Genomic DNA, 221,625 nt, shown 5'->3' with positions numbered 1-221,625 from the left:
GTCAGATAAGCTAAAGAAAACTTATCTCTGCACAACAGATGTTATTGGAATTAAGAAATCAATATGCAGTATTTCACGCGTATCTCAATTATCGTCCAGAATAGGAAGCGGATGTTTATAAACGGTGGATCTCTGACACAACGAGGGTCTAATTTCCCGTTAAACCTAGCACTATGTGTGTGTAGGTTGTAGCTAAGAGGGACAGTCCCACTCCCCTGTCTGCGGCTGTGTGCTCCCGTTGCCTCATGCCTAGCTATCATGGGGCTGCTGGAGGGTGTTGCTGCAGCTAGCTACACCAACAGAAATAAAGTATATCCTGCTCCAAATGAGTAGGATTCTTTCAGATCAGTAAGCTGAACTGGCTCATCCTGCATAGTCAACAGGTCTGATGCAAGACCTTCTGACTGAGGAAGGATAAAAGAGGGGAGAAAGGGCCCATCTTGCTAGCAACAGTCTGCAGCTGCACTGGATTACATGTAACAGGAAACTATACCATTAGTATGTCAAACAAATTTGTCCAGTGTATTATGTGATTATAATTATACTGCAGTTATGTGAAGAACAAGTTATTTAATAGGTAAAGAGAATACCAGCCCTAGAACTTGATACCCTTTATTCCATCTATTCACACAGCAGTAGTGTTTTAGTCAATGTAAACAGTAATAATATATTGTAGTAACAACAGAGATTAGAGTGCCATAGCTATCAGGCAAAAGAATGGGCTATCGCCCTCACTTTACAAAGAGGAAACTGAGGTATGCCCCAGTTAAGGAAGCTGCTAGCATGAACTCTCTGGGACATCTAGGAATTGAATGCATTTCTGCTAAAAACCTTCACAGAATGATCTGAAGGTGATTTTAGATAGTGACAATCTGAATGGGAACAGCCACTTTGAAAACATTTCCAGACTATCAAAAAATTAGGGTGAATTTTCGAGTTGTATTTTCATCCTCATCATGACTGGAACTTGGATGCTTTTATTTGAACATTGATGAATTATGACTCTTGGATTTACATCACTCATCTTTATTTGTAGAAATATTTATCTGCCTCTGTGAAGTATTAAAGTTTGTAAGACTGCAAGATTTAAAATTCTAAAGGAGATATTTTAATCTCAATTTATTTCTATTAGTTTAATTTGGTGTCTTGTGATGATTTTAACATATAAGACTGGTATTGTAACCACTAATTATGAGCTCTGCCTCTGCCATTGCAATAAATCTAAAACTGTCTCAGGAATGTTAGTCGAAGTTATTTGGAATCCACTAGTCTAGTGTTTCCCATAATATAGGGCATACATCTTTGGCTGCAGGAGGTTCCTGGAGAGTTTTGACACTGGAACAACTCAATTGCAACCAGGAGGAAAGCAAAGTTGGAAAAAATTACTTGCGAAAAAAATGTGTTACTGCTGGGATATTCAGTTATGGATTTCAGGAATTTCCAGGACTAAATTTCTACAGGCTTCTTTTTGAAATTCTTCTAACTTCTAGACCAAATACTCTGAAACTAATTTAAAATTAATTCATCAAATTTAATGGCAAAATGCTATATTTGCATCAGAAAACACACACAAAAAATGCAATACTGAGGAGATCTGAATCCCAGTTTTTAATGACAATGGGGTGTTTTCCTCATCCCATATTTAATTGGGCAACACTGGAGACACCATACCAGAGTGATTTATTATAATTTGCTGTGTCAATCATGTGCTCTTTGTAAACTGTTGTTATAAATTTCATATGCTTAATGAACAGATCAAATCTGGGCTGAAGAGAACTCTGTTATTCTGCATCAGGCATTCACAACCAGACAGTTTGCTGTATGATGGAGCATGTAAACCCAGCATGGGTCTTGCTTACCTAGGCATAGCTCAGGTGAGTAGTAGCTTCCAATTTCACCTGTGGAAGTTAGAACAAAAATCTGGGCTGTAATCTCTCTTTCCTCTCCTGGTTGCAGATTCCTCTTTCAAGTTTCCTCTTAAAAACAGAGTGAAATAAGCTTTGGCTCTCTTGAAGTCAATGGCAAAATTCCCATCATTTTTCCTTTCTTAGCATCCCTTATACTATATATATATATATTTATTTTTTTTTCTGATTGATTCACCAAAGCAGTCAAAAGAAAGAAACTGCTCTCCTTCTTCCTCCTGCTGTTTTGCCTGCTGCCCTGACCTATGGACTTGCTCTTGACTTTGGTGCAGAGTGCCTCAGTGCGCTGGAATTTACTGTCAGAAAGGAAACACTGTGACTGCTATAGGACACCATGGGGCATGTATTGCTTACACAGTAATGCCACTCTTTGGGTCATTGTAAGGCAGAAGGTAAAGCTGACAAGTGGTGTTTATCTGTCAACGACATCTTCTACGTGCCTTGAAGTGTCTCCAAGCCGACTGTCTTGGAAAAAAATAAAACGCAATCTAGGCTTTAAAGATTAATCTTCCCTCATCTTGCTGCATAGAGTAAGACCCCATTTGTGGATACTACATCTATACAGAAAATATTTCTCATCACTTTTCAACCAAGGTCACATCTTATTTACATGAGAGAAAAGAACAGAGTAGAAAAGTCTTTTTCCTGGCAGGTCTACAGGGTAAGGCTGTGATCAAACTGAGCTGGCCAGGTAAATCCTTATGTCTTTCATCAATAACTGTAAATTCTGTAAACATGTAAGACCAAAAGGACTGGCTTCACAAATCAGATAGGGACTTAACAACAGCAGTTACCCTGAGATGAAGCATTCTTCCATGCTGAGGTATTTCTCTCTCTTGCAAATGTAGAATTTGTGCATTTTTCAGTTTTACATTTTTAGTCTTCCACTTGCCAGTATGGTAGAAATTGAAATAATTGATTTGTTCATTTTGTTGGCAGAAAAGATGCTCTTCAGATTATCAGTGACACCAAAAGAGATAAATGTACCAAAATCTAGAATGACCTATATTAAATAGAGTATGTGGCAAACGCAGAAGCTGAGCACCAAATGACATCCCTATGAAGTGATTCTGCTGCAGAAATGGAGAATGGGATTTTCAGGCTTTGTTCCAGTGGGAAGGGATGTGGGACTTAAATGGGGCTTGAGCACTGTCAAACTTCTTTCCAACATCCTCCTGGAAATGCATGTTTATTGGTCCTTCCGGATGGAAGGGAAGGCTCGTTTGCTGCTGCTTCATATTGATTTTCCTCAGACACAATAAATAACCGTTTCCCAGATGTTCCAAAACTCCAAATATTATAACTCATGAAAAGTGTTTTTCTGTTATATAAGTTTTTATTCTATTTTTTATTTTATTTTATTTTATTTTATTTTATTTATTTTTTAATCAGTACAAAATGAGATACTATTCATTTTTTAATGAAAACTCATAGAGATACCAGCATACCAAGCAGTCCATCCACCCATCTACCTGGATTGAGAGAAATAATACATTGCAAGCCAGCTCCAATTAATTTTTAATGATTTCAGTGAATTACAGTAGTTCCAAATACAAGACTAAAAAGAAATAATCCTAGCAGTCTGGTAATAAAGACATTCCCATGCAAGATAAGAGCCATATTCAAGACTGACTTGAATGTATCAAAGTAGAGACCTAAGTGTAAGTTTGTTGTATCTAGTTGAATCCCCTGGCTACAAATTGCATGCTATTTTGAGCTGTATATCAGCATTTTGGGGTTCAGTTCCAGATTTTGTCTTGTGTATACTTGGGATCCTTTCCCATTCTCTGAACTGATCATTTCTGCCCAGCATTCTTGTTTCAATGGATCAGCTTTTGTCAATATCAATAAAACATTTCAGTGGAAAATTTTTAAACACTTGAGTTACAGATTCATTTCTGAGGCCTTGCAAGAATCAATCCTGATCCTTTGGCTGGTTGACAAGATGAAGATTTTTCTCTGGTAACAAATAGACAGTGACTTACTAGAATAGAGATTGAAGTCAGTGAGAGAGTTCAGTCCTAGGAATAGCAGCAAATAAGAAATTATGGATGCAGATCTAGCAGCTGCAAGAACAAATAAGGGCTTTGGATGTATGACCAAGGGAATTTATTAAAAACAGACAAGACAGAATGATTTAATTATCTGATGCCTTGGTTAGTTGCAGTTTGGAAACCACTGAAGGAGCTGAACAGAGTTAAAATAGGACACTCATACTTTGGAAAGAGACCACAGAAGGACAGCAACATTAATTGGGACAGGAATGGAGGTGAAGAACTCAGAAAGTTTATTTTTGGCCCCTGAGGTCAGTGAGATGAAGGCTTATGGTGGTACACAAAAGCAAAAGTGCGATGCAGACAAACCCTGGTCAGAAGGCCAGAAAATTTCACAGGAAATCAAAATAAAAGGTCACAAGCCAAGTTACTGAAGGAGAATATCAAGTTATGAAAAGGTACATTTTCACACAGAGATGTGAGACAACCTGTGCAAACTAGGGGTGCTTTTAGCAATGGGTTATCTTAACGAAAGGATAGCTGGGGAAGCCAGATCCTCCAGTTCTATCTTTTGAAGTAGAGGAGGTGGGCTAGAAACAAAATGGAGGTCAGTTCTTTCCATATTGTGATTTCTGTGAAGGGTCTGGCTCAGTCATCTAGCAAGTAGACTAGCAGCTGAATCAGAAGGTGCTTTGTGGCCCTTTCACTTGCTCAGGAGTTGTGTGGTCAGCACGTAAGCCCTAAGCGCTTCCTCTTTTGCCTTAGCTGCCTCACAAGATGAGCTGCAGTCAAATCAGCAGAGTGATTGTCAGATACAATGACAATTGTATATGAGGAGCAGAGCAGAACCCCAGGAAAAAAAAATGGTTAAAAATTTTAACCTCATAGAAGAATAAGAAGATGCATTTGCTAATAGAAAGTATACAGGTTAGGTGGACAGATAACTGTAAGTGTGCTTAGCCATCTGTGATCCATGAAGCCTTAGATCAGAGATAACCCAAATAGAAGAAAAATAAACACATCAAACAAAACTTACAAGAAACTCAGGTGTTTCCTTCTTTTCAGGTTTTTCCTTCTTTTTTAAACAGTCATAAAGCAATTTGGGCAATTTTTGGCCAAAATCAACACCTCTCACATATGCAGTGATGAGGCAAGTTTGGTGACTACCATGCACTCTGCAAACGTGGGAAAGAAGTATACAAGTGAAAGGCAAGATCTGAATAACAGACATCTAATAGCACTAAAGTACCAGTAACTGTTACAGCACAGTCAAGATGGGGTCACCTTTGAGACAGCATTTGTGCAGGAAGAAAAACAAACTACACTGCCTAGGTAGTCTTAGACTGGAGTCTTGTATGTTACACAGCCACAGTTTCTCAACTGAGAGAAAACACAGCTTGCTCCCCTTAAGTGATTTTTTTTTAAATGGATTCCTAGCACTGTGTCTGTCCAAAGAAACTTCAAAAAGTAAATGAAAAGTATCTGGGGACTGTAACCACCACCAATCGTTTAAACAATGGCCCAGAAAGACTTGAGAGTGTCTTCTGACATTAGAGGAAAGCACACATAAACTTTGTTTTCTCTTTCCTGTATGAAGTACCTGCAGATGCTTGAGGCATGGATTCAGATGGAAATTGAACTGAAACAATTAAAATATGGTTTATTTGTTATTTTTATTTATTTTGTATTTTATTTGTTTATTTATTTGTGAAAAGAAATGTTTTCCCTGTCATTGCTACTGCTAAGGTACACTGAGACACCACAGCCTAAATCTAACCCTTTGGCATCTTTTATAATACAGTTTAAAATTACATTACAGAAAAGTTGTATCACTGGAATTTTTGGCCAGAGTGAGGGAGAACATAACATCAAATGCAATGAATTATATAAATATAATGTAAGGGTAGGAAAGAGTGAAAAGGTGGGCAAATTTTCAGATGATTGCTACTCCACTGTTTTCATTTATTCCATGCAGTTGAATGGCCTTTTGCTTGCACTTTTGACTGGCCTTTACGTAATAGACCTCAAGAAAAACACATCTTTCCACATACTACAAAGGCAACTGTAGTATTTTGTGATTATTTTCCTACACATGATTTTACTTTTTGTTCTGCTTCCTAGAAGAGTTTATAGAGCCAATATAGAGCCTGACTATACTAGGGCTAGAATACACACCAGGGCATGGGCTGACATGTCCTGTAGAGATTGTTAGCATGTGCCCTGCTACCGTTTTGGTTTATGCCAACAAGCCCTCTTCCATCTATGCCTAAGCACAATTCAGGCACGTGGCAGCAGCCATGCCCTGTGGACATTTTGGTTGCAGTCTGCTTCTCTTGGGGCAGAGAGGAAGTTTTTACTGTATGTATGAGAACTATGTCCTTTCACTTGGCCTCAGAGCCAATGAGTGCTCTCAGCACTGGTTTGTTTAGTAGTATAAAGGTAGTCCCTGACTTACATGCTGTCTTGCTGTAGAGGAAGCCCTTCAAGAATGTAGAGGTATTCACTGGCCTTCAGTCCTTTCTCACTGTGAGATTCTGAAGGAGCTCCACTCTGTAAACCACCTGGTGCTACTCTGCAACCATACTTATTTTTTGTATTAGCAGGAGTGTCCAAACACACAGTTCTCAGCACCTCTTGGCTTTTGATGGGTGAAATGCAAAGCAAACTGTAATTATATCTTACAAAGGCATGCTCAAGAAACACCATACTGGAGAGAATCAGCAGTTGCTCTTCATTCCCTTCTGGTTCCAGCCATTGCAATGTTCAATGCCTGTATAGAGACAGAAATAGAGGGAACAGGAAAAAAACGGTCTCTACAGTGTTATTAGGTCTGCACATACACCAGTTCCCCGGTGTTACTACAATCATACACAGACATACAAAATCCCCTGTTACCTAATTAAGGTGGCATCCTGTTTGCTTTCCAAGCACAGGAATTATTTCAGTGATATAAGCAGATTTACCACAACAGTGATATGAAAACAAGGGGAAAATATCTTTAACATTCTTTGTTTAGGTTCTTGCAGGCTGGAGTCAGTGTGAGTCATGTCTTTGTATTTTATAGGCACATGAATTAGTCAGATAATAAAACACCACAATGAGTATGGCAGAAAAAGCCTGATGTGGAAAAATGCTATGTGATAGTCTGTTCTATTAAAGAAATGAATGAAATGACCACCCCTTATAAAATGTATATGGAATTTCTAAATATCCAGAAAACATAGAGGAAACAATCACGCACTGGCTAGAGGATAAACAGGCACATGACTACTCCAACTTCCCTAACTCCTATGCAAAGTTGTAAAATATGATTTCTATAGCATTTGGGTGTATTTAGATAGTGTGCAGGCTGTCCAGTAGCCTAGTTCTTACTGGTACATGACAATGATGTGAACACCTTCCTGTGTTTTAATAGCATGAAACCCTCCAGGACCACTTTATCTATCGCACTACAGTTTTGTCTTGAAATCCTAAAAGTGCATAAGAAAATAAATCCTGTACCCCTGTTTAACTTGACCTGCAATTCTATTGCCTACATATTCATAGTTTAGGTAGGAGTTTAAGAGGAGGACAGCCCAGTGGCTTAGTATAGTGGCTCACTGTGTCTGCTGCAGATTGGATTTCCATTCCTTCTGTATGGCTTCCTGGCTTGGCAAAGGCAAGGAGTATAACATCTCCTGGATGGGTGGAAAGGAGAACATCTCATCTCTCAGCAGTGACATCTCCAGTTAATGAGGTAGAAGTGCTGAAAGAAACTCTACAGTCTCTACCTAATCCAACATAAGGATGTCTCTTCCTCAGGGATCCTCAGACAGGGAAAGGACCCAAGAAACTGTAGCAAATGTAAACAGAAAGGAGGCATGGAAGGTCTTCACTGCTCCAAACAGGAGCACAATAATCATTTTTTTCTTCATTAATACCACAAAGTACTTTACTATGCGCTTCTTCAACTTTGCATCCCACTTTCTTTCCAAAGAAGGAAGTGAAGTTTAATCGAAAGCATCCTGCTCATACTTATTTGTCCCTTTTATGTTGTGAAAAAGAGGTAAAGCTATTTAGGTGGTTCCTATTAGTTCTGCAGGCAGGAGGGGCTCTTCAATAGCTTGGCAGTCACTTTTTCAACCTCTATCTGCATGTGTATGCATGTCTGTGTGTTACAAAGAGAGACGCAGGGAGCGAGCAGTGCAGCTGAATTTAGAAAGTTATAGATGTTCTCATCAGCCCCATGCAATGCAGCAGAGATTCCTTCCAAAAGCCAAGGGAGCAGAGGCTGCAGACAACAGATGTGAGAGGGGTTCCCATAACTGTCAATTTTCAAAGTGTTTGCATTGAAAAGAGAGGAGGTGCTATTTTGATTGATATTTCAGTTGCAGTATATAAAGCAGAGGAATTCTTCTCACCCTCTGCTTGTCATACTGATCTGCACACTCTCTCAGCTGGACTTGGGGCTACTACTTACTGCATCTGAAAGGCTGAAACTCCCTGGGAATAAAGAGTTCTTGTAACAATGCCGGAACCCACCAAGAAAGATGGTAAGCATAGCAAATATTACCTGAACATTTCTTAATTACAGGAAAACTGAGTATGTGCACACACATACAAAACACTTTTTAGACCATCTTGTACATTTCAACAACAGTAACATCTAATAGTGAAAGCCTCATAAGATCATTACATCATGACAGATCGTTGATCCTTTTAAACTAAGAATACTTTCAGGTAGACGTATAAGGCAAAACTGCTTTGACCTCCAACTATTTTAGAGAATGAACAATAGCTTTACAGAGATACTAAGAAACTGCTTCATTGGGCACATACTGTATTCATTTTTAAAAGACTGCAGAATTTTTGCAGTGCAATCAATAATTTCTCTATAGGTAAGATATCTAGACTCTGGAAAACAAGGTATAAGCATTTCTTATGTTTTTAAAAAGCAGCATGTTGATATGCATTTCATTATTCTCTTGAAAATTAGGTTGTAAAAGTTATTCAGCAGAAAAGATATGTTCATGAAAGCTTTAAGTTTCTGATGAAAATGCATTCTATATGTCAAATGCATAAGTGAAGAATGTAATAAGTTTTTCTATACAGATCAAACTAGAATCATACATTTTGCCACACAGAAATTATTATTTTATGCTTCAGAAGGTTAGTTAAGGGAGGTAATACCAGCCCCTTCTTTGTACTATTAAGTTGACAGCAAACAAACTGATTACATAGTCTGATAGCAAGATACAAAATCATGTACATTGGAGGCTGTCCAAACAGATGAAAAAAAAAAATCAGGAACTATTAATTTATAACATTTTAAAAACTAGCATTTATTTTTTAGTATTTTGGAAATTTGAGCTAAATAAGCCTCTTATACTTGCAATACTTCTATAGCTCTTCAGTATTTTTTCGTTCAGGTTTAGACATTTTTGTTAGAAATTTTGATAACTGTTGTTTAGCATTGGTGATATTCACAGTTTCTAAAAAGCCACAAATGTGCAGATTGTATATGCGTTGAAACTACTGGCAAATAAGAGGTATAAAGACACATTCCCCAATGCATTCCCAAATGCAAAACTGAATTTAATCTTAAAGACAATCTTGTGGAAAGAATAGAAGTCATTAAATACCATTTGTTTCCCATCAATTCTGAAAGGTCTGATAAGCCCATGTGTGTAGTTTGAATAAGTACTTTTAAAACTGCCCTTTATCTAAAACTGACGGAAATTTTTTAAAAAAGATTTTAAACTGACCTATCAATAGAATTTGCTTTATTTGGAAAGTCTTTTTGAAATATATTCTATTTTTTGTGGAAGACGAGCAGAGCAGAGCAACTATCAGGAATATTAAACAGTTTAAGCATCTTGTTGGGGTGGGAACATGTGAAAACTAAACTTTTTGCGTGACTGAATATTAAGCAAGTAGTGTTGACAGACCAACACGATCATTTTATTTACTGGTCCTCCTCAGTGCTCGAGGACAATGATGGATGAAGTATCCATCCGAAAATAGTTACACCAAGTGCACGTATTAATGCTAGAGCCTAATCCTCTATATCAAACCTAGAGCCAAGCCACTTCTAGAGTGTCTTATTTGTAATTCAAATGATTTACACATGTATTAAGTGTCCTTTTTATCTGATCTGTTATTTGACTGGAAATTACACAGTGTAATCAGAATGCATTCTGTGACTGACATCTAAAAAAATAAAATAAAATAAAAATTAAATATTTCTGCACTTTCAAAAGATGTATGTTTTGGAGAAAAAATGGTTTGGAGGTTTGTGTTTTAAAGATTATTATTCTATTTAAGACTAGATTGTTTCACAGATGTTCTTACAATACAGTGAATATAAAAGTGATTCTGGGGTTGTGCTGTTATTGACTCTGAACCAAAATACCTTGACATTGGAACAAATATGTGACTTCTGATGAGTCAACATTGAGATACATAAACAAAATTGAAGCCTTATGTCCTGATGGAGCTAGAGTTCACAGATAGGAATGACCTCTGGAGAAGTGATAGGTACAGGTTGTACAGTGGTTCTTCTTCATTGCAGTCAGATTATTTGCAGCCACTAGCTAAAGGTGATAACAAACTTACACTAGTGTACTGAAGAGATTAGCTGCTTCCTAAAGATTTTTGATAGATTAAGAACTCACCTGAGCTACTGGCAGTACTTACTATACTAGTGCCAAGAGTGTTTGTAGTGGTACTGATGCTATTAATAGTACTGTACCAGTGCTACTACTGGTAGTAGCTCTACCAGTAAGAATTCAGATACTCAACTGTCCATCAGATGTCTGTTCTCAAGGTAATTTCCAATGTGCGAAGTATTGGAGACAATTAAGTAATAAAGATTATCTGTGGACTGACCACATTCTGGCAGGCACAGGTGGAAGGACTCCCTAAGAAACCTTTGTGGGCTGACTGCAGTAGAAAACGTTTCGGCATCACAGAAGTACCTAATCAGTATTTTGCTCATATTTCCAAAAGAAACAATCTACATGAATGCTCCCACACTCCTTATTCTCACAGGACATTCCAGTTAAAAACAGCGTACACAAGAGCAAGTAGCTGTGCAATCAGAAACTGGCTAACATTTGAATGTTAAGAAAATCTCAGCGTTACATTTTTTTGTCACTGCAGTCTCTAAAGTAAATAGATATTTCAGGCAGTGCTACAGGAAGCACTCAGGCTAGTTTTGTGTGGTGTTTGTTTTGTTGTTGTTGTTGTTGTTGTTTCGAGTCAAATGCTCTTTGAGATATTTTAAGATTATTAAATTACCAAAGTGAGAAATTTCTTGACTTGGTGAGAGCGTAGCCTCACAACATGCTCTTAACAAATAGGATCACCAAATTAAACACACCACTTGGCTTAGAGAAGGGTGTTGGAGCACTTCAGCCTAATCAAATTCGTAACTGTAGAACCAGCCTGATGTAAGGCCTTTACTGTACTCCTAAAGAGTCAAAGTCAAGCTACATCGGCTGTGGGCTCCTTGAAGTATATGGTCATGTCATTGTAAGATAGTTTTGTCTTGGTCTGTTTAAAATTTCACACTCGCAAGGCGAAGACTAAATCAATGGGTGTCCCATTAACTGATCCCAGCGGACGACTGGAATAAGACTGTGATGCCAAGGACCTTTATCAGTGCATTTAACTTTAACAGCCTTTAGTTTTCCTAGTGACTAATAAAATAACCCTCCCCCACATAATTACTTCCTGTAATTTATTATAATCAGTCAGCCAATCTTTCCTCTCGTCTCCTTTCCTTTTACCAATATTCCTAATAAGAGCTGCCCATTAATTAAGTGCCCTCTTAAACTGTCACAGGCCACGGCATTTGGATATGCTTTTGTAGAAGTGCCAAGTCTCTCAAGAGCAACGGTTGCAAACTATTTCTGGGCAACATCCCACAGGGACAGCTGCAAGTCATTCCCCAGTAGGCAGCTCTGTAAATTTGCCTTATTTATTCTCCCCAATCTAGGAAATAACTCATGGCCATGAGTTAAATGACCATTCCAGATTTCAAGCCAAAACATTTATCAACTGTCTGCCAGCTTCATTTTCTAAGGGTCTGCAAGCTCTGCTTGAACACTGCCTGGAGCAGCCACATACTGGCAAGGAATCAAAATAAAAAATCAGTGTGTCTACTTTTGCCAGTGCTTTAGTAGAACTCTTTTAGATCTATAAACAGCAGAGATTAAAAAGTTCTGAAGAAAGCTATGTGCAAATTTTGTCTGTTAGAATGGTGATCTTTGAAACACGAAGAAATTTGTGAAAGGAGGTAAACAAGTGCATCAGTAGAGACTGCTTTGAAGATGTGACAACAGTGTTCTCTCTGAAGAAGCCCAGTTGAAACAGCCGTTACTTTGAAACATGACCAGTTTTTTTCATCATATCTCTTCTGTAGTTATATTTGCATTATATTTATAGCATTTACATTATTTAATAGCACGATTAGGTATATCAAGATAACTGTGGCGCTAGTAGCCAAGTTTTATCAAGGTTAGTCATATAAATCATGTAAGTAGATATTTAAAGCAGTGTTCCAGAGGGAAATCAATCTCAGTATAAGGGATGGATAAAAATTAATTAAAGTGAGATTTATCTTAATATCAGATTTTCAAGACTAGACAATTTTTTGGAGGTGAACAAAAAGTTAAATGGAAATTTTGCTTAAGCATATGAATTTGGCTTTCACCAAAATTAACGTATCACTGCTGATCGAAAGTTTTCCTGAAAATTCAAGAACCCAGCATGTCAACATTGTATAACATTGCTTTGTGCTTTTCATGCAGAAAGTTGAACGTGTATTATCATTTTATTATGGCACCAAACCAGGTAGTGCAGCTGCTGTTGTCCTTGCTGCATAGACACATGCTTCAGCAAGGCACGAGGAAAGCATACAGACATTTATCTTCCGTCATTATCATTGCCCCTCTCCAGGACTGACTGTAAAATGCATTCCTATTATTTCTAACTACCTTCAGTTTTGGAGCCCAGTCACGCTCAAAACCAGGCCCATATGCATCATTTACAAGCACTGTATTAAAGTCACATGTACACAAATTTTGATGGGTGAGGGAAGGAGGAAACCCTAACCCCTTATCTTTTTTCTCTGACAATTCTTCAGAAAGCTTCTCTTCATCAGCTCTAACTAATAAATTCAGATCTCTTACAAATGGAAAGCAAACTTACTCCTTACTGTTATAATTAGCTCTACTGGTGTGGGCATTGCTCCCATCCCAAACTCTATAGAGCCCATGTCCTCCTGCATTGATCTTGTTGTATGTTAGGATCTGAGTTGTTCTTAGACCGTCTTTGCCCTCCCATAGCTAATTTCCAAGTGTTGCTCCCACACTTCCTTCTGAGATACTAGTCCATCTTGGATTTGTTCTTTGACCTTCTGCCTCCACTGCTCTGAAGTTTAAGACTACTTTTCCAATCAGATTAACTTGACTGATAGGAAAACAAACAAACAAACAAACAAACAAAAAAGTGGCAAAGACAAATCTCAAAACTGGATTTGGTTTGGTTTGGGTTTTTTATCTTTCTTTTTATTATGATGTAAATGAAGGAACTGCATTGATTTTTTTTCCTTATACAATGCATTGATTTTATTTTAATATTAGTGTAGGTGGATAATGCAAGATTGATCTGGTTTACTGTTGCTCTTACTGGAGTTGAAAATCTCTTCCATCCTGTGCAAAAAGCAGTACCTCTATGCACTGGAAAAATATTTAACATTGTCATACTAAAATCAAAATTCCATTGAGTTTAGAAGGAAAGAAAGGAAATGGCTTTTTAGCAGAGCAGAGGGTACTTGTACTTGGCAGAACTGAAATTAGCAAATGCTGCCTTTGTGCCTCCCTGTGCTGCACCTGTTGGGAAGATAAATAAAGGACTGCCCAGTTCTTTCCCCTCATACCTCCTAAATATATCACTTTAAGAGAGCTTAAAAACAAACAAAAAAGTGCTATAGTGTACTTCTAGTACATGAAAAACTGGATGAGTTTCTTCATTTTAGTTTTAAGAGATATATTAAATGAAATGGGAGATTCTGTGGTCACATAGCCAGGAAGAAAAAAATAACAGTGAACATGAACATGAACAGTCCTTGGGAAATATACATAGTACAACATAAAAGAATCTGTTTTTGGAAGGGACATCCAGGGCATTCTTTGAACAGAAAGCACAAAACAATTTTGAAGAGAAGTTATCTGAGTAAACTTTTCTTGGTATAGGGCCAAATACTAGACTCAGGAAAATGCAGAGATTCCAATGAACTGGACATCCTAATGTAATAACTGATAATTGATTTAGAGTGAGGGCAAAAAGTTTGCTCACATCCAGACACCAATGTGGCTTTGCGCTGAATATAAAAATGTGTAAAAGAAAGGATAAGGAAAGAGGATAGAAACATTAACTTCGGCTCTAAGTAGAGTTTTCTCGGTCTCACGGCAAGCAGCTTTGTCTCTTGAGCCTTCAGAACTGTGTAGCTGACTCACAGACACTTCTCATCCCCTCCATTCCCCTCTGCTGTCAGTCGCTACTGAAGTAACATTTCTGAAGACTCCCCCCAAAAAAGGTCTTTTTAGCCACTATTAGGCAACTGATATGATAATATTTGGATTTTTCTGTCTTTCACCAAGGGACTTTGATGTACTTTATCACCACCAGAAGATTTTATTCTTTGGTTGAGGAATTGTTGGTATTTTAGGAGTTAGGAAGAGACTGTCCTTTAAAATTTTTTATAAGCTTGCAATCATACAAAGAGCTTAATGTTCTCAACACTGCAATGGAAGGAGTCTGGGCTAGGAACCAGATACCCAAATGGAAGCGAGGGCAAGTGAACTAGGTGTCCCCACTGCCACCAGAGTTGCAGAGAGCAGGCCATTACAGTCAGGGGAGCCCAGACTGCTCTTCAGCTGACTACCCAGCAGTTGCCTAAACAGATGCCTACTGCCATATGAGACACTCTAGGATACAAGAAATATCCATGTGGGGCTGGCAGATATGACTCAGGAGATGAGATTGCAGATCTGCAACATCCTGGAGTGGCAGCTAGAAACCAGGAGGGTATGCTACAGAAACTGAGTGTTAGTGAACAATAAGGCTGCAGAGTTATTCTCTATAACTTGATCAATTAATGTTTAAGGATTTTCAGCAACAGACAGTTTTATGAGAAGAGAAGGGGAGTGTTCCATTCCAGCATTATTTGCATGTGAGACTAGGACTCATTTTGCATGTGGGACTCTGCCTACATGAGCATTTGGGCCCAGATTCCTCGGAGCAGAGGAGAGTGCACCCTTCTGTAATCTGCTGGGTGCACTGATTAGCTGGGTAGTTGTTAAAAAAAAAGGTGCTACTACTGCCACGTTTTTGTGACTTGGGAGATCCAGCTGCTTTTACTTGCTCTGCTTTTTATAAGAAAGTGTTATTATATTTTTGTGCACGGCTAAGATGAATGTTTAAATCAACTCAAAATGAAATTTATTTTTTATATCACTGAGGAAAAAAAAGTAAATTACATTGCTGTTCAAATCAAAATTAACTGATTTAACTCCCCTAAATTTTGCTCAATTCCTAAAACAGCTTTAAGCTTTTAAATGAATGAGTGTTTACATCAAGGACATTTCAAGCTATGAAGGACAAACACTTTTTATGTTTAATAATGAAATATTTTTTAATATTCTGCAATGTGTTCAACAAAACACATGCAGAATTAGGAATCTCCATGAATTCCAATTTCTGGAAGTTCCTCTCCTTAATTTGTCATGCATAGTTTTAGCTCTTTGAGCTCACTGAAAGAGTGGATCAGCAAAGACAAAGGCTCTTATAGAAGAGAGTGAATTAGAGCCAACATTCAGTTCTGTGCCTGAAAAGGTTGTATGGCTTCAGAAGCCATTCTAGCAAGAAGGTTTTGAAGGCAGTTTCAGTCAACCTTCTCTGCTTCCTGAGACATTGTAGGGACAGATACGAAGTAACTGTGGATTTCAGAAATATGAAGATAGATAGATTTCTGCTCAGAGACCTCTCAGAACCTGGAAAAATGCAGCATTCTCTAAACGGAGTGGTTTCTCTCCCCCCTTCTCCATGTCAGTATTGCTAATGGCATCTCCAAAGAGCAGTCAGTGGGACTCAGGCTATGCAGTGCAGGATGGCTTTCATCCACACTGCTTAGAACTGCCTTCTGAAGAAGACAGTCACACACACAACCCCTTACTTGGCCCAGTGCCCTTACGTGCATTTTCAATTAAAAGTGCCAAAACAACCTGTGGCCTCTGCTGCAGTTAGCCATGATGGTTTAGATGTCATAACACTGAGACGTTGCATGCCCTGCTGTGGGGTTTTGCTGGATGGGGGTTGATTTAGGATGTTACACCTTCTAGAGAAGTGTCAGCACATTGTTTAACAGACAGTCATCTATGGCACAGTCTCAGCTGTGCTGCCTGTAGAGAGCATCGAAGGAGTAAACCATTCAGAAAACTGCCTTGTCTTGGAGGAAATTTATTTCTTCCAAGGAAGACCCTCAGGAGCAAGGTAACTTGTGAGTGTGTTGGTGAATGTGACTGTCATGCAGTGCAGAGAGTGGCAGTACCGGGACATGGAAACATGGCTGGGTGACTCATTTCGCAGCTGAGAGGCCCCCCCCCATGTCATCTCCATCTTCCCCAGGGCATAGAGATGCCACAGCGTGAAGGGAATCCTACTGTGTCTTGCACCAGTGGGACATGTTCAAAACAGTCATCGCTCTCCCTTCACTGGAGATTAGGAAATATTTCTTACATAATTTTCTATCCTCTGGCCCTATGTCCAATTGAAAATAGCATGTGATATACTTCTCAAGGCAGTTGCCCTTGTGTGTGGTGGCTACAGCAAGTTATTTTGATCAGGTGATTATTACAAAAAGCTCTGTTCTAATTTAATTCTCCATAGGATCAAATGGTGGTTTTAGTGAGTGTCTGAAAGCATTCAGTCACACCATGATGCTTCCTGAGAAGCATCTGTATTAAAATACACACTCATCATGACTTACAGTCTCAGAATACCTTCCTAATTTTGGTCATAAATGCCAAGAGTAGGTTGTAGTCACACACAGACACAGATGAAGAAAGGTTCCCTTTCCATACAGATTTATAATTCGATGAGTAATATGCATGGCCATGAACTGCAGAGATATTTGCTCCACTTCTTGTTATAGAACCAACTGGACTATAACATCCTAGGCACCAAACAAAAGTAAATCACACAGTAGCTCAGACTGTTTTTTTTTTTTTTCCTTCAGTGGGAGCCATGCCTTGCACAGCCAGAATGCAAACCCAGTCTGAAAGCCTGTTCCACATTTTGTCTTCTCTCAAAGCCCTGAAGCTGTGATGAAATTAAATTGAACACAGTTGCAGCTAAACCTGAAGAAGACTCCAAATGAAAAACTTACTGGTTCAGCTGATGGGCTAGGTCTTTCTTCTTAATCCTCACCTACTCCAACATGCTAGCAGACTAGAAAGAGCAGTAGGACACAGTTGTTGAATGGTTGTTGAATGTCTTTGGACAGTTTTGTGTTCATTTTCATCACTTTCTGCCACAGGATCTTTTTTTGTGCAAGAAAAGTGCACAAGTTATGTTCCCTAGCAGCAGTTCCAACTGTTCTATAAAGAAGAAATCTTCCCCTTACCAGTGCTGCTTTGTAGCAACATTAGGATTCTCAGAATCTGGGCAGATTGTGCTAGTTTGGTAGGGCCTTTCACTATTTTTTGACCTGTAATAAAACATTTCAAGCCATTTGCACATCTGAACGTACATGACATTACATTTCTGGCCCTTTTCAAGAGCTTTATTAGCTTACAGTACAACTAAAGAATTATTGTTCCTACCAAAAATTACAGAAAACTTTTAAACCTTGGTGATGTGGAAAATGTCTCTAGCTAGAGATATCTAGGAACAGACACACAAGAAATGCCATGCAGATCGAGTAATTCACTGACTAATAGCTTCTGGGTCTCGTGCTGCGATATTCACATAGATGCAGATATACATATACACACCATAGCACACTTGGTATCATCTGTTTTTATAAGAACTTAGTATCTAGGCCAAAAACCTTATTTTAGACCCAAAGAGAAGCAGTAATACCAATGGAGGCTGTGGCTGCCACTCCTCCACAGATGCAGACTTCAGTGAAGGCACAGAGGGTCAGATGCCTGATGACATTTTTTCCATGGCATTCCCTCCAGCGTTACTAATCTTTCATCTAAGCTTTCCTTAGCCCTATTTTTAAAGGGGAAATCTGACCTCTGTCCTCTGCCCCTTTTTCTTTGCCCTTGTTTTGCATTTCCATGTTTTGCAGTGAGGGCTTTTTCTCTTATCCAAATGAAAAAGCTTTTTTAGCTGGACAGAAAGTATATTCAGTAAGCTGTGACTGTTATTCACAGCAACATCTCAAATGCATTCTGCTGTGATGCCTTGTAAAAAATTTTCTTTTATACATAACCGACATTTTGATGAGACCCTTCGCAGTTGGTCTGCAAACATCCTCTAATATAAACCAAGAAAGTGGATGCAAATACCCTCTTTTTCATCTTGATTGAAGAGAGAGAAATAAATTCAACTCTGTTGGTTACCCTAAAGGCGAATTAAATTATTTTTTTAAGTGAAAGCTTAAAATTCTCAGTTTTCTGATATTTTATCTTCACTACTTCAGAATGAGATCGAGAGGTAGAAAAATTAACTGTATTAACATGGAGTGATATATGTAACTTAGCATGCCTAACAATCACAAAGGGGCATATGTGACTGTCATGTATATAAACATTGGTGTGTGATCCACCAAAGATTTGCCTAGTGCCACATGTCTGCAATACCTTAGATCCCCTAAATGTTTACCTGCAGAAAAAGTCCTTTCTCCCTCCACATGTGCAAAATACTCTCAAATGTTTTACGGTGCAATGCTTAATTCCAAACATCTGAGCCACAATAAATATCCATATGCAATCATACTTACAAAACAAAAACAAAAACCAAAAGCAAACCAGAGAGACAGAGAGAGAAAAAGAGAGAGAGAACTCCCAAGGTCAGTACACAGAAATGCCATTAACTAAGTTTCTTCTTTTTAAGGTAGATTCTGATTCTTTTAGTGTTTGGCATCAGCAACACTGCAACTCTGATACAAACATTTCCTGAATTACCAGTTAATTTTTTTTTGAAACGTTCTGCTCCAGATTTAGTTGCAAATCATCTTTGGATGCCATGTAGTAGAACAATGGCACTCACAAAAAACAGCAACCCCTAGATTTCGTAGCCCACGAACATCAGTTACCCTTAGTAAACTAAGAAAGTGGATGCTACTACCCTCTTTTTCACCTTGAGTGAAGAAAGAGAAATGAATTCAACTGTAAAGCTACAAATGTTGGCTTTTTTTTCTTTATCACAAGCCTGATGAATGCAAATTAGTATTGTTAGCATCACATAGACATACGTAATGTGTTATTAGTGATGCTATTTGAAATGATCTCTAATCACCTACATGCCTGATGGCCTTGGGCCACAGTTCCTTGTTACAGAACTTGTAAGACATTGTCTCTTAACAGGAGGTTCAGTACTAAAGTACAGATGGCAGGAAACTGTTCTTATCTGAAGGAAGTCTGAGAAGACTCTTCCGTCTTGAAAAGATCACAGAGTATCAGATTATCTGTCACCCACTGTCAAATAGACTCGAACCGAATGCTTTTCTTATTTGGTATTTGGACACACTGTTGACACTATAGTACTTATTACTTTGACAAAGAGCTGATAACAAGCTGAGAAATTCATTCCTGGGGGAATCCCAACGTTTTCATCTTGTTTTTAGTGAACCTCAAAGAAATGTTGATGTTTTAAAAAACTACAAAATGGGAATACCAGCAGATTTTCATTTTAAATTGTTGATGTTTCACTCTGAAATTTGATTAAAATGACACCTATCAGCACATCTCAATAGTTTCCTTGTAATTTGCTGAAATATGTTACGTGATTCATATCACCACAGTCCTATGCTGATGCTCTCATTTCCCCATAACAGTCAAGTGGAATGGTTCCCCACTGACAGGCACATACTCTCATAACTCTCAGGACCAACCTGGGAAAAGTGCACATGAGATGTAGTCCTCTCTGTGACTCAATCTAGTTACAGAGAGCATCAGGTCCACAATGTAACTCCCATAAAACAATAGTGTGAATGATTTCATTGATTCAGAGTGAAATATTTCAGGATATCTTAGCAAGAAAGATGTTGAGGTTTAGATCAAGAAGGAGTGAAGACATTTTACAAATTAGGAAAATAGTTCCTAATCTGGTTAGGAAATTATCTCATGATCTGAGAGGAAGTTCTCGCGGTTAAGTACCCATCTATTAGAAAGGCTGGAAGGAAAACCCAGGGAACTAGAGGCCTGTCAGTTTGACTTCAATGCCAGCGAAGGTTATGGAGCAGATTAGCTTGAGTGCCATCACACAGCACATAGAGGACAACCAGGTGATCAGGCCCAGTCAGCAGAATTTCATGAAAGACAGGTCCTGTTTGACTAACCAGATCTTCTATGACAAGGTGACCCATTCAGAGGATGAGGGAAAGGCTCTGGATGTTGTCTACCTAGATTTTAGTAAAGCTTTTGACACTGTTTTCCACAGTCTTCTTCTGGAGAAACTGGCTGCTCATGGTTTGGATGGGTGTATGCATCACTGGGTAAAAAACTGGCTGGGTGGCCAGGCCCAAAGAGTTGTGGTGTTTGGGGTTACATCCAGCTGGAGGCCAGTCACTACAGGTGTCCTCCAGGACTCAGGATTGGAACCAGTTCTCTTCAATATCTTTGTCAGTAATCTGGACAATGGGATCAAATGCACCCTCAGTAATCTTACAGATGACACCAAATTGGATGGGAACGTTGATCTGCTTCAGGGTAGGAAGGCTCTGCATGGGGGGGTTGGATGGACTGGACCGATGGGCCGAGGCCAACTGTATGAGTTTCAACAATGCAAAGTGCCAGGTTTGGGGCACAACAACAATGCTACAGGCTGAGGGAAGAGTGGCTGGAAAGCTGCCTGGTTGAAAGAGACCTGGGGGTATTGGTCAATAGCTGGCAGAACATGAGCCAGCAGTGTGCTCAGGTGGCCAAGAAGGCCAACAGCACCCTGGCTTGTATCAGAAATAGTGTGGCCAGCAGGACCAGGGAGGTGATTGTCCCTCTGTGCTCAGCTGTGGTGAGGCTGCACCTTGAGTACTGTGTTCAGCTTTGGGCCCCTCACTACAAGAAGGACATCGAGGTGCTTGACAGTGTCCACAGAAGGGCAATGAAGCTGGTGAAGGGTCTGGGGAACAAGCCTTACGAGAAGCGTCTGAGGGAACTGGGGTTGTTTAGCCTAGAGAAAAGAAGGACCAGGAGACATTACCACTCTCTACAACTACCTCAAAGGAGGTTGTAGCAAGGTGGGGGTCCATCTCTTCTTCCAAGCAACAAGCGATAGGACAAGAAGAAATGGCCTCAAGTTGTGCCAGGGTGGATATTAGAAAAAGAAAAATCACTGAAAGGACTGTGAAGCATTGGAACAAACCGCCTGGGGAAGTGGTTGAGTCACCATCCCTGGAGGTATTCAAAACACATGTAGATGTGGTACTTAGGGACATAGCGTAGTGGTAGATTTGGCCATTCTAGGTTGATGGTTGATGATCTTAGAGATCTTTTCCAACCTAAATGATTCTATTATTCTACAATCTTTTGAAATAATTGCCCTGACAATTTTATTTCTGAATTTTATCCTGTAACTGAAAGTGCAATTGTCATTGAAAATATATTGTTAAATTTGAATAATAAATTAATGTAGTTCCTGAGCAGCACTTCTTTGTTTTCTGAAGCATTTAATCTAATAACCTTTAGTCTACTTTATCATGTTTTGCAGCTTTCAGAGAGGAAGTTAGCACAGCTCCGTGTACTGCTGTCATTGGTATCATATCGTGGTGCCTTTTGCTTTCACTTTTCCCCATGGCATCTCTTGAACTAAGTGAAAGTCTTTGCTTTCACATAAAAAATAAAAATAAAAATTACCAAACTATTGCAACGAAAGATATGAAACCGAGAAAAACATCTATCTATTGCTATATTTTTTTCACATGGTCAAACTTTTCTGATGAATGACTTAATTGCTTTTAGTAAATACATAACAAGGATGAATTAGATTTGGGATATTTAAAGCAGAATTTCACTTGGCTGTACTAGGAGTCATTTTGAAAGCTAGATTTCTTATTAGCATCTGAAACCAGAAATAAGTTATAAGTATAAGCAACTTATTACATAGAAAATATTTTGCAACATTCCATGAATTTAAAGAAATCAAAGCTGTGCTGTGTTCATACATTTTGTGTCTATGCAGAAAAGACTGTCTCCCAAACACTGGAGATAACAAAATCTGCCTTTCCACAGATTTGTGTATTTTGATCCTGAAAATACTAAGACGTGGATTATTAAATTTTGACATATGAGCCAAATTACTATTTTTTAACGTGAAGACAAGAATCAGACCTGCTCCTTCTCCTCCTTACTGTGTAGAAAACACACTGGGGCTGGGATCACACAGGCAGTGATGCTGGACATATGCAATGTTGTTAGCCAGCAGCGCCACTTACGGGTCACTAGCAAATACAATACAGACCATCAGGTTTAGGAGCAGTGTGGATCAGCTTACAGGCCTTAATGGGACTTTTTTAACATACACTATAAAAAAGGCAGTGTGAATACTCATGAACTATAGCATAGTGGGGGTGGTTCTGCAGAGCTTCCAGTGCACCTACAGCCCCTTCTTAAAACAGAGTAAGAAAAAAATCTGTGCTAACTGTTGAGACTTAGTAGAGCTCCAGGCTTTCAGGTATGAAACTGGAGCGGTATCTCTCTGAGCTTGGGAAGCTCAAATCAGGTACTTCAGGGCTCTATTACTGTTGCTCTTACAAAGTAAAAATAGGAGATTTACTGCTATTCTTTAGACATAGACTGTTTAACTGGAGCCAGAAGCATGCAGTACATTAAATAAATCAACATTAAAGAACCGCTCAGATCATCAAGAATAGGTAGGTGATGAATATAAGAGTTTCTGGAGTACGGAATCATTTTGAATTTATGTTAAATTACTGATACATAAACTGAAATGGTGTCATAAATGGTGTCAAAAAGTTTGAGGGCCTCCTTCATGGAGCATATCCTTTGCTACATTTAGTAGGAAGAAGCTGACTCTGGGTTCCACAGTTTTCACTATGAAAATATTGTGACAAAAATATCAGCTAAGAGTTTTTTTCAGTGACCTTTGGGATTGCATAAACCACATTTTATCACAAGTTTTGCAATTATAGTTCAAAATAAAATGTTTTTATTTCCAACCTTAAAAGTAAAACCTACCATGGCAAGACATGGAATAAAAGATCAATCGGTATAGTCACAGACCCATGCCTGCAGAATTTTTCAATGGCTTTGCAGGTACAGCTGTGCTGATAAACCCTTCCCTTAAAGGTACAGTCATGATGGCAAACAACACATCTCAGCAAAGTTCTTCTGCTGTGTAGGTAGTGTAACCAGCAAAGGTTTGCCCACAAGATTTTTCAGGATAGATAGCATCACAAAAATTTCAGTTTTGGAAGTTAAAAAACAGGACTTTGTTTTTCATGATGGAATAAGTTAGAAAACTGCTTAATGGGGAAAAAAAAATCAAAACCATGCATGGCCCTCAAATTGTAGTCTACTTCCAGTCTGTGATCTGTGAGGTACAACCATGAATTTTATTTTTTTTCTCTCTTAGTTGCACAAGTGCTCAGCAGTCTTTTTTTTTTTTTTTAGTGGATTTATCTATTTTAAACAGTCAACTCTTGGCAGCTGCCTACTTCCCAGTTACAGTACATATGCAACTTCAAGCTTGCCAAGGAAGTCTTGCACCATCTGATGAGGGTGCTGACTGCTGATGACTACCTCCCTCCTACCAGAGATGAGATATGTTTTATTGTTGTTGATGTTGTTGATTTCTTTGTTTTTTTGCACAGCTCCTCAAGTAGATCTATAACCTGTTGCTTTGGTGTCTGCTCCACAGAATTCAATATTATTGGGCATTTCATTCCAACTGTTCACCCAGTTTTTCAGTCCTTCTTAATCAGGGAACATTCTGCATTCAATATATGATAGTTTGATCTGAACCCATGGCCCCTAAAATCCAATATAATTGGAAGTATACAGACATTTCTTGAAACAGAAGTATTGTAGGTGAGATTGTGTGTGGGGACTAATTATTATTCTTCATTTTGGTTTTCTTTACTCCCCACAAGCTGAAACTCTTTAGGAATGGTTTTGAATTTTAATCATATATAAACCTAAATCTAAAACTAAATACTAAGTTTATTTCTGCTCCATTCTCCACCTGAAGATGCATCAGTGGATTATGAAACTTTTAATTGCTGGAATATACAAATAATTTCAGCTTCAGTGAACATGCTGACTTGTTCAATTTTTTGCAGTAAGAGATAGCATTTAACCCAAGGTTACTGCTTTTATATCTAACCAGAAACAGTCACAGAGAGCCAAAACAGACAGCCCAATCTGCCTAAATCATCATTAAAACTGGTAATGGAAAATAGAAATATATTAATAAATTTTATCAGTCTGATTCCATCATATTTTTGGTCACAATAATACTAAGGTAGGCAAGGCATGAGGGCACCATTGCTTTTTAACTTTACCCTTTTAGACTGAAGTTTATACTAAAGTCCAAACCATTTTTGCTCCTAGGACCTAGGACTGAAATGTGGTTGGAATGTTTTCTGTAGCTTTATTTTAAAAGTAACATAGAAAATGCCCATGGGAATTCTAAAAAATAAGGTAATGATTTCAGCTGGGATTATAGCTTACTGCTTCCACTCAGATTGGGAACTGTCTATAAAATTTATATGCAAGTAACAGTATTTCTCTGTGGATAATTCAAACTCATGAGGCAGAGGGAAGACCCTGTCTGTATGATTGTGTTTCTGTTTTGCAAACTGCTAACTATTCTACTTTTTATTGATAAGAATAGATATTTACTTCAAGTTAAGTCCAACTGAATGCAATAGGAGAACTTTTATTGATTAGAAATTATTTTGGATCAAGCCGCCTGTCTCCCAGCTCATTTAATCTGTGGTCTCCTAAGACTACTGTTTACCAATGAAATGCTCATCATGCTCCATTAATGCCTATGGTTTTGTTGAGCAAGATTCTGTTTTCCAAAAGACGAGGCTATGGCTTTCAATCACATCACTGATGACCCTGTGACTCTCTACTGGCCTGGGTGAAGTGACCTATAGATAATGGTCAAATCATTTTGAGTTATTTATCTTCTCCAGAGTTTTGGTTTGGTTTGGTTTGGTTTGGTTGTTTGTTTTTCCAGGAATGTAAGCAGTAGTGAAAGCAAGTAGCTTTCCTACTTTTCTCTGTTGATTGTCTGGACATGAGGTTTGTCTGGCAACTGTTCCACATCCTTGGTCCTTCCCTGCCCACCAATTTTGGTAGAGCACTTTCTGCCCCCAGAGAAAGCAATGTGCCACAAACGCAGTTCTAGTGTTTTTTAGGGACTGCACACAGAGAAGAATCCTTACATACAACAACTGCATAAGGGTTGCAGGGAGCCATGTTCTCTCCCCAAACTAGTATTTTGTCTATTTTTGTTTGACGAGCAGAGTCAGCACTTTAGGAATGCCTACGTAATAGTTATATTTGTCTGATCCCTTGAAGCTATGTCCACAAGCTTAATCCACCTACTTAAATTTGACACAAGTTGACAGTCCTTTGTGACAAAAAGCATTAAGTGATTATCCTCGTGCTCTTTGACATATGAAAGTCACTTTAATATGCTGCTGTTACACAGACAGATATCATACCTGTATCCATGGTGATGCAGTTACAGTCCTGGTTTCCCTTTCAGGTAAATGGGAGTAAGCCCTCTGGTCAGACTGGGTGAGATCCTGAATCCTTTGGCTGTTCCAACCAGAGTCTTTGCTGGGTTATAACCAATCTACATTTAACTGCAGGAAGAAATAAATGCAGGAGACTTTCCTCCTCCCTCTTGTGAATGTTCCAGCCCAGGGACAGTGAAACGCTATCTTTAGACTTTGTGCAATCCCTTATTTAATGCTCAAGGTCATTTTCTTCACCTAAGGGGCGGATGTGTATGTGAGGGGGGGTATGCATTACTCTTTTTTTCAATACCATTGAGCATTCTTCTTAAGGCTACCCAAAACAAACCTGGTCATGAGCACAGAGTCACAAGATTAGAAGGATTATACAGCCAGACCTCTTTGCCAGTATGCTGGAGATAACCTGCAGCTCTCAAATGGTCTGAACTGCAAGACTTGGGATACTTTGACTTCAGCACAGTAGTAAAGTAGGACCTGGGAACTGTTTTAGAACTGTCAGCATGCCTCATTATGTTTACACTCCAATGTGAAAAGTAATATATATGATGTCAGGGAGTTTCTATGCTTGTTGCTGTCACAGAAGCCAGTGGAAGTGGGAATTTAGAGACTTTGAAAACTGGCCACTACACATAAGCACCCTGTCAATTCCCTGCCAAAGCATCTTGTGGTTATTGCAGGTCAGATGTCAGTGCAGCCAGACCTAAAATGGAATTGGAGTTTTAAATAATGATAGTCCCAATTTAACATGGTTCTTAAGCATTTCCATAACTTTAGCACATGGGTAGTCTCATGGAACTTTTAAAAACAGTTATGTATTATGTATAGCAAGAGACTTTATGTCTTATTTTGTCTGAAAAACTGAAGATGGAAAAAGTGGGACAGTGATGGAAAATAGTTGGTAATGGGTCAAATTGCATCTCCTGCTGATTTTCACGGGTGTATGTGCGCATGCATAATTATAAATCACACATAAAAATCTCTTGGCTTTAAGTGCTCATATCCTATGTCAAACTGGATCCTGAATGCATCTCATAACATGGATGAGACATGAAAGCATTTCTGGAGATGCTTTCCTAAGTGACCGTTGTGTTTTCATTTTATTTGCTAACTGCACTTCTTAATATGTTATTTTTTCTTAGCAGTCACGTAGAATGTACTGATAATTCCTTTTCTTATTGTAGACATATATAGTCAGCTGCTTTACAAGTTTCAAATCCAACAAATAAATCAAGATCTGTGTTTAGCACAACACAACTCACTGAAATGCAAGATTCTTGGCTCCTTAAATAAAGAAGTACATAGAAGAGATCATCACTTCTTGTCTTAGGAGCTGCAAGACAGAAAATAGCTTTAGTTGCTTAGTAGAAGACCAAGTTCACATTATGATATCAACCCAGTTGTTTATTGGACCTTCAATGGGTTCTTTTCCCTGTAGCTCAAGAGGCTTGATCCAACCCAGTGAAGAATGGTGCTTCTCCTAAGGGGCAACACTTTCTCCACCATCAGCCCCCTGACATTGCATTGACAGAGCACCATATTAGGCAACATGGCTGTTGAGAATAGCATTTGGGAACTCCAGTGAGCATGCCTCCTAGAGAAAGACCACAACAGTAAGCTGCTGGTTGAGTGCACAGAGCCCTTTCCTAGCTGACAAGCCTGTTGCAGAGGTCAGCCAGAGAGGGCTATCATTCTCTGGGGAAGTGGAAATTACTCAGTGCTATTAATGTTTTTTTCCTGGCTGTCCTCGGGAATGGAACTCTAAGCCAAGCATGACCATGAAAGGGGTTGCACATGGCCAAAAGATTATGTTGAAGTATCTTCCACGTCTTTGCCACCTCCAATGCCTGGAACCATCTCCCTTCCTTTTTTGCCTCCCATTCCAAACTTCAGGTCTCTCCCCTCAGCTCAGTTTTCCTAGCAATAGCCTGAAGCCTTGAACTGTGGTTTCAGAAAGAAACCACTGACTTCCAGGACTGGCTTCAACCATCTTCCCATGACAGAACTGCAGAAGAGTTGAGGCTGGAAAGGACCTCTGGAGGTGGTCTAGTCCAACCTCCCTGCTCAGAACAGGGTCAAGTAGAGCATGTTGCCCATAACATTGCTCAGCCTTTGAGTACCTCCTTGTATGTCTGCATATGTGAGATTGAGTTTGGACTATAATAATAGTGGTTTAAGTCTGGCCTGCACTGTAGGTTTTGGATAACACTTGTGCCTAGTGCTAGGTAAGCCAGGACTGCAAAGATGTGTGATTTCTGACCAACACCACTGTATGACAGGAGACTTTGCATATTTGTAAAAATGTACAGTGGTCATAATATCAAGTTTTGGTCACAAAGTGTGACTATATTATATCACTGCAAAGCACTGCTTTGTGGAACAGCCATATCTAAACCTTGAGTGTATAGTACACTGATAGGTTTATACTGGCAAAAATGTTTCTAGGAGGAACATGTATTTATTTATACAGTATACTAAAGATAGCGACTATGTCTAGTTCACTGTGTTGAGTTGATTGCTGCCTTTAATTATAACTAAATGTTAAGTGTGATTTTTCTGACAGCAAGATAAAATCTTCTACAAAATAAGACCTGTGACATAGCTGGTTTTGAACAGAATACAAAGTTATGCCTATTTTTTCCTGGAAAAACATTCACACTTGCTAAACTACTCTTATTATCTGTTGATAATTAGTAGCAACCCAAATGGGCAATCTTTTATAAAAATCATCAATAAATGAAACAATTTGAGTGAAAACAATTAAAAATGCACTTACTTTGAGGACATAGCAGGCCATGAAATAACTAAAAATGAATGAAAAACTCAAGGGAAGTCCCTCAAAACACTCATAACCCTGCCATCTGAGACTGGATCAGTGAGCTGGGGAGAATTTTCTAATTCAGTGGTAGTAAGAATACTCCCTGTTTCTAGCAACCAAATTTCCAAAAGATAAGTATAATTTCCAATAATTTCCAATATTTTCTGCTATTACTTTTTCATACAAGAAAAAGACTTCCATACCACAGAGATGAGATTCTATTCATAGCGGGCGCTGTCAGAAATTTCATGATAATGAAGGGGTGATGTTCTAAAAGGTATTTTTCCATATGGAAATTTTCATACTGTCCTAGGCCACAAAGAAAAATTTACTATGTTAGTAGGTAGAGCAGTAAGACAAATTGCTATAAAGCTAAACTTTTTTTTTTTTTTTTTTCTCCTAATGAGACTCTGTGTCTGCTGGACTTTAATACACATTTTCCTTTTTATTCCATGATAAGTGCTGTGACCAGGCTTACAGCATTGAGCCCTTTCCCTCTAGTGAGGGATTCTGTTTGGACCCTCTACAACAATTTGTTATAGTGTTTGTGTATGTGACTGGAAGTTCCTAAAGCATATCACTTTCACACACCCAGCTTAAAATTATCTTTGCACTAAAAGCATTTCTCCCTTTTAAGCATTACATGAATTTGTTAAGAATGAAAAGTATGTTTTCATTATATTTAGACCTGTGTGCAAAGGAACAGCCTTACCAGCATTTCTGTGTGACAGAAATTGAAACTTTATTTCCTGAACATGAGCTGAGATGGGGTTCCAAATGTTAATGCCCATAAGATGACAAAAGCTAGTATCAGCCTTCTACTATTACACTTGAGGATTTCACCCTTCTAAATCTTTGCTTGTTGCAAGTAGTTGAGCTGTAAGTCAATAGACTTTCTCCAATAAATATTCCATTTTCAACCAGTCTAGAGTTCTTATGCTTTTATAGGTTGACAATAAACTTCCTTTAACTGTTTAAAAATTAAGCTTTATCCAGTTAATTTGTTCTTGTTTTCAGATCAGAGCACATGACATCCCAAAGGATAACATTAAAATAGGATAGAAAGTCTACCTTCTGTATTACACAAATGAAAAGGGAAGTGATTTAGATCAAAACAAACAAACAAACAAAACCATAAGTGAAAAAAAAAAAAAAGAAAAAAAAAAAGAAAAAAAAAGAAACGAACTAACTGTAGGTTCTACACAGAGCAGCTGGACTGATATTTTTTACTTTCTGCTTGCACTGAACACTGAACTCTAGATCTGATGTTGTGGTGAAAATGAGGTCTCTAGATTCTCTGTACGTGATCCTTCTCAATTAATGTATCCATTACACTTCACGGTTAAAGACCTGTCAGGTACTATCCCAGTTGATGGAAAATTTGCTCAAACATTAAGGTATCATCTGACAAAAGTGTATCAGTTATGATGTTGGCTTAGTAAGTTGTAGATTTAAGTACAGGCTCAGAACCATTTGACTTTAACAAATCAAACCCAAACTTGAAATTCAATTTGCATTCCATGATATTCCAGAGCTGTCCTAAAGCAAAACTGCCTAAACGCACTAGGGTACACCTATGCAAATTATTATGGAAACATGCATGTAGATAAGTATTATATATCTCCGGACTGAACAAGTTCAATTCCCTCTTTTCAAAGAATATAAGCTTTAGGCTTCTGACCATGTCATTCTGAAGATGCCAAGTATCACCTGTGTGAAAGCCAACAAAATCTGAGAACTGCAATGAATTGATTAAACCAAACTGTGTCCAAATTCAAAAACTATACACCAAATATACAAAAACTATTTGCTTTTCTTGAAGCTCAATAGCTGTCTTCTTTCTTCATTTTTCAGAGACTGAAACTGAAAATGCACCACCACCTCCAGGTTAGTGTAAAAAATGCTAATTGGTGCTGTAATACTAACAGGAGAATTGCATGAGATTAGATACTGCTTAGACATACCATGTTTTGTGTTTGTTGTCCTTTTGAAAGTAAGAAGCCAGTAAGAATGGCAAGAAAGCCTGCCCAAACATTTGTGTTGACTTTTCAGATTCAGTTTTTCTTTGGGAGAGACCAGATATTTGCATAATGATGCAAATGAACATTTTCCTGTATATGTCCCTTCAGGGTACAGGAAAATGATGACTGCTTAAATTCTGTAGCTAAATTATGCAGTCTTCTTTGATGCCGAACAACATCTAATTACCTAAATATTCCTTTCCATTTCCCGATGAAGGTACAATGTGAGCAAAGATGACAGAATCAAGCATTGGATTAATCTCACCTAATATTAGCCATCTGAAAACATTGCTCCACCTGTAAGCAGTGGAGCAGATCCTGGGATGTATCTGCTCATCTAATGAACGTTTCCTGGATAATGTATCTAAAACATCACTGGTTGTCTGTGTTTAGGCTACTAACCCAAGGAGTCCAGATGTCTAGATTGGAGTGGGTGAATACCTTTGAGGAAGCCAAAGTTAGCTGGGATGAAACTCATGCATAGGACTAGGGTTTCAGGTAAAGCTGAAACTCTGTGCAAAGCTGCTACCTTCTCTTTAGTGGGAGATGAAAAGTTATGCAAACCTTTGCCTCATGGATTTGATTTGCATTGAGAAATTTGTACTGTATTCTCAGATGTTGGTTAATATATATATATATAATAAATATATGCTACAGTTGTCTAATTTAACCATTTGGTGAGTTTTATTCTCTGTGTAGCTACCTGAGCAGCAATACCAAACAGAATAAATAAATTTCCAGTTCACATGTTAAACCTGCATGTACATACAATCTTGCAAACTGTCATTTTACAAGGCTGATTCAAGACACTTTTGTTTAAATGATACATGCTTTCACTAAGAAATGGTAAAGTCTGAAGGCAAAAGTATCATTTGCCACAAGGAGTTTCACATTTAAATAATACTATAATATTTTCATGCTAGCATGAGCTCTTTCATATTGCATATATTTACAATTAAAATTAATATTTCAGTCATGATGGTTACTCTTTTTTTTTTTCTTATTTTTACTCAACAGTAAGATCTGTACAGTTGATACTCCAAAATATTCACACTGGTGTTCTAAGTAGATACACTTTGTACTTGAATTCATGTTCTTCATCAACCTTAACTTTTAAGTAAGACTGAAATGGCAGACAGGTTTCTATAGACAGAAAGAAATATAATTTTTGAAGCATTATTTGAAAATTTCTACCAGTCCTGTCCAATAAATAACATCTTCTTCATTTCTTTTTAAATACACAGGATTAAATACGAAAACATTTCTATAACTACCTTCCTTTTCCCAACACCTTTACTTCTTACAGTCTTCTGTAAAACAAGTAGGGTGTCAGTAAGCCTTTATGATTAAGAACAAACCAAATTTTGGGGAAGCCATTGTAAGAACTTCTGGATCTCAATGTCAAGCTATCAGGCTGTTATACTCAGCCATGAATAAGGTTTTCAAATGGGATTTAAACATGCTATCACCTTCCAAGAACAGTGAATTCTCCTAATCCCAGCTATTAGTAGGAAAGGAATGCATTACTGTAGCAAACTTCCCATTAAAAAGGAACGAGTTTGACCATCCGTCCAAGACAGACAATATTCCAGACAACTGGAGCTTTGAAATTCCTGACAACCAGAAGCAGCTAAGGGTCTGTCACGCCTACAGAATATGGCCTTGTCTTCCACATTTCAAGTTTTATTTTTGTAGTTAAAACAGCTATGCACATGTGAGCAAGAAATTAGGAATAATACCCACTGGATCTTTCGAATTTTTCCTCCATGACACGAAAGTTATCTTAGCTTCACCTTGAGGGTATTAGTCCATTGACCTTCATCCAAACCCAAGTTATACCAAGTACTTGACAGGTAAGTTCACCACACAAAGTCATTTTTCACAATAAATAGAGTATTGACTGCGTATTCCTTGAAGTCAGTACAATTCATATGACTTGATGAGCTTCTATGGAAAATGGTCTTGTATGCAAATTGAATGACATAAAACCCAGAAGAATAGGAATCATAATAGGAATCCAATAGTGAAATGGAGAATACTTAGAAAATTTGATTTTGTTCAATCTATAGTTCAAGTTTTCTCACATATACTGGGTTAGAGTTATTTCACATACACCTCACTGGAGTATATGAGAAGCTATCGACTATTCTGATCAAAAAAACTCAAATCAAAAAGTCTAGGTAAGACGAAAATGATAATGAAGAAGACAGTGAGAAATGAGAACATTCTCAATAAACTCTCTCTGTATACTGTCTTAAGGATAAACCACTTAGGGAATGGGATTCTGGATACCGTTAATATTTGGAAGTATCTCATGTAGGATCCAAGCCCATTCATACTAACAATGTTATCTAATTCTTTTCTAAGGCTTTTGTAAATAACCCCAAGAACAAAAGACTAACAACTACTTACAAACAACAACAGTATGTTGCTTTCACTGAGTACAAGAACACCTTTTTTTTTTATAATTCATTCAAAACATAGAAAATGCATTGATATGCATGCGTCTATAACAAATGCTTTATGGAATTGCAATTGTAAATGATGTATACATGTATATTAATAATTCTTTAACCATGGTTTTTCAATACTAGCAAACCTACACTATTGATATATATTTTTAATGCTGTGTAAGTTTTTCTTTTTACTTTAAGATCCTCTCAAAAATATACTTGTACTTCCTACACAGAACAAAAAACACCACAGGATGGTGGAACTGAAAAGGGCAAAGGTGAGTTCAAAAATATATTTCAAAAATGTGCAGTAAAGAGAACATTCCTAAATGTTGTCCTGATGCTGGATTGCTTGAGTAGAAGCTGGACTCAGGATCTTGGTGCCAAATTTTAGAAGTGTGATGTGAAGCTTTCAATATCCTTCTTCTGCATGACTTACCCAGTACAAGCAAATTAAGATTCTTATGAGTATCTTCAAAACTTCCTTGAACTGACACTGTTTAGCAACAATAACTATACAGACTGTTTTTCTTAATAGATCAAATTTCAAGTGATTTGCATGAGCAGAAAGCCATCTTTAAGTGAATGTGAATGCTGGCACTGACCAAGCTTGCTTAAACTCGGTTACTACACACATTGGTAGCTTTTAAATAGTGGGGAAAATCTATAATTCTAAGCTGTTTCTATTCTATCACAGAAACTTTATATTGCATATTCTACCTTCCAGCATATTCCTCTTTCCTTCCTCATTGGGAGCTCAGATGCTGAGGTCATTAGAAGTTCTGAAAAAAAGTCTTTGAGGACTGTCTACTGTGAACAAACACATCACCGTTCCATTACCAATGCGTGTAAAATCTGCTCCATTTTCAATGCATATTTTGTATTGCTGAGATTAGACTCCAGCTCTTTTGGAAGTTCTTCCAATTAAGAAGATACATTTTGAGGGAACTGGGTCAAATTCCACTCCTTTTTGTACTTCCTGCTAAAGTAGAATGCAAACAGCTCATCAGCTTATTTTGAAAAGAATGATCTTTTTTATTTTTCATTCCAACAAAAGGTTAAACCAGAAGAAAATATACTTAAACTGATGCTTGCTTTTTATTTGGCACAGTTTTGCTTTTTCATGGCAAATCAAGAAATGGCTTGCTTGAAAATATGTTCTGCCTTTTGGTCTCCTAGACAAAATCTTGCCTTTTAGACACACTGGATTCACACACTTATAATTGCATATTTATTTAACAAAGGCATGCATAGCCATTTTTCTCAGCAAAATCAAAATGCACCGAGAATATGTGATTCAAATACTCTTTAGATTATAAAATTGCTGAACCAAGCTTCAGTGCATGTTATTTTGCTAGCTATCTTTTCAATGAGCAATTATTTTGACAAACAACATTTTGTGTGAGTAATCAAATCTGTCATCTTGGTAATGCAAACACAATTCAGGAATAATTTGCATGCCTAATGATAGGAACAAAGATGAAGTTCTTGCCTTGGGCTATTCTAGAAGTTAGTTCTGCTTGGTTTAATCTTGACACGAGAAATGGTTGTCCCCGAAGTTAACATGTACGGTGTTCTCTCTACTGTTCACAAGCCTACATTTTATTGAACTAAAAAGAAAACATGGTAGGTATCACATCAAATACTTCTATTATATTTTTATACGTGATTATACCATTTCTGTTTTGAATTTAGAGAAGAACACAGGTATTTCCTAAAGGCAAAATTCTTTATTGGTGCTTACCCTATCTAGGAGGATTTGCTGCCCAAAAATTGAGATTTCACTGTGGGAGGTGTTTCCAGTTTCAATTCACAGTGGCAGCAGCCACCTCAGTAAGAATTCCAGTGAAAATCTGAATACTGATATGTAGAAAGAATAACCTTCTGTCATGCTCCAGTGGAACTGTTAACTTTGCAAAGCAATGTATATGTCAATGCCAGACACTCAGCATTTTCAGCAGCAGTATTTGTGTCTTTTTTTTTTTAATGACACAAATATATTTGTTGAACAGTATAATGCCATTGTTCCTATCAGCTACTGCTTTGTTGCAAAGTGTCACCAACAAAGGAAAAGTACATTTTCTGAGAGTAATTCCTTCATGTTTGATTGTCAAAAGAAAATCTTTATAATGGTGATCATGATGCACAAATCAGGAAAAGGTTCCATTTCTCCCATTTGTCCATAATCAACAAGGAAATGAGGGCAGAACCAGCCAGAGGTCAGCTTTGTATAAGCTACTTATAAAACTGTCTGTAATTTCAGAAATAACAGATTTAGGTACTTCTCTGAATGGGGAATGAAATAGAAAAAAATTCATATCTGAGTTCTACAGTGATCCTAAGATACCTGGGTGCTAGCAGTTGTGACTCCTTTGTTGATAATTTACAAAAAACTGCATGTAGGAATCTGGGATGGCCCTCTTCAGTGCAGTCAGACAATGCCTGAACCTGGTGTCTAGGAAAGAAAGCTTGGTCCATAATTATGGAGCACAGGGTCCTAAATTTTCCCCTCATTTCTAAGATGATGTTAGCTGCAGAAGTTAGCACATGAAGTATACCTATCTGTGTGTCTGTTTTACTGTTCTATTTCTTTTTAGTAGTTATTGTCCGTGTGAAATTAAATATTTATGTCCCTTTATGTTCACTGTAAAGTTAAGAAATGAAGGACTGTGATAAACTCTTTGTTATCCTGTCATTTTGCTGTAACATCAGTAGTTCACAGCAGTAATTTATTTGCGTGTATGTGTACAATAACAATTTATAGTATTTCTAGTTTGAAAAACATCTGAATTTTGTGAAAAAAATAAGGATACACATGAGCATACCTTTTATCTCCAGATCAAAAAGTGACTCAGCAGAAATCCTGCCTAATTTACTATGTTATTCTGAACTCATTCATTTTACATTCTTCTGCTTTTGTTTTTAATTTCAGTATTATCTTACACATTGGCTATTGTTATAATTGTGTTTCTAATTGTTGGAATAAATGAACTTTAATATCAATTTGCTCATTCCTTTTTAGGTCCAATCCAGCTATTCAGATTTACTTATCTCTTTTCTCTAGGTTACATCCAACCATCTACTAAAATGTCTGCATGTTTCATTCTTGTATTTCTTCAAGTTTCACTTATCCATTCATGCCTCTACTAAAATTCCATTGCTGACGTATGTACTTTAGTTTCTGAAGGGACAAGTCCCATTGATGGGACTGGTGAATGCTCTTTGAAAATCAGATGCGTAACTGAAGGCAACTAAATTTCAAACTATTTGTCTTAGGAGGCTTAAAGTGTGCTCAATAATTCCAGCATAAACTAAAATGACAGAACCAGTTGATTGAGTTACTCTCAAATTATTTATGTAGAGTGAAGACGAGGGTTCACTCTTAGTGATGTTTATCTACTTCCTGTCTTAACCCTGAAGACTTACTCCAATGTGCAGTAGTACAAAAAAAAATGTTAAGGTGCTCTAAAGTGAACTGCAGCTGCAAAACAGTGTCTCTGCCCTGGCCAGAACTCCTGCTTACATATTCCTGCCGTATCTCTCATGCCAGCTCCCTTGGTCATCAGTGAGTGACACCAAGGGAACACTACAGAAAGATCAATAAGTTCACCAGGTCTGTTCACCAATTAAATCAAGTTTGAGATGATGCTCAAGTGGAGAAAATTTCAAAATTCACATGTTCAGTTATGTGGGACCAGACTTTTGACATTGACACATGGCTTTCAAGTATTCTTTTTAATGGTTAAAATAATAATAATAATAATAATAACAACAACAATAATAACAATAAAAAGTAAAATAAGAGCTTAGAATGATTTTGCCACTTCTGAAAAACATTAAATTTATCAACAATGTGACTGATGGCAGAATCTCAGCTTCCATTTTTGTGTAACAGATTTCAAATCAAGGGAAAGTAGGTCTAAAATTCCACAGACACATTTGCAGTGGAATTACTTAGCCTTGCATTAATTTAATTGCTAGCACAATATGTTAAAAAATCTGACATGACTGTCATTATTTTGCTTTCATTGAAAATGAGTATCTTCAATGTCTGCTGACACCAATGGAAGATTCAGGTGGTGAGAACTTTTCCACTTAATGTATGCTTTTCCTTCCCCTTCCCCTTCCCCTTCCCCTTCCCCTTCCCCTTCCCCTTCCTCTTCTCCTTCCCATCTTCCCCTTCCCATCTTCCCCTTCCCCTTCCCTTCCCTTCCCTTCCCTTCCCTTCCCTTCCCTTCCCTTCCCTTCCCTTCCCTTCCCTTCCCTTCCCTTCCCTTCCCTTCCCTTCCCTTCCCTTCCCTTCCCTTCCCTTCCCTTCCCTTCCCTTCCCTTCCCTTCCCTTCCCTTCCCTGCCTTTTCCTTTCATTTCCTCTCTTCCTTTTCTCTTTCCCTTTTCTCTTTCTTTTTTTCTTTAAAAAACACATTTATAAGATAACAAATTAATCATTCATGTGCAAGGCTTCTATTGCAACTGACATCCTCTTCCCAAGGGAATTTTTAAAAGAAGTCTAATGAATCATTAAAAAGGAATGAGTAACATGTCAGGGATAAGCATTTAAATTCGGCTATCAGACCAACCAACCTTCAGTGGTCTATCAAGCATAAAATTTAATACAACCAGAATTCTTTAAAATGCAATTAAACCTTATGTGTTTTTGCCATAGGTATTGCATTTGTCCTTGAAAAAATAAAGACAAATTTAAAGATGACTTCAGAGTTAAAAGTTGATTCTGGAAACCCAAATCTGGAAAAATTCTAATTAAAAATGTGGGTTAATATTATTCTAGTTCAACTATCTTTTCCTCCACTTTGAAATGTTCTCCAGCTTATTTTTTGTTACATTTTAAAAGACATATTGTTATCTTTGCTTTACATATATATTAGATCCTAAATATACCTAGTTTACTCCAGCCTTTCTGCTAAACATGTCTTTATTTTATTTTATTTTTTTAATTATTTGACTTTTAAGACCTTTCATGTATTTTTATCAGAAACTGGTATCTCTGGGATTTCTTGTCAACATCTAAAATTCAAAGAGATTTAGTGGATTGTTATAAAATTAGTCCTTACCTTATTCTAGATTTCTGATACTCATGATTACAATATTTCAGGTTTAATGTCATTTTCATGTTTCGTAGGCTTTTGGTTTATATAAATACATATATATCATTGTACTTTATGAGATTAAGCGTTTTTTAAATGCCTGGATTTTGATTTCTTCTGGTTATTTAATACCTGATGATTGTTAACATTCAGTGTGCTTAAAAGGAAAATCCAGTGTGATGATCATAGTTCTGTCTCTATTTTAAGGCATTATCTTATAACATGGTAGGGGGGGGAACAAGTTGTTTATTCCTTTCATTTTATATTAGTATTCCAATAAAGAAATTATTAAGTATAAATACAGGGGACTGTTGCATATCTTGACTTAAATGTTGCTGAATGCATATATGGTGCACATTTTAATTGCAGACATGGACATCAGAGAAATGGCATCTTCCTCAGAAGGTCAGATATGTGATTGACCTTGATTTCATTGTGGCTTTTTATGTATTTACTGTGGATTACATCTCTAACAAACAGAACCACTCAGCAGCTTCCATATAAACTCATGATTTAATAATAGATCACTGTTCACATCTCATTTTTCTTTTACTTGCTTGAAACATTAAGGTTTACCATTTCAGCTACTGAATTACGCAAAGCTTTCTTCATCAGTTTGAAGTTTCCATTGTGAGTGCTCCTGACTATTATGATTTTTCCCTTTCTTTTGCAGGTTTTACATTTTCACATAGTTGTTTTAAAGCAGATGATCGCCTGTGCTTTGAGTTTCTTTACGCAGCTTTTTTTTTCATTTGTATTTCTTTTCACAGATGAAGATGACACTTCAGTTAGTACACCACCAGCAGGTTAGGATTGACTGTGATAGTGCTTTGTGTGTGTATGTATGTATGGATTTTTCTCATGACTATTAATGAAGAAAGAGTCCAAACTTTTGGACTGAACTCAAAACATACTCATTAGAGAATAAGATTTTTGTGGTACCCAAAATTAAAGTAATCCATGTTCTGAAGTACAGGACCTTCATACCAGACAAGTTTCTTTTTGGTCCTGTCTTGATGTTTTTGTTAGAACTTCTGCCATTGGAAGGTAAAAATCAGTAAACATCTCTGAAGGCAACTCCCCTTGTCTGTTACTATTGACAAATACAGAATGCATTTCTAGGTTAATCTTGAGACCAAATTCCAGAATTACAAATAAAATAGTTGCCTTATAATTTCAAAATAAATTTATCCACAGAATTGTCTAACACCGCTCCTTAGGCCATATGTCTTACCTACAAGACGGGTAGTTTTAATTTACCACTCCAAGCCATCACTGCCAAGCTGGCAGATAAAATGCCTTGGGTAGTTGGCAGGAGAAAAGCAACAGTACAGGGGTCATTCATGGTAGATGTGACATGGGCAACACTTCACCATTGTTTGCTTAAAGAAAAACAATGTTTTTTAAAGAGATTAGACTGTGAATGAAACACAGATTTTGGACACTAAAAAGGCTTTGCAGTGTGTCAAATGAAAAACTTTTGATCTTTCTTAGAAAAAAAAAAAAGGTAGTTAAAACTTTTAACTAAAAATACTTTGAATCATCTTCACAGCCTTAAATGATCACATTTTCTTTGTCCATTCCAAAAGACTTTGTATTATTAACCATGGGCTGAATGCTATCTGGAAAGTCAGTAGCAGTACATTGATTTACACTGTCAGAGCTCACTGGTAAGAGCTAAAAATATAAATAAAGTTTTAAATCACAAAACCCTAACATTTAATTTCAATTATTAATAATAAATTTTTTAAACATAATAAATAAATAGACTATTTAAACAATTCAGAGTACTGTTCCCTCAGAAAAATATTGAAGAATATAAAACAATCTCTTATCTAAAACCACCCTAATCATGAGGAAAGTATCAGCTTCATTGAAACCTTCTAAAAATGAACCACTAAAAATAAAATCTTGAATGGGAATTGAACTGAATTTAGGTTTTCTAGAGAAAAGGGGAAAAGATTTCTGATTTTTTTTTCTAAGCTGTCCACTTCCTTTTTCTGGTGTTCAACCTCATGGGTACAGTCCTAAATATTGATTCTAATCTTCTTGCATGAAGAATCAATGTTCTTAAAATCCCAATGACCTGAGGTCAGTTAAACTGTGATCTCCAAGCTGGTGTCACCTAAATTGCTCTTCCCTTTCAGATGGGATGTCTAAGCCAGCGGAAAGAAAAGATTCAGGTGAGAACTCCTGAACAACATGTTGAAACACTCCAAATTTTACATGATAAAATCATTATTAATGAGTTATTTATTAAAGATAGTACTTAATTTTAATTCCACTGTTTATACACATTAACTTTTCAAATGCTTTTAAATATCAGATTCTTAAATAGGTTTCTAGCAGCTAAACTGAGAGAAGGCTTTGATGCACCAGACAGGACATGTATCAGTCTTTACACATACATACATACCTATCTATCTATATATATTTCCATATAGATAGATATGCAACTATTCCCTTCCTCAGCCTACAGGGTGGCAGTGGCATACCTGAATCCCATACACAGTCCCCAGGAGACTTGTAGGAGAATGGCTTCTTCTCACAGCTCAAAGGATGGTGGGGAGAACTTAGCAAAGTCATAACCTCTTTCTTCCTACTCTGCCAGGTAACGCATACTACACCCAGTTTTGTGGTTTCAGGATTTGCAGCCTCTGGAACAAAATGAGCAGCAGGTACTTCAACCATGGTTATTGACCCGGCATAGCAGCCTATGCCAGGCCCACGAGGCAACGTCAAACCCACGTTTTGTTCTGTTTGTTTAATAAACAGGAAAAAGTTAATGTCCAGAGGTGATGATAATATGTATGCATTATTTTATGTGGTACTGAATTAATGAGTCTATGTAAGTTTCTTCCATTTATTAATATCCTTTTTTCCATTTCACCCTGTGGTGTCTCAGGTTCATTATTGCACGTGACAAGTTCCTGTTCCAAGCGCTGTTAGATCCTTCTGTTCATATCAGTAACTCTCACTTGTTCTTAAGTGTTTCCATATACTAGTATACTATATCAGCATAATCTAAATATCTAGAGTATATAGAGTATATATAGATATGTATCTATATATATTTGTGTGCATGTATGTCTGCATATGTCTTCATATATGTGTATATACATGTGTGTATATACATGTATGTCTTTACATGTGCAAAATATTGTACAAGCAGAAATACACGGAGGTATTAGGCACACCATACATAATTCATTGAAAGAATTAAAGGCAAAGATGTTACAGCAGAGCTATCTATCATTTTGATGTCTTTTTGAAATTTCTAATAGACTTCAGGATAATAAAAACAGTTTAGATGCATTTTCTATGGTTGTCATTGCAATAGCAACATTCATGAGTTAAAAAGGTTCCCATAGTATTAATCTCTATGAGACAGAAAGACAATTTTGACTTCTAGCAAACTAGTTTCAACAGAAAATACTGAGCAGGGAAAGGATCTTTAAATTTCAGAACATGGCTTGAGAAGATTAAAAAAGTTGTTTAATTGGCTCATCATTTGTAGTAGTTACAAAACCAAAATCAAAAGAGCATTGGATAAACTACAGAAAGCTATCTTTGATTCAGAAATAACTAGAAGTCCCTTGGGAGCAAGGGATGCAGCTCTGGTTTGAAAGACATGGCCTGCTTTGTTTGGTATAGCTGAACATTTCCACATTTGCCCTGCTCTTCAGTACTGCCAGGGTAGCACTGACTTTACTCAGTTTTACCTATGAACTGACCAGAGCTCCTCAAAAGAAAAGAGATGTGACAAGTTCTTTCTTGGAATGAGACGTACTTTGCCTTTCGGTAGACAGGTACCCTCTCTTGGTAGAGACAGTCACTATCTTGCTCTCCCTGCCTTTTCTGTTAGGAATTAGCATTAAGCATGCTTTTGCATGCAAGAAATAACCACACAACACAAAGCCCTGGATATTCAGATAAGCAGAAACACCAGGAACACACAGCTGTGCTGGCACAGTTTTCTGCCTTGGGAACGTTGCTCACTTGCTTCTTCTCTCACTACCATTGCTCCTTTTCAGTTCCAAAATCTGTTTCTAGAAGAGAAGATGCTGTGCCTGAACATGTGATGGAATCATTTGCATCTGATGAACTATTTCTCTGTAATGATCAATTCCCAAACTCTTTGTTTCTATCATGGTAGAAGAGAACAAAGCTCAAAATTAAGCTTCGTCAGTGGCCTATTTTGGAAGCAAAAAGGACAAACTAGCTTGTACAATCAACTGAGCTTGAGTTTGGGAGACACTCACAGAAACGATGCATCATCTGTGTTTTGTGTGTGGTTATAGCTGTTTGTGTTTTCAGAACCTCCATCTCTGGTTTCCCTTCTGAAAAACAAAGAGCTGACCTTTGTGTATTGCCTCTGTAAAGCACTCATGGTTGAATGCTGGTGCCATTCAAGTTGCACAGTACCCGCCCTGGCTGATCAGGTTGCTCTCTCTTCTTCCGTAAGAGTTTCATTTTCTGTCACCACAGAGGTAGCATTCTTTCAGGAACTGTACACAATGTGACAGCCAATCCATGGATGTCAGTGTGAACAAAAACTTACATATTTTTCAGGACATCTGAAGAAAGAGGTAATAGGGTTAGACAGTTTAGTGAGTTCAGGTAAGTGTATTATGGAGGGAGTAAAACATGCTCAGATAATTGATATTTCCCTCTCTCCCTGCATCTCAGTATGGTCAATTGGAGATGGAGCTCCAGAGGAGACAGAAAAACGTGATGACTCCCAAAGATCCACCTTATTCGTCGAAAAACCTCAGAGTGGTTCAGTGAGTGTCGGTAAGTGCTTGGAAACAAAATTAAAAGCCACTTCCTGAGAGACAGAGACAGAGACTGAAAAGAAGTATGTGCATTTCATACAGCACTCAACTTTCTGCCCCCAGCTACAAATACTTCCACTGATTTTAGTTGGATGTGAAGTCCACTCTTTGAAGGCAAAACAGAATTTAAAAAGAGAAGCAAAATAAATAAATAAATAGAATTCAAAACTAACTTAAATAATTTACTGAGCACAATGGCTAGGAGTTACAGTTTCTGGAGAAGAGAGCTGATTACTATGATGCTGTTGGTTGTAACGTTATTGATATGTCAGGAAGATCTCATCTACACAGAGACCTGCGGAGTAGCCTAAAGGTTCACAGGTCAACTTTTATGCACTGCAGCTGCATGTAAATCAGCAAGTAGATTGAGCTGATTAATAGGAGCAAATTTGTAAGGAGGCTGGCTGAGTAGAACTGTCGCCCCTAATATAACCATTCTGGGGGATTTGCTCTGGATTATCTCTAGTCTACTGGTCTAAGTACCTTCTAGCAGTTGGAGCACAGGAGGTAAACTCTCAGAGCACGTCTTTGGTTTTAATTTCATCCCAGAGGAATTCACTGCAAGCAGTCCGCGACCCTTCTGTGAAGTAAGCCAGACCACAGTAAATGGGGAGAGCAAGGAGGTTCAAACTGCACTTCTGAGCCATACTAACATGTCAATGTAAGCAGTGTAGCAGCATAGCAGCAGTGGTGCCAAGTTCAGTACAGGTTACTTAAAATGTCTGTTATGTACAGAGATACACTAGTAGGTGGGCAGATGGGTTTTTCTTACACACTCCTACTATTTTTCTCAGTTTCTGAGAAGAAAAAGAGAATTTTGAGCAGATTTATTTGGAAAATAAATATAAAGAATTAGCTGTATTCTTCTCTGGAACCCCTGAATGTTAGGATGGAAATTCCCAAATTACTGTTTACAGAAGAATCTTTTCCTTCCCTTTTCACCTTCCAGAATTAATGATAGAAATAGATGAAGAGCTCCAGACTTTCTTTTCCAGACTGGAGTTTATTTATGTTACAAGTGGCTAGCAGCCTAGGAATGTGCATGCTTATTTTAAGCAAGGAAATGCAAGTATTGGGAACAATTCGCCCATGACAACATGGAGTTTTGCCTCAGCTAATTTTTCCTGCTTCTTAGTTTGGCTCAAGCTCCACATCGTCATGGGCAGAAGGCTTCCAGACCCCAAATAATTAATCTTTGTAACACTCTGGAGTGTATATTCTCATAGCCTCTGTCACCCCCTCTGATTCTTACTGTCATGGTAGTGCTAACACATGGAGACTGGAAGGAGCCGTTGTAAATGAAACTTGTACAACTGTGACTGAGCTATCGTGGTCCTCAATTATTGTCTTTTTTTTTTTTTTCTTTTTAAAAGGTGGGAATATTACATTTATAGCCAAAGTAGAAGCCAAAGATCTTCTCCGAAAGCCAAATGTTAAGTGGTTTAAAGGAAAATGGATGGACCTGGCCAGCAAAGCGGGGAAGCACCTACAGCTGAAGGAGTCATTTGAGCGTCATACTAAGGTTTGCCTGCTTTTCCTTTTCACAGGGACAAAGCTCCAGAGAGCTTAAAGATCAGTTTTAGACAATAGGCAGAATTTCAAGAGAAGCGGATTCTAACCCTGGCCTCACCATACTGGTTTAGGTCTGGAAAACAAAACTTTTAACTTCTGCTTTATGCAAGTGTATCCCCCATATTAATAAACAATTATGTTTGATTTTTAGATTCACACATTTGAGATGCATATCATTCAAGCTAAGGAAAACTACGCAGGGAACTATCGCTGTGAAGTATCTTACAAGGACAAGTTTGACAGTTGCTCTTTTGACCTTGAAGTCACTGGTAAGATTCCACTTGCATCTGTAAAGCTTTATAAATATATATGTATATTTACCTGAAATACCACATCATTTTGTTCAGAACCTTATCATAGATGGCAGAGAATTAAGCATCTGTGATTTCTTATATAAACATTGGGATAAATACTCTGCTGGACATTTAGGTTTGATCCAAAAATTAGAAAAGCTGGCAGATTAAACTCCCATTGAATTCAAAACAGGCTGCAACACATGACAGAGAACCAGGCCTAGGGCTATTCAGAGAGTGAGGTTTTGTCTGGCAGCCTCTGAGGAGTGGGAGGTGTAGAGGGCACCGCTCTCCAGTGCTCGCACCCTGCTCAGGTATGGTGTGATCATACCTCAGAAAGCCAGATTTCTTCTACACCACGTGAAAACAATGAATAGCCCAACAAGAAGAGCACTGGAGATTTATATCTTTGCCTGTTTCTGCATCCTAATAGGTCTGACCAGCAAACATTAACCCACAGTCTTATCTTTTCCTTTGAGAGCACTTCTGCCAGCACAACACTGCATGCATACCTGCACGATCAGCCTGAGAAAGACAGATTGTCTTCCGAAATTCCAGGGACAGCAGCCAGCAGACCAAATAGTTGTAAAATAGTTGTAAAACCGAGTAAAACACGCCTACGAAGTGGCCCAGACTGGGTTGTTTTTTCACCAGTCAGGGCAAGTAGGCCACAGTGAATGGGATGTTTAATGGCTGACTGACAGCCCAAGGGGCACAGGAAGGCTGTGTACTCAGAGGTCTGCTAGCCAGGAGCCCGTGTGGCTGCATCCAAGCACTTGCTGTGGATCAGAACCTCTTAATCCGATTAAGACTGGCACAGAGGAGTAATTCACACAAAGCCAAGAGTCAGCATGGGCCTGTAGCCATAGAGAAGAGTGCCCTTTTCCTCTGAGGCTCGGCATATTGAGAAAGTGAGAGATGCAAGTGGGAGGGAAAGGGTAGGGAATGGGAAGAAAAAGGCCAAAGCCTGTGTACAGGCAGGAAGGTATTGTGAGAGAAACACCGCTGAGACGGATCTCCTATGCAGAACTGCAAGAAGTAGGTCAGGGAAATTCATTAAGTAAACTTGGTTTATCACTGAGCAGCTTCACATCTATCAGAACTTATGTCAAAGGTACACAAACTGTGATCATTTAGCTGGAAATAGAAGAAATTTCACATGCCAAATCGCATTGATTACATAAACTACATCAATTTCAAATTATGTTTTTAATTCCTGTATTACTGTTACTTCACAGAATCTTCTCAAGCTGCTCCATCCATTGACATCAGATCTGCTTTCAAAAGAAGGTAACTTCAACCGGTGATCCCATGAAACTCCTCAGTAATGGATGCTGGTAGCGTGTACAGAACTTGCATCAATCTTGGCAGGCAGTTGTATCAAGTAACTTCGCACTGGTTTTGGAAATAAAAATTTAAAAAATGGAGCTTAAGGTATTTGTTAGTGGGTAAGAATGAAATAGCTACAACACAGAGAGTACTCTTCTGTAAAACTACAATGCCATTGCTTTAAGGGAAGGTGCGATATTTAAGGCAATTCAATATCTGATTCTTCAGAGGTTTTTAAAAACATATTTTCATTCACTAAAATATTTCACCACATTCCTGAAAATTGTCAGCTATGACATGAAAGACCCTGGTCCCAATCCTATACTGATCAAAAGCAGAGACAAAAAGGACACTGATTTCAAGAAGACAGGAGCTGGTCTTATCTTATCCTACAGTAAAAAAGTGTCATAAGGCCATCTTTAGAGAAAAACTAGAAATAATATATATAAATATAAATATATAAATATACATGAATATGCAGAAGATATAAAAAAAATAATATGTGCACAGGCTGTAAGGTATTGTGTCTGAAGTTTTTTTCCTTCTTAGTTACCTTTGTTATAAAACAACAAATAAAATCATCTTTATATTTTATTGTGAAAATTGTCATACAAGGACAGAAGTATTCAGACTGAAAATGTTTTATAGATAGAAAATGAATGCAGTTTATTAATTTACACGTGTAAGCAAAGTTGTGACTAAAAAGTAACTGCTTTTATTTAGAGAGATTTGATTTAAAGAGTAAAGACAAAAGATGTTACATTAAAGGCGCACACCTCTCTTCAGCACATCTTTTTTAAAGTGCAATATTTTTTTTTGAAGTGCAATAATTTTTAACTGCAATAATTACTGCCCAATCAGATGAGGATATCTCTGAATATTGTCTGTTTTTCTAAGGAATACCTAGCATGCAAAATCATGGATAAAATACTGGCATTGTTTGACTTACCATTCACAGGATTTTACCCTTCCTGTTTGCAAACATTAAGGGCATTATTTTGTTTATATTCATTTGTATAATAAGGTTTTACTGCTTAAGGTTACATTAAAGAAAAAATATGCACCTTCATAATAATATGATTTCATCTGTAAAAATATACAATGTACTGTTTTTAACTTTCTCCCTTCATTTAGAAAGTTAAGTCTTAAGTATAATGTCAAATGGTATTTGACACAGACATACATTGTTAAAAGCACCATGCAGCAATACAAATCTTTGTTTTACATTCATAGCAAAAGATCAGCACAAGCCCTTTGTTTTTATACAGATACACGACGTAAATGAAAAACAAAGCTCGTTGTGTTGACTAGCTCACGTTCATTTGTGTTACTGAAATCTAACACAAATCTTGGCAAATTTATGTATGCAGTTACAAAAATTTGTCATCAAAGTATAATAACAAGCAATACAAACCTTTGTGTTATTTTTCACAAGCGTCTAAAGTAACATAACTTGTGTGAAAAAGAATACAAGTTTGTGTTGATTTTATACCATTAGCTGTGTGTCTGGACAGTGTTGAGTATGAGAGATGTGCAGAGAGTTTGCAATGTGTGTTGTCTAAGTTTTTGTGTATTAAACAAAGATTTGATCTTTTTCTATTAATAACAGCGGTGATGGACAAGACGATGCAGGAGAACTTGACTTTAGTGGTCTCCTGAAACGTAGGTGAGAACCAAGTGATGCAGTGAGCAGGTGTGGATTGCAAACCATTAGGTTCGCACACAGAAAGAGTCAGGTGTAGCATTAATAACTTTTTAAGACTTTTCTGACCTTTCATTTTTTTCAATGTGTCTAACTATCATTCTCATAGTATAATATGCAAATATTCAGTTAATTGTACCTTTAAGTGTGCTGTAAAGAAAACTCAGACTTGAGTGTACTGGGAAAAAAGTGGGCCACAACCTAAAGAGACCAATAACATTTAGTCTACTTGCTATTTCTTTTGTGTTTGCATGGAGGCTTGAGGGGGAGAATTTCCTATGCAGGGATGAGCAGTTCAGAAAATTGGGTCTGTTGCAAGAGCAAAGAGCTTCAAGGGTTGAATTTACCTCTTTGGGCACATCTTAATTTGATTTCATAAGCATTGCAATACAAAAAATCATATTATGCTTTCAAATCATAGAGACTGGTATTCTTTGTAGCTTTCTGTTTCAATATGTGCACACTAATATTCAATGGTGGTTTATTCACCTTAAATACTGTGATGGAGAAAAACCTGGGCCTGTGTTTCTCTGTTTCACCTTGAAAATCTGGTGATATAGTAGCTATGCTGTTAGCTATTTCAGACTTTAAACCCAGGTTAGTCTTTTAACAGATTAAGAAAATTCCAGGAAAGGAAGAATTGACCTTACCCAACCTTCATCTGCACCAGTTAGTCAGCTCCTCTTTGTTTGTTTTTTTAATTTATCAAAAAAAAATGTATATGCCATGGAAATCAATGGTAACTGACCACAGAGATCTGGGAAAAGAACCATATTCTTTATTTTATCTACCACTTACTCTGAAAGAGAAAAACCCAATATACAGTATTAATTACATTTAAAAGTTCACAATAGGATCATGGACTATGATGGGGAGAAGAGTATTTTGGCAACTAAAGCAAGACTGAAGTGAAAACAGGAAGGCTGAAGATAAATGTAGGAAGCGAAAGAATTATGTGAACCAATTCAAACATACCAGGTCTTTGGTTTTTTAATCTTCTCATCCCTTATTAGGATCTTCAGTTTGACTTTTTATCATACTCATACAACTTACCGTAAGAGTTCTCATGACTGCCTGGGGGGTGTTTTACTAACAATGTGAGGTGCATGTAAGAGGTCTTGGTGTTTTCGTGGAAAGAGAAATGTGAAAAATACTTGTTATCACTTCACTAAAAAGTAACTCATATGTTTTGTAAGATAAATACTGTATAGCCATATAAATGTATTATAAATATCATGTGGTTAATGGGCAAAGCAAACTTTTACTTTATAAACACCATTTAATTGTGGTGAAAGCAGTGTCTCACCTCCTTGCTTCAAGCACTGAAATGCAACCTCATACTTATGAGCTTAATTAAATGGTAAGGCTGCTACTTAATCCACAGTGTGGATATTAGTAGCCATTTCAATTACAAAAATAAATGTTTTCATTTCAGTGTTTCAAAAGGCAGCGTTGCAGGTCCACTCCTTCTCATTTGTATGGCCATACTACCAAGAAGAGAGCTAGAACTTTTCACCTGTCATGCATAATAGTCAAAACATGTTTGTTCATTTAAAAACAAACAAACAAAAACCTAAATGCACAGAATCTGTATACTGCCTACTTCCTAATTTCATGCTGGTCTTGCAGGAAGACAAACCAGTTTTTATCTCAGTAAGCAACTCTGTGACTGGTTATGCTTCATCAATGCAATGAATCAATAACAGCATGAAATTCCAAAAGGCACAAGATCTCAAAAACACTCAAACATTTACGTGCTTTTTTAATAAGTATATCTTTCAGCAAAATGCACATTTTCAGGGAAGAAGTCTGAAAGCGATTTTGTGGAGAGATCAATCTGCTTAGAAAATGTGTAGCATTGTTTGCCCACTACCCACAGCAGAAACTATTATGGTCTCAGAACAAAGTTGGTTTGCTCTGTGTCAAAATTTGTTCTCCCATTACTTAAGAGGGAAAAAAATAAAAATAAAGCGCCTGGAACAAATTACTTAAACTGGTTGAAAATCAGGATACTCTAACTGATCCTCATTCTCAACTACTGCCTGATTTAAAGGGGTACATTGTCATAACACCCACAGAGCATAACTCCTCTTAGCACCGACAGGAGTTGCATGGCAAGCAGCCAGCCCTGGGAGAGGAGATTGCCACCCCAGTGAGTGTGTCAGCTTTTACATATGTTTGCAAGCTGATCTTGACTTGCCACCATGCAGCAGGAATCTCACCAAAATGCCAGCGTTCGCAGTACATAGTCACTCTCCAGAAATCCTGAGCACAGACAAAAGTAAAAAGAACAAAATATAAAGTTAGATACCAGAGATTTTCTAAGAATTATTCTAATCTAACATTGTATTTCAAAGACTCCTCAGTAAGAAGGTTTTTATTCCTTTTTAAAATAACACTGGCGTATTAGGAAAATTAATAAATCTCATGGATTAAACAGAAAAGTGGTTTCCCATAGTCACTCATCCAACCATGCTGGGATCCCCAGTGCTTTTTTTGTATTCTTGTTAAACAAAATTCTCTGACTTGATCACACTCAATTCTAACAGCGTGTCACTGCAAAGCTCAGTCTTTTTTTGTTTCTCAAATGTTTATTTTCTCATTCTGTTCTCAAAAGAACTGATTTCATTAGACTGGCTTGATCAAGGCAGAATGATCCTGGTCTGAGTCTAATGAACTCACAGGAAAAAAAGGTCTACATTTCTTCTTCATTTCCTGGTTTGTTATAGCAGTTCAATTTGAGCTAAGCTTTCATTCTCAAAAATTGCCATTTTGTTTAGGATACTTCCATTTTCTCTCATCTAATGGTTGCCAGTGTTACTTTTCTCTGTTGTTTTTCTTAGCTTGGAGTTGAAGATAGTAAATACGGTATTGAATCGTAAAGCACAGACCTCTAAAAACATTTCCCATTCTTAAGACTGAGATAAACATGGAAGCCATCAGATCCATCTTGCAACTCCAAGCTGGTGTGGGAATCTCTATTTCCTATCCATATGCCAAATTTCAAGTGATTCTGAGAAGCACTGGTGTAACTATAAACAGACCGAGATTCCCTTAGATTTCAATATGTCATTTCATACGTCACCACCTGCAACAGTTACAGGGACTGAGTTTGAAAACATTTTTGTATAATTATGAAATGTAAGGATTAGACTTAGATCTCAGTGGTGCCATCATAAATTTCCCCTGATTCCAGTGATTTAAACAGGATTAGCACATATTCTATTATAGTACTACATTTTCAAACTGTTTCATTTTATAATGAAGAAATATAACATTTCTAATAGCTGATTACATCAAAAAAGGACAAAGTAAAACATACACCCAAATTCTGCCATGGAGAATGTAAACTAAGTTGTGAGCGTCATTCTGAACTAATCCACTCATACTGAGTGGACCTAGGGCTTGAATTCACTTACTTACAGATGTATGGAAGACTTGATGTCAAAATGAAAAAAAAAAAATGATGGTGACCTTCAAATTTTCATCAAAACATTTCTAACCTCACCATGGATTCAGTTCCACCCTTTTCCTGGTATGATAAGGCCTCACTAACTCTTCTTCCACAATTTTATTTTGCTACTGTTAGGGAGGTTAAACAGCAAGAAGAAGAACCTGAGGTAGATGTGTGGGAGCTCCTGAAGAATGCTAATCCCAGTGAATATGAGAAGATTGCTTTTCAGTATGGTATCACTGACCTGAGAGGCATGTTAAAGCGTCTGAAGCGCATGCGCAGGGAAGTGAAGAAGAGTGCAGGTATGGATAAGGCAGAATATTTTTATGCTCAGTAGTCAGACATGACCATTCACCTTATAAGCCAAATCTAACTGCATTTCCATGCAAGGGCACATGCATGCTACAACTCCAACCCTGTCCAACACACTGCAAGGAGTTAATCAGAGGTGGACTTGGTCCACTGCTGGTGTAAATACCCTGTCCCATTCAGTGCTTACCAAAACCACCCCTCCCTCTTGGCCAAACAGTAGTCCTAACTGGAATTAAGTCTCCAGCTGTGTGAAAAGGTTTTTACGTGGTAAAACAATATGTAAATTAGACCTTGTGTTATCATTAATATCTTTTGCTCTAAAATGGAGTCATCATTGTTTGCTCTTTTAATTTCATTTTGCTCTTAATCTGACATTTCTTAGAAATCCCAGCTGAACTAAAAACCCTTCACCCTCTGCTGAGTAAGCGCATTCAGAGCTATCTTTCTCCAGCTACCGTACTGAATAATATGTGCAGTACAATATGTACATACATAAATATAGATATGTGCTTATACATATGTGTATATAAAGTATAGATATATGTTTAACAATATGTATAGACACAGAAACATACACATACAAATACATCATGCTATCCATAATACTATTTTGTCATGTGTCATCTGCATGTTCCAGGTGAGCATTTCAGAACTGGATGCAATATACATCTGCTGCTCCACTGGTTTCCTGGAAGATTCCCTTTTTGCGTAGATGAAATCCTCCACTCCCACATGAATGCAGGAACCTTCCCAAAGGAAAGGGAGCTTGGCCAAAATTTCATTAACCCATGATGATTTTCACCCTGTAAAATAGTTACTGGGATCAATAGCATATGGGTGAACCTAGAACAGTGTTCAAGCAACCATAACTTCTGGCAGAGACTGGACCAAGACTTGGCTTGCTCCAAAATGTGCTGAGTATAAAGATGATGCAAAACTGTCTTTGCTTGATATTTCTAGTTCTGCACTGAATTTCACGGCCATATTAGATATTCTGAATCAATATATTTGATACATAGATATGCCTATTTCAACTTGTCTTAAATTCTTAGAAGTAAAACAAACTGTTGTACTTCAGTCTTCTTTGGAAATATTCAATTGTTTATAGCCAGCTGGATATTCAAAGATCCATAAATTTCCTTGCTTTTAGAGTAATTTATTTTATAACATTCTAGTCTACAAACTCATAACTAATGATACGGGATATCCAGTATAAAAGAAAGAATAACAGATTTTAAGTTATGAAAAGACAACATCTTTTTAGGCATATACTTAGTAGAGATTTCCCATCCAAAAAGTGTTGTTGAGACAAAGTCTGATTGAAAGAGTTCATCTAGATAAGAACGACAAAACTTTCTCTCAACAAGTACAAGAGCTAATTTAAAATATTTTGCAGTAATCCAGCTGCCTGATACACCCTTTCTCCTCCTCCTTTACCTCACATCATCACACTTGTGATGCTACTACAAATTAACCTTTATGGATAACCTCTTCATTTGCTGGTATATCTGATTCTAGCCACTGTTGGGAGAAATGGAGTTGATGTTTTTTGGCTGAGATACTGTGGCAGTTTTTGAATCCAGTGGAGATATCTAAGGGGTTGAAGAACAGGGAAACTCCTCACCTACCCAACCCCTACGAGTCTGGAAAGGCCTGGAAGCTAATGCAGGAATTGTGCAGCTGGCAGGAAGAGCTGCTCCCTACCCAGATGCATCACATGGAGGTGCTGGAATGTTGTAATGTGGAAAGAGCATCCCTCAGCACCTGGTACCAGTCTGTCTGGTCCCTCTCCCCAGATCCATGTTGAGTAGGATGAGGCTGCCAGTCATATCAGGATTTTTCTGTAGTCAGGGTTTTCCCTACAGAAGCATCTTTAGATAGTATGCAAAAAGTCTATATGACAGGCTGATAGTAGGGTGTTTTTCCCCTTAAGCTACCTTTATTATTATCAATTGAAATCTCTTACACTTCAGTAAGATCTAAAAAAAAAAAAAAATCCTGTTCAAATGTAGTAGTTCTGTTCCTGCTGTTTCAATATCCTCAGTCTCCTGCAATGAGACATGCATAATATAAACTTTATCAGAAGTTGATTATTTAGCAGCTGGTGATGCGTTTGAGGCATCATTGATTTTTGAGCCATAGGTCATCTGCTCCCCTGGGTCTAATATTTGTAGCTGGCAATAACTAAATGTTGATGCTAAAGTGTTTTGAAATGTTTGAATTCTGGCCTTACCTTGCCCAGAACAACTTGGCCTACATTTGCACATCTCAAAGAATTGCTTTGAAAAGCTCTGCTAGGATTCACAGACGGACAGCTTTTGACTGGTTTCAGATATTTTTGCAAATGTTTGGCAGCTGGAACATTTATCACAAGTGGAATTGCAATTTACACTTTACAACCTTCAAAAAGAATCAGGAAAACTAACTTGGCTTTTAGACAACTCAATGTGTTTATTCTGATAGTGGGAATCTCAAAAGAAATTTTAGCTTAAAATTCCCTGTTAACTTGAGTGGCGGTGCTGATAGAGAAGTCCTGTTTAACAGATTCTAAATGATTCCACTGCACCACCTGCGTACAATTTTACTCCAAAATAGTGATTCTCAGCAAGCTGTCAGAGCTACGTCTACCCAATCCTGTTCATAACAGGGTCATACTGCAAAGTCATGAAGAGATACTAACTTTGTCAGGGTAATCAGAGTTGCATAGCTCTACACTTTTGCTGATACTGTTTCTAGAAAATAAACTGATTTGTTTGGACCAGCCCAAGAATTGAGAGTGATGCATAACATGGTGTGTATATATTCTGATAGCTCTAATGAGTCTTATGCAATGCAATTTCAGCATTCATATTCCCATTTGTTTTCTGATCTTCTTTTATAATAACACTTCTCTTCCGCAACAGCATTTGCCAAAGGTCTTGATCCTGCATACCAGGTAGATAAAGGAGGCAAAGTAAGGTTCATGGTGGAGCTAGCAGATCCAACAGTAGAGCTCAAGTGGTATAAAAATGGCCAAGAAATACGACCAAGTACAAAGTAAGTGGTTTTATTGTATATGAGCAATAAAATAGGTACATATGTACTTCCTTAACAAATGTGTTGTATAGATCTCTCTTTGCCAAGGTTTGCACAGATTTTATTTCTGGCATTTCATTATACTTGAAAAAGTATGTAAATGATACCATACTGCTCATGGCCCAAAAATGTTCACTGTATGCTAAATGTTAACATGGATTCTTCTGTTTTATCTTGAGAGAAGAGAATTAAAGATCCTCAACAAAACATAGATCCAGTTTCTGCTTGGTAGTTTTTAAAAAGTCAGGAAGCTTTGTGAGTAAATAAGTTTCTTGTCGTCAATTCTATGTCAGAAGAAGGTCAAAATCTTTCTATAGTAATTCATTACTAAGAGAAGCAACATTTAATATTACACACTTGTCTACCTGGCTCATAAGCAACCTGTAAAATTATCTCTAGGCAACACTATCTGTTAATTAGATAATTAGTGTTAGGGAGGAAAGGGGAATGAGGTGTGTGTCACCTTCCACTACCCATTTATCACTCACAGTGAAGTCAGCAACCTCAAAGTGACTTCAGCCACGTGCAGTTTGTCTGCTGTACCTAAGCTTCTCCATCATCTCTATCACCTACATATTGGTTTATACTCTGGCTTCGCATACAGCAAGTGGCTTTTTGGGTGCAGACATGAGTACAGGTAGAACAAAGACTGGAACTTGAGCCTTATCCATAATGTTCACAAAACTAGCTTGTAAAAGTTTAAAACTGCTGTAGAAAATCCCATTCCGAAGTCAGGTGCAGCTAAGAACAGTAATGCACAACAGTGTAATGTTCCTCAAATGTTGCTTAACTGTCCCAAGTCCTAGCAAATCTTCCTGGCCCCGTAAAAAAATAAAAATAATTTAAAAAATAATACTAATAATAGCAAAAGCCCCCTTACAGAGAATGGCAGGTTTCCCTTATTCTATTGCTAGATAAGTAAATGAAGGATGTGGATTAATATTCTTCTGACAAATAAGTGGAATAAAGAGAGTATCTTTTCTTTAGCCCCTTTCTTTGCCATGAATAGTTTGGAACTGCTTTGCAGTCAACTATATATGTACACCTCCAGTAGCAGGAGCTGGATTGAATGCTCCAGTTCATTTCTTCCAAGCTGCTGAAACAGCTGTCAGATGCTAATGAGCTTTGGTCACTACAAACCTGGAGCAGATCTAAACTGGTGACATGAAGGTGAAAGGCTACATATCCCATTACCAAAACCTCATATCCCATTACTGATCTCTTGTGCCATCTGGCCTACCAATAATATTAACTTCTTAACTTTAGCTATTATTATGCTTCATAAAAATGTTAAGAGTGTTGGAATGAAGATGGTCTCCTGTTACTGGTTATTTTCATCTTTACTCATCTAGAGTTTCAGACTCCATTTTATTCTGTCATCTCTCTGAGCCTGTTAATTTTTTATTTTGAATTTTTTTTTTCTGAACATCCAAGCCTGGGATGTTGGAGCAAGCCAGAAGTTGATTGTTATCACTCTACCTCATAGCTCTTTTTGCCACAAGGTCTTTGATTGTTTTTATTCTTCCTTTTGAAACTTGGAAATTGCTTTCCAGGACTGCTTTTCCTGTTCTGTGTAAAAAACAGGGTTTTCCCCTCTCATAATCCCTGAAGAATTTCTACATAAAACAAAAAGGGTCCAGCAGTTTTTCTAATGTATTTTTGTTGTATTCCTGTTTAAATAGATACATTTTTGAGCACAAAGGTAACCAGCGAATTCTATTTATCAATAACTGTACGATGACAGATGATGCTCGCTATTACGTAACAGCTGGTGATGAGAAATGCTCCACAGAACTGTTTGTGAGAGGTAACTACACCACCTGGCTCGTATTTCACCTAGTGTAAATTTGTGTGGCTTCTTTGACTGCAACAGAAATTAACAGGGAGGATCTGGCTCAGTGCATGCTTGTTTTTGTGTTAGCAGCCTTTACAATCACTCCCTATTTGTGTGATTCCTCACTGTTTTTTTCTTCATCCTGTGTTTGGTACTTTAGTGAAAAATCTCAAATCAGACATTCTAGCAGTTAGTTTTATCTCCATCTGCCCAGATTTAATGGAAGACTATCAAAAGCCATGAATAGGTGGCCATTTGCTTACAATTTTTCTCCCATAACATTGGTAGTCTAACTGATAATATTTATGGCATCCCTCACACACACAAAACAAATTGAGTTAAAAGGGTCCTTTCGGTTAGATATCCCTTAGAAAACAATTGGGGAATTCCTGAACTTGGGAAAATAAAGTTTATGTTGAAAGAAAAATCATCAAATATTTCAGAAAGCTATTTAAAATAATGGATCCATTGCCCCTGTGAAAGTAGGATAACCATTGTGCTACATTTCTATTTCTAACCATGTGCACATTTCTATTGTCTTGTCAAACTTGAGTTTTGACAAGAAGAAGGGACTAAAGCAGTAAGGGCACAATGTTATGCCATCAGGTCATCTAGTTGTGCATAACAGGCTGCAGGATCTAATGGAAATATTGCTTTCTGAGAGGGATCTGTGTCAGGCAAGTGATGAATCTCAACTTCTCATATCAACCTGTCTGCACAAGCTATCAATAAAAGGGGATGCAAGGCAGCTATTAATCTGAACAGATTTTTTTATTTTATTTTGTTTTTAATTTAGCACATTTCCTACTAGCATCTTAATGAGCAATCTCCTTTCTGATTTCAGGCAGAAAATAATGCTACAATACTGGCTTTGTAATTTTAACTTTGAATTTGTATTATCTCCTATACCATGATTTTGAAAACCTCCTGAAATTAGTTTTCTCTCTCAGATTGTAAATCTGTAATTTTCTCTTGTCAAAGATCCTCCAATTTTGGTGACCAAAGGCCTGGAGGATACCAATACCTATGTTGGTGAACGAGTAGAACTGAGCTGTGAAGTGTCTGAGGATGACGCAAATGTGAAATGGTAAGTCACAATTTGAACAGATACTGTTTTCCTTGAGAGAGGTGGGGGACAGAATATTTTAGTTGTAGGCGAAATTGTGGACAACGTATTCTGTATCAGTAAGCCTGAAATTTCTTAAGAAAATCGCAGAAGAACATTATTCAGAAATGTAATAACAGCAAGAAATATCCTTATACATTCATGGATGAATTTGTTTAACATTTTCTTGTGTCTTGAGCCTTATAAAGTCTTCTCTGGAAGCTTCAGTCTATGAGAATCTTATTCACACAGGATTTTTATTGGGAAAATAATTACTCTTTCTTTCCTATTAGGTTTAAGAATGGCGTAGAACTTACCAATGAACCTAAATCTCGATATCGAATCAAGGTTGAGGGTAAAAAACACACTTTAATCATAGAGGAAGCTGCAAAAAATGACAGTGCAACTTACTCAGTAATGACAACAGGAGGCCAATCAGAAGCTAAGCTTTCTGTTGATTGTAAGTATAATATATCTTACTCTTGAATTTGTTTGTCATAGTTTGCTATCTTACACAAATAATTTACTTGCCTTTCTCCGGGGGTTTAAAGAAAGACTTATCTTCCATACCAATTTCTTAGCTGCAAATATCCAGTTTGCAGTAATAGGCAATGAATTAGTCACACTTGAAAAATTTCTGTCACTCCATTAAGATGGAAAACAAAGCTATTCATGCAAAAATATAATGGGTCAACAAAGTGAAACTTTCAAGGAAAGTACTTGCTTTGCTTGAATCCTTTTTAAGTTTTCACAGGAAATCCAAACCAAGTCTTTTGAGTCAAAACCAGAAAAAAGGAAGTATGTTGGAAAAAATAAACAATTCTACAACTAGGCATACTGTTAACATGCATCAGGACCAGAAGTAAACTCATAGGCACAAAAATATGGCTATGTAGCTCCCTTGGTACTGTTTGTATATCTCTTTAAAACACTTTAGAATTTTATGAATCCTTATAACCTTCTGCCACTTTGGTTTTAGGCAGACTAGAATTTGTTATAAAATATCAATGCTAGCTTTGCAAGTAGATATATGTACACTACTAGATTTGGCCTTGCTGGCATAGATGAGCCAGACAGTGTTTGAGTTCATGGTTGTGGTAAGTTTGTCCTATGCTGTAAGCTTGTCATATATGCATGCACTCTGTTTTGAAATACACATATTTCTTTTGACTCTCTTATACAAAATGACATTCTAAGCACAACCAGCTAATGCTGTTCTACTACCAAGTTGAAAATTATCCACTATGGCTATTGGACTCCATCACCATACCTGTCACAGTGATAGATTCATGCATCTTCTGCTGAGTATTTTCCAACTGTCTTTCTGTGAAATGTAGCCTTTCCCATCACTGTTTCTTGTGTCAGATTATAGTCATGGATATTTACTGCATACACATGGTACTGTGTATTCAGCCTGCACTCTGGTCTACAGCATCAATTATTCCAGAAAGAGGAAGCTCTTGGTCTCAAGTTTTACAAAAGCTAGTAATATCTGTGGGTATTCACAGGATGAATTAAGGTAGTTTAGCAAACAGAAGAACCAGTAGTGTATGAAGTAAGTTTACTGTCCGGGTGGCCTTTGATAACAGCCTGACAAAAGAGGCTCAGAATTAGTTCCTACTTGTAATGAACTACTTTAGTAAATCCCCAGATTATCTTGTGTTCACCTGGGGGAGCTATGAGAGCAGTTAAGTCACAGGAAAGGTAGGCTGTAATCCCTTCAGGTGCATAGGTATGGGGACACAGGTCTTTCACATGTTGAAAGTTTCTTACTGGCCTTTAGGGGATAGAAACACCCTCCTCCAGCACCTAAACACCAGAGGGGAAAGAATTCAAATACGCTTCTACGGGATATATCCATGGGATTACCCTAATCAGGGCATGGGTATTTTGGATCACCCTTTCTAAGGCATCAAACAATGGGGAAATTAAACATTAAAAGATATATACTTAAGTGGCTTACGTGTACATATTGCTCGTATATGGAGTTCAGAGTTTTAGTATTAGAGACATATTTCTGATTTGAAGACTTGTGATTGCTAGTAGCAGCTCAGTGACAGAATCATAAGCTATTATTTGATACTAATATTAATATCTCTATTTCTCTTTTCCATAGTGAGACCATTGAAGATATCACTTGCACTAGAAGACCAGACTGTGAGGCTTGGACAAGAAATCCACCTGAAATGTGAGATATCTGAGAATGTGCAAGGGAAATGGTACAAAAATGGACAACTGGTTGAAGCTAGTGACCGTGTAAAGCTTTATCACAAAGGAAGGTAAGCATGTTGAGTGTTGACTTGACTTTTGATAGAGTGACATTGTAAAGATGTGCCAATATGTGTATTATTTTACTGAAAACTATCTGTTAATCACGTCTGATCTCTGTCCTTCAAACGGACTTACTGTTATGATCTTAAAAGCCATGTCTCCTTACCCTTTTTATCCTGTGTCTTTTGGCTGCGGAGGACAATAATCAAATCCTTGATCCATCTAGTTTCAAGCTGTTCTTTTTTCTTGACAATGCTGTTTCTGTTAGTATGGGATATTAAGCAGTAAGGTCAAAATGATTGTCAGATAGTATTAAAATTATGTAGCTTTAAAAATGTCAGGTTTTCTGATTTTGTTTTTGTTTCAGCTCAGACTCTGTATCTCTGCCAATGCAAAGTATGTGGAGATATCATACTTTGCATTTACAATTTGTCCTTTTGCATTTATTTGCAATAAATGCAAATGCCCTTTGCATTTATCATTTGTCCTTTTTCAATGAAAGTTTTTCAGTTAAAAAAAAAAAGGAAAAAAAAAAGGTTCTATCTTTAGCCACAACCCTTTAAAAGGTCTTATCTTTAGCTGCATCCCATTGACTTCAGCTCAGCAGGCAGTTCACACAGCTGGGAACTGGGCTTGTAAAGATGTTCCTAAACAGGCTACGAAATGTTTGCATTAATTGTGAGTCCCAGTAAGGGACAAGTGCCATCTGTCCAATGACTCCTTGGATTGACTTAAGGTGAAGGTGCTCCCCACAACCAATATAAGCCTATAGGGTGAGGTGAGGGAAAGAGGAGCAGGAAGGGCACAGAGGTGAGTCCTACCTTGAACAAAACTTAGAGCAGAATATAGGAGAGCAAAAATATCACTGTACTCCTGGAAGATGCAGTTAGGCAATAAGAGCAGCATATGCTTTTCTCACAGGTTTCTTTGTTCTGCCGAACAAACAGTAGATTGGCTCCTGTCATGAAGATGGTCTAACAGAAGTTAGACCATTTTCACAGTGGGATCACCAAAAGATTTCTTATTACCAAATTACAATCTCTCTTACCAAATTACAATCTAATGGCGGCAGCACAGAAACCAAGTGTCAAAGAGCTTATACTCCTGTATTTTTCTATTTCTGTGTTCAAACAAAAAATGTTAGAACTGTTTACATTATTTGATGATCATCTCAATAATATATTCTATAATTCATGAAGTATGCACTAAAGTACAGCTAAGCATCCAGCAAATGATTTTCAGTCAGTATTTTTACACTTTTTTACAGATCTCCTAAACCTTTTTTTTTGCAGATTTTTCTTGATAGCCTTCAACAGTACTCAAAAATAATTTACATCGATTTCTTTTTCAATTTTTTTACAGAATCCACAGATTTATTATAGCGAGCGCTGCTGTTGATGATGAGGGTGAATACATGTTTGTACCAGATGCCTATAATATCAATATTCCATGCAAAGTACATGTTGTGGGTAAGTACTTGGCACAATGAGTTATATATAACATTTCTGACATTTGGAAAGTAAAAGCAGTGTGAAATATCCCTGATTACAATCAGCTCATTTCCTCTGACCGGGTGTCTACCTCAAAAAGCAGAGCTGCTATTTTGGCAAAGTGCATGTGAGCTATTCGGAGAGTGCTCTGCCTGTGCTCAGGATCCAGTCATATTTTACAAGCCTGGGGCAGCCCCCAGGGAAGGCTTCTTAATGTTGAATTCCTGAACTTAAACCGCTATTAAGAGTTTGTGTAAAACACCTGTTATAATCCATTTTCAGACTTAGTGTTGTTGTCTTCGAAGAATTGGCTTGTTAACATTTTAAAATATGGTTTAGTTTGGTAAGATAGTAGAGTAGGTGCATATTTACTTATACCCTAAATATGTTAAATGATATCTAGAGAATTAAATGTTTCTGGCCATCATTTATTCAGTCAGCAGAAAAGAAGGCTTGTTAATGAGGCCATTCTTTCAAAAAGAATAAAAATAAAGAATAAAACAAGGCATTGACTCTTCCCCTGACAATACCCCACTGCCTTTTAATTTCAACCAGTGAATTTGAAGTCTAAAGGAAAGCAATATAAATGATGAAAGTTTTAGAAAATATGGTCTGTAATTGAAGTTGAAAGATGTGGGATACTTGTAATAGAAATAAAATTGGCAAGGGTTAAGAAAGAGGGAAGGAAGTATGCTCACAGATAAAATCTTGTAATAAAATAAAGATAAAATCTTATTTTGTAAGAGTATATTCATCAGTTGTTCTCCATACCCATGGAGTACAATAAAAGTAACCATTTCATTTTCAGAAAAAGGATTTAGATTAAGACTGTGACTGTAAAAAAAAGTGATGTCTGGAGTATGCTAATTCCAGATGAAGAAAGCCTACAATGACCAGATGTAGAAAGCCGTAAGTGGAAATTTTTGAGAGCCACTTAAAGGAAACCTGTCAGAAATTATTTTAATATACATAATTCTGCCTCGGGATTATAGAATATTTTTCTTTTATGGTCCTACTATTCCAAATTTTCTATGGTTCTATTATTTATTTTTCATCAATTATTTTCGTTGATTTTTTTCCACAAATTTATTCGGAAAAAAAAAAGTTGACTAAAAATGCCAGGAAAATACAGACTGTAGAGCATGTTTCTCTGTGTCCAAGACTTGTGGTCCTTGAACTCTCAGAGTGGCAGCCCTATGAAAAATTTGTACAATCTCTCATTTTTCAGATCCTCCTAAACTCCACCTTGATGGTCTTGGGGAAGATAACACTGTGACAGTAGTGGCAGGAAGCAAACTACGACTTGAAATCCCTATCACTGGTGAGCCAACTCCAAAAGTCATGTGGAGTAAAGGGGATAAGGTATGTTGTCGTTATACATATTTCTTTAGCTTAATGAGGGGCCTTTTACTTCAAAAAATAATCTTTAGTCTACTGAAGACATGATTTTGATAGCAGGGAATAAGAAGGGGATATGTTTTATCTCAAAAACTATTCTCCCTCAAAAGTGAAGGGTAAAAAAAAGGTGAAAAAAAAGTGAAGGGTAAAAAAAAGTGAAGGGTAAAAAAGTGTTTAGAATCTTATGGATCTCTTTGAGGAAAAACTGAAATTATGAAGGAAAAAAAATCTTTTTTTGTTGTTTGTTTGTTTTTTCTATAAATAAATTGTAAAGGAGATGGACATATGAGATACAGAAGAAATCTAGTGAAAATCTGCCAGACAGCTAATTATTGCGTACATGGTGCCCAGAATGGCTATTAGGTTTTGACAGGAAGACATAGTAAAATTCAGTTTTGGAAAATAAATGATAAATTCTGATGGAGTGTCAAATCTGGAATAAAATGGTAGGTTGCGCAATTGGTGTCTTGCATCTGATGTCTTCATTGAAAACTTTGCATGGACCCATCCCTGACTGTATATATCAAAAAGCCAGACTTTTCACATTTAAATTTTCATTGTGTTATGTGGAAATGGGAACATCATTTTTGCTGGATTTTTCAGACCTATCTGGTCAAATATCTGACTAGTATTTTTCAAATATTAATGGTATTATCAACACCGTGGGCTTGTCCAAATGAGAAATTACTCCATTGATTATTTGAAATCAATGAAGACAAACTACTGACCATTGCAATCCATCTGAGCTTTAAAACTGTATGAATTACATTTCAATCTGACTTTTGGGAAAATCCACTACTCTCTTTTCAAAAATTAACGTCTGATAGTGTTGATATAAGCATGTTCTTGCTCACAGGGTAAGTGAGACTAGTGACCTTTCCTTTGAGATGTAATGGCCAAACTGAGTACCAAACAGTTACAGTATTTTGAAGTTAATTATTTATCCCTTGGTTATTTTGTCATTTTTGTGATATTCTGCTGACTGAAAACCAGAGCTTTAATATGATTTTTCATATGGACACTTTTTGATTAAATGTGAAGCGTCCTGTACTGCACTTGGATTTTGATTTTTGAATATTTTGAATCTCAAATCAGAAGCCATGACTTTTCCCTCAAATTACTTTGATTCCTAGTGGATCACAGACAGTGGAAGAATACGGGCAGAAACATACCCAGACAGCAGCTGTCTGGTCATTGACACAGCTGAGAGAGAAGATTCAGGTCCTTTCAGAATAACATTGAAGAATGAGGCTGGAGAGGACACAGCTCTAATCAACATTAAAGTGGTTGGTAAGTCATGTGGAACAGTGCACACGAGTGATGTCTTTTATCATGGCCCTTTTCAATAAATGATCCCTGAAATGATCCTGCTTTTCTGCACCACAACTATAGCCAGATTTTTCTTCCTGTATCTGAAGGGTCTCTCCTGTAGATGCTGTCCTCACTAGCTACCAAACTGTTGAAGATTCTCAGAAATCTTTCATTTTCCTGTTTTTGCTCATTTTCAGATATGGAAATGAGGTGCAAGGATACTAAGGCACAGAGTTAATGAAGGACACATGAGCTCAGCCTGGGATTTAAGTAGGAGTTAATTACTGCTCCTGCTGCCACCTCACTTTACTGGGGTCAAGCTTCTGCAGTTGTCTCAGGCTGCTTTTAACATTCTTCATTCTCCTGGTAACTGTGGTCCTTGGCACATGCCCTCAAGTGCACCTAAGGTGTCTTGTCTGTACTGAAGAACTTGGCATTTATTCCTTCCTAACCACCTGCCATGAAGGATCTACAAAGACCTCGTTTCTCTTTCTCTCTCCATATTAGAAACTCTTAAATCATGTCTGCCAAATCAGGATCCATACAAAATAATGCAACAACTGCTTACTTAAAAAATAAAGTCAATGGCTTCTGCTGATGTTATCACTGTGCTCTTGCCTGTTGGTCAGAGGATTTATTCAAGATGGGCAAATTTAGTTTCAATTTGTTTCTCTGCCCTAAAGTTTACAAAGCTGTATCTCCCATAGAAGTGCCTTAAATATCAGGCCTGAGGGCTCTGCACTGCTTCTACTGAATCCAGGAACTGTGCAAAGAAAAGTTTGTTTTTGTTTTTTACAACAGATGTGCCTGATCCTCCTCAGGCACCAAATGTGACTGAGGTTGGTGAAGACTGGTGTGTTATGACCTGGGAACCTCCAGCAAATGATGGTGGATCACCTATCTTAGGTACATACTTTTCTTTTTGGCTGGTGATGCTCTAATAGAGACAAAAGAAACTCACTGCAATTATTGGACATCATAGTATCAGAGCTCAGCTCAGGCCTTGGAGAATGGCCCTCTGAGTAGTTCACTGCAAGAATGTTATATTCAGTCTTCAATTTTATCACATATCTGGTTTTTTAATGCTTTGAGATTTTTCATTTTGTATGTTGCCAAATTATCAATCCCCCTACTTAAAAAGACAAGCTCTTATAATACCAAAACTTGATAAATTAGTCTGTTTGAATGTTAGCAGGGATTTCAGAAATAATTTACTCAGTAAATTGAAATATCTTCTAATATGATGAACCAAGAAGAAAGTCAAAGAGCAGCAGAATCAGGCCCTTTGCACTCTAAACTAAATACAGCAGTGTTGTAAGTAGAGTTTGGAAAAACTTTGTATGTGGCCATGAAGGCCAAATGGGTGACTATCAGATAATCTGCAAAGAGAAAAATTAAACAATAATCCCCAAACCACTCTGAAGCTAGAAGAGGATATTGAGCTGTATCCAGAAAAGGAGATATTGACCAGTCAAAAATGGCCTCTCTAATACTATTTTGTTTGGTCAATAGGTTATTTCATTGAAAGGAAAAAGAAACAAAGCTCCAGGTGGATGAGGCTGAATTTTGAACTGTGTAAAGAAACAACTTTTGAGCCAAAGAAGATGATTGAAGGTGTTGCTTATGAGGTCCGTGTATTTGCTGTTAATGCAATAGGCATTTCCAAACCAAGTATGCCTTCAAAGTCCTTTGTTCCTTTAGGTAAGTAAACAAGAATAGAAAAATGGCTATGCATTAGACAATAATCTTTGATACATTATTGAAGTCATTTAAGTATACAACGGCAGTTCTTTCTATGCTTGTGTTGCTCATGAGATGTCTTTACCAGATGCTACATAAATTTTATGTCTATCCCTGAAGGATTTATAGTTTTTCATAAACAAGAAACAAATAGGTATAGGCATAAAATGCTGCACTATGATAAAGCAGTGACATGCTATGGGTGAGCCCAATATACTACAGTCAATGCTTTTTAAGGATAATAATAGTTATAAATTCATAGTTTCATGTCTCTGTGTATTGAGTCAATAAAATCAAACTACTGGCAATTTAGAGAATTGATAATGATGGAGTATACTCTTGGTTGTTCTGTTTCTCCTGCTCTAAGTTCAATCAGACAATGACTTTTGGTCAAAAATACCCAGAAAAGTGACCGGAAGTCTGAAGATCACTACATATTTTATTCACAAAGAGTCTATAGATTTCCGTTTTTAAAGAACAGGTATGTAATCTATCTATGGAAATAAAAAATCAGTGAATTTGCTAAATATCTTATAATGAATCATATTCTAAGATAGAGTTGAATAGTCTCTAATGTGAATTAATCTATGCATCACTGATCCCCATTAACTGAAGTATGGTGTTGTGTGTTTTTTTTTTTCCAGAAAGGAATCAAATATTTTTGATATCCTTTTGCAGGTTAGATTAGGTTAGGTTATATTTTACCTTTTAGTAAAGGTAAGGTTATGCTCACATGCACTTAGGTTAGGTTATATTTTACACCATTTTACATGTCCTATTATTATTTTTACTTTATATTAATGTAACAGAGGGCCTTGTCACTCGTTTAACCAGTGACTAATTTGGTGGCCTTCTAATATAAAGAAACTGTTTTTCAAACTATTGCGACAATCACAAGTCCTTATAAAAGAAATTGCCTTGTTCTGTAGGGTAGCAAAGGTCTCCACCTCGCTCAACAGCTCCCCATGATGCACAGAAGCAAGAAGGTGGCAGCTGTTATTGCTACAGCATGCTGTTGTGTAATATGCTACTCAAAATGTCTCTACAATACCCTTCACTGCTCTTTGGGTTAGGGTGCCAGCAAATACAGAATGAGGTATCTGTTTCTCCTTGTTTGTCTCCTAATTGGGAGAGAAGTGCTAGGATGATTGGAAATGCCTGGTAGGCAGGATTTAGCCTGTTGCCTGACAGCTTGATGATGCTAAATTTGAGGAAAACACCAAAAATGTGAACTTTTATAGTAATATATTTTTCTGCCTTCTCTTCACTGCTAACTTGTTTCAGCTGTTACCAGTCCACCAACTCTCCTGGCAGTGGATGGAGTAACTGATACCTCAGTTACGATGAAATGGAGGCCACCAGACCACATTGGAGCAGCAGGTTTAGATGGCTATGTTGTAGAGTACTGCTTTGAAGGAAGTAAGTGACAATGACTGTGGTATGTTACTCATAGTGAAAATAGGTGAGACCTCCATTGTTTTCTCTACAAGTGTCTACTGCTCTCACTTCAAGGCAGAGATTAATCAGTCAGAAACCTCCAGCAGTAGGGTTGTGTTTAGGTTTCTCTTTAGGTTGTATTCCAGATCCCATCTGCTGTTGTAGTTCAACCCATTTTACATCTGATATGAACTCCAAATCAAAAACTATATAACCTGTTGCAGTGTAGCAGGTACCATGGTAATCCCTTTTGTCTTCCAGAAGAATGAAAAGTGGAAGCAACAAAGTGAGTGGATGGGTGGATGGATGGGTGAATGGATGGATGGGAAATAATAAATGAGTATAAGCATGACCCAAAGAATGTGCAGGTCAGCCAGGATTTAGGGACAGGAGTTCCTCAGTGTGGTAATCCCTATCTTGACATATTACTTCAAGTGCCAGTTTACAATACTGAGGATGGACAGCCTTCCCAACAGCTGGCTGTATAAGTTATCTAGGCAGGCAAAGTTCATGTGTGGATGTTAAATTTCCCCAACATTTCAGGCTAGTTATATACAAGATCTTTAACTATGTCCATCTAAGTCTTAAAGCTACACAGAACTGAAGGAGAATGATAAAGATGTAAGAAACAAAATAAATTTATAAGACTGAAATAGCAAGGAATAGGCAAACATAACCGATGTTTTACAACCAGAGGCTTTGGTGACCAAGCAGCAGCAGTTTAGTATTTTTCAATAGATTTTATTCTGAGTTGTCATCAGATGAAGTCTGTTTTCAAAAAGTAAAGTCCACCAACTCATGAGCGAGTACCAAATAGGCAGGACTGTGTAAGCAAATGGCAGACAATGGGACTTCAGCAATGTTGTATGATTTGATGAATGGGACTCTGTTATGTTCAGTTCTGCTAGCTGCTACTCTTCACTGTGTTGCAAATCAAGAGACAAGCTGGACGTGTTTTTTCATAACAACATCTATTTCAATGAAAGCATTTCATGAATACAATCCACAGCCTGGAGACGAGAGGTAGTGGAGAGAACTTGTCATTCACAATGTCACGTGTTTCAGATTCAGTCAATCCAGGAAAACAATAGTTCACAAAAGTGGTCAGATACCACAGGAGCAGAGTGCCCTCAGCTCTCACTCAGGCGAGTGGGAAGGGAGTGAAGAACCACTGTCTTTTCTCAGGACCACTCAGCATCTTGTAGTATTGAGATGAATATCTGTAAGGAACAGGAACAGACTACAAGAAGCTCAGAGGTTTGGAGAAGATTACCTGAAGGCAGACACAGCTGGAATGGTAGGAAGGGTTTTTCTTGTGTATTGGGAGGGAGCTGCGGGAACAGCTCAGAAAGAGTAAGCATGCAATCTAAGATCAAGATGCAGCAGTCCTATAACGTTTCCTTTGCACAAGCAAGATGTGTACAGCTATAAAGGGAACTGGCCTTTGGTATATGTTATATATTAGGCTTCATTTAACATTTGTAGGATGGTGGAGGAGAATTAAAAGTGTTTGTAATATGTTACAGTCATATGACCCTTGTCATTGCAATACATTAATTGGCAAATAAGGCGAAAAGAGAGGATAAGATATATATACATGCTAATGCAAATTAGGGTGTTTAGAGGAATCTTCAAAATTTACCTTTTAAGGACTGTTAGAAGATCACTGTATACCTGACGAATGGGACAAATTCTTTACATTTTATTTTTCAAATAGGTTTAAAATATATGAAATGCAACAAAATGGCAGTCAAGACTGTCATTTCACTGTTACCTACCTCAGTTAAAATACAATGGGTACAATGTATTTTACATAGATTTTTGAGTGTTTGTGTATATCTATATATGCCTCCTATATATTCTTATATATCTATATATACACAATTGACATTTATGTATATATGTTATGAAAATGGCTAGGAAGAAGCAAGCTTAGTAGAAAATAACAGTAAGAAAAGTTGTATTATTGAAATATACATCCTTTTCTCTATGTTCAGTTCTTTTTTCCTTCTTGCAATATCTCAGTGCCTCCTTTTCTCAGTCCTTTCAGTGCCTTTCTGCTTTGGACTAATATCTTCTATACTGTTCAATAACTTTTTAATTTCAAGATACTCTTTACAACTGTCTATATTCATTCTGCTGTATTTTTCTTTTAGTTCTTTGTTTGTAAACTCATTTGTCTTTGACTTCTTCATTCCTTCCTTCACTGATGTAGCTTTAAAGAAGGCTTTTTGGAGTTTTCCTTATCATAGCAATCAGTAGGAGAAATCACAAGCTGAAAATAGGAAGACAATATGTACATGTAATCATAATTTAGAAGATACATGTACCATAAGCATCAGTTTGGCTTCATGAAAATTGGTATTTCCATTTAGTCTGAATCTCATAAATTAATCAACATGGTGGACTCTTGGACTTCATTAACTGTGGTAACATGTTTGGCAGCTCTCTGTGTATTACTGAACTGGAGTCTCATCATGAGTATCTAGCATTGCATAGGGATGAATAACATGATAGGTTATAATAATAAATATGATAATAAAGAACTTCGCTTTCCAGGACTGGTTTACAACATCCAGCTTGAACCTCTTATTTTGGCAATGTGGAGTAGACCACATCTTTTTAATGTTGGAGAAGTCAGTTCTCAGTAACATACACTGTTGAGTGGTTCTTCTGTGATATTTCGAAGATAGCATAATTCTCCCTTGGACACTATGTTTATCTGCATTTAAAGGGCTATTGTACCTGTAAATCATCTGTTTTCATAGCTATTAAATAGGCATTTCAGAGAGTCTCTGTTGGCTGAGATATTTGCCAGTGTACCCATCCAGGAGCATGTACAGACACTAAAATAGTATTTTTACTGTCCTGAAAATGGCCAAGTCCAGACTTCCAGGAAATCCAGGGCAGTGATAGCTTTGACCAGGAAATAAAGCCTTAGTGATTACATATTTGTCATTATTCATGACTTTGGCCTTGTTTAGTTTTCTTTCTATGTCTCCTTTAGTTAAGTGTGTTCTTTCTCTGTCTTCCCAATCTTTTTTTAATCCCAAGACTTCTTTTTTCTGTCTCTCTCTCAAAATTATCCTCTGAATTTCTTCTCTCTTCTATGACGTTTTCTTCTCCACCTACACTTTCTCCCATCATCATTTTGTTTCATTTCTCTCTCCCAAGTGTTCCTTTCATCTCTATTTTATCATCTGTCCAGGGCTGTGATCAGGCCCAAAGGAAAAACAACTTCATCTCCTTCTCTTTCTTTATCCTTTACTTTTCCTGTGAGCATCCTGCATAACTGTTCTTGATCTAGATGCCCCCTTCCTACCTCCTTTCTACTTGCAGACTCCCTAAGTACAGGTTCTCTAAATCTTTAAAGTCCAGCATCTATCTTTGCATACTTACTAACAGGAATTGCTAACCACTGACAAAATGCTCCATCTGTGTGAAAGTGGGTGTCTCTGATTAATTTTAAAGATGGATTCTCACAAGGTATATCGACAGATCTGTCTGAGGAATTGGTGGAGCCACCTTTTAACCTGGAAGGTACAGTACCAACAAAGGATTTAAAACTTCTTTAATAAAAGAAAATTCTCATTATAAAATTAAAGAATTTTCTGAGAGTACATGTACTCTTAGAATTTGCTGCAGAACATGTATAAAGGGGAGGGGGAGGTGTTCAGGAAACAGTCAATGATTGCAATCCTCTTCTGCTAGAACCTGAAAGAAGCAGCTTGAAGGAGAACTTAATTCCTAAAAGTAAGACATACACTTATGAAAATGTTCCGCAGTGTTGTGTGCTAAGTCTGCTGGGCACTTTATCTTATAATAGTTTGCTTGTCTTTTATGGCAGTATTATAGTACTATCTTTATAAGATGTGGAAGGTATTGAAAATGACTTGCTACTGCGTAAATCCGACTCCAAAGGTCAAGGTATTAGCAGTGCAGCAACCTATGTTTGTAGGACAGGGTGGAAAAGAATCATTTGTATTGAAACTGTTCTGAGAGACTGTACTGTTGTGTAATCTTATGGAGTGATTGTGTGACCGCTTAGGGTTAGGATAAAAATCTAAGAATGTTGTCATTATGTCATATGTCATTTATATCAATATGTCATTATTCATTATGTGAATAACTTTCATACAGACTTCTTATAAAGGCACCAGGAGAGATGGCATATCATTGCAATTTGTAAATATTCTGTGCTTCTCTGATCCCTGCACTCTCAGTAGTATTTTCAAGAGTACTCAGTACTGGTTTAATTGTGATATTGAAACAAACTGAAAAGTCCATTTCTCTCCAAGAAAGCTGTTAAATCAATGCTGAGTGCTTTTGGAAATATATTCTATGCCCCCCTTGTTTTCTATCAGTTAAATTTAAATACAAATCAGTTTTCTCTCTGGTACAATTAAATGATAGACACATTCTGAAAACATTTATTTCTTTAAATGAAAATACATAACTGGCAGAAATACATTAAAGTTTGAAACTTTTTCTATATAAGATTGAAGTGGATCAGTATTACATTTTAGCTTAATTGGAAGAAAAAAAGATGGATTCATCTGTATATAATGAATCAATTATCTTTCTATGATTTTCCTCATCGGTACACTGGATATATTTATAATTCCCTGTTCTTTTGGTTCGTCCTCCCCTCCTCTTTTCCCTAAACTAGCTGATGAATGGATTGTGGCTAACCCAGAACTGACAGACAAAACAAGGTTTACAATCAATGGTCTTCCGACTGGCTCAAAAATCCTCGTGAGAGTAAAAGCTGTGAATGCTGCAGGTGAAAGTGAGCCTAGGTACCACCCACAGCCTATCTTAGTCAAGGAAGTTGTAGGTAAGATCCTCCTGCCTATTCCCACTCACAGATATACTCTGCTTCCGTACTTAGTTCTGTTTTCTAAGGCTAATACTTGTAGCTGGAAGCTGATGATGTGGCCTTACAAAGCCATTTTGTGGTGGCTAGAAATCATGCAACTGTCTTTAAAAATATTTGTAATTCTTTTTATTTCTTTCTTTCATTTCTGAGCCTTTATGGTTCAGGCTTTCAAGGCTTTTTCTACAGAGTTTGTATTTGATATTCCTTTTTTAAGTAGTACTGAGTATCCCACCTACTCCTACCACCACAGAATTTGGTGTTACAGCGGTGTACTGAATGTAATGTTGTGGAAAAAAGATTTTTAAGATACCACACTTAGTGGTCACTTTTGGGAATTGTAGACCACACGGTTCTGTTTATAGTGATGCTTACCAGTACTGCATCAGTTAGAAAAGAGGATAAATGTCAAACATAAGCTTTTGTTCTTTTTTTTCAGAACCTCCGAAGATTCGCCTACCAAGACACTTAAAACAGACCTATACTCGAAGAGTTGGAGAAACTGTGAATCTTGTGATTCCCTTCCAGGTAAGAACTTTCACTGATAGGAAATTACTCAAGACTCATTTTTCTTATGTTGCTGCTTTTTAACTTCTTGCCATGCATTTTTGGTAGGCCAGTGAGTAGATATAAGCAGATGTGGACACGCACAGATCTACACAGGTGCTTGTTTCGATGTCTCAAAGAAGTGATGTTAAGCCAATTACTGAATTGGGTAACTAGCTTAGACAGACTAATTCATCATCTGTCATCCACAGAACACTTATAAATCCTCTTAGTAGACATTGCATGTGAGATAATCACTAGCACAATGCAAAATGACTACATTGGCAGTAATTAGATATGGTATCATGAGTGTGACTGTAGCATTTGATCACTGTGTGTTCTTGAGAGGGAGGTGAAGAGTGGGCAGAATTTCATTGTCTCTGATAGAAACTGCAATTTTTAAGTCATTGAGATCACACCAATAATATGTCCATTTGCAAGGATATAGCACCTCTCCCAACAGTTAGTGCCTCTCTATCCACAGAGTCCTTATTCTTCTGAATAAAAGAATTGCAGTTGAATGTCTTCTCTTCACACAGATACTGGCTTCTACCAGGCTGTCAAAAGCCTAGTAAAATCTTGATCAGCAATACAGTACAAGATACACTGCTCCAGAGAAGTTAAAGGAATATTGTATGGTTATTCTATTCACTAAGACAAGGCATTCAAAAAGGGGTAAGAGTACCCTTTTGGACAGCATTTATAAATTGTTTGCCTCTGGAAGACAAATCCAGTGGCAAAGCAGGTGGAATTTACTTCTATTTAAGTACATAAACTGGGTGCTACCATGCCAAAAATGTACACAAATCCCCCCCAAAAATCTCAAGCTGGTCTACCTAACAACTATTCCAACTGCTTTTGCAGGGGAAGAAGAGAGTTCAGGATCCCTGGAGCATTAGTCCACTACTTAGGTGCCCTCCTCTTTCACCAGCAGTATAGAGAATGGGAGATATAGAGTACAGAGAGTATAGAGAATGTCGCTTCCAGAAGGCAACATATTGTGTTGTGCATTTTCTGACTTGTTTTGAAAAGAAACAGGTTAAAAGTAATTGTCCAGTTTAGCCAGAATATGCGAATATTTTTGGTCTCCTGGGGAGGGGGGAGGATGCATTTTAGGTAAATTAATGAGATTGCATCTTAAATGCTCTATTATTTAAAAACGAATTTTCTCTGCTCCTTTCAGGACAGTTTTGATTTCCCCTTTAGGACTTACACTCTTTTCTTTCCCAAAAGCATACATAAATTGTTTCCTGGCTTCTTATAGGGAAGACCAAGGGCAAAAGTATCATGGCAGAAAAATGGTTCTCCAATAGACAAGAACCAAATCAACATCCGCAACACTGAAAATGACACGATCATCTTCATCCGAAAGGCAGAAAGGAGCCACTCTGGAGAATATGACATGAAAGTGGAAGTAGAGAACTTGGAGGACAAAGCTACAATAGATATTCAAATTGTTGGTATGTTTTCAGAAACAGAAATGCATGCATGCCAGAAAAGCGGACTCTAGCCATTCCAAGGCTGTAGGAAAACAATTTTCTACATCCAATTACTTGTCTACAGATTTGCAGTCTCTAAGTAAAACTCCCTACACAATGGCAGGTGCTCGTTTGCTCGTTCGAACATGACAGTCTCTTTTTTTTTTTTTTCACTGTTTTGCTTTTCATGTTCTTGTTTATCCAGGATGCAAGCCTTTACCTGTTGAGTGGTAGCCATAAATGGAAATGGTAGTAAATTCATAGTAAGTTTGTAGTAAGTGTAACGTGAAAGAAATCCTAAATGTTGAAACTATATGTAGGTAGGAGAGACAGACAAGAGAACACATTTAATTTTTACCAACCTATTTCTTTACATAATAGGCAAATCTGGTAGCAAAGCCTTTATGATGATTGTCTGACACTACCCATTTTAAGAACACTTTTTCAACTGCTAATCACTTTTTCAAAATATCATGTCCTTCTGCAACTAAAGAGCGTATGCGCATTATAAACCATACTCACAAAGTGGTCCAGTTAGGTTTTTCGTGATTCTGACATGGGTTAACTGTTGAAAGTTTCATTTTGCAGCCTCATCATTCTTTGGACATTGGGTTTAGCATATGCACGTGTAAGAAAGAGAGATAGAAAATAAAGTGGAAGGTGTGTGTAGGAAAGAGAGAGCAACAAAGTGGAAGGTGTGTAGGAAGCAGAGAGAGAAAACAAATATAATGGAAAATGTCATCTCCCATATTTTCATTACAGATCGCCCCGGCCCACCAGAAATTGTAACTATTGAAGATGTCTGGGGAGAGAATGTAAATTTATCATGGAAGCCACCAAAGGATGATGGCAATGCTGCCATTACTGGGTACACTATTCAAAAAGCAGATAAGAAGAGTATGGTAAGTAATAAGATGCTTAAAAGGCTGATGTACTTATGAAACTCTTCTTTTTAAAAATAAAAAGCCTTACAAGTTTAATGTAGGGGGACAAATCATTGGTTGATGTTCAGAAAATCTTCAAGAAATATCTAAAAGTTCTAAGAATCTCATCTCTAAAACCTAGAAATGGAGATGTTTTCAGATGATGTAAAAGAGGTGTACTAAACAGGAAAGGTCAGGTGGATTAGAGAGAAGTAATTCTATTTTTTTTCCCCCCTTTGTCTCAGTACAAGAATAAAACCTAGAATCATTAATTCTGAAGGCAGCAGGTTGCTAGTAGAATCAAAATGTAGGGCTACTGATTTCAAACCTGTAATGGCATATTGTATTAGTCACTACAACTCCTTACGACCCGTGGCAAAATGGTACAGTGTCATTTGTAAACTGCTTTGAGATTTAGAGATAAAAAGAGCAATATTTTAATTTTTTATTATTTTATTATTTTTAATTTTTATTATTTTATTTATTATTTATTTTAATTTTTATTATTTTCATTAAACTAACATGAATTTTATGCTTCCTTAAAAGAAGGTATTTGGATTCTTACATTTAACACCTATTGCAAATTTAAACACAGGAAATTTAGGATGATATTTTGGGCATTGTCTAACGGAACACTTTTGCACACACCCCAGAAATTCATTATGTTGATCTGCTTCATGGTCTGATCAATGAATTCCTCATGTTTCTCTGTTTCCCTTCCCATTCTTCTTTTTTTTTTTTCTTTCTCTTCAAATTGTATGATGAGGTAATCTCTGTACAGTGACTAGAAAAATGATGCCCCCTGTCCTTAAGTTACTGTGTTAAGGAGAAAACAACAACAGCAGTGTCTAGGGGCCAGTGCGTCATGGGTCATTCTGGTCATAGTTCCCCCATATTCTCCGGTGCTGAAATTTGCATTTCTGCCACAGCTGGCCTTCTACAGAAAACCATTTTCTCAAAAGACAGCTCCTTAGCCATAGGTCCTCAGAGGAGTACAGAAAACACCTCAAGTTACATGGGATGATGTTCCATCGATTTCTGAGAAATCTGAAGTAAATGAAGGCAACCAAATATCAACACAAACTGGCACAGGAAACTTGGCACAAGTGGATTTTCAGAAAAGCAGGAAAACTCTGCAGGGTAGAGTAAGGAAAAGCAAAAGCATTGTTGTGGTCATACTGCATTTTATGTTAAATGTATTTTTGGCATTAACCTCTTTTATATCAGTTGCTACGTAGGTATTGTGTACTAGGATAGATTAGGATAGACGTCCTGCTACTGCTGCAAGACCAAAGCGCTAAAATTTATCTCTCCATATGAGCCTTTAGATATGTCTTTTGCTCCAGAGGAACCTAGATGAAATTATATTTCTCATGAATGCTCAGCTTGTGGAAAAGTGGGTAGATTAGTGTGCTGTCCTCATGTGAGCACAAGTTGCTGTGGAGGGCTATTCCCCGTCTGCAGGTTTTTTTTGTCCACTGCAGTATTTTCTCTGTCAGCAGCGTGGAAGAGGAATGAAGGACCTTGCCACTGCTTGCACAGGACAACATTTGTAACATTAGATTTCCTAAAATGAACCCTTCCAGCTAACAGAACATAACCATTCAGCAGGATTCACTGTCCGTTTGGCCTTCACTGCACAGTGTTTAACTCTGATATTCTCATTACCACTCACATCAGGTGGAATAGTTAATTACTGTCGGCTTCACTAACTTAGTATTCATTGACATTCCTTTAAAAGAAAATCTTACTCCCACCAGCTTGATGGTCCTTCCAAACAGTGTCTGGGTTAGAAGCGTAGTGTGCTGCAGGGAAGCTTAGCCTCTGTGTTTGTGTGTTTCAGGAATGGTTCACGGTAATTGAGCACTACCACCGCACCAGCGCCACCATTAATGAGCTCGTCATAGGAAACGAGTACTACTTCCGGATCTTCGCTGAAAACATGTGTGGCCTTAGCGAGGATGCAACAATGACCAAAGAGAGTGCTCTGATTGCAAAAGATGGTTAGATAATTAGCCTTTCCTTATCAAAAGGGTTGGGGTGTGTTCAGAGTCTGGAAAGATACTAGAGGTAAAGGCCGTAGATCAGGTACAAGCAACAGCTAGTACATTTCATATTAGGACTTTTTTGTTTGTCTGTAAAGTTAATAGTTTTTTGTTTTTGTTTTAATCAAGATATTTCTTCCATACTCTGTCACTTTCTGTGATCTTGGACATCATACTCATGTCACCACTGGCAGACTTCAGTCACTGAGCTGGAAGAGGAGCAAAGCTCTGTTAGCAGCAGTGGGCCACTGCCTCCCAGTGGAGACTCAGCTCCAACTGTGCAAATGCTCCAGTCCATTTCAGGGGGCAGGATCCAACAGTTAAGCTTAACTGCCTGCTTCACATCTCTTGCAGGTGGAGCTGGAAAAACTGAATCTCTGCTGTCAGAAGTCCTGACATTTCAGCAGTTGTCAGCTTGGAATGGCAATTTAAATGTTAAATAAATAAATATATCATCTAACTGCCCTTTTATGGAAGGGAAATTCCACAAATGGGTGGTTTAGCAGAAGAAAATCAAATCAGATCAGCTCTGTTTTTCTGAAACAAGTACATGACTGCCATGATGCAGAGGACAGACAACCCATACCACCCACACAGACAGGTTGAAGGATGGGAGATCAGGGGTACTAGAATCCACTTCTATTAGGAAAAACAAACAAACAAAACAACCACTGCTTTTCTATTAGAAACTGGATCACAAACAAAATCAGGGCTATAGGAATTGCTTTTCATCTCTGCCTACTTGCTCCTGTCATGAGAGTAAGTATCAGGCTTAAGCTGCATTGAAGCCAGTAAGAAACCTTTCATGTTGAAAAAAAGATGTTTATTGTTGGCTGTGCACAGGAATAGATGTCAATCTGTTCAGCTGGTTTAAATGCCAGCTTAGTTTATGGGCGAAGGTTATTTACTGATGTTAATCTGCATTACAGAGCAGGGATAAAGTGTCAGTGGGAAACTGGGTTTTACTTCCAGGCTTTTCTTGCATAGAAACAGCATCCATGAGGGCATCTGTATTGTTAGTGGACTGCACGAAGCAGATGGATTTTCAGATATGGAGCCAGTCAGATCAGAGCAAACTGTGAAAAGCAATTGGCAGCAGAGTGAACACACTGAGACACACAGTGTCAAGGCAGGCATTCTGCAGTGCAGCAGACAGGACCCATGCTGTTCTGTAATACATAGGTCAGTCAGGCAAAGAAATTGAATATATGTGTATTATTTTTTACACCACCTACTAATGAGACAGACAAGCCCTCAGACCTCAATCCTACAGCATGACCAAGGGGGATAGTCACTTCCAGGCCCCCTTCCAGCCTCCCATATGAGTTCAATTACTATGGCAGGCTGGTTCCTGGCATCAGGACAGGCAGACTCTCTGAGTTTTTTAAGATGCTTGGGTATTTAGCTACACTACAACACTCATCTTTATAAATGTATTGTTTTCATTTCATAGGTAAAGTCTACAAATACCCAGTTTACGATGATTTTGACTTCAGTGAACGACCACTGTTTACCCAGCCTCTCATTAACACGTATGCTGTAGCTGGTTACAATGCTACTTTGAACTGCAGTGTTCGGGGCAACCCCAAGGTACAGCAAGCTCACAGCAATATCCGTTAACACAGAGAAAGTTAACCTAATTTGTCTCACAAGCCAAGCTGAATAAAAGAGTGGTGTGGGCTCTAAATCATAAAAAAAAAAAAAAAAAAAAAAAAGGACTAACCCAGGCAAAGGACAAAACTTCAGGAAAAGGCTGGGCTGTACAGGGACCAGAACTGATGATAGTAAAGGTTGTTACTAAAATAAAGCTATAATTATTCTAAAAAAAGCTAATTATGCTTTAAGTAAGTGCATTGCAAAAATACTCTGGGAATACCACATTGGTTCTCAGATGCATTGTCTCCCAGATTATTTTGAGTTTTACCTTTTTGAGATTTATTTTCTGATATGATTGATTGATCTAGTAAAATGGGAACTCTAGAGAGTTTATGTCCACTCTTCACAGTTTCTGTCTGTTCCTTCTGTAAACTGCAGTTGAAAACATCCTTATTGACTTAGACTAATTGGAAGTCAAAAGCTATGGCTGAGGTGTTTGCTATTATTACACAGCACCCCTTATATCAATAACAGGCTTATATTTATGACTTTAATGATATGATCGAAACTGCACTGAAAACACATGCTTTAAAACAAAGGCATGATGTAGCCCGTGTTTGTTTGAGTTAACCATTATTTATTTTCTATGACTGTTTTATCTATTTTGCATCATTTCTGGATTATTCAGCTTTAACAGAACATCACAAACAATGGTAAAAATATTTCCTTTCATAGATCTGTGCATGTGGGTTTTCGTTTGTTTTTACCACAGCCCAAAATAACCTGGCTGAAAAACAAAGTCATTATAATGAATGACCCAAGGTACCGAATGTTCAGCAACCAAGGTGTCTGTACCTTGGAGATCCGCAAACCCAGTCCATATGATGGAGGCACTTACACCTGCCGAGCAGTCAACGAACTTGGAGAGGCAGAAGTTGATTGCAAACTGGAAGTAAAAGGTAAGAGTTTTAAATCATTGCAAATGCACTGTTTGTTTGAACAAACTCTTCATGGCAGATGCAAGAAGTATGCAAGGCAAAAGGGAGTTTAAACAATTTTTTTTTCACAGGTGAAAATAATAACTCGGTGTTAGTACAGAATAAACTACATTGGTAGTTTTGTTTTCTTTTTTAGGGCTGTGTTGTGTTTATACTGCATCATTTTTCATTCATTTATTTATTTATTTATTTATTTTTTCCCCAACCCCAATTCATACATTCGGTGTTTGCAAGGACTCTTTCACAAGTGACACAATGTTAGAATATAACTCTCAGAGCTCTGACACTTACCTGATAAACTGTAGTAAGACTCAGCCATAGAGCTCTTTGAAAACACATTAAAAATCATCTCGAATAGGATACGGATCTCTAAAGGAAATGGCAGTTTTGTCTGCTTTAAAATGATGTATTAAACAAAAACATTTGTTTCCAAAGGAAAATTCTTAATGTAGTTTGTTAGCAAAGCCATGCAGCAAAAAAAACCAATACTGTTCTCAAGGACACAAGCTAGTTGATATAATTGCTGTATTTGCTTTAGGAACAAAACATTTAAAACTGAATTTTCAAGCACAGGGAAGGGGAAAAAAGTAGGTCAGACCCTTACCACTGAGAACAAATCTTTATTTTCATCAATAGAAACGTTCTTATGAATTCCAGGCGATTTGGCATTGTCTGGGATACCATGAATGGCAATAAGATTTGGATTGGACTACTAATGAATAATCTTAAGGCTGTATTTTTCAGAAAACTACTTCCTAGGAAAAGATGGGGTCATATTTAGTTGGAACCCCAAAGGCTTTTGGTTCATGGAAGTTTGAGGTTATATGGGTGGAAAGCTGCCTAAAGCCAGCCAGTAAAAAGTGTCTCAGTCAGGAATTTAGAGAGAATTTAGGCTATCTGAATATTGGCCTAATTTTATTACTGTCATCATGCTTGTCTGTAAAGAAAGCCTTACTATTTAACATCCTTATGCACGGCATTGTGTTTATTTTAGATTTCATTTTCCATTTTCTGATGTATCCTGTCCCACAGCTCAAATTTGCTAGCAAGAAGCCATTTCAATAAATGCTGGGTCTACTAATTTGAACATTTAACTAAGATAATGGAAGTATGTGTAATATCATGTTTCTTAACTGTCGTGACTTATTCTTAAGTTGTTGTCTTTAAAAGGTAATGTACACATCTTGGATGTATGAATCTTTTCCATGATCACAAGCAAACTTTCTATTTACAGCATAGCAGAAGACCTCATCACCTGAGAAGGTTGCTTCATCTATTTTTTTTATACTGAAAGGCAAAAGCCAAGTTAGTTTTGCTATTCCATCAAGCTTTCTAGTATTTGGACAATGCTGTCAGATACACGGTCTGATTTTTTTTTTTTTTTGGGTGGTCCTTTGGGGACCCAGGAGTTGGACTCAATGATCCTTGTGGGTCCCTTCCAACTCAGATATTCTGTGATTCTATGATTCTAAGTCCCCAAGCATTAAAATCCTTTCCCACATTTACACTCAATTGTAACATTTTAATCTTTCAGCACTTTGCTTGTAGTACAACCATATTTTACATTTTAAAAGTATGAAGCCTTTTATTTGTCCTCTGTTTAATTATTTTTCCTTTTTACATTTGATGTGCAGAATACCATAAAATGTTTTTAAGACAAGGAGAAAAAAACCTAATCTGTCAAGTTTAGGAACTGAAAATTTTTTCCATTGATTACATATTATTCTTCAGTAACTGCTTTTACAGCTGTTGTGAAATACAGTTGTTTCTGTTCATCTTGAAACTTTTTTTTTTCACTGAATCGGGTTGAAACACAGTTTGATGCTTTTGAAGCATGATATACACCCAATGTCTTCACTCAGCCTCTCTTTATATGCAAGTTTCCAAGATTTTGTTCACCATCAGTAGAAGTTGCTCTGTGTTAGTGCTCTTAAGAGCCAGGCATGGAGTGATTTTGCCTTTCACCAATACTAATAGGAATTTAATTTCTTACTATTGCACATTTACATACTGGTATGTGAAATACACTGAAAATGGTTAGATGCTTTTCCAGTCAATTAAAAGTAATTTATCTAGGGGGAAAAACAAAACCAAAAAACATGTTCTATTCACTAAAGTAGTTACTAGGTGCATTTGAGATTTATGTCCTTGAGGATTTTTGCTGACAAGTATTCATCTAATTTTCCTACTTGCCGTTCTCTGAGTAGTGTTCTGAAACAGAGAGCACATGATCCACAATGTTTGCAGGCTGCCTACTTTCCCATCTGCAGCTGATTCTTTCTACAACAGTTGCATTAAAGATTTTATTTAATATATATATTATATATATATATATATGGCAACATGGCAACAAATATTTAGGGTAGATAACACAGAGTAGTGAAGTGTGAGAATTCCTGTAGAGGTTGTAGAGCTTTAGGTACTATGAGCCTTTAAGAGCAGCTTAGAGGAATGACTGCAGTAAAAATTTATTGTTTGGGTTAAGGTATGCACTAAATGGTATCTCAAGATTGCTTCCAGCTCTGTGATTTTAAGTCAGTTCTTAACATTGTCAACATACCCTACCACCTCAGTTAAATTCAAGCATCCCTCCAATCATTTATCCCAAAGGAAACCTTGGATTGATGCATGAGCATGATATCATGTCCTAACGGCTGCAGTAGTCATCCTATCAGCTGGTTGCAGTACATCCTACAGTCTCACTTGCTCTGGCACCGCACCTCTGGGTTGTAGTTGAACCTACCAACATTGATTGGTACAGTGAGAATGAGGATGTAAGAAATACTTCCTGTAGACAAAATTTAATCGATCCTTCCTATCTTTTAAGCAAAATCCATTGATTGCAATATGTTTGTAGCATAGACATTTCTACATTCATAAATATCTTTTTTTTTTTTTTTTTTTTCTCAAAGAAGTAATATTTTCTTGAAAAGACCAACTGAAAAATGGAATACTATGCTACAGACATCTTCCTCAGAACATTTTATTCTACGGTGTTTTGGGTTTACATCACGTCTGAAGGATGTCCTCCAAAATGCAGTCTGCTATTCAGCATCCCACCCAGACTATGTGTTGTCTCTCTCTTCTTAGCTATGTGACAGGGTGCTTCATTAACCCAAAATCCCACCTTCCCTAGTTAACTGTTTTGGAGCCCAGTCTCATATCAACCATCACCTACTGTAGTACCACTTCCTACCACGCCTGCTTGGTCTGTGTTTCTCTCCCAACAACTCCTTGCCCTCGCTGAGATTCTTCTCTGCATTCTGGCAGGAAAATTGGCCACTGTTTTAAGTGTCCTGTTTGAAGACTGCTCAGATTAGCAATTTGTGGGGTTTAGACACTGGACATCTGTTGTAAGTGTTCAGTGCTGACGCTCTTAATGTGACTGGCAGTTCAACTGATGAATTCAAAGGGAATAGGATTAAGCACAGACAACAGCTGTAGCTTGGCAAACCAGAGTAGGCTCAGGGTTTGCTATATGACACAGACAAATACAACTGAATATTAAATGACCGGAGCATAAAAACATAATTGAACCTTATTTCAACCTTCTATTGATTTTTATGTTGAAGTCTCCTTCTCTTAAGTTTCCCAGACTGTTTGTTCATTTAGGAGGGCTCTTCAGATGACTGCACATCACAATGACGTGCAGTGTTATGGATTCTGACTCACTGGAAATGGATTGCAGTGTGTGTGTGTGTGTGTGTGTGCACATTTATATGTATAGCTTTAAACTGGTTCAGCTTTAGTCCAACAAGTAACAATCAGGGTACTAATTCGTAATGTTGAGATACAGTTGAATGGTGACTGAATAGGATCAACAGGCTCAAGGCAATGCTGCGTATCTGGTGAATGTATGAACTACAGTGGTATTACTATAAATCCTGGTGTAGTAAGTCATGCTAAGGATCTCTATACCATGCAACAGTATACATTGCAGTAAGTAAATCTTCCTTATGACGGAGAAAAGAAGCTCTAGCCAACTACTTCTGAGTTGTTGGAGATCTGAAGTTTATTATTTTAGGTGACAAAACTCCTAGTTGTTATTAAATTTAATGCTTATTTCTTGAATGTTTTCATGATAATTATTTAATAATAATAAAAACTCCTTATTTTATCCTCAGAAAGGTTCTACATTTACTGATGTTATTTCAGACAGACGTTACATCACTCTTTTGTTTTCAGTTTTGCTGAGTGAACTTAAAGAAGGCTGCTCAGTGAGCAGCTCAGTACAATTGCATGTACAATGCCTTTTTTATAAATATGCTGTGCTGAAAACGTCATGTAATAGAACTTAGAGATAACAGTAACTCTACCTTTATCTTGAAAGATGATGTGCATAAACTGAATTTTATGATTTATTTTTTCATACTTGTCTTACTAAGGAAAATAAAAAATGTATGTCTTAAGTTTGTTGAGGTAGATCCTTAAATATGGCTATAAATCTTTCTTTATTGTAAGGAAATGTTTTCTTTTCATTGACCTCAGTGAAGCTGATAAGATTCAGTTAAAGAACTGTGCTTTTTATCATGAAACATGTTGTTGGAGTATGTCTATCTTAAGAGTGAAATCAAGGTTGGTGATCACTGATAGGTTGATTATAGCTAAGATGCTGTATGAGAAATATTAAGAAATATGGTGTTAAAGTCAACTTGGAAGAATTTCAAATGCAAATAAATACCACTATAAATATTCTAATTCTGCAGTGATATATCAAGGAGTAATTAACCCAGGAGAACCATTCTTCTTGGCGGGGAATAACCAGGTTTATAATAAGCATACTCCTCTGGACATTCCATCTCATTCCCTTCCTCTCTTTTCACATTCAAACGCATTTTCTGCATGCAAAGTGTGTATTTATTTGCTTTTTTTTTAGAATAAACTAGCTGGCGTCTCATGGCATACAATGTTTATGTCACATGAGCAAAGAAGGCCAAATTAATCAAGGATATAGGAATTTAACAACAGAGTTACAAAAATTTTAGCCATGCTTCTGCTATGCCACTGGGCATAGAACTACTTGTACGTATGAAGAATTATTTAATGACTGTGATTACCACTGACCAGAACACTTAGACCTTTCCAAGAGGCAGAATTTTGCACCTCAAAAACCAGATCTTGGTTAGTTTGCAGAATTACTGAAATATCAGAAGTATCATAAAGTCATTTGCTGTGCTTAAAAGGCATTCTTTATTACAGATTTGGTTTTGGTTACAAATTAGTGCTCTGAATGATAATCTATGCCTGAACTTAAACTACAGGATCTAGGGAAAAAATCCTGATCCAATTGAAATCAGTGGAAATTTTATACTTAAAAACATATATTTTTATTTCATTGCCTTTACAGTTTATTTTAAATTTGGGTTCATTGGGATTACAATGGCAGAGAATTTGGTCGTTTCAATAGAATTTTTTTTTTTGCTTGCAACCTTGCCCAAATCCAGAATATTAGCAGAGCAGTTTTAAAATTGTAGAAATGCCCAGAAAGTAGTCTCCAGTATTTTATACATCCAAATTTACTATTTCAAAACTAAAATATGCTAAGAAATTAGGCTAGATAATGTTCTTGCAATATTTGAAGTAGTAAGGTATTTTTTTTAAATGGCTACAATAGGTATAAAGTTGAGTGCTTTTATATATACACATATATATACGTATTATAAAGTCAAAATGTTTAATTAAAGGTAAAGACTTCTATAGAGTAAATGGCATGTTTTAAGTAATGCAAATGTGGATATGTGACAAAGTACATACTTTAGTACACAGGTATGTAATTAGTCTGTACTTGATTATTTTGCCTTACAGAGTTTCAACATATATATATATGTTTCAGTGTTATGTGTGTGCTTCTTTTTCCCCTGGTGGAAAATACTATATATATATGTGTTAGCTTCTCTGAAGCTACATTTGGAAACTATTATAATAAATGTCATTTGCATAATTTGGTTACCATCTATACTGTAGACTAATTACAGGATTTACAGTTACTTGTACATATTAATATAGCTTTTACATATTAATGATAATTTTGAAGTGGAACTGGATCCCTACCTTTTACTCTCCATGTGTTTCAATTCCCACATTATTTTACATGACTAAGGATTAAAACATCATCTTGGCATAATCGTAAGCATAATTTCACTCAACATTTTCTCTCTACTTTTGTGTTTGAGATTAAATTGTTACTTCTCTTTCTCTCTCTCCCTTAGTTACACAGTAAGGATTTTTGAATGTATATTGTCATCTAAGGTAAGCTTTCATATGGTACTTGCATATGAAGCTTATGTCTGTTTACACGTCATACAAAGTCTTGCCTAGTATGGCATGATTTTCATTACGTCACTTAATGAAAATGTTTTTTGAAATGAGTAGCATGATAGTTTTAATGCATGCAAAGTCAGATTTGTATAATAATTGCTTACAGTAATCCCGGTTAGTAGTACCTCCCACTACTTTCTACCAGTGCATGTTTCAATGGAATTTAACACAAGCACAAGTTAGCATGAATAAAACGCATTTTGCATTTACAGACAGTTATTTTCATATAGGAATATACCTCTACATAAATGAAATATTTATTCAACATTTAATTCAATTTAAAAATGAATGATTCATATCACAATTTGCACTACATGAGTTGAAAAGAATGCTAAAAAGCATGCATCTTTTTGTCTGCATTGTGCATCTATCTAAGTTCGGGAGTTTTGCAACAATGCAACTGTTAAATGAGACAGTACAGTCTCATAATCACTAGTAACTAATAGCACCTTAATTGGTTAATCCTTGTGTCAATAAAGGTTATAAATACCTAAAATCAGCACTCAGGATAAATGCTGTATGTAAGTATCAGCTCAGTTGCATTTAGCTGAAGCATTCACAGACAGTGATGTCTTCATCCTGACAATGTGCTTTTGCTTTAAAATTATATCCGTGTTCCAGAAAAGGCTGAGAAGGTAAGTACAGTTATCAGTGGGTGATTTTGCAGCTTGTAGAACAGAATATCTATGCAGAATTATACAAGGAATAAATATCAATGGTATGTTGCTCTCTTACCACAAATGCCACCCTTCCTCTTGAGAAAGGAGAGCCTCTATTATTTTTAGCAAAATATTTATCTTTTTTTCCCATTGTTTCTGCCACATGTCATTTGATTTCAATGAAATTTACAGAAATACCATGTATTTAGTTTCTGCTACAGGTTTCTGTAACGTTTTTTTTTTTGTTGTTGTTTGTTTGTTTTCAAATGGCATGAAATTTCAGTTCTAATTTGGATTCTTTGTATTAAATTACTAATTCTACATCAGCGGGATCTGGGGTGCCCTAGCAGGTGTGTTAGACACTATGTGCACATTTTTTCTGGGCAGTGAAAGGAATATTTTGTTTTGGAGTCATAAAACTATTAAACCTACTTAAAAAAATCTTTTGCCTTGTCCATTTTTCCAGAACATCAAACAAATCATTGAGTACTTCTACTAGATTTCTTATAAGCCTAGGTTTCTGTTTTAGCGCAGCGATTTAAAATAGGTTTGGTTCAGCTTTTTACTCACAGTGGCTAAGCCACAGTAATTAAGCTTATGGACCTAAAAGGCTGGGGGTGTTTCTTCTGAATTGACTTTTCAGTGAATATTGATGCTGACCACCACAAAACTGCAAAGTACATTTTTTTTGAGTTTCTTTTTAAAGACAGGAAACAAAGTTTGGGCAGGGCTAGAGGAAACAAAGAGGGTCTTGTGAGCATGCATTCACTGCTGCAGTTAATGATGACACAAACATGGAGCAAATCTTCAGCTCCCACAGCTTTGAGATCAACCATCACCAGCTCCAAGCTCTGAGAAAGCTCCCCTATGCAGACACCATATGCTTCAGCACAACGTACAGCTTGGCTGGAGAGCAGGGCAGCCCCAGCAGTAAGCAGAGCTTTCAGAGAGGCAAGCTAATTTCATGTCATCTGTTTTTCATTCACAAGTGAATCCAAAATCATTCTTCATACTTCTGCTGGAAATGAAAATTTTGACTTCTGCCAATTCTCTCTGCAGTCTAAATTTAGGCACCTCTGTCTAAAATCCTATTTTTTTTCCATATATATATTTACATGTGTCATTCCAGCTGTTACTTTCAAGCAAGGTGGTAAATATTTTGCTAAATACTTATAAACCATTATAAGACCCAACCCTAGAAGAATTTGAATGTCTCTGCATGTATCCCGCAACTGTTTGGTATCAGGTGTTTTCTCCATTGTTCCTTCTGTGCTGACTTCCATCTCCAACTGCGCTCCACCCAGCCTAATGGAAATCCAGGAAGGTCGCTTGCAGTGAAGCTATTGTGTGGTGAGCAGAGACTTAGCCGAAATTAAATTCACCCTGTGCAAGAGGACAGGAAAGTTCTGTGTAATACAGAGATTAAATAATGGCTAATTCTTGTGCCAGACTTTTGAACAGGGATGAATTTTATCCCATCTTAAAATGAGAGGTATACAATAGGGACTGATTAAATCTTTGCCACTTAAGCCAGAAATTAATGGTACAAACCTATTTATTTCTCCAGGGATCTTCAACCTGAAAAATTGTCTTGTCCCTTGTTTGTAGGTGGACTTTCATTCTTCAGACTATTAATGGATGGAGTGCCTCCGCATATCATCGATTCATATATGCGTGAAGTACAGGGAGACAAAACTGAGGGGAAGTGAGAGTCCAACCACAGTGCTTCCTGCCGCCACCCTGGAAACTGGTAGCCAAATTACAGCATTTTAATTCTTGCAATGACAGAACAAATGTGTGGCTGCAGATTTTTTCTTCTTCTTTTTTTTTCCCATCTTTCTCATTTATTGTTTTGTTTTCCCTACCTGTTCTTACTGAAAAGAAAGAATACGCATGGATTGCTTTGGGGTTGAAATGAGATGAACTGAAGACAACACACACTTTGTAATGTTCAGCTTTGTTTTCTGTTTGATATTGTGTTTGTGCTTTTTTTTTTTTTTAATGAGGAAAGAGGAGAAGCTGTGTAATAATAAACATGAGGAAGCGGTCAGAGTTGGTACTTGGTGGTACAAAACATACCTTTGTCAGACTGAAAGTACATGGACTAGCCAGTAGCTGTGCAATAAGACCTTTGGAATACATACCTCTTGGATAATGTATCTTATTCACTTGAGAATTGTTTAACAAAATACAGTTTTACTATAATATAATTAATACATATGTACTTAATGATCACTTAAGCTGAACATACCTTCCTTTAGAAGTTTTGATTTTCTAAATCCGGCCCATCAGTCTCTCAACTGAGCTGAAATTGTTTTATTTAATGTACAATAAATATGAAGTGTTTAAGATCTATCAAGTTGTTGTTTCCTTGTTTGCTTTTTTTTTTGTCTCTGTATTTCTTATTTCTTACTGTATTTCTTATTTAATTTACATGTACCATAAAGCAAGAAATTGAGCCCACCACACAGAGTGGGACACTTCCCTATCATCCTATCACTTATGTACCTGTTCTCACTCCAGCCATATAGATAGTTTTTTTGATTACTGACTAGTGATTGATCCTCAATTATGCTTTATAAAAGCAAGAGTCTACTAAAAACAGTAGTACCAGTAGTATCTTTTGATGTCAGTACATTTCCAAGCAAACATCTAGCAGTTAGTAATTATGCAATAATAAATGAATTTGTTACTATGAACTACCACTGCTGAAAAAGTGTTTTTGCATTAGAATTAACATTTCTTTCACTTTGGGAATCTGAATACCTTTTCTCACTTTTTTTCTTTTTTCCTGTAAATCTCACTCATTCTGATATCCTTTTTCTTCCTTCTCTCCTTCCTGTTAATTTCCTCTATGCTTCTTTCTGTGCAAGGAAGCAGTTCTCCATTCCCAGTGATCCTGGACACCTCCCAGTCTGCATTTCAATCTGCCCCTGCAAAAACCATTTTTGTTTTCTATTCACACCTACACATGAAAGAAAACAACATCACTACTAAGAAGAAAATTCCATAAACGATTATTAATTTCTCTTTATTCTGTGTCTCACAAGCGAATTGGGTCTTCCTTCATCTGTTTTGATGCCTAAGAGGTTGTGGGAGAGGGTCAGTTTGAATACGTCATGCAGCTTTAAGCACACCCCAGATTTAAAATAACACGAGTCTGATGGGATATATCATGGTTAGCACCAAAACTACAGTTATTTTGAGTCTGTGCTTTTCACTAAGCTAAGGAGGATATGCATAGCCAGCTTCAAGCTTATTAATCTGCCCCATCTGTCTTAATATACCACACATAATAACCTGGTGGCCAGCACGAATCTCAGCGTCTGTAGGCGCTGCTGATGGAATTAGCCACTCTAATTTGTACCAGATGCCAGCAGTGTTAGCAGACAAGCTGAACTAAGCTACTTTTCACCGTGTGAACAGCAACCATTATATTCAGATGCCCTTAATTCCTTCCGAGTTGCACTTACCAGTGGCTGCACATCAGGCTTGAGATGCACACGCCAATACTAAACACTGGCTATTGGGCTGTAGCTGGAGTTCAGATGAGCGGGTATTAGTATGTTATAAATTCATGATTTCACTAAAAGCACTGACCAGCCAAGCCTCTGGATTAAAAATTAATTGAACATGACTTTGAGAGGAACGATAGTCTTGGATGGGCTAGGAAAGGAAATTCTAGTAAGTCTAAAACAGGTTGCAGAACCTTCATTAGGGAATAACAAAAGATAGAGTTTTGATTTACGATGAGTTGCCTGATGGAATTCTCCAGGGATGGTGTTCAATAGATGAAGTGACCAAAACCACAGAGTTAATATAAAGCTTAATTTTGAAATCTATAATTAATATCACCTTGGGAGAATGAAGACACAGCAAAGATAAAAACTACAGGCAAAACAACCTGAGAGAATGGAAGCAGCAGCAAAATATCATGCCGTAGAAGACATGGCCCAATTCTCCCAAGAAGAAATTTCTCCAAAGTAAGCTCACGTGGAATTGCCAGGAGATCGGTGAAGTAATAGAGGACAGCAAATAAAACTTGGTCACGTGATATAAAGTAACAGCAAGATGTTAGAGCTCCAGGAGAAGCGAAACTAGTAAAACGATTTTATAGCTTATGGTTGTATTCTCTGATGTTCAATATGTGAAGCTAGTTTAGTCTTCAAGTACTCTCATTATTCACACCACCTGTTTGATATGTACTCTTGCCAAATGACTGTTAGTGTTGAGGTTAGAGTTCAGCTCTCCTTCAGTAGCACAATTTATATGGATTCTCTTTTCCACTCACTTTCACAAACTGCATAGGAATTTAGTACTTTTGAAAACTTTACTTTGGTGTTCAGTTTGACTGAAATAGGTCAAGGAAAGTTATCTGGTATGAGTAGGCAGACCCAAACACATATACGTGTGTATACATACACAGAAAAAGAAGAATCAAAGTTAATTTAAAAAGTTTTATTTATTTTTAAAGAAGACAGAATACAATATTTTTGGCTTATTTACTTCTCTTGGCTTGTTCTTCTTGCTCATGAAAGGGCATTTGGCTTATAAATGTTAATGCTGCATAAATAAGCATCTTTTCTTAAACAGCTGTGTGTGGAGCTTGATACAGGCACTGTAGTCACCCATTAACACTGAAAACTCATGGCTAGTGTCAGTCCAGTTTTTCCTCACTGAGAATAACGTCACAACTAAAGAAAATGGAAGAGAAAAACAAGCAAATCATTTAAAGAATGCTTGAGTCAGGATATTCTGTTCATAAGGAGGTCTTCACTGAGAGTCAGATTTATTTATTTTTTTAATATTCCTTTAAAAAAAAAAGTGTTTCTCTAAGCTTCCTGTATTTCTTTTGGGGTGGAAGAAAAGTATAACATTGCTACATTTACAGAGCATTGTTAAGGGAGACTTATTTTATGAATGTCGTTTCTGGCATTTAGAGATTCTGGAGCAAAAGGCATTCTATTTTAAGCACAGTATACTTACTGTCACTCTGTTTTCATGGCTTGCTTTTCTGATTGACAAGTAAAGCTGCAGCTTTGCTGAAGCAGACAGCATTTAGAAACTAAAGTGTATCCTGAATATTGAGGAAGTGCTCGAAGTCTAAGCACGCTGGAGTTTAAGTTCTGTGTTCTCTTGTTCTGTGCATTGTCGCTGAAAACCTTTGAAAATAAACAAAAAAAGCCTTCCCCAGGCTCAACGATAAATTCAATAGGAAATATATGTTGTTCTTTATTAATTTCCTTGTTTTTTTTTGTTTTTTCGTTTTTTTTTCCCTCTTCTTTTTGCATTTATTACTGAAGCTTAAAATAACAAAAATGGATGCAGTGGTGGTTTGGTTACAACTCTGACAAACAATATTTTTTTCTTCTTTTCCTCTTGGCATCACAAACAGCTTGAGCAATCTCTCCATAAATACCAATACCTTTAAGTTCCTTGACAAAAGTAACGCAAAAGGAATTGCAAGCAGCAGTTTCACCTTTGTTCAAACCCAGTGATTCCAATTCACTGGAGATCTGGCTGGTTTTCAATGTCGTGTTTCCATTTTGCCTTTCTCTACTTGGCTGTCATTGAATCTTTATTACATTATGTATTACCCCTTCATCTCCTGGTGGTTCTTCTCTTCTCTGTTTTGGCCCCTGATCCCAGTCACCATATTTTACAGTATTTACTGAATTTGGGACACACCTACTGCGTCAAGAGATTTTGCAACCCCCCTTTTGCGCATGTCAAACATTCTTGACCCTTGCAGTAGAGAAACCTACTCATAAACATATTAACTCCACCAGACAAAGGGAATCAGTTTATTCGCAATAACAGGAAACTGCTCTGTCCAGGAAACAGTTGTCTGGCCAGAAAGCTCCAGCCTTTGTCACACAATGGAATAATTTAGAAAGTGACTCCACCTGATTCTAAGGAGATGCCATTCGGGTATATAATCCTCACTACAGGTTGCATTTTATACTGTTTGCTTCATCTTTCACGCAGGTATACGGTGCTCATCTTCTCTTGGCCACATTTGAAGAAGTTATACCTCCGCAGCGACTCACGGATATTTCTAAAATTGCTCACGTGACCAACTTTAAGCACCATGCTTTCTCACAAGGCGTAGCCGCTCTGAAGCGCCTTCTCTAAGCATGTCAAGGAGGTAAAAGAAGCCCTGTGCAATATGGTGTTTGGATGCTCCATAACTGACTGCCGCTCCCCAGGCACAACGCTGATTACCTCCCAGAGGCTGCAGCAAATGCGGGGATCAGAAAATGCGATAAACACAGAATTTAGCAGAAAAATCACCAGGGGGGAGGGGATTCAACCCACCCCGGGGCGGGAGGCCGACGCCCAGGCCCCGGCACCGTGCCCAGGGGACTAGAAAATGGCGGCGGGCGGGAGGCACGCGGGGCTCTGAGACCTCGACGGCCGAGAGCTCCCGAACCGGGGTCGGAGGAGCCGCAGCGGCCTAGGGCCACCTGCCCTGAAACGTGAAACGGGGCGGCCGTGAGCTGAGCGCCGCGGGGGAGCGAGCCTCGCCCTGGGGCGAGAGAACCGACAGTGGGAAGACAGAGGAGGAGGAAAAGGGCAAAGACACCAAGGGCCTGGCGAGGCCCCCTCAGGCGGGGCGGCTGCGGGGCGTCGGCCCCTTCCGCCTCCCGCCGCCGCCTCGGCCCCGCCCCGAGCGGCGGCGGCGGCCTGACCCCAGAGCCGTCCCCGGGCCGTCCCCTGGCCGGGCGGTGCGGAGCAGAGCTGGAGCCGGAGGCGCCGATATGGCCGCGCCCTGGGGTCTGTCCGCGCCCCTCAGCCCGGCGCAGCTGAAGCGCATGGAGCAGCACCGCTACAGCGCGGCCGGCCGCTCGCTGCTGGAGCCCTGGCTGCAGCCCTACTGGGCCTGGCTGGTGGAGCAGCTCCCGCTGTGGCTGGCCCCCAACGCCATCACCCTCGGCGGCCTCCTGCTCAACTGCCTCACGGCGCTGCCGCTCGTCGCCTCCTGCCCCAGCGCCACCGAGCAGGTACCGCACGGCGGCCTGCCCCTGCCCCTTGCCCCCTGCCCGGGGCCGCCCCCTGGGCTCGGCACGGGTGCCCCGGGGCGGCCCCGTCAAGGAGCGTGGCTCCGGGCCGGGTGGCAGCGGGGCGGGTTCCCCGCGAGAAGCCGGGGAGGTGGCAACGCGTGGGTGTGCGGAGAGCAGTGCGGGGTTCGGGTTAGCAGCGGGCAACACTTGGTGTCCAGATGGCTAGGGAGTCCCACGAAGGGGCGAGTTGGGCTTGGTGGGAGCCTCTCCCCTTGGTGCCCATCACCGAGCGGAGGGGACCAGGGCCTTAACTGGCCCTGCCATGGCACCAGCAGGCACCATGTCCCACCTTGCATCCCACGAGTGTGCCTCTGCTCAGGCGGCTCGCTGGGAAAGAGCCGTAAGGCTGGTAGCCCCCTGCTCCAGCCTGTTCAGTTTCCCAGTGCAAAATTTTCATGGTAGTTACTGGTGGGAAATATCAGGGGAAGATTATTTTGTGTAGGGTCTTTGTGTCTTCGAAGGGTGGCTGTTATATTGTTCTCAAGGGCTTAAATCTTAATGGCAGAGATGGTAGTTGGTTTGTGGTTTGTTTTCTTTTTTTTTAATAACTTATACATACTTAGGTGAGTATTCTTGTTGACAGGAGCATCCTTCTTTGCCCCTAATTCCTTTTCCCTTTGTGCTAGAAGAGGTATTTGTGGTAGTCATATTGAGAAACTGATCTGGGTCAAAGCTAACTTTGCTTTGGTCTGACCCTAATTGCTTCTCTTATGCACATCAGCAGGTAGATGCACTCTGACATTACACACAATAAGGAGAAAGGAGGATGGAGTTGAGTGAATGGCTGGAAACCACAGGTTGTCGTCTTCTAATGGCACTTTCAAACTTAAAATACTTGTAGAACAGTTACCTGGAGCTTGCTTTTGTGATGTAGATATCAATCCTGTGCCAGCTATGTGCCATGATGTTCATTTTAGCTTTTTTTTTTGTTGTTGTTGTTCAAATTATTTTTGCTTTGAGGACTCATACTAAAATAAAAAAGATTGCCTTGCAGACAAGAAGAATTACTTCTTCCAGGAAAGCTTAGGTTGAGTTTTAGGAACTTTTGCATTTTTCTTTTTTTAATTGCAGAGGCTGCATTTTATAAGAACCTACAGTCTAAATTTCTCTGTTTAGATATCAGTATATCAATTATAAATATGTAGAATAAAACCAGACTTCTTCTCCTATTGTTTTATTCGTAGAGTGAGGACAAAAGTTCTGTTGCCTCCACGCTGTGAGCAGGCACTGAGTTTTTTTTTTTTGCTGCACCCCTTGGTCATCATCATCTCTCTCCTGCTTGTTGAATGATTCAGCTTTTCTCCCACCTAAGATGTCAGATGTCTGGATGGCTTTTTAAAAAAGCTAAAACCGTTGCAATGCTAATAGGTGTTGTATGTGCTATTGTAATACCTACTTTGTACTTTTAATTTGAATGTGTGGGCTGCAAGGGCTAGGGGGAAGGTGGTCATCATGTCAAAGATGACCAAATCACAGACTGAACTAATAGGATAGAGCATTTCTACATAACCTCACTGCGCTGGCAAGCCACTTGCTCCATTCATGAACAAATCTTGATTACCTGATGCAGCGGATTAATAAGGATGTGTCATGTTCTCTTGGTGGAAATGTAGGAGCACTGGATAGAAAGAAGTAGCAAGCAGGTTTTTTCTTTGGTTGGCTTGTGGTTTTTTTTTTTTTAAGAGTTGTTTTGTGTGGTTGTGTTTTCTACCATAATGAGTCTTAATTGAGCCATTTTTAAAAGTCCTGCTTCGAAAGCACTGAAGTCTTGATGTCTGTACAAGGCATCCGAAACAAATAAGACTGGTAGTTGGTAAGCCACGAAAGTAAGTCTTACGAATAAAAGCATCCTCAAGCCTGGTCAGACCGGAGTCCCACCTAGCTCATGCTGCAAACAGAGCTCTTTCCTGTGGTGTGCCCTTCCAGCTGCCAAAAGACAGCAATTTAGGAGTTTCCCAGCAATGTGTTCTACTCAGATACTTGTTAGAACAGCAACAGATGGATCTATTTCCCCACAGGCACCTACCCCTCCATGATTTTGCCTTCTGAATTCTTTGTTTTGAGCCTGTTTATACTTTCAGTTTCTATTATGTCCTATTTTAGTGAATTTCCACGATTTAATAATTCTTTCCCTGCCAAACACAATGCAATTAATGTCTAAAACCGTACAACGCTCCCTTGTCCTCTTACTGTGTGGCAGTTATTTCCTCCAGCCATCTCCATCAGCATCAATAGCTACTGAAAGTTACTGAATAAACACAACATGTTCTGGCTTTATAAATATTCTCTGCTTTAGTAATGTCGTCCTGTCTAGAAGCAGCATGGGTTGTATCGCTGTCTTCTATAAATGCACACTTCAACATAAGCCTTCTTATCTCTGCCTGAGTCATTAGCAGGCTACACCCCTCAAGCGCTGCTGGAACTAAAATCCACGCCTGTAGATTTTTATAGCGTTAGTCCCAGTTTCCTACTCAGTCCGTGTAACTGAGGGCAGGACAACAACCTATAGAAATAACATATGCTACACTTGCTGTGGTGGGTGGAGGGGACATTTTCGTGTTCTGTAGAGAGTTGATATATCTTCCTTACTGTGATTGCAGGCTCTTTTTTCTTTCTTCCTTTCTTTTTTTTGGATACTAACCATAGAATATTTAAGAATTAAAAGTTTTGCTGACTTAAGGTAAGAACAGGGTGTGTTTCCTGCATTAGAGTGTAAAAGGAGCACATCTTATATGAGGATTTCCATTTATGCCACCCTTTGTTAGTGAACAGTTTGTTTTGCCAAGAAAAATGCTCTACAGCAAGCTGACTTCTCTGAAGTAGCTGCAGTTACTTCATTAGATTTTGCATGTGAAACCCTAGTACCCCTTCCCATTCTGAGGAAAACTGACATGTTTTTTTCCTTGCATCAATACCGGGAAGAAAACTGGCTGAAGATAATTTTCCCTCTATCTTTTTTTAAAAAGAGAAAGAAATCTCTGCTCCTGCCCCTCTCATGGTTGCTCATTGAGGGACCCAGCTTCAGTAAACCTTAGAGCTCAGCCACAGGTCTCTATAATATTATGGGGAGCTAGAATGTTAGCATAGCATTTTCATACTAACAGTTAACTATTACTTTGTATTCAATTTACATCTATTAAAAAATCCTCTAGCAGTTATAGCAGGATCTAAGCAAAGAGTGGCCAAAAGTGATCGGAGGGAATTTCATCCAGTGATAAAGATTCGTCCCACATGCTCTCAGCTAGTGTGTTCCATCATGTCTCGTTTGGTTGTGTTGTTTAAGGCTTTTCTTTCTGCTGTCCAGAATTTAATGGAGGTCCCCGGGAACAGAGACAGGCAGGGAAAAGCATAGGTCATGGACTTGCAGTTTGAGGAGTGATGGGAAAAGGGGTAGGGGCTCTGGCGAGCTTGTGCAGGGAGCAGAGCTGGGGAGGGACAGGAGGCAGGGATGGCTGACTTGGTAGAGTTGAGTTGCGTTAAAAATGGCACAGTGACTTTATAAAAGGGTGCAGTGCCTTGCTGCAACATGCTAGCTAGAAAGCTGTATGTCCAAAGAGACCAAAAAGCAGGGGAGGAGCCAGATGACTCCAGCTGACCCTACTATTTACTGCTTGGAGGGAGAATAATGTTGGCAGGGTGCTGCCTCTGCTTCTCTCTCTTTTAAGACCTCACTCAAAACAAAAACATCAACAACAAACTCTAAAAAAGTAAACCCTTTAAACTGAAATCAGGGTTGTCTTTGTTTATTTTCCCCCCTGTCAGAGGGAAGGTATTGACAGGCATGGCACTGTAAATAGAAAGGGCGCACCGGAGCTTTGCAGGAGAGACAAAAGAGGCGGATACAAGGGTGCGGTGGAGCAGTTGATAGGGGCTGAGATCCTGGGGGCTGCGAGGGAAGAAGCTCTTGGCCGGGCAGAGGAAAGGCGTGAAGCACTGATTGGGGTGGGGAACCTGCCCAACACCCAAGGAGTAAAGAACAGAGTGCTCCAGGAGTGAATGGCAGTAATTGCTATTTGGCATAAAAGAAGACAGCAAGGTTCGGGAAAGCCTGGCACAGAAGGACAGAAGCTCTTTCAGAGGGAGCTTGTTGAGGAGAGGAGGGTGCTGGAGGAATGCAGGGAGTCCACAGGTGCATGAAATGTACTTGGGCTGTACTATGATTTTTTTTTTTTCCTCCCCTTGTTGTAATGCAGATTTAAACAGCCCCTTCCCTTCTGTTATTGTTAGTCTGGTTGTACTTAGGGCTTCGTGCTGAAAAGTGAGGGAAACGATAAACGTTTTTGGGGGGAAGGAGGAGGAAGTTCCATAAAAATGGCTAAGATAGTGTATGGCTAATTTCAAGATAGAGCAAAATAAGGGCTGTGTCGTTGGACTGAGGAAATGAGATTATGACTGAATATGATGTGTAATGAAGCGGGGGGGAGGGCAAATATTTAAACGTTGCAGAAACTCGGGCTGTTGAACTCCCTGGGCTTGAATTTTGCTTGAAATAAGTGGTGAGGGATCTTCTCAGCATATCTAGTCTTCTGCAGCTGTCCCCATGCTCTTCCGTGGTGTGCTGTCACACGAGCAGGAGGCTCTGCGAGGACTGCTCTCCAACCTACACCTTCTCCTGAAGGCAAAGCATGCTGCACGGTCCTGTCAAACTCCGTATGCACATTATCTTGGCATCCTTAAACACCGGTATGACAGCCTCTGGTTCTGCAGGCAACCTGACCTGTACCAGACCTACATTTGACAAGATTCTCGAGCTATATAATCTTTCAGACATCCCTTCTAATTTAAGCAGAGATGCTTTTTATTATTATTTTTTTTTTTCTTTCCAGCAGGGTTTGTGTTCTCTCCCTAGTTCTATTAGAATAGCATCTGGCTCTGGCCAAATAATGCATTTGCTTGGACAGGATATAACTTTGGGCAGAGATAATAAACACCTCATCAGTGGAAAGCTGATGGTTACTGGGAGCCTTCTGACCTTTCTGCCGGGTCTTTGAGCCGTGTCAGCATTCTCAAATGCTCTCGCTTCTCTAATTTGCGAACTGCTTGGGCCCAATGTGGGAAGATGGCCAGGGACATCGCTGGGTGGAGGGCCAGGCGTGTGAGAAGGCGGAGGAGATGGCAGCTACAGCTGTATCGAGAGGGTGGATGGCCGAGAATCGGTGGTGGTTAGGAATTTTGGAGCCCTCGGTGTACCTTTGGTGTTTGGAAAACTGTTTTACTATATAAAAATAACATCATCCATTTAACCTGCTAAACGCATAGCTGATAAAAATGGTCTTTGGTCCTTGCCACCTTGGGTTCAATTTGAACTGAGAGGCCAGGGATGAAATGCTCCAGATCGTGTTTCTAAGCCCTCTGGCAGTTCGGATGCTGCTGTCCCTCCTCTTAAGGGGATCTTCCGCTCCCCACAGCTGTGGGAATCCTGTTACAGGTATTAGTGGGTACAGGTGATCCTCACTGGGAAGAGGAGGCAAGCTCTCCCCCTCTTTCCGGGTTGTTGAGGAGAATTGTTGTAGTTTTTGGAGTCTGGGGGCTGGTTGGTTTGGTGTGCCTCAGCAGGAGCTAAGGCAAGCAGGCTTGGGTCAGTGGTCTTGGTGATTATGCCCATCATATAACTTGCAAATAGACAAAAGCCCTTGTTTTGCCAAAAGATCTAATAGAGAGGTCAGACTTGTAGCTGCTTTGCTTTTTTGAGGTGCAAGGTAAGGTAAACATTGACAATGTTACCTTGAAGAAGATTTCTTACATCACATATTGTGGAGCTACGGCAACTTTCTCATAAACTGACGACAGTGACCAGCGAGCAAACTTCCTGTTTTCGTTAGGATTGAGGCTGTATGTCATGGAGCTTGCCTTTCAAAAGTCTGTGATAATACCAAGCATGTGGCATAAAACATTACAGCTAATGATAAAAAAAAACGTGACACAACAGGTTTTTGTTCCTGACTGTTTCAGTTATGGAAATGATCCGGTTCAATGGGAACCTGCCCAGGTGCTGGCATTTGACTTAGGAGGTGATCTGAGCCTCAGGCATCCAGGAAACCCATGGTGGCCTGGGCAGAGCTGCCAGGCGTGGCCTGGTTTTCTTGCCCTGATCCCGGGATTACCACAACGAGCATTGATAGATCTAAAGCTAGCTTTTTGTAACTTGCAGGAGTATGTCACAGCAAGGGGCGCCTCATAAAACCCTGAGAACAATCGAAGTGATATTGGTGGTAAATTTGGGAATGTCTTTAAAATTATTGCAATGAATGCCTACAATGAAACTGTCGGCTTCTCCCAGCCTTTCTGCTCGTAGAGCTTCATCCATAAATCTGCGTCAGGAGCTGGCTTGTTCGAGAATATCTGTTTTTCTCTCTACAGCAAAGTTACTCTGCAGAAGCCCGTATAGCTGCTCTGGTACCTTTAATATGTGGATTGTGTCACAAGTAAAGTGATCTTAGCTTCAAGAGGGTCCTAACTGCGCTTTTACCTCTTGAAATACTGACCTGTGGTGGACAGCCCACTCTTGTAGCCGCTGCCTCCCTGCAGGACGTGTGCCCAAATGAGCTCAAACCAAAGAAGGCCCTGGGGCTCTCAGTTCCTCTGCACAGCTGTCATTTACTGAGCCACCACAGCAGTGGACTCCTCCTGCTGCTGGTAGGCTCTGTCCCCTTCGTTACAGGAGATAAACTTTTTCAAAAAACAACTAAGAACTCACTCCCTGGTTTAACCAAAAAACAAACTACTTTTAGTTGAACTGGACTGACAAGGGAGAAGAAACCTAAACACCTGGACTAATTCCACTGGTAACCATCAAGCGCATATTGCTATCATCACCTGACCTGAATTTCCATAGTGTGATCTTTGGTGTTTTGTTGAGTTTTGTTTGTTTGTTTCTGTCCCATACCTGTATGTTAAATATCAGTTAGCGTGCAAGTGTATACTCACCCTCTTTCACCTGCTTAAGGCTTCCAACTTTACCTGTGACTTACAGTTTTTTCTTGGTTTCCTTGGGGAGAGGTGGCCTGGCCAGTTTTGAACAATGTTGTGACTTCTCTTGATTTGTATGAACATACAAATCCAGATGTCCTACCTGGACTGGAGTCCCTAATTCTCTGACTGTTGCTTCAAAGCTGGGTGAAGCAGCCCAGCTTTTCTGACTTCTAATGGAGGAATTTTTAGGTAATGAAATTATCCAAGTAACAGGTAGCAGGAAAACCATAAATTTGCTGACAATACTGTTTCCATATTAGAATCACAAAAAAAAGTGACAACACACAGCCTTTGATACATGAGGAAGTCTTAAATAAAAAGCTATGGCTGTTTTCAGGCTCAGATCTGAACCTCTCTTAAGCGCAGTTCTCGGGAAGGGTGTTTTGTGATCAGTGTAATTTGAGGCATAACGTTTTCTAACGAAAATCCTGGAGTACAATGATGAGGAGGAAGAATCCTCTGGAGAGGCAGCTCATGGCATCTGTGTTCTTATTGCTGCCTTCTCCTGTCCCTTGTAGTAAACTGATCGGCAACTGTCAATTTTTGCTTTTCCCCAACGGTGGCACTGGGCCCATCTGAGTAGGGACAAGCCTCAGCTCACTGAGAGGTTTGATCAGTTGTCTCTAATAGCCGTGACTAGGCTTACGAAATACATACGCATAATTGTACTGGTCTCTTTGCACTACAGGACAGGAACTGTAGAGGTGTAAAGCCGGAGCAAGCAGCCTCTTACCTGGGAATGGGAACGAATTAAGCATTGTGGCTGCTCACTTATTTAAGCTGCAAGTTGCATTTCCAACATTTATACCTAACTTCAGTGCTTTCTTCATGAACAGCACTTCCAAATGTTAAGGATACCGCTGGAATCCACTTGAGGCAAATGTGTAACCAGTATTTTGTTCGAGAAGTGTTGGAAGTAATTTTTAGTAAAAACAAATTCCTGCACAAATGAAGACATACTGACTTCATGTATGAAAATGATCCATTTGAAAGGTACTAGTGTGTAGGATGATTCCTTTGAACCTAAGACTGATGTTAATATAGCTGATCCACAGATTGTTTTGAAACTCTAATAGTCAATATTAACCAGATAGTTGTTCGTTTGTATTTAGTGAATGGTTTAATTTCTTCAATTTAATTTCCAAAATGCATATATATTCAGTCTTTGTGTGTTGGAAAAGAGCTTCTTCCATAAGAGCTAAAGTCTTTTATTTAGTAAACTGTAACAGGTTCTAATACCTATGTTGTAAATCTGAGCAAATGATCCGGGTATCTGTCACGTGAACTGCTGAGAAGGTTCATAAGTGTCTTGCTACTACTTTATTTTTTTAAAGTAGTTTCACTTTCGTAACATTTTTCAGCACAAAGCATACAACAATAATAGAAATACTGCAGTCTTAAGGTGGAAAAATAAGAAGGGGCACTAAAGTTTGTTTTTGCTCTTTAAAATAAGAATAGAAAGACCTCCGTTTCCCTGGGGTACCTGGAATAGTTCATTATGGTAGTTACTATACATAGTAGTTACTACAACTCACATAGAGACTAGTGCACAGAATTTGGTTTGTCCATTAACTAAACAGCACAATGTAGTATGGTTCTGTGCTGCACGATATTTTACTTTTAATGAAGTAGATTATTGGCTAAGGATTTGGGAACTGCCTAGTGACCTTTTATATGAATCTCTTTCAGGCACCTTTTTGGGCATACATCCTGGGTGCGTTAGGACTTTTTATCTACCAGTCGCTGGATGCCATTGATGGGAAGCAAGCGAGAAGAACAAACAGTAGTTCTCCTCTAGGAGAACTCTTTGATCATGGTTGCGACTCTATTTCCACAGGTAGCCTTAATCTACTGTTACCCATCCTAGTTTTAAAAATGTTAGCTGTTTTCAAGAGGAGCTGACTAGTCACAGACTTGTTGAAATTGGAAGGAACCTCTAGAGATTGTTTATTCCAGATCACTGCTCAGAGCAGGATCAGCTAGTTCCCTTCTTTTGGGATAACTCCCCCATCTCCTGGTCACCTTTGCATCCCTTACCAGTATCAGGGAGGATATTTCAGAAGTACCTTTAGCAGGTATTGGGTAATACACAATCTGCTCTTACTGGTTGTACATCTTCATCTGCTTTGAATGAGCTAGATGATGAACAAAATATTCACTAAGAGGATTTTAAGTGCCTAAAAGACTGACATTGGCACATGAGACTAAGGGCTTTGCTTTAAGTAAGAGGTTCCAAAATATCATTTGGGTAGTAGGGCATCCAGCCTGGTGGCTAGGAGGAGGATTTATGTTACTTGTAAGAATGAATTTTTAAAAATTTGGTTTGGAGTCCTGAAAAAGCTTTGTTCAGTTTTACTTTCCATAACCTAGCTGCTGTTGGTGGCAGTACCTTCTGGTAGCACTTCTACAACAGCTTAATGGCCAAAACGTTTGCCTTGGGAACTGGTATATTCTTTATGCCTCAGTTTCCAGCACAGTACTAACTGTTGGTCTCCCTGAGCTGGGCCCTGCAATTGGAGCTGTGTCTGTGACCTAAAAATGACGAGATGACAAAGCCCACAGAGGGAACGACCATTGTAGGCTGGAAAGTGTGGCCCTCACGTTGAAGAGCAGGAGTCCTGTGTCTGGGTCTCTCCCACCAGGACTGTCCCTGATGTTAGCTACTTATTAAAGTATCAGTCATATAATTGTTTTTGTTATAGTGATGTAAAATGCCTTGTGATTTAATTTCTCTTAACTGCAAGCAAAGAGGGTATGTGACTAACATGTTCATTTCTGCTTTTCAGTTTTTGTTGTCCTTGGATCCTGCATAGCAATCCGACTAGGAACAAATCCTGACTGGTTGTTTTTCTGTTGTTTTGTGGGACTGTTCATGTTCTATTCTGCTCACTGGCAGACATATGTATCAGGCATATTAAGGTTTGGAAAGTAAGTAGGTATCTTTAGAACTACATGTGACAATGCCTGGGGCCGCTAGCTACTTGATCTCCTTTTCTTCTTGTTCTTTTTTTTTTTTCCCCCCCTGCTCTGTATTCCTATCACCTGCTTCCTTATCTCCCTTCTGCCCTAGCAGACTTGTGTTTTACCTGGCAAGAACTTTAAGACACTGAGCTATACTGTGTACAGGACTTGTTCTGTTAGCAGCTGATTTTAGCTATATATGCTTTGTTTGCATGCATTTGGCTCTTGCCTGCGGATTTGTTTACGGAACCCATACAAGCACCATGCAGGCCAGAACTGTCTTGCCCACAATGTAAACAAGCGCCCTGTGTAGGAATAGGAACAGAGCAAGCATCTATGCTACCTCTCTTCATAATCTCCCTGACATGGAACAGGTTCAGCCCAGGGGACTCTGAACCACATGAATTTTTAGAGAATTTTCCCTGGCAATAAATACATTTCTCTTCTACAAACATGTTCAGTTTCCTTTGAACAAGCTCTGCATCCAGCACAGGCTTAGGCAGGGAGTTCCACCGAGTTATGCCAGTGCTTGAAGAATTACCCCAGGTTTATTTGGGGGTTTTGCTTTTAATCTGGCTCATAATTGGCTTTGATGTGCACGAGGTTTTGTGTTAGTTCACAGTTCTAGTGACTTCTGTGATGCTGCTCATGACTTGGTAGAAATTGAGTCTGTTCTCACTAAATTGTAGGAGGAGGGGTCATTGACAATCATGTAAATGATACCAATTTCAATTTAACTTCTAATTGTGTGGGGAGTGCTGTACCCTCCTGTAGCCGTGGTGGTGCCTAGTATGGTCTTTTGCTGTCTTTAAACAAAGAGCTGCGCTTTAGTGATTTCTGAAAAGAGGAAAAGCGACATCCTTCGCAGCAGTGTTTGAAACGTGACAGATGAAGGCTGTCCTTGTGATAATCCTCATTGTGTTGAGCTGCCTGCTAGCTCTGTCCTGCAAGAAGCACCTTTAGCACATCAGAGCATCGCTGGTCATGTAGGCCAGTGGTCAGCTATCTTTGCGTGCTGTTTGGTGTCTATCTCCCAAGCAAGCTGCCTCTGCGGTAATGTTAAGAGATCTTTCTTGCTGATAATGCGTTTTGCCACACAGACTATAACTCTTGTACCTGCTTACCCATCCTGCTTTTTTTAAAGGATATCTGTAGACAAAAATAGATGCTTTTTTAGAGTGATGGTTGAAAGAGGATAACTTCTGTACGTGACAGTGGACTGCAGTGGAAATGGACTATGCTGTAAGCACAGGGATTTTGTACCATTGTTTTTCTGTGCCTTCTGCTCCTGCATAAAATGTGAGAATGATTTCCCTATATTAAGAAGGCACTGGGGCTCGCATACTATGTAAAACTTCTTCACTAAAAACTTAGTGGCTTCTGTGTAAATACAGCGGTAATGCATAGTACAAGCAGTTTGGAATGGTCTGGTGTTCCATGCTTGCTGTTTGAAGCTGAGCAGACACAACTTTTCTCTGAGATAACTTATTTCTGTTTAGTGAAAGCAAATCAGAATTTTTTCAAGGCTCGCAACTTTCTCTCCTAGGCATAGAGGTGAGAGTCTAAATGAAGGCAATAGTATACAGCTGTAACTATGATAATACATAATATGGATGGAAGCTCTCACTGATGCTGTTCCTGAATTAGTGACATTTGATTTTGGAAGTTAAATGCCAGGTGAGTCTTAGCATTGGTGGCCAGGAAGGATCAGAGCAGCTGGATACCATGCCACTGTCAGGCTATGTAGAATACTGTCTCGCCTGATAAAATCTTTGGACTTAAATTTGTGCTGTGTTGCAATCAACTGTCTGAGCCGCTGTAAAATTAAGTACTAAACTTTGTCACATACAGTGTCTCAATTCGGAGTTCAAGCCTCCTTCCCCTCCAACAATAAAAACTGCTGTACAGCTCAGAAATCCAGGTTTAATTGTACAGAGTGCAAAGTCTGAACACTTGAATTTGCATCTGAATGCTTCTGCGTGACATAACAGACAAACTCAGCGTGCATCTGCAGCAGTAACTGAGCAGTTGTGATGCTTCTTCCCTGGTAGAGGAAAAGCCCACTCCCAGCAGCACTGTCCTATTTCCCCCACGCGCTCATGTCATTGACTTGGAGCCAATTCACTAAACAGGCAGAAAACAAAAACTTGCACGAGGAAACAATTCGGCTTGCTGGCACCTCGTGGTCTGGTGAGTACTATAGCCAGTAGAAGTGAGGGAGCAGAATGGCACAGGAGGGAGAGGACGGCCTGTTCTTACAGCTTTGAGCAGTGACGAGCACCTCAGCATGGCATCTGGTTGTGACTTAATGGCTCTTCTAAGACTAAGAGTTTGAAATCTGTGGTGAAACTTTGCATATTTTGTCACTGTCTTTCATTTGAAAGTTCAACGTTACTGTGAGTGTCAACATCAGATAAATGTTTTCCATTAGCCAAGAGCTGATTCCTATCTCCTTTTTAAAATGCACTGTTTTCTGTGCAGATAGTTTGCATGCTAAGCAAGAAATGAAACAACTTGACTTTGGTCACAGTACTTTAAAATAGCAAATCTGTTTAACTGCTTACGGGAATGTCACATTTTAAATATCCATTTTTACTGCTTGCCAGTAACTTCAGTACAAAGATCCAGTACCTGTCTCAAAACCTTCACTAGCATAAACAGTACATTAGACATGCACTTTTATTTACTTATTTAAAAGCTGTATGGAAAGTATTGACTCTTTCTCTTGAGCCTCTGATGTTCTTCTTGTTTTTGTAAGTTTTGTAGGGTTTTTTGTTTTTGTGTGTGGTTTTTGTTTTGTTTTTTACATATTCACGTCTTCTCAAAATAAAGCATTTCAGTGATCAGAGACAGTAAGATAGTAAGGCTGTCTTGTCTGAGAACAAAAAAGGTGGAATTCAGAGTCTAGAAGGCATACAAGGCCACCTGTTTTATAAAATCTTTTACGGAAGAAAGCACCATGTCAATTATGACCTCTGAAACACGACAGATGTTCAGCTATCCACTATCTCAGTCCTCAAAATACTGCCCTTATGTTTTGCAGGCTGTATCTGTCAAATTGTCATGATACAATGGCTTAAAGAAACCCCTTCTGTCCCATTCTGCTCTTCATGGTTCCTACTTCTGTATGATATACTAATAATGGAAATGTTTGACTATGAGCTTGCCTTAACGTTTAACTTTGATTTGTTACTTACCCAAGAAGTCTGTAGATTTATTCAAAATTCTAAAATAGTTAACAACGTATTCATTAAGCACTTTTTTCCCCTATTAAAAATGTATGTAGCTTGTTCTAGATAGGCTTATAGGTTTAATTTTAAAGGTTAACCAAAGATGTGTGCCTCCAGGTAGATTATCTTTCTCAGTCAAGGAAAATCATATTCTTTATGCATTTCATGGCTTGAGGAGGTAATTTGAAATAACTGGGTTTTGATCTGTTCTCCCTGCCCCCATCCCCTATACTCAAAGGGAACAGAACCTTTACTTTCAACTAAATTTCTATTCTATTCTTTTCTTCCTAGAGTTGATGTAACTGAAGTTCAGATAGCCATAACGCTGCTGCTTTTGATATCAGCGTTTGGTGGAACAGCAATATGGGACTATAAGGTAAGTGTATTAGGTATGCAGTGTTCGGGTAGAGTACAGAGCTCCTGTTGAGTTCCCAGTTTCCATGGTATTTGAAGCCATCCTATGCAACGGTCCCCTTCTAGTTCTCTAATGTTCTGTTTTGTTGTCTTGTACAAACAGAGGTTATATTTACATTGTAGTTAACTTAGATATAATAGTGTGACTTCCTATACACAAATTTAGAGCTGTGTAGAGGAAAAAAGACCCCATCTGCCATACATAAACTTCTGATCTTCTACTGATACTCTGTTTGTAATCAAGCTTTAATACATTTTTTTGTTAGCTTTCCTTTGTGTATTTTATTGTAAGACAGACATATCTGTTCAGCTAAATGATTTATAGGATCATTTTATTGATCCTATATTTAGGATCAATATTTATTTTTAGAAAGCTTTATTTTAAAATTGAAAGATTAAATGCATTAATCTGTCAAAACTATGGGATGAAATAATTCAGATTTACATGTCAGTGGAGATGTACTGATTTTTAATGGGTTATGTCAGAGCTGACATAAATGTAAATACCTATATTTAAAGAATTGTTTTCTGTCCAAAACAGAAATAAAATATTTTTGTCTGGCTTTTATTCTGATCTTTAAAGATGTACTTCAGTATGCATCAAAAGTATATGAGACTAACATCTTCATCTTTTGTAGTATCCTTACTTAGAAATAAATAGTCCTGTTTGGTCATAGGAAACAGAAGAGCTGAGACAATTCCTTGGTGTTGATAACCCATGGATATTGATCTAAATATAAACCACCAACTAATTCAAATTATTTCACCAGTTTGCACAGTCATTAGAAAATGTTTAGATGAACCTTGTTTCCCTGCTCCATCCTTTAAGGTGCTTTTTGCTCTGTTTTCAAACAGCATATTTTTGTGTTGCTAAACAAAGTAGGTACATTAAAATTTAAACAGTAGTGAAGTATGATTGTTTCTTCTTCAGCAATAAAATCTGTGGTAGTTATGCCGTATCTCAAAACAATCTACATTCAAAAATATAATCAATGGTTTCAATTTATTGGTACTTTTTTTTAATCCTCTGCTGCCTTTGGAAGTTTCCTTGAAACTGCAATTGATTCTGAAGGTAACTGTTTAACTAAAATTTTTATCTGGAGATTATCCTAAGTGCAAAGATACAGCATACAAACAACATGTACCAAAACACAAGGCAGGCAGATGGTATTTGTGTTTCCTGGGGTCCAGTATTGTTTTACCCACTGAAATGGAAGGATCTATCCTTCCTGCCCCTCCCGTGTCCTGGCAAGGCAGTAGTCTGTCAAGTTTTTTGCTTATAATGTTCTTCAAATATTTTTACTACATAAGGATATACAGAGCAAAATCTAGCTTAACTTCATGACCAGAACTTAAATACTCAAAAGTTGAGTTTAAACATTCCCAAAAGAAATTTGACATCTCCTAAATAAGGAAACAAATTCCAAATACTGTCTTCCAGAGCTTGTTCCCAGGAAAACAGTAGTTCAAATAAAATGACTGCTTATAAGGTTTCAGTAGCTTTTTTTAATCACTTCTTTTCTTAAAAAACAAACAAAAAACAACAACACTCTTACCATTGACCTTTACTATCTTTCTCTTGTTTTTCTTGCTAAGGTCCATTTGGTAGGCTTAGAGCTGAAGTTTTTTGTGGTTTTTGGCATACTGTGTGGAACAGCGCTTTCTTTTTTCAATTACTTCCGTGTCATCTTCGGTGGAGGGGTTGGAAAGAATGGATCTACAATAGCAGTAAGTTACGCCCATAATTTATTGGCCTTCAGATAATCATAAGGGTTTTTATCAGTTTAAGCAGACAAGCATATGAATTTCACACCTTAATGATGCTCATTTGTTGTTTGGAGTGTTTGATGGCTAAAGCAAAGACTTCAGTACCTGTCTGCTCTCTTCCTGTTCCTGGATTTCTTCTGTCACAGGAACAAACAGTGAATTTTCTTACAGAATTGCATAAAAGTCACCATAAGGATGCCAACAGTATTAGCATAATGCAAATGGTCTTTCCCTGAGTTTTGACAACTCTAATTACTCTTATTTAGTGGGTGTTGCAGTATTTGTAAAATGTTGGTCTTACGTTGTGATTGAAGCTGAAGATGAGTTTTCTGTCCCTTTGTATTTCAGGGAACAAGTGTTCTTTCACCAGGTGTCCACATTGGGCTACTTATCACACTGGCTGTTGTGATCTATAAAAAATCTGCAACCCAGCTGTTTGAAAAACATCCTTGCCTGTATGTCTTGACATTTGGATTCGTGAATGCTAAAATCTCACAGAAGTTAGTGGTAAGTAATCTTGTTTCAGTCGTAAACATAAAATGTTTCCTGGCTTAACACTTGCTTTCTGAATCAGTGAGCATTATGCAAGTTTTCCTGTTCTGCCCTGCCTCCCTATTACCAGTTTCACTATGACCAATACACTGAAATAGACTCAGGCTCCTCCAGAGAGATTATGGTATATGATACTGATTTAAAAATAAAAATAAAAAAATAGTTCAATGTATTGGTTAGAAATTTTGGTTTTATTTAGCTTACTCCTAGAAATAAATTGTAGTTTATACACTGACTTTAACATCAGAAATGCAGTTACTGCCTTAACTAGCAGTGCCTTACTAGCAGTGCCATGACTTCTGACAATTATAAAACATGAATTTACATCCTTATTAAAATGAGGAGATAAGTTTTTCTACCTTTTGTCTCTTTTGTAATTAATAACCTTGTCAATGTATTGAAAAACAACAAAACTAAAACTGGTATTCTGCAGGCTTTCCAGCTAAACAGGAATTCACCTACTTGTCTACATTACTAACTTGGTTCAAGAGAACTCTGTTAAGAAGACTGAGCCTTAAGATTGAACCTGAGGCAATGTATATCAGCCAGTCGGGGGTGCTTCTGAGCAAAGCATGTTTTGCCTTGATGCTTTATGCATAGCTTTGAGGATCATCTGCTCCAGAGGCAAATCGGTACAAGCAGCAGGGAAAGGCTTTTGCCAGGTTTAGCTCCCCCGGTTTTCTGATACTAGTGCAGGTCTTGTTCTTAACTCAGTGGAGTGAGGAAACTGCAGTAAAAACCTCTTAAGCTGTGCCAGGGTGTGAAGCTGGATGGAGAGCTTCCAATACAGCACTTAAAAAGTAAGAGTGGGGAACCCAGTCAAATAGCTAAAATGCACGGAGATAGATGTAATTAACCGTATTACAAAAGAACACTGAAGGACCTTTGTACTGATTTTTTTTTTACATAATAGTCAAGATATACTGATTATTGAAATAACTGATATCACTCATTGAAGTGCTACATATTGACTGAGTAACCTGGAAAAAGGTTATTTGGCCCTTAAGAAAAAGCCTGTCAGGGAACAGCAGGCTCTGGAGCATTTGTGAAGCCCTTGGCCTGTCTTCTGCTTATTTCCCAAAGGCCCCTTTGGAGCAGGCAGCTGATGTTTAAGGACATCGTGCTTTCTCGCAACTCAGGTGGAAGCTTTCTGGTAGATACAGTGATCTTGCAGTAGTGCATTCTGTGCGTTGTGTTGTTGTTTATTTTTAAATAGGTGGCTCACATGACAAAAAGCGAGATCTGTCTTCAAGACACTGCATTTATTGGGCCAGGTCTTCTGTTTTTGGACCAGTACTTCAACAGTTTCATTGATGAATATATTGTTCTATGGATAGCATTGGTAAGCATTTTGCTTTGTATTTTTCATGTGGCGCATATTTAAAGGAATGGATTGAGAACTGGCTCTGACATTCTGCTCTGCCATTTTGGACTTGCTCGATTTCACCTGCCATTGTGGAAAGAATGCCACGATACTGTGTAAATACATGTTTTGAGAGCTAGCTGGCTTTCTTTCCTTGGAACGGAGATCTGAAAGTAAAATGACAGATCTCTCCTGTAATTATGCTTTAATTCAGGTGGTTTGTTTAAAGTTACTCTAACTGCAGACTAACCTTGTTTGTCAAATTTTCGTAAGCACTTAGTGCTGTTTGTTTTTCTTCTTCTAAAGTAGACTAGTGTATATCATAGTGCTAACATGCTTCTTAAAATTGGATATATACTGATCAAAGCACAGCTGGGATAGTTTTGAAAAATATTTGTTTTTAACCTGTTGCATTTTTGTTTTTTTTTGAAGTTCATATCCTTGTTTGATATGCTGAGATATGCCACTGGTGTATGCCTACAGATCGCTGCTCATCTTCATATACATGTCTTCAGAATTTCATCTCATCAAGCTCCTGAACAGGTTCAAAACCATAATGACTGATTAAATAGGTCAAGGAGAAGAAAAACAGTTAGGGGAATGTTGAATGAAGCAGCCTCTCTTTTTGAGAAGACAGCTTAAGCTTTTCAATAAACTAGCGTTGTGAGAAAGCTCATACTATCCCAGATATTACCAGATGTTAGAATTACTAAATACAAAGTCCTGCAGATTATAGTGTGATTAATACTTTTGAACCAGGATCTACTTCCCCCTATGTTCTAGATCCTGCAGCTGTTACTTTAACCCATGAGTACCACAATCGAAACCATTGTTTCCAGTTAGGTAACCTTAATTCTGTTCTGGTCTGGGGAACGTAAATTGCAAACCATGGTGCTACCAACCAGAATTCTAAGAGGAGTTTCACTTTTTCTTAGACCAAGTGACTAATCTTCTAGCATTAGTTTCTAAAGTCTTCTACTGTGAAGTGGTAGTCAGAGGCATCAATGAATACAGTACTGCATTGTCAAGGCTGGTAAAATGAGGCATCCATGAGGTAAAACTAGTAATGTTTTGGTATTAGGATGAAGAAGTATGGAACAGGAAAATTATCCTCTACTCCAAAATACCGTTGTGAGTGCCTATAGTGTGAGTGCCTATAGGATTCATGCATTCTCTGGTATCTAAGTATATAACCTACTGTTACTAAACACAGTTGTAGCTTGGATATTTTTTTTCTGAGCGCAGTTCTGGTTTTGTGGCCATAATAAGGTTTGCCTCCTTGTGCTCCATTATCTAGACTGTAGTAGCTGGGTACTGTGAGGACACTAGCTTTACCTACCCTAATTTGTGTCTGTGAAACTGCACAAGTTGAATGACTCAGTTCTTTGACAAACTTTAGTGACTGTTTAACTGTGACAATGCAACCCACCCAAATGTGACAGTGCAACCCACCTATGTATAATTAATTCCCTCTGAAATATGTTTGCTATTGCTGTATTAATTTATCTTGTAACTACCACTGTACTTTATCCAAACAAAACTGCAAGGAACTAAAATCTAATGCAGAGTAAAACTCTCCAAAAGAGAAAGTCAGGCATAGTATCAGTCTTTCTTCTTGTCATCAGCAAAAAGCTGAATAAAAATAGCTTATTGTCTGTGCTAGCAAATCACTGCACACAAATGCAGCTTAAGCTCAAGCTCCTTTAAAGAGGTAATATGTGAATATTATTTTTGTAAAAAAGCTGTTGAATGTAAGTGTTCGTTACCACTTTTATTTGCTGCCATGTAGCTGAGCTGTAAGTTCATAAAGACCTTCCTGAACTGTACAATAAAGAATGCTATAATTTGTTTTAAAAATATTACTGCTGCAGCTTTCTAGCTGCTACATATTAATCCAAAAAGACTGCCTGAGGTGTTCAAAGAAATTCAAAAGGGGGGAAAAAATAGTGTACATTTCTGTCTAAGAAGGAAATACTGATATACTGGAGGGATAGTTGTACAAGTTACTGCCAAAGGAGCAGCATGCCAATTAAATACAGATTAGGAGTTCAGTCCTTTCCAGATGAGCCCTACTGTTTCTGTTCAAGGCTGGGAAAGATACAGCATCTACACCTGAACTTAACCTAAATACAGGTCATGGCTAAATAAAAGGGAAAACGGTGAAGACCACTTCACTTTGTCTGAATGCTGTAAAAAAGAAGTTAATCACCAATCACCTGATAAAAGCACATGCATAGGCAACTTTTTAGAATGAGGAGGTTTAGTTCCCCTGAAACCTCAAAAATGTAGTGTAGTAGTAGGTGTAAGTGCTTATAAAGATATGGCAGAGCTAAATAAATGGTAGGTAACTACTGCAGAAATCAGAAAAAAAAAGAATTAATAGTGACAAATAACCTAGTATTGAAGATTGGAAGCAAAAACTGTTAACTGTATTTTGTGACATCATCTAGTCATCCTTAAATACTGAACCTGAGCACCACAGCTCAAATTAGCATTAGTAGTTACCTGATTCCCACCACAGGCCCATACTACCTCATACATCATTCTAGCAATGTAACTTCTGTGTTTGCTCTACCTCTGAGTCCTGTGAGACACAGAACAAAACAGCTCCATACAGGCTACTTGCTCAACTTCAGTTGCAAGCTAATAGCTAACTAACGGAAAATTTAGCTATCCCTAATCTGGCTCCCAGAACCTATGAACTGTCATCAGTTAACTGGATTCTGCAGTAAAAACGCTAGTAAGCTGGGGAGAAGAAGCTGTATGGACTGGTTTGGAAATACATTGTTATAAAATCATCACATTTGCATGTATTGGTGGCTTCTGTGTTATCTATGATTATATTCAGTCTAACAACTAAGTATTTTAGGAACTACCTAATTTGTAAAAGCGGATATTTGGACATAATGGCTTGCTATAAAAACAAACTGCACACAGGCTACTCTGGCTGTTTAATTTATACTGATTGTAATGAGATACATGAAAGATAAATGCTTTATCCTTAAATCAGGCCTCCCTGAACTACTAGTCATTTGAAATTGCAAAAATTAATATTCCATCTCAAGCCTTTTAATAGCTTGTACCAAATAAATGAACTAGATTACTTTAGCAGTGGTCTACAAGAAATGCATAGCAATGTTTAATTATGTTTACTTTAGCAGAGTCATGTAAAGCTGTAGTATTAAGCTCATTGTTCAACTAAAGAAACCTACATTTGGACAAATAACAGCAGTTCATAAATCTTATTGGTACAAAGATACTGCAATGCCTGTACTGATAAAAGGCCTAACAATTTAATTTACTATAATACACGTCATTAAACAATCTTACATGAGCTATGTCTATGAACTTTTATATCTGCTGACAGCTCAGGAGGCTAGATGTTGAAACAACAAAAGTCTAATCTGTAGCTTTTGAAAAAGGCTTCTATTTGCAATGCACATAAATGTTTAAACTTATCATATAAAATTTAGGGAACGCATTTTTCATCAATTCTACCTGTCTGAATTTGGCATTATAGAAAGTGAAACAATGCAAACAGTCCAATGCCATTGAAAGCGAATATTAAGTAGTTAAAGATTAATTGGACAGACAGGAATTGGTTCAGGGTTTGCTACCTCTTCCTCCCCCTGCAAAGTAATAAATTTGCTAATATGCCTTCTCACAAAATTATCAGACACAAGGTTAGAACAATCCACTAAATCATTTAATAGGAACTTTAAAACATTTAAATCATCTTAAGGTAACTTCTCTATGGTTAATGCCTATACTTGTATCGTGTTACTTAGGTACAAGTTGTTTCTCCATTGAGCCATCAGAATAACATGGACTGAAGAGACTTGCGAACAGTTGCCATCTCTTGCTGTTGCTGTTACAAGAAAAGGAGATAATACTGAACAAATGCCAAACCAATGATTCCTTAATCTAATTAAATGAATGTCAAATGACTTCTTTACAGAATGTTCTATTTTTGTATTTAAGTTCTTGATAAATCTGATACTTACAGTGTCCATCATAATCTTCTTCTGCAACATAGCCATTTCTTTGCGAAGTTCATTTTGTGCACCAACTAGAAGATTTTCATTGTTTTTCTCTAGTTCTTCCATGCTCTACAGATTAGGATAATCTTAATTCAAAACTGCTTGATGCCTCAGGGTTAATTTGAAAAAAAAAAAAATCTATTTTTCAGACTACAGTTCAATTTTTATAGCAGCAGTGATAATTACAGATGAATTTTGTCATGAACCTGAAAGAGAAATTGTGTGGGACTTTGTGCTCCACTCTACATTACTGTTTAAACAATATGCACATGGCAAAGGAAGCAGTCCTTTCCACTCAGCATCTCTGAGGTCCCAGCTACTATCCTGCATTTCAATAAACATAAGGGTTCTACAAGAAAAAAATTGGACACATACCTGTCAGGAGTGATAGGGGTACAGTTTAATGTTATGACAACTTTAGAGACTCGACATAAGGCCTATAGAAAACGTTGAATTTGCTCCTCTTTGCACACTTGACTCCAAATAAGCTAAGGTGAAGCTCACTGGTTATCTTCCCTTTTGCACATACAGTTATGCTTAACTGATGTACATAGCTGCATTTTCTTTAGTTTGTATTTAAAGTTAAGCTGATTTGAGGCTTGATATTTTTTACCTGTTGATATTCTCTCAGGAGAAAATTCATAGTAATACAGTTTTTCATCTTTGATGAAGACATTGTTGACATTTTGAAATGGTTATTACTAAGATTTCTGTAAGATCCTCTGCAAATTTCAGCCATCTTAAACTAAGCATTGAAAAATAAATTTAAAATAGAGTGACTGTCTGACTTGGAAAAAAACAGATACCATAACTAACTAATTTCAAAAAAGGGACAGTTAGGAAATGACTCAAATAGAAATTAAGGCTTGTTAGAAAGTGCCAGACTTTACCCCCTGTACCAGTATGTGCTGGGGGCTGCCCAGCTGGGAAGCAGCTCCACAGAAAAGGACCTGGGGGTCCTGCCAGAAGCATGTCCTTATGGCAAAGGTGTCTGAATGTCCCAGGCTGCTTTAGGCAAAGCATCACCAGCAGGCAAGGGAGGTGATCCTTACCTCTGCTCAGCGCTGGTGAGGGCATGCCTGGTGTACTGCGTCCAGAGAGACATGGACGTGCTGGGGGGAGTCTAGTGAAGGGCCAGGAAAAAAGATAGTTAAGGGACAGGAGCAGCTCTCCTGTGAGGAGAGGCCGAGAGAACTGGGACTGTTCAGCCCGGAGAAGGGGAGGCTCAGGGGAGATCTCATCAATGCGTGCAAATACCTGAAGGGAGGTTGCAGAGAAGAGAGGGACAGGCTCTTTTCAGTGCCAGGTCACCAGCACATGGGCACAAACTGAAGCACAAGAGGTTCCCTCTCAACATCAGAAAACACTGCTTTACTGAGTGTGTGACTGAGCAACGGAGCAGGTTTCCCAGAGAGGTTCTGGAGTCACCATTTTCAGAGACATGCAAAAGTTATCTGGACATAGTCCTGACTTGCTGGACCAACCTGCCTCCCAGTGGTCCCTTCCAACCTCAACCACTCTGTGATTCTATGATGCCTTACCCCTGTACTCATCACAAAACCAAGTGTTTAGGGTGCTTACATTTTTCCCCTCACAGTGTAGATTTCTAATAACTTACTTAGAAATAGTGGGGGAAGGAAATTCTGGGAATAAAGTGTTTTGTTCTTAGTGTACAATGACAGGGAAAAACTTTTTAACCCAAAAGAAGCAAAATTTTTTAGTAGTAGTACTCAATCATTTTTTTTGTTTGCCGTCTAGCATGTCAGCCACTTTTAGAAAACGTTTGATCATTATAACTCAAGTTTAAAACACAATACGCTTCCATAAGCACTGTCCAAAAATGGTGTTTATAGGACTGCCAAGAAATCCAAAATAATGCATACATCAACAGTAAAGTTAAACTGGATTGGTCATATAACCATCCAACAGGACCTGTTTTCACTGTAAGCCATTATTTGTCAAATTCTTCAGTTGACTTCTTAGTGAACATTTAGTTTTAATAGCAGCTTATAAGAAGGAAAACCCTTTCTAGTCAGTGTTGCTCAGGAAGCAGAGGAATTGTAACTAGGCAATTTTAAGAGAATTGCCACTTATTAACAGGCACTTCCCTTACAAGAAGCAGCAACAGCTAAAAAGGTTAATGACAGAAAAAAATTGGCATCTAATTCTCATTATGGAGGATGCATGTGCCAGCAGTAATAAAAGTAGTACGTTACAGCATGAAGTGTATTTTTAATAGATTAACTTTTCACTTTTTTCAATATGCACCAAAAACCTAAGGGACAGTTAAGACAAAGGCCTGTTGATTTGACCAACTTACATAAGCTTTGAACTGGTAACTGGTAAACTCAGCTTTAAGCTGAGCTTGGTTTAGAAAGCATGCTCTGAGGGTTATGCTTAAATATGTGAAACAGGAGAGCCAATCAGATCCCTGCGAGAAGACATTTAGGTAAAGCATTTATAAACAGATGTAACGTGTATGCATATATAGAAAGAACAAGCCATGTTTTAACCAAGAAGGGAAAAATAGCAACTAGCATGAATATTCACGCAAAGCTGTTGTTTTCTTAAGTAAACCTTAAGTCTGTATTTCATAAAGGCTGGATTAATATTGCCTTCCTAAGTGATATGGTAAGGATCAGCTGCCTTGTAAGAAGAAAATTTACTGTACCTTTAAGAATTGCTCATACAGTTGCTTAATGGTTTTCAGTCTCTGGCTTTGAACTATTCTTGCCTGTTGAAAAACTTTTTGTTGCTGACGAAACATATTCTGAAGCAAAAAATAATTAAAAAAAATCATGTTATTAGTTTACCAAAAGTGCTTTGACAGCAACACTGATGCCATTTGTCAGAATCAAAAATTCTGCCTTCACTGGCAGTCCGGGTCATACAATGTAGATCCCTGCCTGGTGAGGTATCCTTGTTCTCAGTAATAAAAGAAAGACTGAAGACTGGATTAAGCCCCGAGTCGTCCCCTGAGGTCCCTTCCAACCTGAACTATTCTCTCTGGGATCCTGAGGGCTGCTAGCCAACACAGTTGTTGTGTATCCCAGGGAAATGTGCTGACTAGGGAAAAGCACAACTTGCAAACATGCTGGGAGTACAGATACAGCAATAGCATGTGTTTACATTCCACTGTGTAGCTTCTATCACCTTTAGTCATCAAATTATCATGCATTTGTGATATAGAGGCATACATTTAAGCAGTGCATGCTTAAGGACAACTACTTTCCAGTATTTCTTAGTCTCCCTACCCAAAGTCTGCAGATGCACAGATTCAGCACATCTGGTTCTTCTCCATAACCATCTTGGCTTTTCTCAAGCCATGTTCTGGCTCAGGGCATCATTTACTCCCATCTATAAACTTGAAGTAAAGTACTGCACTCCTCTTCACTTTGAAATATATCCCTAAACTTAAACATTTATGGTTTAAGAACCACCAAACCTGAATTAAATTTTTAATCAAGATACACGTTTGTTTAAACTATATAAGGTATTTTTAACATTTCTGCACTTTTACATTGGTTGTCTAAACAACACTATTCTCTCCTTGTGATTATACTGTGAAACAATTCCTGTGCTGGAAACCCACCGCAAGTTTTTCTTCCTGTTCCTCTGCTTTCTGCACGTCTACATCCCATTGCTGAAATAAAGTCAGGAACTGCTGGGAGAAATCATGATTGAGCTTCTGCCTATAAACAGACACTAGCTGTAAGTATTACAAATGCTGTGAAGAAAGATAAGGTTCTGTGCACATGGAATAGAATAAAAGGAGTTGGCATAGATAAAGATGCTATTTTGAATCAAGTCCTAACCTACTGGATGTTTTGAAAAAATTAACATTCATACATATATTTTTCCTAAGTGAATGTAAATTGTGTACATATAAAGAGACAGCACTCTTATACAAAACTCAGGTTAAAAAATAATAACAAGACAACAAACAACTTTCTTCCTAACAGAGAATGTCAGCTTTTCTGAGGTTTACTGTGTTTTTTTTTAATTCCAGTACAGATCTTGGCTTTAACACAAGGTGTTTATAATGACAAATCGATCACGTCATTCATTAGTTCATTATGCTCTAGTTTCTCCGTGTACATTTACAAAGTTTCAAAATTATATATAAAACCAAAAATATATATAAAAACAAAAAGTTGCAAGCGTTGCAGACTTTCGGTTTTAGCTGTCTCCTTTTTCAATTTGCTCTGCTTTTAGTATCAGGTGTAGTAACTAAACCTTAAAAGGTAAGGAGGCATGTTATTAGTTGAGATGAATCTCATCTCCAATATGAAAATTATTTTCTTTCCTAACCAAAAGGTGTAAAACTTTTCCTAAGCAAATATCAGTTTTCAAATAGAAAGTTTGAAATTAAATGAGAGAAAAAAGTTTTGAAAGACAAAAATCACAGAAATCATTTTCTGTAACAACAACATTAAAAAAGAAAGAAGTGAAATCAGTTGTATAAGGTATTTACTCCCAAAATTCCAAACTTTAAACTTAATTCAAAAGAGAAAGTGTTATGCTAAAATGTTACTGACAGTTTAACCCAAGAGGACACAATTGGAGGCAGCAGAAAAGGGGACCGCAGTAGGTGTTTAACTACTAGATATACTACTGCTATTTAACAGCAAAAAGATGGATCAACTCTTAATGCTATGATGCAAAAAAGAATATGACTTCACAGGTTTAAAAAACAATGGTAAATGTTACCTTTGCTCCTGCTGTGTTTTCCAGACATGTTCAATCTTCTGGTTACTGGTTTTGAGTGAAGCTTTCGTATACATTTCTAATCTTTTCCTCTTAGCTAACAGAGCTTTGTTAATGTCAGCTAGAATTAAAGAATATTTAGAAATTAAGCATACCAAGATTTGTTGCGCGTTTTCTTAAAGATGCTGATGACCTTGTATGCTTTGGAAAAGCAAATGAGGTGTGTTCTAATAGGAAGAAGCTAATATGATCTGGGCTTCTAGCTGCCATGTAAAGAATCTTTCTCCACCTGGTGTTGGCACTGCTACAAGAGCTACTTCTCAAGGCCCCCCACAGACTCTATAGCTTACACCGGGCCTCTGGAGTTGCACCTGCTCATTGCCCAGCCCCACGGACTACTCCAGCAGCTGCTTTGAGTCCCACCTCTCCGAGGGTCCAGGCCTGACAGGACCCACCCTGATGTCACTCACCTTTAGCTTCTTTTACTCTGGTCAGGACAGGATAGGTACAGTGTCAAACTTGCTCTGAGCAGACACATACAGTGCACTGAAACCGTTTCATGGTTTCAATCCCGGGCAGCTGCAGTTCTTTCCCGTTTAAATCAGTTCCTTACACGCTGTATCCATCGTGTTCCCTAGTGATCCTTACAGTCTAACGTGCTTCTAACACATACAGTAAGCCCACACACATTTGAAACACTAGCAGCATTATCTAATCAGTTCACATTACGCATCTTCAGACGTAGTATTTGGACGTTTCACACTGTGAATTCTTCCTCATTCAAACCTAGGGACGTCTTGGCCAAACCTCGACTGAGTACAGACATCCTGCTCTTTTCTCTTGTACCTCATGATTTGTTAGTTGCACTATCAAAATCCTCATTTGTTTGGCTGCACAACTGCAGTACCAGCTCAGAGTTTCCAGGCCTTCAATTTACTTGTCTACGCTGACACTTTATGAATGTCATTTTCCTCTCAGAAAAGCACTAGCTCAACTGTTTTAAAAGTAATATTCATTCACATTTTGTAGATTTCAGAAATAAATTAGAGGTAGCATGGGATTACTATCACTGTCAATATATTGAATGACAAACTATTTCTCATACTTCAGAAAGACTCCTTAAGTACTTTTTAAGAAATATTTGGGTTAATGTCAGTTAGTATGTCTATTTCATTTTAATTTATATTTGGAGATTTAACAAACAAGTCACAGTTAGTTTAAGGTTAATACAGGAATTGCTTTCTCTTTCCATTGTAGGTTTCAGGAAACATCTGTCAAATCTGTCTCTAACTTGCTGAGGCATCTGCCTCTAATGCCAACCCTATTATTTTTGAGTAGAGAGCATCCTCTCTGTGTTTCATTTAATTTCCATCGTTCTTTTTTTAAGTCCTCAATAACAAGCAATCCCAGCTTTTTAAAATTAAACTTTGAAATTCTCCTCCTGTCTAGATTGCTAGATCTACAATAGCATACTAATACACACCTTAACTGTGAAAATTCTTAATTCGTGAACTAATAAATTCCTTGAACTCTTTCACCTTAAGCTTTACATGCAAACAATGACTGTGCACAGCATTTTCATACACATACAAGAATCAACCACCTATTGAGTAAGTAACACTGGCATTAAGATGTTTTCCCTTCTTTCCACTCCTTTTTGATGCTTTGTTCCACTATCTGTGAAGTGTATTACAAATTCTTTGCAGGTGAAATGTGCTTTTTCTCTAAGCTGTCAGCTATCTAGAATTCAGCTCGACACTTTGAATTTTAAGTAAAGCCATCTGAGGATTTCATTTCACGATGACTTAATTAAATCCAAGTAGGCAACGTGAATAAATCTCTCATCTCTAGATGACTGGCATTAGCCTCGTTGTTTGGCTCTGCTAGAAACTTTGTACTCTTCTTCCTGACTGCAGAAATTCTCATTTCTACAGATTCCCTATCCTCTGGATTCCTGAAGATGCAGAGTACAAGCTACTCTCTAGCTCAGTCTTTTCACAACTACAAGCTGCAGCTGTTCCTTACTGTGAATTTAATTTTTTTTTCCCTGTTTATCTGCTTATCTTCATATTTACATGCCCCTAATTTCTCACTCCTGTCTGGCACTCCCCAGTCTCTTTTGTTTAAATTGTAACAACTTATTTAAGTAAGAACAACAGCTTTCTAACTCACAGTCTCTTCTCTTTGCCATATAATTACCACCTCTTAAACTGCATCTTGAAGTGGAAACTGATAATCAAAAGCACTCATGCATCTTTCCCTTTTTCATGTATAATTAGTTTACACCAATACTTTTGTCTCTCTTTATATGCAGTTATTCCCTTATCTTCCTTCTCTTTCCGTCTGGTCCATTTAGATGTATTAAATATTAGCTCTTTTCTGAAAACTGACTGTAACCAATGCTACAAACACTGGCTATTTTATGCAAATCTCAAAAGTTATTTTATGATAATGGGTTACTGTCAATTCTGTATGTTAAATATTAGTTATTTTTCAACTTATTAGAATGTAAATGTACTTACCTCCAAATCTTTCCAGCATATTCTGTACTTCACCCCTAAAAAATATTGTTTACAAACTTTTTTTGACCATTTTTACTTGGGAATAAGACCAAATATGTATGCTTAAAACTAATTTTATTCACGTGCCTGATAGTTTAAGCAATGATAAAGCTGCTACTGTTTTACAAGATAAAAAATAACACTTACTCCTCTTCCCCTCCTACAAGAGTTCTCTTTTTAGACTAATTTCTTGATGTTCAAAAAGTTTACTACAATCTATTAAATTACTCCCCGATAAGAAAGCAGTATGAAGCCTTTAAAGGGTCCCGAATGAGTGAGGATGGTAAATAAAGTGGAACAAACCCCAAACAAAACAAGCATACTGACTAACTGAACTAAGCGTCTACTTAAGACTCACTTATTTTGAAAAAAGAGTTTCTAACCCTTACCCTACATCATCTGGAACCACATGAGTAGTCACCAAAGGTCTTTTCTTGCCATGCTTCTCCATTACTGGTGTTTCACCTTAATGTAAATTTCAGAAAGATTAACAAAAATATATTTTTATATTTTATATATATTTATATTTTGTGGGGACCATGGGAATTATGAGAAGTGTAACTATTTTTCTGTAACGGCACTTCTTTGAACGCATCTCAAGGGTCTCATCCATAACACATACAGCTCCTAAAATTTTGAATGTGAAGAGTTGACAGATGGTGATGAATTCTACAAGACTAGATATGAGTTGGCCCTGCCTTGAGTTCCTTGAGGGTGGTCTCAACCAGTTTTTCAGTCCACTACTACACAAATACCCCCAACTCACAATAAAACAACCATTAGAAAGCTAAAAATAATCTAAAAATTGAAAAAGCCCAACCTGCAAGAATTTAAATGTACTCTGACTGTTAAAGTAGCAAAACCACAGACAGATATCTATGTTCTTTCAAAATAAATTAATAAATCCTTGGTTGACAGATTTCCATTACTGAAGGGGAGGGTTGGCCTGGGGGGAATCAAGATTCTACCCAATTCAAGACAGAAACATAGGGTACCCAAAATATGAAACAATACAAATTTAACAAATAAAACTATGTACTGTTTCGAAACAGTATGCATTAGCGTACACAGCTATACAAGCTGTCCTGAAAACAACAGACATTTATATAGCATAAAGTTGCTCAGCTATCCTTACAGAAATTTGGTTGGCAGATTATATAAATAAAAAGTGAAAGAGATTCTCCCCAATTCCACATTTTGCAAACCCTCTCATTCAAGAAGTTGTAGGAATGTACGTTTTGATCCGTATAGTAAATAACATAAGTCTGATAGCCATTCCTATTTAAAGTTTAGAACACGCTGACTAGACTTGTCAGATGTTTCACAGAAAGCAGCATAACAAAACTCAGTGGAAATATTCCTGATGCTGGTTTTATTATTTACCCCCGCATTTCAGTATTTCATAGAAACAAAGTAAAGGATTTAATCTGGACAACTGAAGAAGAGGAGAAACAGAGAGAAACAAAGCCCAGACATGACTGCTGAAAGACAACATCCATCACTTGATGAATGAAAACTGTATTTTTAAGCTAAGTCCACTCTCCATGACACTCCCTCAAAATTAAACAAGAAGTCGTTGGTTGACTTCTATTCTTTTTCCTCAGTTGGCTCTCTCTCTTCCTTTCTTCTGTTCATTCTTCCTGAAGTATTCTTAAACCTCCCAGCATAAAACTCCTACTAACCTATCCGACCTCACACTCCACACAAGTGAGCAGGGCTTTTCTCTTCTGTCCTGATCCCACAGCATTATATGCAACCAGGTGATGGAAGAACATGGCATTAAAATAAGATAACAAAATAAGGTAACAAGATTCTACTCTATTGCAGGCGTTACCTGTAAGTTTGAGACCTAACTGGGTACTACACAGAGCTATTCTGATGTGTTCTCTTACCAATCAATCAACACCATGCACTAGGAGGCTGTCACAAACATTAGGAACCATGTTTGCTCAGGCACTCGCTAACACATGATATCTTCTCATCTATTCATAGTCGGAAATACTATAAACTTTTTTAAAAAAATAATAATAATGTAAGCACCTTCTCTAATATCTTCCTCTGATCCACTCAGCTCTTTTCTTTCCTCTGGAAAGCCATAGGGAGGTATCGCTTGATCCTCCTGTGCTGGTTTACCAGCTTTTCCTGAATGCTTTCTTCCCGATGGTGCCATAACGAGATTTTCTTCCTATTGAAATATAGCACTGAAACATAACTCCTTGCTTTAGCTGATGCAAATGTTAACATTTTTTTTCCAGAGGAACTCACCTCCTTATTTCTCCCTGCACAAAAAGACCTGAAAAAAGTATTAGTTGAGTGAGTCTCACGCGTGGGGTGTTTTACCAGGAGGACCCACCTGCTTCCACCACAGCTTTGGTGCCCTGGGAGGAAACCACAGCGGCCTCAAAGGCTGAGGGGCACGGCGGCGTCTCAGCCCCGGCCGTTACTTTCCACCCTGCCACCTTTCCCCATCGCCATCCCCATGCCACTGACGGGTCCCTTTCCGACTCCCTCTGCCTCACAAGGAGGGGACGCCCCGGCGGCAGGGATCACCTCACGCCCTCGCTCCCTCAGGCAAGGAGACAGACTGCTGAGCCTCGACCCCTCATCCCCGGGGCCGCAGACCCCCCGGCAACCGCCTTGCAGCCCCTCACGTTCCCCCCCCCAGGCCGATGGCGGCTGCTGCTGAGGCGCTGTCCCACCTCAGCGCCCCCTCCCCCACCCCGCTCACCAGAAAAGGGCGGGAAAAATGGGCGGGAAGGGGCAGGCGGCCGGGGCGGCTGCCATGGCTGCTGAGGCGGCGCTGAAGGTGGTGGGAGGTCGCCCACCTCCGGCCACCTTTCCTTTGGTTAGAAACGGCTTCCAGCTCCCCTTCAGGCAACAAAATGCCTGCTAAACAGTTTGTTGTGGTGTTTGTAGGCCAGGGTTTGACGGCTTGCGAAGATTTTTCAGTAAGTGAATGCAAACAGGCAGTAGTTCTCTAGCCAACTTAATTCAATGAATTTCATGCTTTCAGATTTTTCTACTGTTCTCACGTGATTTTCTGTCCTCCTAAATGATTTATTTTGCTCTTCACTTATGCATACTAAATACAAAATAAAAATAAAGAAAATCCTAGAAATATTTTGTCTCGTCCTTACCCCCAACAACTTAAGAAATCTTACCTGTTGTCATTTCCATAACTGAGTTTAAACTTTTTCCAAGCTTGTACTTACACTGGGCCTGGCTGGAGTAGAGTTAACTTCCTTCACAGCAGCCTGGATGGTGCTGTGTCAGGGCTTGGTGACCAAAGCAGCGCTGGTAACACAGGGATGCTTCAGCTGAGCAGTGCTTGCAGAGTACGCAGGCCTCCTGTTTCCCACTGTGCCCCCACAGCAAGGAGACACAGCTGACTCGAAGAGTTATCCCATGCCCAGTAACATCGTGCTCTGCAATAACAGCTTAGGGTTTAGTCTTTTCAAGGCAGCTGATCCTCAGTGGCTGGGGCTGCCTGTTGGAGTTGATGAGCAAACCCCTTCAGCTGCAGTTTGTGTTTTTATCCCCACAAACCCTTCACATATTCATGTCTTTCTCTTGACCCACAAGTTTTTCTTCCTTTTACTCTTCTAGTTCTCTCCTGCATTCCTGCTGGAGGCAGAGCAAGAATCTGGGGGTGTGATTTGTTGCTAGCTGGGGTTAACCCACTGCAACCCTCTTCACCTATTATCTTGCTTTGCCTACTTGTTTTCTTTTTCCATCTAATATGCTCACAAATTTTAGCTGTGATTTTCAGTGGATACCTGTCAGAAGGTTTATCCAACATCTTTAAGCCATTTTTGCTTTAGTTAAATGAAATGCTATATCTCTACTTTCAAATTTTGCTTAAACGAAAAGGTCTTGCCTGACCTACGTATGCAAACTATTTTATTTGTACATCACTTCATCAAGAAGACTGCCTTAAAATTTCAACTCTTTTTTCCCCCAATTATTTTGATTAGAATGGCAAATATATTTTTTTAAAAATCCTAATAAAATTTGAATATCACTAATAATATTTTAAAGTGAAAGTATCAAAGCTTTCTTGTATTTCTTGAAAGGTCTCATTTTTTGCTAGTCTGAAGTAGAATCACAGAATCATCTAGATTAGAAAAGACCTTCAAAATCACAAAGTCCAACCATCAACCTGACCTACTGAGTCCCATCACTAAACCATGTCCCTTAGTGCCGTGCCCACATTTCTTAAGTACCTCCAGGGATGGGGACTCCACCACTTCCCTGGGCAGTCCATTTCAACGCTTAAACACCCTCTAAATAAAGAGATTCTTCCTAAAGTGCAGTCTAAACCTCCCCTGACACAACTTGAGGCCATTTTTCCTCTCATCCTATCACTTGTTACCTGAGAAAATAGACCGACACCCACCTTGCTGCAGCCTCCTTTCAGGTAATTGTAGAGTGACGAGGTCTCCCCTCTGCCTCCTCTTCCTCCAGACTAAATAACCCCCTCATAATGCCTGTTTTCCAGTCCCTTGGCCAGCTGTGAATTAAACTATGTATTTATATTCTATGTTCCAGCATTATATATAAGGTTATATTTCATGCTAGCAATGTACAAGTGTGCTTGCATCTTTACAATGCTCAAAAAATTGATTCTACTTTGAGAATCCATTCATGCATCAAATATTAAAATTATTACTGATGGACATTTAAGAAAATAAGAACTTGTAACACAAGGCTTTATAAGCATTAATGGCTAATTTATCAAAATGAGTGAATTTGTCTACTTTAAAACAGAAACAGACAAACCTTTTACCATAGTTTAGTTGATTTCAAAGCAAACCGAGTATTTTACAATACATGTGCACATTTTGTACATCTGATTACAAAAAAAACACCAATGCATTCTTTGAATACTGCTAGTACAATGAAGATAAGCCACTGAAAATTTGTGCTTGAATACATACGGTATCTTTTCCCACATAAAATCATACTAGTCTGATGTCTCAAGACAAATACAGGGCCAAATCCCATGAAATTTAAAAACACAAAAGCTTCATTTGTCAGTATAAATTTTGTTTTCTGAAGTGAAACATTGCTCCCATTCATTGCTACATTAAAACAGTTTGTTAACCATTCATATAGAGAGGCACTTTTGCTTTTATATTTACAATGCTTGTAAAATGTTATACCTTAATCATTTTCATTTGATTAGAACCCTCTCTTTGTAATCAAGAAACAACAACATTGTATTCTTTGGAATATAATACATCAGATAAGATATAAAGTAACTTCAAAATAATAATTAATTGTTCTGTTATTGTATATTTTAATTAGATTGCATTTATTCCAAATCCCAATTAAATACTACAAATAATGTTGTGAATTGTCACTGTGCTTTAAAGAATGCCAACATCATTAAGGGTAGACTAAAGGTAAATGACAAGTTACATAATTCCCTTCGTTTTCCCATAGGGCTGAAAAAAAAAAAAGCAGCAATGACAGAAATTTGCAAAATGTTTTGGAATGCAAGATCAAGGACCTGTTGAGCTCATCCCAAACAACTTTGCCTTCTAACATTATATCTAGTTGGCAACATACACTGCAATAAATGCAGCTACATTTCTTTAGGTAACCCTTTTTATAAAAAAGGATAACATGGCCATGAACTAACATTTGTAAAGTAAGATCAGTTGAAATCTGCCTATGTACAGGTTTCCTGCAATGTTTGTTTTGCTTCCTGTCACAGCTGCAGCAGCTTGTATATCATAGAGTACTGCAGAGATCGTAACTGTAGATGCATGATTTTTTTTCTTCATATCACCTTAGTTAAATATCAAACCATAAAAGACACTTATGAAAGAGAGATTTTGAATGCTTATCACATCTTGAGGTAGACTGATCTCCAAAATAAAGCTCTTCTACACTTTTATTCGTTCATGACCATCTTCCTTTTGGATCCTTCTCCTTGGAAAAATCTTTCGTTTAAGTGCAATTAGCTGAGAAGAGGAAAGAAAATACAATATTTAGTTCTCTGCTGGGCTAGACATGTGCAGCTGGTCAGCCTTTCATCCTAGAAAACACAAACTGTACCGTCCATGGTAATTCAGTCAGTACTGTCCATTCTTTTTTTTTCCCCCACTGCACAGGAAGAAAGTTATTCAAATGCATCTATTAGGCATAGACACTTGCACTGTACTTCTCAATAACCAGAATACAAGCAGAAAGTGAAAGATATGGTATACCTATATTCTGATTATTTTAAAGTTAATTTGTGTGTGTAATATAAAACCAGACTACATTATGTTTCTGAAAGGTCAATGCAAAGCTGGCAGTATTTACATACCTAGCTGTCCTACTGACCTGAATACCCCCTTCCAAAATAAAATTACTATGCAGGGGGAGTTTTTAATGTATGCAGAAGGCTGAAAATTAAGGGAAAGATTCATGCAAAAAGTTACAGGCGGAGGAAAAAAAAATTTCAAAAGCCAACCTTTTAAGAATTACACCCTCTTCATCAGACCACGGAAAGGGTTACTTAAGGCCCCAACCTGCAAAGAATTACCCATATGATTTGTTCCATTGGCTCCCTCCATGTTTAGCAGGATTAATCACGTTCAAGAAAACCATTTTATGCTTGCAGAATGAAAGTTTTTTCTTTGTGTCTGATTCAAAGCATTTTGAATTCAATAGGAGTCCTTGCTGTTACTTAGGAATTAGATTTGTATTAGGCACCTAAAATACCTTACTCAGGACTAAAGTGTTGATATTACTCAAGTTTTCTTCCTATTGGCTTACTTTGCACTATCAACAACGCATGTTAATAGACCAAGACTTTCAGAAACAATTACTGAATTTGAAGTTCCAAATTTAGCACATTTATGATGTTTTTGACCATCACAAAACAGCTGACAAGGGAACACAACTCTCCTCCCCACAGGTATGAATATTTTCCAGGAATTTCAACATGACAACTTAAAAATTGAAGCAACCTAACCAGTAGTCATGTATCATCCTTATTTCTTTCATGAAGGAAAAAGCCTAGCTATTCTATTAAAAATCTGTTTTATATTAACTTGAAGGTAAAACAGCGTATTAAATGTTATAGATTTGATAATATTTTTACCTGTTCAGCAAAAAATGAGATGACTGTAAATACAATAAGTGTTACTAGAACGCAGTGGGTCCAGAATTTGAGCTTGTCTCTGTATGCCCTCCTGCAGAAAGATGGAAACAAAAAGACAATTGCATATATTATAAATCAGATATAAATTTTAAAGATTTTCCATGAAATAGACAAAGAAAATAAATATGGGTAATTTCTCTCGTGTTATAAAAAGCAAAACACTTATTTATTGTATATAGCTCAAGCTCTGCGTATTTCATGACTCCCTTTGCTTTCAGTGTAATCTTGAACCTACTGTTAGCCTTGAGCTATTATGGGTGTTGGTTACGTTGGAACCAATGCAAAAACCGAAATTGAATACAAGATAAAGGTGGAAAACTCATCTGAAGCTAAAAATGGATTTCCACCAGCATTTCAGCATGCTTTAAACCAATCCGGTAGAAATCTGCTTTGACCGCAAACAAGTCAAAATACACTGTTCTTGTGAAGCTAACAACATCCCAGTGGTTGTCCTCAAAAACAGAGCCAACGATATGTCTACAGCACCAGCCCAAGTTTCTACAGCTAACTGCTGAAGTCAGTTTGCCCCCACTCCCCGTGCCACTGCTACTGTAGGGCTTGTAGCACTACAATCTGCACCCACTCTCGTCACCTACAATCCTTCTGATTCCTTCTACAGTTCCTCTAATATTTTCTCTTCTGTCATGAACAGTTATTTCCCATAATTTGCTGATCAGGAACAAAATTACTGTCTTGTCTCATTTTTATCACTACACCTGCCAACCTTTTGCTCGTATTCTATAATCAACTTTCCCAATTTCTAAGTGAAAATATTATTTATGAAATGGCAAGAGAAAAATGCACATTATGTAAAAATGTGAAAGAGGCAAACGTATCTTCTGTGATAATTATCCAGCTGATTATTTCTGCCAACATCTCTCACTAAAGTCACTTAGTGAGAAGTGGTACCACCAGAATTTATGTTGCCTCTTTGCAATACACATTTCAATTATTATTTAAAAAATTAAAAAAGCCCAAAGTCCTGATTGTTCTTATTAAAAAAAATAATAAAAGTAAAAAACCCACACCTTTTTATTTGAAATAAGTTAGGGATAATCGAAGAAATGTTAAAGACTCGGAAAAACATGAAAACACCAATCCTGCAAAAATTAAATTTTAGTCCATTTAAATCTTTTCACATCATCTTCATCTGTAACTCCTTCATGACAATACTGGGAAAAAAAGGGCTTGTACCACTATGTTCCATAATAATATGCCAGTACAATAGAATAACTTGAAGAGAACCTATGTAGCATACCATTCTTGGAGCTCATGCATGTGAAGGAAACGATTCCGATATTCTCTTGGCAGTTCAAATTGGGAAGGTATAGGAAACATTGATTCATAAAAATCCCTAAGCACTGCTTTCACTGTCTGTGCATCCTTATGATTGTGATCAATATTGTCATTTAGGCAAACAAACTTTCTAGAAAAGAAAAATGCTTTGTTAGCATATTTCCTTTAATAATATGCCAAAGGTGTTAGCAAACCAAGAACACAAACAGAAAACTTTTAAACAAAATTGATGAGTATCCTTTTAAAACCAAATTGATACATTTGATACTGTTAACTACATTCTTTATTACTGCATTATTTTAAGTTAATTTGGTTTCAATTCAGAGGGCACCAAGGCTGATAGTGAATCAAAACCTCTGAGGAATGAAGTAACAAGCTATGGGTCTCTCTCTTCTACTTATATTTAACGCTGCCATCTAATGGGCACTAATACGCATCATCCCAAAACCTACCACTAGATACTGACAGAAAATTAGAAGGCCAGGATTATGATTTCAATAAGGGCTTTGTAGTTTTAAATAAGTTATCATGAGTAAAGTTCCTTAAATAACAAGATGAGTTTCACTGTAGAAGGTAAACATAGAATATATACTAAATTGTTAATATTTTACTATATTCTTCAGAGAAACGTATCATAAAAATTATTAGAAGACTTTACAGAAGACAAAAGTTTTGTCCCTAGGTTTTAAGTTACTGAGAACACAATATAAATGGGTATATCACAGACCCAAAACTGACCTCATGTAATAAGCCAAAACACAGACAACAAGAACCTGGATAGTATTTATATGGAAATCACTGTGACCAAATAAACATGCTCCAAATAATGCCTCCTGGAGAGTAATTTCTCACAAAATAAACTCACAAGTATTTAAGTTACTGAAAATTACTGAAACTAAAGCAGCAGCTAGTATGCTAGACTGCTATGTCCCCTTGGCTGCTCTGACCAAGTGCTTGCTGACAAAAATTCCCTTTCCCACATATGGACAAGGTTATGTGCTTTATTTATATTGTGAGATACAAGACCTTTACATTTTCCCTAGAGGGTGAAATAATATCTGATGACATATGCCTTGTAATTGCTAACCTTTGTAAAGAAGTGGTTCTGGTCAGCTGCATTCTCTATAGCATGGTGTGCCCTTTCAAAGGGCAGAGCAAAGTTCAGGCTTCCTCCATGAAGCTGGAAATAAGTAGAACTCTGCAACATAAGAATTTGCCTACAGAGGGCATTACCGTTTTTCCTCAGACTGTAATGAATCTGGCACAATTGGTAACCCTGCTTTAGACAATTACACGCAGGGAACAGTCATTCATTCAAATTGCCACATATGAGAAAAACAAAATATGCCTCCCCTCTTCAAAGAATAGCCAGCTATATCTATGCTATCAAGTAGCTATGCTATGCAGAGCATCTGGTTATGGCAACCAGATGTCTACGCTATACGTGTTTTGAGAGTTTACTCTGGACTATCCCTGCCTGGTTCCCGTGGACTGGCAGCTCATTAGCCCCAGGAATGCAGTAGCTGCACTTCTGAGTCTGCTCTCAGAATCGGGTATCAGCTTCTCCACTACGATGTAAAGAAACGAGAGGACTAACCTCCAGCTTTGGATCATTTCTCATCAAATATAAAAAAAAAAAATTAATACCTCTTGTGACATTGTAACAGAGCACAAAAGCAGGGTGGATATGCAAAACAGATTTTGCGATAAAAAAGTCCATGCTTAAGTTTTATTTTTAAATTGCTGCATAAAGCAGATCAAAATTTTTCTCTCCTTTAAAATAAAATTGCCTGCGATATAAACTATATAAACTCTAGAACGACAAAATGAAATCCTCAGAAATAGTTGAAGTTTTTCAATACAACTTCAAAGGTTTTAGACATATAAAAATATAATAGAAATCAATTAAATAACCCCCAGCATAAAAGAGAAAACAGTCACTTCTGTTAAACAGAAAACAATGAGAAGTATTTTGATTAGAATTGATCTTGCTCTGTAACACAGTATAGAAATACACTGCAATAAATGACTTACAATACACAAACATATTAAACAGTTGAAGCAGAAAATGAAAACAAATCTCAAAACGTTATACAAATCCAGAAATAGGATACCTGGGATTTTTTCGTATGTCATCCAGCTGACCAACTACATGAGACACATTTGTGCGAATCATTTTGAAGGCAATTTCCTCTTCTCCCATGATTTCAAACCTTATTATAAAAAAATAGTATTTATACATTAGTAAAACAGCCTATAGTCAGGTTCAATAAGTATTAATATTTTAAGAACTTATTTCTAATCTGACTGTCCAAACCATTAGAATTTGACATTTGATTTGTGTTTACATTTTTCAGCTAATGCTCTTGCACAGAGCCACTGTCCAATAGATTTGTTAGTAGCCTATTCTAGACTGAACAATTTTAATGCACACTTAATAAATGAATACTTTTGTCATAGGAATAATAATGAATCTGAAGGTAGACATTACACTAATTTCCTTATTAAAAAAAAATTTACAACTGCAATTTAAAATTACACTACAGACATGAGAAAATACATTATTTTCCAATCACTGGCCCCAGAAAAACCTTAAAGTTACAAAAGCATATATAAAACTACAATCTTAAATACAAATGCAAGCCTTCCTCACCCACCTACCTACTCACTGACCAACTTACAGACAGAACAATGAGCTGTATACGAAATGCAGAAATATTGCATCTCTGAAGGATGTCCCCAGTGCATTTACCCCCTATTTAGGGGTCTTACTAGAGGTACCATACTTATTTTTCATGTGGAGGTGTACATGCACCTGTCACATCTTTATGTTCATACAAGAAAATATATTGCCTGTTTGTGAAGTCTCATGTGAGAAAGAATTCTAGTTATAAAGCTCACCAAGTTAATAATGCAATTATTTAATATTAAAGCTTAAGAACCACATGTACCTTAAGCTGATTTATATCATTAAGCACAGCAAATCCTTACACCCACCTCAACATTTTTCAATCTCATTTGTTGTATCAGCTTTTCAGTTTCATTGTAAACTCTCCCGGGAAGGGAATTATTTAGAAAGCATACAGCACAGCTTGAGGTACTGTGAATGAGTGTGTAACAGTGCCACAAAGCTGCCCTAAGCAGCACCTGTAGCCTTCCTTCACCCTACAGAACTACTTGACTTTGTAATCACTCCTGGGGCAAAACCACATGCTTCAGAGGAGCCCTACCACTCTGCCCATCCAACACTGCTGGTGAGGCAATGGACAGGAGACAGCTATCAGCTCCATGCCAGCAAACAGCCTCAACATCATGTCATCGGTTTGCAGTTTTCAGAGAGCACAGATCTGCCTGAACCTACATCTCAGGAAGATCTGCTCAAATACAATTATTCAAACAAACCTAAGTCAAGTCATGGTTTGTCCTGCTCTTTCCAAAAGGGGATGGGAATCATTTTGTTTTGCCCCTGTCCCAACCTGTCACTTCTCTACCTTGCAAGAGAAGTACAAGGCAGTTAGAGAAAAAACGCTTTCTTTTTTTTAAAACAACAACAACAAAAAAAAAAATCTAAACCACTTCTGTAGAGGAAAGGAGGACGAAGCAGATTTACAACTTACAATTTCTAAGTATGGGAAACTTTTTCACTCTTCTATGCTGCTCTAACTGCCCTCACTAAATGTATATAGTTGATTAATATAGTTATTATTATAGTTTGTTATAGCTGTCTAAAGATAGTCCAGCTTCTTACTGTTGTACTACAGAGTTGGGATCTGGCCCAAGGTTTAGCATGGAAATCTTTAGTCTACTAAAGCTACGGAAAAAAAAAAAACAAACACAATCTTACACAATGAAAGAGACACGAATAGTTAACAGTATGCTTCTCCAGTTCCACTGTTAAACCTTAGCCCACTTTATTTTAGCGTACCATCTTTGGTCATCTATGTATTCACACCTTTTCCTATTGCTCTATGAAAGTTGCTTTTCACAGGACTGTAACATACCTATATTTGTTTTTGTCCTTGTATGCCTTACGAATTCTGTCAGTCACAGGTTTGCAATTAGTTACTAGGTTTTTAGTTACTGGAGGCTGGAAAGAAAACATTGTTTAGATTATAATTTAATGAAGAATAGAATCTGTTATAAAGGAATACACTGTAGAAAATTTATACCACAGCTATGAAGACCTGCATATTGCTTTTCATTCCAGGAGAATAAAGCATATTGTTTCTTCATTATCTTTTGGAGTAAACAATACTTATATATACCAATATTGAAAAATATATGAAAAATACACTTCTTTTTGGCAAAAGTATTGCAACTTCTAGATTTCATCCTCAGTACAATATTCATAAATTGTAGCTCATTTGACAGCTGTTTTAACATTCTTCTGGTGGAAGTCACCACTAACACTGGCCAGGCATACTCCACAGAACAGATGATACACATTAGCCTTATTTATATCATTACCTATGTTGAAACAATTCTGGGAAATAAAAATCCATGTTCTCAAGGGATATTTCTATGGTACTAGATTCAGTCCTATAAATTTATCTGTTGCAGACAACAGGAAGAAAAAATTGTGCTTGTGTTTAGCACAGGGGTCTAATTTTGTGACTATTTGAACTGATAAAATTAGTATATTAGACATTAGCGCTTAAATGAGTAATATTTTATTAACTCGACAAGAAGATTTAATCTGACATTGTTCCCAGAGACTTATTTTTAACCCTGTCCTAAAACAAATTCACGGCAACCATCCTTTATTAATACTCTTTAAAGTTTTCACTTCAGAGAATTTTTCAAACTGAATTGAGAGTCATAAAGAGGTAAAATGAAGTAAGGTTGTACTGGATGTAATGTCCTCAGATTATACAAAATTTCAAAATCCACACTTTAATTTTTTCAAATCAGACTGTCAGAATGGTTTTACATAGAGTTTTGCTGAAATGTAGACTTAGGGGCAGGATAGGTGTCCAGTGTAATAAAAAACAATAAGCGTAGCATATATCAATAGTCAACAATCCATATACATTTACCTACACTAACACTGTAAATCTCTGCACTCTGGTTTGCACGATGGGGATTGACAATGCTCTTTTACTACCCAACAGCTCATGACCCGTACTGACCAATTTTTTATTTTTTTCCCCCCTTTGGTACAGTATTGGTTTTAACCAATAAAATATCAGGTCATCAATTTAGCAAAGTTCATACACAAATCTTTTCAGAAGCATGGACTGATGCAGGAATTCAATTTTATTTGCGAAAGAAATTTAGGAATCTAGAATATTTAGATCTGACATTAATACCTAAATTCCCACAGATTTCAGTGAGAATTTAACAAGCAAAATAGGAATTAAGGACATAAATTCTTAATGAACATCTAGTCCTAAGCCTTCCATTTTTGAAAGTTAAAAGGAATTACTCAGAAGCCTTTGAATTAAGACGACTGACTTTGAAGATATTGATGATATTTATTTTAATGCATAGAATATCATTCAAGCAGATTTATCAGGAAGTTCTAATTAGAGACGTATTGGGCATGGTATCTTTTGGGTTCACACTAGTGCATTTTCTTAACAAGGATGACTTTTTATATCCCATATATAATAAAATTCTAAAGCTCAGCTTTTCCCTGTGGTAAATTTTAATAGCTTTAAAAGTTAGCAAGTAGATTGTAGAATTTTCATATTTAATACATTTATTTCATGTATACACAAGTAGAAATTTTTGTGAATACTTTCCTTCTAGAAATCAAACCAACATTTCAATCATAGTAAATACATGTTCAGGAAAGAAATCATCCACCTTTTAGGACCAATGTTCCTTACCAGATTGGGATCATAATATGCTTCCTGAGTTGGTGGAATAACATGGATCCGAGTGATGTTGGCAGGAAGAGATTTTGAGCAATTTATTAGCATTTGTTCTAGACCTGTCAAATCCTATCAGGAAGGAAAGAAAAAAAAAAAGATTGTTTTCTCATTAACATAGTTCTAAAAATCCAGGGTTCACATATTTAATGTTATATGCGTAAGAAGTTTCTATATTACTGTAAAAAAAAGAAGACATTCATGTCTTCAGTTCAGTAACTTAAAGTCAGTGGGAATCTCCATATGCTTAAAGTGAAGCAAATACTTGGCTGAAGTGAGACCACATAAAGCGTGACTTGTCATTTTCATTTGAAAATTGAAAACACATCTCTACTGATGATGTAAGTAGAGTACAGAATTCCCGGACCAGAAGTGACGTTTTAAATCCCAGATCAAACAAAAACAAAAAAACGAACTGAAAGGACAGGAAGATTTTCTGATTAAGGTACAGGCCAGGAACACCTGAAAGCAAAGCTGTGTTCCAGCTATGCCAGTGATTTTGTGTGTCATTTCAAGAATATTATTTTATTGGTTTGAGCCCTGAGGTACAATTCCCTCTCTACTAACTGTTTGTAAGAGCACAAGTCCTACCAAAACCATGTCCTCTGCTTATCAGGTTCCTAGAAAACCAGGAACGTGAATCTTTGTGTATGGTCATAGTATTTATGGGTATCACTTCTTTGCTGACCTTTTTCTTATTACTTTCTTTAGGGTACAAGTTCTTCAGTCAACAACAGTCTTTTACGATGTGCAAGAACAAGAGTAAGCACAACAGTGTCTTTTACCAGTGAATATCATTTCTAACGAATTCACACCAAGTACTTTCTTGAGATCAGATACCAGTGATACATTTTTCTGATGCTGTTAGAACTCAGCGTAATTGTTGAGTCCATATAAGAACAATAAAGAAGTAGAACACAATGTTAAATTCTCCAGCTAGAATTGACAAGTGTTATAGATGTTGAAGCAAAGATAAATAAAGATTTGATTCATTTTAATGTAACAGATGTGGACTTTAGGACCAAAGTTACTCTAGAAGTTATTGCTGAGGAAAGTACCTGCAAACTTAATGGCAGTTCGTGGATTCTTGTGGCCAATGTTCGAATCTCTCGGTCAGACAAAATGCCTGACTGGTCTGTATCAACCTCATCGAAGATCTGAGAGATGTTCAGTGGCTGGACTGCACTCATAAGATAGTAGAAATATGAAAAAGCAAACTGCATATCTTCTGAGTGCCGCACTTTGTGAAATGACGTCTTGTCAAACTCCTCAGGAAACCTACATAAAAGCATACGTTAATTTAGTACTCCAGCTTCTAGTAAAACATTGCTTACTTGAAAACAAACTCTCACCTGAATTTTTAAAGGTCCTCCTTACTTTAGCAGCACTATCATGTTGTAATAAATTCCCCATTTTCCTTTTCAAAATATAATTTCAATGAGTAGCCATCAACGCATTGGAAATAGCTATAACAAAGCTTTACCAGAAAGATAGAATTACCTACAGTTTTACATTATTTCAAAGACAGACATACTCACATATCCTGTAGCTCTTGCATAACAGTGCGGTCAATCATGTGAGGCATATGAGCAGGGACTTTCCGAGATGTAAATCCAAATTTACTGTTTAAAAGCTTATTTACATATCGAAGGGAATCAGCAAATGTATCTTTCAGCTGCCTTCCAAGATGTTTACCATCAGTAAAGTATGACATTTCTTTGAGTAATGACTCTTCTTCCTAAATAGCAAGACAAGCATACATTAAGGTTACATTATCAAAAAATATTAAATAAATAGGAAAACTGACATTTCAGGCAGGTAGCAGCTCTTTTTTTAAATAGGTAAAAACGTAAAGAGAAGTTTTGAATACTGTTCTTGATGTTCGTTTGATGCGTCTTTAAAAATAAGAGGAGAGAAAAGGAAGGTAACTTCATCCTTAAAAATTATATGCTCTGAAGAATAGTGGTCTACAAGAAAAACTTCCTTAATATTTTTCTTGTGACACCTCACGCACTCAACAGTAACTGTTTGCTATCAGATATTCGTAATATTGCTTGTTTTTATTTATTTTTTCCTGATTACTCATCCACATTTCATAACTGAAATCTTAGATAAACAGAAAGAGGTAATAGCACCTTTGCTATTAGGAGTAGTGCAAAACAGTTGTACCAACTGAAGCATAGTCTTTATCTTCTTTTATAGAAGTTTTCAAAAAATCCTCCAAAATGCTTTGGCTAGAAGCTTCCTACATGTTTTCTTGACATGGTCTGGATATTCAGTGTTGTTGGCAGCCTTTCAATTTAACTTTTAGAGCTTGAATACTTACCACTATACATATGAATATTTTTACAATTTATATATAGTGTATCCACATTTGTATAAATGCATCCAAAACAAAATCTAATCTCTTTTGCAATACTGTATATGTGAATAATATCACTGCATCAACATACACTGAATAAGAAGCGAATCTGACTTCAAAAAAAACACTCTGCAGAACAGGAATAGAAATGTCTATTCAGCTTTCATCACCTAGCTAAGAGAGGCCCAAATCAAACAGATTAGATTTTATGTAAAAACTCAGAGCTTTCAAAAAATCTCAGCATTTACATCAAAGGCAAGATGCATTCTAAATTTACAAATAATATTAAGAGTATTCCACAATATGCAGAAAGATGCAATTATTCCACTAAGCAGTGACGTTAAGATACTCACATCAAGAAGGTCCTGGAAATACTTCTTTTTCTCCCATGGCAAAAAGCCTTGGTAACTTCCAGCATAAGACTGTAATTTTCTTCCCACTAACCCCTCCCTTCCATTTGTATCCAACTGTACATGCCCTTTTCTGCCCTCCATTCCCTCTGTATCTTCTCCAGCCTCAGAATTCCCAATATTTTTTGACTGACGTGTTTCCCTTAACATGATGGAATTCAATATTTTTTCTTGAGATTCATTTTCATTTCCCATGGGCTGGATCCCATTTCTCTGGGCTGGATGCGTGGATTTAGGCTTCATTTTGGAAATAGGTTTATTTGTATTCATTGCCGCATCAGTCCTTTTTGTTCCGGTAAGTCTTGAAGGAACTTCCCCATTTGCTTTTATTGCTGTTTCTGTTTTGCTATTGTTTACGTCTTCATGAGGCTTCTGCCAGCCGGTTTTATTTTTCTGATCTTGTGAATTATAATGCACACCATTCTTTTCCAGACCTACAATCTTCTTTACTGTAGTTAAGAACTGATAAGGTCTCAGGAGAGCAGCCTTGGATAGGTTAAATCCCTTCTGAGTGATATCACCATTTGCTAGTTTTAAATCCAGGTTCTGCAGTGCTATCTGAACGTTTTCAGGAAGGAGAGACATATTTACCGATGGTATTATGATCTCTTCATGGAAACTCCCTCCTGTTTCATTTCGACGTCTCCTGACTCTTGGAAAGCGTTTTTCTTCAGGAATATCTTCAAATATCAATTCAGCTTCTGGTATTGAAGTTGGAGTTTTAAACTCAGAGTTGGATTTTTGCGTTGAACTTGTGTTCAGTTTTGGCTCCTCTCTAGTATCGACTTCAATAGCTACCTGCATTTTAAACTCTTCATCATTTTTATTTAGAAATGTAAGATTAAAATAGATCACAGTTGTATTCATGCCACTGTGCATTATGAGGTGGATAGTCTTCCATTTGTTCGCAACTGAAGCATGCCGAATAATTGGATTATCGCTATATGAACCCTCAATTCCTTTCTTGGCTATTTCGCTGAAGCTGAAATAGGGCAGACATTCACCTTTTGGAATAACATAGTAGGTCTGATTAAGCTGAAGTGTCACCTTGTACATCTCTTCAAAGTGATCTGGGAAAAAAAATGTGAATTTTCAGTGTGAGATTTTTTCTGTATTTTTAAATAGTAATATATCCAGCAAGATTCACAATTTTAGCAGTGAGACTACGTTGTGAAAGAACACTTACTGTAGCTTCCAATCTCTTACTCACCTATCTTAAATAACACATTATTAGAATATACTCAGAATTATAAATCTGACGTACATTCCAATGGTAATTCTAAAAAAAAACACTGTAATTTATCACTCCTACCTACAGAGCTTAAGTTGCTTATTATCACACCTCACTTAAAATTATGTGTCGTAACTAACAAGCTCATACTACATTTTTGCCACATTGTAGTAGAATCACATTACAGGAGTTAGATTTCACTACTAGATTGAATCTTGATTTGGAATTTCTAAAACTTCTCGCTCCCACAGCAGAAGACAGATCTGTCAGCTATTGTGAGAACAAAGCCTCACTGCCAGCAATGCATTTTTTTGACCCGAGAAGTAGGGAAGTCTCTACTTTTTCAAGCAGGCCAAATTATCCCATTTCTTTTCCTTTATCTATACCAAACAGAACTCTCAATCTTTCCATTCACTCCTGCTAGCCTTTCATATCAAAATAAAATTCTGACATCTCAACCTCCAATTTCTCCATGTTTTCTTTGTTCTACCTGCTCTGCCTCTATACCTCTTGCTCTACAGTTTCCATGCTTTCTTCACTACAATTCTTGCAATTCTGTATCTTCCATTCTTCAGAAAAATAGGTATGTTAGACTGCGCTGGGAATCTTCTAATATTAGCACACAATAAAAGATGACTCTCCTTTTTAAATGCAGTGAGGTTCAAATGCCCATCTTCAACCCAGTTGCTCGCTCCACTGGGCTAGCACAATTAAAGGATGAAAGCCTCTGTAGCCAGCAGCACACAAGGAAAACACATTTAGGTAACTCACACTCCTCAGCAGAACCCACAGCTGACTACAAGTAGCCTTTGGCAAGAGTACAGAGCCAGACTTGAACTTACACCCTCAGCATCACATAGGTCCTTTAATTTATTAATCACTACTAACATCATCAAATCAGCTGTTCTCCTTTGGAGAACATCTGTTTGCATAGCTGAAATGTAATTTCTGCATTTAAAGTGTAAGCCTCTTGGGTAATGAATTTGATGCTTGCTGCTCCATAAAACATCAAGCACTCCACCCGTGCTTGGCAAATACAGATTTTATTAACTAAAGCAGCACACAAAAAAATGACTTAGGTTTGGATCAGTGAATAAAGGAAGTGCCTGTCTTTTTCCTTCAGCTACTAGCAGCAATTTTTCATGACACTGCAGGGCTCTTAGAACTACTGGAGAATAATGATGAACCAAAAAAGGTATGACAATGCAAGAAAAATTCAACAGAACATTTATCAACCATGCATTTTACATACCTTGCCCACAGTCACCAGCATCAAATCCACAGGAGAGAACGTTGCAGGCCTGATCACAGAATTTGTCTGCTAGCCAGGAATTAGCACAACCTTGGTTACAATATGAAACACCACTTATTCCTGCACCAAATTGCCATGGTGGTCCATTCCCTATACCTCCAACTGCACCACCACCAGCAACATAGCGACTACCCCCACTGTTACCTAAAGGGAGAGAAAAGAAAAACAAAAACGACCAGTCATTTGAAATTCACATTTCTGAGGAAAGGTACATTTTAAGCCACAGCCCTAAATCTCGGCTGAGAAGAGTCAGCAGAATTTTATTTACCAACAGTAAAATTAAAACAAGGCAACTAACTAGCTCCCTGAGAGCTACTGTAAAATGTATAGCATACAAAATCTCACTGCAGAATATTGCAAACCAACTTAAAAATGCAACAAAAACTGCAACATATTTTATCTTAACTTCAACAACATAGGCAGAAAACTGTTTTACCTCTCTTGCATTCTTGACTTTACAGTCCCCTAGAGCAGTACGTCACTTTCCCAATCCAGAAGCACCACTTCATTTTCCTAACCTACGGTTCTGAAAATTCAATTTAGGAACTAATGGTGCATCTTTGCTATGAGGTTAGACTGCTCTGTTCTTGCGCTGAAGTGTTCACTCACCTTCTCTGCATGCTGCAACCATTTGCTAATGTTAGCATCCATACAGTGTACAGGAAGTCAAATCTAGCTTAAAAGTAACCCAAATTCTCTCCTCTGTCCACCCTGAAAGAATAACCATTCAATCAAGGTGATGGAAACATGCGATAGGGTTGGTAGGGCTGCCCATTTTGCCACTAGTGTGGTCTTTGTTGCATTCATAAATTCAGTTTTGAATCTGACACTAAGACAACATGGTTGACTATTCCTATCTTGTTTGCCATCAATACTTGTTTCTACAGGTAAAAGAAAATCGTCTTGCTTATATCTATTTCCCTTGATTTTCACTGAAATCATAACATCAGTCCCTTCTCACCAGAAGGGGCATGCAAAGTTAGCACCAATAATAAGGCAACAATTGGGCAGAGTAACTGAAATCTCTGGAAGATGAGAAAACAATGCAAGTGTTCTTCAGAAAAATAATAGATCCTCAGTGAGCACAAGTCTTGACAGCAATAAAAATATTTTCATATCTTCATTGCTTTGAATGCACGCGGAAAATAGCCTTCTGTTAGAAGTGTTCCCCCCCACCCAACACACACACAGGTCGTTCTTAGACCAGAAATATGTGGAAAAAATGACACTGAGATTTAAGAATCTCTACATAGCATACACTGTTTTAAGAATACAGTCCATCTTCTAATCCTCTTCATTCATTTCTGGATAAAAGCCTAAAAAAACCAGCCTTCTCAGGAAATGAAGTGTGCCCAAATGCAGACCATTTCTGGTTTGCAGAAGCTTATTTGTTCCCACTTCACACTTCCTTTACAGGAACTATTGTTCAAGGATAAAAAGCAAGGAAGGAGGCAGCCCTGAACCTCGTAACAGCCACAGGTTTCCCTTCCATGGCAAGGTCTGGTGAACAGGCATTTCAACCACAGCTATATGTTCTCCTAAAACTAGTGCACCTACAAGGCAGACATTTGTCTGTGGCCAACTGAAGTTTAAAAAAGAGAGGTAGAAAGGAAACACGTAAGCAAAGTTACCCAGTGTTGGCATTAAGGAGATACAAGACATGAAAATAGATCAAAAGATGGAAAAGAAGTGGAACACAGACTAGAGTTAGAGGGGACACAAAATCTACTTAGAGTATGTTTGAGCAAGTGAAATCTAGGAGCAGAGCATATACAGACAGCCTCCTCCACGAAGGGAAAGTGGGGCAGAACTTGGAAAATTAACCAGTATCATAAAGCCTTGCAAATAAACTTTCCAGCAAGTTCTCTGGTCAGACATTTAAATGCAAATTCAGCTTAAAATTTAACCTTAATATGAAGCAAGGAATACTTAAAAAGTGGCAAGTGAAAGGAGACATCAGACCTGTACCACTGTACAAGACACTACCACCGCATCCACAGAAATTTTTAACATGCAATACTAATTACCTCAGATACTGTTATTCCAGTCATATTTCTTAGTTGTTCTACCTATACCTCTTTACTTACTTGTTTTGTTATCTGAATGACAGATTTAGTCCAAGAATAAAAGAAGGACTGAAGTTCCCCTGAAAGTGCAATATTATTTGGACTTTGAGGTTCAAAAATTTTCCTGTCATGTAGTCAAATTTGGTACCCAAAGGAAGATTTTATTGTACCCTACTATTTGCCGTCATTTCCCATGGAAATTTACAGCTTGAAGGAAATAATTTTTTAATATGTAAGATGAATCTTTCCCCCCCCGCCATTGACGAAGGCAAATTTTGTAGTTACAGGAGAATTATAAATTACAGAATTATAACAAGAAACAAGTCAGTTCATTTTTGTCTAAATTTAACATCGTTGTCTTACCAATGCAATCACCTCCATCCCAATCACAAGCTGAGTTATTACAGGCTTTATCACAGTAACCATCTTTAATCCATGAACCAGGACATCCCTCAGCACAGTTTGGCACAGGCCAAGTCAAGTAAACCTGGAACAACATTACAGTCTGAGTCAAGGACTGGCAAATAAAAGTCAACTGAGCTTGTTTCTTGGAATACAGAGACTTAAAATAATGCCATCCTGTGCATAGTGCCTTCAGTGTTTTACAAACAGCATTTAAACCTTGTCACCTACTAGGTAAATGTTATCCCTTTCAAAGATAAGGAAATTAAGTCTCAGAAGTTAAATGAATTCGCAAGGCTATACAGCAAGGCAGCAATAGAAAGCAGGACTTCCCAAATTCATTTCTGCAAACCCTATTCAAATGAAAATTAGTGTTATATTTTTTTTGTTTAATCAGATAAGGAGGGGAAAACTTCAAATTTAAAATAGCTCTGCAGTTCACTTGTTCTCCTGACTCAAAATGTTTCTTCATCACTAACCAGTCATGAGATAAGTAGCACATGTTGAACATAATCCCTGAAGCATCTGATCCTCTATGACTTAAATAATACTAAGAATTGCCAAGATAAAAAATGCATGTGAATGTATTTTTACCTGGGAAAGCATTAAAAAAACCACACATTTTCCTCTAGACATTTGAAAATTTTAGTAGTGCTTTTGCTACCGAAGCACTGATCAGGTTTATCACAAACATTTCATCTAAACTCGCTTCATTCTCACAACAGAGACAACTACTGAAGAACAATAAAAGTGCAATAACAACAGGATTCTGCAATTATGTGCCTACTTTCTCAAAGTCTCCTAATGTTCTCAAGTACTAAAAGCTAGTAATTTTACAGTAGCTTAAGCTTATTTTGTACAACTCTTTTGTGTGTGTGCGCGCGTAGGTGTGTACACATCTGCCTGCATGAAGCATTTAATTCAGTGGTCTCTAGCATCTGGTGTTCCTTTCTATTTATTATTTGTATTAAAGCAGTAAGAATTAAGTGTTTCCCTCCATGTTCCTCATATAGATCAAGCTCATGGTTGAAAACTCTGCTGGCAACCACATTCTTTATGCATGGCTATTGCTAACATTTCCTCAGCCTGCTTTCCTCATTTAACTCCAGTGATGATAATAGGTCAGTTGAAAGACTAAATCACTCCATGTTCATGAAAATCAGTATCTTTCAGTGAACAATTACATAAAGATTTGACAAAGATATTGTGGGTGTCTGGAATAGAGATGGTTAGTAGTAAATTTTAATATTAAACCAGTTTGAGCATTATCAGATTTCAGCGTTCCCATGGAAGAATCGATTCTGTTTTGAACAAAAAATGTCCCACAAAACAAAAAGAATTTACAAGGGAGGAAAGACTGACAGCTTCCAAACACCAAATCAGTCTTTCCAGTGCTCAAAGTGGGGGAATTAGGGAATGACATTGATAAAGTAAAGCATGAAGCCTGACAGAGGACCATTATACCCCCCAAAACCTGGGAGAGAACACTGAGAAAGGCAATTCCAAACATCCACACAGCACAAATACAAAAAAAAAATAAAAATAAAAATTGGTCCTCCCCACCCTGCATCTTTGCTAACAATTGCCTAGTTAAGAATAATGATCCTTTACAGGTTAAAAGGTGAGGGAAGGGAAAGTTTCTTTCACTTGTTCTCCCTTTCAAAGTAGCATTTCTTCAGTTTTCGTGTTATTAGCACAAAAAAGTTTTAAATCTACTTAAAAATCCTTTCCTGAGAGCTTACCTTCTGACCTTTAGAGTGACTGTAAAAATCATCAGGCCAAACATCTTTCCCGAACATAACATCATCATTGAGATAGATAAACTTCTGAGAGAGGCCACTGATACGGTGAATGTGGCTTTCAATAGCTGGTGAACTGAAGGTAGGCAAGTGACTCACATTCTGAAATATTTCCTAAAAAGTAAGAAGAGACAGTGAAGTTTTTCTTCTTTGCTAATGTATTTTCTTTTTTTTTTCTTTCAAATATTTCCTTTTCCAACATAACACCATTTTCAGTTCTGCTGCTTAACTAAAAAACTGCACCTGGCTCAGTGCAAAGACACAAACTCCTGTTTATTTCACTATGTACTGGATCAGGCCCAGTGTAGATATATTTATACTACTTCTGCAGTACAGGCTGCACAAAATTTCAAGAAGTTGAACCTGCTCCAACATTCAAACAGCATTCTTCCATTTCTTTCAAGTAACTAAGCAAGCAGACAGCAACAGAAGTTGAATTAGTATCTTGTTACCACTTAGGCTGCTCGGGGCTCCTATGTCATGCTCAGATACCAAAATTACTCCTGAATTTATAATAAGAAGCTACTACTATTTTTTTTTTTTTCAGGAAACTTGAGGGATTCCCTTTCTCTTTTAAATAAGCTTTTTAGAATACATATCTACTTTTTTTTTTTTAAGCCATCTTCTTAGTTCTAGTAATTGTAGTCTATCCTGTCCCAACAGAAGTTTATTAAATTAGCACTGGTCCTGAGACAATGTTTATAGATTTGTATTGCCTCTTCTTGCCTCTAGGTTTTTTATAAATAGACTTTATAAGGAAATTAGACATGGGTATACACTAGCTGAAGCCTTGTTATTTGGAAAAATGACTGTGTTGAGGCTTGATCTATTTTAAGTTATCTGCTTAGTTATCGGCTTAACCAAACTGAAATACAAAGACATATTGGGGCTTAACAAAACAATGAATGCGAGAGGGGAGATGTGGTCACTTCTTCCTTCCTAATAAATGCAGCTTTTAGCTGAAAGGGGATAGCTGGGCTTCAGAACAAACAGAATCATTATCAGCAGTACTTCTGTGATTTTTTTTTTTGTTGGTGGTTGGGTAGATTTGTTGTTTCTCCACCACCACCTTGGTGTTGTTTTGCTTTTTGTTGGTGGTGTCTCCTTGCTTTCATGTTTGTTTTTTGCTTTTACCTGGTGGGTCACTATGGTTATCCGGGGATTATCCAGGTTAAGCCAGGAAGGAATTTGCCCATTAGTGACAATGAAAATATGTCGCACCCAAGGAGCATGCCTCTCTATTGATCGTAACGAGTATCTCAGTTCTTCATTATCTTCAAAACGGCTGGCAGAAATATCTTCATCCTGTTTGGACTATAAAAAAAATCCTTTAGATTTAAATAAACCATTCAAGTTCTGATCCAGCTAGATAACAAGAGTGTCCTTTAACATATGGGTCATAAGTATTTTGAGACTTAGGCATTCAAAAATAAAAGATGCATTGATCAAGTGCCGTTATTTCTCTAAAGGATCATGTTTTACTAAATTATCAAGGTGAACAATACATTCTTCTGACACCAATGGCTCACCATAAGGTATCATTGGGTCATCTGCTGACCACAGTGCAAGACGACAGCGCGTTGTACAATCCCAGCTCTTGAAGAAAGAACCCCAGTTAAAAAAATGAATAAATCCTGTTTTCCTAGATTATTAATCTTATTTCCTGATCTCGATCAAAAGCCAAGCTGCATTTCAAATCTGTAACATCACCTTTCAGAACTGCTGCTTTAAGAGGCTGGGGCCTTCCAAGTTCATCATGTCATAAACCATATATAACGTGTCACCTAATATAGACACTGGAAGGTGATGATGTAGCTGCTCTTCAATTATACCCTGGTCTTTCATTTAAGAAAAAAATAGGCAGGAGACAATCAACAAAATTAAGCCTAATATTCACTACCAAATAGCTAAAGGTTTCCATATGTTTTTTGTTAAAAGGCAACATTTTAAATTAGAAATTCTTCAGGCAAGTAACAAAATTAGGTTATATGATACTAACATACGTTTCTTTCCTATTTATGAGAACTTAATCGCCTCTTCCAAAACGGAGGATTAAGGATGCCGAAAAGGAGTATTTCTAAAAGAACTATACCCAACTACAACAGGAAACTTGAGGGAAAAAAAAAAAATTGAACATTTAGCAATTACTGTTTTCACTGCAAATTCTATGCACAGTAATTAAGTCTCCTTTTCCAATACGTAGAGTAAACCAACATAAACAAAAGATAAACAAAAACATAAGTGAAAACATTTCACTAACAACAGCATATATTGGCTAGGTACCCATCTACAAAATGTATAACGCATAATTAAATATGAGGAAGTATAAATTTAAAGTGCAGGGTTTGTATCAATAAGCAGAAGTTCCCCAAAGCCAGGTTCACAGGGTACAGAAACAGACTGCAAGTATTATTAGAGAGGGCATATTTACTTTATCCATTTTTAACATTTATGGTAAAATTAAATTCTAGCGGGAGAAAAAAAATCAACATTTTAGAAGATCTTGTGATTTTTTTTTCCTTTTGATAAACTTAACATTCTTCCATGTAACATTTATTCTCTTTAAAACTTCTTTCTTTACAGATAACTGCATTTAATTTCTTTGATTTTTTTTTGAAGAGAATTAATTAGTATTTGTTCAGTATGTGACACTGCAAATCAAAAAACCTTAAGAAACATACTGAGAAGAAGGTAATCGTGTTTGTTAAATAAAACCCTGTCTCCCTCCCACGCACAAGAAGCCTGCTTATCTGCCAGTCAGTATCAATTAAGCCTTTCAGGACTTGACAGCACATAACTTTATCAGAACATGCACAGAGGGCAAAATTTTTCATTTAGTAGAGAACAAGAAAATTTCAATTAAATGCCACTCTGCATGATGCTTCCTCCTTCCAGAATCTGGCAACATTCTTATGACATTTTATTATAACAAAATAAATGCTGGGTTCTTAACACATCCAAACTTCTGAAAGAAATCCCCTGTTCCTTGTCATTAACTAGTTAACTGCAAGCCTCCCTCTGCATTCTGCAACCTTCACATTCCGTAACAGGATTTACCTACCTGACTGACAGAGCTGAGGTCCCACAGTAAGTAAGCAGGATTAAGCATTAATTCTTTTCCATCTATAGTCATGTTCTTCTTTGCTTGTTTGCTCAGTTCATGGAAACCCTTAGGGTTATTCAGTTGCAAAAGAGCCACACTGGCTTCTGAATAGAGCTGCAACTACACAAGCAGAGAAAATAATTTCCAGCATGCACCCATGGCAGTTCTATTCCTTGGCCAATTCAATCATTTCACTATATTTTTCATACTGGAGTTACTAATAAGAATGACTAAACACTGTTTATAAGGCAGTACAATTTTGTAGGAACACAAAAAGGGGGCAGTAAAACAGGAAATGAAAAACATTTAAAGATACAGAACACTTGTAGATGGTAAGCCTTAACGTTCCAAAAAAAAATATTTCACTTTACATAGTAAACCAGCAAGAGTAAACCTGGCTATATTAGAAATATTCCTTAAGTGATTAATAAGTCACTCCAACATCCAACAACAAAATTTGGATTTTATTTCAACTTTGTTATACGACTGAAAGAATCACACTCTCCCTCCCCCCCGTTAATCAACCAATACTTTTCTGAGAAAATTAAAGTCACAAATTCATCATTGCTGTCAGAAGCGTGAAATATTCAGAATGGTTTAGAGATCAACATACAGTTCAGAAATCTGAGATACAAAGGGCTCCAGAACTAATCCATGTGGGTCTCCAAGTCCTTAATGATGGTTGCCAATAGGCTGTTAAGGTCATTTCTTAGTTGGGGACTGTTTGATCTGTTTGCTGTTTTTATCTCTTGCCACTAGTAATTCTGGATATCAGATTTCATAATGCACAGGGCAAGAAGCAGCTTGCACTCAATGCCCTCTCTAACAGCTATTATAACTTACAAATTGCAGGGCAATGAAACGTTTCAGTAAAAATATAGCATAACCCAATAAAACACTGTGTTTACCGTATGCAGTAGTGTGAGAAGACACTGTGCTGAAAGTACAACTGTACATTGATTCTCCAAATGCATGCATTCAACAGACTGAGAATAAAAATTGTTAATAATTAACTGAATTTATTAGATGCAACAATTTTTGTTCTTTCATGCAACATAAGACTAAAATGCACATCTACCAGATTTTCAGTTGAATATCCATAAAAGCAATAAATAAAATTTTAACATTTTCAGGTTAGAAAACAGAAAAAAAAAATCTTTTTTTTTTCCTGATAAAATCTGACCTTTTCAGCCCATTTTAAAACAGCACTTGTCCCAGAGTCAGTACCCTATTCCCTTAGCAAGACCAGCTGTCCCACTTGTGACATTTTAAAGCTGTTGATGCTTTGACTCATATGCTATTTGAGATCTTTCAATCTGACTTATGAGGCCTGCCATTAGAAAAATCTGATAAATCTCAGACCTTCCAGGGAATCATTTGAACCTACGGGTGGAAAGGATGGCTTCAGTAGTTAAATGGCTGAGGTATAGTTACGGACTGCAACCAACAACCTCCAAAAATATCAATATCTAAATGCTACAGATTACAAAGCTGCCATTAGCGGGTATGTACTTTACTTAGTAATACAACAGTGTCACACAGTCCCTTAGAATCTGTCATATAAAATATACATATAACAAACCAAAAATATTGCCACTCTAGAGCTTTGAAAGTGTCTAATCATTTTGTTTCTCTTTAACTTGTTTCCACAATGACTAGCTCAACAAAATAGGTACATGTACTACAGATCCCTAACTAGATTTATTACCAAAACTCTCCCTTTGCTCCCAACTAATACAGCGTACATCTCTAGGTTTTTTAAATATGTAACAGTCCAAGCACAAACAAGTAAAAATATGTACCATTGCTCAGTTTGGGAGTTAAACTGCACAGAAGAGAGAAGGTGAAGGAGGTAGGGGGGTTGTTTGTTTGTTTAGTTTGGTTGGTTTTACACCAATAGCTTTTTTCAGAACCTGGTATTTTCATAAGCAGAACTATCAATAATGTTAGATTTCAATGAAGTCTCCTTGGACATAAATTATCTAGCTTCTAAAACACTAAAAGCTCTGATCAGAACTTTCTATTGCTGGTATTTTCAAAACAGCATTCTCCCCTACAGATTTTCTTATATCTCACAGCTATTACCCTCCTCTCAGCAGGGAGTCACGTAATTACCCATTCTCTTTAAATATTATGTTCTGGAGATCAGCTTGATCTTGACAAAATTGGTCAGCAGAACCAAAGATGCTGTGAAAGCAGAACAGGCACAAACAAGCATGTAGATGCAGAGAGTCAGCATGATCAGGCAAGTCTTGGCTTCCAGCACCAGTGGGCTGACAAGACACCCTGCAGTCAGGACCATCGACCACCACCCATGCACGTTTATATAACGTACTTGAAAATGAGACAGAAAAACTGCATGCTCCCAACATGGTAAATTTAAATGCAGGTTCTCCCTTGGAAGCTTTGGCAAAGCTTAGACTTAACAGACTAGGAGGCAGGCCTGATGGACTGATCCACCCCAAGCAAAAGTAAATACTTCATTAACATGTTCTCAAGCTAAGAGGCCTCACAAGTAGATTTTTTATTTTTTTCTGAGGTGGGACTTGGAATCCTAACCAGTCTTTAAATTATTATTCTCTTTCTAATGGCCAAAGTTGATCATTATGAGAAGTTGTGAACACCCCATCCCTGGAGGTGCTCAAAACCAGGCTGGATGGGCCCTTGGCCAACCTGATCTAGTGGGTGGCATATGCAGATTAAAGAGGAAGCAGTATTTCACAAAGGAAGAAAATCTTCAAGCTTTTACCTTTACCTGAAGCAATCAGGATATTGAATCTTGAAAGAAAGTCGCCTTTCTCCAAAAATTTCACTATATATCATTTTAGGGGAGAAGTGTTAGCACAATAACCTCAAAAAAAAATCAAAAACAAATCTTTCAAAGTAAAAAATATTTTTCCCAGCTCTTGTTCAGCGTGCATAAATTCAATATAACATATTTCCAGCCCCTAAAGAAATAAGGCTTAGCAGCAACAGATGCATAATCAGAGTAACACCTCCATCTAGTGGCTTACTAATGCACTATTAAGAAAGCACGGAAAATAAAAAGCAACCAAATACTAGTTTCCAACCACACCTGTCAAAACACACACAATACAAAACAAATGTCGATCAGAGGATATACTGCTGCTTACATTTCATATGGAAATAAGCTTCCATATTATTACACTGCAACACAGGCCATAAATACAAAAAAAAATGGAGACTGTAACACACATAACTAGAAAATTTCAAGGGCGTATTATGTACTATGTAACCTCCTTTGAGCTCAACTCCTTCTAGCAGAGAACTACTGAGGATTTTTAGATCAAGAAACACATGGCCCAGAGGTCAGAGCAATTTCTAGTCCTTTTTGGATTCAGAAGTAATTTCAATCAAATTAAAATGATCCAATTAAAGCATCATAATCAATATTCAACACAAATATATCAACAGCTACATTCCTCCCTTTCTCTCCTTCCCACCTTTCTTCCTTTCAAACCGTAGCATTGATGAAATTTTAAGTTATTTTTTCTGTACTTTCAGCATTGCACTAAGAAACAGCCACTTAAAGAGAGTAGGAAGGAACCCTTTAAGAATAAGGAGGCAGCTAGGAAATAAGTCTAGCCTAACTCAGGTGCAACTTGCCCTCTCTCCACCAGGCATCCAACAGTACTTTACAAACCTTAGATTGTTGAAGTGGTAACTGCAGAGGAATCACTGGAAATTTCAGTGGAGATTAAACAACCAACCTTTCTTCTGCTTAACAGCAGCATGAACCAAGCAGCTCTCCCCTAGGTAAGGGGAGCACCACGCTTGATGACATTTACCACAACTGCCTACCTACAGCTTCCACTGAAAGAACTGATTCTGAGCAAGGGTCTTAGAAAATGTTTCTATAAAAACAAATCACATCCACACTTCATATGTAAGATTTTTGACTTTGTAAATAAGCATCTTACGCTTATACGCTTATATTCTATTATAGGTTTAATATGAATAAATTGCTGCTAACAAGACTTGAGGACTGGTCGGGGAAGAACCTGCTACCTACCTCACTATAACCAAGCAGTGTATAGTGATCTCCATTTAATTGTTCTAAAGCAGCCACCACTAGAGGAGAGACACACACACAAACACCCATACAGACAGCAATGACATAATGACAACTGGATGGTGAAACTGCAGAATGCATTAGATACCTGAGAAAAACTGTGTTTATAGAGAGAAGTGCCTAACCAAATCGCAGAGGAGCAGCTCTTAGGAACAGATAGCGAGCACAGTGATAACATCTACAGGAAGATAAGAATGCACGCAGGAGAACAGAACCAGCACAAAGATCAACAATCGACTGGTTGACACATAACTGTCAACAAAGATTAAAAAACAACCTAGGTGGGGTAAAGAAAAATCACGCAGAAAGATAATACGCATGCGATATCACTCCCATGAAAACAGACAAGGGAGATACATCCAAGGCACCAGAGATGTAGCCTTTACGTTCATCTGAACAGCAAATCAAAACCCCAAACTATAGCATTTTTCATATTTGTTAACGAGTTAAACTAGAAATGAGCTTGCCCGAGGGAAGGAAGGCTCTGCAGGAGGATCTGGATAGGCTGGACCGATGGGCTGAGGTCAACTGTATGAAGTTCAACAAGGCCAAGTGCCGGGTCCTGCACCTGGGGCGCAACAACCCCAAGCAGCGCTACAGGCTGGGAGATGAGTGGTTGGAAAGCTGCCTGGCAGAGAAGGACCTGGGAGTACTGGTTGATAGTCGGCTGAATATGAGCCAGCAGTGTGCTCAGGTGGCCAAGAAGGCCAACAGCATCCTGGCTTGTATAAGAAGCAGCATGGCCAGCAGGTCTAGGGAGGTGATTGTCCCCCTGTACTCGGCTCTGGTGAGGCCGCACCTCGAGTACTGTGTTCAGTTTTGGGCCCCTCGCTACAAGAAGGACATGGAGGTGCTCGAGAGAGTCCAGAGAAGGGCGACAAGGCTGGTGTGGGGTCTGGAGAACAAGTCTTACGAGGAGCGGCTGAGGGAGCTGGGGTTGTTTAGCCTGGAGAAGAGGAGGCTCAGGGGAGACCTCATCGCTCTCTATAGGTACCTTAAAGGAGGCTGTAGAGAGGTGGGGGTTGGTCTATTCTCCCACGTGCCTGGTGACAGGACGAGGGGGAATGGGCTCAAGTTGCGCCAGGGGAGGTTTAGGTTGGATATTAGGAAGAACTTCTTTACTGAAAGGGTTGTTAGGCATTGGAATGGGCTGCCCAGGGAAGTGGTTGAGTCGCCATCCCTGGAGGTCTTTAAAAGATGTTTAGATGTAGTCCTTAGTGATATGGTTTAGTGGAGGACTTGTTAGTGTTAGGACAGAGGTTGGACTAGATGATCTTGGAGGTCTCTTCCAACCTAGACGATTCTGTGATTCTGTACAGACAACAGCTTAAACAGTTGCTCGGACATGAGAAACAAAACTGAAACACAGAAATAATCCATCCAGCATGCTTTCTGATGGAGTAATACTACTAAGGGATGCTGCTGGAATGAAAAAAGATGATCATCCATAGCCATGAATGGCAGTCAAAAAATTAAGGTCTAGGTAGAATCATTATACTCTAACAAGTCTTGAAACCACAAGAGAATAAAAATCAGCAGATTGCTCATAAGTAATAAGGATGAATCTGGGTATTTCACTCTTCCAGGGCATTCACAAAAGAAAGCACCTCCTGATGGAAGGTCCATTATAACTTAAGAGATATGGGCTATGAATAAGGTCTGTGCTTTACAGATTTACGGCAGAAAACCTAGAGAGTTAGGAACTTCTCAATCCTGGAAGCAAAATTCCACACAGGAGTATCAAGGAGAAAAATCATCAAAATTCACTGGAATAATAGTTCAATAATGAATTAGAGAAATAAGAAAGTGTCTTTTGGAAGGGAAGAAGAAAAAAAACACACCACTATACTACAAATAATGACAGATATTCCAATACTCAAAAGAAAGAGTAGGTGGGGAGAATGTTCCTCAGAACTATGTTATTATAAGAGCTTGTATCTATGAAGTTAGACCAGAGAACAAACATTGTCTAGGATGGTGTTCCAGTATATTCCCAGATGTGGAATGAGACAGATATCTTTTCCACCAAATTATCACTGAAGTGAGGCATTATTATTTCAGATACCAATCTGGCAATTAATGAGGACGTTACAGAAGAGCTGCTCCTAGAAAATAACCCTGGGTGAGGAAAACATGAGTCAATTGATTTCAAATTAAAACAGAAAGACAAGTGAAGGAACATCTTGTTACTAAATTTCTTGATTGCTAAGGGGCAAGTTGAATAAATGAATAGAGCTGGTAATTTAAGTCAAAAGGTATTCTGAGCAATTCAGCTTCATTAAGTCAAACGTGTTACAGCTACCAGCAAACTGTACCTTACTCTGTGCTGAGGTACTAGAAAAGGCTCCAGGCCCAAAAGGCTGAACTTGCACTCAAAGATCTTGAGATACTGTATGTCCAAGCAGATTTTCAGTCTTTCACTGCAGGGGAGACGTGCCAACAGGGAGAATAGCAAAATTCCAGTCTGTAAACTGGTGTTATTAATTTACCATTCTTATTGTCTAGAAACAGACACAGGTTATGACAACCACTGGACTATGTACAGGTTCTTCGGAAATAAGAATCTGTTGGCAGCAATTCTCAAAGAACAATTGTTGTATGAGTTCAAAGATGTTTCAACTTGCTTTTAAATGCAGAATAGTATTTTAGCTCAGGGATTTCCAGTTACCATGACTGTCCTACTAATTTCATTCTTTTTATTCAAAATGAAGGCAGCAGTTAGACAAAGATATTTTCAGCAAAGAAATTATGCAATTTTAAAATTATTTAAATGTAAATGTGTTTACATATATTTCACTTTCAGGATCCTGTTTTAAGTTGTTGGCTTTTTTTTTTTTTTTTGGTTCATTTAAAGCAATTTGAGCTCTGAACATTTTAGAATTTTCAGTATAGCTCTATCTACAGTAAGAATCAAACACTATCTTTTCCCCTTCAATGTATTTACATTTGGATTCTTCCAATGTCTCTAGGCCAGGAAGCATTCAACCAACATTCCTTATTCAAGCTTGAAACAAAGAAACTAGAATCTCAGAGAGAAAAACCTAAGTACCACCTCCTGTTGGATAGCCATCTATTTCCCTACAGTAAACACCATTTCTTTAAAGCTATTTTAAGAAAACATACTGAAAGCATTTAAAAGAAACACAGACTGGTACATGGACCTCATGAGTATCCACCGCAATCTTACCAATGTACCACTGAGAAAAAAGTGGAAGGATGCCACTAACACATCGGAATACACTTCTTGCTATTTTTGTGAGTGATGGTAGACTATTTTATGAACAGCATCAGTACAAAGCAGTGGTAGGAGGCAATGGAGGTCATGTAGAAACACTGGCAACGTTGTTTACAATGAGCATAACATAGCATACAGCAAGTCTGCTGGCCTTGGGTTAGCTACCTACTATGAACTTGTCACTGTATAGAAAGTTCTGGTGATGCTTCGTTTACAATACAGTACAAAATTCTTGTTGATCATGTTGAAGACAGACAAATTCACAGTGGGAGTGCCAGGAAAGGGCTGCCAGAAGGACGAGAGGAATGGAGAGCCAGTGGTGTGCAAATAGCACAACATGATTAACTCACTAAAACAAAAGCTAGGAGAAGCTATACATGTACTCTCTACAAATACACAGGAGATGTAAACAAAACCAAAGAAGAAGAGCTATTTAAGTGTAAAAAGCTATTTAAGAGTGGTTTATAGTAAGCTACATAAGAGTGGGTAGGATGAGAGGTACAAATATGTTTACTTAACAAGGTTTCTAACCATTGTTATTGAGATTCTAAAACAACCTGCTTGTCTTGCTAAGACAAGAATGAAGAAATTCAGCTTGCATTAAATTGGAACATGACCAGTCTATGAAACCATTTTTAAAGTATCCTTTCAGCTACAGCTGAATACATGATTTTATAACCCAGCCTGCTATAGAGAGAAAAAGAAAGCAAGTCATACTCTTTCAAGCACCAAGAACAAGTCACAAAGTGAATTATCACATTCTACAAGTGGACAGCCGACTAACCAAGATTTTTTTATGGATTGACATCCCAAGGCTCTACATACCCTTAGCCCTGCTAACTCCCTTCTCCTCTACAAACTCCCTGGCCTCAGCCCCTTTCACGTCACCATCTTCCCAGAGCTCCCTTTACAGAATACTCAGCTTGGTTAACTAGCAGCAGACCAGCATACTTCATCCTGTTGAGCACTTGCTTCAGAAGGAAAGCTCACTCACATCTCTCTGTAAGATCCATTGTCATGCATAAAACAATGATTTTGACAGATTTCTGAAACTTTTACCTGTCTGTTAAACAGGTCTGTAACTGGAAAAGTTGTCCAAATGTTAGGAGAGAAAGGAAGGCACAAAATGTTAATGGATGGCACAGTCACATAAATTGTGTTCTACTGTTGTCTTGCAGATGGATAAGTTAAGCACAAATCGCTTAGTAGCATACAGAGTACTTGGCAGAAAGAAATACAGCATTCAGCTGTGAAACAATTCATTGCTCTTACTGTTAAGACTATTCTTCAAAAGCAAAGAATGAATAAAAAAAGCTAAGAAATCACACAAACAAAATTCTGTCACATTAAACAAACCAGTGATACAATACACTTCAGTAAGACAACAGCCTATAGCAAATGGCTGAGAGAAACTGGTAAGTCTAGTATTTTTCAACTAGTTGCAAGCTAAAAATCTAAAGCCTAATAACTTGCAGTCACAGAATAGACAATCGGCATTTGGAAGGCAACAATTTGAGTCACTATTTACTATTCTTCACAACTCAGGAAAAGGGTCACAGATGGCTATCAGAAACATCCTAAGTCACCTGCAACAGTTCTCTTGCTAGGTAAGTAAGGTCTGTATGTGAAGTACTTAAAAACAAATAAAAAACAATACAAATAAATTACTCTTTCCTCCACATCCTTACCAGTTTTACTTTAGAGGCCAGACTCTCTGGTAGTTTTGTTCGTAGCTGATTTGTTTCTTTGAATGTAGCTGGAAATCCACTAAGGAAGGCCAAGTCTTGCATTAACACTAGGCCTGGAACTTCTTTGTCTGTAGTCTAAAAAACAGGATGACAGGGTAAAAAGTCTTTTCTTTAAATTTACAGTGATTCACATTATCTGACAACCTTACAGCAGATGACAGATTTAATAGAGTGTATGTAGTTCTGTCATTTAACCCAAACCTCAACACTGAAATAAAGGTAATTTTAAAAGCTTTTATTTATCACAACATATGAGTTACGAAGGGTGTATAGCACAGAAATAATTCCTAAAAACACAAAGTTTAGGACATACAAAAACTAAAAGCTAATTAACAGATTTTAAAAGTACATACCAAGTAGCCCCTCCATACTATCTGCTTGCTGTTGTCTTTTAACATTCCAGAATGGGCAGCTTCAACTAGAATAAATAAAATACATTGCAAATCAAAAACTGGAAGTCACTTCTTTTGTATATTCCAGAAACTAAGACAGACTTTTGCAAATTAAGAAATTTTGGATGTTTATAGAGTGAAGATTTGTCTTTATACTTGTCAAATAATCTTGCCAGTAAAATAAACACCTGTGTTTGGGTAAGTGGGTGGTAGTGGGTTGGGCACTACGTATTAAAATAAGAAGCCTGTACCTGTTCTAAGATACTACTTGTAAGTGTTGAACACACAGATAATTTTGTTTTATGGTGTGCAATCCTTTGAACAAAGGCAGAACTTTTTGCACAGTATTCACCCTTCACATCACAGCAATTAAAAGATGATTTCTAAAACTAATCCGCAGTCTTAGCCTCAGTCTTCTGAGATCATCAGTGCAACACAGATTTTCAGATATCAAGTCTGTTTTGCAACAGTACTTTAAGAGTACGGAACTGTTTAATCTTTCATAATCAGATGTCTGGGAGATAAGAAACAGTATCACTGACGTCATCATTTAAAGAAACAGACTGAGGGGAAGAGACACAGTACAACTTGCTAAAGTCAAACAGAAAATTAGTGGCAGAGTCAGTGATGGAAGACAATACAATCTAACTCACAGCAACTTAGTGAAAATCTTTCCCTAGAAAACGATATGGAAACTGTCAAATAGGTTCTTACCATCCTTAGGGCTATCAAAAACAATTACTGTCACATTGGTAGAAGGATTTTTTGGTTTTGCTACAAAGAACATATTGTTAGCAGCTTGTAGAGCAGGATGAATGGACAGGAGGTCTTTCAGCGTGACGTTGGTCGGCAGCGCAGGGTCCAGGACAAGCATTGGCACTTTAACGCAGTGTGTCAGCAAACATTCCAGTTGCTTCTCACTGTAGCAAAATACCAAAGGTGTATTTAACACCACTAGAAAATTTACAACAGAAATCAATACTAGGTGCAATGAGAGATGTTTTTGTAAAATCTGATCAATTATTTCCAACATCTGTTGAAGAAAGGGTGGGAACAATTAAGAGCATACTTATTTTGCTGTAGAAAACAAATATCTTACTATTACAGTTCAGCACATTCCCGTAACTTGTTCCCCAGTTCCTTGCCTCCTCTCCTCAAAAACACATCTCTTTTCTCAATCGTGTATTTTTATTTTTCAAAAATTTCAAAATTTCAAAGATTTTTTCAAACATTTCAATGTTTGCAGAGATTCAACTACAGAGGACACCTTATAAAGATCTCTACAGAACAACCAGGCCAAGTTAAGAACAGGACAGAGCAGGCCCTGCTGCTTCCTGGCAGTGCAGAGACACATGAGCCTTGGCCCCTCCACAAACAATGACTTACAGCACTGTGTACACAAATGGCAGGTAAAGGTACTGCTGGAAAAAAAATAATCTTAATACTTTTAAATTATAAAACTCGAGGTACATATGCACTAAAAATCCACACTCAGAATATGAACTATGCCTAACTAGTGACAAGTAAATGCTTTTTGAATTTCAGAAATTGTCACACTAAGAGGCTCATACTTCACAACTGCATTACTGTTATTCAACATATATATTATCATGTTGTCAACTTCTCTTGAAATGACACAGAAGGAAAGTGTGCTCACGCTAGAAAAACAAACACAATACCCCTTTACCCCACCTCCCCAACAGTTGCTTTCAGCTAAAAACGAGTAGGACATAGTTTATTTCAATTTATAGCCAAGACAAAACAAAAACCAAAAACCCCTTACCTCTTCTTTGTTGGTTCTGTTGCATTCTTTCCAAGGATTTCCCTATTACAAAATGAAAACAACCACATTAAGTAACTCTGAGTTGATGGTAAAGAATTAAATCTAATTTCAGAGCTCTGAGTCAGGAACATGTTGTGAAATCAGCGATAACCCAGCTATAAAACTGCCAATCCCTTGCCATTAGCCTACTTAGGCAAGCACAGGCTGACACGTGCTCCCCCACTGCGCACCCTTGCGCAGCAGAACCCAAAAATCCTTGCTAGTGCTGGGAGCTGCAGCAGTGGGACTCTGCTAACAAGATTTTCAGGGGTTATTATTAGATTATTTAACGAAACTGCTGTTAATAGGAAAAGCACTGATAAAAAAACAGGAATTACCGACCTGAAACTGGAGTGAGTTCATAGTTTTGTCTATGATACATATTCTGTTAAGGTCTACCATTCATTGGCCGTGTACATGCAGAAACTGATGAAGGTTAATGCACAGGTAGAGCAATGGTGATGCAAAAAAAAATAATGATAATAATATGATCCCAAGGGCAGCTCCTAAACATGCCAACAAAAAGAGAAGCACCATCCATCAAGCTACTCTCTCCCCCCCTGAAGAATAAAGCACCTGGACAGTGACTAATTTGATTCAGGTGGATCAATAAAAAAGTAACAAATTACTAAATTTTACTATGCAGTACAGAATATGTGCTCATTAGCAGAGATTTATAGTCTTTGCCTTTGTCTTCCACATTCACCCTGATCCTTTGAACCATTTTTTTTAATTTTTTTTTAAACTGTGTTAACCAATTTCAAAATACAAAGGGGGTTGGGGGGTGTTGTTATCTACAAGGAGAGAACCAGCTGTCCCTGTAGTTGATGAACATGACATGGACATGAGTCTTACCCCTGAGTTTGATATAAACTTTCCAGATCAGTGTTATGGAAGGACAAAATGGGTGGTTTTCCCTTGCTAAAACAGGAATCACAGCAGCTCTTCGCCCATAAGTATCATGGAGCTGAAACCACTAATGTTTGCTATGTAAACTGCTAGGGAATGATTAGTATAAACATGAAAGGTCTTCAGAGCAGAAACTATGTCTATATTTACGATGTTTACACTTAATGTATTTTGCAATATAAGTAGCAAACCAGAGGCCTAGAACTTCAGTTGTGATCACACTGTTAATGGTACCTAATTGCAAGTCATAACATGCCAAAAATCAGATCAATCGTTACGCTCACTTGTGGATTTCTGATTATTCTGAATTGACACTTAAACACTTAAACTAAAGTCTTGTTCTTTCATTTAGCATTTTTCTGTCCAAAACTGATCACATGACCGTGGAGTTGCTAATAAAGAACTAAATCAGTGGTTACAAAACAACCAAAGGTATCTGTAGCTGCATGTGTTTGCTAGAAAACAAAGCTGTGCACTAATTGCAGTCTTTAGATCAGTGATTTTACAGACCAGTACAGCGCAACCTCTAACATTCTGAACGCAGCATTACATCGCCCTCCCTGCTGCCTTAGTTAGAAGGTTGAACAATATGTCTATAACCTGAATAAATTATTTTCCTCTTCGTCAGTTTCTGTGTTTAGGAGACTACAAATCTATTTTTAAGGAGCCTTTAAGAAACATATGCTCAAGTATATGTTATTAAGGCCAGTATAAAAAGAAATATTGGGGGATGAGTAGGAGGGGGATGAAGAGATATTAAACATGTAAGATATAGTTTTATTATTATCCAGGAACAGTTACAGAAATCCATACAACATGACAAACAAAAAAGCAGTTTTCTGCACAGCATTTTTACAAATTCAAGACAGAACAGCCTTAATTACTTTAAATTATTATGCTCTATATTTTAAACAGTTTTCTGATTAGACAGCACTTCATGGCTAAATGTAGAACTGAAAGAAGGGTTTTGAGAATAATCAAATGAAGACAGAAAATCACTTTGGATTTTCATGTTGAGCAACAAGGGAGAAAAGAAAGAGGGCTAGTACCACATTAGATTGCTGTTGTTAGTGCAAGGGAAAAAAATACATGAGATTATTACCTTATTATTTTCTGTTCTTCCTCCATCTGTTCTCTGACCTGTTGCAATTCTTTGATCAGTTCAACATCTGTGCCGTTCACCCAGGTGTATACCACATCAATCGGCATGGGTAAACAAAGCCTACATAATTCAAATGAAAGCTACATGAGCTGTTTAATATTACATTACAAGTGTTTGTGGCATCCTACAATAGCAGTTCCCGTCAAGGAACAAAAATGCTTGGTGTCTGAGCTGAAGAGACAAAGAAAAAAGCTTCCCTTTAGCTATAAATATATATAATTTCGTAATTATACACAAGCCTTTGACAAAACAGCACAGACATAAAACCAAAAGAAGACCTACAGAGGCCATAACAATTCACAACAATTCACTAACTAAACGAAATTTGCCATTTATACTCTAAATTTCACTGACATGTTAACCTATAATCAAAAACCTAGCAACCCATTAAATATTTCTCAAGAAAGTACCAGCATCTAGGCACATCTTTAATTCACCAACTAACAAAATTAGACAGGGCAGCACAAAGCGTAAAGACTTAAATCACACTTTGTGTTATTTAATTGCCCACAGCCAGTAAGATCTCAGCAGAACCACATCTTTACCCTAATACCTCTTAGATCTCAGTAACAGAGCATCTCACAAACTAACAACCTATGTAGGATACATGAATTCAGACACTAGACACAGCAGTCAAACCCATTCTTGACACAATTTAATACTGTGGAACTGTTGCTGAACAGTTACAGATGTCCTATCGTACCTAATGCAGAAGCAGCAAAGAAAACCTTTGAGTACTTATTTTCTATTTGTTTGTGGTTATCTCCTCCCTGAGGCCCACAGCTCTGTTTCAGCAGGTGCTCCAGGCTGCTGCCAGAGATGAACCTCTCAGTCCCAGAGAGCACGGGGATGCCCCAACCATTATTTTCGTAAGTTCCAGTGTCAAGCTATAATACCTTCCTAAACTGCAGAAGGCCTTCACCCACTTTAGCAGAATCCAACAATCCAGCCTCCTGCCAAGCATATTAAATTGAACTTAAGCTTGGACCCTTGGGTGTTGAATTCTCTCTCTGTCATTTGTTTTCATGAAATAGGCAAGTGAAAACAAACAGGAGAAAAGCAGTGTTTGGATAGTAAACACTGAGCAAGTGTTTTAACACTAAGATCCACCGGGACACACGATGAAATATCCAAGGAAAAGGTGTTCCCTCCCCACCCACTGCATGGCATCCTTCAAACAACAGAGAGACAGGCAGTTCGTAGGTATCTCCTCCACCTTCCCTTGCACAGCATTACATACAGACAATTTCCACCCATCTTTGTTTTCTACTGGCTGAGACTCAGTAACTGAAGTGCAAAATTTGGCAAACCGGCAGGCAGCAGCTGGTCACAACACAAGGGATGTGAACGCTTTGCACTCAACTCACTGCAGTTCCTAACAACTTAAGCTAACACCTAAGGGCTGCTGGAGGGTCATCCTAAAGACAGCTTGAACATCTAGCAGGAGGCACTGCCTTCCTCAGCAGCACCACAGAGAAAGCCTACCTCACTTCTGAGGTGCAATACTCTGCAGGAGGCTATGTTCTCAGCTGACAAAAAAGTCAATTTGCAGATTACAGCTACTCCTCCTAATCACTTATTTTACCTCTTTCTCAGGAGACACAGTAGCTCATTAACAGGTGCAACTCACTGTATGTTTTGAGTCTTTCACAGAATTAGAAATTCAATGCCAGAAGCTCCTCCAGCTTTTCCATGCTTGTTGTGATCAGTTACATTATTGGGTTGACAGTCCCTTGATTTCTACAGCTAGGAAACCTGTTTTGGGTGGAAGCACCTGACTCAAATTAACTGATCTCAAAGGTGCACAACTCTCAGTTTCCTGGGCAAAGGGCAGAGTTTATTTACACGGCCTTCATTTAAGAACATAAAATGTGGAAAAAGAAAAGCCTAAACTCCAACTCAGTCTAAGCTATGAGGCAATTTTAGTACTATTTATACTTCTGTAAAGCCACTCCCCAGTTTATAATTTGCTAATAGCTTGTTTCTATACAATAGCAAATAGAACTGTGTAATTTACTAAACTTAACTTGTAGCATTGAAATGTCAGCTCTGAATTAACCCTGGTGTGGCTTGATGTTCATTAGTAATGTCTATAGAGACAATTACAAAAAAAAAAATTATCAAAGCAAGTGAACTGTTTGCTGATCAATTAGTTCACAATTTATCCAAATATAAGTTAATCTGAAATTTTCTTAATGTATTTTTACAGCAAATTAACACACACTGTTTGGGAAAGTAGTGGTTATCAAACATAATAATAAAATAAACGTATCATACACAATTTTTTGCTCCTAATTAACACTGCTACCAATTAGTGTTTCACCTTGTGGTCTCTTTCAAAGCTTTCTGATTAATTTCAAAACCTCTTAAAAAACACTGAGACTTTATATTTTGAGAAGCGCCTAATGGCATTTTGCTTTAAAATTAAAAAGGAACAGGAAAGCTACTTCCACATTATCCTTCTCTAACATTATTTTAAGTACACAAAGCCTTTTGCAAGTTAAGGTCAGAAAAGTTCAAAAACTTTCTTCACTTAAATTCTGTAGCTATGTTTTTCCTTCATGTGAGTTTACGCTTTTGGTCTTCATCACAGATACCAGTCTGGCAAACAGATTAGGCCCAAGATGAGCTGACTGAAATGAAATATGAAAATAGACCACAGAAATGTAAGTTGACTATTTGACTGATTTTGACTATTACATCATGACAGTAAGACTTGCAATTTTGTTTTGGAAAAACTCTGCCATTTTGTAAAAACTGTGTACTTAATTAACACAAAGGCAGAACTTTAGTACTGACAGAAACAACCATGCTTTCACTCCAGCACTGCAGAAACACATACAAGTTAAGTTAATAATCCGTACGAGTTGTGTCACTCTGCTTTATCTGTCTTCCTTTGGAAAATAGAGGAGGGAAGTAAGAGATGAAATAGCGAGTAGTATTCACAAATACCGTGCAATGTACTTTTAAAGAATTATCTTGCACCAGCTAAAACATGATGAACTGATTTGATCATTTCTACTGTCTCACGATTCAACAAACCTCAAGGCAGATTACACATCTGCTTTCAGGGCTTTTTCCAGTCAAGTGCATCAACACTTAAAAGAGTCAGATGATATCTCCTTAGTAAGCTTCTTCCACCTACCAATTCACCGTCCACTGACTTCCTGAGCAACAGACCCTGTGACTATTCAGATATGAACTATGAAACCACAAGCAGCCACACAGAAGTTAGCACAGCTGAAGCAAATGACCCATATGACTTGGTTTCCAATTTGCTGTGACTTCTCCAGTGCATTCAGCTTGCTTTAAAAAGCTTTCCCTTGCTACCTTTGTGACTTTTCTGCTAAATAACGTCCCACATAAGATGCCACAGAAAACTCAAGGTAAATCAAAAATAACTTTTCCAAAAACACTAGAAGTGGGAATTTTAAGTTCACAGGAACAGTACTTCTATTTTCTTACCTTAATATAGAAAATATTTCATGTCCCCCCTTCACTGTTAACATTATTGCCATTCCGATATCTCCTTATAGACTGGATGAATTAAATGCATTTAAAACAAACTGTTATATATGACTAGAACTTCCAAATTCCAAACACCTTCTAAGTTGGGAAATTAACCACTAACTCACGGTTTTAGAATCTCTAAGTTAACAATTCATCGCAGATTTAGAGCCCTTACAATAAAGTACTACTCTGCAGTACGTTACTTCATCTAGAATATCTGATTTAAATATTTGAGAATTCATTGAACAGCAAAACATGCAATATGCTAACTACAAGCATAGCTCACCGATTTTGAAATGATTTGCCAGCAACGTTGTCTCTGTATGAATCGAACATAACATGATATTGGTCTCTACTCCACTCCAACACAACCTGAAAAGAAAAATACTTGATGTCACCATCTTCTAAAATTAGACACTTACTTTTGAAACTTTTACTCATGACCGATTTCACTCAAGTTGATCTACACACTAATGCACATCTGACTTAATTAATCCAAACTAAGTTATTACACTGAGTCAGCAATCAGACATAGAACTTAGAGCGCACAATTACAATAAACATTGTTTGTTTCTCTGCAAGAAAGGACTTCATGTTTTGTGGACACACTTTTTAAGTTACTATTCACTTTGATTACATCCTCCTTGTCTCTGAACCTTTAGGGACATGGTCTAGTGGGTGACATTGGTCGTAGGGCGATGGTTGGACCAGACGATCTTAAAGGTCTTTTCCAACCTTAATGATTCTACAATTCTGTGATTTATTTATTTTTTTAAATGCAGCAGCATCTTCTCAAAACTGAGGCCCTAAAACAAATATACTTCAGTACAAGCAGGACCCCCCCCATCGATTTTCACAATCTTCAATTTTCACAATTTTCATCGTCTTCCTTTCTGTTCTCATATAGGACATACTGGAGTCTCTCTCTGCACTCTGAGCTTTGAAAACAAACAGCCAGCCCAGGGCATATCAAATTATGCAGATTAACCTGGGCACAAACTTAAAACACAATAGCTGTTTCCCAGTCCAGGTGAGTCTAACATGGCAACCAAACTAACCCAACAGCTCTTTATTCCTGTGGACTGCAGACTCTTCCATCCCCCTGCATTTCTGCCCCTCCCTTTAACTTGAAGCTGGCATTCGCCAGACTCTGCACAGAGCCAAGTCACGGAGCTAAACCAGCAGGGAAATGAACCCTCAGAAAACAGATCAGCTTAGCCTCCCCAGCTCGGATGCTGGGGCAGACGAGGAATGGTGGGAACACACAGCTGAAGGCAGGATTGTCTCCCCCAGCTTCATCCAGCCACCAAGATCGCTTAGCTAAAATGTCAATCTTTTGCCAGCAAGCCACATTCAACAGCATATTCACACATTAGCTCTATGGGAGCACAATCACGAAGATTTGTACTTTAGAAAGCTGCATGTTTACATTCCAATGTTATTCTCAAATGTGTATATATATATATATATACATACACACACATGTATATACACACATACACACAAATACATAAATATTGAACAAAGGCACGTGGTTGCACCTCTATTACTAACAGAGTATCTGAAATCATGGTTCCAAGCAGAAAAATCACTTTCCAATACTAAAAATGTTTCATATGCTTTGATATAGCAAAAAAGCATGAGTAATTTGAGATAAAAATCTCCTATGTATAGATGATCGTGCTCTTAGATAAACTTTCCACATCTTTTACAGCTGAAGTTCAATCTTAAAAACTACAGTATCATCTTGTGTTGCTTTAGAGAGATGAAAGGGCAGTGGTTTATTTTATGTGCAGAAGTACATATAAATATGTACTGGGAAAAAAAAATTACAGCGCTTGTTTCACACCAGTCTTAGATTTAAATGTCACTGTTGCTTATGTTTTATGGCAACTATAAACTCTGCCATTTCTTTAAAATAGCACTCAAAACCGTAATTTTAGAGGCTACCTCCCTCCATTTTAAGAAGATACACATCTCTATACTCTCATGCCTGCTAAAGTAAATTAAAGCCTTCTGAAGAGTATACAGAACAGGGAAGTCCCATCACGCGTCAGTGACAAGCACACAAAATATATTTCCAAAGCTGCACAGCCTCTTTGTAGTCCAAATCACATCTGTACAAGCTTGTTCCTCATACACAAAGGACACATGATTTACAAGGTGAGCATAAAATCTCCTTCCTTAAATATCAAACACGCTATTACACTTCTTCATGCCCAAATCATTATGCCCTTCTGCCCAATACATTAGTTTAAAACAGTACATAATGAAAGCTATCTACGCATTAACATCTGTAATTACTGCTAATTAAGAATTGACACACACTGATCTGCTTCTAGGAGAAATACTGAATTATCTGAGTAAAAACAAAAATGTATTTTATTGTATGAATACAGCTCTCTGGAAGAAAAACATTAACCAGTCAAACATTTGCTTTCTGTATTTGTGCAATTGTACTAAAAAAGAACCATGGTAGCTCTCTTTGGATAGATGTTTAGGAAAAGAAGTTACAGGCTTCCCACCTGATACATTCTGCTTCTGTTTTCTCCTCTCATTGCTTATATTGCAATAATGCCTATGGGCCTCTATTTAAACTTTACATACAGGTACTTAAATCTAGTAAGGAACAACAACAAATGGAGAGACCCTCTATCATGAGATACTGTATCAGCAGTGTGACAACAGTGTCTCACTTCTTCCATTTATAAAACATTTTACAAAGCTAAATAACCTATGGAAGGTCAGCTAAGAACGGTTTACAGGCAAACTGGCATAAAACTCAAAACTGATCTTAAGACTAGGCTACAGCATTGGCTTACACCTGGCTATCCCATACGTTACAGCTGAATCATGCTTAGTGCACTGTTATTTCACTGGGATACTTTTTTTTTCTCGAAATCACTCATTTTCATCTTGAGGCTGTTAGGACATTATTCCCAGTCTCATTTTTTTTTGCTCTAACCATCCATTTCCATGTCAGCACTAATATAAACATTAGTATGACTCTAAGCAAGCAGATGCTATTTTGCTTACTTGGACAAAAAAGCTGGCTCTGGGGGCAGGAGAAAAAAGGAACCGCAATCTCTGTTCAGACAACAGAGGCTGATAGGCGTTGCTGCTTTATTGCTTAAGAAATCTGCACGGAACATTAATATGGTCCACCTGATGATTACTAGAAAGATTTCTTGGTTTCAAGTTCAAAATTCTTATAAATTTTATTTGCTGCTGCTTTGCAGACTGTATATTGAAGAACAGAAATCTTTTCCATTCTTACTACTGCTGCCAGAAGAGGCCTGACAGTGTTTATTTTCACAAGCCCAGTCTCTCCTAAATCCTTAAACTACTACTGTTTACCAGGACAGGAACACTTTAAATCATAAAATTCAAAGGCAAAATGCATGCAAACATCTCTCACTGATCTTATTCATCATCATCCATTTATTTATTTTTAAAGAGCTTTTTTGTTTGTTTGTTTTTGTATTTATGCAGACATTTGATTTAGTTTGTTGCTTTTTTGGGTGGTGTGCAGGGTAGGAGTGTTTTTACCAAGCACAATTAGAAGATTTCTGGTCACTTTTCTTTTATTCTTAACATAGAGTTTTGAAAATTCACTCCCACAGCGATCTGCCACTTATTTGTTCACTGTCTAAATAGTGTCTAAGCTTTCCAAATAGTTCTGGTATTAAAAAGACTGGAAATAGCAAACTCAGATTTGGTATTCTGAGAAGTGACTTGGACTCATTCTCAGCAAAATCAGTTGTAACTTGGACAAGTACTGAAGTGGTTTATAAAAGCTCTCAGAAATGCTGAGGTTTGCCTTAGGTCCCGATTCTGGGGAAAAGCAAAAGTTTACTTCTTTGCTTTCATAGATATCTATCAATCAGCTTTAAAACAAAAGCTGACAATCACATATAAACAGATGGCTCAACTATCTCACTCACGGTTTCGAAGTGTTTCAGCAACTTGTGACCACTGCAAGACAGCAGACAGGAAGCACCTTATGAAAGACAGCAAGCATCCACACAGAATAAACTTCTGATTGTGCTCCACCATAGTTTCAGATAATGCTCTTCATGGCTCTTCTCTTTCTTTTTTTTTTTTCTTTTTTTTTTTTAAAGTCTGAAAGAGCTCATCAAAATAAAACGGGGAGGGAGGAAACACCACCAAAACAGCAGCAAAATTTGTCTTGAGAATCTTGAGAAATTTAGGAATCGCGAAATACCTGTCTGTTTGCATTTAGCACAGCCATCCTTTTACACTGACCAAGTCTTTTCTTTAATTCCATGAATGCTTCTTGAGCACTACAGTGAGCAAGATCTTTCTTCCGCTCCCGATATTCTCATTGGTGGCTTCCGAAATAGACAGGGTAATATGAAGTGAAACTTCGAAATATACCATACACATGTATAAAATCTTATATAAGAAAAAGTAGAAGTCGTATCACATCACTTGCACCACAGTACTGACTGATCAGCAGCAAGCGGTGTAAGACAGACTGCAGGAGGCCAGGTTTAACTCGTTAAACTCTAGCGGGGAGAAAGCTCCTGTCACTCCCGATCGCTGTCTGAAGGCTATGCTAAGCACAGGCCCTACAAGAGTCCCGTCAGGCTATTCAGAACAAAAATAATACAGCCCCAATAAGTCACCTGGTGCTGGAAGGGGGGAAAGTTGCACAGGTCAAGAAAGCAGGCGCTCCTGCAGCATTTTCCCCTGGAAACGATCTAACAGCAGCCCCGGGCACGCTTGGAGCCGGGTTTATCCTGCCGTGCCGGTCCGGGCCAGGGGCAGCACCGCAGCCGTGCCACTTCCACCCGCCCGGGGCCACCCCGAGCCAAAGCGGAGCGGCACAAGGACGAAATAAATCAGTGACAGCGATGAACGTGCCCCCCTCCGCGGCTTCGTGCTGCCTGCTGTAGGAACTCGCTTCTCGAACAGCAGGGCCATAGCACGCTAACCTCATTCAAAGCCGCCCGAGCCACGGCTCGGCACGGCACGGCTCGGCTCGGCTCGGTTAGAAGAGCAGGATGGAATCGCGCTGCCCGCCGTACTGACCTCCCCGAACTGCAGGGCGGAGACGATCATGAGGACGAGGCCGCCGAGGCAGAGGCAGGGCCCATAGCGGTGCGACAGGCACGTGTAGGTCTGGCGCTGCAGCAGCTTCAGCAGCATGGCCCGCCGGCCGCCGCCACCGCCACCGCCACCGCCACCCGGGCCGGCTCGGCCCTGCGCGGTGCGGCCCGGGGCGGCCCGCCTCAGCGCGCTGCCATGCGCCGGGCCGGGCGGGCGGGTCCCGCCGCCGCCGCCACCGCCACCCGCGCCCCTTCCGGCAGCACCGCGGCGCCACCTGGCGGCGGCTCTCGGGCCCCGCTGGCGGCCCGCTAGGCCCCGGGCGGCCTCCAGGCAGCTTACTGGCGAGAGGAATTTGTCTGCACGATTTTCTCCGCAGGGGTGTGGGCAGAGGCGTGCCGTCCTGGCGTAAGGTGCAATAGAGCTGCGCGCTGAATTCGCACTGAAGCGTTTCTTGGTGTGATTCAGCACAGAAATTAAGTGCAGGGAGATAGGTTCGTGAAAGGAGAAGCGGCAGGCTAGAAGAAGCTACTCGTGGATTCCTTCAAGAGTGGTTCCTGAGACAAAAACGTGGTAAGAACCTAATTAAAGGTCCTGAAGCTGCATGCCTAGTTTCTGCCATAATGTTCAGATATCTACACCAGACACTGCTGGTGTCATTGTTGTCCAAAGTTTCATCAGGCAGAGGCATTTCTGGTTACCACAGTGAAATAAAGTGGTGCCATAGGCCCTCATGAGGCCAAGGACAACAGCACCTACCTCTGTAGTCCTTTCTCACTGCACAGAGAAGTATTTCTGACAATTCACTGAAGTGACTTTTCCAGATAATGAACATCACCCATATGTTCTTCTTTTTCCCTACATAAAGTAACAATGCCTGACCATTCCCAGAAGTTTGTCCTAGCACATTTGCATGGCTGTGGTATGAGAGGACTGCACCCTTTGTAGTTCGCAGGGATGCAACCAAGGGTACAAGGCTCTTTGGCACAGATTTATCAATTCACTGAGCCCCACTCCCATTTACCTTTTTGGTGTCACAGTGTTTTCCCTTTCTTCATAGGTCACTGGATGGCAAATTTGTTAGGCGTTACCTTCAGAGTTCAGAGCCCACCACACAGTGCTGTGTTCCACCTCCTTGCCATATGTTATCAGGGTGATTATATTTATTTGGCCCTTCATGACAACTAACCCTTACAGTGTCAAGATGTAGAAGCCTCTAGCTAAGCTTTCATCACCTGTTGCACACTGCCAGCCCCTTCTCTTCATACATGCAGTCTTCATCCTTCACATTTTCTCACCTACGTGCCAAAGTACTGCCCTGGAGGAAGATAATCTTTAGCTTTTTAGAATCATAGAATCATTAAGGTTGGAAAAGACCTCCAAGATCATCTGGTCCAACAATCACCCTACTACCAATGCCACCCAATAAACCATGTCCCTAAGCACTACATCCAACCTTTCCTTGAACACCCACAGGGACAGTGATGCCACCACCTCCCTGGACAACCCATTCCAATGTCTGACCACTCTTTCTGAGAAGAAATGTCTCCTTATTTCCAACCTAAACCTCCCCTGGCGCAACTTGAATCCATTCCCTCTAGTCCTATCACTAGTTACCTGCGAGAAGAGGCCAACCCCCAGCTCCTCACACATTCCTTTCAGGTAGTTGTAGAGAGCAATAAGGTCTCCCCTGAGCCTCCTCTTCTCCAGACTAAACAACCTCAGGTCCCTCAGCCACAAGTCCTCACAGGACTTGTGTTCCAGGCCCTTCACCAGCTTTGTAGCCCTTCTCTGGACACACTCCAGGGCCTCGATGTCCTTCTGTAGTGAGGGGCCCAGAGCTGAATACAGTACTCAAGGCGCGGCTTCCCAGAGTAGAATACAAGGGGACAATCACCTCCCTGGTTGTGCTGGCTACACTATTGCTGATACAAGCCAGGATGCCATTGGCCTTCTTGGCCACCTGGGCACACTTCTGGCTCATGTTCAGGCAAGCATCAACCATCATATTCCCATTTTGTCGAAGGTTAATACACTGTAGCCATCTCCAGTGCAAGAAAATCTCAATTGTTCCATGCTGCATGATGGAAAATTGATGAAAACACAGCCACCCTCAACTTGCTAATTGTTGGCAACCTAGTACTATCAAAGATGCAGATTCAAATCCCCTTAGAGAAATAATTTGAATCCAAATTGCTTGGATACTTCTACTTCTATAAAGAACAAATCTTTCCAGGCTCAAAACCAGAAACCAGATCAGGGACCTTGCAGCTTTGCAACCAGCTTTATGAGCATGTCTCTAAAAGGGGAAGAGCTCAAGCTGAATTTGTTTTCACATTTTATCTAATTCATTGGTTAGGCAATTGTTCACATGAGAATCTTGCTATTTTGTCTGAGAATGGGATATTTAACTTCCTTATTTTTCCCCAATCACTCTACAGGCAAATGAACCCAGATATTCTGCTTCAAGCAATAAATTCCACTAGGTGTCAGGATAGCTAAGAATTACATACTGCAATTATAATTAGGTATATACTTAAGGGCCTTGCCAAATCACTTTCTATGTAAACTGTTGGGCTCTTGGAATAATCTAGTTAACTGTACTTGTACTTGTATTAACTTTAAGACGCACGTAGCAGCACATAAAGCAAAGATGTGCCTTTCACACAATCTAACGAAAAGTCAAATAATTATAAAATGAACATATTTCATCTTGACCATGTTTTTCTGCAAGTTGCCTTCACCAACATTTTCTATCTCTTAGATCTCAGAAAGCTCTCTAAATTTGAGATGTTTTTCTTTCTACAGTTAGGCCTGATTTTAAGAGAAGAGTGGAAGCTACTTTCAAAAGGCAAGTAATTACTCATTCTTTTATATGGGACTGGAGATCCTGTGATGTTCAAAGACTTGAGAAAGGCAGGAAGAAAAGAAGCCTTGAGTTGCTACTACTCTTCTTCTTTTCTGCCCTGGGACAACTGCAATCTACTACTCACACTTTTCCTTCCTTAGAAAAGCTGAAGTATCATGGAATATTCCTTCCAAATCTTGTGCATCAAAGGGAGAGGAGCAAGAGCTAAACATGCAAGGCAATAATGTAATTATCTTTGTGGAGACAGAAGACGAGAAACAATCAACCTAGAATCTAAAGCATCTCTGTTACTGGAAAATAATATTAACTGCACACTTCTCAAATATTGCTTTAAAGCAAGGAGAACTAACATCCTCAAGGGCTTTCACAAACATGAATTCATCTTGTAGCACCTCTGTGAAGCACAAAGGCAAAGAAAATTCTGCAAACTTCATGCCTGCTTCTACTTTAGGACTGATTTTTCACAGTAAAGGATCTCACCAGTAGTGCTGTGAAGGCTCAACAGTTAGCTTTTAGTGACTTCAGTTACATTTGTGAATGCTCAGAACTTCCAAACATTAAAGGTGTCTTAAGTCAGGCAACCAAAAATAAAGGACACAGAGGTAATGATTTACCTGTGGCAAGTTTGTTTGAAGTGACTTGGCTGTCATTATAGAAGTTTTGCAACATAGGCCAATTTGTATTTGCTTATGGCAATTATGCAGACATCATTTCTATGCCTGCCCTACTCACAACAGATCTTTTGTAAAAGTATTAGAAGTTCTTCCACACAGCTGTGAACAAGTTCACCCAGCACACTGAAGGATGGAGAGGAAAAATGTGGCCAGTTATTTCACCACTCACTGTATTGTAATGCGCATGCTCAGGATTACAGAAGCCTTAAACTGGCATTTTCTAACTTCTGAGTTGTTGCATTCTTAACAGTGTGTTTTAATAGATGTACTTTGTACTAGGATTTTCTTTCCTACATAAAACTCTGTTCAGTTAAAGTACAGAATAATAGTTGAGTACAGAAAACAAACAGATGTCATTACCCCACGCCCTGTAGTCTTGGTGGCAATAACCTTGTCATGTGGTGTACACTTTGATTTACAGAAGTAATTGAGAATCAGTTAAAATGCAATGGGGAAAGTCCTCAGAAGTTACTGTGAAAGTGTCTAAATTCCTGTTAATTTCAAGGGCAATCTAGACACCAGCCTAGAATTGCTATGTTATTGCCTTTGTGCTTCTTTTCAGTAACATTTAAGAACAAAGATGTAATGAAAGCAATTTCATTAGCATAGTGTAATACAAAAATCCTCTGAATTTTTACTTGGTTGTCAGTACTCATTATTGAAATCACATCTATGTATCAAGCAGAGACATTATATATAAGTATCCAGGGCAACTTTGCCAGCATGGATTTCAGGGCAGGTTATACAAGTTCCTGGTAAGAAGTACGTGAGTTCTTAGTCCACAGTGAAAGCTGCATTGCCAGGTCTTCACATCATCTATGGCAGCTGGGTTAAAGCCAGTTGACATTTTGGCATCTGGACACAGCTGATCCACCAACATGGACCTACAGCCCTGCTCTACAGCTCTGGCTCATTTCTTCCCCACCAAAGCCTGTCAAGGGTTGGGTTTCTCTGCTACACTTCCATGTTCATTTATTATATTAACATACTCCTAATGACCTGCTCTTCTACAAAGTCACGTTTTTCTTTATTATTATTATTATTATTTTTTTAATTTTTCCTGTGCTCCTGCAAGCTAACAGAGAATTTTGTAGAGGGCTAGGCCCTAAACAACAGTCAAAACAGGCTGGTGTACTTGTCAGTACTTTGAAGAGCTGCATTAGTACTTTCTGTGGAAAGGAGGTGGGACACAGAAGGGCGTTCTAGGACTTCTCTCTTTCCCTCCCCCAAATTATATCTAAATGGTAATATCTATGCTTCTGAAACCCTATTTAAAGCAGTAGCCTTAGGCATATTGGAACGAGTAGCGCAGTGAATTTTGCAGTGCTACTATCTATCAAATACAATAATTAAATCAACATTAGTCATTTGGTACGTGACAGACTAAAAAAATAGTCAACAGGTATTTTATCATTCAAAAATATATATATGTTTTGACTTACCATTTACAGAGATCTTAGCCCTTGATAAAGACTTAATCCCATTGACATCACCTCTAAATAGAAAGTATAAGTGACCAGGATGTCAGTTTCTGAGAGATGATATTAGACCCTGATGCTGTATCTTGTAGTGGATTATCTCTAAATCAGTCTGTAGTCCCATGAGTGTATGCACTCTAATTAGAGGCAGCTATTGAGAGTTTTCACTTTAACACAAATTTGAAAATCCTGCTGTGTACTTCAGTGTGTCACTGGTTTTGAAAATCCTCAGATGTTCAACTCCTAACCCTCAGAATAGTATGCAAGGAAAATTTATGGCTCCTTACTTTTGAAAACATTGTTGATAGAATATAAAGTCCTTTTTTTTGTTTTTTTTTTTGTTTGTTTGTTTGTTTGTTTGTTTGTTTTCTTCAAACCTCATTTCTCTACTGACCCCATTTTTCCACTGGTGAGGGAAAAAAAAAACAAACAAAAAAAACCAACACGTTCTGTTCTCTCTTAAACAGCAACCAGTCATCCTGCCCTTTCTACTTCTGAGGTTTTTCTATTTGTGCAGATGCTATAAAGGGTATTGACAATAAGCTGTAGAGCATGGCTGGTCCATACTAGGTATAATTAAAGATAAAAGGAAAACAGTAGATTCTTAGAAACAGAAACAAAGCACTCACTGGAGAACAAAGGATTACAGCAACAATATTTTTAAAATCTCTTAAAATGAAAATCTTGATGAGGCTGAGGCAGCATGTGAACCCAGCACTGAAATCAAAATTTCAAAGCATAACACTCATCAATATTTTATTCCAAAAGACCCCATTATTTTCTGAGCACTTCAAACTAAAATAACAAATGTCTGCACAAAGCCAGAAGAAATCTTTTGAAACTTTGCAGATAGGCGTTATTATCTGTAGGTAGTGCAGATAATCTATGGCTAAATTGGTAGGCAACGTGGTCTGGTGCAGTTCTTCTGCAGAATGTCAACTGCCCTTCTGTGGATGAGGGGATGAATATCCATCAGGTACTGAAATGAGTTAAACTGCTCAGGGAGTTAGGCTGCAGTGTATTTCTCAGAGTAATGTCTAGTTCTCGGAAGTGTTGGATTATTCTAAAGAGTAAAAAGGTATTGTTTTGTATTTTAACACTAAAAACAGAGCCTTTAGTAAATTGATGTCATTGTTGCAAAGCAGCACTGGGACTTATGATTCTTTTGCCAATTCCAGCAAGTCTTAATAGCACAGAGAATGGACCGTATGAATTCAATGGTTAGAATGAGCAAGGTAATCTTTTAAATTCACTCAGCAGCACACTAAGGAGGCAAAAAAAAAGGGGGGGGGAAGGGAGCAGGAGAACTAGGGGCCTTAAAGGATGAGGAGTGGTCAAGAAGGTATTTTGACAATATCAAATGGCACCTTTTTTTTTTTTTTTTTACATAATTGTGCCAGGGTGGAGGTTCAGAACACGAGAAGAACTGCCATTGAAATAGAATTAATTTTGGTTTGTTAGTTATCTGGTATGGACCATAGAATAAGACAGAAAGATGAAGTAGGTAAAGGACCTGTTTAGGATGAATAATTTCCTTTGTTGCTTAGAAATACACTTTTTATGCCCAAAAATGCTTAAGAGACTACAAAGAGAGTAGAGTGGACATGCTTACTATAAGATCTTTCAAGAAAGCCCTATTGACTATTGTACTTCATGTCTGTTTCATGTCTGTTTTATTTCAAAACAACCCAAGAATGCATCCTGACACTTTATTTTCATATACTCTACAACTGCAGTGAATTACTCTGTTATCCCCAGAAAAGCTATACTTCAACTTCTTGCGCCTCCAAGGAACAATCTGAATCCTCTAAAGCCCACCCAGGTGAAAGGACCAAGTGGGTTTCTCCAGCAGGGCAGTGGCAGGTGGCCCTGTGAGAGGGAGCAACTCACTCAGGTAGGCTCTTATGGGCAGCCTCAGGCCATGCCTGCCTATGGTGCCACTTCACACCTCCAGTTAACCCTTGACAATGGTCTGCAACAATGCACAGCTCTCACACACCTGGAAAAACTGATGCCTCTTCCTGCCATCATGGGTGTGGAAACTCTGGTACAGACAACTCCCAGGTATAGCTCATGAGCTTGTGCTCAGTTTGGAGCCTCTCACCACAAGAAGGATATTGGGTTGCTCAAGCATGTGCAGAGAAGAGCAACAAAGCTGGCGAAGGGAGTAGAAAACAGAAATTATAAGGAGTGGCTGAGGGAGCTGATGCTGTTTAATCTGGAGAAGAGGAGGCTGACAGGAGACCTCATTGCTTTATGGCTACCTGAAAGGAGGCTGCAGCAAGGAGGTGCCAGTCTCTTTTCTCAAGTGACAGAACATTACGAAACAGCCTCAAGTTGCACCATGGGAGGTTTAGACTGGACTTTAGGAAGAATTTATTCATGGAGAGGGTGGTGAGGCATTGGGATGGACTGCCTAGGGAAGTGACAGAGACCCCATCCCTGGAAGTATTTAAGAAACGTGGAAGTGGCACTAAGGGACATGTTTTAGCGATGGGACTCAGTAGGTCAGATTGGTAGTTGGACTTGATGATTCTGAAGGTTTTTTCCAACCTGGATAATTCTATGATTCTGTGATTCTATGATCTTTTCCTTTGGGACTCCAAGAATTGCACCTATTTTTCCTTAACCAAAATTTCCTTACTTTAGTAAGAAATGGTGTCACTCTGCTCCCTCGAGTTATCTTAGCGCCCATGGCCCAAGTACAAAGCTGAGCATTTGCTGATGACTCATGATACTGACATCACTTCACTTTTACTGAACAGGAACAATCCTCCTATCTTTACTTAATATTTTTTGTGGTCTCATCAGAGTTATTAGGAAGCACAAACCTATGTTATCAAAGAACCATGGAGGACATTAGCAGAGGCCAAATAAGGATGGAAAACACAGCTTGTTAAAAATGAAAAGACATTCTCAAAAGAGATAGGACAAAATATTTAGGTTTTGTAAAATTACATTTTACTAAGTAAGTTTGTATGTTATCAGCTTGGAACAAACAGTTCCAACATAAACAGTTTTCACAATGTTACCCTGAAGCTTTTGTGGCTGCTCTCTGTGGCTATTTTAGACCTTGTAACCAGACACAAAACAACTAAGTTTATCAAAGGAGTAAGCACTAAGGCCAACAATGTGCTATGCACAGTATAAACAGGAAGGAATAATTGAAAATTCAAGATTTAGCAAAATTCTGTGGAGAAGACAGAGCAATCAACACTGAAACTGAACAGAGATTCCAGTTCTGGCAAATCTAATTTTATATATGAAAAAAAATCTGATTTTTCAGCAGTTGGCACTGCCTATTTCCTGGAAGCTTTATGTTGGACAAAGCACATCATTAGCCACTTCTAACAGTGGAGGCTATGGCCTGGAGAAAAAGATATTTTTTATAGCTTTTTCTAGTACTTATCAAATCCTCTCAATTTAGACTCTGATTTCTTTCAACCCTTCACATTCTAATTGAAGTCAAGGTCATGAGGTTCATCATTTCCTCTCCCTCTTTACCAAACAACTTAATGTCAGTTACCATGTTCCACTAAGCAAACTGCAAAGGTAATTCTCTCAGATGGCAAAGCTGCATAAAAAGCTACAATTTTTGCTTTGAATGATTGCTTCTTCCCTGAAAATGTTCTTTTCTAAAAATGTAGAGCCAAATTAAAATACTAGATACAAATTCACCCACTGCGTGCTTCAGGATGTTGACTACCTCATTCAGAGCAAGGGAGCACAAAGCCACTGCAGAATGCCTTATCTGCAACTGAACAGCCTCTCTCTCTTTTGCTGCTGATAGCCCACATTGGTCTACAGCTTGTGCATTCTGGAAGCAGAGATTTATCCCATTAAACCCTTTATTTTGAAAACAATCACTTAAAAAGCTATATAGTGAAAACGGGGAGTAAATGAGTTTAAAATACACATTTTGAGAACTAATCTTTTCTAGAAATTCTGGAATAAAAGTTCCTTGATCTCAGTATTATTCAGAGATATCAGTCCAAATCTGTTCTGTTACTACAGGAAGATTCTATCCTTTTTTTTTTTTTTTTTTTTTGAAAACTACACAATTGCAACTCAGTCATTACCTCTCCTAGTTCTTTATGAACTTGGCAATATTCTTTATTTGACTGCTCCTTTTGACAGCTGAGAGATCTTTATCTATGTTGTGGTTAGACATTTGGTTAGATATTATAGTCTAGCTAACTACAGAGGGAACCAAAACAAACTGAGCAAAATAAGCCATCTTTTCTCTTCAATGATAACACCTGACAACTATTTTAAAATTAAAGCACACTACTTGCCAGAAGTGCAATGGCATGAATGCATCACAGCGTAAGACTTCACAGATTTTGTAAGATGTTAATTACTGCCATTCCTGAACTTTACATCAGAAATGAGAATAGCTTACTCGTGTTTTTTTACTGAGAGATGGTTACAGAACTTGCATGTGACCACGGGGGAAAGGAAGAGATACCACAAGCCAGCCTGAACCCTTCATACACTCCTCTACAGAAGTTACAGGTAGTGTGTTTGATTTCTCCTGTAAATATCCAGTTCTGGCACAACCTGTTGCTGGCAACTGCTTTCCTCTTTCCAGTCTATATTATCTTTTCTACAGTGGTGCCAACTGCTGCACAGCTGTCACACCCTCCTTTCCCTATTTAACCATCCACTGCTTCTGTCTATACAAGCAACAAGTTCTTCCTCTTCTCTCTCACAGTTCCCTGGGAGGATCTAGTTCTGCTTATGAGCAGTCATAAGTTTGTGAATTCCTAAGTGTTGTTACAGAGGAGCTCCCTAGATATCCGGGTCTAGTTACATATAAATAAATCCAACAAATTATCTCTGAGTGCAAAATCTGCAGACCTTATGCTTTTTGTATTCTAAATGTAATCCTATCGCAGATTTTTTTTAAAGCTTTTTGTTTTTCACTGGAAACACTTTCAAGTTTAAGGAAAGGATGAAAGTGCTAGGAGAACAGAGAAGTAGCAGGCCAAAATAAAGCTATGTTTTCAATTTTATTTGAGGTTTCTGAATGCCTGTGTATGATGGCCAGAGGATACTTAGTAGATATCCTTTACTCAGATTTAAAAAATACATGATGTTAGACAAAAATCACTTGTTTTTGCCGTAGGGTTTGCTAAAGAATTGGTGGAAGTTAGTAACTATTTTTAAGCATTCCATTTAAGGGTCAAGGCTGATGAGCTACTAACAAGTAGCTTTTTTCCTAGTGCTTGTGTGTAGCAAAACACAAGATTTTGAACAGTAAGTTAAATACTTAACCTCTCCCTTGTTCAACTTCCACACTTTCATCACTGTCATGTTCTCATCTCAGTTGTTCTTCCCTCTTCCAGTAAGTTCTTTATTAAATCAGGGAAGTAAAAGCTGCCATAGCAATTCTCCACAGGATCTGGCTGACTGCTTTGCAAGATACTGAGAAACCAACATATTTGGGGAGGGGGTGCCCTCTAAGTAGGTCTTTCATATTCCACATCACTTTACAAGAAATAAGCTCAGAATTATACATTGCAAACTTCACTTTCTTATTTTATTGTCCACTGAGTTTGCATAGTCCGTGACTGACTGTCCCCTCCCAGCTCCTGCTGCACCCCCAGCCTGCCTGCGGGCAGGACAGAGCGAGAAGCTGGAAAGTCCTTGGCTTAGTGTAAGCACTGCTCTGCAACAATTAAAACACCAGCATGTTATCAACACTCTTCTCATCCTAACCCAAAACATAGCACCCTACCAGCTACTAGGAGGAAAACTAACTCTATTCTAGCTGAAACCAGGACATTTATTTATATCTCTTTCAACATCTGCCTAAATTAAGCTATGGTGCTTCTCCATACCCTTATTTTTAAATAGTTTTCTTGTAAGTGCAACTTATGCAATTTGTTTATGTTACTGTTTATAAGCAATGTGAAAAGAGGTGAATGGCACATATACTGAACTTCTGTCTACATTCTTTGACTTATCTAACTACCACAGCCTAAATCTTTCCAGCTAGAGATCACTCTGACGTCTGCTACTTGCCCAAACACTTTGCTTTCTCGAGAATTGGCTGCAAGAGCACGGCGGCTGTGCTTGCAGACTTCTCAGACAATGAGGAGTTTAAGTGCATAAAGTATAACAGGGGAAGGAACAAAGCAAATCGGTATCAGGACCATGCTGTTACAAGAACAACCACTGCAGTGCCTGTCTTAGCTTCACTCAGAGGAAATAAGGACTACTTACAAGCCAGTCCAAAACACCCCCCAGTTCCACTGTTTAAATGCCAAAATGGATTCAGAAGAAAAAATGGTCTGGATCTGACAGGTACAAATACCAGAGAAGTGAAATATGCAACTAATCTGTCTAGATTTAGAAGGTACTCTTCCATATTCTTTTTATCAATGGTCAAAGTGGGATGCTTAGGCAACTAGAGAATGTGATTGCCCAGCTTCAGTCCCTTGCTTCAGTCCTTCAATTCCCCACAGATTGTTTTTATCTATACATGTCTTCACCCAGAAAGAGAATGTCATCTAATGAAAAATAAACAAAAATTTCATCAACAGGTCAAAAAGTCCATGGAGTACCACCCACAAGGCAGCAGGAGTTCATTCAAGTAAAAAGTACATTTGGGGGGATCAAAATGCAGTTATGGACAGTAGAAGAAGCAGAATGGTAAAGAGATGGGACAGCTGGTTTGAAAATCAGTATATAACTGGTCTCAAATTGGAGATGCCAAGGCAACAATGATTCTACTAGGAAACAGTATCTAAAAACCCTAGGTATCTAAGAGTGCTATTTAAGTGTTATAACAAAGCCATGAGCTTCTTACATGACACTTTGCACAGAAGAACCATTTATGCACCTCCGCTAATTGACATAACCTGACTTTCCCTAGAAGGTAAAGTGATAAAGGACACAGTTGTATACAATAAATATAAAAACAATGGAGACCGGACTGCAAATGAAATAGAAGTGGGGATACAAATACCAACGGCATAATCTATTTTAGATCTCTTCCGTGACTATTTCCTTTATCTTAATACGTTTTCAGCTCACAGACATGTATGTTACTATTTGCACACATTAACTTTATTTTTCTAATAATTCTAATATGATATTACACTGACAAGCAAAAAATTATACCAAAGTTTTAAACATATAAGAAGTAGTCCAATCACTTTGTTAAATCCAGTGCAGTAACACTGAAGACCAGTTATTTTATTTTTTTATGCTCATGGTGTTTCAATATAATTAGTCCAAAGCACAATAAATCAAAATACAATCCCTGAAATACCACACTGATGTTCTTTAACTGAGTAAATAAAATGACCCCCCCATGTTTGTGAGTAACCTGTATCTATTACTCCTTGCAGCTCCTAATCTTCTAAAGAACAGTGTAAAAATGCTGTTTACAAAAACAATTTAAAGATCATCATTTACAGATTATGTGCTGATTCTGACTACTTCCTACAATAAATGTATAAAGAAACATCACATGACCTGTAATAAATGTTTACATAGCAGCAAAGTGCCTTTGCTAGTGATCGTCATACAGCAGATTACTACCAGCTTGAGCCAAAGACGTGTCTTTTTCTTTCAGCCCAAATAATGTCCAGGCACTGCAAAAAGTCGTGAAAAATTTAAATACTCAACTCTCACTCAAGAGTGAGTTATTTACTACTTACAAAAGCATAGTTAGTATAACGCGATTTTGCAAAACGTGATATTTTTCCAATGTTATCACCTAAATGTTGTTGAGGTAAAATAAAATGAGTCTTATCCTTCTTCCACAAAGAAACAAAATGGAATACTATGCTATTGATGAAAAAAAAAATCATTCCATAAGTACAATTAACGTCAACACATTTCTGCAGTCCGTTTATTTACTGAAGAGGCTGGATACAGAGCCTGAATGGAATATTTTGTTTCAAGGAACAAAACAAAGATACCTGTCATTGAGGGGTAATCAAACACAAAGCTTAAAATCAGTATATATTAAGGCAGCTCAAATATTAATTTCAACCCATTACTTTTGCATCACTAGCTCAAAAAGAAATAAACCCTTTCTTGCAGCCAGAAATTTCTGCCGCTTGAAATTACTAAACCAGATTATCTATGGAAAGTTTAAATACGATCTTTTAAATTTATTTTTCCAAGTCCTTGCAGTCCCTATATCTAAAATGTCTGTCTTTCAGTGTAGTACAGAAGAATTAGCCAACACAGAAAGGACGGGCTTTTTTTTTTTTTTTTTTTTTTTGAAAGTGCTCCAATGTAATCATGAAGTATCAGTAAATTATTAGACTCGAGTTACACATTAAGAATGTGAGCAACATGCTACTGCCAAAAGGCATTGAATATAGCACACCTCCACTATCAGCCTTAGAACAGTTTGTGATTACTTTCCTGTCTTTACACACTAAGTGCCTTTATTATATTTCTGGCGGTTCCTAGCATCTTCAAAGGCTTGGAGAGTACTCGGCTTCTAACTCATGATGTTTTCAGTACAGGGAATGTCTACTGCAGGCAGAACTCACAGGAAATTTTCAAGGAGATAAAACAGACATTATGCGCGCTTTGTCTTCGTTTTGGAATGGTGACCGTGCGTTTGGATGTTAGTCTGAAATGCAGACAAATAAGAAATGTCAAAGCAAACAGAAATAAACTTGACAGGTTAAACCAAAGCGAAAACACAGAGCGGTGTGAGTTTGACTTAAAACTATTTCCCCAATGCGTGTGAAGAACCAACCCCCAGGAAATTCGCAAGCCAAGGTGTGTTCGAAAGCCCAGGGCGGGCGGGTTTTGTACACGGGGAGGGACCCCCAACCGAGGGCGTTAAAACCCGGACACCCCCCCGGTAGCCGAGGGGGCCGGCCGGGCCCCTCGCTCCCCGCCGCCACCGCCGTTGGCCAACGTTGGCCGCCGCTGGCCGCCGTTAGCCGCGGTCAGGGCGGAGCTCCCGTCGCCCCCGGGGCGCTGCCTCAGCGGGAACCGAAAGCGAAGGGAAGGCGGCGGGAAACGGGGCGGGGGATCCCCGGCGCCACTGGGGAAAGGCGGCAGCGCCGCGCCGCTGCCTGGCGGGGGAAAAACACGCGTGGGGCAGGACGGTGGGAACCGGGCGGAGGTGCGTGCGTGTGCCCCGTGAGCCCTCGGTGTGCCCCCGTGTGCGTGTGTGTGTGTGAGACTCTGGGTTGCTCCCGCCCCGATGCCCCGGGCAGGGCAGCCGCGGGCGATGCTGTGCTTTATGCCCGGCGTGGCTTTCGTCCCCGCTTTGCTCGTCACCTGGTCCTCGGCCGCCTTCATCATCTCCTACGTGATCGCCGTGCTGGCAGGACACGTCGAGCCCCTCGTCCCCTACATCAGGTGAGAAGGGGGACAGGGGACCAGGAAGGGGCGGTGGGCTGAGGTGTGGCAGGTGCCGGGGGGCTCCCTCGAGGTTGGGGTGGTGAGACCCCGGGGTGTGGGGGCACCGCTGGCACGGCCGTACTGGCACCCCAGATTGCAGAGAGCAGCCAAGAGAAGGTGGGGAGGGAGAGCGGGGGGCTTCTGTGTGCTGCTGCCCACCAACCCCCAGCATGCCTCAACACCCCCCAGAGAACCTGGGGTCTTAACACGTCTGTCACACGGGGCCTGAAGTTCTTGGCTGGAGCCAAAGTATGCTATGGGCGTACGAACATAAGTTGACCACTCAGTTATAAGTAGTGTACATGTAGGGTTTTGTTTGCATAACTCCAGAATTGGGCCAAAGTGCAGCAGATGATGGTGTGACTTGAAGACCTCCAACAGGCTTTGTAGGAGACACGCAGGCATGCATTTTTACAATTTCGGCATAGCAACAATGGGTGTAAAGGGCTACCCAAGAGATGACTGGCATGCTTTTTTCTAACACCTATTTTCCTGATACCGAGTCATACTAGATAGTAGGAAAACTTTCTTTTCCATGAGTGTGGTCAAACACTGGAGCAGGCTTCCTAGCAAGGTGGTTGATGTCCCATGCCTGTCAGTGTCCAAGAGGCATTTGGACAATGCCCTCAATAATATGCTTTAACTTTTGGTTAGCCCTGAAGAGGTCAGGCGGTTGGACTTTACGATCTTTGTAGGATGCTTCCAACAGGACTAAAGTGTTCTATTCTGTTCTATTCTGTTCTGTTCTATTCTGTTCTGTTCCATTCTATTCTATTCTATTCTATTCTATTCTATTCTATTCTATTCTATTCTATTCTATTCTATTCTATTCTATAACCTTAGTCATTTAAGCACAGATTTGAATAAATCATTGTTTATATAGCTTTAGTTAACATTTAAATCTGTATAGTGAAATTGCTAACATTTAACTCTTAACAGATTAAAGGTGAGACACAAATCCAAGAATGGTTTCAGATATATAAAGGATCTAAAGAAGCTTTTCAAATACGTTTCAGATAATTCTAGACCTAATTCCTTGACAGAACCTATGAACATGCATAATTTTTTAAGACTGATAACTTGAGTTGTACATACTCTTAAATTTGCTTGAAAGTTCAGGTCTATGATCATAAGCAAGTGAGATGGTGCAAATAACATTGCAACCCACAAGATAGTTGAGCTTCATTCAAACTGAGCCAAAGAAAGCTGTACTTCATTCTTATGTCAGCAAAACTTGTTAAGATTATCTGCCCGTATCTGGACTCGGCTCTTAGAAAGCCTTGTTCTTGTATGTGCAAAAATATTCTACTGCCTTAACAATAGTGGTTACAGTTCTGCTCTTCCATGATTACATACTGACACAAAAGTGCTTGTAACCAGTGCAATTTATCCCTTGTTATCCAAGAAAAATAAACTGTTTGATGCAACTGTGTCCACATTCAGTACATGGTTTGTGCTCTGAAGAACTTTGAGGTTTTGTAGTAAGAAATTTGACAAATGGTGTTTCTTATTGTTGCAGCTTATGCCAAGTTCTTGAATGAAACATGAGTGAATAGGACTTACTTTATGAATTACTGTACTTACAGTCAAGTTTTTGACAGCACACATATGTTGCTTGTAAGGGTGATTCTTTTTAAAGTTGTAGACCGAACAGAGAAGTCACAGCTGTAAAGCTCTGATGAAGGTGTCACCACTGCCATAGTTTAATCAATAAGAAGCTCCGTGCAGGTAATATCTAAATGGAAAAAAATAATAATAATTCTTATCCTTTAACTAAGGAATCACTGTAAATATCCACATACCATAAAAAAAAAAAAAAAAAGATGGATGAAACTATGTCAGTAATAAAATAATAAAGAAAACAAAAAACAACAACAAAAAAAACAGAGCATTTGCTAGTAAAAAGGTTTTTTTTAGAAGAAATCTTTTTTATTTGAAATCCTTTTACTAGTACATTTTTACTAGGGATATACATTGACTGCTGGTGAACAATTATTAATAGTTCTAAAGACATATGATCTAAGCATATGATCTTCATAGAAGGTGCACTTGGAAATAATATGATGATTCCTCCGGTGTACTCAGGCCAATATTCATAGTTTGTATTCTTATGTTGTAGTTTATTGCTTTAGCATAAGAAGATGAATCATGGGATTAAGAATGTGATTTAGTGAAACTTAGAGTGATAAAAAGAAAGAGGAAGAATGTTGCAAGATTTCAGTTGTGCAATGTCTTAAATGAAATGAAATTGAATTTGTGTGGGGAAATTCCTGTTAGACAAAGGAGAACAATATAGACAAATTTTAGTTCAACATTTGTCTAATTCTTATTTAGATTATTCAAGTAACCTATGTATGCCTTGAGGTAACTTGTTAATTATATTTGTTTACCATGTGACAGTTTTTACAATGAGAGAAAGACCACATCAACATTTGCCATTGAAACTGTGCTGATGTCAGAACATAATCTTCCTACCTTAAAAATTTAAGGCTTCAGTTTGGTGTTAAATAGTTTATGATGTCTATGCAGAAAATTTGATGATGATGATGAGTCTTTTGGCCCCCAAATATTTGTTCTCCATCTGCTTTACTTTATCCTCTTTCAACTCTTCAGAAGACTATTGCACCTAGAAGAATTCTGCCACATAATAGTGACACAAATGATATAATTTTCATACTGGGTTCTTCATCTTGTCCATGATGTGCTCGCCTATGCATCATTGAAGATAAATGAGCATAAGTATTTGTTTCATATCATAGAATCATAGAATTACAGAAAGCATGCACTGCTGGCTCATGTCAAGCTTTTCATCCACCAGAACCCCCAAGTCCTTCCCTACAGGGCTGCTTTCAGTGAGTTCTTCTCCCAGTCTGTACTCACATCTGGGATTGCCCTGACCCAGGTGCAGCACCTTGCCCTTGGACTTACTGAACCTCATTAGGTTCGCATTGGCCCACTTCTCAAGCTTGTCCAGGTCCCTTTGGATGGCATCCCTTCCTTCTGGAGTATTGACTGCACCACTCAGCTTGGTGTCATCTGCAAACTTGCTGAGGGTGCACTTGATCCAACAGTCTATGTCATTGATAAAGATATTAAACAGCACCGGTCCCAAGATGAATGCCTGAGGAACACCACTTGTTACCAGCCTCCATCTAGGCATAGAGCCATTGACCACCACTCTCTGAGTGCGGCCTTCAAGCCAATTCCTTATCCACTGAATGGTCCACCCTTCAAATCCATATCTGTCCAATCTGGAGATCAGGATGTCATGTGGGACCATGTCAAAGGCCTTGCAGAAGTCCATGGGTTGGTCTTCCCTTGTCAATTGATGCAGTCACTCCATCGTAGAAGGTCACCAGATTGGTCAGGCACAATTTGCCCTTTGTGAAGCCTTGCTGGCTGTTTCAGATCACCTCCATGTCTTGCATGTGCCTTAACATTGCTTCCAGGAGGATCCATTCCATGATCTTGCCAGGCACAGAGGTGAGGCTTACTGGTCTGTAGTTCCCTGGGTCCTCCTTCCTACTCTTTTTAAGAATGGGAGTGATGTATCCCTTTTTCCAGTCACCAGGGACTTCACCTGACTGCCAGGACTTTTCAAATAAGATGGAGAGAGATTTGGCAACTCCATCAGCCAGTTCGGGGCTGGAGATGGGGTTGAATGCAGATGCATTTACAGCATAGTTCAAGCAGGGTCCAAAAGCCCAACTCTGAGATTAAATGGAGCTCCTGGCCCATAGGCAGAGGTGTTCCAGTGGAGGTCCTAGGAGAGGCTGGTCAGGGCTATTAGTGCCCTGGATAAAGGTGTAATCCCTCTATGTGCTGGAATCCACCACCGTTTACCTTCCATAGCCTACTCCCAAAACATTTTCCATTGCTATTTGCCCTAAACCATCTATGTCCCCAAGTTATGGTCTGCTGATGTCTAACTCAGCCCTCCCCACTGAGGAACAGGAGCACTGTCACTCTACCATCCCACGTCTGCTGTGTCTGGTGTTGTGCAGTTAGTGACCCTGAGCCAAAACAGGATACACGAAGACATCAATCATGCAAGAAAAATAATATTGGAAACAGGAAAACAATTTCTGCCTGAACACACTTCTACTGAAAACCAGCAATTTAACAGAACCTAAATCTTTTTACGAACATACCAATCCCATTGAAACATTATATCAAAATGGCTTTCTACCATCCAAAGCTCCTGAAATCTCAGAGAACTGGTTTCCTGTACTATGAGTTGCCTACCAGGTTTCAAGCTGAAGGATGGTAGAGTAAATATTTGCACTGTATACAGGGGGATGACACCAGTTTCACCCAGAAGAGCAAGTTCAGAGTAATAGTTTAGTTCAGTTCACTAATAGTTCAGTTCATAGCATTATGTTTTTCTCATACCAGCTTTTTCCTCATACCACTTTTCAAATCAGGATGCTTTCTTATGCTAAACAGTTATCAGGCGTGCTAGTTAAGTAAGAACTACCTAGCTATCCCTAGCAAATGGAATGTAGATTCACTCAAAGAACAGCTTGCATATCCGAAAGCTTGTCTACTTTTTACAGTAATACTAGATATTAAGATATATTAGCTCTACCTAAAGTCTTACATTGTCAAGTCCTGAAGGCGCATGCTGAATATAAATAAATAAATAAATAAATAAAACACAATCTTGTAAACAATAGCTGCAGCCCAATACTGGGGACCAGTGACAATAAGCAGAGTGTCACTGGGAACAGAAATAACATCCTTTGGCTGATGGGTCAGGCCCAGAGGGTTCTTGTAACCAGGGTTACTTCAGGATGGCAACCTGTCCCTAGTGGAGTTAGAACCAATCTTCTTCAATGTTTGCATAAATGATTTGGATGAAGGACTTGAAGGTTTTCAGACGATACCAAATTGGATGGAGCTGTTGACTTCGTCGAAGGTGAGGAGGCCTTTCAGAGAGATCTAGACAAATAAGAGAGCTGGGCAATCACCAACAATATGAAGTTTAATAAGAGCAAGTGCTGGATTCTGCACATGGGAAGGAGAAACCCTGGCTATACGTACAGGCTGGAGGGGGTGGGCAAGATGCTGGAGATCTGCCACACAGAAAGGGATCTGGGGGTTTCGGTTGATAGCAAGCTGAACATGAGCCAGCAGTGTGCCATGGTGACCAGGAGGGCCGACCGTACCCTGGGGTGCATCAAGCATGGCATTGCTAGCTGGCTGAGGGAAGGGATTGTCCCGCTCTGCTCTGCAGTGGTGCGGCCTCACCTCAAGTACTGTGTGCAGTTCTGGGCACCGCTGTATAAGAAAGATATAAAACTGTTATTGTCCAAAGGAGGGCAACAAATGTGGTAAAGGGTCTAGAGGGGAAGACATATGAGAAGCAGCTGAAGTCACTTGTGTTGTTCAGACTGGAGAAGAGGAGACTGAGGGGAGGCCTCATGGCGGCCTGCAGCTCCCTCACGAGGGGAGCGGAGGGGCAGGTGCTGAGCTCTGCTCTCTGGGGACAGCGACAGGACCTGAGGGAACAGCATGGAACTGGGACAGGGGAGGGTCAGGCTGGGTGTTAGGGAAAGGTTTGTTACCGGAAGGGTGGTCAGGCACTGGAACAGGCTTCCCAGGGCAACGGTCACGGCACCGAGTTCAAGAAGCGTTTGGACAATGCTCTCAGACACATGATCTGATTTTTTATTATTATTATTATTTTTGGGTGGTCCTTTGGGGACCCAAGAGTTGGAATTGATGATCCTTGTGGGTGCCTTCCAACTTAGGATATTCTATGTTTCTGTGATTCCCTCAGGATCCTGAGATGCATGGCATTGGGCCCCATAGACTTGTACCTGTTCAGTTTCATCAGGTGGTCTCGAGCCTGCTCTTTGCTTGCAGTGGGAGAGACTTTGCTCCCCCAGCCCCTGCCTAGAGGTTCAGGGACTGGAGAGACCTGGGAAGACTGAATGTCTGTGAAGACTGAAGCAAATAACTTGTTGAGTACCTCAGCCTTCTCCATATTTGTCATTACCAGTTCTCACTTCTCATTTATCAGAGGGAGCACACTCTCCTTGGCCTTTCTTTTCTGGCCAATGTACCTGTAGAATCCCTATCTGTTATTCCTTGCCAAGCTCAGTTCCATCTGTGCCTTGGCTTTCCTGATTGCATCCCTGCGTATAGGGACGGCATCCCTGTACTCTTCCCAGGCCACATGTCCCTGCTTCTGCTGCCTGCGCATTTCCTTCTTGCACCTCAGTTTGACCATCAGATCTTTGCTCAGCCTTCCTGGTTTTCTGCCCTCCCTGCTCGCTTTCTTACGCAGGGGGATGAAGAGTTCTTGTTCTCTAACAAAAACATCTTTAAAGAGTTGCCAGCTCTGTCAGCAACTTTGTCCCTAAGGACAGTGTTCCAGGGGATCTTGTCCACTAGGTCTTTGAACAGCTGGAATTTTGCTCTTTGGAATTTCAAGGCCCTGACTTTGCTCTTTGCCAGGCCCATATTCCTTGAGATCACAAACTCAACCAGGGCATGGTCACTGCAGCCTAGAGACTGCCTCCAGTTTTAACCTCTGTAATGAGTTCGTCTGCACTGGGGAGCACCAGGTCCAGTATGTGTCTTTTTTGTTTCATTAAAAACCAGTAATTGCTACATGATACTTTTTTTTTTTTTCTTTTTTCTCCAAAGCAGTAGGCCAGAAGTAAACTAAGAATGTATCTAAGTCTTCCTTTATCCTTAGGGATATTTTTAGTAGAAAATATGGCATTAGAAAGATTGTGTCCTTAAATATCCTGTACAGTACTTTGTAAATACATCACAGATATAATATTCTTGGTATGAAATTACTTGAAAGTAAATGTCAAAGGTTATTGAGTTTAAAAATCAACAATAGCAAAATCCACCTGTAAAACTTTAGCTTGAGAACAGGTTTAATTTAAAAATGACTGGAGTTCAATGCAATTTCAGGCTATTTGGATTGCTCTTATGATGTGAAGTGTTCCAAGAACTTCAAATGGCTGCTTTCTTTGCATGTGCTGATTCCATTCTCTTCTCACCTAAAGCCCTTCAAAAGCTTTGAAGTGATCACAATCCTGTACTTAGCATAGAGTAGTCTCTTGATTTGCAAAAGTCCTTCAAGATTGTCACATGTAGCCCACTGTTTAAATGAAGCCCTTACCAGTATTTGTGAAAACACTCCAGAAAGATGAGGAAAAGATGTGAAGTTCAAGGTTAAAAACTCAGCTAAATGAAGTGAGGATTCAGAAATGTCAAACAAAAAAAAATGAAAATCACCCTATTGTTTTCATCAATTCTACTATCAAAGAGAAATGACTAACACAGAGTATAAGCTGTAACAAGACTTCAGAAAGCATTGCAACAGGAAAATAAATGTCAGTAGGGATTCTTAATGTTTGAGGAGTTGTAAAAGCTTGTATAAAAGCCTAGGCATCCCAAGTTTTTGTTGTCTGAGGATTTGGAACCAGCCACATCAAAACGAAATACAAGATTTTATTTTTTTCATTTTACTTCAGTTTGTCATAGAAAAGGATTCTTCCTGCACTCTAAGCTTCCTCCCGTTCTTGATAAATCACCTTAGCAACTGATTATACAAATGCTTCTGTGACATATAAGGGGATTGAGAGAGACTGTGATTTTGTAAAAAAAAAAAAAAAAAGATATTTTGATATGGTTATAGTTTTCTAGCTTGAAGTTAACAAAATTGTCAAAATCTTTAAAAACATTTTCTTATGTAGAGAGAGATTTCTCTGTTGGGTACTAAAGCACCAGCATTCAGGATGAGCACCTGTCATGTCTGCACACAGCGGTCCATTCAGATGTTTGGCACTAAAATCTAATCCAACCTCACTGTTGGAATGAAGAGGATTTATCTTCTTGAATCATGTGAAAAATCTCTAGCTAGTACCTACTTGTCTCATCATATAACTAAGATAAAGTTTCATTCTCAGAGTCTTTGTTCAGTTTCCACTGAACTTTGGCACAGGCTAAAATCCTTACCTGTTTGCGTTTCTGACAGTAAAGTTCCTTGAGTGCCTCTGTTTACATGCCCAACCATCTTAGTTCTGGTGAGTGTGTTACCCCACAGCCTCTTAGTACTGGTGAGTAACTAAAAACTCAGCTCACACCCAAGTTGTATAAGACTTCGTGAGCTACGTTTTCCATTGGCTTGACAAACAGAGCCTGATATTCTCAGATATTCTCATCTGGCTGTGCCATAGAAAAGAAAAAATAACACAAAGAGGTGATGGTATTGCAGTGTTCTTCTTTCCACAGTTCACTCTCTCTCAGCATAAAGGAATCCTGCTTGAGGAGACTTGAACCCACATCCTCCCAGGAGTACGCCCTTCCTGCTAGGCAAGGGCCTTCTCTGCTATGGGTGTTTGTGTGGGTGTTTGCAAATAGGTAGGGAAAAAAGAGGGAAAAGGATTCTGTGATGAAGGTATTCCATTTTCTACATAACATACATCTTTTATATATGACATTTTTCACCTATATATATTTATGTATGCTCCATTTGTCTGGCACAGTCAACTCCTAATTATCCCCTGTGAGGGCTATTTGCTTCAGTGAAAGATAATACCTTGGGCTGAAAGTCCTCTTATGCTGTACATACATTAGAAAATTAAACAGTGCCTAGGGATGTTCCTAGGCATTGGAACACAATTGCTCTCCTGGGGTAAAGTCTTTTCAATGAGATCAGGAAAGTAAGTGTAAATTCTCTAACATTTTAGGATACTGAATGCCATTAGATATGTATTTCACAGTGTTAGTTTAGTGGATAAAAGAAATGTTATTTCTAAAATAACATTTATATTATCATTTATGTAATTCATGACCACGGTATTGTAATCTCTCACATCTTTGCATATTGCATAGAGAAAATGAAGGAATACAATTCAAATACTGTGCTCTAAAATTGTTATTACTTTCTAAAACAAAGATTCAATACTACAAATATAGCTTAAGCGTGCAGCAGGTGACATTCCAATTTATACATTTAAATGTCTTACATAACAGCAGTTCACACAAGTTACATTTCTCTTGAGGTTTCATGTATATGTCTCATTTATGTTTCACAGATCTCAACTTTTAATTTCTTCTTTCTCTTCTTGCTTTAGTGACACTGGAACTAAACCTCCTGAGAGTGGTATCTTTGGCTTTATGATTAATATTTCAGCACTTTTAGGTAGGTATACATTACTTGGCCTAACACAGAAAAGAAATGTAAACTAAAAATTATTGTCTGCTGTATTGGAGTCCACACAATGTTCTGCAGAAAAAGTACTCCACACTTAAGTGGTAATATGAGCTAGATGGAATTCATATCCAGAGGGCCAGGTGCTTGGGGAAGCACAGCCTTGGAGGCTCTTCTGTCTCTCAAGAGCATCTCATCAGTGCAAAGTAGTCAACGTAACTGGAAATAAAAAGAGGAAGAAAGATGGCATAATTAGTGTGCACCGACTTTATCTTTGATATAGGGAGACATTTGGTTAAAGAATGCTGCAGCAAGGTAAAACAGTATTGAAGCAACACTTGGCTTCCTCTGTGAAGATGCCTACTCCACTAAATTTTTGCTGACCTTGAATGAGGAGGTTTGGGACTTCCCATTCGCTTCTAGGGGATGGAGGATGAAAAGCTCTGTAATGGTATATATAGAGGCTGTGAAGGCCTTCATGCAAATTAAAATCCCATATCTTACCTTTTCAAAGAATGTTTCAGTCACACTGTCTGGTTGCATTGCATGTAACATCTCAGTACCTGAACAAAGTTACATGATTTATTTTTCCAGCTGTAGATAGAATGAAACCATGTTTTGTGTTATCAATCTGAATTACAGTATTGTTTTTTTTTTCATGGAATCCAGTTTACTGCTTGTTATATCCTGATGAACTACGATCTTAAAATTCAGTAGAGGTTTTTGTCAGGAGTGAACTGCATGTTGAGGTCATGTGGGCTGCAATAAAATCTATGAGTAGTGGTTTGGGGCCTCTGTTATACTAAAGAATAGCCAGAATTGGCCAAAAGCTTTTTGAATATTTTCTGAATACAAAGCTAGTTACATTTTTTTCTGTTTACATACTGCAGAAATATATTCATTCTTCAGGGTGTCAATTATTAAAGTGATGTAGTTCTGGTACAAGAGTGTATATCAGAGCAGATTGAATTCTCCCACTTTTGCCTGTAACAGCTGTTCCCGATGTGGAATGCCAGTGCCTGGTATTTAATATGGTATTTAAAATAGTTTTTTCTTGAACTGATTCGCAGCAATGTGGAGTTTAAGATGTGAAGATCCAAAATTAAGGCAGTATTATTTATTGCATTATGCTTATAATTTCATTCTGTATGTAAATGTGTTACAATGCAAGGTATTGAAATGTAAGTGATATGTGAACACTGAAAAAATACTTTTTTTTCAGGTGTAATTACAATGTATATCAGATATTTAATAATAAAGAAGCAAAATGAGTCATCGCACTTTATTAGGTCTTCGTGCAACATGTTCTCGTTATGCATTGGATTGATGGGTTGTACTGGAATGGGCATAGTTGCAACTTTTCAGGTATGATTATAAATCTTATATCATAAATAAAACTAAAATTGTTTTAGCAGTTAAAAAATCAAATAGAATGGTTAATGTTATCTCAGTGTGGATACTTGGCAAATGGAGTAAGAATGTCTTCCTTAGTTCTGACATTTTCAATAGCTTTAAAATGACAGATTTGGTTTATCCCTGTAAATTAAATTTTTAATCTTATTTTTTTTTAATTTATTTTTTGCTTGTTTAGCTATGTCAGTAAGGGGTTTTGCTTATTTTGTAACATGTCTGTACTAGAAAACAGCTTAATATCATAAATTCTTCATCTGAGAATCAAATGAAGTTTACTTGGCAGGTAGTTTGAGATACTGCCTTGAAATCTGTGGAAAGAGATGAATTATTTCTTTTGAAGAATGGTCTACTTTGGGGAACATTTTGGTAAAGACTGTTCTGCCTTATGGTGACCTGACAATATACGGAGAAATTGAAAATAAAGATTGTCAGGGCTTCAGCAGCCAATACAATTTTGCAGGTCATTTGTGTGGTATTTTCAGACAAAAACCTTTCTATCTTAGACTGGTATCTTGCTGTTTCTAGTTTTACCTCCAAGCATTGTGTGTGGATAGCAAACTCTACAGGCATTGCATACTATTCTACTTTTAAATATCTGTACTCTTACTGGTTAGATTTATATGTGGCACAAAAGAAGTCAGATGACAGGGGACAGTGTTGCTTGACTAAAATACACTCAGCTTCAATTAGGAAAAGACAAATATGGCACACAAAATAATTTGGGAGGGTCAAGGAAGTAGAGATCTTGATCCTAAAGTTTCAAAAGAGGTTCACTGAGAGTAATAGCATTACTTCTTACCTAATCTTTATTGGCTGTCATTGCCTGTTTGCCTCTTAATTTCTCCTTCTCTTGCTTTGATCTTACTTTGCATGTTAGGTGCAGCTTGTAGGAAAGGTTCAGAACACAGTAAGGATCCTATCTAGCTAAGGATTTAATCTAGCAAATATCTGAGCATGCTTAATTGCCCATGAAATTAGAAATGGTGGCTTGCAAGTCTTAGGTCTTCTAACTGTATAGTGAGCCCACTTACCAGCACAAGAACTGAGACATGAATAGGCTGTGAGTCTTGGTCAAGGTCAGATGGTTGCTTCAGGTCAGAAGATAAAAGAAAAGTTGGAATTTGAAGTTTTCTTTAACATTCAGCCCAGTCTCTCTAGCAGTGCATCATGCAGGAAATTCATATTCCTGTGTACAATTTGGTTGTTTCTTAATGCTTATTTTTACCCAGCAGGTGAGCTAGCTTCATACCTGAGTACTTTAGTAAAGCCGACTGACGTTGTTGGGCATCACTTCATTTTCTCTCTCCCCTAGCAAAATATCTAGGTTGTTAAAAAGACTCCAGTGTGAAATATTACTGGAAATATTTAAGGTTTGCATTTACTAACACTAATCTAACGCTACTTGTGATTAATATTTTAAGTAACATAATTAGTTATAAGGGAAATTTTTTCAAGCTTTTGCTTCAAGGTGCAGTACGATAGGCAGTATGGGGTTTTGGTGTTATTGCTCTCTGAACACTTTACAAAAATGAGAATATGCGTGGTAGAAAACTCTAGGAGTGGGTTCTCTAAAAGCAACAGAGTTTCTGAGAAATTAAGTAATGATCATGAATGAGGTGTTTGTTCTCTGGTTTAAATAATACAATGCTTGAAAGGTAGGAATAAAAGACAGTGGAGGGACAGCTTTGAGAAGATAATTGGATATAGAAGGAAAAGCCCCGTAGGCCTTCATGAATAAGGCAAAGCATAAACCCAGGTCTCAGCAGGTTTGCTTTTGCCAGTTAGACATTACACATGATTAAGGAGAGATTTCCCCATCTTTGACTAGGAAGCTTTGGAGGCTTACCACAGGGTAGTGAGAGGTAGTGAGATTTCCCATGGTTCTGTAGGCGTTATGTGTAATGTGGTTTTTTTTTTGTTGTTTTGTTTTTTAGGGAAGCTTTGGCAGTTTGATAGGAGCAAGAGTGAGAGCTCTCTTAGAAAAATTCTCTATATTGTATACAGGGCTGAATGCAAAAGCCAGCAGTTAAGCTTACTTAATGCTTTCCGTACCAAATGCTGTCAGTTCTGCATGGAAGGCAAAAAATGGAACAGAAGAAAAGAAAATGCAAGTATAGATGAGAGGCTACTGAAATACCTTTGTGAGAAACATGCTTTAAAATCTGTCAGAACTCAATACATCACAGAGAGATAGAGGGGAATAATGAGAAAGAAAAGCACGGGAAAAAAATAAAATAGAGCATGAGAATATAATCACCATTAAAAGAAAAAGAAATCAGTGGCTTCCTGACAGAAAAGATATCAAAATACATAATGAGAGAATATAGACATGTTTTCATGAATCATTAAAATAGAACTGCAGTAGGTCAGATCATAGCACATATTTTGCTATGTTCTGGTGACAGAGTAGAGCTTTAAAGCTAATTTATCTGTCTGATACTGGATTCCAGGGTGTCATAACTTAGAATTCATATTTTTTTGAAACATTTAGAATACAATTTCTTGGGAATCTTCATCTATTTTGTTACCAGATATTTTACCTGTGTGCGTTTTAAAGGAGAGAATCTTCCATAGTTAGGGTTTTAAAAAATATAGGCCACATGTAGTGATACTGGAATTTTAAACACTCTTTCACATGTTGTGGAAGTTGTATAAAAGTGACTGGTGATGTGGGAAAGAGTTGGAGGGCTGAATAATTCAAGTGACTGACAGTGGAAGACCTTCATATCAAGAACTTATTTTAGGTAACACTTTTTTTCCCCCCTTAAATATATAACTAATTTTCTGCTGACTCATTTCCTTGAGTCTTGTGGCTGACCAGTGGAGGGCAGGGACAGAGCTGCAGTGGTCACAGTTTAGATCAGTTGCTATGAAAAATGACCACTAGTTAGTTATTGTATGGCCACACAAATGCAGATTCAACTTTCAACACAGAAGGATTAAAATCTTTGGCAGAGCAAAGGGAAAAAGGAAGTACAGGAGCCTCTTAAGAAAAACACAAGCCTGGTCCTGCTTGTGAAAACAGTAGGTGAAAATGACTGACTGTTGAAGAGCATTAAAACTGACCTATGCTTTTCTGTGTTTTAGCTTTTACCTGGTGGCTTTGGCCAAGGTTAATTTACCTCTCTGAGCTACTCTTTCTCCTTTTTCTTTCATCTTCCCTGTGTAGACTGTTAGAAGGGACTGTTAGAAGGTTTCCTGCTGCTTCTACGTGCTGAGCATCTTCTCAGGGCTCACTGACACCTACCACTGTATGAATAGTAACAGCTAACCATTGTGTTGAATCTCCTTCCAGGAGCTGTCTGTTCCCAGCGTCCATGACATAGGAGCTTTGGTGGCATTTGGCTCTGGTGTTGTATACATAACGCTTCAATCTATAATCTCTTACAAGTCCTGTCCACAATGGAACACTTACTTTGTGTGTCACATAAGGATGGCCATATCTGTAATATCATGCATTGCCTTCATTCCCAGTATCCTTTACAGTGCATCTCACAGTTTTCCCTTTATGGCTTCTTGATCTTCCTTTTAAGTTAAACCATTGCTGATAAAGGATGAAATGAGGTTTCAGTCTTTGCTTAGGACCCTCTAATATTTCTGCCATTATAATGCATATATCGTGTCAAAACAGTATTAATAGCATAAAGATGAGCTTCAGGGTCATTCTAAAAAGCTGTAACTCTTCTTTCAGCAGTATATTTAAATCTAATGCCCTGGTGTTCTTTGTGGTATTATATGATAATTCAGAAAGGAAGGAACATCAGAAAGTCAGCCAGACCAACTTCCCAGCTTCCTTCATTTTAGGGAGGGTATGGAGAAGGCCTGCAAAAAGGGGGCACCACTTCTGAAGTGAACCTAATTCACAGAAATACAAAATACAGTTGACATATACAAGATTTCCTTTTAAGCCTAAGTAGATGCTTTGGATCATGTTTGTTGGTGCTTGGCTTCATTCGATGCCTCCCCTAGATAAACACTCAACACACTGGCTTTTACCACATCTTGCTGAAATTAGGGTCATCCCACTGATTTTATTGGACTCTAGGTGATCGGCCAGTGTCAAAAAATGATTGCAACAGATCATTATATAAGCCATTCAGCTACAGTCTGCTTTTGATTTCAGCAGCTGTGAAGAGGCTTTTAAAGAGGACCACAGTCTTGAGAGAAAATTATACAAATATATCAAAGGACCCATTGTGGACCAATGGAAACCAACCTCATTCCCCTTCCAACAATGCAGGGCTCTGCTGCCATAGTCCTCGGTCATGAAAGTGATCTGAGCTTTGGAACGTCTACCCTTACCCTCTGTACTTGGAAGAGCCCCCAGAAACCTTTATTCAGAAATATGTTTGGATTGCTATCAGTTCTCTTTAAATAATATATTTCATTTACTTGTCTTCTTAATACTTTGATGCGATATTCTGGTTGTTCAGGATCTTTTGTGTTAGAGAAGGGGGAAATTGAGATGTCTTTTAAAAGTAGGCATTTTCATTATTACTCATTAAACTTTTGTAGTTTCCTTTACACTGTTTTTTTCATCAGTGATTGTATTTGCTTCAAAAATTTCGATGACGAAAATTGATTGGACTCCAGGTGAAAAGGTAAAAATCCCATTAGGTAGCCAACTTACCTGGTATTTTATTATTTGGGGTATGCTGTTATGCTTATCTAAAAGTGTATAGCATTACTAATACATCAGAGACATCCAGTATTGTATTATTTGGGGTATGCTGTTATGCTTTACTAGAAGTGTATAGCATTACTAACACATCAGAGACTTTAAATAGTACATTATTGAGAACAGAAGGTCACTGATTTGCAGAAAACTAGTTTACAGTTATTTCTTCATTAAAAAACTGTCTGTGGCTTGTTAAATTCATGGATGGGTACATCTTAAGAGAGTTAGACTTTCATTTTAACGAGGCACTTGAAACTTACCAGTAGAACAAAGTGTAAAAAAACAAACTTTCTGGAAATGAGTTGTTCTACTTCCTTTTGTGGTCACAATTCTTGAAGATGAACTTCACGCATGGAACAAAGGTGGAACAATTTGATTCTGAAGTTTCTGAGTTTTTTTTACTACACTGTTTTTCTCAGCTTTTTCCACCGTTCCTTATTAATTAATTTTTACTACTGCGGTAAACACTGGGGGTTTAAGCTAAAGCATACTAAAGTGAGTATCAAGTATTTTAATTAATTTCAGTCTTCTCAGAATGATGGTTTTTAAAAGGCAAATTTTATTTTGGTACAAACTTTGCCACATGGAGTTTTCCAAAAATCAAGTTAAGTAACACAGAGCATTTAGTCTGCTTGAAAAGTTTAATAAAAGCAAACTTGGTAAATGTACTTCAACCAAAGAGTGGTAAGGCATCTGTGAGATAACTCTTCACAAGTTAGATGATCTTAGTAATATATACCTCTTTTTTTTTTGTTTGTTTGTTTGTTTGGGGGTTTTGTTTGTTTGCTTTTTTTTCCTTGAGACACAAGGATTAAAAATTATTTTTACTGAAAAATTTGTCATATTTGTTGATGGCATGTAAAGAAACACTTTTCATTCTGTTTGTGTCATGTTACATAGGTCTTTCTATGATGGTCTACTTAAAAACAAAAGTCTTGTCAGGAACTGTCATATAAGGTGGCCATCCATTTAAAAACAATGTGAGAATTTATTGTAAGGGATAGTATTACTGAACTCAGTGACTCTGAGTAAAAAGTTTAAGAATATCGGCACTTTGATATCCTTCACATAAGAACATAATATTTTTCAGGTGAAGATTATATTCAAGCTATGTTTTGATCTAGTGCTAATTGTAGTTTCCTTGTACTGTTTTTCATAGTGGTGCACAAGACATTGCTTCCCGGGATGTATACAGCCTTGATAAATATATTTACCGTCTGTTAAAACTGAATCTGTATTAACTTTTATACAACATGGTATTGTGATGATAAGTCATAAGTCTCAGTATGTTTGTTGAATTTATAGAAGGAAACTGTTCTCTGTTTACTCATTCAAAAAAAAAAAATCCTTATAAAGACTTGACCTAACTATGAGTGATTTTACCTAAGAAATCATATTTCATTTCCCTTTGAAATACAACAGCATAGCATTTTGTGACAATGTTAGTTATTCATTTTGTAAAACAAATGCAATGAATTCTGTCAGGGAAAAAACATACTTAATTTTACTGAGTATATGTTGCTTATAAGATCGTTAGTTTTGTTATTGCTTTTATTTTTTCCTTGACGTTCTAGTAATATAGGCTGTATATATTTGAATGTCTTTACATGTTTGAATTTTACTGTTAAATTATTGTGGAGTTGGAACTTCTAAACAAGAGACCAGAATGCTATTATATAAGCTTGGCACACGTCTCCCCAAAACATTCATGATCTGAAGCATATGGATTCCTTTCTCAACTCATAGGTTGTCTTTTAAGGATCAACTTTTTCAGAGCCTCAGAGCCCTAAGCTCTTATGCCTATTTTTGTAGCATTTTTGTTTATCTGTTCTGTTTGTTTGTTTGTTTGTTTTCCTGAAAATTTATTTTATGTCTCATCCCATCAGGATTATACTTATCATTTCATGAGTGCGATCTGGGAATGGACAGTGGCCTTTGGTTTTATCTTCTTTTTTTTAACGTTCATTAGAGATTTTCAGGTTGGTATCAGCATATTTTAGCAGACTGAAAACTATGAATTCTGTAACAATAAATGCAATAGAAAATTATTATTCTTTATCTGAGCTAAAAATGCCAAAGGTATACAAAAAAAAAATTATCAGTCAAAGAACTGACTTCTGTCTACCTAAAGAATATGTTTTCCTCTATGTTTTAAAACATAAAAATCAGTGTTACAAATCAGTTTAATAGGTGTTTGGTCTGGAAAATGATCCAATAAATGAGTATCTTTTATTTATTTAACACCATTTCTCTAGAAAGAGGCCCTTTAAAAATGTTATAATACCAAAATAAATGCTGCAGCTAAAACTGCATTTCTTTCTACCCAAGGGATTTTATATGGTAATGCACTGTATTTCAACTAAAGCTGTGTCCTTTCTTTCAAAAAATTACACATTTTCATATGTGTTCCCTCACAATGTGAAGAATATCAAATTCTTTTTGAAAAGTATTAACATGAAAACCTTCTATTTTGGGTAGCTGGAGCAGTGTTACAGATAGTTTGATTTCTGTTGATGCATCAAATCTGACTTTAAGGAAGAGAAAATGTTAGCTTAGTTAAAAAGAAAATACTTTTATATGACTTAAACTTAGTTTCTTAAGCTTTCCCTCCTCACGTATTTGTTTACCTACTACGTTCTGGCTGCAGATTTTCATGGGTTTTTGGCTCAGTGCAGGGATACAAAATGCTAAAAATATAAATGTGTGAGACTTCGGCAAAAGAACTTGTAAAAAAATCAAAAAAACGTTGCTTATAAGTGCCTTACGAGGATTTGAGGACAAAATCTCCCGGGTGTGTTAGGAAGATCAAGGCCTCTATACCCTTCTCAGACTTATGGATATTTGTTTTCCCCAAAACCTGGTTGCATCTTTGCAAGACTCAAGGAGAAGGCTTAAAGTAGCAAAGACTGAGGAATGCTGCTTAGTACCATAACTACAAAGATGAATTAACTCATTTGTAATCAGAGTGGATATCATACCCAATATGTAGGTCTTTCACAAATACCATTGCCTCACACAAGTCGCTGAAAGACAAAAACTATCGATCCAAGCATTTGCATAACTGTAGAACTAATTTGGATCAGATATGTGAGCCAACTGGTGCTGTGATAAATTTCTGGAAACCATAGCCAGAATGGATGGAGGTCGGGAGAGAGGGAGAACAGTGAGAGCTCCTTAAGTCCTCTGTCATACAACTGAAACTTGACATGAGATCACATAAAACTTTGTAATTAGCATACTTGCTTCTTCTTAAGGCCAGGGGAGAAGGCAATGGCCCGACTGAAGTGCATCTACACTAATGCACGCAGCATGGATAACAAACAAGAGGAGCTGGAAGCCATCGTGCAGCAGGAAGGCTATGACTTGGTTGCCATCACAGAAACGTGGTGGGACCACTCTCATGACTGGAATGCTGCAATGCCTGGCTATCGGCTCTTCAGAAGGGACAGGCAGCACAGAAGGGGTGGTGGTGTGGCTCTCTATATTAGAGAGTGTTTTGATGTTGAGGAACTTGAGGCTGGGAATGATAAGGTTGAGTCTCTGTGGGTTAAGATCAGCGGGAAGGCCAACAAGGCAAGCATCCTGGTGGGGGTCTGTTATAGACCGCCGAACCAGGATGAGGAGATGGATGAGGAGTTCTAAAGGCAGCTGGCAGAAGCCGCGAAATCGTCAGCGCTTGTTCTTGTGGGGGACTTCAACTTCCCAGACATATCCTGGAAGCACAACACAGCCCAGAGAAAGCAGTCTAAGAGGTTTCTGGAGAGCGCGGAAGATAGCTTCCTGACGCAGCTGGTCAGTGAGCCTACCAGGGGAGGTGCCCCGCTAGACCTTCTGTTCACAAACTGTGACGGACTGGTGGGAGATGTGGTGGTCGAGAGCTGTCTTGGGCAGAGTGACCACGAAATGGTTCAGTTCTCTATTCTTGGTGAAGTCAGGAAGGGGACCAGTAAAACCGCTGTCTTGGACTTCCGGAGGGCTGACTTTGAGCTGTTCAGGACACTGGTTGGCAGAGTCCCTTGGGAGGAGGTTCTGAAGGGCAGAGGAGTCCAGGAAGGCTGGGCACTCTTCAAGAAGGAAATCTTAATGGCTCAGGAGCGGTCTGTCCCCACGTGCCCAAAGACGAGCCAGCGCGGAACTAGACCGGCCTGGCTGAACAGAGAGTTGTGGCTCGAGCTTAGGAGAAAAAGGAGGGTTTATAATCTTTGGAAAAGAGGGCGGGCTACTCAAGAGGACTATAAGGATGTTGCGAGGCTGTGCAGGGATAAAATTAGAAAGGCCAAAGCTCATCTGGAGCTCAATCTGGCTACTGCCGTTAAAGATAACAAAAAAAGTTTTTACAAATACATCAACACAAAAAGGAGGACTAAGGAGAATCTCCATCCTTTACTGGATGCGGGGGGAAACTTAGTTACGAAAGATGAGGAAAAGGCTGAGGTACTCAATGCCTTCTTTGCTTCAGCCTTTAGCGGCAAGACCAGTTGTTCTCTGGATACCCGGTACCCTGAGCTGGTGGAAGGGTATGGGGAGCAGGATGTGGCCCTCACTATCCACGAGGAAATGGTTGGTGACCTGCTACAGCACTTGGATGTACGCAAGTCGATGTGGCCGGATGGGATCCACCCGAGGGTACTGAGAGAACTGGCAGAGGAGCTAGCCAAGCCGCTTTCCATCATTTATTGGCAGTCTTGGCTATCAGGAGAGGTCCCAGTCGACTGGCGGCTAGCAAATGTGACGCCCATCTACAAGAAGGGCCGGAGGGTAGACCCGGGGAACTATAGGCCTGTTAGTTTGACTTCAGTGCCAGGGAAGCTCATGGAGCAGATTATCTTGAATGTCGTCACGAGGCACTTGAAGGGCAACCAGGTGATCAGGCCCAGTCAGCATGGGTTTATGAAAGGTAGGTCCTGCTTGACGAACCTGATCTCCTTCTATGACCAAGTGACGCGCCTGGTGGATGAGGGGAAGGCTGTGGATGTGATCTACCTTGACTTCAGTAAGGCTTTTGACACTGTTTCCCACAACATTCTCCTCAAGAAACTGGCTGCTCGCGGCTTGGACTGGCGTACGCTTCGTTGGGTTAAAAACTGGCTAGATGGCCGGGCCCAAAGAGTTGTGGTGAATGGAGTCAAATCCAGTTGGAGGCCGGTTACTAGTGGAGTCCCCCAGGGCTCAGTGCTGGGGTCAGTCCTCTTTAATATCTTTATCGATGACCTGGACGAGGGGATCGAGTGCACCCTCAGTAAGTTTGCAGATGACACCAAGTTAGGTGCGTGTGTTGATCTGCCCGAGGGAAGGAAGGCTCTGCAGGAGGATCTGGATAGGCTGGACCGATGGGCTGAGGTCAACTGTATGAAGTTCAACAAGGCCAAGTGCTGGGTCCTGCACCTGGGGCGCAACAACCCCAAGCAGCGCTACAGGCTGGGAGATGAGTGGTTGGAAAGCTGCCTGGCCGAGAAGGACCTGGGAGTACTGGTTGATAGGCAGCTGAATATGAGCCAGCAGTGTGCTCAGATGGCCAAGAAGGCCAACAGCATCCTGGCTTGTATAAGAAGCAGCATGGCCAGCAGGTCTAGGGAGGTGATTGTCCCCCTGTACTCGGCTCTGGTGAGGCCGCACCTCGAGTACTGTGTTCAGTTTTGGGCCCCTCGCTACAAGAAGGACATGGAGGTGCTCAAGAGAGTCCAGAGAAGGGCGACAAAGCTGGTGTGGGGTCTGGAGAACAAGTCTTACGAGGAGCGGCTGAGGGAGCTGGGGTTGTTTAGCCTGGAGAAGAGGAGGCTCAGGGGAGACCTCATCGCTCTCTATAGGTACCTTAAAGGAGGCTGTAGAGAGGTGGGGGTTGGTCTGTTCTCCCACGTGCCTGGTGACAGGACGAGGGGGAATGGGCTCAAGTTGCGCCAGGGGAGGTTTAGGTTGGATATTAGGAAGAACTTCTTTACTGAAAGGGTTGTTAGGCATTGGAATGGGCTGCCCAGGGAAGTGGTTGAGTCGCCATCCCTGGAGGTCTTTAAAAGACGTTTAGATGTAGTCCTTAGTGATATGGTTTAGTGGAGGTTTTGTTAGTGTTAGGACAGAGGTTGGACTAGATGATCTTGGAGGTCTCTTCCAACCTAGACGATTCTGTGATTCTGTGATTCTTAGAAGCAAGTGCTCATATGCTTGCTCAGCAGGGGAGTAGTTAATACATGTATGATCTGTATATAACCTTCATGAGCATATACAGGAATCAGTTTTCAACTAAGGACTCAGAGTTCACATATTTTGCTAGCTGATATCTAACATCTTTGCATGCATTTACTTTTGACTAATAATACTGAGTAGACAGACCATGACTGAAGGGGTGACCAATATTAAAATGAAAGGTAGATTCTGCAGGAAAAAAAAAAAAAAAAATTCAAAATTGTACAGTGAATTATCTTAAAAGCCTGTAATTGCCTTCCAAAACTAACACAAATATTCAACTACCTTTCAGACTTGAATGCATCATTGAATTTACTATTTGTCTTTTGTTGTATTTACTGCCAGCCCTTCACACTTCAATGACTACATATCTGATGGTATCTGTTTTATCACCAAACTCTTACCTTGGAGATACATATTGGCAGACAATACTATAGTACTTAGAATAACTGAATTAGTTAATAGGTTTGCTTCAAATCACACAACTCAAACTGTTCAACATTAAAAGTAAAACTGTATATAAATACTATGAATGTAATAAATAAGAGAAAACAATAGAACTAAACTAAATAGGAAATGCATACATTTTAATTTACATGCTATAAAATGAAATCTTATCTCAGTTTTTCACTATGACAAAGATTTTTTAGATTCTATCATCTTTTTCATTTAATCAGTGCTCACAGAAAACCAAACACCTATTTTTAAAAGAAAAATAATCCTTTCTTATTTTTCAAAGTTTCTCACAGTATGTATTTCACTTAGAATTTTTTTGTTGTTGTTACATCTCTTTGTACTCCTTGTGTATCTCAGAACTTAATTTATCTTAAGCTGATCTTGTTTTATTTTTCTTTTAGAGAGTTTCAATAAGGATATCAACAGAAATACATGAAGACTCCTGATAGAGAAGAAAATTATATTTTATGTTGAAGAATGTTCTAGGTTTCTTTTTACTTATGGAAAATGTTGCAGAGGGACAAGGATTTTAAATTTTATAAAGAAACCATGCCATTAATTCTGCAACAACTATAACAGCATCTACCAAAACATTTTAAATACTAGCAGCAATATTCCTGCTCTTTTTTTTTTTTTCAAAATTTTGTAATTTTAATACTGTTTCATATATTAAAAATACTGCGATAGAGGTAATCTATAGCAGCACTTCAAGGTCATTAAAAAATGTGGACCTTCCCAGCTCTTCCCTTTTGGACATAGCCATATATAGATATATATATTCATTTGTTATAGTCTGCTAAGTAACATTAGTTTTAAACTTGAGAAAGTACAATCTGCAAATAGTTTGGAATGTCTAAAACATTAGACAACACTAAAACTGAATTTCGGCTCTTAAGTTGCAAGAACTGTGGAGGAAGATGTGAGCAGAAGCGGGCATCTTTGTTTCAAGACTTGAGATTTGCAGTTAGTGGGTTGGAATACTATGCTACGAGTTTGTGATTGTGGATGCTATCCAAATACAAATCCTAGAAGATTAAACTACTGCTTGAAAAATGTTTTCAAATCATCGCTGCAATATATGTTGTAAAAGTCTACTCCCTTTTTTCCCTGTTGTGCATTGCTGACCATGGGAAGCTTAAAACTGTTGTGGAATAGAAAGGAAATTTATATTTATGCAGGATCTACTAAAGAGAAGTCTTACTGCCATCTGGTTAATACAGAGCAGAAGTTTTCAAGTCTGTGTTTTAACCCACAATGATGGAACGAAGAGGTCTCCAAAAAGTCACTGAGAGTGAATGGAAAACGAGAAGAGACACCAGTAGTTTTCAGGTATTCAGTTATACATGTATTATATAGAGAAAAAAAAAAAGAAAAAAGAAGCCTGGACAGCTTCTGTGGTTAAAGTATAGCATAGTTACTGCTATAAATGCACTTCTGTAATGAAACTGTAACTGAGAAGTCATATGTTACAAGTACCTGGAGGCAAAATGGTCTTTTATGGACTGATTCACTACCTCCGTTTAATGCATTAACCACTTGCCTATCAATCAAGTTCTGTGAAAATCAAATTTGCCATGGTGTATTACAGTTTAATGCAGAAACATGCATGATTGTGAGTTGCTAATTTTCCATGAGATAAAAGAAATGTTTCTTTTGGAAAGTGATGTCTTGAGACTGGTCTGCTGTTGGTATTTCCTTTAATGTGTATTTTAAACTGTACTAAATTCAGCTGTTTCACAACTTGAAGAGTCCATGTTTTCTTTATGTGTTCTCCAAATAAAAATAGTAAAAATGTTTTCTACTGGCAGATTTGCTTTCTGCATTATTCACGTAATCCTGCAGAAGTTTATGGTTATGATCATGTTGAAAATAAAATCTGTTGTAGGCTAGATGTAAGACTTATGTCTTGCTGATTGTGTCCTGCAAGGAACACACATTCCTTACAGAAGTGCTCACAAGAAAATGTATACCAACCATAAAAACTGACATCGTGTTATTTTGAAGGCCATGCTAAGAAATACTTTAGTTTGAGAAAGCTAGGAATAAAGAGATGAAGAGCAATACAATACAATACAATAAAAATAAAGTATAAGAAGCCTGAAGTTGTTATTTCAAATGATATCAGTTTTCAGCTCATCAACTTACAAAACTCTTTACATGGTAAAAGAAATCATGTTAACCTGAAGTTCAGCCTTAACTAATATTTAGTGTGTTTTTACAGTGAATCCATGTACACTCACATAAGAAAACAATTATTTGTCCTGTTCCGATTCAAGCAAGAATCACTACAATGTTCACTACAATCACTACAATGTTCACTACAATCACTACAATGAATCACTACAAACAAGTGTTTTACGGCACTGAGGGAGCAAACGCTGAAGAAAATATTAAATCATACCCAAATCATGGCTTCTGAAATGAGTTCACACTTAATCTCTTAGTACCCCGTCCTCCTCAAAATAGTCTTACCCAGCCTGTCAACTTTACAGTGTTTACAGTATCCTAAAGATAAAACAAACAAACCATTTTTTTCAGAGTAGATGGATAAATAAAAATAATCCTGTTTGCTAAAATCAATCTGTTAATTCAGTTATAAAGAACTAATGTAGCTTAAAGAAATCCTTCCCATTTTACTGAGCTTTGTCATGCTACATTATTATATGAGTTACAGTCATGACCAAAAGAATGCATCACCAAGAATTTGCTCATTTAATTCATTAGGCCAAAAAACGTCAACATACATGAACATGCAGTTGCAGACAATGGATAGTCACCTTTTCATTTGTGCAGTGAACAGCTATTGAACACTCTTTGATTATTCTCTGGCTCCAGGCATCTTTTCATTCAAGATCTTAAGTATTTTTTCAGTTCCTGTGTAAGCTGACATGTTGCAAGCAATTCAAAAAATTTTCTTCTATCAAGTTGTATCATTTTAGCTGTGGATGACTCTTGTTAAATAATGCTATTTAAACTGTTACACTCAAATGATATCCACAGGTTAATACAGCTAATCATAGAAAGGTTTGGGTTGGAAGGGACCTTAAAGATCACCTAGTTCCACCCCCCCCCGCCATGGGCAGGGACACCTCACACCAGGCCAGGTTGCCCAAGGCCCCATCCAGCCTGGCCTTGAACACCTCCAGGGATGGGGCATCCACAGCTTCTCTGGGCAGCCTATGCCAGTGCCTCACCACCCTCTGAGTGAAGTATTTCTTCCTAATGTCTAATCTAAATTTTTAACCTCAGTTCTCTTCCAGAACTCTTCCCTGCTTAACACTCTGAATTAAAAGTGAGTCTTTTTCTCTTTTCACTTTTACCTTGAAGCTCTGAAAAGATATTTTTCACACAGCTCATATTATTTCCAGGTGGACAGCTGCCAAGGCTCTTCAAGGAGATTTGTGATCTCCTGTCAAAAAGTTTTCAGAGACTTTTGCTAAGGCTTCCACCAGCTTCCCTCAGATGGAACTGGTTTGTCACAGCAGTTCCCAGACATACATCTTACACAGTGTATTGAACCTCTGCAACAAAATAAGCTGGTACTCCTGTATGGCAAGTATGTGTTAATAAAAACTGCTCCATGCAAGCCATTTCCTACCCTGGGTTACAATGAGAAAAAAACCTGGAAGTAATACCATCTTGTACCAGGCAGAGTCTCAAGCATGAAATTTCAAGTGCGCATGTTAGTACAGCTCAGAACAATTTAAAAGAACTTAAAAGAACTTGAAAAGAAAAGAGAAAAGAAAAGAAAAGAAAAGAAAAGAAAAGAAAAGAGAAGAGAAGAGAAGAGAAGAGAAGAGAAGAGAAGAGAAGAGAAGAGAAGAGAAGAGAAGAGAAGAGAAGAGAAGAGAAGAAAGGAAAAGCAAAGAAAAGCAAAGAAGCAAAGCAAAGCAAAGCAAAGCAAAGCAAGAAAAGAAAAGAAAAGAAAAGAAAAGAAAAGAAAAGAAAAGAAAAGAAAAGAAAAGAAAAAAGAAAAGAAAAGAAAAAAGGAAAGGAAAGGAAAGGAAAGGAAAGGAAAGGAAAGGAAAGGAAAGGAAAGGAAAGGAAAGGAAAGGAAAAGGAAAAGGAAAAGGAAAAGGAAAAGGAAAAGGAAAAGGAAAAGGGAAAGGAAAAGGAAAAGGAAAAGGAAAAGGAAAAGAAAAAAGAAAAGAAAAAAGAAAAGAAAAGAAAAGAAAAGAAAAGAAAAGAAAAGAAAAGAAAAGAAAAGAAAAGAAAAGAAAAGAAAAGAAAAGAAAGGAAAGAGGAAAGGAAAGGAAAGGAAAGGAAAGGAAAGGAAAGGAAAGGAAAGGAAAGGAAAGGAAAGGAAAGGAAAGGAAAGGAAAGGAAAGGAAAGAAAGGAAAGGAAAGAAGAAAAGAAAAGAAAAGAAAAGAAAAGAAAAGAAAAGAAAAGAAAAGAAAAGAAAAGAAAAGAAAAGAAAAGAAAAGAGAAAAGAAGAAAAAAAGAAAAGAAAAGAAAAGAAAAGAAAAGAAGAAAAGAAAAGAAAAGAAAAAAGAAAAGAAAAGAAAAGAAAAGAAAAGAAAAGAAAAGAAAAGAAAAGAAAAGAAAAGAAAAGAAAAGAAAAGGAAAATAATAAAATAAAATAAAATAAAATAAAATAAAATAAAATAAAATAAAATAAAATAAAGGAAAAGAAAACTTTTTTTTTTTTTAATTTAACTCCTCCTAAGTTTCTTCTTGCCAAATTATAGAGTAAAAGAAGTTTAATCAACAGCAGCATTGTTCCACATTGCCTGTAAAAATGTGGTTGCTGATTCCATGTGTGCTTTACATATGGCATATTAATAAAATAGGGAAAGTTCCTTAAGGATTGTGACCACCTAAAAGAGATAAACCAGAGAATTATAGGATAGTCTGTTTTGTACAGCACTCATATTCAACTCATGTTCTCCGCTGCTACATCACGGCCTGGCACAACAATCTTTGCCTTGGCCAGATCCAGCTGCTCAGCCTGTTTTCCCAAAGGAAGAGGACCTTTCCTTCACTGGGAAAGCTGAACAACCTGAGGCATGTCCCCCCACCAGGCAGGTGAGCAACCCTTCCTCCACTCTCCTGTGCCCCCACAGCCCAGCAGCGGCTGTGGGTCAGGGGGAGGTTGGCTCATACACCCTTTTGCTCAGGTCGAATAGGTCTGCTTTTGCACTTAGAGAGAAACAGAGGTGTCTGCCTTAATCTATCTCTTAACCTTAATCCATTGAATACTCTGGTCAGAGTTGTGGGGAAGAAATCTGCACATTAAAACAACAAATACCTCATATAGAGGAGGGTCTCCGGTGTATGAGGAGACCTCTTTTGATTCACAGGCAGGAAGAAAGGAGCCAAAGAATGCAGGAATGACAGGACCAAAGAAAAGCAACTGGACTCCAAGGCAGCTTTTGGGGAGCTGCTCTCAGTTGAAGACTGTAAGAAATGATCCAGCACACAAGATCTTAGCAGGAAAGAATATGATATTCACTTGGAAGACTGATCCCTGTGCGGGAAACTGGCCAACAGGGAATCTGTGAGGCAAGCTCCAGAGTCCTGTGGCAGGCACGAAGAGGGATTTTTGGATGTGAGAAGACATATGGAGCGAGAAGAACTAACATTAAACTAGCCTGAAAGTGCTGAAGAGGAAAAATTATGCCAATATGTGAAAATTTTGATTGCAGCATGGATTACCTGAGCTCTCCAGAAAACACGGAAAATTAGAGGGAACAGAGTGAGAGTCTCACACCCAGAGCTCAGATAGTGAAACTTCAGCAGCAGAGGCAGATAAAAAGGCTCGCGGAAAGAAAAAAGCTTTGCTTTTTGTGCAATATGTTCAGAAAGATTAAGCCTTCACTCTCTGGAGTGCTTTACATTATACAGTGGTTACCTAGGTGCAATATAAGTCTAAATCTGTAAGAAGGGCAAATATGCAAGCAGCAGGAGGGAGGGCTGGTTGAACTTGGCGAAGAGCTGAATGCAATCTAGCTAAGAAGTTTAGCTCTCCAAAATATATGTGAGATCTTGGTCTGAGCATTGGAAAAGGAAGCTGGGAACTTTCCCTGAGTAATGTTTTCTCACCTGGCTTGGGGAAGCAAATTACTGTGCTCAATATCACTTTGTGTTGTTGAGATCTACTAACCTCTTGCCTTGTAGACATACCATGTTGACAAGTGATAGGACATGAGGAAACGGTCTCAAGTTGCACTAGAGGAGGTTTAGAGTGGACTTTAGGAAGAATTTACTCATGGAGAGAGTGGTTAGGAATTGAAATGGGCTGCCCATGGAAGTGGTGGAGTCCCCATCCCTGGAGGTGTATAAGAGGTGTGTGGACGTGGCACTTAGGGTCATGGTTTAGTGGTGGAACTCAGTAGGTAAGGTCTATGGTTGGACTTGGTGATTCTGACAGTCTTTTCCAACGTAGATGATTCTGTGATTCTACAATCATGCTGAAGAGAAGAAACACTCAGCAGGCAGGGTTGCTTCTTGGACACAACATAAGCCAGCTGTAGCGTGTTTTCAAGGTTTCCACAGTTTTGACTACAACTATCACAGCTGGGTCTGCCTTTCACTGCATTTGTGTGTGTGTGTGTGTGTGCACGCACCCATGTGGTCCCCATACATACATGCACAGACTGCATTAGCGTGATGAAGCCTGACAGTGGTTAGAGTGCTGCATGTTGCTGCAATGTACATAAATGATAACCATTTCTGTACTTTATAAAAAGACAAAAAGCGGTTGAGGATATTTTAAATGAGACTTGGCTGTGTTTTCTGATTGGCAAGGTGATGCAGAAAGGGCTTGTCTTGCATTAAAAAGGAAAATAGGCAACTTCCACCTCCAGTATGTGCATATTTCCATGTACACAATAGATGGCGGTAGAAGACCACATGATCAGGGTTTGTTTTTCCACTTTCACTGAGAAATTACCACTGTTGCTAGCAAGTACAATAGTTTTATAGGTAGCTCTAGCTGGTTTTAATAGTCATTGGAGAGCCAGTTAAATGATTTTTTATTACTCCTCTGTGGAAAAAAAGTCAGATGCAAGTTCTCTTGCCATCCCTTTCTGCCTCAAAGTAAATGTATTTTTCACTGCAACATTTAGTTTCATAGCAACTTCAATATTCAGATTAATTTAGCTAAGCCAAAGGAGCCGCTTGATGTAGTTAACAGTGGCACGAGTTGCAATTTGGCTTTTGTTATGAAGCCACTTGCTTTAGGAAGTTTCTCTTATCCCATTACAAAAAGGTACATTTTACTCAACAGTTTTAACAGGTACCTATCATTTCTAACAGAGCATCAGAAAACGAGATAGAGTTTATTTTCATGACACAACAATATAGAAAGAACAAGCTTTTAACATTTCAAAGTTATAGCCATTCTGCACCTAGAAACAGTGACATACCAGCTTGGTCATAAAACAAACAAACAAACTAACAAAAAACCAACAACACCAACAATAAAATAAAAATAAATACAAATAATAAAATAAAATAAAATAAAATAAATACAATAAAATAAAATAAAAATAATAAAATAAAATAAATTGAAGGCAGCTTCTGTGTTTTTCCAAAATCCACTTCTGTTTACACATAAAGTCTGTTTTCAGTTATTTCATTGTGTGAGTAAACAGTTGGGTAGCATTTTTTGTATGTCTTCTGTGAAGTGTAGCAACAATCCAGGCCTCTGAACATCTATCAATTTACCTGGAATTATACAAGTTCAGCATTCCTGGTCTTAAATAAGCTATATTGAGTGTAGGTATTCCTCTAAAAACCCTCATCAACAGTGTTGCATGGACTTTTAAAAATAAATATTAAAAGTACTTTAACAGAATGTGAGTACTTTATTATTGCTAGATGTCTTTAACAAATGGAACCTTTTACTCAACAACAGGATTCCTCTCCCCATACATGCTCATAAAATTAATTATTAAGTGGAAGTTATATTTGAAAGAAGGCTTCTCTGATGAACAGCTGGACTTTCATCATGAGCTCTAATCTGGGGAACAATATCTCTGTAGTTCTACATTTATTAGAAAGATTAGCAGCTGACAGCTCCATGCAAAAAGGTCTCTTTCCTTCCTTGTACACTGCATTAAATAGTTGAAAAAAAATAGGTGATTTTCATGAACTTTTTTTTTCTTTCAGTTTGAATTATTCAACAGTGTTGTGCCGTGGCAATAGGAAGGAGGGGGAGACAGCAGCATGGATTGACATCAGCTGGTGAGGGGGTCAGAGCAGGTTGCTCAAATGTGCAATGTCGCATACACGGGTGGGTAGGTATGAGAAGAGTATCTCTCTGCAACAGGGGGTTGTTTTGTGTCGTTTCATTTTGTAAAGGCAGAAACCACACAAAAGTCAACAGAGACAGGCTAATTTCAAAGGTCTTACAGAAGGCTAAGGAAATTCTAACTAGGAAAAAAGGAAATCACATTGGTAATGAGATATGTGTCTTAGCTTCTGTCTTTGCATAAAGGCTCTGTTAGATATTTGTCCATGTTAGCTACAATCTGGAACTATTTATTTTCTATCTGTCTATGGGTGACTGTGATGCAATTCTAGATTGCAATACTACAGTTCAGAGGAATTATTTTTGTTCAATTCAACTAGATTTCCCCCTAAACATCCAATGTATAGATATTTCAAAAACCTTGACTACACTCCAATCAAATGATCATAGAATCACAGAGTGTTTTGGGTTGGAAGGGACCTTACAGATCACCTAGTTCCAACACCCCTGCCATGTGCAGGGACATCTCCCACTAGGTCAGGTTGCTCAAAGCCCCAGCCAACCTGGCTTTAAACACTCCCAGTGATGGGGCATCAAAACAAGGGTTTATGCTGCTAGGTGTTCTCATCCCAGCATTTTCATTTTCAGGCTGTTTTTTTTTTTTTTTTCTTTTCCTAGTGTTCTGTGCTAGGTTTAATTTATATAGGTTACCTGGAAAAGTCAAAAACTGTTATTTTGGGAATACCATAAATATTGCTTTATTCAATTGCTATTCTCTTCCCCAGGCTAGTCCTTCATATTACAATAATTTCTTTTCTTTTTTTCCTTAAAGAAAGTTGCAAGTTGAATTTAATACAGATTTGAAGTTGGACTAGGTTTATGTGTAAAATCTTTACTGCTTAGAACTGATTTTCACCATTGCTCTTGATCTCAGTGTGGAAATGTAATGTTCAGAAACTCCTCCTGATGAAATATCACTCTGTTCTTGTAGAGAGCTAGGTAATCTTTGAAGGTTAAAATTCAGTAGGAGATATGAACCTTTGCCTAAAGGAAAAGCAATTTTCTTGCTTCTAATCAACCAAAATCACATTACAAGCCTTTTACTGGCTTTAATGGTTGGCATTTCTACTGCTCTGCAAGTGCATACATTTTGCAAGTGCAAAACATCCCCACATGGCCTGGGGATGTTTTCTGGATAGCTTCTGGAGTCAGTAGCATAACATCGGCGTGGGTCTGGAAAAGAAATTATTCCTCTGTAAGGAGTTTGAAGGAGATGTCAAGTGCTAAGACTCTCTGCTTGTTCCACTCTAGATTCTTAAGCCCAACACGTTTTCATGTTGACAAAATGGAAATGGACTGTTCAAAGTGAAGTGTTCAAACCTGAGGTATACCAATACCACAGATTGCAAAAGGATGTTGTTTTGACTAAGTCTCTAATAAAATTTAATTCAAAATTCAGTGCAAAAGCTATTGTGTGTAGAGCTCATCACAGTGTGGCAAGATCTGAGAAGTCCCCAAGTAGCTGTAACAGCCTTTGAAGCAACTGAGAAAATGGGAGCCAGGGTTCAGAAAGCACTCATTTTCTCAGGAGTGTGGAAGCTTTCCATTGGCACGGGTTCGTGTTGGTTTTGGGGGCACAGAGATGGCGCCATTTCTTATTTCTCCCTTTGTCCTCTGTCATTCTGTGTTACATAATACCCAATTCACACAAATTGTATTGGCAAACAGCTCTCCGAGTATGTTAGTATTAGGATGTGGTTTCTATGATTCTGTTCCAGAAATCATCCTTCTTCATGACAGTCAACAAATTAGCCTTACTTTCCTCCATTTTGTGGTCTCCATGCAATGCCTGGGGAATTTAAACGTATTCAGGTAGTAAGTCATGGGGGCTCTCTGACCTGACTGCCTACCAAAATCAACTCTGAACCAAGACCCTGCCTACAGCTGGCATGGCTGGTTAGTTTAAAAGTGTTTACACCAAATATTTGGGGCAATTATAGTATTATAGCAGAGTTTAGAGGGTGATTGCCAGTGCTGTCAAAGGGTGAAGCTGACATTTTTTCAGTACTTTTCCTTGCCAAACAGTTTTAAAATTTGAACGTTTTTATTGTATTAGTGTAGCTTTTTAGCCGTGAACTGAATTTTAAACATGCTTACTGTTTAGGGTAGGCAATACAAAATCCCTATTGCTACTTTCCTGGAATTTCAACCAAAAGGAATGGTATAACATTATATAATCAGATTTTTTTTAAATCAACTTGCAGTTTTACATGGCATCTTATGTCTGCTCATGGCAGCCAGAACTGAGCATTGCCATTGAAAACAGAGAGTCATGGCAGTATATTCACTCCAAAAATACCTTCTGGTTGCAAAAATATTTAACAATGTTAGGCCAAAAGAGGAGTGAAAGGAAACTAAACAAAGACAGGGTTGGAAACTCTTCGTTGAAACGTCAGATAAAATTCAACATGGACAAATGCACAAACAGATAAATAAAATAATATATAAAAAATGTCGAATAAAAATGCAGCCCTGCAGACTGCTGAGTCTTGCTGAATATGGGCATGGGATGAAAAGGGAATGACTCTCAAACCACCTGGTTAAATTCAGCAAACAGAAAGCGCTGTGCAGGCAGCAAGCATTCAACTCAGGTCTGGTGATGGACATGTCCCTCCCGGCTTTCTAGAAAGAATAGACAGGCTGCCTCTATGCGTGTGTCTGGGTTCTGGAAAAACAGAGATCTCAGAAACCAAAATCCTAGCAGTACCATGGACGGGTTATTGAAGCACCCCATAAATCATGGGAGCAGTTAAATGGTGTGGCAAGATGAGAATTAGTGATCTGATTTTCTTCAAAGTCAGCTGGAGATGGGTGATTTTCTCGTATAATAAGTTATGTAACTTTAAGAATCAGCAGTTCTGCATTTTTGTCACTTGCTTTCAGAACAGGAAAATTCAGAAGCTGAGAGAACAGGTAAGAAAGAGGAGAGTCCCCACATAAGGGAAAAGGTAGGACTAAGACAGTTTGACTCAAAGCTGATGGAAATGAACACCTCACTTGCCCCTGGCCTCAGTAGAAAAAAATAAAGAACTCTTTATTATCCCATAATGAATATACTATCAGGGATACTAAATGACAGCAAATTACTTAGAGGAAGCAGGAAGCACTTGTTCTCCAGTTATCTGTTTCCTGATACTAAAGGTCAAGAGCTTGGTAGGTTTCACAGGAATGAAGTTATCCTGTAACTGCAGTCAAAGGAACTGGAGAGGAGATACCTGCTCATGACATGCAGCAGATAGGTCAGAGCCAGGAAGATTTTGCCCATCTGTGGGTTTTCAGGAAAGATTTTGGGTTAACAGAAGATCATGCTTGCTTGTAAAGGTCCCCATGTAGCTTCTGGTGGGGAGACACCAACTTGTTTGGCAGTTTCAAAAGGTTTGTTTTTTTTTTTTTTTCCAACAAAATGGCAGAACTGGAAGAGAAAGATAGCTCTGAAATGAAACACTGAGGAGTCAGTTACACACAGAGAGATGTTTGGGGAGCTCTGCTCCTGTCCCCAGTGTCACGTGGAAGCATCTGAAAAGGGTGTCACTGCAGGTGCAAGGAGGGTTTGCTGGCCTGTGATGGGTCCTCCATGCCCAGCAGCTAAGTGGTAGCTGAAATACATCTCAAGGAGTCAATGCACAGGAGCCCCTCGCACGACAAGGTGGGAAAACAGAAACCTCAGTTGGGATAATAATAATAACAACATCAACAACAACAACAACAAATTAAATGGGGGTGGTGTGGAGGGGTGGGTTAAACTGGACATAAAGCAGATGCAAAGTTACAAACCTCAGCTGAGTTTAATGGACCAGTACTGATCTGGGGAGAAAAGGAACGAGGACTATGCTGATGCAACTGGAAGAGCCACAGGGTAAATGACCACTGATCATAGAGTGTGTAATGAAGTCTTAAAACAACTGTCGACAATCAGAAGGAGGATGGCAGCTCCAGCAGAAAAGGGAGGAGATGGCTCTTCTTATCTGTGTTTACCCTGGGCTGCATTAAGATCCATCAAATGTGTGTCGTACTTCATCCAACCAAACCTATGGAATTAATTCTCATCTCCTGGATACTTTGCACAGGCGGTAGCTCTGTCAGTCTGCAGCTAAACCACTGCTCAACGTAAAATACTGCTAATCTGAGCTCACCCCTTAGCATGTATTTGTTGCTGTCCAATCATTTATTTTTGGGTTATTGTGAATTGTCAGTGTTGTTTTCTTTATACAAGGGAACACATTATTCATAAAGTGCCAGACAACATCTTTATAATTATCATGAAGTCTCTTATAGAGAGTTTCCTGTTAACTTTCATAGTGTTTTGAAGAAAATTCTTTTGAAGGCTTTTGTAGGCTCTTGTCCAACATATCTGGGGAGTCTGTATTTCAACATCTAGTTTTACTCTCCTTTAGAGTTTATTTATGGCCACTTTAGTGCCTTTAACTTCATAGGATTTTAAAATATTTTTTTAACCAGTTTACTCATTTGAGATTTGCACAAATTTGAACAGAGACTAGCTGAATCGCTGGTAATTAAAGCATAATCACAAAACCTGTTCTTAATACAACCTCATTTGCAGCTTGTGTTCCTTCCAGCCCTGTGTATAAACACACGCACAGAGCTTGCTTTGTTTCAGTTACATACGGCTACACCAGAACTGTGCAGAATGTAAACAGGAAGCTATAGAGGCTGAAGTTTACAGCAGATATTCTAAACAGGACATTAATTCCAGTGAAAGTTCCTTTCAGGAAACCTAGCCATTTTTGTCACTTTTTTTTTTCTTCCTTTTTTTTTCTTTACTTTGTTTTTAAATCTTTTTTTTTTTGTTTTGTTTTGTTTTAAGGATACAGATTGGTGTCATCTTTCCCCCACCAACTTTCCTTCCACCCCTTATCAGAACTGCAATTTTAAAACAAACTGAAATGAATTAAGCTTATGTTATTTCCTGGCTGCTTATAAAGGTCAGAAGAGCTGACTACTTCTTGCATCTAAAGTTACAGTAAGGGGAGCAAATGTTTCTGTAACGAATCCTCTTTAACCTGAAATATAGATCCAATCACGTTCTGAAATATCCATTCCCTTGCTATCATTTAGTGTTTAATGCTGCTTTGGATTTTCCTTATTGTTCATGGTAACTCTTGTGCAGATGCAGTGCAAACTGCAGTTTTCCTCTGCCGCTCAACTCTGTGCATAACACACTGCTTAGCATACAGCTCATTATTTCCTAACGTCTAAATAGGGACAGCGCTGTTTCAAGTAAGGCAGAAATGACTAATCCCATCATACTACTGCCCAGGTAGCCATAAGACAGCTTGTCTTTCTGGGGATCATACTGCAGCTGACATCTGGCATCCCACACAGAAAGAGAGGATTCTTTGCCTAATGGTTGAAATGTTCTCAATCAATAAATACTTACACATAGCTGGAAATTGGCAGAATATGAGGGGTCTCCTGTTAAGTAGGACATCTGCCTGTATAATATTCCAAAATAAGGCCCTAGGAAGGAAAATTATGAAGTGAGAAATTGTTTGTGTTAAGGCTAAAATGTTCAAAAAACAACTATTGTTATTAGATCTGAATTAGCTCCTCTGATGTTACATCAAACCTTATTAGCCCTCTTTTAGCAAAAAGCTAAGGCT

The 221,625-nt window shown here is 38.3% G+C and overlaps 5 protein-coding genes and 1 long non-coding RNA gene across 18 annotated transcripts; 4 read left to right on the top strand and 2 right to left on the bottom strand.

Annotated features, from left to right (window-relative positions):
* The first annotated feature begins 8,234 nt into the window (after positions 1 to 8,234).
* Positions 8,235 to 89,206, top strand: MYBPC1 (myosin binding protein C1). 4 transcript variants are annotated; one of them, XM_040544941.1, is made up of 32 exons: positions 8,235 to 8,451; positions 30,532 to 30,564; positions 33,388 to 33,429; positions 39,025 to 39,060; positions 40,402 to 40,437; positions 42,944 to 43,048; positions 44,463 to 44,611; positions 44,813 to 44,930; positions 46,193 to 46,244; positions 47,893 to 47,949; positions 51,575 to 51,741; positions 54,655 to 54,787; positions 56,509 to 56,633; positions 57,642 to 57,747; positions 58,059 to 58,225; positions 59,882 to 60,044; positions 61,399 to 61,505; positions 62,755 to 62,888; positions 64,058 to 64,214; positions 65,037 to 65,141; positions 65,748 to 65,936; positions 67,260 to 67,394; positions 70,884 to 70,952; positions 72,082 to 72,249; positions 72,728 to 72,816; positions 74,099 to 74,294; positions 75,075 to 75,214; positions 77,079 to 77,238; positions 78,734 to 78,870; positions 79,649 to 79,835; positions 86,084 to 86,123; positions 88,460 to 89,206. In XM_040544941.1, exons 1-31 carry the CDS (start codon positions 8,427 to 8,429, stop codon positions 86,092 to 86,094), a joined length of 3,498 nt encoding a protein of 1,165 aa, XP_040400875.1. In that variant the 5' UTR covers positions 8,235 to 8,426; the 3' UTR covers positions 86,095 to 86,123; positions 88,460 to 89,206. The 4 variants fall into 4 exon arrangements, with proteins under 4 accessions (XP_040400875.1, XP_040400876.1, XP_040400878.1 ...); XM_040544942.1 differs by lacking the exon at positions 70,884 to 70,952; XM_040544944.1 differs by lacking the exon at positions 86,084 to 86,123.
* A 4,301-nt stretch (positions 89,207 to 93,507) lies between these two features.
* CHPT1 (choline phosphotransferase 1) lies at positions 93,508 to 116,819 on the top strand. 2 transcript variants are annotated; one of them, XM_040544931.1, is made up of 10 exons: positions 93,508 to 93,855; positions 102,577 to 102,724; positions 103,674 to 103,815; positions 107,370 to 107,454; positions 109,089 to 109,220; positions 109,608 to 109,766; positions 111,028 to 111,153; positions 111,607 to 111,717; positions 114,963 to 115,042; positions 115,179 to 116,819. In XM_040544931.1, the coding sequence occupies exons 1-9, from the start codon at positions 93,613 to 93,615 to the stop codon at positions 115,005 to 115,007; spliced, it is 1,191 nt and encodes a 396-aa protein (XP_040400865.1). In that variant the 5' UTR covers positions 93,508 to 93,612; the 3' UTR covers positions 115,008 to 115,042; positions 115,179 to 116,819. The 2 variants fall into 2 exon arrangements, with proteins under 2 accessions (XP_040400865.1, XP_040400864.1); XM_040544930.1 differs by lacking the exon at positions 115,179 to 116,819 and having other exon boundaries at positions 114,963 to 115,118.
* On the bottom strand, positions 111,612 to 127,059 carry SYCP3 (synaptonemal complex protein 3). Of its 7 annotated transcripts, none has more exons than XM_040544934.1 (10): positions 124,748 to 125,578; positions 124,523 to 124,667; positions 122,872 to 122,947; positions 122,444 to 122,478; positions 119,925 to 120,042; positions 118,807 to 118,906; positions 117,886 to 117,984; positions 115,179 to 115,283; positions 114,965 to 115,042; positions 111,612 to 111,719 (listed from the first exon to the last, which is right to left on the bottom strand). In XM_040544934.1, the coding sequence occupies exons 2-9, from the start codon at positions 124,650 to 124,652 to the stop codon at positions 114,989 to 114,991; spliced, it is 717 nt and encodes a 238-aa protein (XP_040400868.1). In that variant the 5' UTR covers positions 124,653 to 124,667; positions 124,748 to 125,578; the 3' UTR covers positions 111,612 to 111,719; positions 114,965 to 114,988. The 7 variants fall into 7 exon arrangements, with proteins under 7 accessions (XP_040400868.1, XP_040400870.1, XP_040400869.1 ...); XM_040544936.1 differs by lacking the exon at positions 111,612 to 111,719 and having other exon boundaries at positions 114,859 to 115,042; positions 124,748 to 124,775; positions 125,033 to 125,573; XM_040544935.1 differs by lacking the exon at positions 111,612 to 111,719 and having other exon boundaries at positions 114,859 to 115,042; positions 124,748 to 124,775; positions 125,089 to 125,573.
* Positions 118,807 to 144,538, top strand: LOC121063948. Its single transcript, XR_005816239.1, has 4 exons — positions 118,807 to 118,925; positions 137,519 to 137,594; positions 141,934 to 142,005; positions 143,073 to 144,538. It is a non-coding gene; the product is annotated as an uncharacterized LOC121063948 (long non-coding RNA).
* Positions 127,196 to 171,661, bottom strand: GNPTAB (N-acetylglucosamine-1-phosphate transferase subunits alpha and beta). Of its 2 annotated transcripts, XM_040544929.1 has the most exons (22): positions 171,419 to 171,624; positions 166,650 to 166,735; positions 162,794 to 162,913; positions 160,744 to 160,785; positions 159,675 to 159,880; positions 158,922 to 158,986; positions 158,509 to 158,643; positions 149,451 to 149,612; positions 147,524 to 147,703; positions 146,333 to 146,503; positions 144,552 to 144,675; positions 142,063 to 142,266; positions 139,523 to 140,649; positions 138,346 to 138,545; positions 137,866 to 138,085; positions 136,766 to 136,879; positions 134,936 to 135,021; positions 133,049 to 133,147; positions 130,897 to 131,064; positions 129,579 to 129,669; positions 128,946 to 129,003; positions 128,276 to 128,451 (listed from the first exon to the last, which is right to left on the bottom strand). In XM_040544929.1, the coding sequence occupies exons 1-21, from the start codon at positions 171,533 to 171,535 to the stop codon at positions 128,956 to 128,958; spliced, it is 3,765 nt and encodes a 1,254-aa protein (XP_040400863.1). In that variant the 5' UTR covers positions 171,536 to 171,624; the 3' UTR covers positions 128,276 to 128,451; positions 128,946 to 128,955. The 2 variants fall into 2 exon arrangements, with proteins under 2 accessions (XP_040400862.1, XP_040400863.1); XM_040544928.1 differs by lacking the exon at positions 128,946 to 129,003 and having other exon boundaries at positions 127,196 to 128,451; positions 171,419 to 171,661.
* Positions 171,662 to 185,285: 13,624 nt separating this feature from the next.
* On the top strand, positions 185,286 to 209,556 carry DRAM1 (DNA damage regulated autophagy modulator 1). Of its 2 annotated transcripts, XM_040560764.1 has the most exons (7): positions 185,307 to 185,799; positions 194,946 to 195,013; positions 196,245 to 196,387; positions 199,731 to 199,908; positions 200,978 to 201,036; positions 203,000 to 203,092; positions 208,151 to 209,556. In XM_040560764.1, exons 1-7 carry the CDS (start codon positions 185,642 to 185,644, stop codon positions 208,193 to 208,195), a joined length of 744 nt encoding a protein of 247 aa, XP_040416698.1. In that variant the 5' UTR covers positions 185,307 to 185,641; the 3' UTR covers positions 208,196 to 209,556. The 2 variants fall into 2 exon arrangements, with proteins under 2 accessions (XP_040416709.1, XP_040416698.1); XM_040560775.1 differs by lacking the exon at positions 203,000 to 203,092 and having other exon boundaries at positions 185,286 to 185,799.
* Positions 209,557 to 221,625: the final 12,069 nt, after the last annotated feature.

This window comes from Cygnus olor, chromosome 1 (genome assembly GCF_009769625.2).
Source record: "Cygnus olor isolate bCygOlo1 chromosome 1, bCygOlo1.pri.v2, whole genome shotgun sequence".
NCBI lineage: Eukaryota > Metazoa > Chordata > Aves > Anseriformes > Anatidae > Cygnus > Cygnus olor.
The sequence above is the reverse complement of the archived record's forward strand: the minus strand, read 5'-3'. Positions and strand labels throughout refer to the sequence as shown.

Coding starts and splice junctions, on each gene's coding strand:
- MYBPC1 (XM_040544944.1), top strand. CDS start 8,427: ATGCCGGAACCCACCAAGAAAGATG. Junction 56,634..57,641: donor CACAGAACTGTTTGTGAGAG/GTAACTACACCA, acceptor CTCTTGTCAAAG/ATCCTCCAATTTTGGTGACC. Junction 60,045..61,398: donor AAGCTTTATCACAAAGGAAG/GTAAGCATGTTG, acceptor ATTTTTTTACAG/AATCCACAGATTTATTATAG.
- CHPT1 (XM_040544931.1), top strand. CDS start 93,613: ATGGCCGCGCCCTGGGGTCTGTCCGCGCCCCTCAGCCCGGCGCAGCTG. Junction 93,856..102,576: donor GCCCCAGCGCCACCGAGCAG/GTACCGCACGGC, acceptor AATCTCTTTCAG/GCACCTTTTTGGGCATACAT. Junction 102,725..103,673: donor TTGCGACTCTATTTCCACAG/GTAGCCTTAATC, acceptor TCTGCTTTTCAG/TTTTTGTTGTCCTTGGATCC.
- SYCP3 (XM_040544939.1), bottom strand. CDS start 124,652: ATGGCACCATCGGGAAGAAAGCATTCAGGAAAAGCTGGTAAACCAGCA. Junction 120,043..122,443: donor TATGCTGGAAAGATTTGGAG/GTAAGTACATTT, acceptor CTTTAATTCTAG/CTGACATTAACAAAGCTCTG. Junction 115,284..117,885: donor TGTATGAGCAATTCTTAAAG/GTACAGTAAATT, acceptor CCTAATCTGTAG/AGCATGGAAGAACTAGAGAA.
- GNPTAB (XM_040544928.1), bottom strand. CDS start 171,535: ATGCTGCTGAAGCTGCTGCAGCGCCAGACCTACACGTGCCTGTCGCAC. Junction 149,613..158,508: donor TGGCCTCTAAAGTAAAACTG/GTAAGGATGTGG, acceptor CTGCTTGTGTAG/TTGCAGCTCTATTCAGAAGC. Junction 135,022..136,765: donor CATATTATGATCCCAATCTG/GTAAGGAACATT, acceptor TTTTCTTTCCAG/CCTCCAGTAACTAAAAACCT.
- DRAM1 (XM_040560764.1), top strand. CDS start 185,642: ATGCCCCGGGCAGGGCAGCCGCGGGCGATGCTGTGCTTTATGCCCGGC. Junction 196,388..199,730: donor GCATAGTTGCAACTTTTCAG/GTATGATTATAA, acceptor ATCTCCTTCCAG/GAGCTGTCTGTTCCCAGCGT. Junction 203,093..208,150: donor CGTTCATTAGAGATTTTCAG/GTTGGTATCAGC, acceptor TTTTTCTTTTAG/AGAGTTTCAATAAGGATATC.